Source organism: Rhinatrema bivittatum, chromosome 18, assembly GCF_901001135.1.
Source record: "Rhinatrema bivittatum chromosome 18, aRhiBiv1.1, whole genome shotgun sequence".
Classification (NCBI taxonomy): domain Eukaryota; kingdom Metazoa; phylum Chordata; class Amphibia; order Gymnophiona; family Rhinatrematidae; genus Rhinatrema; species Rhinatrema bivittatum.
Window position 1 is genome coordinate 53,263,997 of NC_042632.1, and position 242,526 is coordinate 53,506,522.

General features: G+C 47.1%; 3 protein-coding genes across 3 annotated transcripts in view; 2 read left to right on the plus strand and 1 right to left on the minus strand.

The window, feature by feature from the left end:
- Nucleotides 1-73,190: 73,190 nt before the first annotated feature.
- Nucleotides 73,191-141,210, plus strand: LOC115079703. The gene is made up of 58 exons (XM_029583450.1): nucleotides 73,191-73,550; nucleotides 74,617-74,726; nucleotides 77,300-77,409; nucleotides 78,165-78,380; nucleotides 78,987-79,130; nucleotides 79,536-79,711; nucleotides 80,006-80,070; nucleotides 80,694-80,779; nucleotides 82,151-82,366; nucleotides 85,128-85,262; nucleotides 86,042-86,199; nucleotides 87,299-87,644; nucleotides 90,117-90,332; nucleotides 91,216-91,356; nucleotides 94,649-94,812; nucleotides 95,740-95,852; nucleotides 97,031-97,152; nucleotides 98,100-98,318; nucleotides 99,102-99,245; nucleotides 100,373-100,536; nucleotides 100,644-100,759; nucleotides 101,321-101,436; nucleotides 102,081-102,305; nucleotides 103,479-103,622; nucleotides 104,368-104,531; nucleotides 104,926-105,032; nucleotides 105,210-105,325; nucleotides 106,270-106,476; nucleotides 108,101-108,244; nucleotides 109,371-109,534; nucleotides 110,770-110,882; nucleotides 112,585-112,703; nucleotides 113,856-114,074; nucleotides 114,325-114,468; nucleotides 114,800-114,963; nucleotides 116,469-116,581; nucleotides 117,680-117,795; nucleotides 118,725-118,943; nucleotides 119,752-119,907; nucleotides 119,999-120,159; nucleotides 120,259-120,368; nucleotides 120,812-120,933; nucleotides 123,329-123,544; nucleotides 123,632-123,775; nucleotides 124,421-124,587; nucleotides 124,910-125,031; nucleotides 125,577-125,698; nucleotides 126,502-126,726; nucleotides 127,307-127,447; nucleotides 128,042-128,208; nucleotides 129,609-129,709; nucleotides 129,967-130,091; nucleotides 131,088-131,297; nucleotides 132,917-133,060; nucleotides 134,367-134,521; nucleotides 134,934-135,040; nucleotides 136,341-136,459; nucleotides 140,767-141,210. The coding sequence occupies exons 3-58, from the start codon at nucleotides 77,340-77,342 to the stop codon at nucleotides 140,961-140,963; spliced, it is 8,616 nt and encodes a 2,871-aa protein (XP_029439310.1). The 5' UTR covers nucleotides 73,191-73,550; nucleotides 74,617-74,726; nucleotides 77,300-77,339; the 3' UTR covers nucleotides 140,964-141,210.
- Nucleotides 141,211-144,890: 3,680 nt separating this feature from the next.
- On the plus strand, nucleotides 144,891-218,002 carry STK32A (serine/threonine kinase 32A). The gene is made up of 13 exons (XM_029583823.1): nucleotides 144,891-145,045; nucleotides 146,555-146,717; nucleotides 153,458-153,513; nucleotides 155,698-155,849; nucleotides 168,573-168,746; nucleotides 189,003-189,040; nucleotides 204,899-204,988; nucleotides 210,463-210,560; nucleotides 211,580-211,696; nucleotides 212,202-212,327; nucleotides 213,104-213,232; nucleotides 214,587-214,651; nucleotides 215,428-218,002. Exons 2-13 carry the CDS (start codon nucleotides 146,666-146,668, stop codon nucleotides 215,528-215,530), a joined length of 1,200 nt encoding a protein of 399 aa, XP_029439683.1. The 5' UTR covers nucleotides 144,891-145,045; nucleotides 146,555-146,665; the 3' UTR covers nucleotides 215,531-218,002.
- A 20,627-nt stretch (nucleotides 218,003-238,629) lies between these two features.
- The window catches only part of LOC115079822 (dihydropyrimidinase-related protein 3-like), a 53,822-nt gene continuing 49,925 nt past the window's right edge, over nucleotides 238,630-242,526 (minus strand). The window contains 5 exon segments of the mRNA XM_029583705.1: nucleotides 238,630-238,851; nucleotides 239,535-239,697; nucleotides 241,047-241,226; nucleotides 241,395-241,565; nucleotides 241,993-242,134. Of these exon segments, the coding sequence (XP_029439565.1) occupies nucleotides 238,751-238,851; nucleotides 239,535-239,697; nucleotides 241,047-241,226; nucleotides 241,395-241,565; nucleotides 241,993-242,134 (757 nt within the window). The 3' untranslated portion in view covers nucleotides 238,630-238,750.

Consider the following 242,526-nt stretch of genomic DNA (forward strand, 5'->3'; position numbering starts at 1 on the left):
GGGAGTTAGTGCGCACTAACTCCCAGTTAGTGCGCACTAACAGAAAATGATACAAATTGACACTTTCCAGGTCAGTGAAGGTCAGTTAGGAATGAATATGTATTCCTATTGGCTGGCTGTGCTCTTATCTATTGATGTTACCAAGGTTCCCACTGAGGTAATGGTTGGGGGGATGTGAAATGGAAACAGTTGGAAGCTTGACAAAAAAAGTAATGTGATGATCATCACTCATGTGACTAGAACTTGTTTGTTTATTATTTTTGTTAGCAGGCACGTGAAATGCCTAGGTAGGCAGGCAGTGCACCACTCCAGCAGTCACATCATTGCTTCCTGTGCATTGCATTATGTGCACACATTGACTCCAGCTTGGGGACAAGGCAGGTCTTCTTTACTGCACACATTGACTCCAGCTTGTGGAAAAGGCAGGTCTCCTTTACTGCACACATTGACTCCAGCTTGGGGAAAAGGCAGGTCTTCTTTACTGCACACATTGACTCCAGCTTGGGGAAAAGGCAGGTCTCCTTTACAGCACATTGACTCCAGCTTGGGGAAAAGACAGGTCTCCTTTACTGCACACATTGATTCCAGCTTGGGGATAAGGCAGGTCTCCTTTCCTGCACACATTGACTCCAGCTTGTGGACAAGGCAGATCTCCTTTACTGCACACATTGATTCCAGCTTGGGGATAAGGCAGGTCTCCTTTCCTGCACACATTGACTCCAGCTTGTGGACAAGGCAGATCTCCTTTACTGCACACATTGATTCCAGCTTGTGGACAAGGCAGGTCTCCTTTCCTGCACACATTGACTCCAGCTTGTGGACAAGGCAGATCTCCTTTACTGCACACATTGATTCCAGCTTGGGGATAAGGCAGGTCTCCTTTACAGCACACTGACTCCAGCCTGGGGACAAGGCAGGTCTCCTTTACTGCACCCATTGACTCCAGCTTGGGTACAAGGCAGGTCTCCTTTCCTGCACACATTGACTCCAGCTTGGGGAAAAGGCAGGTCTCCTTTACAGCACATTGACTCCAGCTTGGGGAAAAGGCAGGTCTCCTTTACTGCACACATTGATTCCAGCTTGGGGAAAAGGCAGGTCTCCTTTACTGCACACACTGACTCCAGCTGGGGAAAAGGCAGGTCTCCTTTCCTGCACACATTGACTCCAGCTTGTGGAAAAGGCAGGTCTCCTTTACTGCACACATTGACTCCAGCTTGTGCCAGGGTTAGGGCACTGTGTGCAGGAAGATCACAACACCCCTGGTATCAGGGTTAGGGCACAAGTTCTAGTCACATTGACTGATCACATTACTTTTTTTGTCACGCTACCAACTGTTTCCATTTCCCATTCCCCATATACTGTCAGTGGGAACCTTGGTAACATGAATAAATAAGAGGGCAGCCAATAGGAATACATATTCATTCCTAAACTGACCTTAGCTGACCTGAAAAGTGTCAAATTGTATCATTTTCTGTTAGTTTTTTCCGATTAGTGCGCACTAACTCCCGTTAGTGCGCACTAATCGGAAAAAACGATTTTTAACGATTTTTTAACTAAAAAATCATGCCAAACACGATTTTCTTCTCCTGCCAGACGATTTCGATCATTAAGACGATAGCGCACACGATTCACATCCCTATAATGCACTCCCGTTTTATGTAAACCAGCAAGATATGTTTTCATGATTGCCGGTATATAAAAACTCTAAATAAATAAAAATAAAAATCTCTCTCTCTCTCTCCAAATCTGTGTATCTGAATCATTCTCTCTCTCTCTCTCTCTCTCTCTCCAAATCTGTGTATCTGAATCATTCTCTCTCTCTCCAAATCTGTGTATCTGAATCATTCTCTCTCTCTCTCTCTCTCCAAATCTGTGTATCTGAATCATTCTCTCTCTCTCTCTCCAAATCTGTGTATCTGTATCACTCTGTATTTCTCTCTCTCTCTAACTGTGTATCTGAAACACTCTGTATCTCTCTCACTCTAACTCTGTGATTCTGTATCACTCAGTCTCTCTCTCTCTCTCTCTCTCTAACTCTGTGTCTCTATATCACTCGGTCTCTCTCTCTCTAAAACTCTGTGTCTCTGTATCACTCGGTCTCTCTCTCTAACTCTGTGTCTCTGTATCACTCAGTCTCTCTCTCTCTCTAACTCTGTGTCTCTGTATCACTCAGTATCTTTCGCTCTCTCTCTAACTTTGTGTATCTGAAACACTCTGTATCTCTCTCTGTGTCTCTGTATCACTCAGTATCTCTCTCTTGCTGTGTATCTGAAACACTCTGTATCTCTCTCACTCTCTGTGGGTTAGCACTGTGTATGTGAGTATGCTTCGCTGTGTGTTTGGATCACTGTGGGTGAAAGTGTATCTCTTTCTGTATCACCTATCGCTGTGGGTGAAAGTGTATCTCTTTCTGTATCACCTATCACTTTGTGTGTCTCTCTCAGTATCATTAGGTGTATGTCTGGTTTTGAGCTTGACTCACACTATCAGTCTGTATATGTGCATGTGTATGTGTATCTTTGTGTATGTCTGGATCACAGTGTACCTCCCTCAATTCTATAAGTACATAAGATATGCCATACTGGGTCAGACCAAGGGTCGATCAAGCCAGTATTCTGTTTCTAACAGTGGCCAATCCAAGTCTCAAGTACCTGGCAAGTACCCAAATATTAGACAGATCACAAGCTACTATTGCTTATTAATTATCATTTAGTAGTTATGGATTTCTCCTCTAGGAACTTATCCAAACCATTTTAAACCCATTTACACTAACTGCTGTAACCACATCCTCTAGCAATGAATTCCAGAGCTTAAATATGCGCTGACTGAAAAAGAAATTTCTTTGATTTGTTTTAAATGAGCTACTTGTTGTGTTTCACTGAGTGGTCTCTCTCTCTCTCTCTATCATTGTGTATGTGTGTATTACTGTGTTTGTCTCCGTGCAGAGCTAGACATAATCCCTATCCACATCACTAGAGGTCCCCACAGGGCAGGTGCCAAGGCACTCTTCTCGCCCCTTCTCCACATCTTCCCACCTGCTACTCCAGCCAATACTCCCATTCACTTCCAGACATGGAGCAAGTGATCTAGGTCCTTGCTACAAGGCAGCAACAACCTGCGAGAACAGGTGATGCAGCTGCAGATGGTGCTAACCCAGATAGCACAAGCTATGCAAACCGCAGTAACCAGTCCATCTCCTGTGTCACCAAAACCACTTAAGATGACACCAGGAGAAGACCCCGATGGTTTCCTAAAATTTTGAACGCACAGCATGGCTGGTAGGCTGGTCAGAGGACAGGTGGGCTTCCTATCTAGGGAATCTACTCACCGGGAGTAGTCAAGATGCCTTACAAATTGCCAATCCAGAAGGGAGGGCACATATCAAGAAGTCAAAGCCACCATTCTAGAGTGAGTGGGACTCACCCTGGAAACTTACCAACAGCAATTTAGGCAGGGAGTTCTTCAGGCTCGAGAAAACCCATGGAACTTATTCCACAGACTTAAAAAAGTCACTTGGAAATCCGGGGTGGAGATAGCCAAGGCAGTTCTACTGGAACAGTTCTCAGACAGCCTAGACTGGCCTCTGTGGCAGCGGGTTTGCCATCACTCAAACCTTACAGTGGAAAAGGTGCTGGAAGTAGTGGAGACCTTTCATCAGGCTCAGACTATGTGTGAGTCACCACAAGTCCTAGAGAATCCACTCAACCAGGGTAGAGGACACTGGAGTCCTAACAGCCAGAAGCCCTGGCAGCCAGTGTCATATCTCCGACTGGACTTTTCACCTCAATTGCTAGCTGGACCTTCATGTTTTAGTTATGGAGAAAGGGGCCATTTTGTCAGAGGCTATCCCTGCAGGGAAGATGAATCCATGGATATTAATGCTGTGGCCCCTCTTTTGTAATTTTGTGGATGTCATCAGTCAGGGAGTCTTTACTTTTGTGATAGTAGTTCTGATAGATGGCATTTCAACCCAAGCTTTAGTGGACTCTGGAAGGGTGAAAATGCTAATTTTGAAGAGCGTTATTGAAGCGAGTCCAGACTGGCTACAAAAGAGTACTGACCCTGGGCACAGTATCCACGGGGACCAATGTCAGTATCCAACAAGCTGGGTACAACTAAAGACCCCAGTCAGACAAGACCAAATTGAGGTAGAAGTTCTTCCTTGGCTATTCTACCTCATGGTGATTGGATGGGCCTGTCTGAACTTCAAGAGTATAGGGAACCAGCTCATAATGGGCTTGTCCAATCAAAACAATGAAGAATTGGAGTTTTCTGAACTTTTTCTGTTGGAGAATCCAGATCCATATTATAAAGACTCTAAGACTTCTAAGTCCCAGAGGCAATGCCGACAGGACAAATATAGTTATTATTATTTATTTATAACTTTTATATACCGAGGTTCAATTAACAGAATTAATTATCACTTCGGAATAGTTTCATTTCAACCCAATAGTTATGCTGCTAATTTAGAGGCAGCCGAGGAGACAGGTTCAAAATCAGGGAAAGAACAGCAACCCACCCAGAATGTTTTACCTGGCCCCTTTGAGTGGAAAAAAAGGGGTAACCCAGGAAGCTTCAGGCAGGCCTAGAGGGAGGATGAGTCCTTTAAGTGGGCCCAGGAGCATATTCAGAGGGTGGATGGGAAGCTAGTCCCTGGAGCACAGGTTACAGACCCTGTTCCTTCTTATTTTGTGTTTACTGAGTCACAGAGGAAAGTGTGGAGGGGGAATTAATAGACCATCTCCTAGTTCCCAAACCATTTCACCAGAAGGTCATGCAACTAGCCTATAGCCTGCTTCTAGAAGGTCACCTGGGGGAGGAAAAGACCAAGGAGAAAATATTGGCACAGTTCTATTGGCCAGGCTTACATAAACAGGTCCAGTTGTATTTCCGATCCTGCCCTACCTGCCAATTCACAAAGTCTGCTGGCATATGGATGGCACCTCGCATCCCCATGCCCATAATCAAAACATATTTTGAAAAGGTAAGCATGGACCTTGTGGGGCCACTTGAGAGATCTTCTTGAGGAAATACGTACATCCTCGTCATTCTGGACTATGATGCAAGATATCCTGAGACAGTCCTGCTTTGGAACATGAAGACCTCGATAGTGATGATCACCCTAATGGAGGTTTTCTCATGACTTGGGCTACCCAAGGAGATCCCAATGGATCAGGAAACCCCATTTGTGTCCAAGGTAATGAATCAGCTCTGCACCTTGCTTGAGGTAAAAACACTGTGTACTTAAGTATATCACCCACAGACCGATGTCCTCATTGAGCACTTCAATCAGATGCTCAAACATATTTTGAGTAAATTTGTAGATGAAGACAGCAAGAGTTGGGATGCATTGTTACCCTATGTGCTGTTCACAATCTTCGAAGTGCCACAAAGCTTGATGGTTTTTCCCCTTTTCAGTTACTGTGTCAGAGGAGACCGAGAGGAATCTTGGGCAGAGCTTGCGAGACTTGGGAAGACAAAGGGAACCCTGAACAGAATTTCACTGACTGCATTCTCCGAGTGCAGGATCACCTAAAAAAGGCTGGGGAGGCAGCCTGCCTATGCCTAGAGAAGGCTCAGACTATCCAAGCCCGAGGTTACAATTGTTAAAAGAGTATTCCAGCCAGGGAACCACATACTTGTCCTCCTCCTATCTTCAGAAAGCAAGTTGTTGGCCCAGTGGCAAGGACCCTATGAAGTGTGGGAGAAAACAGGCCCATGGATTACAAAAAAGCACAGCCAGATAAATGAAAGAAAACTCAAATCCACAATGTCAGCCTCCTGAGGTCGTGTGTTGTACAGGAGTGCAGAGTGGTATAAGAAGGAAAGTTTGACTCAAAGGTCAGAGGTCCATGAAGGATTGAGCCCAAGTTCCTTTCAGAAAGCAACTGTCTACTGCATAGGCAGCTGATAGAGCAAAACAAAGAGATTTTCTTGACCCTGCCTGAGCATACCCCCCTGGTGCAGCAGGCCATCATTATGCCTCCTGGATTTGTGGTACGGCAACAACTTTATAGAATTTCCAAGGTCAATCGCCACGTTATTGAGACCTAAGTCAAGGAGATGCTCCAGCTCGGGGTTATAATGGAGTCTAAGAGTGATTGGTCCTCACCCATAGTGTTGGTGCTGAAGCCAGCTGGGAGCATAAGGTTTTGCATTGTCTTTAAAAAGGTCAATGAGATCTCAAAGCTCGACACGTACCCAATGCCACGAATGGATGAACTGATTGAGTGTCTGGGATCAACCCAGTTCATCTCTACCTTGGATCTTACAAAAGGCTATTGACAGGTACCTCTCATGTCAGCAGTGAAGAAGAAGACTGTGTTACCAATGGCAGGAGACATTTTCAGTTTGCCGACCTCCTGTTTGGAATTCATGGCATTCCCACAATGTTTCAATGCTTGGTCTACTGCCTTCTCCACCCACATCATAGTACACAGCTGCCTACTTTGATGACATCATGGTGTACAGCCTAGATCACAAGACACATCTAAGCCAACTCCAGGCTATGCTAACCAACCTGAGGAAAGTAAGACTAAATGCTAATCCCAAGAAATGCTTGCTGGGAGAGCAAGAAGTACAGTATCTTGGTTACACCCTCGGAAGTGCAAGATCCATCTGCAGACCAGAAAGATCAAAGCGATCACCTGGGTGCTGGTCCCACAAACAAAAGTGAAAGTGAGAGCATTCCTAGGCCTTACAGGATATTACAGAAGGTTTAGCCCTAGTTACTTAGAGAAGGTGTAGACTCAGAAGAATGTTGTTGAAGAAAGTACCAGAGAAGGTCCAGTGGTCAGCTGAAACAGAGAAGGCCTTCGGGGCTCTGAAAGAGGCAATATTCTCTGAACTGGTCCTGATAAGCCCAGAATTCACTGAACCCTTCATGGTGCAGACAGAAGTAGGCTTGGGAGCTGTCCTAGTTCAATAGAAGGATATTAAAGAACATCCTGTGGCATACTTTAACTGGATGCCAAGAGAAATGTGTTACTCAACAGTTGAGAAAGAGACCTTGGCAGTCAACTGGGCCTTATAGGCCTTGCGCTGCTACCTGCTGGGACAGCAGTTCATGCTCATAACGGACCACCAACCGCTCCTATGGATTAATAGAAATAAGGAGTTCAGTACGAGGTTCCTGGTTCCTATAGCCTTTCAACTACAAAATACAACATAGGGCAGGAAAGGAAAATGTCAATGAAGATTTCCTGTCCAGAAAGGTGTCCCTGATACAGGCAGGCACTCATCCTAACAAGACTGAGCTAAGGGGGATAGTATGTGAGGGAGTTTACAGAAAACTTCCTCAGACTACCTTACAGGACCAGGCACAGCCGTCTCACCCAGTCCTTCTTAAGATCCAAACCCACAGTAGGATTTATCCAGAGCCATATGTGGGCTGTAAAATTATTAATAGCAACAGGTAAAAAAGAGTTATGAGAATGATGAGGGAATGCAGGGCAAAGTTTTGGGGACAGACAGTAAGGAGATGCTCCCAGAAGGAAGTTGTAGCACAAGAGACAATACTACAAAATAATGAATGCAATGGCCAAAGTTAATGGTACAGAGATTATTCAGGATACCTATAAGAACATAAAAAGTGCCAGGCTGGGTCAGACCCAAGTCCACTGAGCCCAGCAACAGTGGCCAGGCCGGGTCACAAGCACCTGGCAGATCCCACAAAGTAGTTCCCTGGTACTCCCAAACGTGGCAATGGCTGCCTGGATGATGGAGTATACACTCAGTCCCCCAGGAGAGGTGAGGTGAAGGAAGAAAATCCTGCCTGTCTCAAAGAGCTGTCAGTCCTGGGACATTGTGCTTATTCCAAGGGGCCAGTGGTGGCATTTAAGATCAGCCTAGACGGAACAGGACTGCTGAAGGTGTGGGAGAATTCAGCTTAATGGGCCAGACTCCATACATTTATTTCTAAATTCTCGAGTTTATTGTTAAGGATATTACTTCATCCCCTTGTTAGTTGATTCACAGATCAAAAAGATCTGCACATTAAGCATTTTATTACAATTTTTGTGTCCAAGACCAGAAAACATCATCAACTCCGTGCTTTCCAAAAGAAACAAAGATAATTTCAAATATATCTTTTCTGTAAATAATGAATGTGCTGCCAATAAAACGTGACTTCCAATTCCTGCATTACCCACTAAATTGGCAGCTGGTATATTAAAACACACCCTGCATTATTTCAGTTCACTGGAGTGTGCCAAGAAGCCAGCTGCCACTGTTGGTAGAAGAACCTCCCGAGCTGGCATCTGGGTTCCATGCAGAGGAGAGCGAAAGGTGACAGTCTGGGAGTGCAGAACAGGTTTGCAATGCAAATACTCATCGACCTGGTGTAACAGGTGTATGAAGGAAGCCTCTCCTGCCAACAGGATCCGCAGCATGCAAATTCATAGACGTCCAGGATGCTCTGTTAAAAAACAGTTGATTTACCAAGCTCTTGATCCAACCAATACTTCAAAAACAGTGACTGCACATACTGTAGTGAGTGTCATGTTTAGGTTTTAAAATAAATGTTTTTATACTATCTTCATTTTTAAATGCTGAGCCCTGTATTCAACTTCATTTGGCTTACTGCATAATCATAAAGTGAGGTGCAAATCACACTAGTATGTAACATGAACATCCCCTACAAAGGATTTACTCTAGAGGCACATTTCATATAGCGGCTTCAATCCTTTGCATATTCTCTCACATCATTTTGAATCGGTAGGCAGTAGATATTATGGATTTTAAATTGCAAGCAGATTTTAGTAGACCCAATGGACTAGTAGCTTCTGCTTCTCTCTGCTCTGTCATGCCTCCCTGCTGAATCCGATTTTTTGTTATTGTGTCAATAAATAAACTATTCTGCACATTACAGTTCATGCTAAAATCCCTTACAAATGTACACCCCATATAAACAGCAAGAAGATTATTTGTTAGACACAGGCCCCCCTCGTTTTCACTCCAGCGAGTCACAGAAATTATGGGATGTTATTTTTGTCTATCGTCTCCCTTAGATTTAGTCCAACCCAAAGCAGGTCACGAAACATGAAAATAATACAATAAATAACAATACATCTTCAATATAATGCATCAGAAATACAATATACATAAAAAAATACATCAAATGTAGAAATGCATCAAAAATACAATAAACATGAATAGCTAGCAGAGGTTGGCAATTTTGCCTTCCCCCTTTCCCCAGCATTTCCCCATCTCACCGCTCCCTACTCTGTGAAAACTTTTGTGGCTCTTGATGAATATCTTTAATTTATTTTGTTATTATTTATTTATATTTTAGCTCACAGCTTTTGCAGCTCATTATTCATGTGCCAGGCTCTTCTGGTTGTACTCCCAGACCCTGGCCTTCCACGATTGCTCCCTCCTTCCCCTCTTTCCATCCATATCCTCCCCTCTCCATCCCTGAGATCTCCCTTAGACTGATTAATGCCATAAAACTCTCCAAAGAACAAAATAAACTATGCAGATACACAAGCAAAGTTGGAAAACTACTTTATTATGTAAAATTATTATTTAATATGTTTAGTAAGCATTTATTAATAATCACCAATACTGAAGCCTGAGGAGACATAAATAAAACATTCATAAATTATCCACATAAATATAAAATAAAACAAAACCGGTGAAATCGCAAACAACAAACAATGAAAGTGAAATATGCAAAATGATTCAAACATATGCAAATCTGCTGCAGAATTTTCTGATTTCTAATAAGAATTTACCTCTGAGTTGCTGCAGGAAACTACGGGCTATGATTGTGCTATGATTATCCTAGGACTTCCATGCTGTGGTCTCATGCTCTCAATGTCACCAACTTTTTGGCCATGAGTAGGCATTCAATTACAGAGTCCTAAATCCAAATAATGTTAGATAATCATGCCTGGAAGTATGATGGGCCTTGCTTTTTTATTCTGTTTTATTAGTGGTTTATTTATTTGTTGCCACTCCCGTTATCTTTCCCTTTCCAGAGCAGAAATACCAGGGCTTAATTTCTACACAAATAGGAAATGAACTGTGGAGCACGTGGGCGAGGAAGTGAGAAAGGGGGAGGTGCAGTGGGGGAGCAGGACTAGAGCTGGATGTGATCTAAGTGAGAGAGAAGGTCCAGGGCTGGGTGTGATCTTTCTCCTAAACACTCACACACACATATATGTGATCATATTCAGTAGCAGCAGAAGTAGTGGAGCTAACAGGCTTTCACCTCCTGTGTCTTCCACCTTGGCCATTCTCCCTCATGGCCTCCTCAATTGTGTCGGCAAACTGCACAAGAATCAAGGCCACGTGGCTGCTTGTGTCTCAGGGTGAGCAGCTCCAACACACTCTGCTCTGCTTCCTTCAGGGCCTGGGGGTCCATAAATGATCCACGCCTCCACCAGCTCTACCCTACTTTCTGCAGAGGAGCCAGAACTGAATTTTATCGCTAGCTTTATTCTGCCTACTTAAGTACTGTAAAAAAAGATGGCAGAAGGGCATTCTGGGTTGTTCTGCCAGAAATTAAGCTCTAGGTAGGTAACACAAAAGGAGCTTGAATAATTCAAGCATATGTTTGAAATAGTCAAGGCCAGGACTGAAGCCTTGATGACTGGTTCTGCTGCTCAAAAGCTCAAACTTGTCCTAATCCAACCTCCATTGCATTGATTTCATCTGCAATGTCTGCATCAGTATCGCCTCTTCCCTTCCTGTTCCCTACAGAACAGGAGGTAAGGGGCTGGTTTAGGCAGCAGAGTTGATGCTCTGTCTGCTCCAGGCTAACCCCCACCTCTCCTCTTCCCTGCAGGCTGCCTGAGGGAGAGCGGCTGGAGCAGAACAGCCCTGTTGCTCTGCCTCTTAATTCTGAAAAGAAGTGGGGGAACCTGTGTTCCAGGCCATTCCCCCTCAAATTAAGCCCCGAGAAATACTGTTCTCGCTGCGATGCGGCGATTGCATTCAGAAGTGCTGCGATGTTCTTCATGCTAGGACAGTCTTTTATGAATTTGAATTTCAGCTGCTTGTCATTCAACACTTTCCTTTCCAAATCCATTTAGGCCCAGTGCTCTCCATTACAGGAAAAGGGCCTGCAATAGCTAAAAGCTTCAGCGGCTTTAAGCAGAAACCCATTTGTAGATTAAATTCACAGAAAGGTCGGCGTACAGCTGTCATGGAGCTCGAAAGCCCAGGGATCTAGCATGTTATAGACTGCGACATATCTTGAAGACTCAAGGTGCTTTCCATTCCACTGAATTTCCACCCTGTAGGAGTTCCCTTGCTCAAGTTCTTAGCAATGCATCGATAATAATAATTCAGTCACAGTTGTACTGATAACCACAATAACAGAAGAAGGTCTGCGATAAGCCAATTTCTCCTGTACTCTCACACTTGCTCAAGTTTGTCTCTTCTGTTACACTGCAACTTGTAGAATGCAAATATGGAACATTTTCAAAAGAAGGCATCATTTTTACTGCTTGGTTGTTACAGAATATTATTTTACGTATTCTGTCTATGGAAACCTCCTTCTATTCTCATTTGTTATCTTGCCACAATTCATGTTCTCATGAAGAATCGCACCCAGATCTGTTTTACGTGACATTTCCTGTTATAAAACTGAAGCAGCTTTTTGTGTCCTGTTACATGTTGAAAAATTAGTGTCAGAGGATACTGTGAAACCATCTATAAAATGGTGACGTCAAGGTGACTTGTTGCCCATTTGAGTAAATTTGTCTGTTGGAGGGAATGATGAATTTTAAAACCAAGCAGGCCCTGGGCTTTTGGGGCTAACTCAGCTTAAAGACAGCTCCCTGGGTGAGACAGGCTGGCCTCACTGGTCTGCTCTGCTCTGCTCCCGAATCGTCTGAACTGGATACTTCTCATGGTAATCAGACTCAGGACTCATTTGGGTTTAATGTTTATTGTCCAGACAGATGGAAAGCGTGAGAGATCGGCAACCCTTTGCCATTGAGTTCCATCGTCTTCCTTGATTGTCCTATCTCCTGGTCCAAATATGGCTGATGAGACTGATCCAGGATTGAGAGATTCTGCTGCAATCTGAGAAGCTCTTTCAGTGACAGATGGGTGGTGTTGGATCATTGATTCAGGCTGCAGCATGCTGCTTCTGCCACTCCCAACCTCTTGATGGCATTGCATGGTTGCCAAGTGATGAGCTCCTTGTAGTAGACTCTTCCTCCATTTGGGGAGCTCTTGGACAAAAGTTTTCAATGAACTGGTGTCAATATTAGACTCTTCCATGCTGATCTTAAGGGTGTTCTTGAAGAACATCTCCCCCTCGCTCCATGCATATCTGCTCTTCTCTCTCCCTCTCTCCATACATATCTGCTCTTCTCTTTTCTTCTTCCCTGTGTGCCTCTGCTCTTAGAAACATAGGGACATGATGGCAGGAAAAGACCATATGGCCCATCCACTCTCTCCCCACTCCTCTTTTTGTCTCTGCTCTTCTGTATCCCCTGCTTCCCCCTCCCTCTCTTGATGTCTCTCTTCTTCCTCTCCATAAACCTCTTCCCATTGTGTCTCTTCTGACTCCTCTCTCAGTCTCTCGCTTTCTCTCGCTTTCTCTTCCCTCCTTGGGTGTCTCTCCCCTGTGTGTCTCTGCTCTTCTTTCTCCTCCCTCCTTGTCTGTCTCTCCCCTGTGTGTCTCTGCTCTTCTTGTTCCCCTCCCACAATCAACCCCCTACGGACAAGAAAAAAAAAAGCGGGATTCTTTTCCAGACTCAAAGGGACCTGAAACAGGCAAAAAGTTACTCATTTATTGTGAAAGGTGAGTGATGCACCTTAGCCAGCATCAATGAAATAATTTAAAAAAAACCCCAAAACCAAGTGCTTACTTCACTGGGGGAGATGATTTTCTTCTTTCCTGAGGGTCTTTGCAAACAAAGGAGTAAATCCCTGAGCTGTGCAGGGCAGGTAGGGGATTAAAATAGTTGTCATATTGGTTCCCCCAAAATTGGAGGTTGTTCCTTGTTATATCTTTTATTCATCCCCCCCGCCCCCCATTTGCTTACATTGATGTAACTGATGGGAAGAATCGGAGCCGGATGTTTATGGGGAAGAGACATTTTGCTCTTGAACCAATTTCTGCAGCTTCCTCTCTCTTGACTGAGGTTTTTCGTGTAAAATCCAATGCTCTGCAGCAGTGGGCAGACCCCGTGAGAAATTCACATTTCCCAGTATTGCTTTCAGGGCCGGGGCCGCTTTTCTCCCTCTCTGGGTGCTGAATCCGCCTGCTTCCTACTCAGCAGCTCCGCCAGAAGCGGCCAGAGGAGGGAAACCAATGGCTAAAGCCACTTCCCTGACCTCACCCAAGCGCCCATCTCTGCAGGAAGGTGGAAGGCAGAGGGGCGCCCTGACCAGGTCCCCGAATGGCTTTCGGGAGCTGCTTTCAAGCTGTTTGAAGGGAATGCTCTGCAATCAGCAGCTCCCACTGGGGGCTTCCTGGCCCGCACCTGGAGCCCCTCCGAGCAGAGGATCCTGAAGCTGTGAGGGCAGAGGCGTAGGATGGAAACATCGTTTTAGCATCCCAAAGCAATGTCAGCGCCTGCTCCCCCCCCCCCCCTCCCCAGGATGCTGCCTGCTGATGCTGGGGGGAGGGGGTCGCTTCTCCCCCCCCACCCAATAGAGAGCCATTGCCAGTGGGATTATACCATCTGCAGGGGGTGTTTGTTTAGATTTAAAACCTGGATCTACGTTCACATATTGATTACACATTAGGCTGTGTGGATACTCGGGGAATCCTGATTAACGAGGTCTGGAGCGACCTTCCAGTGAAAAAGGTGATTCAAGATGTTGGCAACCGGACTCCAGCAAGCAAGCCTTCCAACAGCAACAACAAAAAATTAAATGATAAAGGTTATTGTAGAATGCGTAATTGGCCTCTAGAGGGATGAACAGATAGCTTTTAGCCAAGAGAAATGTTTTTTCTCTGGGAGACCTGAGAAGGATCACTCTAGGCCTTGGCAGCCTGCATAGCAACAGAAGCAGGCAGAGATCTATCCGTGCAGAGCCGCAGCCACTGGAAACAGGGCCACTGCCCTCCCCGCCCCTACCTATGAATCAGGGCCAGGACCTCAGCACAGAAAAGCCAAGAAGAATCACTTCATTCAATGCAAAGCAGGGGCAATTTTCTCACCGCTCAAAGGTCACATGATCAATGGGCCTGGCCCCTGCTCCCATCTCCTGTGTTAGCAGAAGATTGGGTCTGATAAACTCCACAGGGGTAATGAGCACCAGCACGGATGGATTTATGGGCAGTCCAAACTCTCCTTTCAGGCTTTCTGTCTTTGGTTACAAGAGTGAATTTCTTGAATCTTTCGCTTCTGCATAAGATCTCTTTCCTCCCCATTTTCCCCTAATCTTGTCTTTGTGTTTTCCCTCTGCAGAATGTTTGCTGCATCAATTGAGGCAGCTATCAGACGGATAAAGGATTCTGATGATATGGGGCTTTATGGGCCTGATTTTCAAAAGCATTTACATGCTTATAATGCACTTTGCCCATGTAAGGGGCAAGATCTCTAACTTTTTGCAAATAGTCTTTATTACAAAACTATGTTTCCAGACCTTAATGGCACTTCCTATAGATAGTATTAACTTAAACGTTTTCCAAAGATGTATATATGTGCCTCACTGTTAACCGTTGTGATGGTATAGAAAAGATTTTAAACAAATAAATAAATAAAATGGGCTTTTGAAAATTACCACAAACCGGTATGATGTTTTGCACTAATGGCGGTATATAAAAATCTCAAATAAATAAATAAACATGCCATTGAATTATCCATAGGATTCACCCTCGTGAGTGCACTTTCCATGCCCAAATGGCTTTTGAAAATTGCTACAATAGTTTGTTACATTTACCCGTGTAACTCCTTTCGAAACTTACCCCTAAGGTTTTAAAGACCTTTTCTAGCACTGCAAACCTGGCAGGATGAAGAATCTGACAGTGAAATTAGATGGCAAATAAAAGTGGCAACACAATTCTAACTGGAGATTTCTATTACCCCAGTACTGATTGATTAAATGTTAACTCAGGACATGTTAAGGGGGTAAAGTTTTGAGATGCTAGAAGTGACTGCTTCATGGATTTAGTTCTCAGTGGAAAGCAGGATCTGGTGCAAGGGGCAATGGAAGTGGGACTGCTTAGCAATAGTGATCACAATGCAATCAAATCTGACAAAGTCACTGGAGGGAGGATATTGAGTAAAATTAATAAGGATTCACATTCAGTTTACTTTTTATGGGTAAGACGGAACAAATGAGACCATTTTTTGATTTGTTCCAAATGGAATGAACAGAAAATGGCTTTTCCTGAAAAGACCCGAACTTTTTGGTATTTTCAGTTTGTAAATAAAAAAAAAAAACATATCCACACGGAACCAAAAGCCAAAACGGTGCCCTCAGAGGCTCCCCAAGAGAGCCTCGAGGCCCAGTCCTACCCAACTGAGCTGAACCAGGGCCCCCCTGGGCCCTTTCCGCCCCCTCCAACCCCTATATATTTAAACGGCCATACAACATAATTGGTGCTGGCCACACCTGCGACAGACCCTGAAATGATGTCACTTCCACGCCTCTCGCCATGTGGCTAGTGCCCTCTGTAAAGTTGTCATCAGCGGGGCGGAATCATTCTCGCCCTGTGCAGCATAAGGGCCCCTATGCAGATGAGATGACTGAAAGGAAGGTGTGTGCACATATTTTTTCATTTCACTTTTTTAAATTTAATTTCTGGTTTATTTAATTTATTTGAAATGAAACATGCAACAATATGAATGAAAAACAATGAAACAAGAACCCCCCCTTCTCTGCCAAAAAAAACTCCCAGCACCTCAAAAATTAAAAAAAAATCTCTCCTGCTCCCACTCCTACCCCATGATGCTTCTTACCCCATCATTGATATTTAAAGTCTAAATTGGGCAGAAGTGAGGCCCAGTTGCTTCTGCCCTGGCACCATTTTTAAATAGCAGCCCAGCAGGGCAGGAGTGACTGGGGATTGCTCCTGCCCCATTTGGACTTTAAAGAACAAGGATGGGGTAAGAGGCATCTGGAGGGTTGAGGTCAGGCCTGGGAAGCCTTGAATTTTGTAGTGGGGGCAAGGAGGTTTATTTATTTATTCATTTTTTGCTGCGCAGTGAGGAAAACAAAAGAGAAATAGAAACAAAGTTTTGTTCACTTTTCTTTAATTTTCCAAATAAAAATGAATCAAAAGCACATCCCTACTAAGAGGAGATAGAGGATTATAAAATCATGGGTGGGGTGGAACAAATATTAATAGGGAATAATTATTTACCCTTTCAAACAGTACTAAGACTAGGGGACTCTCCATGAAACTAAAAGGTAGCAGATTTAAACAAATCGGAGAAAGTGGTTTTTTCGCTCAGCACGCAAGCTGTGGAATTTGTTGTTGGAGGATGGTGGTCAAGGCATCTAGCACAGCGGGTTTAAAAGACGATTAGACAAGTTCTAGAAGGAATATTCCATAAATCAGTATTAGCCAGCCAGATTTGGGAAAGCCGCTATTTACGCCTGGGATCTATTCTTGGGATCTGTCTGATACTGATGACCTGGATTCGGCCACTGTTGAGAGAGAGGATGCTGGTCTCGCTGGACCATTAGTCTGCCTCAGCATGGCATATTTTAGTTCTTATGGTCTGACATATCTTATGCACCTTTACATAGTTTGGGAAAGCCGGTAGACCTTGGTCATGTCAAACAGAGAAGCAGAGAAATAGTATTTCTAATACATGGTCCCTCAGGAAGCTCTCCAGTCCACTGGAGTTCTTTCTGTGACCCTGCTCAGTCTGGTTGGTGGTGTTCAGGTTTTCTTGGACTATTAAAAGCTAAGCTATACTATAAATATCCCTGCAATCTTCTTTGCTGTGGCTTTAAGCCTCACAGTACTCAACGATGTTGTTGAAGATTTGGATTCTGCTACTTGAAGCTAATAACATTATGTGTCCTCCAGTGTGTGCTATGCAGAGCTCATAACATCCACTCATCTGCCATATTCAGTCGAGTCCAAGATAAGGTCCACAAATGCATTTCTGATGCAGTAACAATTTTTCAACATACAAATCAAAAAGGGAAGCTTCTGCGGTGTCGATGTATGTACAATAATATCTCAGAATAAGCATGCTCTTCTTGCATTTTGTAGATGTCATCTTTTACATTCTGATTTGAAGATTTGTGCGAGTAACATTGGAATCTGGCTTGAAAATCAAAATTATATTGTAAATCTGAATTGGGCAATAGAAAGAGCAGGACCTTATCTGAAGTGTTCATTTGGATACATTTCTAACAATATATCAACACATTTAATCAGAGATGGGCACGTCCAGGGTCAGGAGGATTTAGATAAACTATATCAAGACAGTTGCATTCCAAGGACATCTGTATAATTTATCATGCACAAATCAATTGAAGGCAATGTCACTTCAGTCCTTTCATTACCAATAGGATAAATAAGTGTTTTTTGATGAAATGTAGTCATGACTTGTGACTCTTAATTGAAAGCAATCCTAGTAGGTTCTATTACGGTTGGTAATAACCTACTGAATCTGAAATGTGACAACACAAAATGCAGGGAAAAATTAAGGGAGAAAATAAACTGCTCGCTCTATGAATATTTTGGGAAACATGCAATTAATTTTACAGATAAATAATAATACTTTTTGCTATCCATCTGCTCATCTTTGAATCACAGAGAATCATATTAATATGTTCCTAGTAATCCAGAGGAAATGAGAACTTGAATCCCCCATACTGGCCACAAGAAAAGAAGAATTCCCTCTCTCTGTGGCCAACCACAGGGATTCCCTAGCCCTATCTATAAGGATGCAAGTCCTAAGGGGACCTCGCAGGTCCCAGTTAAGTAATATAGCAATCATAATTCATTATTACAATTTGTTTGGTGACCTGACCATTATCATGATTCTTGGATCACTTAACTGAGTTCAGCCCATTTGCACATGTGTTTGACACAATAAGGGCTGAATTGCAGCAGAGTCAATAAACACCAAATTATTATGGATTCAGACAGCTAGGGGTGCATCACAGAGAATGCAAAAATAGAACTGAATTTCATCAACTTGAAACTTCTAGATCAGACTTCTGGGGGGTAATTTTCAAAGGAGTTACGCATGTAAATGTGACATACTATCGTAGCAATTTTCAAAAGCTATTTACTCGAGTAAAGTGCACTTACTTGAGTAAATCCTATGGACAATTCAATGGCATATATAGTAGCAATTTTGAAAAGCCCACTTACTTGAGTAAAGTGTATTTACTCGAGCAAAAACCAGTTTTGCTTGAGTAAATGCTTTTGAAAATCTGGCCCCTGGATTCTAATAGCTGCTCTTATAAAGAAACAGATATACAACCACCTATGGGAGTAGATAATCTGATCAAATTGACACCTGCTGCAAATTTAGAGTAGTTGTCTTCAGTTGCCTGCACATCTTAGAATCTGAAAGCAAAAGGATTTATGTACAATTTCACAGTTTGTTTCATTGGAGGAAGACATAAACCTCTTGTGTAACAGTGCTAATTTCAGTGGAAGCTTAGCTCCCACCTACTGATGAACTCGGCTGAATGAAAGGATAAAAGAGCATTCTAATATCTCTTAAAATATTGTCAATACCATGGTCCCTACATGACAGCACTAATTAGCTTACATTCATACATTGTAAATAGGATTTGCAGCATCTAAAGGGCAAGTCCATACACTGTTGTGTCAACACATTTGAACTAGCTCAGTACAGCATATGTTAACAAATCTTTGTTTTTTTAAATTTTTCATTTATAAACATCATTACATTTTGGTAATTCACCAAGTGGCTGTCTAATGAAGCGAAGGCAGAGGAGGAGTGGCCAATGGTAAAAGCAGCAGGCTGAGAACCAGCGAAAGCCAGGGTACAAATCCTATTTCTCCCACTTATGCTCCTTGTGATCTTGGATAAGTCACGTCACTCCCCATTGCCTTAGGTATAAATCAGATTTTAAGTTCTCCTGGGCAGAGAAATTACCGCACCTGAACTGTAACTCATCTTGAGCTTGGGTTTGAAAAAGGCAAGCAATTAAATTCAGATCCGTCCCACAAATAGCACGCTCTGAAACACTTACCTCTGTGTAAAGTGACCAGTGCACTAGAGTGCTACACTAGTGCAAAATATCAGGAACAATATAGTGCTGCACTAGTGCAAAGTGACAGGCACTCTATAACACTTCTTTGAAGCTGTGATATTAACTGCATTACATTTTGCAAACTATTAACTTGCCTGCTCTCTGACTATGCTTCACCATCTATGATAATGATAATGATAACAGCCACATAATGGGAGAAGCCATTTTAGAAACCTGGGCCTCCATACTGATTGCTTTTTTATTAGAGATGGGGGCATGAGGTTACACTTGCAGTAAAGAATGAAACAGATGGTTTTGGTTATTGCGTTTAACCACTATCAGCTTCATTTACAATATTAAATCATACAAAGCCTATGTAAAAAAAAATGTAAAAACCTGTTAAGTCTGATCAGCCTAGGAAGCTCTGATCTAGGAGCAAGTGCAGGCCATACAGTACGTGAAAGCTAATCATGTAAAGCTAATATTTGTGTGCTACTAATATTGAGAATCTAGCTCACATCACTTTGAAAAAAAGATGAAACAAACCCTGAGCAGTGTCAATTAATAAAAGATATCACATCTTATTAAGGTTCATATAGTAATTACCAAAATCACAAATCCATCTGGCATGTAGTCAGCAAACAAGACAAATGGGTGCACTGAGTTAACCAGATTATAAAATGCCCCAGGGAGGGCAGTCTAATAGCACCAAACATGTCATGAATCAGACAACAACCCAGCTTTCCAGGCCGGCTGCAAAGAAATCTATCCCGATCCCTTGCTCCCATCTTATGGCAATGACTAGGGAAGTTTATTCACAAGCAGTGGGTGTGTTTTTTCTGAAATATAAAGGCTTTCTGTAAGAATAGGATAGTATATAAACATTATTGGCTCCTGTTCTTTCTGGATATTGTTTTCATGTTAATAACTAGGGAAGAGCAGTGTTGATAATGGGCCTGGGATGCCACTGCCTGAAACTGAATTATGTGACCATTCTGATGCTTTACCTTCCTTCTCTGACCACTGTGAAGGAGGCTTGGAGCTCTGTCTGTCAGCGTTTTACCTCTTCTTATTACCACTTTAAATTCCAGAACGAGAGAGAGAGAGATGCCAGAGCTAAAGCTTCCGCAGAGTAACAGTAACGAAGCTTGTAAATATTTCCCAACAGTAACACAAACAAATATGAGGCAGGAGAGAACTCTGGAATGTGAGTTCCAATCCCTGCTCTTTTGCTAGCTGCCTATGATTTAGTTTATTCAACTACAAATGGTTAGCATGCTCATATATTTTTAGTGAATTCACAAACATGTTTTATATGCAATTTTAAGATAGCAACATTAACTCAAGGAGGATACTTCATATCATACTGCACAACATACAGTAGCATACCTATATATCATTTTAGTATCAGCAACCAACCTATACCAAACCTTTTGTGATCTTGGAAGTTTGATTCTCCCAGAATAAAAAGCAATGAACTGTGAAATTACCCTAGAATGGAACTGGGCAAAGTATGGCCTGTGGGAGAATCCATCTGGCCTGCAGAGGTAAGCCATTCCCCACCTCCACCCTCCAGAAATTTCTCTTAGCACCCATCCAGAATGGACCCTCAATGGGGTTCTCAGGATAAACTTTTGCCCACCCCTGCCCTAAAACAAATATTTGACCCCAACAAGTTGTATTCAGAAGACCTGCAAGCGGAATCTGGAGAAAGCTGAAAGTCAGGGTTCAAATCCTGGTGTCGCACCTTGTGATCTGGGAAATACCTACAGAACCTGAATATAATCTGCTTTGAAGTACCGGAAATTCAGTCAATTAAATAGATAAATATGAATCTGCTATTCAACCTTTTACTCCCACTCCTTGCATTTTCCATGAAAGACCTTACATCTCCCCTATAAATCGAGCACCAGAAATCTAACACTGTAGGTCTTGTGCCATTCTAGTGGGTAATAAAAAGTAAGAACGTTCTTCCTTCTCTCTTCTCCCCTTAAGGAAGTTTATGCGCCATCTCGCAGCCAAGTCACCCAGCCAAGAGCTCACGGTTTAAATAGTGATGGACCTGTACAACATATTGGGAACCCGTGCCACACCATAAGTGATGAATAAATCAAAATGTTTCTTTATGTTTTGTGCCCTGGTAGTTTCCTCTTCCACCTTGGGGCAGTTAGAATTGGTCTGTACAAGGCTACGGCCTGTACAATGAGCCTTCATTTGCCCTCTTCTACTCCCTTCTAGCCCAGTCATCATACTAAGAGCCCATAGCCAGGGGCCACAGATCACAACTCCCTCCAGTACAGAGAAATGAACTTGCATTAAGACCATCATCCTGAGAGGATGGAGCAGTCTGCAGGAAGATTTGAGCTTTACCTCACGTGATCATTCAGGGAAAGAGAGACGAGTGAGTCTTTCACTAATAGCATGTTTGAAGGCTTCAAATACTGCAAGAGGAAGATGACGGAAAGAGTTATGCCAACATTGGGACTTGTCCACAACAAGCAAAGTAAGTAAGCTGCATGGCAGCCAGTTCTCAGTGGTGTGGGAGCCAGGCATCCAGCCTGGTGGGTGGAAATAACTTGATGGAGACTGGGCTGGAAGAGAGGGAGCAGCTACATGTGTAAGTGAGCTCTGTAGTACACAGAAGATCCTCTGCTTTCCTTGGATGAACTGCGGTACAGACTGACTGCTGTAAATATTTTCCTTATCACCTTCGAGTAAAAAAAAAAACATTTTCCTTAGAAACAACACTTCAAGGGGGCTGTGTCTTATTATTGCTACTGATCTGAAGTGTGTGAGGTGTATACATTTCTGTATTCATTTTATGTAACAATATTAACCATGTAAACCACCTTGACTGCCTCTCTATTTGAGAGAGGCAGTCAATAAATTAGAAAATAAAACAAATAAATAATAATAATAATAATAATAATAATAATAAACAGTCGTGTAAAGGTCGCTGCATCTCTAAAAAGATAGAGCTGAACTGGAGAAGATATAGAGAAGGTGAGCAAAATGATAAAGGGGATGGAACGGCTCCCCTATGAGGAAAGGCTAAAGAGGTTAGGGCTGTTCAGCTTGGAGAAGAGACAGTTGAGGGGGACACGATAGAAGTCTACAAAGACATGAGTGGAACAGAAGAGGTAAATGTGAATCAGTTATTTACTCATTCAAATACTACAAAAACTAGGAGACTTGCCAAAAAATTAGTAAGTAGCACATTTAAAAGAAATCAAAGAGCATGCTTTTTTCACTCAAAGCACAATTAAGCTCTGGAATTCATTGCCAGAGAACGTGGTAAAGGAAGCTAGTATAACTGTGTTTAAAAAATTCTGGACAAGTTCTTGCAGAAGTGTTAATAACTAGGTAGATTTGGGGAAATCCACTACCTATCAGGGGGCATCAGCAGCATGGGATCTATCTATTGTTTGAGATCCTGCCAGGTACTTGTGACCTGGATTAGCTACTGCTGGAAACAGGATGCTGGGCTTGATGGACCCTCGGTCTGACCCAGTATGGCAAATCTTATGGTTTTAACCATTCACAGAATGCAAATTTGAGATCACCTCATGCCCAGTAGGAATGTACATTCATTTGAAATGAATGAGTAATCTGAACTGAAGGTTCCCATTTTCAGTTGCTTTTATTTCAAATAAAGTGAATGACTGGTGCCTCTGAAAAATCTGAAAATTTTCAGATCTTTCATTTCGGCAAATAGTGCATGCTAATAGCAAGCAGTGCACAATATTTACCAATTTTTATTTAAAAACCATGCCCCTCCCCAACCTCAGGGCCCATGTTATCCCTTCTGCAGGTCTCTGATAGTGAAAAGGGCAGGAGAATTCCCAGTCACTCCCTGACTCCACTTTGCATGTGACATCGGTCTCAGGAGTGGCCAAGCTGGGGTCAGGAGTGACCGGGGATCATGCCTGCTCCTTTCAGTATCCAAGAAGCATGGAAAGGGGTAAGAGAGATTGCAGGGAGACATTTCTTTCTCTCTTTAACTTAATGTTTATTTTGATTTGGCACATAAAATGAGCTGAACCCTCCCACCAGCAAAACCCCAATTTGAACACTATGAACTGAAATGAAGATTTATCTCTGCACATTCTTGATGTCCCTTTGTCCACCTTCTGCTTATAATAAGGTTGTGGCTATACTTTCGTCTTCAAGAAAATTTGGGTATTCAGAATGACCTAAATTCTGTAAAACCCCTGATCCTGTGGGACCGGCTGAATATCTGGGGACATTTCTTTTCCTACTCCAAAAAAAAAGGTATTTGGGCTCGCCTGGATGGACATTTGTATCATAGCATTATAATGGCATCCTGATTGCAAACTTCCCACATGTTAAGGGTGAAAAGTGTTGGATAAGAAAAGTGCAAAAGATGATTATTCTAAATTATGCATGTCAACATTATGAGAAAGCCTGGTGTATAAGCAAAGGCAAATTATACTTATCATGTTATTAATATTAAAATGTGGTAATTGAATAATTTCTTAAACATGATCCTCTTGGGAGGATTTAATTTTTATTCTTTAATTTGATTGCCTGAGTTTACTCTCCCTCATGTGAGTCTGATAATGTTAGTTTTGTGATTATGTAAATTTGACAAAGTACTTAAAATGGTATTTTTCATGTAGAAGTGATATTTTGGGGACTTCTAAACTAGACACTACTAAAAGAGTCTAAGAAACATGCATGTTTTCATTAAGAAAGTCTCCTAAAAACATGATTTCATCCCTTGTGTGGTATAAAATTCAGAAAATGCTAATCTCGATTAAAATGCAATGAATTATGCCCAAAGCAAAATGCACATGGAATATTTTATCCTCTGCATTTAATACCTGAAGATAAAACTACATTATGTAAAGCAATGAACAAAGACTGGGCAAGACAGTCTCTCAGCATTGATTCTCAGGGTCCCTCTCCCAGTGATGATTGTATATGTGCCTGTGTAGCTTCATTCTCAAACCTTTCCCGACGTGATGCTGCTGAGATTTTCTTATTATTAACAGACTCCTTCCCTGCCCATCCTTTGCTCAGAGATACTGGGAAAAGGAGATTTGTGAAAGGGATGAGCCGTTCCTTCTCCTACATCAGGAACTGCTGGCCCAAAGGTTTCAGCTTCATACCAACGTACCATTACATCTCTGAACTCCAGGAAACCACAATAAATGTAAAACAGAAAGGCAGAGCACAAAGGAAATATCCTACAGCCAACCACTTTCCAAACGTGCATCCACTTTAAAGGCAAACATTCAGCAACTTTGACTACCAAGTTCCAGAAGTTTATTCAGACTACAGGACTGCAGTTTACTGAGGCCTCAATACTCAGAGGCTGTTTTTGTACTCATTTATTTAGGGATGTAACACACACCTGTCTGGAGTTCTGCCTCATCCACCTCAGGGACCCTTACAAGCTACAAGCTGTATATCTGATGGTCTTTGGCCTGCCTAATTCTCGTGCTCCACTGATTTTGCCACTTCTTGGCTGCTTTTTCTCTCTGCTAGGCTTTTCCGAGCCACCCTACAGTTGGCCATATTCATCATATCAGAGGGATGCATGATGTGGCAAAAGGAGCCATACATACATCCCTGTTAACATCAGAATTATAGGAGTTTTGCATGTGCAACAGAACTCATGGTCTCATCACTATACTAATATGTGTTGTAGAGCAGACATCGGTGATCAGATATTATCTGAAGTGGCTGTTTTTTACAGATTGGATGCAATAAATAATGCATGTTTATGCAGAGGAAGCAAAAAATGAGAAGCAAAGATATGCATATTATCTGGTATCAAAGCCACAGGCAAGGATCCACTGGGTGATCTGGTGCATTGGAGACAGACATGAGTCGCAAACAGATTTGCTTACAGTCACACAGTTATATGGCAAGATTAGCAAGCTTTGTTTTTTTTTAAGAGAAGACCAATTAAAACTTGGCACCTTGAACCAGTTCTTCCCTTCCACTTTCTCTTTGTCTCTGAAGGTGTGGGGATTGCAGCTTTCGAGATAGCGATATCTATTATTTGACAAACCAAAATAAATGATATAATACAGGACACCACCACTACCAAGGAATCCTGGTCTCACCTGCATTAGTATAACAACAAACATTTCATTTCATCTTATCCTTTATACCTGAAAAGCTTTTATAAGATTTGGATTCACAGCACAATCTAAGAAGACATCTCTTTGTAAAAAAGAAACATCCGCAATATGCAGCTCATATCATATAGCATTGCGCAAAATCAATTCACAGTTCAGCACCATGGACAGGGTAAAATTACCTTACTTTTACAGTGAACAGCTGTGGAGCTACAGATGAACAGTACCAGGAGGCTACTCGTTTACATCTGAGGGATCATATATTGAATGTCTAGGCCAGAGGAACCCCCACTAATTGAACTTTTCAGTCTCTCTGGCCAGTTTTGGATTTCTATACATAACTATATGGGACACTGTTCTATTTGCTGCTAGGTACAAGTTGCTTTCCTCGATCTGTCCTTTAGGTTTTTATATCCCAAGAAAAGAGCACAAAAACATAAAAATAAAATCGGCTGAAGGGTGAACTTTGTTGGGTAATGCCAATTTTTTTCATGCTTTAAAGTATTAATTTTAATTTAACTCAAATTTAATTTAAAATCTATTCAAGCACTTTTTCAGGGTCTGTCTGACCACAGTGGCATACAATTGTGAATATATGGTATCAGGCTAGCCACAGGTTTCCTAGAGTCCAGTTGCTGCAGTATAATCCACTCCTGGTCTTACATGTGAGCTGCATATGTCACGGAGGTTCCCCTAAATGTGTACTACATGTTTTTCTGTTAATAAGGTATGTATGAATGTATGTAAAGTTCTTAAGTGTTACAATGCATTAGCATCTAGCAGCAGACCATAGCTCACCAATGTAATTCATTTCCAGTAATTATATATGCTTCATTTCTGGATCACCAAGCAAGGCTTCCAGGAAACTAACAAAAACAACAAAAAAAATCTGCTTGCCTAGAGTAGATGCTGTATCTTGGAACGTTTTCCCTAGTGAAGACGCAGGAAGACACGTGATCCCTGGAGAAGGTGAGCCAGCTTAACTGCAGCCTCGTGGAGAAGAAGGAAAAAAGGATTTATTACATGGGAACATAAAGGAGGTGGCAGCAGCAACAGGAAGTGAAGCTCTGGAAAACTGTCAGTTTTCCTCTCCTACATGGCAAGACATTGGCAGAATTAAAGAAGCTGAGAGAATATTTTGCCAGAACAGGACAGTGAAAGTGGAATGAATGCACAATACAGCTGTGTTTTCCGGAGCAGTAATTATCTAGGCTATACGGGGGCTTAGTTACACTTGTCCGAATAATTTGCCAGGGATGCTGATGGGGACTAGCCAGGGTTTCATTCTTAAGGAAAATCCCCTCCCCCCCCCCCAAATAATGGGAAAAAGCGCCTGAATATGTCTGATCAGCCATCCTCCTGCCTCACTGGTATGCAGTTGACCTTCTGTTATCAAAAGAGAGTTTTCCCCTGGGGTCTTAACTGCTCCTGTTTTCTGCTTGTAATCAAAATTACATTTTATAAGGCAAGGAAAGCGAAAATACTGGAGCTGAGCAGCTAGTCTGGGAATGCTTCAAAGTCTTGCTCAACGGTGGCGTTGACTAGTTTTTCTGCACCTTTGATATTTAATAGATGCCCGAGCAACAGCCTTTTGATTCATGAGATGTGAAGACCTTTGTTGTGAAAAAAATTGCATCTTATTTAAGATTAAGTTGAGATTATGTGTGTAACTTCATTTGAACCAAACAGAAAATATACCTAATAAGAAGGGGAAATGATTTTGTCCTCCTCTATGCCTGGTTCTTTGCTTCTCATAGTATAGTGGAGTTATTTCTATGTTTTTGCTTGCCTTTGAAGTTAGTAAATGAGGAGAGACCACATAGCTTCAAAGAAAAATCAAGATGGTCCCACAAGACCTAGATGCACGGAAGATGAGATGAGGGCAGTAAGACGAACCATTAACCTATACGTTTACGTTTCCATGAATTATTCCAATGTGCAGCGACTATACTGTATACATAAGGAATGTTGAGGGAAGGGAGAGCTCACAGCTATTTTGGGATCTACTAAAGCTCTAGAACTTATTTTTATGTCCTAGATCAGAGGTTCCCAAACCTGTCCTGAAGAATATCCACAATGAATATGCATGAGATAAAATTTGCATGCTTTGGAGGTAGTACATGCAAATTTAATCTAATGCATATTTATTGTGGATATCCTGAAACCCTGACTGGCTGTGGGTCCTCCAGGACAGGTTTGGGAACCTGTTATGGAGTGACCCTATTTTCCCCTTTTTACCTATTTGGGACCAGGCTAAATGCCTGGTCCATTTTTAATCCTACAGACGAAGCAAGTTCTGTAGTTGGGAGGGGGAATAAGAATGTGAGCCCAGCTGGGATCACGATACCCTACATCTCCAGGAGCAAGGATCTCCTGACCCTCTCTCAGCTTGTGTTGGAAGTACACTGCAAAGGTAGGCAGTTAATGCCAGTGTATATTTCTGCTTATGTTAATAAAAGTTGAGATTGCATTAGAAAAGGCTGGAGTCAGTATGTTTTTCTGTTCCAGCCCAGAAGAATTGCTCAGTCCTCCTCACATATGGCATCAGGTCGGGGATGTTTTCTAAGCTTGACACAGAAAAAAACCCCAAAGTCTCCAGGGGGAACTGAGAAAGAAAGTTTGTTGAGGTTCCTGCCAAAGAAAACGTTTGGTGGCAAAGCAGTGTTTTTAGAAGTAAAGCAGAAGAGAAAACAATAGTTTGTGTAATCTTGCCTAGGAAGAAAAGTACTGCTAGGGCTGCAGAGCACTGAAATTTAAATCTTGCTGGCTCATAGAAGAGCACTCAAGAAAAACAAAGTAGAATTATATTTAAAACAGGGGAGTTACCTTGGAGGAGAGACACGCTGAGAGGGTTGCAGCGTGTTTTGGAGCCGCACGGCAGAGAGGGACGCCGGACGGAGGAGCGCCGACTAGACCCCGCCTATCTGACGTCATCAAGGCCCGCTGCCTCTATTTAAACCTGAGGATAGCGGTGCAAGGCGGGAGTTACCTTGGAGGAGAGACACGCTGAGAGGGTTGCAGCGTGTTTTGGAGCCGCACGGCAGAGAGGGACGCCAGACGGAGGAGCGCCGACCAGACCCCGCCTATCTGACGTCATCAAGGCCCGCTGCCTCTATTTAAACCTGAGGATAGCGGTGCAAGGCGGGAGTTACCTTGGAGGAGAGACACGCTGAGAGGGTTGCAGCGTGTTTTGGAGCCGCACGGCAGAGAGGGACGCCGGACGGAGGAGCGCCGACCAGACCCCGCCTATCTGACGTCATCAAGGCCCACTGCCTCTATTTAAACCTGAGGATAGTGGCGCGCAGCCGCCGGCGCGCCGAAGCCGCGCACCAAAGGGGCGCGCCCCTGGGAGAAATTTTCGTTCTCCCATTAACTGAGTCTTGATTGTTTTGCTTATCGGAGGAGAAAATTGTGGATGGGAAAGAAGCGGAAGGCTAAGATGGCGATCTCCACTCCAACTCGAGGAGATATTATTGGACCAATGGACCAGCACCTCATAAGGAGGGTAAGTCAGTCCATTAGAGAAGTCATCCCAGATATCTCCTTCTCCTCAGGGGCATCCGTTAGTCCCGCCACAGACCAGTCCCCCAATATATCTCCTGGTAAGGAGGGAATCAGTAATATTTCTGATCCCCTGAATACGGATTTAACATCTCCGGAATCCAGAGAGCAGATACCAGGAAGGCAGGAGGGGACTGCTGTTATTACTGTGAGGGGAAGTATGCCGGAAGGTAATTTGCCTGAAATAAATGATGAAGTAACCCCTCCTGATAACATCTCCCTGGTAGATGTTTGGAGAGTAGTTACCAAAATGGAAAGAATGCTTTCTCTTTCCATGGCTCAATCCACTAACCTAGCAGTGGAAACTAGGAAAACCTTGGAGGACCATAATGAAAGAATTGTACATTTGGAAACTTTAAGTGATTCAAGTAACTCTCAAATGGCTACATTACAAGTTGCAAGTAATGCATTTATGAAAGACTCCTTAATAATTTATAAAAAATTGGAGAGTTTTGAAAATATATTGAAAAAGAAAAACTTAAGGTTTTTGAATTTTCCTTGTATTAGGTTGTTATCTGCTCAAGAACTTTTTAACAAATATGTAAAAGAAATTTTGGGAATAACAAAGGAGTTGGTGGTGTCAAAAATGTATTATTTACCTGTAAAAAAAAGAGACGTATTGAACCCTGAAGGAGGGATCGATACTTTAGTACCTATTAGCCCTAACTTGACAGCTTTTCTTGAATCATCTAATGATGATATACAAACAAGAGCCACTTTGTTAGTAATGTTTAGTTTGGAGAGCGAGAAAAATCTGGTTCTCCAAAATTACTTTAGAAATAAAGAAACTATGTTTTGCGGTCAGAGAATCCAAGTATTCCCGGACGTTTCCAAAGATACCCAACTGAGGCGGAAACAGTTTTTGAATCTGAGACAGAGAGTGATATCCCTAGGGGCATCCTTTCATCTTAAATTCCCATGTAAGTGCTTAATTATCTTTCAAAAAAATAAGTTTGTGTTTCTGGAACCACCTCACTTGGAATCCTTTCTGTTAGATAAAGGTGGCTAAGCATGGTAGCTCACTCTCCTAAAAGATGGGAATAACTGGCAGTATAATAGGCTCTCTCCTAGAATTTCATGTTAGATATGAAAATCTTTCCTTTGAATTTTCCTTTTTGTAACTCCCCGTTAAGTGGGCTGGATATTGTTTGCGCATGATATTTTGATGGTAGAGTGGTTATGGTTATGTTCTTGATGATGTGAATCAATATTTTCTTTTTTCTTTTTTGCATTGTAAAATGATGAAGAAATCTTAATAAAGTATAAATTGAAAAAAAAAAAAAGAATTATATTTAAAACAGTGAGTGGTCTGTGGGGCCTGGAGGGAAGCCAGGTTTAGGTTTTCAGCAGACAAAGGAGGCAAGCTCCATCTAGAGTTAGGGTTTGTATTCACTAAAGTTAGTGCCAGAAAGGTAGGGGTTTTGTTTTTACTTTTTTTTTTTACCTTTTGAAGAAAAAAAACTAAAGAAAGAGAGAAAAGCAGTTGTGCACTGTGGCTGGAAGAGAGCGAGGCCCCAGCAGAAAGTGAAACCGCTAGTGAATGTGCAGGGTGTAACCTCCAGTAGTAAGCTCAGAGTTTGCACTAAGCATCAGAAGTCAATAAGTGGAAGCATGACTGAAAGAAGTATGCAAGCTTTGATTCAGGGCTTCCTGGAAGGACAAAAGTGGTTACAGGAGAGTTTCATAAAGAGCCAGCTGTCCTGGGCTCTCATTGCCTCCTGGACAGAGGAGAGCTTGCACTTCCTGGGAGTAAAGAGAAGCACTGGCAATCATCCAGAGAGAGCCACTGCAGAGAAGCCAGTTAGAGACGCTGCAGGGAATGCAGAGAAAGATGCTGCAGGGAGTCAAGGAGGAGGTGCTGAGGAAAGGCCAGGGAAAGGGACGGTGGAGAGCCCTAAGAGAGGCACCACAGAGAACCCAGAAGGACCACAGCAGCTGAGTGAGTCACTGGACTGCAGCTCAACTCTTCAGTGGGACTCCACTCCAGAGAGAGTTGAAAGCAGCAATGGGAATGAAACCCAAACAGAACCTGAGGGGCAAGAGCCCACAGAGAGGAAGGCAACTGAGCAGGAAGAGTGCCAAGGGATTGATCCTGCAGTGACTGTGTTTGAGGTACCAGAAAGCTCATAGTGAAGCTTTATAGTCTTGCCTGGAAGAGGCAACACAGAGTGCCCAGAAAGGGAAGATACTGGGTGGCCTGCTGGATGCAGCACCGATTGGCCTATGGGAGGCAGTGCAGAGGAATTAGATGCAAGTGTTGCAGAGAGACAAGGTGGGGGCACTGCCAAGAGGCCAGATGGAGGTGCTGCAGCGAGGCCTGAGAGAGGCCAGATGCAGGTACTGCAGAAAACACAGATGGAGGTGCTGCAGCGAGGCCTGAGAGAGTCCAGGGAGAGGCACTATGGAGATCACAGAGGGAGATGCCATGGAAATCCCAGTGAGAGGTAAATACCAAACATCGGTATAGAAAATCAAGTAAATAAATACATAAATAAATAAAACATAACTTAGCATTAATAATAGACATTGTTATCCCGCTATCCATTGTGTGCTGCTGACTCAGTGCGAGTAAGCCTGGGTGAGTGTGGGGCTTTGTTGCTTCCTCAAGCAGTGGGTCCTGCCAGGAGAGGAAGAGCCTGGGGGATGTCGCTTTTGTGTCCTGAAGTGGAGGAACTCGCTGGAGGTGTTACCTGGGAGATACCACATTCACACAGAGTGAACCTACAACAGCCCCTCATTTCAAAATTGATTCTATATCTTTTTAAGCTAAAACATATTTGGCGAGGGATGATGCATTCGATACATATGCAGCGGCTGAAACAATATTTTTAGAGGCTTTTTTTTTTTTTTACTAAAAAGAAATGTTAAATTAACCAAGAAGCACTAAGGAATTGTGTTCTGAAAAGGCCTGCAGCTTTTCGTAGCTTTTAAAAACGTATTTTACCTATTTATTGGTGCGTTTTGCCAGCAACCATTCACATAGTTTTCCATTTCACTTGCAAAACGTATTTTTTTCTTTCCTGATTCCATAATCTGCCTGGTTTTAGCATCCTGAAACGCTGAATTACATTTTCACAGTGTGCTGGGCTCTTCCATATGCAGCAGCTGAAACAATATTTTTAGAGGCTTTTTTTTTTTTTTTTTTACTAAAAAGAAATGTTAAATTAACCAAGAAGCACTAAGGAATTGTGTTCTGAAAAGGCCTGCAGCTTTTCGTAGCTTTTAAAAACGTATTTTACCTATTTATTGGTGCGTTTTGCCAGCAACCATTCACATAGTTTTCCATTTCACTTGCAAAACGTATTTTTTTCTTTCCTGATTCCATAATCTGCCTGGTTTTAGCATCCTCTCAGACCAAATTACAATATTTCCATTCATTTCAAAAGGCTTTTATGTATTTATTTTTGCTTTCTCCTGTTTTATTTTTATTAGGACTCACATGGCTGTCTCACAGTCAGAGAATAAAGATATATCATGCATTCAAGAATCCGCCCGTAGGATTATAACATTAGAAAATCACCATAATATATCAAAGCACGTTATCTATTACAACATTTTGCAGAGAGCTCCATCTTGTGTCCACAAGCGAGTTCTGAGAACAAGGCACCTCATTTATATATATACATTTATATATATACATTTATATATATAGAAGCCGTTAAAACGGTTCTCACTCTCTAGTGCTTTTTTTTATGTGGTGGGAACAATGGAATTGAATCTGAAGCCAAGTCTGCTACCAGTCCCATCTCAACCTGCAACAGATAAAGTGAGCAGAATATGAAATGCTAGTGATCATTTGTGAAATCAAGAGAACTACACAGAAGTCACTAGGGGACAGGGTGTGCAAGGATAAAATTTGTGCTTCATTTTTAGCTTTTTTGTTTCTGTTCCTTGAGGTGCGGGGGGGGGGGGGGGGGTAGTTTAGTGTGCACTGATCTGAGGTTGTTTGTAGATTGTTATTGCATGATTGTATTTTTTTTTTTTTTTAAATTTATAATTTTTATTGCCATGACGAAACTACAAAACAATGTAGAAACAGGAAGTACAAGAACAAGGAGTACATGGCATGGTTTACAATGATACAATAGTCACCCTCCCCCCCTCCCCCCCATCATGCTACTCAAACTGATGTGAGAAAATATAGAAGTCCAATGTAGAAGTCCAAGAAATTAGGCTTGCATTAAAGATGAAAAGGCTGTCGGCAGGTGCCCGGCAGTACTACGTGCTGCCGTGCAGTCAAGGAGAGGGGTGGCAGCGGGATCCCCCTCCACGAGATATAGGGATTCCATATGTGATAGAATTTAGCGAGACGGTGGCATTTAAATGCAGTTAAGCGATATAGAGTACACGTCTTGTCCAAACGTGACAGTATCTCAGTGGGCGTAGGCGGATGAGCCCTCTTCCAGGAGAATGCAATTTCCATAGCAGTTGACGTGCATACCAGCTGTATGAATGCCTGAGTCGGAGGTGGAAGATCCCCGTCTGGAAGATGAAGAAGGGCCTGAGCGGGTTGGAGAACGATTGCCCGGCCCAGGATCTCAGAAACCATGTGCGAAACAAAGGACCATACTTTCTGTATCCGAGCACAGTCCCACCACATGTGATAGAAAGTGCCGAGATGGCGGCAATTACGCCAGCAGTTGGGGTCATGACGAGATGAAAAGCGGTGAAGACGCAGCGGGGTATAGTGCCACCTATATAATAGCTTGTAGTTAGCTTCTGATATCCGAGCAGAGATTAGGCCTCGTGACATGCGAAGGAAGACGATATCCCATTCCTCATCGGATAGGGATCTGCCCAGATCCGCTTCCCATGCTCGCAGGTGCGCTGGTTTGGTCATGGGGCGGGACGCCAATAGCTTGTAGAGTTTAGAAATCAGACCCCTGATTGGCTTGGTAGAGGAGCAGTAGCCTTCAAAAAGAGAACGCCGCGTCGACAACACCCCCTGAAATTGTAGATGAAGTAGAAAGTGGCGCACTTGCATATAGGGTAAAAATTCAGCATTGGAGAAGTGAAAAGTGTCCTGCAGTTGAGTAAAGGAACAGATTGCTCCTTGGTGGAGTACGTGGGAAATTGTGAAGATGCCTCTCGTCTTCCAAGTTGAATATGCGTGACGGGGGAGGCCCGGTGGAAAGAGCGTATTATGGAAGAGGGAGCTCTGTAGAAAGTAGAGTTCCGGGCCCACCAACTGGCGTTTCCACTGGCGCCATACGTTAAGAGTGTGGCGGGCGCAGAGGGTAAGAGTCAGTGGCGACCTCCAGGTGGTATTGGGTTGCCAGATCAACGCCGACAACGGCATAGGAGATAGCCAAGCTTGCTCAAGTTGAACCCAGGGCTTGCCGTCGAGTGGGCGATGCCAGTCGATAAGAGGTCGCAGTTGGGCAGCCCCATAGTACCAGAGTAGATTGGGGAGAGCTAAACCACCCTGCGCTTTGGACTGGTACAGGACCATTCGTGCCACGCGAGGGGGTCTGCTCCGCCACAAAAACCGTAGCAGCTTCCGTTGCCAGGTTTTCAGAATGTCCGGACGGATCGGTATTGGTAATGTTTGGAAGAGATACAGGAAACGAGGTAGAACATTCATTTTGAGGGTGGCAAGCCGCCCCAGCCATGTCAAGGATTGAGAGTTCCAGCGGATGAAATCCTGATCAAGCTTATGGATAAGGGGGGAATAATTAAGCTGAAATAAATTAGAGAGGTCTCGACCAATATTCACACCTAAATATTTCAATTTAGCAGTAGCCCATTTAAATGGATGGAGCGTTTGGAGAGTCTGAGCCAAATCCGGAGAGCAAGAAATGTTTAGGATTTCAGACTTATCCCAGTTTATCTTGAAACCAGAGACAGTGCTGAAACAGGCCAGTTCATCTTCAATTTCCTTTAAGGAGTGCAGGGGATCACTCACGGTAAACATGATGTCGTCAGCAAATAGTGACAATTGATATTGATGAAAGTTTAAGGAGTACCCTTGGACCCGGTGTTACGCTTGGGCTCCGGACAGGAGTCGTGCACACCACCCAGCAGGGTGGCTCCAGGTGGAGAGAGACAGGAGGCTCGAAACAGAGTCAGGTACCAGGCTGGGTCAGGGCAGGCAGCAATAATCAGAGTCTGGGTTCAGGCTGGGTCAGGGCAGGCGGCAAGTGGCAGTGTCTGGTACAGGCTGGGTCAGGGCAGGCGGCAAGTGGCAGTGTCTAGTACAGGCTGGGTCAGGGCAGGCGGCAAGTGGCAGTGTCAAGTACAGGCTGGGTCAGGGCACAGTAAGCAGGACAAGGCAGGTCAGAAGGCCCGTAGGCCACACACACACACACACGGAAGGCCCGTAGGCCACACACCAATAGCGGGGCAAGGCAGGTCAGAAGGCCCGTAGGCCACACACACACACACGGAAGGCCCGTAGGCCACACACCATAGACGGGGCAAGGCAGGTCAGAAGGCCCGTAGGCCACACACACACACACGGAAGGCCCGTAGGCCACACACCATAGACGGGGCAAGGCAGGTCAGAAGGCCCGTAGGCCACACACACACACACGGAAGGCCCGTAGGCCACACACCATAGACGGGGCAAGGCAGGTCAGAAGGCCCGTAGGCCACACACACACACACGGAAGGCCCGTAGGCCACACACCATAGACGGGGCAAGGCAGGTCAGAAGGCCCGTAGGCCACACACACACACACGGAAGGCCCGTAGGCCACACACCATAGACGGGGCAAGGCAGGTCAGAAGGCCCGTAGGCCACACACACACACACGGAAGAAGGCCAAAAGGCCGCACAAGGCAAGGCAAGGATAGGCCCAAAGGCCGCGCAAGGCAAGGCAAGGCAAGGCAAGGATAGGCCCGAAGGCCACGCAAGGCAAGGCAAGGCAAGGATAGGCCCGAAGGCCACGCAAGGCAAGGCAAGGCAAGGATAGGCCCGAAGGCCACGCAAGGCAAGGCAAGGCAAGGATAGGCCCGAAGGCCACGCAAGGCAAGGCAAGGATAGGCCCGAAGGCCGCGCAAGGCAGGCTAGAGCAGGGAGCCCAGGTGAGCTCGATGCCGAAGCACCGAGGCAACTGTCAGGCAGGGTTAAGAGGGCACACCCAGAGCATAGAGTGGACATAGGAGATGGACTGGGCCTGTCAGGAAAGCCAGCCCTAGAGGGACCCCTGGTGGTGAGGCGGTAGCACAGCAGCCACAGCCGTAACACCCGGGGGTTATGTCTAATGCGTATGGCCATGGGTTCGAGAAATATTGCAAACAACAGGGGTGAAAGAGGACAACCCTGTCTGGTACCTCTCTGTACTAAGAAGGGATCTGAATAAGTACCATTGATTTTTAGACAGGCCGTGGGGGAGGAGTAGAGAGCCTGAATCCAATTATAGAAAAAGGGACCAAAGCCCATACGAGTGAGGGTCTCAAACAGGAAAGGCCAATGGACCATGTCGAACGCCTTTTCGGCATCAATAGCTAAGAGAACATGAGCCTGGTCCTGTTTGGAGACGCCCCAAAGAATATCTATAATCTTGCGTACATTGTCGCAGGCCATCCGGCCAGGTATAAAGCCGGCTTGGTCCGGATGAATGATCTGGCCAATAAAACCATTCATGCGGTCGGCGAGAATTTTGGCTAATAATTTGAGATCTAAATTAATCAGGGAGATGGGTCTATATGAGGCACATAAGGTGGGATCTCGGCCCGGTTTCGCAATAATGGAAATACCAGCCTTGTTGGATTCAGGTAGTAGGGCTCCCCCTTCACGAAGGTGGTTAAAATGATTCTGAAGGTGTGTGACCACCGCCGGACCATAAAGTTTGTAAAATTTAGCCGTGAGGCCATCGGGGCCCGGAGCCTTTCCCACCGTGAGGTGTTTGATAGCCTGGAGAATTTCAGGGCTCGTAATTGGAGCATTAAGAAAGTCCCGCATAGCCGGGGTCAGGGAGGGGAGGTCAATAGATTGCAAATATTGTTCGATATCTGCACTCCGGATTTGAGTTTCAGCTGCATATAGTTTTTTATAAAAATTAAGAAATTGGGCCGTGATATTTTTATTGGTAGTTTGCAAATGGCCCTGAGCATCCTTAATCTTAAGAATGTGATTTTGACAAGAGACTTTCTTTAATTGGCATGCTAACAATTTCCCAGCTTTGTTGCCCCCCTCAAAGTAGCGTTGACGAGTAATATTCATGGCGTGTGCTATACGGTCGACCTCTAGCCTATGCAGATCCTCCCGGGCTTTAGTGAGCTGAGCAAAAATCCGAGAAGAACCCTCACTGACATGGCGGGCAGTCAGTACAGCGATTCGGTCCCGTAGGGTGGAGCAGGCCACTTCTCTCTGCTTCCTGAGATAAGAGGTTCGAGAAATAAAGTGACCTCTGATGAAGGCTTTAAAGCTTTCCCAGAGGAGAACTGGGGAATGCACCGAGTGTGTATTGTCCTGGAAATAATCCAAAATAGTCTGCGTGGAGGACTGTATATATAGAGGATCTTGTAGAATGGAGTCGTTTAATCTCCAAAAGCGGGTGCCATGGTCGTCTCCCTGTAATCTCAAAGTTAGACGTATGGGAGCATGGTCCGACCAGGAAATAATGCCCAGGTCAGTGTGTGCAACCGCGTGGTATAGGGATTTATCCAGGAGGATATGGTCAATACGGGAGTATGAGTCATGGGCTGGAGAATAGAAGGAGTAAGAACGAGAATGAGGGTATGTCACCCTCCAGGGGTCAATCAGTTCATGAGCCTCCATCAAATCTTTAAGAGCTCTGATATGAATCGGAGATGTGTGGGAGTGGCCTTTAGAGTTGTCTAGGGATGGGGATATGGTAACATTAAAGTCGCCTGCTAATACCAAGTGACCCACGGTATGTTGAGTGAGTAAAGGGCATAAAGTTTGGAAAAAAGTAGCCTGCTCCCGTGGTGGTGCATAGATATTAACCAATGTAAAATCACAATCATGAACAGTAATACGTAACAATAGGTAGCGGCCCCCAGGATCCTTAAGACAGAATTTACATTCGAATACAATATGAGAAGCAAACAATATACCAACGCCAGTATATTTAGCATTTTTAGATGCCGGGGAATAGTATTGATGGTTAAATTGGTGGGACTTCATAAGGGATTCATATCGGGTCTTGAGATGAGTCTCCTGCATAAAGACAACATCAGGTTTGGAAGAGGCTAGTTCTCTGAAAAGCAGGGCTCGTTTTTGGGGCGAGTTCAAACCTTTAGTGTTTACGGATAGAAGGTTTAAATTCGCCATAATCAGAGATAAGAGGGACATAGCGCAGACTGTAGGCACTTAAAATAGGAAAACTGAAAAGGAATACCATCAATGGTAACCCCCGCCAATACATAAAACAACACAATAAATGAGCACGGGCAGCTGAGGCCGTGCAGCAAGCGTATCAATGAAACATATGTAATGAACACAAACAGCAAGCAATACCTAACATGGAACTGTACAATAAAGACATTTTGAGTAGCATGAGACCCCTGAGGACTAAAAGGTGTCCTCAAAACAGAGCAATCGCCTGCCTTAACCTCCATGCAGGCGCTAAACACCCCCTGTGTGGGGGGGGATAACGACACAACCAGATTCTAAAGATGAAAAATAAAAACAAAAACAAAAACAAAAAAAAATGGTGGAGAGGAGCAACACCCTTCCCCGCTTCCGCTATTACAGCGGGGCTCATAAGGTAAAACCAAAAATTGGCAGAATCAACACACCCATACAAACATGAAAAGATAGATGTGTGGACCCAGTATTATGCTGATGGTAGAAGAAATACAGCTATGAAAAAGCGCACAAGGAGAGCACTGAGGATCCGATAGCTGTAGATGATCCTACAGCGTAGTCAGCAAGACGACTCTTTAGAAAGCGGCAGGAGCTTCAGGTTGGATCGTGGCGGGAGAGGGAACTCCCAGAGTGGCGACGGAGCCTGCTATTGCGTTTTCCCACTCTCTGCCATGCTGGAACGGTCAGCCGAGAGGAGCGATCTCCAGAGGGCCTGGGCATGGTTGAAGGAGCGGCGAACCCACACGAGGAGAGGTGGGAAACAGCTTCAGATGGATAAATATATTTATGAGTTGAGCCTTCCATATTGTAGGACAAGCCGAAGGGGTGCAGCCATCGGTATTTTATGTTTTTGCTGCGTAGGAAGGTGGTGATCTCACGAAAAGACTGCCAGCTTTGCAGAGTGGCGGCGGAGAGGTCCGGGAAAATAAGGATGTCATGGGTCTCCCAAGCCCATGCGTTACGCGCCCGGGCCGCCTGCGCTACTTGTTCCTTGATAGTAAAATCCGCAAAACAAACGATGATGTCTCGACTGCGATTTGGTTGCGGAGCTCTCAAGGCTCTGTGCGCCCGATCAAGTCGTATATCAGGGGGAACGTAGTCGTCCGAGCGGTTTGACTCCCTTAAGATATGGGAGCAGAATTTAATTATTAATTCCGTGCAGTTCTCGGGCCCCTCGGCCTCAGGAAATCCTCGGAATCGAAGATTATTGCGCCGCATGCGGTTTTCTAAATCCGCTATCTTGGTAGTAAGGGCCTGGGTTTCGGAGCTCAAGGCAGCACAAGATTGTTTGTTGGCAGCGGTTATCTCGGCCTGGCCCTCCATGCGAGTGTCCATTTCATCCACCCTGCGCCCAAGGCCCGTAAGATCTTCTCTCATCTCCTCCATCCGTTCATACAATTCCTTACGATAAGTTTTAATATCGGCACGGAGGAGGGAGAACCATTCGCGAAATTCCGCACGGGTGGGATGAGTCGAGTCCAGAGCAGGCAGCGGCTCGCCGGAACTGCCGGCTAAGTCTGAGTCGAGAGAGCTCGGATCAGCGCCATCTTGATCCCCTACCTCGCGGTCAGGCATATCTGAGAAGGCCCGGGCTCCGTCTTTTGAAAAAGAGAAGCGCTGGAGATCAATATTTTTCTTTTTGGCCGTCATGCTGGGTGTGAACGTCGCCAAAACAGCACTATTAAAACGCGTGCTGCCTCGGATGGGTGTGGATTCCGCTGCTTTTAGCGGGGGATAGTGGGAGCTCCCAAATTATGCGTCCATCTTGGTATGTGATGTCAACGCGCCCCCCTGCATGATTGTATTTTGCTAACGCATTATGGGGCGGATTTTCATACTCCGCGAATAGGCCTACTTTTGTTTGCGCTCCAGGCGCAAACAAAAGTACGCTGGATTTTAGCAGATACGCGCGGAGCCGCGCGTATCTGCTAAAAACCTGGATCGGCGCGCACAAGGCTATCGATTTTGTATAGCCGGCGCGCGCCGAGCCGCGCAGCCTACCCCCGTTCCCTCCGAGGCCGCTCCGAAATCGGAGCGGCCTCGGAGGGAACTTCCTTTTGCCCTCCCCTCACCTTCCCCTCCCTTCCCCTACCTAACCCACCCACCCGGCCCTGTCTAAGCCCCCCCCTTACCTTTGTCGGGGGATTTACGCCTCCCGGAGGGAGGCGTAAATCCCCGCGCGTCAGCGGGCCTCCTGCGCGCCGGGACGCGACCTGGGGGCGGGTCCAGAGGGCGCGGCCACGCCCCCGGGCCCGCCCCCGGAACGCTCCCGACACGCCCCGAAAACGCCGCGCGGTTTGGGCCCGCCCCCCGACATGCCCCCTCCGAAAACCCCGGGACTTACGCGAGTCCCGGGGCTCTGCGCGCGCCTGTAGGCCTATGTAAAATAGGCTTACCGGCGCGCAGGGCCCTGCTCGCCTAAATCCGCCCGGTTTTGGGCGGATTTAGGCGAGCAGGGCTCTGAAAATCCGCCCCTATGCATTTTATTGATGTACAATCGTATTTTATTGCCATATTTGATTATGATTATTAGGATGTTTTTGATTATTTATTGTACTATTTTGTTTTGTTGCAAACCCCTTGGGTTGAACTTTCATTGATGAAGGTGTGTGATCTAGAAGCCTAATAGAATATAACGCAACATATAATCTGCACAAAACTTTGGCAGTTCAGGTGTGAGATTTAATTGCTGGTGAGTTTTAGGAAGATGGCAAAATATATGGGCCAGTTTTGCCCACAGAGCGAGCTCAGGTGTGGAGTCAGGGGCTAACGCAGTCACATCTCCAGGCTCCCCCTTTGAAAGGGCCATATGAGCCTGGTTTCCATGACCACAGAATGGCATGGGGCTGGCATCACACAGGCAAGAAAGCAGCCTCCGTCAGGGACCAGCGTGTGTATCCCGCACCAAACCTAGCTGGATCTGAAGTTTGACCTCTGCTTCCTGAGCAGCTCACATCAGAAAGGAAGCAGGGCAGTTGCTGGAATTCTGGTGAGAGAAAAGGTCACTGAACAAGGACAAAGAAGGGATGTGGGCGACTACTGAGAGCCCACAGGAATAGCCCTAACTTTTCCTGAGTCACTGCCTTACGGAGCTGATAACCATTCTGTAAGGAGGGGGTGAGAGAAGCAGAGAGCCTTCATAAAAATACTGTGATTGAACAAAAGTTGTGTGAGTGTCAGGTTTACAGACCATAGCTGATGAATATTAAACACTTTATCAACTGGCTCATCTTTATCCGTGCTTATTCAAGCTTTAAAAAAAAAATAATAGCAGATTGGTGAGGTAAGACTTCCCTTGGTTAAACCCATGTTGACTTTGTCCCATTAAACTATGACTATCAGTATGCTCAGTAATTATATCCTTTAGAATAGTCTCAAACATTTTCCCCATAGCTTTAAGGGTAAAGGTGTAGGCTGTGCTTTCATGGCTGATGTAATAGAACCCTGCTTCTGGCTGGGAACAAGCAGGCTACACACTGTGGCTGATGACTTGTCAGTGCTGCCTTTTTTTGGCTGATAGTTGCTATCATCATCCCACATATTTAATCAGGGGCAAAATAATTCAGAAGATGAAATCCCTCTATCTTGATTTTAAGAAATCATTTGGCAAAGTACCCCATGAGAGATTCTTGAGGAAGCTGAAAAGTCATGGGATAGGAGGCAATGGTCTATTGTGGACTGGGAACTGGTTAATAGACAGAAAACAGAGAGTAGGGCTAAATGGTAAATTTTCCCAGTGGAGAACAGTGAACAGTGGTGTCCCAAGGATCTGATCTAGGACCGATGCTTTTTAACATATTCATAAATGACCAAGAGTTGTGAACAGTGAGGTGATCAAATTTGCTGATGATATAAAATTATTCAAAGTTGATGCATCACAAGAAGATTGTGAGAAACTGCAAGAGGACCTTGTGAGACTGGGAGATTGGGCATACAAATGGCAGATGACATTTAATGTGGACAAGTGCAAAGTGAGAGCACAAAGGGAAGTACAACCCAAATTATAGCTACACAATGCAAGGTTCCTCATTAGGAGTCACCACTCAGGAAAAGGATCTAGGCGTCATCATTAATAATATGTTGAAACCCTCTGCTCAGTGTGCAGTGGTGGCCAAGAAAACAAATAGAATGCTAGGAATTATTAGGAAAGGAATGGCAAATAAAACAGAGAATATCATAACGCCTCTGTATCACTCTGAGGTGTGACATTTTAAATTTTGTGTGCAAAACTGGTCACCACATCTCAAAAAATGATGTAGCAGAATTAGAAAAGGTACAGAGAAGGGTGATCAAGATGATAAACGGGATGGAACAATTCCCCTATAAGGAAAGGCTAAAGAGGTTAGGACTCTTCAGCTTGGAGAAGAGATGGCTGAGGGGGGATATGATAGAGGTCTATAAAATAATGAGTGACATGGAATGAGTATAAACGCTAAGGGACATGCAATGAAGTTACTAGAAAATATATTTAAGACAAATAGATAAAATATTTTTTTACTCAATATATTTATTTATTTATTTATTTATTTAGCATTTTTATATTTTGATTTTCCAGTAACAGAATTACTATATATAATTAAACTTTGGAATTAATATATAATTTATATATATATATATATATATATATATATATATAATATATATATTAATATATAATTAATATATAATTAAACTCTGGAATTAATATATAATTAAACTCTGGAATTCATTGTTGGAGGATGTTGTAAAAACTGATTTATTTATTTATTTTAAAATCTTTTGTATACTGCCATTCAATAAATATCATAGTGGTTTACATGGAAACCACACACAGCAATAAACACACATTGCAAGTAAAAACATAAAATACAAGGGGTACATTAAAAATGAAAAGAAAAGAAAAAGGTAAAAGAATAAAATTGAAGAGAACAAAAGAAATAAAAATAAAACATATCTGATCAAATATCACAAGTTATCATGGATGATGACTTGATGCCTTATCTCATGTTGACCTCTCAGTTTTGGATACAGCCGTCTCAATTTTTCCATTGAGTGCAATTAGTCCATTGTATTAGGTCTAGTAAGCATAATTTAAGACTTTTTACAGCTTGTCTGCAAGACATCACCTTATTTATTTAATTGGTGCAATAACAACATAAGAACTTAAGAACATGCCATACTGGGTCAGACCAAGGGTCCATCAAGCCCAGCATCTGGTTTCCAACAGTGGCCAATCCAGGCTACGAGTACCTGGCAAGTACCCAAACACCAAGAAGATCCCATGCTACTGATGCCAGTAATAGCAGTGGCTATTCCTTAAGTAAACTTGATTAATAGCTGTTAATGGACTTCTCCTCCAAGAACTTATCCAAACCTTTTTTAAACCCAGCTACACTAACTGCACTAACCACATCCTCTGGCAACAAATTTCAATAGAGTCATATTGATTCTTGATTTTATTAACATATGAAAGAGGTGAAGTTTCCTGGGTGCGTTACTTTGGAAAAACTTTGGGAACCTCATCATTCCGACAGACAGCTCTTTCCTTGGAAGCAATACCGGAGGTCCTGTATCCGGATTTCCCTATCGTCCAATGTAAAGATTAAAAAAAAAAAACAGAAAAGAAAGAAACTGAATACGTGGTCCCTACTTTGATAAGTGGTAGCAGTAACAGTAGCAGAGGTCCTGGAAGATTATTGAACAGCGCCACCATGTGGACGAAACACAAAAGATGCAGAGAAGCAAACGCTAATAGAATTCAATAACACTGGATCTAATAAAATGTGCTGGGCCGTACGCACAGGTTTTGTGCACAGAGTTTACTCTCCATGCAGCATGGAGTTCTGTGTGCAAAACATGTGTGCACAGACCTGTGTAAAACTGTGTGCATAAACAACCACGCTTCCATTTAAATCCCATGGTTATGAAAGCGCTCCCCAGTGCAGAGAGGTGCGGAAGCTTTACGCAGGGTTTATTAACTCCTGGTCAGAAGTGGAGTAAAGGGCTGGTGTCAGTCTGTGGGGCTGAACCTGGAGTTCATAGTACGAGGGGCCACTTGGAATTTATATGCATAAACACAAAGCATGTTTTATGCACAGGGAAAATGCGCTCTGCACCAATTTTTTATGCACACAAAACAAAGGGGGCAACAAAACCGATTACAGGAGTGGAACGCGCCCCCTATGATGAAAGGCCATGCAGGCAAGGGCTCTTCAGCTTGGAAAAGAAAGAGACGAGGGGGAGGGGATATGATAGTTTATAAAATCAAGAGTGGGGAGGAACGGGTAAATAAAGGAAAAATATTTACCCTTTCAAATAAGGGGACCATCCATAAAACTAGCATCTAAAAGATTTTAAAAAATAAATAGAAAGTACTTTCTTATCAGGCTGTGGAATCTGTTGCTAGAGGATGTGATGAAGGCGACCAGCATAGCGGGGTTTAAAAGAGGATGCATAAGTTCCCGGAGGAAAAGTCCATAACATATTATTAGCCAGGTAGCGAAAGAAAGCCATTGCCATCCCTGGGCGTGAGTAACAGGAAATAATCCATAAAAATGTCTGCAGCCAATTACTGAGGCCAACCGGCCAAGGATTACTTAGTGTCTCTTCTCCCATGAAGTTAATCTCCTCCCTTGTTTACAAAGAGCCACCTAGCATTAAATGTACCAATCCCTGGTTCCTAATTGGCTGCCGTCATCCCCTAAATCCAATCATGGCTGCAGTAATATTTCAAGGAGATGCTGTTCCTCTTGGCGCCCTGCATGATTTAAATACTTTAATGCTATATATTCCGTAATTACAGAATACATGCCCTGAGCTCAGTACCCTTGGACACTAGGGGTAAATATTCAGTAGCATGTCTGCCTCCAGATTTCAAGCACAGACACATCCTTCCCAACGTCCAAACAAAAGATGCATGCAGAAGTTAACTTGGAAGCTCAGGTCAGTATAGGAGAGAAAGAACCCAACCCCAGCCAGAGGTTTAGCATGGGATGCATGGCCACAAGAATGGATTCCCATCCCTCTCCCATTTTCAAAAAACCACCCTGAGAACTGCCTTCAGTTCCCTGTTCAGCTGGAGGTGGAAGGGTAGAGGTGACAGTGCCACGCCTACCCCTGCTCAAAAAATGGGCCTCCTGAGCAGTGGGGAAAAAAGGAAGTTTGTGGATGGAAGCAGATAAATCCCTTCTCATTCAAGAGAGAGGAGGAAACTTAATTTTCAATAAACAAGGCAGAGCAAGGGCAACACTTTCTGCTTAGTAATCTCTTAACTCTACATAAATTCGCTCTTTTTCCAGGAAACATATGCGTATAAATAAGCAAACGCTGCTTTTAAAGATCCGTAATCACGCTGCACTCATAGGGACCGATGTAATAAGACCCACGGTGAAGCCGGCGCTATTTTTCAGCGTGTATTTGTTTTAGTGTGCGCGGGAAAAGCAGGCACCTCCGCGGGATGTAATAAAGATATGTGCAGAAAATCCATGCAAAACAAATATCCGCGCAGATATGTACAGTGCAACGCACGCTGAAGGCCCTATGCAATAAACCGCGCATAAACCCGCATTAATGTGGTGACCCGTGATTGATTCTCGGTTGAAAGCCTTCCCCTTTCATAAGACGGCAGTGAGTTAGTGGTCCAGGAGTGGGGCTGAAGGTGCATAGAGCAATGTCTAACCCCTTCATGATCTGTCACCGACCGCCTGGGAGCTATAATGGCGGATGCTGGCCAGTGAGGGAAATGCAGCAGAGATTTGGAAGGGGCTACAAAAACATTCAGCATTTCTGACACGTGCCTGTTCCCTCTCCAACCTCTGACACGTGCCTGTTCCCTCTCCGACCTCTGACAAGTGCCTGTTCCCTCTCCGACCTCTCTTCTGGCCACTTAATTCTTTGATCTCCAGACAGGCGCTTACACTTAACTCCTGCCTGACCCAGGCACTAAAAAAAAACAAAACACCTTTAAAAAACCCCACACTAATGCCATCGCTTCTCTCTGCATTGCCCATGAATAGTTAATTACCTCCTTTGCATAGCATTAGCATGGACTCGTGCTAAACCAGTCGTGGCTTTTTGAGCAGGTTTGTGCTCACGTTTTTTCCACGCTGACCATGTTATTACATACACGCGTAAGATCAGCACGGGGAAATGCGTTATTCCACGCGCAAACGCCCGCACCTTATTACATCAGTCCCAGAGAGTGCCCAGGTGAATGAAGCTAATAATTGTCAGTGTGGCTTTCTGCCACGGAGGGTGTTTCTCCCAGACGTGGCAGAAGGTGACGTCCTAAGCACATACATTAGTGTTCATGCTGCTCATGATCAGTCCAAGGGTGCTGGCAGGAATCTCAGCATTGCACTTGTTAAAGGATTATTGCGATGGGGGCTCTGGAATGTTTTTCTCAATATCATTTTGCAAGATTTAAATTGTTGGGACAGTGCTTTCTGGACCACGGGAGGGGCAGTAACATTGATGATAATAAAGAAATCTACATTTAGCTCTGCACAGCCACTAAAGACTGAAACAGTGAAATGTTATCTGTTCTTCCTTGGCCTGGACTACTCCTGCCACAATTAACAACAAAGTCGCTCTCTCCCAGTTGACTCTTTCCAAACAAGAAGAGGAAAGACAGACGGAACGCGCGATGCATGACCTCAAGAATGGATTCCCTTCCCCTCTCTCATCTTCAAAGACCACCTTGAGAACAGGGGCCTTTATTTGCTTCTTGGTTTCTTTTCTCTCCAAGGGAATAATGAAAATATCCCGGGCAGCCTCTGGAACTGCAAAGTTTGGTGACTGCCTGACAGTGCAAGTTAGTAGGGATATGCATGCAGTCATTTCAAAATGACATGAAAACACCAATGATATGTTGCATCATTTCATGCTATTTTCAAACAACCCCCCCCCCTCCCTTTCAAATAAGCCATTGTTTTGTGTCATTTTCAAGTTTCAGCGCATCCTGAATGGGTTCAGCATGCGCTACAACACAAAAATGATATGAAATTTAAAAAAAAAGATACAGCCCTAAAACTTTTTCCCTGCACATCCCTAATACATACGACTAATACTTAATACTACCACATCTCATATTTAAAACACTACAAGACACACACAGCATTGTCCAGATACACAGAGGAGACAGTCCCTTCCCCGTGGAGCTTACAATTTAGTCGAGAAATAAGAAGATTCAGTACATTTATTTATTTTACAAAATGTGGTCAAATGTGGTCAAATCGACAATCGACAATCATGGAAAGCCAGGGGTTAAGACTGAAAGGTGACCTAAAAAAATGTAGATTTTTAGTTGCTCCATCTCTCTCACACATAACGCACCAGCTCAGGTGTATGGCACAGCATAACGCACCAGTTCAGGTGTATGGCACAGCACGGAGGAAGTGGAAGAGAAGGGAAGAGGGAAAAGCAGTTTGCCTGGTGATGGAGTTTGCGAGGAGGGGCTGCAAAGGGAAGGTGAGAGAAGAGGTGATGAGGATTTAGAGCAGTGATGACCAACCTTTTGAGCTCAGTGTGTCAAAATTCATAAAAAAACCGAGCATAACTCGGGTGGTGTGTCACTTCTAGAAAAACCCATAATTGTGATATTTGTAGCTCTAATTAATAACAAAAAATTATAATTTTAATATATGTACTGTATTTAATACAGCAAAAACAAATAATTCTTTACCTTACCTGCTTGGTGACTTTTTTTGTTGCTGAATTTCATTGGCTAAATCTTCAATTAAAACACTCTCCCCCCCTCCACCCCCCCCCACACACACACACACAAACTCTTACTCCCCTGGATTTTCTCATACACACTCATGCTCTCACACTCACTGGCTCCCTCACATACACACAAACACACACACCCAGGCAAGTTCCCAATCATTCTCACACAAACACACACACCCAGGCAGGCTCCCATTCATTTTCACACCACTCCCGCTCTATTCTCCAGGCAGGCACCAATTCATTCTCACACACACAGACCCCCAGGCAGGAACCCATGCATTCACACACATACACCCCCATGCAGAGTCCTATTCATAACCATGCACACACTAAAGGCAGACCCCCCTCTCTTTTGCCAGCAACCTCGGAGCCTCTCTCATTCCTCTGCTGCCACTGTCACTGCTGCCACATGACTATTGGGGATGTTGCTATTCTTGCACATTCCCAAAGATTACATGTGCCAATCACTAAAAAGATTTTTTTTTTTTTACCTTTGCTGTCTGATCTTAGTTTTCTAATTGGTTGGTCACAGGCTTTTTTTTTTTCCACCTTCCTTATTTTTTTTGCCAATTCCTTTTATATTGTCTTTTTTTCTGTTTCTTTTCTCTCCATCTTCTTCCCTCAAACATACAGTCAGGTTCTCATTCTCACATGCATTTCTCTCTCTCACACACAGGCTCTCACTGTCACATGCTCTCTCTCATACAATCATTCATACACCCAGTCTCTCACTGGAACATGCTGTCTGACTCACACACACAGGCTCTCTCTCACACCCACATGCTGTTTTGGTCAAGCACATGCTGTCTCTGCAAACATTCAGGTCCTCACACACAATCTCTCAACTCATCTCATACACGCGCGCACACACACACACACACTCTACAGACCCTCCGCCTCTCTCTCACCTCTGGGCCTCCTCTTCGCGGGTCGCCGCAGATGGGCTCTGCAGCGGCCCTGCTACCGGGCCTCTTCCTCTTCTCGGGCCGCTGCGACTTGGGATTTGCGGCGGCTCGTAAGCGCAAGCGATGCTCCTCTTCTGCACGCACTGATGCTTCTCCTCCTTCCTGCCCACGCGGCTCCGGCAATGATTACTTCCGGGGCCGCACAGGCAGGAAGGAGGAGGAGCATCAGCGTGTTTAAACGCGATCTTTTTCTTTGGGCTGTGATGACGTGAGCCTCACCACGGCCCTGCCTATCTGCCTGTCGCTGCGCCGCATGCGCCTCCCTGCGCCCGGGGGCATTGGGGGGGGGAGGGGGTGGAGGAATACTAAAAAACTAATTTTAAAGGGTTGGCGCAGCCAATAAAAAAAAAAAAAAGGCTCGGGACAGACGATTAAAAAAAAAAAATTCGATAGTCCCGAAACGCTACGCGTGTCAGCAAAAACGGCTCGGCGTGTCACCTCTGACACGTGTGTCATAGGTTAGCCATCACTGATTTAGAGTGAATGCACTTGTAGGGGAATAGAAGAAGCAGGCAAAAAACGGAACTGGCCACAAAGAAACTGATTCCGCCAATAACACCAGGTAAGGAGGAGCCTGCAACTGTGAGAGAAATCTGCCAAATCCAAAACATAAACCTGCTCCCCGCTTCGTCCCTGAACTGACAGAGTTAAAACAATTGGTAAAAAAAGATTAGAACTTAAGTGGTGGAAATAAACCTGATAAGAGAGATCTGCAGACAGTACATAGGAGCTCATGAATACAGAGTTGACTATTTTGTCTGACTTTATGTGTGATCTTAGCAGGATTTTTTTCTCGATCTATGGTGTCTGTTTTGTACAGCGTGAAGACTGCTATGGCTGTGTGATTGGGCAGCAGATGCAGCCTCTAGGACCCATCTCAGCAAGAAGGCAGGGCTGATGCAAGGGTTATTAAGCACCCTAGGCAAACCTTACAGTCTGGCACCCCCTCCCCATACACAATTTTGAATTATGCATTTTTAACATATTTAACATGAAAAATGACATTCTGAGGTAAAATTAATATACAAGTTATTGTGATAATTTCATGCACTGTTGTGATGTCAACAAGAAAACTTTGCATCTTGGAATTCATATGGCATCATACCTATTGTGATATATTTCAGCATGGTCCTCCCGTATCAACACAGTACTATTTGCCAACACTCAAAGAATAACAACCCCACCTATGAAAAAGAATACCATAAATATTACACCAGAATCTAAACTATCAATACACCTCCTATCAGGAAAACAGAACAGGCCAAGCTACCACAGATCCCTACAGAGAAACCACATGCTAAAATAATGCTTCTTCTCAGTCTTTGCATGCAGAACACAAACCCTCACCAAATACAGAATAAAGCCACATAAAGTATAAATAAAAATGTGCAGACAACAACTGAACTGTAAAACACATCACGCCAGACTCTATACAGTGCAACAATGGAAAAACAAAAATGTCACCATTCCTCATGAAACAAATCAATAAAATCAAGATATATAAATCATTAATCATAATTATAAAATCATACAAATAAAATAATTTCAAAACAGCCGATGAATAGAATATCCAATAATTAAAGACTCATGCAAATTTTGAAAGCTTTACCAAACACCAATAAAATATTTCAAACAGTAGACACATCACATACTACCCAATCAAGAAAAATCAACTTAAAAAGCCACCTTTACTTACCCTTTCCAGCAGTTCTCCTGCTTCTTTCCCTTGCAGGCTATACCAGAAGCAGCAGTAGCTGCTGAAGCTGTCCTCACAGTCCTCTTCCTTAGGGACCACAACCAGTCTCGTCTCTCACTCACACACACACACACACACCAGTCACACCCTCAGGACCAGTTTCTGTCTCTCACACACCAATCATCTCCCCAACCACTCTCTCTCTCACACACACACACACAAGCGCACACATACCAGTCATCTCCCTGATCAGTCTCTCTCATACATACACAGGTCACCTCTCTGGCCAGTCTCTCTCAATCACACAATGCTCTCGCTCTCTCTTACTTACACACAGACTTTCAATCACACACATTCAATCTATTTCACTTACAAACAGGCTCAATCACACACATGCCCTCTCTCACAGCCACAAGCCAGCCAAAAAATGCTCCATCTATCTCACACACACACATTGACACACACAAGCACCCTCCCTGACTCACATATTCACCACACACAAACAGAAGCAGCCTCCCTGTGTCACATATACACCACACACATACAGAAGCACCCTCCCTGTGTCACATAACCACACACAAGCACCCTCCTGTGTCACATACACAAAGCACCCTCCCTGTCTCACATACACATTGCACTCTCACAGAAGCACCTTGCTTTCAGACTTGCATGATTTTTCACTTTTACAAAAAGTGAAAGTGATGCTCCCAACCATTAAATAAGAAAACCACATTCCTATTAGAAGGTGAAATGACACCCTTCCTTCAGGTTCTGTCCTCCCAAGGGACTGCCACCCACACTGTACAGCTTCTCTTTGTTTTATGCTTTCAGGCAATAAAGCAAGTGTCTTTCTTCAGACTATCATTTGTATGATTATTCATGTGGGAGATATGGAACAGAAAGACATCCTTAGTCAGCTTCCCTTTTAAATGGGAAGATTCCAGTCTTAGTCATTTAAAAATATACACTTTCTAAAGGCTTAAAAAAAAAAAAAAAAAGCAAAATCGTTTCAGATTGGAACTATTCTAGTCTTCATGCTTAAATTATGCTTCGAAAAAAAAAAAAAATAACCCACCTGGCATCAGTATCTTAAATTTGTGATTTTGCTGAGATGAACATTTTAAATACTTTAATTTTTTTTTTTGATTTAGTATTTGTCTCTACTCACTTTAAGTTAAATTTTATTTCCAGAAGAGGGATGCTTAAAATTCAGTAATTTCATCTTTCATCCAACTTTTCAAAAGTTGAGCTACCAGCACAAAAGTTGAGATATATGTATTATCACATTTCATTTTTTTTAAACTGGCGGATTCCCTTCTCACATACACACCACATACACCCACACAGAAACTCCATTCCTTTCTCACATCACATACACACCACATACACCCACACAGAAACATACACACACACACACACAGAAAGAAGAAGATCGGTGCAACCGGAGACTTCGGCCACGTGATCAGCTAGACCAGCCCACCGGGGGAAGCCCGATCCCCCGATAGGCCAATCCACCCCTGGCACCGGTGGCCTTCAGTCCCTAACATGTGACAAGGGCTACCGGTGCCATTCATTGGCCCCTGTCACATGGTAGGGGCTAAAGGTCACCGGCGCCATTTTGGTTAGTGGCAGCCGAGGCCCCAGGAGTGGCAGATCACTCCCTGGCCCTCTGCTGGACCACCAGGGGGGGCTGGCAGAATTTTGAAAGGGCACTTTTTGCCCTTTCAAAAGATCATGGACAAGACAGTCCTGTTGTAGTACTGGACCTCCCTGCAGCATTAAACACTGTTGACCTTGACATCCTAATCACACTCCTAAGGGCCATGGGGAAGGATGGCCTAGTGTTGTCCTGGTTTAAATCCTTCCTCCAAAACCACACTTAGACTATCATGTTTGTATCTGTGTCATCATACTCCCATGCTCTCTCCTGCGGAGTGCCACAGGGTGCTATTTTATCACCCGCATTGCTCAATATCTACGTGTCCCTCCTAGGCCTGTTCATCATATATCATCAGATCGCCTACTACACATTTGCCGATGATATTCCATTCCTTCTTCCTCCTGGATTGCACCCAGATACATCAATAACAAACTTAAAATGATTGCCTGGCAAAGATCTCTAGCTGGCTGCCCCATAATAAATTAAAGCTCAAGCCACAAAAGGACAGAATTACTGTGTATGGATTGAAAAAAAACAAAACAACCTCCTTAAAACTTCAAGTCCCTTCAGCCATTAAGTCAATAGCCTGAGAGTTAAACTCCAAGGTCACCTTTGAGTCTCAGGTCTAGGCTGTAACAAAGGCAGCCTACAGCATCATCTCTGCCCCTTCTCAGATGACCCGGCTTTTGCCACCGTCATCATCCATGCCTCCCGGGTTGACTGCCATAGCTTGCTCTATAATGGGATCCCAAAATAGCTCGCTGGTGTCAGCAGCTCATATAGAACCCTGCAGCTTGGATGCTACCAAACATAAAACAGTTTGAGAGGATCAAACTGATCTTAAAAATCCCTACACTGACTCCCCATAGCTCAAGGAACAAAGTTTCACATCCTGGTTCCAACCTTTAAAGCCCTAAATGGATCTGTACCGCCCAATCTGAGCCCCTACATCCCTTCTCCCACAAGTAGGTCTAATGGTCTTGCCACGTAAGGAGCAGCATCTCCCAGGTACCAGAGAAAGGTCCTTCTCAGGATCAGTCCCAAAACTGTGGATTTCCCTTCCCTCAACATCAGACGAGTCTTTCCAACCAACTCAAAACACAACTAAAGATGTGAGACTCTGGCAGTGCCACTCTCTCAATGTTTAAAAGAAGGTCAGTAGATTATCGCAGTGTGATTTTTTTTTTGGCTAAGCTTGGAGATGGAAAAGGTGTCGGTCTTAGAAACTTGCTTATGGCGTGGAACAGTTCTCTGGGTGAGTGTTTAGCTTGGTCTGTAAAAGCTGCTACCACCCTCTCTTTATTGAATGTATACCACCGAGTCCTAATGACTCTGAAACTGAAACTGTGAATGCACATACACAGTTACCTCTACTTTCTGCGCCTTCCTTTGATTCGCTCTATTTGTGCTATTATCGGCCCCTTGTATGCTGAACCCATCTGACTAGCTGTAATACTCTTTGCGGTCTCGAGGGAAAATTACGATGATTCAAATCTTGCCACTCTACTGTATCTGCCTAACCCTGGATGACTTGCTTTATCTGTTTGTGCATCAGGTCTAATCCCAGCTCTGCCACTGACTCTCTGTGTGCCTCTGAGAGAGTCACTTTATCTCCCTGTGCCCCTGATCTAACCCCGGCCCTGCCGCTGACTGTGCCTCTGGGAGAGTCACCTTATCTCCCTGTACCTCAGTAAGACCAACTGTAATTAGATAATTTGCTTTTGTTCCTTTTGGAACCTGTTATGCAAATTCAGCACCAAAATTATTAGCTATAAATTTCATCACCGAGGTGGGTGCATAAATTCAGGGGCTGACCCCATGACAGGCTTGGCTGTAATTGCCCCCTCTCCGGTCGGCCAGGGCTGGAGATGCTGGGGTGGAAGTGAGGGACTCATTGTCATTGTGCAGTGGTGACACTTAGTGGCCAGACTTAGGGTCCAGGGTTACAGGGTTCTGGAAGGAGCCTAGTGCTGGAGAGGCCACGCCCTCCCTCAAGCCGAGGCCCCCTACTGGTTGGGGGTAGGATATAAAACAGCAGGAAGAAATCCTCGGGTAGTTGTGAATGGAAGTCTTCCTATCCGGTATTAGCAAAAGATCGGTACCATTGCCGTGCTGGTCATGCTTGCTTGAACTCGTTCCCTATCGCTGTGACTTCCTCTCTCTCTCTTGCCAAATATCAGGAGACCGCCTTCAGTGCAGGATGTCAGTGGGGAACGAATGCCACAACTACCCTCCTCTGAAGTGCTGCAGCATTAGATTTTGGCTTGGGGGGGGGGGGAGATGTCAGTGCATTTTTGGCTGGAGAAAGGGCAGCAGAGCTGGGAACCATTTTAGAATCGGGACAGCAGTGACGGAAAATGAATTAAAGGCAACCCAAGGAGTTCCTGTGCCCTGGATGCTAGCTTGCTCCTTGCCACCCGACCAGGGCTCGCTTTCACCCAGACCACCCTGCAATAGCATGCTAATTCACGAGGGATGGGGGAGGGGGGCAGGGGGAGCATTTGAACGGGTCAAACAGAGGGTAGTCAAGTGGCATTCATTCTGGAGTGACCATCTCCACTCAGTTTATTTATTTAAAAATGTTTCTATACCACTTATAACAAAAGTGTTCTGAGCGGTACGGAAGCTGTAACTAAAGACAGATTATATGTGCGTACAGGGAATACTGGAGTCAGCGCCAATGTTAAGGAAAGCTGCCTTCAGTTAGGGTAGGAGAACTATAAATAGACTGAAAAGCAGAAGTAAGAAAATGAACTGGGCCCTGGATGCTGACTTGGCTTGTGAAGAGCAGCTTTCGCCATCGCCTATGCGTTCGGGAGCTTGCCAGCGAGTCGCCACTGGATTTCACTCTTTCCCCATGGGGATTTCTGTCTTTTGCTTCAGCAGTTTGCAAAGATTAGGGACAGGCCCTTCCCAGAGGTCTCGCAGAAGAAGCAGTTTCGTGAAAACCAACCCGGCAATTTGGCGACTGCACAGTAAAATGCTCTATTTTCTTCTGAGCTCTGCAGCTGTGCCCCGGGGATCTCCCCTCTGCTCCCTAGGCTCATGCACCCCTCATTGTTCTGGGCAGTGAGCTGCTACTGCCAGGCATCAGCCCACGGATTAAGCAGACGCCTCCGTTTCTGGGTGCTGCGGGCCACTTCCAATTGTTACTTGTGCTTTGTGGAGAAAACGTCTATTATATTTCCAGGCCACTTGCCCTGGCACTGACATAACAGAACTGTGTTCTTTGCTGGGCTGACCCAAGTTGCCAGTGGTTTGCACAAACAAGCCCACAATGCACTCCACCATTGCTGTGACTTGTAAACAAAAGGTTTGGCTGGCTTTCGCCTAGCACTTGGCACCATTTTATTTAAATCGCTGGTAAGCGGCATAAAATCTTTCAGTCACTACGAAATTCAGTAACGGTTATAACACACAATGCTAGAGCAGGCACGCGGTTTTTCTTCATAAAATACTCTGCCCACAGGGTTAATTCTCACGTTATATAGGTTTAGTAGGATAAGCTTTAGTGTGGGCCTGGATCTTACTTTTTATCCCTAATAGATTCCGGGGTGCATTGGAATGATGATGTCATCGCCAGAGTGGCCGGAGTGGGGTTAGAGATAGCACCGCCAGGGCCGGATTACGGTGCCCATAGGAAGAGGACTGGGATAGGAGGGTTCTGCCCGTCCACCCCCAGAAATCAGAGCAGCAGCAGGGGGAGTTCCAGTTTTTGGGTGCCCTTAGAATCTGGCACCCTAATCGCGTACCTATGTCTAAATCTGGCCCTGACCACCTCATCCCAGGTCCACCCAACAGTTTGATCCAGTCCTGGTTTTGCCCCGTGGAGCTCCCTCTGGAAATGGGAACTACAAATCTATGCATGCAACTGGGCAAACCCAGGACTGGATCAGGCTTTTTTGGGTGGACCTGGGGTAAGGTAGCAACAGCAATGCAGGCCTGAATAAATGAGCATTTTCCACCATTTTGGGCTCCAGATGTTTTGGGCGATCAAGGTCACCAGACACAACTGCAATGCAAGGAACTACTGAAGTCAGACACCGACTGCCAGACAGAAGTGGTTCGTAGAAAGTCACATGCTATGGAAGGAGATAAAAATAGAACTAGACAAAAGTACCATTATGTTTAAACCTGAAACAAATCTGTGTGTTAAATTCAGTTATGCTGAGTTTGGGAGTAACGCATTTCCCTTTAGGATTACCAGCTGTGGCAGGGTGAAGGTCAGTATTCAGATTCCATTTCATTTCTACAATGTATGGCCTGGCATATGTTCTAGGGCTGTTCTGAGTGTAAATACACCCACATATCGGGCTTTAGCTTATTCACACAAGCAGAAGACACGAGCACCTGTGCGGCGATCGTGATTTACATTCATAGAGCACCTCGAGTGTACGGCATGCAAATCAGCAGCATAAACTGATAAGGTGATGGTTTGTCAAAGTCGCCCCACTATCTCCCATTGGATGAGATGGGTGGGTTTAAAGGGTCACTGGTGGGAATGGTGAAAGGAATGGCTTTGGCCCTCATGATAAAGGTTGTTAGGGTGAATGGTTAAGTCCCATGGAAAAGTCTGAGCCATGCTGGGGTAATTCTAATTTATACCTTGCCGATGATGTTTTATTGTTGGCAGTGTAACTCCGTTCTGATCCAACTCTGATGTCCAGAGTCAGAACCAAGTGTGTGTAGTGCTCTTTTCATGTGTTTATGTACCAATCAAGTTATTCACAAGTGTCAGTTTGAGTCCTTTGAGCCCTGGGGGTGGAATGTAAGGAAATGTTTAGAAAGGATGTTCTCCCACTAACCCCACATCACATGACTGTAAAAACAAGTGTGGGAAAGGGAAACGAAAAACAACAGATTTATAGGCTCTGTGGTGAGGGAGTTAAAGTCACAAATAAAAAGCAGGATATTTCTCACCCAGGACTATGCTTTGGGAAATTATATGCGTTTCTCAAAACTGCTTTCAGATGTGCAGAGGAAAAGGATATAACTAACAGAGACACGAGAGAGAGAATGCATGCATGCATGCATCTGTGTGTGTGTGTCTGTGTGTGTGTGTCTGTGTGTGTGTATGTGCTCCTGAGAGTGCCTGTGTGTGTGTCTGAGAAAATGAGATCCCTGAATTTCTAGAGGTAACAGAGGCATGCTGCTTTCCTGGGTCCTTTAAACATCAAAAGAAAATATTATCCTGCATTATCGTTATAACCATTGCCTTTGTTATATCTGCATATAATTTCGCTATACGCTGGAATCTACAGTTGTACTGACTCAGGGTGTGAGTGTCAGGGAGCTGCCTGCAGGATACCAGTCTTGTATCTGGGGTAGTGGATCTTGCCAGGGGAACTGCCTGGGGGATACTGGCCTTGTGTCTTACCACCTGTAACAAGCACCCCCCCATGCCTCCAGGAAAAACACTTATTGTGAAGTGGAAAGGTCTCCTCAGTGGTTGCATGCAAAGCTACCTTACTTGGGAAACTGGAATAGAAAAATAATAAATATTATCTACACGGTTACATCGTTCTATTCATAGGGATTGTGCTGGTGCTATCAGAAGCAAATGCAGGGAGGAGACGTAGACATAATAATACAGGTCTCAAGCCATCTAGGTAACCATTAAGAACCTACCCCCTTCCCATTTTGGGTCAGGTGATACAGCCAGGGAACATTAACCCCTTGCTCTCTGGTTTAGAGGATGGCCTTCGCTATTGTCCTCCATTGAAAGCATTGAAAGCATTAATATTGAAAGCATTAATAGCTACAGATGAAATGGTTTATTTATTTTTAGTCTATTGCTTTTGCATATTTATATTGGCTCTTATTAATGGTATTAATGGATTGTAACTGTTGAACTTTATTGGTTGCTAGCCGCTTTGAGTAATGTGTTATGCTAGAAAGGCAGAGTATAAATCAGAATTGTATTTTGTATTGTATCCAGCTAGCTCACAGCACGTAGGGATATACAGAAACTGTAATAGTAAGCATATTACTGAAGAAATGCAGTACTTAGTGACTCCAATAAAAATGTGGAAACCAGCGTCTTTTTTTGCTTGTCATTGTATTCTAAAAAGAGGAAGTGTGTGGAAGACGTGCACACACACACATTTCACTGACTGATGAGCAGATGCATTGTATAAACTTCACACTTACTGACTGCTGGAGGGAGATTCCTGTACATTTGCTCTGGCAATTACTGGTTTTAGTGGTTTAATGACAGAAAAGGGAGATGCTGAAGGGAGCCAAGCTTAACTTATTTTATGAGCACAAAGGAGCTTCTCACTGGCTGGAACAGAGATGGCGAGATCTCCTTGTTAGCTGGCGATGTGTCACTTAGTCCAAGACCATCTGAGTAAAAAGGAAGGCGCTGGGATATATGAATGGTTCATGCAGCTGTAGTGGAATAAGGTCAAGGAAGAGAAGAGGGAGGGGGCAGGGGGAAGATCAGCGGCATGCACGTGATGGTGCACATAGAGTAAGTGATGCTTATGTAGTCAGTGCCCCCTCGATGCAGGTTCCTGCCAAGGGCCCCTGACTCCCATCCCTGGCTGGAGCCTTTTACAGGGTGGGCAGGAGGCTGCTGAGAGTTTCTGTCAGCAGGTTTGTAATCCCTGGCGAGGAGGAGAAGTTAGGGTGGATATGAAGTGTGCATGGGGTCCCCTCTCGCTAGGCGACCTGAGAAAGCTGGCAGAGCAGTGCAAGACTAGAGGGAAATCCAGCACCAACACAAGAAAATAGTCCCCTGGGCAAATGGATTCTTCTCACTGTAGGCCTGGACACGCTAGGTGAGATTTGTAGCATTCACGAGGCCTGCTATAAAGCTGTAAAACATAAGCAATTCTTAGTGTAGAACCAAGAGCTAAGAGAAACAGATAAGTATGAGAGAAGAAATGAGGGAAGCTTGCTGGGCAGACTGGATGGGCCATTTGGTCTTCTTCTGCCGTCATTTCTATGTTTCTATATGTTTCTATGTTTCTATAGTGAATGCTACATCTGCCAAAGGCAGAAAGTGGGCTGCACTAGTAAGGGAATGTAGCGCATTTGTACCTCTAGGACTAAATGGGCATCCGTCTGACTTCCTTCCCGGAATCTCTATCAGCATTCCCAGGTGCAATAACCCAAAACACACCTGCAGCAAAGCAAAACCGAAATGCTCCACGCATAGCTGAAGGATGTAGGACTGCAGTCCACTGACTGCTACTGATCTCTGGTAGTAAGGAGGTTAATAATTATGCTCTATTGGTTTTATTGCATTTGGTTTTTAATGGTGTCTTTAGGTTATGTAGAGGGTTATCTGGTTGTTGGGGGATTAAGGTATTTGATTATTTAATTTTCTTTAATATTGCTGTTTTATTGTTTTTTTAATTTTATTATATTTTAGTTTCTAGTGTTTTATATTATGGTGTGTTTGTTCATTGTTTATTTAATTGTATTGTATATTTTATTAATTTTGGAAATTCTGTACATTAGTCTTTTGGTCTATGCTATAAATGAAGTTGAAACAAATAAAATCCACAGAATATCCTGTAAACTCTACTATTGCTGTTTTATTGTTTTTTTTATTTTATTATATTTTAGTTTCTAGTGTTTTACATTATGGTGTGTTTGTTCATTGTTTATTTAATTGTATTGTATAATTTATTAATTTTGGAAATTCTGTACATTACTTAGTCTTTTGGTCTATGCTATAAATGAAGTTGAAACAAATAAAATCCACAGAATATCCTGTAAACTCTACTATAGCTAGAACTTAATTATCAGACTTGATTCCACTTCTAAATACATGTTTCTTCTCCCCCTCTATGCCACCCACATGGTCATGAAATAGTATTTAAATGAATAATGTAGTGTGGTTTGCTGTGTTGGTCCACTGACATATGTACAGATGAAGACCAGCCAACAAGTGGTAGAGGTGTGGCCTTTTTACTGGATTTAAAGTTAACATACCTTTGACTTCCTTTTGAGAACTTGTGCAATGAATGAAAAATTATTTTTCATTCATTGCACAATTAAGCTCTGGAATTCCTTGCCAGAAGATGTGCTTAAGGCAGGTAGTGTGGCTGGGTTTAAAAAAAGAGTCGGATAAGTTCCTGGAGGAGAAGTCCATTAACTGCTGTCAATCAATAGGGAATAGCCATTGCTTATTGCTGGCATTAGTAGCATGTGATTTATTTAAATTTTGGATACGTGCCAGGTGCTTTTGACTTGGATTGGCCACTGTTGGTCTGACCCTGTACAGCATATCTTATGTTTTCATGTCCCTTCATCAACCTCTCTGGCATCAGCAACACCGTGAGTCGCTGGGAAGCGAGAGGTGTTGAAGATACTTTATTCTGGACACTCGAGACAGTTCCTCACCTGGGCAAATAATCACTATACTAAACTATTGTAATCTCTCTGGGGCAGGGACCTGTCATACCTGAACACTTATTGCCACTGTACAGTGCTGTGCATAAAAATAAGGATATGGTCCTATGGAAATTACTTGGCTGGTGTTGCCTTTCCTCTGCCTCTTTCCCGGGTGAGGATGAGTCACAGTGAGACCTGAGTATCTTCTCCCAGGTACCCACCTCACTGCTACTTGTGCAGCACTATTGTAGTGTGCGCTTTTAGCCACCCAGCCAAGCCTGAATCCAGGGCGTGACATTCTTGCAATGAGCTCAGGCTTCTTCTGTTCCTGAGAAGTCTTCATACAGGTAAAACACTGCCGAGTTCAAACCTAATTAATTCATCAGATTTATGAGCTGACCTACAGGTTTTATTAATCCGTCCCCCCTGGTACCATTTAAGGCTGGAAACGGACACAGGTAATTATCAGAACTGCTGTCCGGACACGGAAGGGCCACAGTCCCCCCTTAATTTGCTTCTCTGGGAATACAGAGGCAGAACTGTAGGGAACGGACCCTGGCAATACAACGTGCAAACCCCAATGCTTGTAGTGAGAGTCAGTCTGTTAACACTTACTTTGCATAACTACTAGTGCACATATAGCAGCAAAGTGATGAGCATTAGGGAAAAAAAACATTGCATGCAATCCCTCCTGCCAAGCCTACACAGTCTCCACAAGCCTGGGAAGCGCTTAGGAGTAATCGCTTTAATAAGCCGCGCTCCGCCTTCGGGTCGGGGAAGCAGGGCTGAGCTCCGTCTGCCAGCCATGGCTGCAGAGCCCCGCTCCCTCCCAGCCCACCTTCCTGCCCTCCACCCCCCACGCCCTACCTTCCGTGTGGCAGCTGGACGACAGGATGGTGTTGGTGGGCCTGAAGAGGTAAGGCAGGTACCGGGAGAAAGCATTTCATCTTCAGGAGCGGGCAGAGGCGGAAGGCGGTCCCCGGCCTCCTCAGTGCCGGGGGGGCGCCGCCGTCTGCACGCCTGGGGGCCCATGGCCAGGTCGCCCCGCCTTCACATCTCTGCGGGGGAGCGGGGACTCCTCTCTTCCCCTGCTGCAAGGCGGCAGGACGGCAGCTGCTGACTGTAAACAGAGCCCAGCCCAGCAGGCAGCCGGGGCTTTCTCTCCTCCCTCCCGCTGCCTGGGTCTGCTGACTTCTCTGGGGGGGTAGGGAGGGAGGGAGCCCCCCCACCTCCCGCGGGCAGACTTGGATTTCGGATATAGGGAGGGCAGGATTAATAAGCGATGCAAATGGCAACCTCCGGACAAATGCAAGGTTTCTAATGATCCCTGCCCGAAGGGACCGAGAGCTGCAGCAGTGAGTGGTTCCGTTCTCAGCCTCTCACCAGGTGCACAGGGCAGCTCTGGGGCACCCCCCCCCCCCCCGACTCAATCACGGAAGCCCCTGAAGGCCCCTCACCCCCAAAAGTAAGAATAAAGCACAAATGACGCCTAGGGGAACTTTGCACCCCCAGCCCCATAAAAAAAAAAATATATAGAATAAATTCTTTGCAAAAAAAAAATATGAAGTTTGCAGCCTTTGTTGAAATAACACAATGTAATCACTGTTTACGAGAAATAATGATTTTGAAAGTTGAAATGGCCTAGTGTTATGTATTGGATTTGGAGGATCTCTTCGTGCCAGATCTGGGCAAAGGGACTCTATGATCTTTACCCTGTTTGATCTGCATCTGTGAGGGCAGGTCCTTCCTGAATTTCGGATACATAAAAAAAACAAGTAGTACAGAGAAAAGGTCAATACTGAAAAATGCAGATTTGTAATATTTTCATGCAGAATTCCTCCAGGAGTACAAATAAGGCCATGGACAATGCCCCTGAACCTTCCCATCCCATCCCATCTTGGTCCCCCCACACTTTCTCTCTTTCCTCTCCTCTCACCGCTCTCTCTCCTACCCAGGTCAAAACCCACCACTTTCTCACTCTCCTATGCTCCAGCCCATCTCGTCCCCCTTCCCTCGTCTATCCCCATTACTCTCCCCACCCCATTTTTACTGCCTACCACTCTTTCTTTCATCACAAGTTCAATCCCATCATTCTCTCTTTCTCTTTCTTCACTGCCCCCCCCCCCCCTGTCCAAAACTTCACTCTCTCTCTCTCCCCCCCACTCCTCCAGATTCAACCCCACTAAGGTATCCATCCCCAGGGTTAACTCCACCACTTTCTCTGCTCCCCGTTGAAGTTGTCTCCAGTATGTGCTTCATGTGGTTGGAGCAGTGAGCTGAGAACAAACGGGCCGATACAGTAAAATACGCGGGAGAGCGCCCGCTCTCCCAGAGCGCGCACATGACACTCTCCTGTGCGTGTGATACAGTAAAAACATGTATTTAAATTAGGTCCGGCAGTAAAAAGAGGCGCTAGCGCGTCCCTATCACCTTTTTTCGGACAGGAGCAGCGACTGTCAGTGGGTTTGACAGCCGACGCTCAATTTTGCCAGCGTTGGTTCTCGACCCCAATTAAGTCAGAGGGTGCACAGAAAAGCAGTTTACTGCTTTTCTGTGCACTTTCCCGGTGCCAAGAGAAAGGTAGGCGCTAATTTCTGAATGTAAAATGTGTGGCTTGGCTGCACATTTTACTTACTGAATCGCGCAGGAACGACTAATAGGGCCATCAGCACACATTTGCATGTTGCGGGCGCTATTAGGTTCGGGGGGGTTGGATGTGCATTGACGCGCTATTACCACCCTTACTGAATAAGGGGTAAAGCTAGCGCGTCCAAATGCCCGGGTAACAGTGCGCTCCATCGGAGTGCCACTGTATTAGTATCGGCCTGAAAGGAAGGCCAGGGGCTCGAATCCCACCGCCACTGCACTTATGAGCTTAGGCAAGTCACTATTCACCCTCCACTGCCTCAGGAACAAGCTTGGATTCTGCAGCACCTGAATGCAATTCACCCTGAGCTACCCGAGGAAAGGCACGGGCTGAATCCAAATAAAAGAAGCACGTGGGCCAAAGCTAATGCAGGCTTCACCCTGGCCTGCACGGGCAAAACTGGCCTCCCTTTTCCCGAAAGAGCAAATCCGGTGCCGACACCTTCTCCTTCCTCTGGAGCCTCGTCTTTCTGGCCTTTCAAACACAACTTTTTGCTAGAAATTTGTAAATTCTGCACTAATTCCCCAGGAGTAACCTCTTATGCCATAAAAGGTATCTTCAGTGCTCCTGTATTTGACTGGATAGCAGATTTTGCCTCCTCTTTTGTGCTCTATGGCTTCTTTACCCTTACCCGTAAATATAAAATGCTTCTTCTGCTTTACTAATATCTTCGAGTTGTTAGAATGAACCTGTCGTATCTTCGTATTTCTCTCTTGTTGATTTTAACTCTGTTCCTTGTATAACTACGAATCTCCTGAAGGCTCCTGTTTGCTTTGTCTGTGTTTCCTAAGTACAATTGTAAGCTCTATCGAGCAGGAACTGCCTCTTCTATGTATCTGTATAGCACTATCCGCTATATTCTAGTAGCACTCTAAAAAGGATGTGTTTTTATTTATTTAAAAAACTGTTAGCCCGCTCTATCTTCAAATTCTAGGCAGGTAACAGTAAATACATTTATCAAAGATAACATAAAACACAACAGTTTCAAACACCTCCATATAATGCCCTCACATCATCAATAAAACACAAGGTGCATCGTCCTGCTACCTATACTGATGAACTTGTCCACTCTTCAGACGCCTGTGTGTGTCATCAATAACTTTCAAAATCTAAGTAGGAGTGTTGTATGTCAAACCAAAGGGGACATTTTCGTCAGAACCAAGGCAATGGACCCAGATAATCATCTCTGCCAACCGCAGGTCTTGACTCCAGGTTTAAGGACCAAGTTTTAGAATGCCATTAGCAGGCACAGTATAAAGGTAGAATATTTTTTTTGTTTTGGGGGGGTGGGGGGTGAACAAGATTATTTTTCCAGTTGCCAAATTTATGCCATAGGTAAAGTTGCACAGGAAATTGATTTGTGCCATTTTATAATTTTTGGACAGAGTTCCATTTTGATATTTGGAATTGCAGTTCTAAGAGTTGTATAAATAAAATATTTAGGGATGTGCTACTATTTTACAATAACAGAAAAACATCAACAATATTTCTCATTTTAATTTGTGTCATGTCCCATCCGAACGTACAAAAAAACCTCCCAAAATCCAAAAAACAAATGCAATATGATTCGACATTTGTCATTTTCACGACATCAACACATTTCAGCGTGCGTTATTTACAAAATTTAGTAAAAAGTACGTAACCTTATAAAACTATGACATGCACTAAAATATAACTAAACAAATTATATACATGGGAAAACAAACTTATATAAATGTCATAAATCCAAAACAAAGGATATAAGAATACGAAAGTATTTTTTTCCATGCACACCAGTAGTCCTTCCCTGCAGGTGGAAGGATATGACCCTACAGATGATGGATGGTCATTGCTGCATGATATAATGGCATTAGCTGCATACAGAACGCATCTTGATCTTTGTCCTTCTATTTTCGCAATGCAGTAATACAGCATGTTAAAAAGTGAGACCAGTCAGCAAACAGGTGTGAGCTCACAGCTACAGGCTGCACATGCCCACAATTGACTTCAGGAATCCTTGCCCGGGCATGCCCAGGGTACAGTATTAATGCTCTGAATAATAATTCAAGATTTGCACCAGGAAAGACAACTGTGTTGCTTTCAGCAGGTTCTCAGTGGCTCAGTGAGATAAAGTGACCTGTCTAATGTCATGCAGAACTACTAACTGTTGTGATGAATAAAATCCAAGTCACCTACCTTCTGCCAGCCCCAAGTCAACAGTCCCTTTCAGCTGCGAGAAGCACCAGAGCACCTCCTGAGCAATGCATTCAAACCCTGCCACAGACAGAGATGACAAACAAATCTCATATCAGTACAGGGGGCTAGAGAAAGCGTTCCATGAAAACCTCAAGCACCACCCAGGAGAACCTGTGCTGTACATACCAGGAATCATCTTTCCGTGAGAAAAGAGAGCTCGCCTGCAAGAATCTGGTCTCTCTGAGGGAGATGGCCTGCGTTCCTGCAAAGTGAATCGCCTTTCTGTCTGCTTCTCTTTCTTCTGCCCATCGTAAGACGTACAATCGGAGTCAGTCCCCTCTGTGCCCCTCGTAGCATCAGAGAGGAGGCTGGACGGCCTCTCTTTGTTGGATCCAAATGCACTCAATTCTTCCCTTGTGCTTTATGCAGGGAGAGAATAATAAAGGCAGTTTATTTTCTGGCGGCCGGAGGGTACAGATTCATCATTTTCTGCAAATGTTAATTGATTCCGTCGGGGCAGGGCTGGTTTTTGGGGTTGTGACCCGTGCAGCCGCACAGGGTGCCATCCTAAAGGGGGTGGTGTTGGTTTTTTTTTTCCTCTGTCCTGTCCTGCAGGCAAGAAACTCAGAAACCCCCGTGCAGGAGGAGAAGCCTTCTGTCTGGGGTGGTAATGGAGAAGCAGTGCGCAGGGCTGAGGAGGAGATACAGGAAAAAGAGGGGGGATACGGCTGGGCAGGAAAGGGGAGAGAGAAGAGGATGCTAAGAGGGAAAGAGATGGGGATGCTGGGCACTGAGAGCAGGGGGAGAGAGGGGAAGGAATTGATGGTGGGGAGGGAGGGGAGAGAGATGGGGAGCTAAGAGGGAAAGAGATGGGGATGCTGGGCACTGAGAGCAGGGGAGAGAGGGGAGAGATGGGGATGGAGAGAGAGATGATGCTAGAGGAAGAGATGGGGATGCTGGGCACTGAGAGCAGGGGAGAGGGGAGGAATTGATGTGGTGAGGGAGGGAGGGGAGAGAGATGGGGATGCTAAGAGGGAAAGAGATGGGGATGCTGGGCACTGAGAGTCAGGGGAGAGAGGGGAGGAATTGATGGTGGGGAGGGAGGGAGGGGGAGAGAGATGGGGATGCAAAGAGGGAAAGAGATAGGGATGCTGGGCACTGAGAGCAGGGGAGAGAGGGGAGGAATTGATGGTGGGGAGGGAGGGAGGGGAGAGAGATGGGGATGCTAAGAGGGAAAGAGATGGGGATGCTGGGCACTGAGAGCAGGGGAGAGAGGCGAGGAATTGATGGTGGGGAGGGAGGGGGAGACAGATGGGGATGCTAATAGGGAAAGAGATGGGGATGCTGGGCACTGAGAGCAGGGGAGAGAGATGGGAATACTGTGCCAGACATGCCGCCAACTGCTGACGGAGGCAGTGCTGTGCCACAGCTGCTGCCGGGGGGGGGGGGGGGGGGGAGAAGGAAGGTGCACCAAGTTCATTTTTCACATGAGGTGCAGGTTCACCCGACGGCCACTATCCTGGCTTTGAGCCATGAACCAGCATACTACAGGTAACCAAGGTGTCCTTGTCCTATGTTATAACTCATCATTCGCCTTACTACAGTAAAGGGCAGCATGCTGTTTGGATCTATACATTTTACCACATTCAAACTGTCATGTAAAATCAACCATTGGCCACACCCTTCCCTCGTAGTATTGATCTATGAAGGTCAAACTCAATTCCCAAAGTCTGTCCCTGCTAGCCTTTCTACCAGCTCTGCATTTCTTCCGAATGTATTCCCATTGTGCTTTTCCTGTACATCCTCTGCAGTGCTAACCTAATCCATAGGATGACTTTCTACAGCAAAATGCATTTACGTGTTCCAGCATAGCCAGGTGTCCTGGTTTTTTCAAGAAATTATCCTATATCCTGCTTCAGCAAGAAGAGGGGTGCAGAAGTAGTGTGGCCATCCACAAAAAAGAACTTCGACGCACAGGGGCAGATAGGAAAATTAGTTCTTACCTGCTAATGTTCATTCCTGTAGTACCACAGATCAGTCCAGACTCCTGTGTTTTGCCTCCCTGCCAGCAGATGGAGACAGAGAAAGGTTTCTCTGTCACTGTACATAACCCAGGGTGGCCACCTGCAGTCCCTCAGTACTTGACTGTACCCAAGCCAAGAGACAGCAACAACCATAAGAAAACTTCTAAGCAAATTCCCTCCCCTCCAATGAGCTGGAAGAAGATGAAGTTGCCCAGGAAAGACAATGGAAAACTCGCTTCTCAAATTTAACATAAGCGATCAGCATTGAAAACCTCCAACTCCATATTATATACAAAGCAACAGTACGAGCGGCGGACTCTCCCCCCCAGTAAAATGGCGGTCTCTGAACTGATCTGTGGTACTACAGGAATGAAAATTAGCAGGTAAGAACCAATTTTCCTTATCCTGTACGTACCCGGATCAGTCCAGACTCCTGGGATGTTCCTAAGCTCCCCTAACTCGGGTGGGACCGGGAGAGTTCCGCTCATAGAACATTCTCACTAAAGCACACGTAAGCCGAGCCCCCACATCCGAGCGATAATGCCTAGCAAAAGTGGGCAAAAAAAAAACGACTTCCCAGTACCCACCCAGCAAATTTCATGCAGGGACACCTGATTGTGACTCAGGCCCAGGAAGCCGCCTGAGAACGCAGCAACGTGCGCCCCTAAACCCCCCCTCCCCCAGCAGCAGGGCGCCCTGCAGAAACGTAAGTTGACTCGATCGCTTCCTTCAGCCACCGCACAACTGTAGACCTTAGACGCCTTTCTTGCCTTCTTTGCACCACTCCACAGTACAAAGAGGTGATCCAATTTACAAAGAGGTGATCTGATCTCAGGAAATCATAAGTGACCTTTAGATACCTCATGTGGGACTGAGCAGTGATCCCCCAGGCCATTCCAGCCTTTCTTAAAACACTATATCTTTATTCACAGCTTAAACCTGGACACATCAGAAGACCGCCTTCACCTTCAGGCAGTGTACTCTTTTCACTCACAGTAGAGTATTGCTTCCCTCAGTACTCACACAGCTTCCTCACAGCTCAGTGTTTGGACAGAGTTATTTTGCAGGAGCTGCCTTCCTCCTCGAAGACCTGGGCCTGGTCTGACTTAACCCATCTAGGTCCCAGCTCTTATTCCTCCCCTGCTGGTACCCTGCCCACAGAGCTCTCTCACAGAGATTAAAGTGGACCAGGCCACCTAGCTGGTCCTGCACTGTTTTATGTGGGAACATAGGTGCACTGCCTCACCTATGTGAGGCAGTGCAGAAGACCAAAATGCCCATATCCAGTCTGCCCAGCAAACTTTCACACTTATTTTATTTTTTTCTCATACTTATCTGTTACTCTTGGCCTTTATTAGTAACGTTTTGGTTCTATTTACCTTCCATCCCCGCAACTGATGTAGAGAGCAGTGCTGGAGATGCATCTAAGTGAAGTATCTAGCTTAATTGGTTAGGGGTAGTAACCACCGCCATAAGCAAGCTACACCCACGCTTATTTGTTTACCCAGACTATGCAATTCAGTCCTTGTTGGTTGTTGTCTAAATGTAAATCCTCTTATCTTCATTCCCCCCTGCGTTGAAGCAATGAGCCTATGCTGGATATGCATTGAAAGTGAAGTATCAGGCTACTGCCTGATTCTTGGTTCTGCCTGACAATTGATGTAGGCCACAGTCATTGTATTGTCAGATAGGATCTATACTGGATGGGCCAGAGTAACCTTGGCAGACAGGAAAGCAACACAAATGCATTGCTCTCATCTCTAACCGACGGATAGACCATGAGCCTCCTGTTTCTACCATCGGCTCTGCACCGACTGATCTTGCCACACTGCCCTCCATCTGGAGAGGCTTGCATCAGTGGTACTATTACCCAATGCGGAACTCCAATTTCACATCACACTCGAGACTGGTGCGAGTAAGACTGTCCCTATCTTCCCCCTCTAATGGAAGAGGAAGAAGAAACTCTTCCAATAATGGATTCCAGCGGGAGAGAAGAGCCCCCTGCAGAGACCAATGCATTAATTCCAATGTCGATGCCATAGTACCCAGGACCTGTAAATAGTCCCAGACCCTGGGGACTGAAAGCTCCAGCAGAAGCCTAACGTGACTCTGAAATTTCAGCAATCTCTCTCTGTGAGAAATCCTTTCTCCGCCGCGTGTCAAACTGAGCTCCCAGGAGGGAAGGGAGGAGTAGCCGCAGAGATAGAGAGTGACCCCATGTCACCAGCCTGCTTTCACTGCTGGCGGAGGAGGGGAGGGGGGCAGGAGAAGGTCAGCCTTTTAAATGTGATAATGTTTGGTTTGGCTTTTACCAACAGGTTTTCCTACATTGTAAGGATGTCAGGCCTGCTTCCTCCTAATGTCTCCTTTTTATCAGCTCAACCTGAATGGTTTAAATCCTGCTTTTTTTTCAGGCCAGAAAGGTAGTTCTGAGTGCAGTCATACGGGTAAAGCATTAAGCAAACCTTGTCTGGGTACCAGGACACACGGTGCCAGCAGCAGTGGGTATCAGTCTGTGCGTGAGATTGCTTCGGTGTCTTCATTCCATTCCAGATGCTGAGCGAGAGGGGTCTTGGGTTTCTCAGAATGATTTTCACTTTGCAGCTTTTGGAGCTCTGCATAAGCAGGGGCATTTTGGTGCCCTCAGTCCCCCGCCTCCCGTTACTGGGTAGCAGGGGGGTCTTCTCTGCGGGACGAGATTCAGCAGAGCCGGAAGGCAAGCAAATCCTAGCCAGCCTCCTGCCCCTAAACGTTTGCCGCCTTAGGCACAGATGTAAGGGGTGCTTATTGACGAATCCAGGGCTATGCAGATGGTAAAGTTTCATAGGACCTGATAGGGGATAATCAGCCCTGGGTCCTTCCCGCCACCACCAAATTTGTCAGCTCTTGTCACCTGTGACTCATCCCCTATTCGATGCCTAAACTAGCACTCGTAGCCTATTTGCACAGACTCACGCCTTCCAAGTAAGTGACTGTAGGGGCTGCCTGATGCAGTGCAGGACCCCCAGATCAGGAAGGCAGGAGTGAGAGGACCCTCCCCCCTTCCCATCTCCCACTTTCAGAGTTTGGCCCTATCATAGACAGGTTCCTCTCATTCAGGCCGATACGGTAAGGATGCGCCAAAAAAAAAAGGCGCGTTCGTTTTCGGTGCCCGCTCTTTCAACACACGCACAGCTCCCCCCTCTCCTGGGCGCACGATAAGGCGTGCGAAAGAGGGGTGGTGCCAAAAGGAGGCACTAGCGACAATTATACATGCCCCCTCAGCCCGGGAGAGGTGGCTGTCAGCAGGTAAGGAAAACGGACGCTCAATTTTACCAGCGCCCGTTTCCCTAACCTGACCCGCCGCCCGCACACTTTTTTTTTTTTAAAATTAAAAAAAAATGTATTTTTTAACCTTTGGTTCCTCTGACTTAATATGCACACTTTTTCGGGCTGCTCAGAAATTAATGCCCAAGGGTAGGCGTCCTTTTCTGAGTGTAAAACGTGCGGATCAGGCACGCAGTTTGTTTTTTGTTTTTTACAGTACCTGGAGCGACTGGCCTCTAATCTCATCAGCGTGCTTTTGCATGTGATGAGCGCTATTAGTTTCGGGGGGGTTGGATGTGTGTTATGGACGCGCTACACCCTTATCGTAAAGGGGGCTGTGCATGCGTGTCCAACCATGGGTTAAACAGTGCGCGCAGCCGGGCACGGCATCGGCCTGATTGTCTGCTTACTGTGCAAAATCAGGAGACTGCCTGCATGCACTGAGGGGGGAGGGGAGAGTGGGAGCAGAAAAGCAAAAACAGGGCACAGCCCTGGTCTGCCGGGGGTGATGGGTGGAGAGGTCTGTGCAGCCTCCTACTGGGAACCCCGGCTTCTACAGGAATGGCAAACTCAAAATGCCACTTCTTTTTAATTCATGCTGACTCCTGACCCCCCCCCAAAAGAAGGCGTATTGGCATTTGCTACATTGAAGGATACTTGGTCTCCCGCTGATAACAGGGGGCTGCCATACGCCCTGCTGGTTTCCATGGTAACCGTGTAAACAGGCTCACAAAACTTTCCTAAAATAACGAGGGTAGACGTGTTGCCTTAAGTTCACCTTAAATGGTGCAGCAATTCTATTTTTAGGTGGTAGACGAGAGCCCTAGCGAGCAGCAGCGAGAACAGCACCTCCTACTGGCTAAGCTCTGCCTTCTTTCTTCCGCCCTACTTGCTAGCTCTGGCCGCTAGAGGGGGCTCATCGCCTTAGCTGCCCCGGAGGGCTTCAGCCACCCACTTAGGGGCCAGCTCACAGTAATGGCCGGAACCGGAATAATTGAAGTCTGGGGAGGGGGTCGCCATGTTGCTGTGAACCTCAGTAAAAAAAAAAAAATAATAATAAATAAAAAATCTGAAATGGGCCTAAAGGATGTTAGAAAGAAGAGCTTCACATTTATAATTAAGGCAGCAGATACTGAGAGGTGTGTGCTTTTGAAGTATGGTGCAGTTCACAGTGGGTAAACAAGAGCTTGCAACGTTTTCTTGACGAATCTAAATATTTGGGAAATATTTGCAACCTAATCGGCCTTGTGAATACAAACAGAGCTGCTCCTGCCTCTGCCGTGTCACGTATTAGTCAGGTCTCTCCTTGATCTCTGCATTCAGATTAACAGAGACCTGAAGGAGTTTGTAACTGGTGTTAAGCACCTGTCCGCCAGCCATTTACAAAAGCAAACCAAACCCTCGGTCTTCGGAGACAGCCCTGAGTAACACCCACAGGGCGTCCGTGTTATCCTGAACCAGAGGGTCAGGAGACCCAGGTCTGGATCCTCTTTCTGCCCTGGATGCCTGTCCTGATCCTGAGCAAGCCACTTAAAACTGCCCCCTGAGACTGTAAGCTCTCTGGAGCAGGGACTCATTGTATGTCTATGCAATTTGTTGCAAAGCACCCAAGCAGTAGGGTTCTCTGTAAATGGTAATAGAGAGGTGTCTTAGGATAATATAGAAAGGAGACCTAAGAATACGACCAAGGTAAGCTGTAGCAGGCAGGTTGAAAAGTAGGATCCAGCTGGTGCTTCCGGTCAACAGATGCTGAGATGATACTTTTGTGCTCATGCCCAGATGTTCAGAAATGCTACAGAAATGTTTTGAGACAGACCTTCCCTTTTTTTTCCTTGCTCCGTTCGGCGGGAGCTCTGTGCTGCTCGGGGTGGGTGAGAGGTGACCTGTGAGAGGTGACCTGTGGCCTCCCCTCAGGATGGCCGTCCCCTCTGCTCCTGGTCATCCCTGGCTGTGTTCGGTGGGAGCTCTGTGCTGCTCGGGGTGGGTGAGAGGTGACCTGTGAGAGGTGACCTGTGGCCTCCCCTCAGGATGCCCGTCCCCTCTGCTCCTGGTCATCCCTGGCTGTGTTCGGCGAGTCTCTGGCAGGCAGAGGGCTCAGGTGGGCCACGAACGAGAAGCACCCCCCGCAGCCTGGACTGCAGATCCTGGACCACCATGCCCGACCATGTGAAAATATGGGGGGAAAAAACCCCCAATTTGGAGGGGAGGGAGGGCTGCTAAGGTGAAGGTGGTCTTTGCCGCTGCATATTTCCGGGTTCAGCCCAGCGTGTAAATGTGAGCTCCGGCCACTAGATGGCAGACACAGGTCTGTGCTGATGCGCCCTCGCCCTCTCTGCTACTGCCTGCTGCGGCCCTGCAGGGCACATGTGAAGCCTGGGAGGGGGGAGGGTACATTGCAGCCCGAGAGCCTGAGGCCTCGCTGGGGGTGGCGCCGGGCCCTGCAAGAGTCACAAGCCATGCCTGCAGGATGCGTCCCCTCTGGGCTGCAGGTGCCGCGGTGCCTCTTCCTCCTCCTCCTCCTCCTCCTGAGCAGAGGTAAAGCCCAATGGGCCGCGTCACGCCGCGAGCTGTTCCTTTCCCCCCCCGGGTGTGCTTCAGACCCGCGCTGGGAAGCTTATTTTTCCTTGTGGCATTAGGGGGTTTTGTTATCCGCATTTGCAGACCCCGGGTAAGAGCCGAGTGTGGCTCCCGAAGGTTGCCTTGCCCTTTCCTGTCTCTCTGCTCTCCCACCTCTTACCTCCACTGTCACCGGGCGCTCTCTCTCTCGCTCTCTCTCTCCACTTCCTGCCTTTTGCCTTGAATTTGAGGTCTGGCTTCCAGGTGCCCATCCCTCGGCCGGCTGGGAGCGGAAGGGAACCTCGTGCTACCTGTTGCAGGCCGATCCTCAGAGCTGGAGCAGCGCACGCGACCTGTGCCGCAATACGGAAGCACGACCCTCGCCGACATCGAGACGCCGGAGGAGAAGGTAAAGCTTGGGGGGGGGGGGGGGGGGGGGGGAGCCGGGAGGGAAAGGCCTCCTGCTCACAGGTGTTGCCCCGCAAGGGCTGGTCCGGGCCGGAAGGAGGTCCCAGGTGCGGGATTCCTGTACGCACCAGGAGAGGGATAAACGGGAAGGAGCTGGGTTCGTTCAGACTCGGGCCAGAGATGTTCTCCTTGGAATCCGGAGAGGGCTGCAGCTCACGAAGGATTGCGGTGCAGCTTTGAGATTTGGGTAGAATTTTGTAGCCGGTGAGGGGGTAATCCTGCTGGAGCGAGTCACTTAGGGGGAGGGGAGGGGATCTCTCTTGTCGCTGACAGCGGATTGTTCAGGTGCAGGGGATCCTGCCCGGAGGTTCCCTTCCCCCCTCCTGCTTTTGCTCAGGCTGCTCGTTCTGCCAAGAAAGCGGGGACTGTGTGTCGCCCTGCAGCTCCCCCACTCTCTGCACGCTGACCGCCTGCTGTCCCCGGGGGCTGCGCGCTGCCGAGCCGCAGGAGCGGTGCCTTCTTCTCGGTGCTCTGCTGGGTCTGGAGCAGGGGGCGGGAGGTAACCCCCCTTCGGAGCCCCGAGGCTGGTGGAACAGGTAGCCCGTGCCACGCGCACACCGCTGACCTTTCGGCCATGCCGGGTCGCTGCGGCTTCCGTGGCGCTCCTGGTGAAAGCCCGTAACCTCCCAGTCCCGTCGCTTTGTGCAGGCGGGACTGTATGCAGTCAGAGCTGCTGCTCTGGTCTCAGCTAAGTGCCCACTTAGAAATAAAGTTGCGGGCCAGACATTTTGAGCAAAGTAACTTGGTGCGGTTGGGATTAGCGTTTGAGAGCTACTGGATGAAGGAAGTGTAGCTCTGGGAAAACGAGTCAAAAATGTATTGTGAGGCCTTTTCACTGGACTAACAGCTTGCTTGTTGACCTTAATTTCCGTGTTTGCACGCTATTTTAGCCTGAGTGCTCGATAACCCCGGGGTGCATTGCATGGCCCTGCTGCAGCGTAGCGTGCGCTTTGAGTCTCGATTTCACACCTTTGCCTTCCTCTTCTCTCCTACCTTTGTTTCCGAAGGCCTGGATAGCAGGAAAAGGTCTGGGGGCCCCCTGGATCGGCTTGCACGCTCCCTCGGCGGCAGGATGGCGTTGGGCGGATGGAAGGCAGCCGGACAAAAGTTTGACCTGGTAACCTGTCATTGTTTTGGAACTTTTCGTTTTCGTTTTCCAGCTGATTTTATGATGCAGGATTTGTAGAAGACAAGTTGGAAGAGCAATTTTCCCTGTACGTACCCAGATCAGTCCAGACTCCTGGCTTTTGCCTTCCTGCCAGCAGATGGAGACAGAGAGAGTCTCATTGAGATAGTGCATAACCCAGTGTGCCACTTGCAATCCCTCAGTATTTCTCTGTCTCCAGCAGATGGTAGATGGTGTAAAACCTGCAGTCTGGCGAATTTATAAACAAAAAAAAAAGGAAGAATGAGAGAAGATAGATCTCCAGATCCTCCCAGAGGGTTGCTAGGTCCTGGTAGAGCCATCACCCCCTCTGGTTTGTGGCGGATGAGCAGGGGGTTGGTGACCTTTGATGGCAGCTCGCTCCGAGACCGTGGGCTCCAGATCCCTCATCCCCCATGAGGCAGTGTTGGTTCCGCTGGCAGCTCTGCATTTCAGTTCCCATCTGAGTAGGGAATTATTGAATTTATGCTTCAGGGCTTAATTACAGCAGTGGATGCAGTTTTATGACTTGTTTAAAAAAAAACAAAAAACCCCACAGCAAGCAAGAGCGACCGGGTGCCGGTCACTCGGGGGCCTCGATCGCCGCTTCAGAACTGGTCACCCGGGGGTTTTCTGAGGTTCGGGTAAACGGGGTGGCGATAGCGGCGCGAGGCAGACGGTGCCATTCGTGTGCAGACTCGCGGAGGCGCCTACATTCAGACGGCTTGTATTCTGTGTGTATCCCCGGCGGAGAAGGCACTTGGGGGGGGGGGATCCCAGCGCTGGATCAACGAGCCTCGCGGGTGACGGAACCTAGCGCTGAGGCTTTCCCCATCAGCACGGGAATGGCGGCCATTTTCTATTCCTTAGCAGTGTCGGCAGCGTCTGCGAGAGAGACAGGGGAATCCCCCCTCTTCGGCTGTCGCCGGGAGCCGTGCATCATTGAGGTATCTAAAGGTCACTTATGATTTCCGTAGATCGGATCACCTCTTTGTACTGCGGAGTGGTCCAGAGAAGGGAAGTAAGGCGTCTAAGGTCTACAGTTGTGCGGTGGCTGAAGGAAGCGATCGAGTCAACTTACGTTTCTGCAGTGCGCCTGCTGCTGGGGGAGGGGGTTTAGGGGCGCACGTGCTGCGTTCTCAGGCGGCTTCCTGGGCTGAGTCACATCAGGTGTCTCTGCGTGAAATTTGCTGGGTGGGTACAGATCAGTTCAGAGACTGCCCATTTACTGGGGGGGAGAGTCCGCCGCTCGTACTGTTGCTTTGTATATAATGTGGAGTTGTTGGAGGTTTTCAATGCTGATCGCTTATGTTAAATTTGGGAAGCGAGTTTTCCATTGTCTTTCCGGGTAACTTCATCTTCTTCCAGCTCGTTGGAGGGGAGGGAATTTGCTTAGAAGTTTTCTTATGGTTGTTGCTGTCATCTTGGCTTGGGTACAGGTCAATACTGAGGGACTGCAGGTGGCACCCTGGGTTATGTACAGTGTCAGAGAAACTTTCTCTGTCTCCATCTGCTGGCAGGGAGGCAAAACACAGGAGTCTGGACCGATCTATGGTACTACAGGAACGAAAATTAGCAGGTAAGAACCAATTTTCTCAATAGCAGGCCCAACCCTCTGTAATTTGCTCCGAAGGAACCCAAGTTTTTCAAAAAAAAAACCTAAAGACCCTCCTCTTTAAACAAGCCTATGAAGGTTAATTTTGATCTTATGTTAATATTCTGTTTTATCTTGTTATTTGTTTTTTGATTTTTCATGATGTTTTAAGGTGGTCTTTATTTATTTATTTGTTGAGTTTTATATATACCGTCATTCGGTAGAGCCATCATAACGGTTTACAAAAATATACATTTTTCTTCGTGTAAATTATATAATTTGCTGTGTAACTTTTACTTGCGTTTCATTTGACATCTTTATTTGTTATTATTTTATGTTGATAAACTATGAATATGATTCTGTACCCTGCCCCGAACATAGGAAGGGTGGGCAAGAAATGCTTCAAAATAAATAAATAAATACAATGTCCTTTCTGTACGTGCTCGGAAAAACATGCGCGTTTTGTATAGAGCACCACTTTGTCCAAAATAATACTTTACTATTTACTACGTGAGAGACAGAGGCGGGAATGGGTGGCCATTATTATTATTCAGCTGCAGGTGGTTAAAATGAATGGGTGGGGTGGCAGTGACTTGCTGGAGGTCACGCAGAGTGTCACAGAGGTGGCTCACATGCCCCGGGAGTTGTCCTGCTTGAAGTGCTGTGACCCCCCCCCCCCCCCCCCCCCCCCCCGAGGTCTGCTCCCCTGAGGGGTTTCCTGGGCCTGCCTGCTTGAAACCTTCACAGTGGTAACAGTCCCAGGAGCACCCTGGACCCGAAACGTGGATACTTGGACGTGTGAAGCTCGCGCCGTGTTGCGTGGCCTTCGGATGCAGCGCGTGTAAACAGTAGACTGACCGGAAAGGGATGCAGTATTGTCAAGTCATCATGGCAGTGAGGTGTTAATGTCATTTTAAGATGTCAGGAGCTTGGCTCTCTGCTTCTTCCTCAGGTTAAATCTCCCGGCTGCTACAGCGGGGTCCTGCGGCTTCATGAGGGCCTCGGACGTCGCCAGCAACCCTTGCACGGAGGAAAAATCCTGGATTTGTAAACGCAGTTTAGGTAAAGCTCCTTCGTGTTGTGTTGCGAGCGCAGGACGCCCAGGCAGGGTGAATCTTGCGTCTGGACGATCACGGAGCAGGGGAGAGATTCCCCCCGTCTCTGTCCTGTCCACACGTCAAACGCTGTTTCCTCGCCACGCAAAGTCCAAGGGTCGCTCACGGGCTGCAAAACGTTTACCTGTTACAAAGGTGGCTCTCGCTCAGGCACGAGCTGCCTCAGTCTTCCCGGGCACCTGGGGGAAAGGCAGCGTGCGGGCGGGAGGAAATTTAAAAAAGGAGTGAACGGGTCCCGGATCCTGTCTCCTCCTCCTCCTCTGATGTTCCATGGGAAAGAGCTCAGCGGACCCCAACTTTAGAAAAAAAAAAAAAAGCTGGCCACTCGCCAGCGTTTTGAAGCAACTGGGAAAGCTGCGGTTCTGTCCATGGGCCGGAGCTGTAATCTCAGACAGATCGCGGGGAAAGCTGCAGTGAGCGCTGCGGTGCGCTGGTTTTGTCTGTGGGGCTGGCGCTGCAGCTTCTCGGCGCCCTCACTGGGTCCGGCGCCTGGCAGAAGCTGCAGTCAGCGGCCGGGCTGCTCTCCTCCGTTTTTTTAGGTTTTCTGCCCTGGGTGGCACGGGAGCGAGCCTCTGGACCGGCCTCTTGCGCGAGCGGCGGGCAAGTCTTCCGTGCAGCTTTCCTTCTGCGCGTGGGGGTACGGTTTTTGACCTAGCGTAAGGCGTTATCGCTAGCCTTGTCGTCGTCCCCCCCCCCCCCCAGACGCAGACTGGTTCCTGGAATTCCCTGGCCGTATCCTCTTTACCAACCCTTGGCAGTACCGCGTGGAGCGAGACACCCTGCAGAGCGCCAAGAAGGACTGCCTGGCTCTGGATGCGTGCACGGGCTTCACCCTCATGATGGGAAAGTACACCATGGTGCAAACACGGGAAACCGCCCGGACCGCCTCCAGCGAGGACGTCGCATACATTAAAACAGGTAACACACGGGCGCAGCGACGTCCATGAAATCCTTGATCTCAAGGTGCGTTATTAATGTGATGATAGAGACACAGGAAGAGAGAAAATATAGAAATAGGATAACAGATGATAAGGCTTCAGGCCCACCCATTCTCCTCCTTTCTCCTTCCTGCTGCAATACTGCAGACCCTACATCACCTATTCTCAATTCCTCGCTGCTGAGGGTCCTCTATGCTCCTCCTCCTGTGCCTTTTTGTGCTTTGTTGCTATTTTTGCTTCTATCATCTCCACTGGGGGGGGGGGGGGGCACATTCCCTACACCCACCACGCTTTCTGCGTTACTCCCGATTTTGATGGCTCTGCTTTAAATCCCTCTCCGGATGGGTCCCCGTTCTTCAGCCTTAAATCTCCGAAGGCTAAGGAAGTAGCAGCCACCTGTGCGCACGAGAGGCAGCCCTGCAGGAAATAAAATATTCCTGGAACATATAAAAAAAACCAACCTGGTTTCAGGACGTCTCCGGGGGTGGGGGGGGGGGGGGTGCATGAGAAAACGCGGTCATGCCAGCTCTGGATATGCTCGGTGTATTTCTTACAAAAGTAATAGCAGCGCCGTCTGCTTCTGCAGCTTGCAGCCGTGGATCGTTTGGCTCGGTCTGCAACGAATCCTGCTCCTGTTCGGCGCCGGGGAGTATTTGCAACCCTCTGAATGGAGTGTGTGACTACTTGCTGCTTTGCAAGAATCCGACAGCAAGCGCCGTGTGCGACTTGGGTAAGCACCGCACGCTGGCGGCCGCTTTACCTCACCAGGGTTTCCGGCTGGCTCCGTACTTCTCAGGTCGGGCCCGGTTCCGTCCTAGATTTTGCCCCTATTGCCCGCACTGGCTCACAACCCCGCTCCCTTCGGGAAGAAATCAGGCGGGGTATGAAGCTAGAGGCAAACACAGAGGCGCGTCGCTTGAGGCGCAGAACCTGCCAGAAACCTCCTGGGTCAAATGATTTATAAAATACACAGACACTTGTTTCGTTCGTAAGACGTAGGCAGTCTAAGTGCCCCACTGGTATTTAATACAGAAACATTTGCTCGCCACTGCCGCTGTTGGTGAAATTTTGAGTTTGTTGCTTTAGTGTTTTGTTTTTTTTTTTCACCACTTTTTTTTTTTGTATTGTTACCTAGGCATGAATGACATCCGATGTCCACAGGGCCCGAAATGGTTGTATTATGACAAAACGTGCTACTATGTGGAAAGCCAGCAAACCAAGACCTGGCCTGAGGCCAATCGGTTCTGCAGGTCCTTCGTGGGCGGAGGCCTGCCCTGGCGCCTCTCGATGGGACACAATGCGAGTATTCCCGTGATAAAACCCTGGTATTCGAGGTACAGGGACGCGTTTCCCCTGGGGGAGAGGGTTTTTTTGGGATCATTTTGTATAACTATTTTAGTGAGAGAAGCGGCAGATGAAACACTTCTCCGAAGGATGTTGTAGTAACCTGAGTGTCAGAGACCACATGGGGCGGGGGTGTGTGTGTACCTTTTATGGCTATAGCCGAAAAAAGGACCCCTGTATGATCACTGCGTCAATGTGTGGTACATAAATGAGGTGACCTAGGGGCTGAAATCTAAAGAACGTTGTGGTGCTGTGTTGCAGAACTGGATCGGGAAGACGATAACCAGCGGATTTTACTGGATCTCGCTCTCGCCTTCCAGCGACAGGTACGTGGCACAGCTAATTCAGCCGCCTTGTCTAATGATGAGAGGTGATCAGCGCTAGGTTTCTGAGTTTTCAAAGGCTTGGAATAAATACTAAAATTTGTCCCGCGATAAGTAATCCGGAGCCTTGCCCTCTGCGTCCGGGACCTCTCTCCATTCCTCTCCTGCCACCTCTGAATCCCAACACGCTACACGCTCCCTTTCCATCTGGGAGCAGAGGAGGGATGGGTGCCTGGCAGAGTTTGTCCCTTAAATTCATTTGTAATCGTGATTTTTCCAGATTTGCCAGTGAGATGTTGGCTGGAATTTCTCACGAGCTTTCAGTTCCAAATTTGGATCGGATGCTACTCAGGTCCGGGGCAGGGTTGCTTTTTTTTTTTTTTTTGCCTTCATGACGCGATCCGTGTCTTAGAGCCCATCTCACGTGCCAGTGTTTCACGTCTTATATCCTTAAGATATGCTTGCTAAGGCCACGCCATGCCAGGCCACGGCGGTGAGCCAGCCGTACATCTTCGTTTCGGAGTTCACTTGCTGTGCATTGAATCTTATTTTATCCAGCAGCACTAAGAAACTTTCCCCTCTGGCTGTGAAGCGGGCAGTAAGTGCGGCTCTTGCATTTTAAACAGAGTGCCGTCGGAATGCTACCAGGCCCTGAGCGGCGAGCAGATGAGCTGCTACATCCAGAGCAACTGGATCTGCAAGAAAAACCCTGGTAGGGTGAGAGTGTCCTATGCGCTACTGAGAAGCTGTGCCTACATTTGCTTCCTCAATCTCTGCTCTGCTTCCCCCTCCCGACTCTCACCCTGGCTCTCATCTCACTTTAAAAATCTTCCTTTTCTGTAAACTGTGATTGAGATTTTCTACCGGAGACCAGGGATTGGAATCTGGGCTCTGGCCCCTGCTTATCTGAGCTTTCTGGGGCTTGAAGGGCCACAGAGGTTGAGCACTGGGGCTCTGGGGAGACTTCTGCAATCTGCTTTAGTAATCGTAATAGTACTTATTACAGTGTAGTGTCCATCTAAACCGTGCTGCACAGGGTAAACGTATGGTTCCAAGTTAAGTAACCCTGTACGTACCGGATCAGTCCAGACTCCTGGGTTATGCCTCCGCACCAGCAGGTGGAGACAGAGCAAAACTTGACAGGCTCTGCCATATATACCAGTCTGCCTAGCTTCTTTCCTGCTGCAAAGGCATAAACACTGCTTGATCTCTGGCTTCTCTTCTTTGCCCCCCCCCCCCCCCCCAGGAATCCTTTCTGCTTATCCCATGCTCCGTTTCTCTCTCTCCACCCCCCCCCCCTCCTCCTTGGGAGGCTGCTCCATGACCCCACCACCCTTTCCATATGGAAGGACCGTTGAGCAAGCAGGCCAGGCCAGTCTGATAACAAAAATTCTAAACCAGGCGAAAATGTATTTGAGTAGCGGAACTCGGAGAGTGTGGAGTCGCTGGGGCCCTCTCCAGTGAAGGGAACGCGACCAGCGGTTTGCACAGGATATGAAAATTTGCCGCGGAATAGATGTACTGGGGTGCTGGTTGGGTGGGTGGGGGGAACAGATAATAGGAAAGATGACAAGAATGGTCAAGGGCTTGGCAACTCCACCTTAATCCAAAAAGTACCCCCAAATTTCTTTATGCATTTGGGGGTAAAGAAATTGAAGATCCAAATAGCTTTTTGTAAGGAAAGAAGTGTCGTCATGTCTGGTGAGCTCAAGGTAGGCAGTCAGTGTGACAAACCTGTTGGGTAAGCTAAGAGCATACCGGGGGTGCATTAAGAGGGGCTGTCTCTTAATTTTGGATTGGGCGATGTGTGAAGCAGTGTTTTTAACGTGTTTTAAGTGATGATTTTATTGTATTTGTGTATTGTCTGTTTTGTCATGTTGTGCATCATTCTGGTCAACTTTGCTGAGTGTTCGGAATATAAAAGTCGGAAACAAACAAATAAATCACGAGTAGAAAGAGGGAAGGGGAATCTGGGTCTCTCGATGTCGCACCCTTTGATCTCTGACCGGTAGGTTGTCGTGCCGGTCTTGAATAAGCACTCGGAGCCTAATGCTGTGTTCATCCTCGGCGCCTTCTCTTTCAGATGGCAGCTTCTTTGAGGTACTCAACATGCTGCTCGTCTCCAGCATGAAGTATGTGATCAGAAACTATAGCTCCCTGGACCCGGCTCGTGAGGACTGCATAAATGCGATGGAGAAGTGCACGGGGATAGTGGAGCAGGAAGGGGTGTTCTACACGGTCAGGGGAAAGCTGCTAGCGAAGAGCAACATAACCCAGCTCAAGCTTTACATCAAAACAGGTAACGTGCGCCCTGGCTTCTTAGACTGAGTGTGCGGGGGGGTGGGGGCGGCCGCAAACGCCAACCAAGAGTGTGAAGGTGGCAAATAGATGCAAGGCAGGCTGCGTTCCTGTTTCTGGAGAAGCGAGGAAGGGATGCTCTGTCATTCCAAAATGACATGAAAACGTTGACATTCCACTGGAACGGTGGTTCACTTAGTATCAGCGCACACCAAGGCATCCACCTTTAGGAATCGTAAGGGATACCATGCCTTCGGATCCAAGGGGAACAAATTTGCCTTCAAAATTTGCCTCCGGAGTGCTCCATTCCAAGTCAATCAACTCTTTAATTGGATACAGGAGGGGAAAGAAATATGATTTGCGTAAGGTGACTAATATGGGATCTTTCTTTTGCAAGCCTGCGGCGTCATCCCCCTGAGCATCTTCAGGGTCTGAGCCAAAAGACTCGGCAAATCATCTTTGTAAAAAAAATAACGAAGTAAAGTTCAATGGCGTTCCAAATCAAGTGGAATTTCTCCCTCTTGCAAGGGTGAGAAACCCGTATCAGAATCATCCAATGCATTATGATCCATGTCCGTCCCCCCCGAACATCACCAGGGACGACATCCCTGCAGTGCTTGCCCGCAGTGTCTGCCGAGTGGAAGCCCCAAGTACCAAACCTTTCTTAGCAGGTTGCTTCACCTCCACTGGGTGCTCTTGGGGTCTTCAGGCCCTGAAAAAATTCCAGCCAGGAAAAGGAGGATGGATCTAAACCAGAGCCCATAATCCCAAACCTGCCACTCTCCGACCCTTCTGCTGGAGATGTCTCTGTCATCAGGAGCAAGAGGGGAGGGGACACATCCGCCATGTCGACTTCCACCCGACTCCCCTCCCGAGGAGATGGGGCCCCCATTGGCAAAATCCGAAGTGGACAAATTGGCTTGAGCATCCGAGCAGCGCTGGACACAGGCGTAGAGAAAGTAATGGCTGAATTGCCTCACAGATAGCTTAAGCGCTGAGACCACTTTGCCCCCGGCGCCATAGTCTTCCCGCACTGGACGTGAGGCCCACCGCCTTCAGTGTACGGGAGTACGTGCGTAAATACGTGCCCAAAACTAGGCCGCGGCCATACACTAACGTCCCAGAGAAGTGAGAGGGAAACGGGGTAAGAGACTCAGGGGGAAGGAAAGACCCGATAAGGAACAAGAGAGGGGGAATAAAACTTCCCTAATCTTTTCTTTTTTTTTTTTTTACCTGAGCTCAGCCCTCCCTGGCTGAGAGCACGAATGGGTCGCCGACTGCAGGGGGAGAGGGCACAAACCTTTACCCGCTTAGCACTCCCTCGTTCACAGAGCGCTTCTTCTTTTAGTTTTTTGGGGTTTTTTTAAGTGAATAAGCCTGCCAGGCTACCAGACCTAAAATGCTCAGCTGAGGGAAGGACCAAAACAAGTGTCACCTCAGGAGCTCAAGAGGTGCGCCAAAAGCTTCTTTTTATTTTATTTATTTATTTTTTTTACTACAAGCAATCCCTCGTAGGAAACTGCATGTACAGCATCTGCTGGAGACGGAGAATACTGGCAATCCGTGACGTCAGCGAATCAGCTTTACTCCATCTCCAGCTGCTGGTAGAGGTACATCACCACTGGTGCCTGAGTGCAGAGAAACGTCAGTCTGCCAGTCCTGGCTTGCCCTTTTTTTTCCCCCAAATGTACAATGTACAAGGCTTCTCCTGTATGCTTGTCTTTGTTGTTGGAGCATTGGAGGAAAAGACAAAGAGAGCGAGAAAGAGAACTTCAGTATCGTGAGTGTGATCTACTGTGTGGGTGGCTTTTATTTTCCCCTGTTAGTATTATGCATTCCCTTGCTTTCACTTTAGTTCTTCAATTTTGGCGGCACAGTTGATCTTCATTAAGATAAACCTCCCTCTCTTGGGTTTACTGCAATTCCCATGTGAGTGGCAGGAGGACTGAGTGTGCGGCACTATTGCACTATTTTTGGGGGTTTCTCGCCCACTGAACAGCGGTGCCTGTATTTTTTGTCTTCCGTGTCCTCGGGTGTTGATGTTTCTGCTGCTTGCTCAGCTCCTAATGCCTTGGGGTGTTGATGCTTGTGCCGCTGCTGCTGACCTACGCCATAGGTTTGTCTGGGCCAGCCTCCTCCACGTTTCCTCTGCTGTTGGCTGTGCCTCTCACTCAGGGCCTAAAGTCTTCTATAGGGAGGGACCTTCAAGTCCTGAAAGTTTCATAAAAATTGGATAGAAAAAAACACAATGTTATAGGCAAAAATAATGCACATTGGTTTTAATGGGAATAAACCATACTGAAGCGACACACAAAAAAACGTTTCTTTCACGCAAATGCCTAAACATTAGGGAGCAGGCTGGGCCGGAGACTGACACTGTAGGTGCGGACTGGCTGAGAGAGGGGGGTCTCCTGGATAAATCACAGGGCTGCGGATGAGGGTGCAGCTTCATGGGCATTGTGTGGCTGAGATCTCTGTCATTTCAGCTTAGTGACTAGCCAGCCAGAATGGGCTAGGAAGCCATGCAGAATGGGCTTCCTTCCCTCTTTCGGGTCATAGGGAAGAGGGTGAACCAGTATTTATCTCCTGTTTCAAAGATTTTTGCTTTGAGAGACCTGCAGGCAGGATGTTTTGCGTCAGGCGCTGAGCCGCGCTGTTCACCGTTATAAGACCCAGGCAGTCGCTCTGGTACAGCTTCCTCTGCAGTCTTTAGCTGCCGATGGCGGGATCGGCATTAAGCCCCATTTATCTCTGCTTTCCAGACTGTAAGTTGAAGTTCTTTGGTATCTCCTGTGAGCCTTGCCCATTTTGCCCCGAGGACTTCCCCTGTAACCCCTGGACAGGACTGTGTGATAAAACGATCTGTGTTTCGGAAGTGGTAGAAGCGAACTGCAAAGGTAAGTGCGTTAGACACTCGATCCACTATCCGCTGAATTTCCCAGGCACGTTATCCACCGGCTTACTGAACGTGGACCTCTTAGTTCCTAGAGGGGGAGAGTCTGGGCCAATCCGTGTTTTGTTTTGTTTTTTTGACACGTCTTCCTGTGATGCTGATTGGAAATTGAAGAAGCAGGAACTGGAAATACCAGTACTGCACTGGGAAGAAATGTCCAAAACCAAGAATAATCAAAGATATCCTTCCAGGAATGTGGCAGCTTTGGCTTAATGATACATTTTGATAAATGATCTTCTGCTCCACCCCTATGTGGGACGGCCACCGAGCCCCATGGCATCACTAGGGTTAACTCCATTCTCTTTAACCAGCAGCACCGATTGGGTCCTGCATTTCCCCTGGTACCACGTATGGATGCGTGCTCCCTATTTTTGTCCTCTGTAAGTGCAAAGCAGCAAACCCAGGTCTGACTCGGCGTGTCCTTCATGATCACCCTGTGTCCAGGCCAGGACTGTCCGTAGGGGGGGGGAGGACTCATAGGCCTGAGCACCCTGGGACCTGCGCGTTGCGGGACCCCGCGCCAGTGCGGTAGCCCCGCCCCCAGCACTGTCATTTCCTGTTGGCTTGGAGGTGGAGCCACGCACACCAGTGTTCCGGGCCCCTGCCACACCCCGGGGCCCCGCACTCCTGTTAAGGTCGGACCTGTCCCCAGGTGTATAGCCAGAGTGTGCAAGCAAGCCCCCTTTGCAAGGGATTTTTTTTTTTAATTTAATTTAATTTCAGAGGTGCTGTCAGCAAAGTGCCCCCTCGGGTGGCTCGAGTGGAAAGAAAAGTGCTACCTCATTGAGAAAATCAAGCGCACGACGTGGCCGGAGGCACGCCTGCGGTGCAGACACTTTCTGGAATCGGATCTTGCTAAAATGGAGACCAACGAGGAAAAGGTGAGACACCTAGAGTTTTTTTTTTTTAAAGTCTAAAGCCCCTTCTATTTCCAACAGCAATAGAACTGTACTTCAGGCTATCATTCTCTCGGGACTGGACTATTGCAATTCTTTTATATGTTGGCCTTCCAGAAACAACAATCCGCCCACCCCCAACTCATACAAAATTCCACAAGCTCCCCTCTTAACAAACACTGAGAAAAACGAACACATCTCACCTGTTCTTCTCACTCTTCATTGGTTACCAGTCAAGCAACGTGTTCAATATAAAATCCTAAATCTAATTTTCAGTTTAATCCATAATCCCTTATCCATTTGGTTGTGCACCTCATTTCGTATTTACCAACCCCGGCGTCATCTAAGATCAATCGATAAACATCTTCTTGACGTCCCGACAGCCAAAACCACAAGACTGGATAGAAATCACTAGAAAAACGTGGCCTTCTCCGTGGCAGGGCCCCTGCTCTGGAATTCCTTACCAACTACACTGAGACTCATTAGCAACCCTAAAGAATTCAGGAAAAAACTAGAAACCTATTTGTGTGCCATTGCTTTCAGTCTCGATAATCCTGAATAATGCTTTCCACCTTTCTCTTTTATTACTCACCCCATTCATATCACGATGATGGTTTAAATGTTTCTAATTTTAAGTTTAGTTTTATTCTTGACTATAGATTTTTAACCCCATATTATTTATTTCCATTTTTTTTTTTTTGTTACCGTCTACATTTTTAAAGTTTGTTTCTTTCATTTCATTCATTATAACTCACATAATATTTTTATAACTGTAAAGCGCCTGGACCATCAGCCGTGTGTAAGTGGTGTACAGAAATGTTTAAATAATAGAATTCGTAAGCCGAAGCGAAAGCAAACTGACAGGAGACAGAGGCCGAGCAGACGTTTGTGGAGAGAGGAGGTCGCCTTTGCTGACTTTGACTCATTCTGGGGAAGGGTGCTGGACAGTAACGATCTGTACCAGGGCGTCCGCTGCTAAACCAGAGCGAGCTCGGCGGGCCTGAGGCGCTGTTCCTGCTGGTAGGACAATGCGCCGTGTGTCGGGAAGAGCTGACTCCACACTTTTTCATCTCCCTCTGCGCAGGACAAAGTGATGACCATGCAGGCGGCAGACACCTGGGTGGGTTTGCATTATAAATCCACCGCTGCCGGATGGAACTGGGCGGACGGCAAGAAGGTGCCGGCTGTGATCACCGGGCAAGGAAATTTCTGGATCATTGCTGCCGTTTCTGGCCTTTCTCTCTCTCTCTCTCTCTCTCTCTCTGACTGCAGGGATGGGGCATGGAAGTTCCCTGACCCTATCTCTTGCATTTTCAGGCTACCCCCGCTGGCAGACAAGGCAGAGAAATGTGGCTACTTTGCAGCAGACCATAAACTAAAGGCGGCTAAGTGCTCCCAAGTTATGCACTGGATCTGTAAACGAAGTGCAGGTAAAAGCACCGGCCGTCGAGACAGTCAAACAGCGGATTAGATCAAGAAGCCCCTGGGATTCCTCTTGCCTGTTCTCGTAAAGGCTCCTAAGAGGACGCATCCCTTGAAGCTTTGCTCACTTAGGGGCCGATGCAAGAAACGTGCACGGAAAGCGGGCGCTCGGTGTTGAGCGCCCGCTTTCCTCACGCGCGCCCGGGCACCTCACCTGGGGGCGCCATGCAATATTTTAATTAGGGGTCGTGCTGACAAGGAGGCGCTAGGGTCGATTGCACCTCCTTGGCAGCAGAAGCCCAGGAGAGGTCGGCTGTCCGCAGGTTAAGAGAGCGGACGCTCAATTTTAGGAGCGTTCGTTTTCCTAAGCAGTGCACAGCCATGGGTTAGGAAAATGGACGCTCGTTAACCGAGCATCCATTTCCCTAACTTGACCTCCAGCACTTTTTTTTTTTTACTTTTTAAACTTTTGGTTCCTCTGACTTAATATCGCCGTGATATTAAGTTGGAGGATGTACAGAAAAGCAGTATTCCCTGTACGTACCCTGATCAGTCCAGACTGCTGGGTTTTGCCTCCCTTCCAGCAGATGGAGACAGAGAAAAACTTGAAGAGCACCCCCTCTTAACCTGGTGTGCCACCTGCATCTCTTCAGTATTTCTCTGTCTCCAGCAGGTGGAGGTGGTGCAAAACCTGTGGTTTTTCTGTACAACCTTTTGGGGTGCTCAGAAATTAATGACTGCTCTGGGCAGGTGTTAATTTCTGAGCATAAAAATGTGCAGGTCTGGCACACAGTTTCTTTTTCCATCCGGGGAGCATACCTAATAGCCTCATCAACTTGCATTTGCATGTGATGATCGCTATTAGTTTCACGGCATGTTAGATGTGGGTTATGGAGGCGCTTATAGCATAAGGGGCAGTGGACGCGTCTCCACAACGTGCATCCATCCGTGGGTTAAACTGTGCGCTCAGGCCCCTTAAAATTGACCCTTCCTCAATCCTGCCTATAATCCACCTGGTTTAGTGCTTCCCAGTCATGGTTTCACAGTTTTACCTCAAAGCCTCTTTATTTCTCTGTGTGCCTTGTCAGTCTGTCTTGACTAGATTGTAAGCTCCAGGGAACAGGGACTGTTCACCATGTATCTCTGTACAGTGCAGTGTACATCTGCTACGCAGTACACAAACGATTAATTCCAATAAGGTCCATCTAGCCTACCCATGCCCCCCTCGCTCCTCTGCTAATCTCTCTGGCTTTTGCACTGCAGGAAATTTTGGTTTATCTTTTCGGCAAATGGTACTTATTGGTAATATTCTCCCGACTTTAATGAACGAGATCTCGGACCAAGTAAACATAACATTAACAACCTTTAATGAGCTTTTGTTAGTGCATTATCCATATCTGTCTGAGTTTGTGTTTCCTAAATAAGCCCGGTCCTGCCCTCCAGGAAGATTTATTCATCATCCTCAGGCTCAGCTGGGAGATGCAAGGGAAGCCGGCGTTTCTGCGTCGGGCAACGAGCTGCTCTTTCTTCCCTTCCGCCATTTGTAATCGCTCTTCCTAATTTTCTGCTCATTAATGCATTCTCTCATTTTTCTTCTTATTAATAGTCTCATTTCTCAGTCCATTTCAAAGGAGCCGTTCCCCTCCCCCCAAATCTCAGGGTCCGTCCTGTCTCATCCCCTGGTTTGATGCACAACTCTATCCACAGGGCGAATCAGGCTCCACCCGCCAGCAGCCTGGCTTTCTTTCCCCGTAGTCGCAGCCTGCCTCCTGCCTGGGAGGGAATGGGCAGGAGACAGCGCGGAAAGAGAGGGAAAGAGGTGTTAACAGTATAAACACGGGTGAAAAAGCGCAGCGTAAACAACCGACGCGGATTAAGCCGTTCGCCAGACCAGAAGCATGCCGTGATTTGCTCGTTTTGCGATGTACGGTGTAAGCTGGTGGACCGCCATGCTCTGCCATCACGGCGGGTGTCGGCGATCACACGCCGCGCTGCCTTGCGAGGGGGGATAGTCCGCGGTGTTCCCCCCGGGGGGCGCCGGCCGCATCTGGAACGACATTCTTTGCTGGAACCCCTGGCTGCAGATGAATGCAAGCAAGATTCTGCTCCTGTAATTGAGGGGGGTGGGTTGTAGTGAATTAGTGACCGGTTCCTGTCCATACCCAGATCAGCCCAGGCAAGTGGGTGGGTTTTGCATCCCTGCTAAGTGGTTGTTTAATTAAAACTAACGTTTAAATGTAGTTTCCTGAAATTTGTCACGTTCGGGCGCTGCCATGACCTGACCTGTGCAGTTGGTCCCCAACCTTTGGCTGAAGACTCGCTCTTTGCTTTCACTGAACATGTGGGGATCTCCCTGATAGGATGATGAAGGGTGGGGTGTGTGTGGGGAGATACCTTGGTGACTAGATTAGCATGTGCTCCACCTTCACTCTGCCTCTCTCTCTCTCTCTCTCTCTGTGTTTACCCTCTCTCCCTCTGAGACATTGAGAATTTCTTCAGCATCCGAGGCCGGATCCTCTTCACCTCCTCCAGGAATCCTTCCACGCTGCTGAGCTCCGCAGCTGCGGCCAGGCAGATGTGCAAGGAGCAGAGCACCTGCACAGGTTTCACTTTCTGGAGCGGGAAATACGAGCTGGTCACCTCTTCGGTCACTGCCAGGACCAGAGACCAGACGTCGGTGGCTTACCTGAAAACGCGTGAGTGCTGCGGCCCCCCCGGACCGTGCTGGTGCCGTCTCCGTAGGGAGGGAGGGCCCGTGGCACGATTAACAGCGAGGTTAGGGTTGCCTGACTGCTCCGTGTCCTAGCGGATGCTGAGCCAGTTCTGGTGCTTGTGGTTTCAGTGTCTTCAGAAACAGCAGGATGAAAAGCCCAGATACGGCGAGGTAAAGCTTAATAAAGATCAGGGAGCAGCAATTGTAAGTGAAAAGCAAAACTAATTTGCCCTAATGAGTGCGCACCTCCTGTTACACTAAACACAGGCCTGGCTCTTTATTGCATGTTCTCTTCCTTTTGGCGGGTTTTTGGCAGCCTGAGCTCTTGCACTCACTGGTCCTAAATAAATATGCAGGTATAATTTATTTTAATTTTTATGCATCATCGGATACCGTTCATTATTGCTTTACTCAAGTGGGATAAAGCCAGGAGGGCCACCAGTGGCCGAGGACACAAGCCGAAAGCTGACCTCCCCTGTGGTTTTGCTGAGGCAGATGGCTAACGAGGGTCAGGAAAATGTGTTTCTTTTAATTTTTCCATTTACTTTGTTTTATTTTACCTATTTCCTTTGATTTATTCTTTTCCTTCTTAGTGCATGCTTTTTATTTTTACTTTTTTTTACAGCACATGTATCTTTTGCAGGCGGCACGCGCCAAAATGAGAAATGCTGGAAATGTTTCATTAGATGAGATTTGTACATCCAGCTTTTGTTGTCATTTCGGTTGGGGAACGGCAAAACACGGTACAGGGTCTCGGATCCAAAGATGTAGAGCAGGTCGTTTTTCTTTTCGGCCGCTGTGACTTGGGCCCTCCTCGCCTGCTAATCTATCCCTGTGTTCTTTATTTATTTTATTTTTATTTTAAGATTGCGCCCAGGGATATCACGGCACCAGCTGCCAGGCATGTGAATGCAGATTTCCTAACAGCATCTGCAACTCCATCACCGGACAATGTGATGAGTCCTACATCTGCCTCCAGCAGTCGAGCCCTGGACGCTGCGAGTTCGGTAGGTGCCAGACTGATAGCGCGGGCGAGCCTCGGCGGGAAGTTCTCAGAATGAGCCCGGAGGGAATTCTCAGTATTCAAAGGGATCGAAGCCGATTAAGCAAGGACTGAGCCGCTTAGATCAGACAGGCTTAACCGGCTAAATGCATCCCTGCAAATTTCACTGGGAAGTCAATATTCGAAAGCCATTTAGACGGATAACTCACAAGATATCCATCTAAACTGCAACGCGGCATATTCGGCCACTTATCTGGCTATGATTTACCAGGATTGAAAAAGGGTGTTTCGGGGGTGTTCCGAGGAGGACTGAGCTTATCCGGCTAACGTACCCGAATATCACATATACCCGGCCATGTTCTCCGCTCTTGTGTGGCCGGATGACTTGCTACTTATCTGGATATCTTTTTTTTTTTTTTATTCATTTTTATTTAAGCATTAACGGTTAAAACATAACCAGTGAATATTACATTAGTAATAGATATCTGGGTAAATAGTGTCAAAGCACCAGGGTCATGCAGCCACCTCTCGGGTGCGTGACCCGGCCTGCATTTCTAGTACCCGGAGGGCGTGAAAGATTCCACAAAGGGGGGGGGGGAGGGGGGGAAGGGATGAGGGAGGCATTTCCCTATCACTCCCGAGCCACAGACAGCTGCACCCTAGCGCTTCTCGCTCCAGACTTCAATCACCATGCCCGCCTAAAAACGCAGTCCTCTGCTCACTGAGGAAACTGGTCAAGATGAAAGATAATCACTTGTCACACACCAAGTTATTACAGAGCAAAACTGGTCAGGAAGTCCCGAGCTGGCATCATCATCCCACACACTGACATCATGTAGAGACTGATGATGTCAGAGGAGCATCCTGACCTGTGCCCAGCACGGATGTCATGCCTGCAGAGGTTGATTAATTACTGACATCATGGGCTTCAGCAATTTAACTTGCAAAGTGCAGAAATCATGACCCCCCTCCCCTAAGGTTTGTGTAATTAGCAGTAAAATTCCTCTCTGCCAGGCTGACTTGGGACCTCTGTCGCTTTAATAACCAGTAATCAGCTTCTGATACGCAGCTATAAAAACCATAATGGCCCACCACAACGGTATCCCACGTGCCATGGCACAGCGAGAGCTCCGACCCTTCCTGTGCCGTCTCCGAGCTGCCTGCAAGCCAAACCCAGCACTCCCGGTTCCCCAGAAGCCAGGGCTCAGAAAGGTACACTCATCACCGTGCCACAGCCTTTCAGCAGGGCCTCCCAGTCTTCTTTTGCACTGCCTGAATGTTAGCGCAAGTTAAAAGATATTGAATGTGTCACCCTTGCTACCTTCTCCCTCGCATGGCACAGTCATCTAATGCAGCCTACGATGGGATTCAACGTCGGTGAACTGATCATAGATGAGAAGTCTGCACAAGAACACCCCCCATCAAACCTGCAAGCCTGGTGAAATGTAGTCTTTGCGCTTCATAGCGCTTATTACTCTATTAACTGAAACGCGTGAGGCACTGTGGACGTGCTGGAGACATTAAGGGGTGGATATTCAAAGGGGGTCTAGTGGCTAAGTCCTTACTTAGCCTGCTAGATCAAAGGCTCTTGAAAACTGATCAAGCTAATGGGTTAAATATATCTCCCTAAATTTCACTAGTATCCCCCCGAGATGTAAAAAAAAAACCCCAAAATGTTTCTGATGCCCCAAAGCCTATGCTCTGCCCCACTTCCTGGCCCCCATCCACGCTCCCACGAGAGCCCCCGGAAATGTGCCACACAGTCTAACCTCCTCCAGCCAGGCCTGAACACAAAGTGCCGGTAGCGCTGAGAGCCCAAATCACTAGTATTCGTTTATTCACCGCACCCCATTCAGCTCTCTCTCCTCTCACCTAACCCTGCTCCCACGGCCGCTCAGAATCTGGGTCCGGCTACATTTAGCCTTCCAGAGGCCAATATCAGACAGGCCATTAGTGGAGAATATCAGACAGGCCATTTAGTGAGAATATCAGACAGGCCATTTAGTGGAGAATATCAGACAGGCCATTAAGTTGGAGAATATCAGACAGGCCATTTAGTGGAGAATATCAGACAGGCCATTTAGTGGAGAATATCAGACAGGCCATTTAGTGGAGAATATCAGACAGGCCATTTAGTGGAGAATATCAAACAGGCCATTAAGTGGAGAATATCAGACAGGCCATTTAGTGGAGAATATCAGACAGGCCATTTAGTGGAAATATCAGACAGGCCATTTAGTGGAGAATATCAGACAGGCCATTTAGTGGAGAATATCAGACAGGCCATTTAGTGGAGAATATCAGACAGGCCATTTAGTGGAGAATATCAGACAGGCCATTTAGTGGAAAATATCAGACAGGCCATTTAGTGGAGAAATATCAGACAGGCCATTAGTGGAGAATATCAGACAGGCCATTTAGTGGAGAATATCAGACAGGCCATTAAGTGGAGAATATCAGACAGGCCATTTAGTGGAGAATATCAGACAGGCCATTAAGTGGAGAATATCAGACAGGCCATTTAGTGGAGAATATCAGACAGGCCATTTAGTGGAGAATATCAGACAGGCCATTTAGTGGAGAATATCAGACAGGCCATTTAGTGGAGAAGTTTTCTGGCTAAAGACAAGATGGAAACTTGTTCCGTATATTCAGCTGGATAAACGTCCAGCTTGCTTAAAGTTATCCCACCACATGTAGCCGGCTATGTTTGAATTTAGCCGGTTAGGGTTCTAGGTTATGTGGCCGGATAACTTGCTCTTTATCCGGCTATCAGGGAACCTTCTAGCACAGGAGGCGTAATCTTTGACGGAGGCTACGCGGGACGTCGCCGGGAGCGGGTGAGTTTGGACCCCGCTCCCGGTAGGGCTTTTACGGGTTCGGGGGGTTGGGGGGAGAGGGTCCGGGGGAGGGCTGGTGGCGCGGCAGTCAGTTTATCAAGATGTTGGGGAGTGTGTTTTCTTGGGAAGATCCGCAGCGGGGAAAGATTAATTTGATAAACGTAGGAGGTGATGAGCTGGGGGGGGGGGGGGGTGAGCACAGGGTGACGTGTTTATAACGTAAAGCACTCTGGGTTGGGATCCTGTCTGAATAAAGATGATATGTGAATATTATTGGTTGGGAAGTCATAGCTGTCCTCTGCGGGCAAGCCACTGTCCTCCAGCATTTATGTCTGGAGGATTTAATGCTGATGGCAAATGTCACAGTTGTGTGTGGCACCAGGGCAGGAGCAGCGTGGCGTCCTCCCTGACATCGTTAACTCATTCCTGCTCACCTCTCTTTTGTTGCTCGGAAAGCCATGAAAAGCTTGAGATGCCCAGAAGGGCCAGACTGGTACTACTGGGACAACAACTGTTACTACCTGGAGAAGAGACGCACCAGGACGTGGCACGAGGCCCTGAGAGAGTGCACACGATTCAGGGCCACAGACCTGATGTACATCGAAGACAAGGAGGAAAAGGCAAGTCTTGTCCTCACGCTCTCTCCGTAGATGCCCGATGCCCTCTGGGGGGCTATGCAAAGATATTCTGGTGCTGTTGAGGTCTGGTGTACGAGATGAAACTGAAGGAGGGGGTGATACAAGCAGAGCACGTGGGTCAGGCATTTAATGAGAATACATTTATCTTGTAACACCGTCAGCAATGCGGGACCCTCCCTCAGATTCCTGTGGAATGCGCCATGGCCTTCAGCGATAGGTTCCCTGTACATACCCAGATCAGTCCAGACTCCTGTGTTTATTCATCCCTGCCAGCAGATGGAGACAGAGAAAAGCTCGCCGTCACTGCTTGAAAGCCCTGGTGCCACCTGCAGTAGCTCAGTATTTCTCTGCCTCCAGCAGATGGCTGGTGCATAAACCTGCAGTCCTTTACCCTTTATCAATAAAAAGGGGAATAGATTTAAAGGAAAAGCTCTCCGGCTTTCTTCATTGCTTAAATCAGGGGTGGCCAACTCCAGTCCTCAGGAGCCGGACGCGGGTCTGGTTCTCAGGATTTCCACAGTGAATAGGCATGAGAGAGATTTGCATGGGCTGCCTCCATTGTATGCAAATGCATCTCATGTGTATTCATTACCGATAACCTGAGAACCAGGCCTGTTTTTGAGGCTCTTGAAGACTGGAGTTGGGGGTCACCCCTGGCTTTAAATAGTTTCAGAGCACAGGTAAACAGGGTCTTCGTGGCAGTTATCTTTCCATTTTTAAGCAGCTGCTGCTTGGTTTCTCTCTTTGCAAAAGGTCCCTGAGATCCAAGTTTCCAGGCTGAGAAAGAGCAGGTTCCCCCACTTTCGCTGCCTCTTGCCATTCCATTGGGATACGTTGACGAATGGGTGCTCGCAATTCGACTCCCGGATGAGAATGGCGTTAATGCAATACTTTCCCTGCTTCCCGCAGGCTTGGCTGTTGCAGATACCCCTGGAAGATTACTGGATAGGGGTGAATAATTTGCAGGACACTGCTACATTTACGTGGTCAGAGGGCACGCCGGTAGAAAGCTCAGCTCCATGGTAAGGGCCGACATCCACCCAGGACACGTTCAGTGGAATGAAGTGGCAGGAGAAACCCCTCCTCCAGGGCTAGCTTCCACAGAACAACGGTACAAGAGAAAAGCAAGTGCTCTGAATTTTATTTCTAAAAATGTTGGGAATGTTATCTCGGCACTTCTCCCAGTGCAACCAAAGCAAGATTCTTCTCCTCTCTCTGGTCACGCCTTATTCTTTTTTTTTTTTTTTTTGTTATTTCAAGCTTTATTAGATCCTTAGAAAATGAGGTACAAAACAATGAGAACATCTCATACATAAACATGAAACAGCAAATCAATAAGTGCGTCTCATAAGCAAAGTAAGAATCAGCAAATGAACATACAGCATAACATCTCCACGTCAACATTATTCTACAACTTTCAAATCCCCTTACAGTTGCAAGCAGAAATAGGAAACCTGATGTACTTGTGCCCAGCATAGTCAGTAAGTTGATATCCTTCTGAAACTTGGTGGCCATTGGGCCATCTACTGAAGAATGCCGATAGCCGATATGCATGTGCCCTGATTTTAAAACGATGTGAAAATATCAATGATGACTGTATCTTTTCATGTCCAAAATGACTCGAAAAAAAAAAGAATGAAATATCGTTTGTCGTTCACGATACTTCAGCATATACTCTATTTGGAAAATTGTAAAAAAAAAAAAAAAAGCAGCAGCACATGTCGTAAAAAATGAGTGTCCCTTGTGAAAGAAATAAAATAAAATAGAGTGTGCTGAATATGAAACAGCCGAAACAAAAGAGTACCCCTTTCAAAGCAAACTGAAATAAAGGAGAATCAATTAATGTGAAACAACCTTAAATCTTAACTCTCTGGTTAAGTGATTGATTCCTCTCCCGTCTGAGCATGGCCGAATGAGCTGCCGGGGGGGCTAACGGCAACCACGAGAGCTAATTCAGCCACCAGTTCTCTTCAGTAGGTGGCTGGATAACCACCAAGCAACAGAGGGATTGGATGGCCAATGGCAAGTCTTGAAGACTGATTTGGCCACTGAACGTGTGCATGGAAAATAAATGTTTGTTTACTGAACGAGCAGTGATGAATTCTAGTTGTTTCAGAAGGAGAAATGTCTTTCTCCCTGCTCCAGTGCTGAAATGGGCTGTGCTTCATTAATCCCTCTCCTCTCTCTGCTCTGCTGAAAGGCTGCAGATATCGAACACGCTCCCTGCCGGCATCCAGGCCTGTGTTAAAGTCTCCCCCAGGCGCGTTCTGCTGGCCGTGGCTTGCGTGGAACAGGCCAGGTGGATCTGTAAGCGCAGTGCAGGTAGGGGACATCCGTGTCTGCTCTGCTACATAACCCTGGGGCTTCATTCACCAACTCCCTAAGCTGCCTCGCTCCTCGCCCTCCCACGCTGTCTTACCCTGGCCCCTATGTAATAAGATGTCAGTATAAAAAATTGTGCGCTGAACTTCAGAGCATTGTTCAGCAAACATTTTTCTTTACTGATGCGCCAAAAAAAAGTTAACTATTGATGCACTATGCTAATGGTATGCTAATGCATTGGGAATTTTAAAAAAGCTTGCTAACCTGAAAATATGCACAGAAAGATATACTGAGTGTGCACACAAAACATGAGTTAACACTGGAAACTGGACTCCTGGTCAGAGGTGCTGCTGTTAGTCAATGGGGCTGAACCCAGAGTTCGTGGTGCAGAGGTTCTGTGCTCGGCATTTATGCTCTGAAAACACCATTTCTGCTCAAATCAAGTTTTCTGCACAGAAAATATGCTTTGAGTGCACTGCAGCGTGCAGAAAACATGAGAGAAGCATAAAAGTTCTGCGCACAAAACATGAACTTGAAGCACAAAAGATGAGCTCCTTAGGAGAATAAAACACGAGTTAGGGGGCACAACTTTTATGTTCCAAATGCGTGTTCTGTGCACAAATCTCGCTGTGTACACAACCATGCCCATCTGCGCATAAACATAGCCTGTGCACCTCCCTGCACTGGGGAATAGTAGTGAATGCCTTGATTAACACGGGATTTGCATGGAGGAATCCTAATATGTGCACACAGTTCTTGTTGCCTGGAGAGTAAAATGTGTGCACAGCCGAGCTCGCCTTTATTTCATCAGGGCCAGGGGCTGTGTGCCTTAGTTTCGCTTGTTCCCCCCCCCTCCCCCTCCCCCCATGCTGTAGGGGGCCCTGCTTGCTGCTGCTTCGAAAACCAGGACAGTAACTGAGTACGTTTTGCTTTGCTCCCTCCTCCAGATGCAGAACGGTTTGAAAGATTTAGGTCCCGGCTACTGCTCTCCCCCATGATGTATCCCCCCGAGAGGCACAGCGAGCTGAGCAAGGCTAAGAGCATCTGCCTGAGCCTCACGGACGCCTGCAGCGGCATCTCCACCTGGAGAACCAGCTACGTCCTCGTGAGAGGGACCGAGCTGCTGAGGAACCAGGAGCCGAACTCATCCGCCTACGTGAAAACGGGTGGGTGGGAGGCGAGGGCGGCGACGCCGGGGAACGCGTCCGCCTGAGGCCCCCCCCCCGACGGTTCCGTCGCTGTGGCGGGGAAGGACCGAGGCGCAGCAGGAAATGAACCTGGAGGTGAAGCCGGGGTGCCTGTTGGCGGGTCACTAGGTGATTCTGCCACCGGCGGCGTGATTTCGGTTCGTAGAATAACAGCGCTGGAAGGGACCTCGAAAGGTCGCCCTAGTGCCACTTCCTGCCTCCGGGCAGAGTCCTCCTCACCTGTCCCAGGCCAGACAGATCTTTTCTCTCACCTGCTAATAAAACCTCCAGCCGTGCTCTCTCCTGGACTTTTTCCTCCTTATCTCTCTTGAAGATTTAGGCCCCAGACGGGACCCGGACATGTAGGCTTGAGAGGGCCAATGACTTTGTTTGCCGCACGTGATACTCGTTGTGTTACCTCTCCGTTCCATGCTGACTTCTTTCCGACTGCGCCGCGCTGCTGTGCGCCCCGGTTACGCCAGCGAAGGATCTGCCGCGCGCGCACAAGGGGGTGAACGATTTCAGTCCTGAAGGCTCGAGTTTTAGGAATACGGATGAGATGGTGTTGCACGCACGCTGCTTCGGGGGCCTGCAGATCTCCTTCATGCGTATCCGTTGTGGGCAGACCGGCTTGGGGGGCCCTGAAAGGCTGGAGATGCCCCCACCCAGAGAAATGGGTTATCTGATAAGCGGGGGCCCGGGGAGTTAGCAGGGGGCGGGCCAGCGTACGGGAGATCAAGTCGCTTTTTTTTCTTTCCTCAGACTGCAGCATGGGCTTCTCCGGCAAGAACTGTTCCTCCATCTGCGACGCCTGCTTCAGGGACGACCTCTGCAACCCCCAGACGGGAGCCTGCAACGATGTGCACTTCTGTCACCATCAGGACGCCCCCGGCTTCTGCAGGACAGGTAAAGACGGGTCGGGGAAATGTCCCTGCCGGGCTGCCGGCCGGGCCTGGCCTTGACCCGGCGATGAATGCAGGGAGGCTTCGAGTCCTCGCGCTACGCTAGTGTGACAGGTGAGCCAGCCTTGCGTCGTAACAGCCTGGAACATGGGAGAGACTGCACGTGGGTAAAAGGCTCCTCGCGGAATAATAATGCACCTAACGCTCGTCCGCGTTTTCTGTGGAGGCTTTCCACGGGCGGGCAGCAACACACGTGGGTGGAATCTGTGGAGGTGCTTTTTCACTTTTACCCTGAGGTGGTGGAGAATCTGTGGGGTAAATCTCACCATACAGGCTTGGGCGCCAGGAGGATATATATATATATTTTTTTTTTCTGCTCCCAAACAAAAGAGTTTTCCCCCTGTGGCTTTGGAGATCCAACCCCAGAACTCCCGCTAAGAGGCCACCACTTAGTCCCGAGGAGCCGGGGATGAGGAAATGCCTCGTGTGCGCACATAGAAGCGCAGCGTAGACCGACGCAGGTTTGTAACGTAAATACCCGCAGCCGTTGTAGCTGGAAAATGAATGCGAGTCGGTGTGGAGTGCACCTCCGTGTTCCCTGGCCCATTTAGCATCCGTTTCAGCGGCTGCACAACCTCCTAAACGGGACACACACCACCCCAGTAGCCGGGACGGGAGGGGGGGGGGGGCGCGTACATGTATTTAGAGAAGAAGCATGGTACTATCCCATTCCTGATATTTACAATTGGTGTGGGACACCCCCCTCTCCAATCACTGTGCACAGTGCTTGCAAGATAAAATGACCCTCCACTTCCTTCCTCATAGGATGCGGTGAGGGGGGTGCGTACGGTGGGGAGGGGGAGGTCACTGCGCCCTGTGGGTTTCCCTAGGTCTGAGCTCCGAACCCCAGAGCGGATTGATGTGCAGATTAAAAGTTTATGGTTCAGCGTTTTTGAATGGTCAGGCCTGCAGTGTTACCCGTGATAGGACAGCAGTGCACCAGGCTCAACTCCCACCGCCCGCTCCCTGTGGGGTTAAGTGAATTACGGGCAGGGTGGGGGGCCCTCGGAGGAGCCCTTCCCTGGCGTGCCTTCTCACGGCCATCCCTCGCCCTCTTCTGTTTTTGCCCAGGTATGAAAAGCTTGGGCTGCCCGCCTCACGACGGCTGGTGGTGCTGGGAGCACAACTGCTACTTCTTCAGTACCCGGGGTGCGCGCAGCTGGCTGGGGGCGCGGGACGCCTGCAGGCGCTACAAGGACACGGACCTGCTCTGGTTCGAGAGCCGGGACGAACTGGTAATGGCGCAGCTCGGCTCCTCTCTCGCGCCTGCGTTCTGCCGCCGCGGCGGGCAAACGTCTTTCTGGTGTCGGAGCTGCTGATTGGTGCCTTGTGTCGCCCACAGAAGTGGCTGCTGTCCAAGGTGTCGCCCGGCATCACGTGGACAGGATTGAATAACAAGAAGTGGTTCATCTTCTGGCACTGGGCAAACGAGACGTCTGCCAAGAAAACCCTTTCCTGGTAGGGAGATGTTAATACACAAAACGCGGGGGAGTGGGGGGGGGAATCAAGTTTCTTTACAAGTTACACAAAACAAGAACTGATCCAGCATTAACTTGACCAGCTTCTGAACTTGTAAGGGCTTTTGCCTGAGAACTGATTTTTCGGGAGATTATTTCTGGATATTTAATTGTTGGGATCGTATAGAGGGTTTTTTTTTTTAAGAAACTGTATTGAGAAAAGGCACGCTCTGCGCCTGAGAAGTACCCCCTGCTTCCCGTCGCTCACCGCATTTCCGCGGACGGGGAGCACGAAAATTATGCCCCCCCCCCCGCGCAACCTGTAAACGTTACGGCTGTGGCCATCGTCCAGCTTCTCCTTTCAGCGGTCCGTTACGTAGCGCTGTGTTCCTGCTCCCCCGGAGCACCGACGTGCCGCGTGGACTGGCGGAAATGTGACGGGGTAAATTATCGCCGCGTGCCGGACCCGCGCCCGCCCTCATTGCGGATGGGATGGTGGGTGGTGGGAGGATGCCCTCCCTAATTCTGGAGCTAAAGCTTTTCCCCCTTTTTTTTTTTTCAGGTTGAAACTGTTCGGGAGCGTGTGGGGAAGGTGCGTCGGCATCGACAAGTCCACCCAGCAGCTTACGAAGCTCTCGTGTGAAAATTCCTATCGCTGGGCCTGCAAGAAGAGGGAATGTACGTGGCGAGTGGGGCGCGCTTTCCGCCGCGGTTTATCCCTTCTTCCCTTACTTTCTCCATTTTCCCTCGGCTCCCGTGACCGACGGGGGGGGGGGGGGGGGGGGGTCAGGCCAGTACTGCTGTGCTTGCTGTCTCTGGGCGCAACGTCTTATTTCCTGCGCTCATGTGATCTGTAGCCCAGGCTACGTGAGTGCAGCGTCGCCGCATGAGTGCTGAAGCTGTGGTAAACACCGTTTAAATTTAATCTGAAAACCTTTTTTACTGTTTTATGGTGAACTCAGTGATTTTACTCCAGCTGAAAAAATGGGGACCGGATAACGGAGGGAAGCAGGGAAGAGGCTTGGAGAGACTTTGACCTGTGGCTGGGGTGAGGGAAAAGACATTTAGGGGTCGATTTCACTAAAGCTTTTTGCTCCGTCCCGTTCCCCACTTCCTTCCCCCGGACCTTGATGAACGAGACCCTTAGCAGGGAGTGAAAGCGGAAAGCAGGAAGGTCCTCCATCCTACGACACAACAGACAAACCCTGTGCACCCGAGAGCCTGCAAGACAGGGGCTGAATAAAACTGTCGGCCCTTAGGGGAAAAAAAAACAAACTTCTCTCTTCTTTCCGCCGTGAAAGCCGGTATCGCTCTCCCTGCAGCCGCTCACTTGTTTGAAACGTTCCCTGATCGGTACATGATGAAGCCTTTCGCCTCGCCGGACCTCTTCAGCAGCCTCGCCGATGCCCAGATAGCCTGCCTGCTCCATCAGAACTGCACGGCCGTGGTGCAGATCCAGGACTTCTTTCGCATTCTGGCGGGGCACGACGAGATCCACTTCACCCCGGCCAGCAGGGATCCCGCTGCCACCATCCACGTGAAACGCAGTAAGTCTGCGCCGGAGCCCAAGCATTGCTAGGGAGCACGGGGGCTCCTACCCGTTGTGGGAAGCTGCAGAATAGCACTGGGATAGGTCTCCTGCTGACCCGCAAGCAAAGTGCCACATAGTGCTCCATTCCTATGAGATCGAAAATCTGCATAAAAATTGCAGGTATTTAAAATGCACTGAGTTCTTGCAGGATTTCTCTGCTCTGCCTTTGGCTGATGGCGAGAATAATTCTCTCTCTCTTCTCCTCGATGTCCCTGTCAGTTCAGCTGGAGCAGGAGGGGAGACCGAGAACTGGAAACCCCCCTCCGTGGTTTGCTGGTGGGAAGGTCCCTGAGAAAGATAAAGAAACTGCGATAGGAGAAGCAGAACTTGTGAGCAAATCCCAGGGAGGAACAAAAAACAATGCAAAAAAACCCCCCCAAAATTGCAGAAACATCAAAGCCTTGCCCCGAGGCCTGCAGTTTCTAGGATGTGCAGGTTTTACTGCGCTCGTGCCTGCGCACTGCATAGGAGCAGGGCATGTCCTGTACATTTCGGCTTCTCCTCCTGTGACACGTCTGCAGAAACGGTGTCTCTCAGAGGGGCCAACTCTTACAGCCGCGGCCCTTAAATGCGCGGCTCTGCAGATCCATCAGCAGCTGCTCAGACGTCCAGTGCCAGATGTGCTCAGCACTGATAGCCGGGATACAAGCTGGTTCTGTAATCCAGGCCTCGGGGACCCCCAAACGGGCCGAGTGTTCAGGGGGTGGCCTAATATGCAAACGTGTGCCAAGGACACGGGGGGGGGGGGGGAAGGAGTGCTGGCTGTGAACTAATTAGGGAATGGTGTGTGCTCAGTGGCCCCCGAGGAAGGTGAGAAAACGTGTCCTGGATAAGGAGAGGGATCTTGCAGGCACTCATGCTCACTGGCTGGCAGTTGGGATAAGTCCTTCTTAGCAGCGTGGACAGGGATAACTGGGCAAATTGATCTTTTTCTGGAATCGCCTGTTGCGTTACTATGAATAGTCTGTGTTTGTCCTGATTTAAAAAAAAAAAAAAAGAACCCGAAACTCGGAGCAGCTCGAGATGTCCGGGGGAACGAATGTGAATTTTACAGTCACGTTCTGAAAACAGAAAGGGGATAATGCGGTGCATGTGTCCCTTTTTTTTTTTTTGGAAACCGCGTCTGCAGTCTGTACCCCGGGGTTCTTCGGCGACCACTGCTCGGGGGTGTGCGCGCCCTGCCACGGGAACATCAGCTGCAACTCCGTCACCGGTGGCTGCCCGCAGCCGTTCACCTGCGTGGCCAAGAGCGATTCCGAGCTTTGCGAGAGAGGTAAAGGCCCGGCTCGTTCGACTCGCTGCTCCCTTGTTCTACACCAGGGGTCCTTGAGAGACACAAACAGGCCTGGTTTTCAGGATTTCCATAATGAATATGCATGAAGTAGGTTTGCAAGCACTCTCTCCACAGTATGCAGACACACCTCATCCATATTCACTGTGGACATCCTGCATCGCAGACCTATTTGTGGCACTGGAGGGCCAGAGCTCGCCTACCCCTGCCCTACACCTTGTAGGCTTTCCGTGGCAGGATCTGTGGCCTCCATTACGGTGTTTTAACTGAAGGGTTCCCAAACTCACTCCTCGGGATCTTCATTGAGGACTGGTTTTCAGGACACATGCGGTAAATATTCATCAGGTCTGTTTGCATACACTTGGTCTGGGGGAAAAAAAAAAATCAGGGTAATTTGCATATTGTGGTTGGCCTGAAAACCAGGCCTGGTGGACGACCACATTTGGAGAAGCCCTGTGGTAGGGGGGAGTCTCATGTTTGCCCGTGTCAGACGCCCTCTGCGTGACTTGTGCTCCCAGAGTTGAGCCAAGCGCTGGCCGCCATGCCCGACGCGAACCTCCGCGTCTCTGCACCGTCCGTCAGACGTTAACCCGAGCCGTGCGTCGCTTCCACGTGCCCAGCGAGACCGCTGCTTCCGGAGCACCTGGGCGGGGGAGGGGGTGGCGCTGAGCGTTCCTTGTTCTCCGCGCGCACCGCTGCCCCTGTCTCCTCTCCTCTCTCTCTGCAGCGCTGACCAGCTACAGGTGCCCGCAAGATCCTACCTGGTATTACTGGAGTGGACACTGCTATTACATCGAGACAAAGAAGACCCGGAGCTGGGAGCAGGCTCGGAGTAGGTGTGAAGGCTATCGCAATAGCTCGATGCTCGTCATTGACAGCACAGCAGAACGAGTAAGTTTTCCGGTAGAAATTGGAGAAAAGGTTATAATATTTTGTGTCCTAGTGGCACTTGCTTGATGAACCCCCGCGCCTGCTATTGAGTTGTCCAAACCTGCACAGAGCGAGAGTTGCAACCGTAAAGGGGACGCAGGGGACTCTATATCAGAAGATGCACACTTATCTATAGCGTGTACTGAAGGGATGTGTGCATTAATGTGTTCGCGTATGTGTGTGAATATCGCAGGATGTACACTTTGCAGGCTGCTTCTCGTCTCAGTTTGCGCCGTGCGCCTGGGCTGGGAGAATTTGTGGATTCCCCGTCTCTCTGTGCAGCACCTCCCTTACCTGGAGCCAGGAGGGCGATCTGTGCCAGGAAGGAGCAGAGTCTCACGCACCTTTCTTGCAGGGGTGGGTGACCTCCATGCTGACGTCCAACGTTTGGCTCGGCTTGTGGAAAAAGGATCATGTGTGGACCTGGAGCAGCGGGCAGGTGGCTGACGTCACAGCCAAATGGTAAGATGGCGCTGCGCCTGACGCCATTCTCCAGTGTTGTTCTAATTTCAGGTGACGTGCAGGTGCTCTACAGTGGGGGGAGGGGGGAGGGGGGATGCTCCCCGGGCTAAATCGTAAGGGGAACAGGCGTGGGTGTTAACGTCCCCTCCCGCTCAGTTGCACTAATTTTATGCACAGGTTCCTCAACATCCGAGATGCCCCGGGTCCCTGCGCTCAGCTGCGGCAGAAGGACGGAAGCCTCGTGGCCTCCGACTGCAGTGCCCCCGTGTCCTGGGTCTGCGAGAAGAAGGCAGGTGCGTGCGAGTCGGGAGGGAGGAAGGCTTGCAGGGTCGTTGTGTTTCCTCTGAGGGGGGAGGGGTGGGGTGGGGGTGTTTAGGAATCTCTCTCTCTCGGTGCAAGGTTACAGCCAGAGATCAGGGGGAGCGCGCTGCGCCGCCTCACGTTCTGTTTCTTCCCCGTCACCATTTTGTTTTTTAAACTTGTTTTAAATTTGTTGACTGCGCTGAACCAGACGAAGGGATGCAACTTGGTTTCCCCTTGCAGGAGGTTAAAGCAAAGGTTGCGCAGTTTTAAATTTAGTGCACGCAAGCTGACCGGCAGGTTTCAGGGCCCTCTTTCTGTCCGGTCCCGCGCAAGAGATCCTTGGTAGTCCTCGGAGAGACTGGCGCCGCTGCCCGGCAGCGACACCAAATCCCAATTGGGGCTGAGAGCAGGCTTTCGATTTCCTGTGAAATGTTTTCCTGGGGCCGTGCGCCTTCAGGTGGGGGGGCCCCCTCCCCCGATGCCGTGTCGCCAACGTTCGGCGTGGGCAGCGTGAGAGGAGATTTTCACGGCTCGCGGGCCGCGCCAGGTCAGCTCAGCCAGTCCTTGCAGTTTGATAATTGCTTGAAAATCCGTCCTGGAGTGGAGGAGTAGCCTGGGGGGTTAGAGGTGCGGGCCACAAACCAGGGAGGTCAGAGTTCAAATCCCGCTGCAGCTCCTTGTGCCCTGGGCAAGCCACTTCACCCTCCATTGCCTCCGGTACAGTCTCGGGTTTGGTAAATCGGGCCCTTTCAGCACCTGAATGTAATCTGCTCTGAAGCGCCTGAAAGGCAGAATTTAAGTTTAAATAAATAAACTCTGCCCGGGGCATTGCCGAGGGGGTTCTTCTCCTGGGGTCGCCCCTGCCCACGGCGCTCTATCTGCGCCGGCGTGGCTCCTTCCACGTCCTCACCCGGAGGTCGCCTTTCTCTTCCAGCGCTGGACATGTTTCTTACCTACCCTGGAAGGCTGCTGCTGTCCATGTCTGCGATGGCGGAGCACGGGTCCCTGGCCGAAGCTAAGCTCAGCTGCGTGCTGACCCCCGGCTGTAAGGGGCTAGCCAGCTGGCCCGATCGGCACGTCCTGGTCTCCAGCACCGAAATGGTGGCAGCCGGCCCCTCCAACGCCGTTCACCTGAAAACAAGTGAGTGCGTCGCCTGTGCTGACCGCGAGGCAGTGGGTTTTGGAAGTGAGCCCCCCTCTCTCTATTCAGGGGTGCCTGTCGTCGCTGATTCGGGGGAGGGAGGGAAGGGGGCGGTTTTTAAAATGCGCCGTTTGGGACAACGTCCACGGGGAATTTTTTGCCCACAAGGCTTTATCCCCAAGCTTCAAAATGAAAAGGGTGCGCGCCCGTTTCGCTTAGAAAGCTGCCTCGGGTGCAAAATGCGTCGTCCTGTTCTGAGGACGACGATCCAAAGCCGCTTGGGCGTGTGAACGGCCATTTATTGGACTAAATCGGGTCTTTGGAGGCACGAGCCCCTGCATGGGGGGGGGGTGTGGGGGGTGTGCTAGCGAGTGTGTCGCTTGATGCCTCGTGCATGGCGCTGGGGGTGTGAAGTCAGGGAGAGAGAATGGCACGCGGCTCTGTATTTTCAGACGTGCATATTAGTTTATTTATTTACAAAGTTTGTATTCCACGTGTTCCGCGGGTCACGGTGATTATTGCCTTTTCAGGGGAAAAATTTATCCATAGTAAGAGCGGGTGCCAGTCTCTGCGGGCAGTACCCTCGTGCATTCCCCCATAGAAAAAAGCTTTTCTGGAGGAAGGCCCCTTGAGTGCAGAGGAGAGGAGAGAGCGCCACAGGCGTTCGACATTCTCTGCAGAGATCCCATTGCCTATGTTTTCCGCAGGCGCAGAACACTGAAATGTAGTGCTAGAGAGCCCCATAAGGAGAAAGTCATGTTTTAATAAACAGCTATTTTATATTATTTGAGGGTTGGGCAGGTGCAAATGGAGTTCCCTGTACGTACCCGGATCAGTCCAGACTGTGGGGTTGAGCCTCCTTTCCAGCAGGTGGAGACAGACTAAAACTGAAAGGATATCCTATATGAGGTCAGAGCCTATCCTGTAACCCTTCAGTTTTTGTCTGTCTCCAGCAGATAGGGTCTATGCACACTTGGTGCCCCCTGCTGATAGAGGCCCTGCACCCCTACTGCCCCGGCTAATAGGATCCATGCATGCCCGCTGCCCCTGTGCTGATTGGCTTATGGGATGTGGGGCTGTCAGAGGGCAACCAAATGCTATGCACAGAGAAAAGAAGCCCGAGGAGAACATTTTTCTTCAGTAAAAATTGTTTCTGTTCATATCCTGGGTTGGTCCAGACGCATGGGCTTTTCATCCCAACCAGCAGAGGGAGACAGAGAAGAAAAGCTTTACTGACACTGCTGCTGAATATAGAGTACCACCTGCAGTCCCCTCAGTATTTCTCTGTCTCCAGCAGATGGCAGAGGTGCAAAACCTGCAGTCGAATATTTGTCTGGAGAAGTGACTCCCAGGGGTGCTGGGTCCTGGTGGGGGCCCCTGAAATACTGAGGGGACTGCAGGTGGCATGCTATATTCAGCAGCAGTGTCAGTAAAGCCTTTCTTCTCTGTCCCCATCTGCTGGTTGGAATGAAAAAGGCATGCATCTGGATCGATCTGTGGTAGTCCAGGAACGAAAATTAGCAGGTAAGAACCAGTTTTCTGTTTTGGGTGTAGCACTACATTTTGTTGTGCCTTTCGGCTTCTTTAGCAGTGATTTTGCAGGGCTCTTTTTTTTCCCCCACAGGCTGTGTTTCTGGGTACCACGGGCATGACTGCAGCAAGGTTTGCAGAAAGTGCTACAGCAAGGAGCCCTGTAACAGCCTGACGGGATCCTGCGACGATGCGACCTCCTGCTCTCGCACGGACACGCTGCTGAGCTGTGCGAGAAGTACGTGTGAAACAGGAAGAGAAAGCAGCCACGGGCCCTGCTTTCCAAGAACATTTATTTCTCTTGGGTACAGCAGGATAGAACATTTTTCTTTTGTTTCCTTTAAAAAAAAAAAAAAGAGATCCACTCGAAGCACCTGCTGGTGAGTTTTTAAAAGCCTTGGTCAGAAAAAAGACACCCAGAGAGAGAGAAACCAGATATCTGGAGTCACCCCCCATTCGGCCTGTAGATTCCGCATATTTACATAACTGGTGTTCCTTGTACGTGCCCGGACCAGTCCAGATCATCACTGTGACAGCAGCTGAGCATGGGATTATGCTGCTGGCTCTCCGGGCCCAGGCACAGCTGGAGGTCAAATCTTTCCCTCTCCCGCCCTCCTAAGCTAAGCACATGAGCGATTGCTCATACATTTCAGAGCACCACTCGCAGGTTTTACAAGGTCGCTCACATAAAATTTTGTTTGTGCTATCTACAGCGATGCGGCACTAATACTGGCGCTCAAAAACTGTTGGTTCAGAAAAATTGTTGCTGACACGAAAAAAAAAATATTTGCACACACCCAGTCCCTCCTGATCCATGGCTGGAAAGCCCTGTTCTGATCTCCTTTTGAGGCATGCAGGACCAGCGTGCAGCACTCCTTCTGCCCTAGGCTGTGAGCTCCTCTGGACCACTCGACCCTCGATGACCTCTTGTTTCAATCATGAATCACCCCCCCCCCCTGACTGCGAATGCAGCTCAGAGAGGGAGAGAGGGCCGAGGTTTCTGCTGGGGTGCCCGTGAGGGATGTCTGCATGGGGAGAGGGAGGTGGATGCCTGGAATGCACTCCCAGAGGTGGCAGCAGTGACAGGGACCTCAAGAAGCACACAGGGTCCCTGGTGGCGATGAAGGAACTGCGCAGCCTTCATGGCAGCCCAGGACAGCAGTGATTATGGGAAACCTGCGAGCAAGGGCAGTTGCAACTCCAGAGAGGACACAGTGTGACTGGAGATGGGTTCCATGTAGGGATTTGATCTGCTTTGAGTAAATGCGCATAAAACCGCTGCTGGGCAGACTGGATGATGCTCTATCTGCTCTGGTTTACTATGTTACTGTGTAAGATGCAGATGCTAGTTTGTTTGTTTTCAGGTGTGGTCAGTGTGACGTGTCCGGATGCAGCCGGATGGAAGTACTGGAAGCGAAACTGTTACTACATAGCGAAGGTTAAGAGCAAGAGCTGGTACTCTGCCTGCGCTGCCTGCAGCCACTACAGGAACTCGGCGCTCGTATGGCTGGAGAACGCAGAAGAGCTGGTACGGAACCGGTGCCCCACAGCACTTCTCTTAATGGCCTGGATATAGTCCAAGGAATCCATAATTAATGAGTGAATATTCCAAATGAGGGGTTTGCTGGAGGGGCCTTTGTTCTGCGCTGCTGTTAAAGCAGGCAGCCCCTCCTCCCGGCGGGGGTTAATATAATTTACGAGCTTACACGTGGCTACGGCGAGGCGGCAGGCTGGCGTTCTGCCAGGCTCGGGAGCAGTGCTCCGCTCGTCTCGCAAGAAGCAGGTTTGGGAATCTTTTTAATGCAGAGCAGAGAAGCCACCGGCGTCGCCACTTCCCCCGCAGGCCAACACGAAGAGACTGTACCTAGGCCTCCTTTTGCCCCTATGCACGCAGGGATGTGTAGTTCTTAAGTGAAATCGAAGCTACAGCTCCCTGCATGCAGTTGGGCAAAGCCAGGCCTGGATCAGCCCCTTCGAGGTGACGTGGGTGAGTCGATAACCTTAGAAGCGACATCTGTGTGACCTCTTGTTCTGATCTTGGTGGCGTTCGGAGCTTTGTAAATAATAAACTTGCGTAAAGACATTGTTTTGTGTTTCGTTTTGCTTGCTTTTTCTTTTTTTTTCTTTTTTAAGAAAAAAACAATAACAAAAATAAAATGAAATGAAAAACATAACTAATGTAGTGTTGAGTCCACGGCCGGAAAAGAAGCACTCTCGGGGCCTTGCCCCATCCCTTTCTCCCAACCTCCCCACTCTCTTTGCAGTTGAAAATGAATTCATTCCCACCCCACCGCTGCCACCACTGGAAATGGTGCCGGCAGACCTAGGCCAGCACGTTTTTGTAAGGCAAAGGTGTAACATTGGTGCCCGTTTTAGTCTGCCGGTGCCGTTTCCAATACTGGCAGCAGTGGGGCAAGACCAGCTGGGAATCGCTCCTACCTTATGAAGAAATTTTCAACTGCAGGGCAAGAGAGACTGGGAGTGGGGGATTTATTTTATGTTTTTGTGAAAAATGGATGGTGTTGTTTTTTTTTTTTCTTTTTAAATGAAACGAATGAAAATGAATTTAATTTTGTCTCATTTTCTTTCGTTTCGTTTTAAAAACGAATTGAAATGCTCGCATGTCCCTAGCAAATAACACAAAAGATAAATTGACGCGTACCTACCGTAGGCGACAATATATATTTTTCGCTAATGCTTCCACACAGTATGTTTTTCTGTAATATTTACACTCTCGGTCCCTGTTTTGCCCTCTCACTGCAGGCGTGGCTATCGTCCCTCGTGACTGCTGCCTCCTGGACAGGGCTGCAAGACATTGACAGAAATCAAGTTTGGAGCTGGTCCTTTGGAGAAGATGCAACAAACGCGATGGCCTGGTCCGTTCCGTAGGATGCCGAGCTGTACTGGTCTGTGCTGGCGTGTGACTGGGGTGGCAGGCTGGATGCTGCAGTCTGATAGGTGTAAACGCGCTGGTGTGGGCTGCGTACGTTTACGGGCTTTATTTCAGTGGGATAAGCTCACCGAGGTTGTAGCTGAGGGGGTCACGTTTTGGGGCGATCCCTGGACAGACTTAATGTGGGGCTGAGGTTTACAAAGGCGTAAGAATTCACCACATGACGCTTCAAGGCAGCATAAAATCAGGTGAACAAAAAATATGCGACTTAATGTAACGAAAACACTGGGAGAGAATAATTTACCTCGCCGTGTCCTCGTCCTGGCACAGTTAAGATACTCAGTTCAGGGGGACATCGATTTTTAAATCGTATCCCTGATTAAAAACACAGCCTAAGAAGTGCACAAAACTGTGTCAAAGCTAACAGATCACGGCGAAAAAGCTTTCAGAAAACTTTGGAAAGAAACGATCTTTCTAAACGGCCTCCGATCAAGAATAATAAGAGAGAAAGCCCCCGATGGCCGGTGCAGGATCCAGTTTGACTGTTTATGCGTGCTCTCTCCGCAGAACGAACTCCCTCTGCCGTGGCATATCTGGCTCTCGCAGGGAGGTGCGATGTGCTGGATTTCGGAGCAGAGCTAGGGTTTCGTCTCTTATTTTGCTCTTTCTTTCAAAGTTGCTTTATTGGTTGTAACGCAGCTCTGGGTGCTTCGCACTCGGGTGCTTTATTTTCGGAGGTAGGATTTCACGTTCGTGTGTGTGTGGGGGGGGGGGCGCCTTTGAATCACGCGCTCTCGGAGGGCAGAAGCCCACGTGCGCGCTCTCCCTTTCAAAGCCGCAGCAGGTAGGAAGGTCCCGTGGAAGATTTTGTAGGGGTACGTAGACTGGAGAATACAATCTCTGCGTGTGTGACGCCGGCCGAAACGCGCTCCCAGGACCCCCTTCCCTAGTAATACGTGCACTGTGAGCACTGCTGGCTATAGAGAGGGAAGGGGACAGTATTCAGACAGAAATCACTATTTACCTTGGGGACCAGCATTTCCAAGGCTTGTCTCCCTTTAAAATTAGCTTCCGGGGCGCCCAACGTGGGGCCCCGGAAGCTAATTCTCTTGGAGGAGAAGTCCATTACCTGCTATTAAGTTCACTTAGAGAATAGCCACTGCCATTAGCAATGGTTACATGGAATAGACTTAGTTTTTGGGTACTTGCCAGGTTCTTATGGCCTGGATTGGCCACTGTTGGAAACAGGATGCTGGGCTTGATGGACCCTTGGTCTGACCCAGTATGGCATTTTCTTATGTTCTTATGTTCTTGCAAGGTTGGCATCTGTGCTTCCAAAGATATGAAATATTAAATTTATATTTGTTCTAACTAAATTCTGAGTCATATCTTTGTTTGAAAAAGTGCTGACAAGCCTAAATAATTTTCAAAAATTGTCAGTTTACACTTTGCGGGCATAAGGATGCTGATAAATATGTCTATTGTGTTTGTATGAAATTCCCCATTTTTCATTCTGTTTTGTGCTGTGTTGTGTCCACCTGAGCCTGTGCTGCCTTCGCTGGGGTTTTTACCCGAATCCTGCAAGGAGCAGAGGAAGGAGAAGCCTCGGCACAGGTTTTTTTCCTTGCAGGAACGGCTCCTCCGGCTCTCACGCCTTGCCCTCTTTTTCTGTTTCCCCTCGCCAGGTTCTCCTCTGGGGGAAGAGACAAGTTTAAGCAGTGTGCGGCGGTGGTTCCAAAGCTGGCCAAGATCTCCGCCGCAGCCTGTGGGAAGGCCAAGAACTGGGTGTGCAAGAAAGCGGCCGGTCAGTGTCACAGAGAGGCAGAGCCGGACCCGCCGCTCATCCGGCCCTCTTCATGCCCCTTTCACCTCCCCCGTCCTCGCCATTAGAAAATGGCACGGGCCATCCATTGCTCCTTCCATGTGACAGGGGCCAACCAATGGCACCGGTAGCCCCTGTCACATGGTAAAGGCAAAGGGCCACTGGTGCCATTTTGATTAGTGGCAGCCGACAGCCCAAGAGGGAGAGATCGCTCCCGGGACCCTGCTGGACCACCAGGGCTTTTAGTAAGTCTTGGGGGGATCGGGATGGTGGGGGGAGGGTTGATTTTAAGTAAATTTGAATGGTTGGGGTTGGGGGGGGTTCCATTTTATTTTGGCGAAAATTGCCGGGGAAAAAAAAATGACCCATTGGAAAACGAAATTTTCCGACCCGAAGCCCGACCCGGCAGATAAAAATGATTCACATCTCTAATGGCTGGGACGCACTCTCCCCTCCCTCCCCCCGGAGCTGTGAGCATGGCCTCTAGGGCATCTCTGGCTCAGGCTGGCCTGGGGAACAGAAACCAGGCCCAGAATGCAAGCCAAGTCTTGTGCATCGCAGCATGCGGCATTGACACTGGACCGGCCCTGTAAGATCATTTCCTGATGGCAGCAGTGCCAATGGTGCCTTGCATAGTCAGCGGATCAATTTTGCTTTCAGCTCAGCATATCTGGCTGTCGGAGAGGGCAGCTGTGTCTTGCTAGTGCTCACTGCAACGGGTGCTGTAACTTAAGAGTGGGTCTGTTATGTGAAGGTCGGACTCTGAGGCCCTAAAAAAAAAAATGATGGGAGTGCAAATTAGGTTTCAGGCCCTTACTGGTGCCTTCTTCAGCTGTCTCTGCTATAATTACAAAGGAATTATAAAATTTGACTTTTCAGACCTGGAAACTCATGTACAATAACATCCGCTTCTAGCTTTTTTTAGTTGGTGTAATAAAAGGTATCACAGTGTCCTAATTAACCTGTCTAGCCAAGTATCTAAGGTACAGTAAAGACCAGTGTCGGTCACCGACGTGCGACCTCGCTCCCAGTGCTGAGAGCGCACGACTCCAAGGTCAGCCGAGTTCTCCAGTGCGGCATTTCTCTAAACTGGCGTGACGGCTTGTGTTGTTTTTTTTTTCCTTTCGGCGCTAGATCTGGACATGTACTCCATGGTGTGGGACGCCGTGATGCTGTCCATGCTCTCCGGTCCCAGTGCCATGTACACGGACGAGTCTCTGGCCAGAGAGGCCTGCTTGCACCTCGGGTCCAAGTGCGCCGGCTTTGCATTCTGGACAGACAGTTACGTGCTGATGGGCAAGACGAAACTAACCATCGGCGGATTTGGAGACAGCGTCGCCTACTTAAAATCAGGTAGTGCAATTTTACTGGTGCAGACAATTTCCCTGGGGTTTTGATTCTAGGCCTTTTGCCTCCTTTGCAGTGCTTGTTGGTTTTTACCTCACTTTTGCCCCATCCATATCCTCTTCCCCACCCTACAAAGATTGCTCTCCCCCCCCCCCCCCCCCCCCCCCCCGACTATTCCTCTGTCCTGCTCGGTCTGACCCTTGGTTCTCGAGCGCTTTCTCCATTGCTGTCACTGGCGTTCGTTTTCATTTTTCAGTTTGCAATTTCCAGTACTACGGGCCTGACTGCGTGAGGAAGTGCCCGCGCTGCTACGGGAACCGGCCCTGTAACTCCGTGACGGGGCAGTGCGATAACACCATGGTGTGCGCTGAGCCAGAGTCGAAGGGCACCTGCGAGTTAGGTAATCTTTGATGTCGAAGGCCAATGACAGAAGCCCCGCGGGCCGACACGTTAAAACCGCCCGGAAGGAAAAAAAAAAAAACCATCTTGTGGTAACGGGCCAGAAAAATGGAAGATTTGTTTCAGCTGGAAAACACAGATTGTTTTGTATCATGTAAAGCATCCTTAATTAACTGGAAAATACATACCTAACGTTACAATTTATAAACACGCTCTGCAGAATAGAGAGGCCTATAACAACAAGATGGAGAGAAGGTGAGAAGAGCCCAGCGGATGAAGACCTCTGCGATTGTCTGGTTTAATAAGATGGCTTTGTCCTTCCATCCTGCCAGGCCAGTACAGCTTGAGGTGCCCTCTGGACTCCAGCTGGCGTTACTGGAATGGGCAGTGTTACAAGATAGAGAAGGCCCGGCGGGTGCCCTGGCAGGCAGCCAGGGCCGCGTGCGGCGGCTTCAGTGGCACGAGGCTCCTGCAGCTGGACTCCCCGGAGGAAAAGGTGAGTGGCTCCCGAAGAGGAAGGGGCGGAGCCTGAGCTGCACCGTGCTCATTCAGGAGGAGCCGTCCCTGGGCTTGCAAAATGCGAAGCTCCCAGGCGCGTGATGAGATGCGTCTGGTTCCTCTCGCTGTCAGGGCCGCAGAAGTGTTTGGCCCGCCGTGTCCTGCTCGGGGTCCAGATGTGTGCATGGCAACAGTCTCCTACAGTAAGTGGTGGCCATGCAGGGCATCCCGCGCTCCAGTCTCCTTCGGTGCCTCATGCCTGGAAGAGAGAGAGTAAGCGTTAGCCTGATTGTTTCTCAGCCTCTGAGCTGTCCTCTCTCTCTCTCTCTCTCTCTCTCTCACTCATGCAAAATGAGGCTTTCTTGGTGAAGGTGCCACGGTTTAAGTGCTTTTGATGAGCGCTTTTTAAATAATTCACATCGCGCCATCCACGTGCACATCCCAGTACAGGGTAATAGAGATGAAGACGGTGTCCCTGCCTTGCGGACGCTATCAGACCCATTTTCACCTGCCCCCTGCTCAATGGGGGAGGGGCCGTGCCTAAAGCGAGTGATTGACGCAAAGAAAGAGATACCCAGACCCAAATAAAAGGCCTTCTAAACACCCCTCTGTCACGGGGAATGCATTAAACGAAAAAGCTCCCTTTGTAAAGTGTCAGAAGCTGTCACATAACAAATGGCTTTCCCCTGCGAGCCGTCACCTCGTTTGCCTTCAGTAAGGAAGCCCACTTTCACCTTTGCGCTTCCCTGCTGGTCCTTTCTGGGAGGCTTATCCTGCGGTAGAAATAATGCCCCTTCCCTCCCCCCCCCCCCCCCCGGCGCATGAGCCGGACTCCCGCACTGACGCCCACAACATTCACAGCAATGACCCGAATACGCGCTGCCCCTGGACAAGTAGTGTGCTTGTGATCAGAGCAGCAGCACCCTCCCCCCCCCCCCCCGGCTGAGAATTTCCCTCGGAGGCTGCTAAAAGCACACGCGGACTTCCATAGTTCATGTGGGCACATTTCGGTGGAGGGAGGCGAGCAGAGTGCGAACATCGTTCCCTCCGCGTCCCCGGATCAGTCCAGACTCCGAGGTTTTGCCTCCTCTCCAGCAGATGGAGACAGAGAGCGTTTTACTGACCATCGCCTGCACAGATAGCAGGGGCGGGGGCAGGCAGATGCGTTTAACTCAGGGACTTTGCACTTGTTCGTTTTCAAAGGGACACAGGTAATTTCTCATGGAAAATGTGCTTCCCTGTACGTACCCTTAAATAGCACAAAAAAGAACTTAGGGAAGGTCTCGTGTATTGCGGACCCCTTGTCAGTACCAGTGTGATTTATAGACGGTAAGCTCTACAGGGAAGGAACTGTCTCCTGTGTGTTTTTGTACAGCGTTGCGTATGTCGAGGCGCACTATAGGAGTGAGAGCAGTAGCAGGAATCTGTATCCAGCCTGTACTGTAGTACAATCAGTCCTAAAGCACGCTACTGGTGACACAGAGTGACTGATCTCCCTTACAGGCATGGGTCAAGAAGATGGTACCAGGACCAGCGTGGACCGGGATCTCTAGAGAGACCCGGACATTTCCGTGGAAGTGGACAGATGGATCAGAAGTCAGCACATCCAGTAGCTGGTAAGGTTTAATCAGACACGCCTCTTCTCATAAGACGCAAAGAATCACTGCTGTTCAGCTTTTTTAAGACCTTGGTTCAATATCTCATCGGAAAGGCATTGTCTTCAGCACCACAGATATAATGGGTCATAGTGGGTCAGTACTGACTCTGGTGGGAGCCTGCCCACAACTTTCTACAGCATCCACTGGGGCCGATGCAATAAATTTCGCAGAAAGAGGGCACTGACTTTTCAGCACTCGTTTTCATAGCGCACGCATGGCGCCCACAAGGAGCTCCTTACTAACACGACCCTGCGGCTGCCGGTTATGAAGACAGACGCCGAGTTTACCGCCATTGGTCTTCATAACTCGGCAGTCTGCTGAGGTTTTTTTTTTTTTTGAAGAAGTACTGAAAAGCAGTTTTTTCTGCCTTTCTATACTTCTTTTACGTGCGCTCAGCTATTAACGCCTGCTGCAGGCAGACGTTAATATCTGAGCGATAAATGTGTGTCTGAGGTGCACATTTATTTTTTTGAATGCGGAGTGAATGAGTAATAACTCGCATGCATGTGATGAGTGCTAACTCATTCACTCCGTGTTGCATTAGGGGGTGGATTAGTGCCTATTTAACCCGCGTCCAACAGCGGGTTAAACAGTGCACTCGTGTGAGCGCACTGTATTACATCGGCCCCAGTGTTCCTTGGAGACTCTGATCCAAGTACAGGGCAGATCTGACCCTTGCTCACAGGATCTGAGCCCAGGCCAGCAATGTTTGTGGCCTCGGTCCACATCCTACGTCATGAAACCATGCTCGGCATTCACACCAATATGCCCTAATCCCTGGCCATAGACTTCTGGGCAGCGTGCAAACCTCAAAAGCATGCCACAGTCACTCACCCTAGAGGTGCCTGTATCTTAAGTGTGTAGTTTGGAAAAGGGTGTTTTCATTAAAGGCACTGTACAGAAACAGAGCTATTATTGTGCCATCTTAAAAACGCACCAGCCTGCCCTCCCTGTGTTCCCGGGGGTGCTGCCCGGCAGCTGATCCAGAGCTGAATGCCTCGTCTGTGCGGTGTCGTAAGCCTGCATCATGCTATGTGCTTTTTTTTCCCTTTTCAGGCTGCAGATAAATGAAGCAGTGGCTGCAGACTGTGTTTATATCAGTAGTATCACAGACCTGCTGCAAGCCGAGAGCTGTCTGTCAGAAATCGCTTTTGTGTGTGAAAGACCGGAGGGTAAGTGAGAGGCACCAGGAATTGTGCGTTGGGGGTCTGCGATGGTGTGTTCCCTGTACATATCCGGATCAGTCCAGACAGTGGGTTATGTCCCCCTTCCAGCAGATGGAGTCAGAGAAAACTTGGAAGGGTGCTTCCATATAAACCAGTGCACCCTCTGTTATCCTCCCAGTATTCTTCCGACTCCAGCAGATGAGAGTGGCGCAACATTGCGCTATGCGCGCTGTGTATTGCGTGATGGGGGTCGCTGCCTCATTAGGGAGCCCTGTTTATCACAGGGAGTGGGAAGTCCGTGGAGCGGTGTCCTGGATTTAGCAGCAGAAAACAGAAATCTTTCGGGGAGTATCATAACGGGTGAGGCAGCTTTTGGCTTGCAGTCTGTCTGCAAGGTACGAACCTGTAGAGGCCTGAGGTGTTGGCCCTGGGTTGTGCTCTCCTCCCGATACTCCCATAATCATTGTAAGTAATGCTTGTTCCTCCTGTTGGCTGCAGTTGTACCGTCTGGTTCTGCGTTCAGGCCCTTAGTTTGAGTTACTCACATCACACCTGGTCCAGGTTTTTAACAGCTGGGTTACGTTTTTTTGTGGCATGGTATTTTTGGGCAGGTTCTGCACTGGAGCTCCCTTAACAGCGGGTAGAATTTCGTAAATCCCGAATGTCGGGCTGCTCTTTCTAATGGTGATAACTTTACTTTGCAAAACTGATGAGGCAAAGGTTTCAGCCTGTGATATCATTTCATCAGAGTGAAAGAAAAAAAGCACCTTGGGTGACGTCCCCTGCACAAAGCCGACTCAGTCTGATGTAATGTTGATGGTGACTACGGCGATTTCAAGTACTGGATATCGCCGGTGTAATCGGCGTCCTTTTTCCGGCAGCACATCAGATTGTGACTTTGTACTGCTCTGGTTTTGTTTTTTTTTTGTCTAAAGCTGTCGATATGTTCCTGCCTTATCCCGGCCACATTGTAACGCTCAGAGAGAAGTTGCTGCCGGTCACCTATAGCTCCTTGCAGTCTGCCAAAGCTGCCTGCCTATTCGAGAGGGATCGCTGCACGGGGGTGGTCGGCTCCCAGGACAAGTACGTTCTGGTGAGCGGGAAGGAGGTCTTCCGAAGCACTGGCCAAGTTAACTCCTTCTACCTTAAAACCGGTAAGATGAGCTACCCACGGTCAAACGCTGAAGCCAGACGTACCTTTTCCACAGGTAGATTGTGCTTTCTGGAATCTTTAGGAGATCTCTTTGCATGCAGTGGGTTCTCTTGAAATAAGAATATGCAGGTTTGATGGTTCTGGTAGGCCTTAAAGGCTGGAGTTGGCCACTTCTGCAGCGGTTAATGACTGTTAAACAAAAAAATAACATTATGAGTTGAGGAAATTATCCTGCTGCAAGCGCCGGACCCTCTGGGGCTCCTCTACCTACCCAGTAATACGAGGCAACAGCGAATGCCGTGGTTAGCCCAGGGCTCAAAGGGTCATGGGCAAAAGCTTCTCACGCGGACACTCCGGGCTGCCTAAAACACCCAACTTTAAAAAAAGAGATTTGTGGGTGGCTGCTGCTTCCGGGAAGGAAGGATTTAATTTCTGTCTTCACCCCTAATCGTTTGCGAAGTGCCAGCACAGCAGCGCAGTGAAACTTTACTCTATCTCTGACTAGTCCTAAGAAAACCTGGGTTAGGCCAGTGCACCTCTCTGCACTGGGGCATAATGTTTAATGTCCTCATTTGCATGGGATTTCCATGCGAGGGTGCTAAGCAGGATGCACAGTTTTACATGCACATTTTATGCATGGCATTAAGGATTATGCACATAAAAACAGTTATTTCAGAACTGTGTTAGCAAATGGACAGGTGGGATTTTTTTTTTTTTTTTGCCCTATTTTGCCTGGCCCTTACTGGTTTGGCAGTGGTTTATTTGACCGAGTTCCATTCCCAGTTAACCCTGGTGTGTCTGGTTTCTAGGTTGCAGGAGCGGATACTCTGGCACCCACTGCCAGGCTGCCTGTCCCCCATGTCCCAATGGTTTGCCCTGCAGCGCTATTACTGGGGTCTGCGTGGGCACTGCCAACTTTACCTGCACTCTGCAGTCCGTGGATCCCAGGTGCTCTGGGGGTAAAGGTATGCCTTTGTTGTGAGAACTGAGCGGCGTTACTGGCTTTGCAGAAAATCATGGCCCCTCCAGACATTTTTTTTCCCCATTTGTTTTAAGTTTCTAGTGACCTGTGCCCTTTCAGACATAAGTGGTATTACTTCCAAAGTGCCTGCTATTATGTTGAAGATCAAGGAAGAAAGACATGGGCCGAGGCCAGGGAAAGGTGCAGAGGTTTTAAAGAAACGGACCTGATCGTGATGGCCAGCACCATGGAGAAGGTAACTGCATGCTGGGAAACGTTCTTTCCAATGGGAGGAGCATGGCCTCATCTCTAGGGCCGTAAAACTGAAAGTTCTCGGATGCTTTGTGATTTGCAGGCCTGGGTGCTGTCCAAAAACACCAGCAGCTGGATCGGACTGACATACAGGGTGGAAAAATCCTCCTACGTTTGGATTGATGGCACCACAGCAGGCACCCAGAGCACAGGGTAAGTCTTGTAACTCCCGGTGCTTGGTTTTTTTTTTTTAATGATTTTAAAGCATGATGCAATCGCAGCCAATTGTGCAACTGTGTGCTCTTACACACCAGAGCTCTAACGTGTCCCTGTAAGCTTCCTGATTCCTCCTTCACCTATTCCATTGCATTTATGGTCATGTAATGGGAAAGGGAGAGCAGAAGTGTGGGGTTAGCAGCTGAGCCAGTCCTGGTTTTACCCTCTTCCAAAGTTAATAAGAAAAGAAAGACTTGAAATCCCGAGGCCCACTGGGATGCAACCAGGATCGGCCAAGCCTGTCCAGTTATCTTAGGGAGGGAAGAGAATTGTTAAGATCTTTCTCTGTCTTTCCTCTGCACCCCCTGCTTCCTGTGCTTGCCCCGCCTGGTTTGCGCATAGGGCTTTCATGATGACATATCCTCTGTGGTTATCAATAGGATATTTACCATTGGCAGTCCCACCTTGATGAAACAGAAAACCTGCGTGTCGACCTTGGGATATTTCCTGGTCTCTGATGTGTGCTCTTCACTTCGGGGGTGGATTTGTCAGCGAGCAGAAGGTAAAGGATCAGGAATAGTTCATGCATGGAGGGCAGAACTTGAGATGGTAGAGGATTCTTGATGGGGTTAGTCGTTGTACTTTCGAAGCAGGGTGGGTTTCAGTACGTCCATGTGCCTGAGGACCAGCCTAACCACGCTATCGCTCCTAGTCCCACATTACTATTAAGTAGACCATTTCCTTCTGAAACATGCAGGTATCAGCTCTTGGGGTGGGTAGAGGGAATTTGGCTACTAATTTTGGTGTCAAAGGTTTGACAAGACATTCCACGCAGAACTAATACATGATTTAAACAAAACAAAACTGTGTCCTGGCATGTGCTGAAAATTTGGTGAGATAATACTACATGCAAAAGTTATTATGGACACACACACAGAAATAAAGGTTAACTGATTATACCAAAATATCTATGGGTCCATATTCAAATGGTACTTAACAGGATAAGTCGGACTTAATATCTGGCTATACCACTTAGTCAGATAAGTCAATTATCTGGCTAAATAGTTAAGTCGGATAGTCAGTGGGAAGGCAGTGGACGTAACTGATTGGCGCTATGTATCCAGCTAACTTAGCCAGAAAAGTAGCAATATTCAGCCTTATTCGGTTAAGTTAACTGGATAAGTTAGACATGGCCCATAGCAAGTCTGAAGTTAGCTGGATAAGCTGGATAGCCATGCTGCTGAATAGCCAGTGTAAGTTAGGTGGAGAAGTCTTATTCAGCTAATTTACGCAGTGAGCTAGTTTTAAGTATTGTCCTCTATATTTCTTAATGACTAGCTTTTGGGAAATGTATGTCATAGAACACATTACACACAATCTGGTAAAAGCAAAACTTAGTTTACTAAATATGAATAATTGGTAGAAAATTATATAAACATCAAAGACAATATCAAAAGTAAATAACAAGTATTCAGCAGCATAATAAGCATTATATAGATCAATTAAGATGAATAGTTATTGCAATAAAAACAGATAGGACTAAGAGAGAATTTTTACAAAGAATACTTCCCTCATTAGTCTTCCTCTCTACGAGTCAATGTATTCTGTAAAATGGAAGACTTATGAGCTTGGAAACCCCACAAAGCAACTGTTCATTCTCTGTCTGTGACTCATTCAAAGAATTACCATTGCATGCAGCTTTTTATATCTCTGATTTTAATCCAGCGTCTGCAAGTTAGGTGTTTTGTTTTGCACCCATAGCTCTAACATTAGCCATCTATATGTAACTTGTTAAATTATGGCTAATTAAGACTCACAGTTACAATATTTATAAATGTATATAAAATGGCACAGCTTAGCACAGCAAAGCATAAGAATTTTAAAAGCCTGAGACACTGAGGCACATTGTCTCTGGCTGGTTCTGATGAGCTAAGATAAGACAGGAGGCAAAAGACATCTGATTTCTCTAACAATTATTTTCTTAAGAGATAACACCGGTGAAAGAGTCTGGTTCAGGAGACCTCCCGAATAGCCATAATGGGATCATAAATCTCATTAATCCACATTTATCAATTATTGGGGCCTATTTTGATCCATAGCAAAATAACTCCCTAAAATAATTTTAACACATTTGTTGACTTTTATTCCATGTATTTACGTGGACTAACATAGCAACCAAACTTTATGCACAGACAGACAGACAGACACACACACCTCATAAACCTATCTCTACAAAGAAATAAAGTAAGCTAACAACTGAAGAAGGTTATTAGCCAATTATATTTGGGTAAACTGAGGCATAGGGAGATAAAGTGACTTCCTATGGCAACAGCGGATACTTCCAGTCCCGAAAATGTAGCTATAATAAAAACTGAAAAAAAAAAACCCCAACCCCTTAACAGTACAACACTCCGAAATGCCCAGCCTTGTCTTCAGGATGACCAGGAAGAATGATCACCCCATGGTGTATTTTTAGGCATTGGATCTGTGAATTGGGCTCATTTGAAACCTTGTCTTTAGCCAGCCCAAATGTCTCCAGTTATGGTCCTTACCCTTTCATTCCTTGCCAGCCAAGCAGTCTGATCAGCCAGACGTTCCTGCCCAGTGCCTTAGAGTTTATAGAAAACAAACCCTTGTCATTTAATATACTTATGTGCTTGTTGTCTAGGGAAATGTGGCTCAGTCACTTTACCCTCTATGAATACAGCTGCCTCTTCTTCTCGAGACTTTTAGGGCTAGGTCACACCTGTTTGCAGCTGGTTCACTTCTCCAGCACCAGAGGGATTTCCACCCCAGGAGGGCTGAATCGGCCAACATGGTTGGAGGGTGACATTCTCCTTCCCTCTGACCAAGGGACCTCTGCCTGCTAGATGGATTTTGATTCGGGTCTTTCGTGCTTTCATCTCACATCCATCCAACTCTTTGGGATCTGTTCATTAACTTTTTGTTTTTTTCAGATATCGACCTGTACACGGAGTATCCAGGCAAATCTCTGTACTCTCCTCGTGTGTCCCCGGCCAGCATATACACAGAGTTGGAAGCAGCCAAGAATGCCTGCAGGGTCAGGCAGAACTGCACCGGGGTAGTTTTGACAGAGCACTCCTTCGTCCTGCACAGCAGCACAGTCCTGTTCAACAGCTGGAAGAGCAGTATCAGCACCCTCCTGAAGACCGGTGCGTCCCACCTGCATTTCAAGACCTTTCATAGGACAGTTGAGGCCGTGATGGCACACACAGACTAATGACTTTTCTTTATTGTAGATTGCAGGCACGGAAGATATGGAGCTCAGTGTGAGAACACGTGTCCCAAATGCCTCCATAGCAGTCCATGCAACGCATACAGCGGGCTCTGTAGTGATCACTTATACTGCAGTAAAGCCCAGAACCTCATCACCTGTGAGGATGGTGAGTTACCATCTGGGTTTGTTAAGTACTGTGATAAGAGAAAAGCAAATTGTAAAAGCTTCCTCCCCACCACCACCACCACCACCAGAATATTGAAATTGTGTCTTTGTGGCATGATGCTTGCCAAGAGAGCCCTGGTCCTGCTACTTATCCTAGCACAACCAGGCATACATAGATAGCGCGGTCTTTGCTGCCATCTGCACTCAGTAGCTGGTATTAAGGCCACCATCACTTCCCCGCAAAGGAAACCCTCGCTGCAGAAGAACAACTCATACAGGGAAACCAGATATGCTTGATTGTAGACATGACCGAACTGGAACGAATATCTCGCGTCACTTCGTTCGCTGGGTCTGAAGTGTTCTTTAGTTGTCACCTTACTGACTGCAGGTTTTTAACCAGTGTCCTATGCCTTTTTCTTTTAGAAAGCTCTGAAAGGTCTCTGCAAACTTGCGTGGGTGGAAATACCATGCATGAGGGAGAGAATTGGCCTGGAGATCTTGTCTTTACCTCGGGCATGTCACCCTATAACCTGTAGCCACTGCCTGAGGGTTTTGTGGCGCAAATATCCCTCCTGCATGGGGCATTATTCCATAACTGCCGTGTGCCAGCCTGCGTGTAATGCTCTGTGCATTTCTGTGCTTTTAGGATATATATTTAGCGGGACGTGCCCCACTGAGGACGGATGGTGGTACTGGAATGGCAACTGTTATTATTTTCAGACAACTAGGAAGAGCAGCTGGACGGAGGCAGAGCAGCTGTGCAGGCAGTACCGGGGCGCCCGGCTGCTGTGGGTAGCGAGTGCAAAAGAACAGGTAAAGTGCACACAGCACTCCATGTCCAATGAGAATGCCTGCTGTCTGCACGAATTTCAATGTACTGTGAAGCGGGAGAACTTGCCCACAATGTGCAGGCAGGTGGGGAGGAGCCATCTCAGTCAGGACCAGAAAAGGATCTAGAACAGAGTGCATAGCTCTGTGGATCTGAGCGTCCCGAGCTAGAATTGTTATCTCGCGCCTCTGGAATGGTGGGTGGGGTGGTGGGGGAACACGGGACGCTCATGGCAAACTGCCTTAGGATGGGGGGAAAATGCCTTTCTTTTAAGGTAGCCTGTCACCTGCCGACTATTATTTCCAGGAATGGCTCCTCTCGAAAACATCTCACACCAGCACCACCTACTGGACTGGCCTGTGGGGGCACAAGTACTGCTCCGTGTTCGCCTGGTCCTACAGCCAGCATATCTACACCGCTGAAACATGGTAAGCGGGAGCAGAGTCCCGGGACATGGGGGAGGATCTCTCACCCACGTCCTCAGATTTCCTTGCTCTAGTACCGCACCGGCTCTGAAGAGCAGAGCGGCTTTGCTCTGCTCTGCTCTGACCCCCTCCAGCATCAGCCCATCTCCTCCTGTTCCCTGAAAGGGACGAGAGGAGTTGGGAGAGGTGAGGAGAAGTGACAGGGAGGAAGGGGAGAGGATGGAATAGGGAATGCGGTAGCTCTTCTTTGCTCTGCTCTGTCTACTCTAGCAGCATCCCCTCCCCCTCCTGTTCCCTGCAGGCTGCTGCCTGGATTGGGAAGCGAGAGGCTGTCACATAGCTGTCATGGACTATTCTCCTTGCAGGCAGGATATTGGACAGTGGGACTTTTGCTGTCCGTAAATGTGACGTCTCCTCTGCAGTCAGGCTAAGTAGAAGGCCCTATACCCTGATCACGCAGAATGTGATCCTCATTTAAATCCATTTCTTTCCGGCCCCTCCATATGGAATTCTCTGCTCGGCATGAAGCTCTCTTCTCTTGATTACAGGCTCCCTGTACACAAGAAGACCAGAAACTATGAGTGCTGTGCGCAGTTTGCTGGCCCCGCTGGCTCCCTGGCAGCCGTCGACTGCTCTCAGAAACACTCGTGGGTCTGCAAGAGAAATGAAGGTAACCCGCAGGGATGTCTTATTGATGCCCGTGCCGACGTATGTGCATCCGCTGATGCATAGGAAGGCAGCACAGGACAGTGGGGACCAGGAGAGCAGTTTCTTTTGTCATGCTGACGATTAGTCTCAGTAGTCAGGGTTTTCAGGAAGTCAGTATTGTGCTAGCCCAGCCTTCGAAGTTGGCAATAGTGAAATTGAAGGTAGCCAAGTGATGCGGGAAGGATACAGAAGAATTTCCTAACCAGAGAATGTAAAATGATTCGGTGGATATGGAAGATCTTTCTCTGTGCTGGGTTAGCAGCGTTTTGTTTTTTTTATGATGGAACATATTCCTGTAGGGCTGAATCAGCCAAACTCCCATTCCCGACTTCCTGGGCAGGTAGACGTCGGCACCCTGGGAAAAGAATGAGTGAAAGGGGCATTAGAACTTAATTTAAAGCATTAAATTATTTTGAGTACAAAAACAGAATTATCAGATGCTGAGCTGTGCTGCATGCTATTGTCTTACTCTATTTTATTGTGTTGTTTAATTTTAATTTTGTGATTATTGTTTAGTTTTATGAGCAATATTTTATTTGTTTGGGTTTGCTTATATTATGATTTGTTTCAATTGTAATCTGCTTTGGTGCAACATTTTATGGAAAGCGCTATATGTATAAATAAACCGTAAACTGCGCAGCAGTTCAGAGGTGCGTCTAAAAAAAAAAAGTGCTTCTTGTGTTTTGAGGTTAATTGCATGACGATTTGGTGCCTTTCCTGAATGAGAGCGTCACACGTGCTCGTCTTCTGTTTGACAACTTTCAGAGGTCGTGGATATCATTGAATACTCTTGGTATTACCTCGTGGGCAGCAGCACATCCGATTCCTCACCGATGTCACTGCAGGAGGCTGTCAAGCTCTGCCGCTTCCAGAGGAGCCTTTGCAATGGCATCCTGAAGAACGAGGAAGGACACAGGACAGTACTCGCCAGCCAGATCCTCCTAATTAGAGGCTACACGGGACCTGACAAGAAAGCCTACTTGAAATCAGGTGCGGGGTGTGCTGGGATTGCATGCATTGGGATAGTGCCTCTGCCTAAGCCACGGTAGCCATGAGCCCGGTGTCAGAGCTGTACTCGGATGCTCCATTGCCTCCAGTGATATCCTGTTCATACCCCAGATCAGTCCAGACAAGTGGGGTTTGCATCCCTTCCAGCACTCTCGGTTATGTAGCAGTGCCTCAAAGTTTTGTTCTCTGCCGCCATCTGCTGGTAGGGATGCATAATCCTCATGTCTGGACTGATCTGTGGTACTTCAGGAATTAAAATCAGCAGATAAGAACCAATTTTCCTTTGTTTGTGCTGTGTCAGGAGAACAAGATGCACACATCGGAGGCTGGACGTAAGCAGAGTCTTGCGTGTGCGCTCCTTCCGTTTGCCTCTGCGCTTCTCCCTAGCGGGTCTGGCCTTAGGATGCAGTTTTGTCGCTCGCATCTCCTGGCAACCGGATGGCAAAAGTCATAGTGCAACTTGTTTTGTGCACAGAGCTGGAGGGCCAGTGCACACATGAATCCCATCTCCCGTCCCCATGTGGTGCCGAACCTCTGACTCTTGTAACCCTTCTCCTTGCAGCCTGCGACCCTGGCTACTACGGGCCTGAATGCAGAGAAATGTGCGAGTGTAACGTTCCTGAGAACTGCAATCCCTTCACCGGGGACTGTGTTGGGATCCTGCAGTGCCTCTTGGAGTCTGTGCCGTACCGGTGCCAGAGAGGTATGGTGACACGTGCTTCCATCAAGGGCACGCAGACCTGGACAGATATTGTGCCCGGGGCTAGGCTATGAGATAAGCTAGATTAGGCTGATGAGAGTAATAAATAAAGGAACAGGCTGTGCAGCTAGACTCCGGCCAACCTGATTGGTGAGAGGTCACGGTAATTGCACCCTGTGCAAATGCCCTGATCTGTCAATAGATTCGGTGCATCTCCTGACCTAAGCTGGGACCTGTGTGCACTGGCAGGAAATGCCTTGTATGGGTGAGGCCACGGCAGGAGGGTTTTTGCTTTCAGTAAAAAAAAAAAAGGTGGAACAAGGGAGTAATTTCTGAAAGGACAGGAGAGACACTCATGGGGGTAACAAAAGGAAAGTTTTCTTTACAGAAAGGACACATGGAACAGTTTCTCAGGGGAGATAGTGGGCATAAAACCTACCCGAATTCGGAAAGCAGAGGGGGCAGGTGCAGAGGGTGCTCAGCTGGGAGGAATCGCAGGCAAAGCTGGAGATCCGGTAAGGTGTACAGTGTAGTAGCGTAGTGGCAGGGCCTTGCGGCTTTCCTACATCGTTCTCTGACTGTTCCTGTCTTCTCAAGGTGTGCTGAGCTTGAAGTGCCCCCGGGATCCAGGATGGTGGTACTGGAATGATACTTGTTACTATATAGAAGCCAGAAATGTCACTCTGAGCTGGCAGGAGGCCAGCGATTTCTGCACTGCCTATAATGGCACACACCTGCTACAGCTGGACAGTGAAGGGGAAAAGGTTGGTTTGTTAAGTATTTCACTGCAGATGTCACCTAAGAACGAAGATAGCTTGGCATGAAATTTAATGTAATAATAATAATTTGGGATTCCAATTTTGTGCCTCCTGCTGGGGATGAATGTGCACGAACTAATGGCAGGGTCCTGGCCCGTATCCCCATCCTGCGGTTACAGCCGTGTCCTGCATGGGCTGCAGAGAGACAGATTCCTCCGCTCACTGCTGTCTGCTCCTCAGGACCACATCTTTTTTTTTTTTTTTTTGCAAGAACAATGCCCTTCTGTGCCTTGCAGCTACCTCGAGACCCAGAAAGAGGAGGGGTTCGAATCTCATTCCATGCTTCTGTCGGCTCCCGCCAGAAATTTGGTGGCAGAAATCTGTCCCTCCTCGCACGCAAGATCTCGAACATTGCCCTGGCGGTACCTGCTGCCTCTGGGAGCTGCCTCTGCGGCAAGACGGTGACGTTCAGCGAGGACACCAGCACGGCTGGCACTTTGTGCAGCCTTCTCCGGGCCCTCTAGCGTTCTCCAGCAGGGCTGCCGGAGCCCGTGAGCTCGGCCCGGCGACGCTAGCACTGTAACCCTGTGTCCACTTGCCCCACAATAAGTAGCCAACTGTTAAAGCACAGAAAAGAGTAAATTATCAGTGACCTCTAACAGACGATGAGTGCACAGGTGGCGGCGCATTGTTTGTGTCTGAAGATTGGGTTGTTAGAGAGATAAAAGTTCTGCACGCACCTTATATCATCTCAAATGAGGGCGTAACGCACTGACGTTTTTGGAAATCAGACGCGCGGGTGCTGAATGTCGGCGTTATCTGGATAACTGATCCCAGCTCAGTCTGGCTTGGATTTATCCAGGTGAGTTTTATCCATAGCCATATGAATTGGAGGCAGATGGCATGAAAGGAAATTCAAATCCTGCGGTTTGTCCAGCTTAAGCTGTTGAACGTAGCCGGACTCGCCGTTTTGAATGTGGACCTCGGAGAGCAGCGTTAGGTCTTCTAATCAGCGCCCCTGGTTCCTGCTCTTCAGACTGGCTAGTCTGAGAAAGCTGCTTAACCCATCGTGTCCAAACTTTTCCAAGAGGCTGCCCTCTAAATAGGACACTGGGGCACAATGGGTTAAGTAGCACTCGAAGCCCAAAAAGGTTGGCAAGAATGAGGTCCCCCTAGTGGCTGGAATGGGAAGAGGCTTGGAAGCAGGTCCTCCCTTTATATAGGAAAGCGATGCAGAGCTTGGGTCTTCCTCGGAAGGAAGCATGGGATTGCAGCAGGTACATGGATGAGCATCATCATTCTTTGCTTACAAAACGTAGAGACATTTTTACTGTAATGTTTTTAAACACATTGCGGTGTTTACTAGACCTGTATGTTCACTGATTTTTTTTTTTTTTTCCCCCTAGTCTTGGATATCGTCGTTGTTAAATGCATCCGTTTGGATCGGAGTCAGCACCCTCGGACAAAATTCAACCAGCGGCCAGAGTCAAAAGGCTGCAAGTGACCTGTAAGAACACATTAACTGATTCCCACACATTCTCGCTTCAACCTGTACTCCCTGCAGTAATTGTGTGTCCTGCCCCTGGGTTGTGCCTGTTGAGTGCAGATCGGATGCTGACGTCCCCAGCGTCTCCCTTTCTGGACCTCTGGAAACCCCCTGGCTGCCCTGTCCCTCCGGGCTAGAAGGTGTTCCTGGCTGCGTCTCTTCATTTATCGCCCCACCGCATAACCCCGGCTGTTGGATGCTTTCTTTCTCTCTTTTAGATCTGCACCTCGCAGGAAAACAGCAGATGCCAAGCCCGGCGAGTGCCTTCAGCTGGACGCTGCCGGCAGCGTAAGGCCGGTCAGCTGCCGAACGCCCTCGTTCTGGGTTTGTGAGAGGAAGGAAGGTAAGGAAAGATCTGCCAGAGGGCTCGAAGTGCAGTGCTGCTTGGCCAACAAGCACCTTGTAGGTGAGGCCTTCTCACTGCATTAACAATATATTTTTGTCAAGCTTCTGAGAGCCACATCCCTTCATCAGGTCGGAGCCCCAGAGTCTCAAAACCTACAGAGCCTGCTTAGATCTCTCTGTGCCCCAGTCCCTAGGTGACCTTCGCCAAAGCACGTCTACATATTTACATTCACATGCATGCTTTAGATGCTTCTAATGTCACCATGTACAGCTATGGACACCTCTTCCCCAGTGGCTCTCTAGTGGCACGGGAGTAGCCCAGGAAGGGCAATTTAATAAAGGACGTATCAGCCCAGTCCAGCAGACACTAGTTCATTGTGGGCGGAGAGGGGCCTGTGATATGTGGGACAGTCTGTAATCTCAGGAAGCATCTTCCCTGAAGGAGACTTGTGGCAGCCCCGCTCTGAAACTACTTAACAACTTAGGACAGTGCAGTTTTTCTGGGTGGGGGAAACAGGACTCCAGAGGTCTCTCCTAAGATACCGAGAAGAGGGGTCCTGCCTTTGGAAATAGGTGGTGCTGTTGGGACAGGACTGGCTGGGATGACAGCCGTAGCTACCCAATTGACTGCTGAGGTCAGTGGATCCGCATGAAGACAGGAATCCAGTACGATATTCAGTCCTCTCGCCTCAGAAACCTACGTGCAGCCATCCCCGAGGTGCAAGGTGCCGAGCCAAGTTCTATGCACGGACATGGCTACAGGAAGCTGCTTCCCCGCTGTTCAGTGCGCCCCCCTCAGCCCAAGGCTGATATCACGCCAGCTTGTGGAAGCTCTGTGTCATCTGCTGAGATCTCTTTTAACTCATCCTAGATTGCACATCAGTTGAGATTAATTGCAGAGGCACTGCTTGGAGACGGGGCAGAAGTCCTCTAGTTGCAGAAGAGTTTGCAGGTGGCAGGAAGACCAGCATTGCTGTTTTGATTGATCTTGCAGGGTACGGAATGTTCTGGAGGTATCCCGGCCGGGTTCTCCTGAGGCCCTGGGAGCGGTTTTACTACTCGTCCTTGGAATTTGCCCAGTCGGCCTGTCTGTTGGAGCCTCAGTGCACAGGTGTTACGAGGTGGAAGGGGAGATATGCCCCAGTCATGGGCACCCGACTGGTCTTCAGCCGAAACCAGGAGAATGCTGCTTATCTCTTCACTGGTAACCTTCCAGCACTTTTCCGCTCTGCTCTCTCGATGTGGTCGTGACAGGGGCCACAAATGGGGTGGAAGAGGGGGAGCGGTCCTTTTCTTTTGAATACATTTGGCACGTATTATAGTGCAAGAGGGAAAGTTTTACTGGATGGCCTAGAGATTCCATGAACGTCATGTGACTGTGCAGCAGTAATCCCCCAAAACCATGAGGAGGTCCTTAGAAAGTTGTACTGGTCTGGGAAGCTCAGGGACTATCAAATCCTTTACTCATTCTCGCTAGGGATGGGTTTTTATTTCTTCTGTTTAGTGAACGCTAAATGAAACGAAATGAAAACGACAAGAAAATGAATACAAAAATTCCTCCCCCAAAACGAAATAAAAAACGAATTTAAAATGTTTTGCCTGCACAGCCCTAGTTCTCAAGCTGAGTCCATAAAAGGTTTTGCTTTCTCCAGGACAAGCCCACCACTGACCCAAGAAGAGAGCAAAGAACCCCCTGTTTGTTTTCAAGCTCCTTTGATGTCATTGAGTTCCTCACTACTTTTGTGCCAGGTTCCTATTTCAGGAACAGGTTTACATGGCACCCGGGATGAGAGTGACCATTATATCAGACCGTCCCTACAGCACTGTGGGGGCCAGTGACCCCCCCCCCCCCCTTCACCACACATTGCTCCGTTGTTTCTTTTGTTTATAACGTCCTTAATTCTGCGGAACTCAGAGCTGTGCAGAAGAAAACATGCGCGGGCGTAAATCTCCGTAGAGCAGGAATGCATAAGCCCTGAGCGAGCCCGAGTTATCCTATCCCAGCCGAAGAAATAAAAAAAAACGGAGCAGGCTGAACATGGTGGGAACATTTGGCCATTTATGCGGTGCCTGGCGATTTCCAGAATCGGGGTCAGTGTTTTATTCTGCCGTGTTAACAGCTTGCTGGAGGGTGGGCTGGAGGTCATCCCCGCTGACCTGCTCCCTGAAGGAATATATATTCTGTGGTATATTAGTGCTAAGAGCTCCCAGGAGGAACGCAGTCTTTTTTAAATTCCCTTCCCTTGGTCAGTATTGCGCAGCGGGACCCGTAGCGGGGGGTGCATGTCCGGTGATGGAGCAGGGTGGAGGGCAGGAGGAAGGTCCAGGGGTGCAGACTGGCACTATACCCCTTCCCACCACACACACACACGCACTTAGATTTCTTGTCGTTACTCTGAAACTCGTCTGCCATCGCATGCATGGGGCTCCCCCTGCTGACAGTGAGAACGCCAGACAATAGGAGCCTAAGAGACATTTGGCAGCCAATGTTCAGACAGAAGTTACTGGTGGTCCCCTATGTTCTAATATTGGCTTAAGTACCCACCTAATTCCCAGTTGTACCCCTTTCATTCCCGGCTAGGGCTTTTGTCCCTAAACGATTTCTTTCCCATCCACCTTCCAGGATTATTTTTTTTCTCTTGCCGGAGATGTGAGGTCCCAGCTGGGCAGGCAGACAAGCCCCGAAGCATTTGCTGCAGAGTAATTTAGCGCCGGTGCCTCACCTTGCCAGCCACGAGCCTGCTCTGCCTTTTCGAGCCTCGTGGAGGACTCTGCATTGCAGCTCGGCCGTTCGACGTCTTATTTTTATTTTTCTTTGTTTAGCTTGCAGGGAAGGACGATATGGGAGTTACTGCCAAGCAAGATGCCCCTCCTGCCCTGGTAAGCTGGTGTGTAACAGGATAACGGGGAAATGCGACGGCAGCGTGACCTGCCAGGAGAGGAATGACCTAACGCTGTGCGAGTACCGTGAGTGCCCAGGAAGGGGGGATATGCTAAGCCGTCCGTGCGCGAGGGCTGAGGTGTCGCAGGGCTGGCCCCTCCGGCTGTGCAAGCTGACCAGGAGCCCTTGCTAAATAGCACCGATAGGACTCGAAAATGATAAAGCTCCAACTTACAAAACAGAAGTCTCTGCTGCTAAGTCCGGCCTGCTTCTTCTGAGTCTCACTGTCTACCAGATAGGCAACCACGTTTTGCCTTCCTGTTGTGACTCCCACACTCTCGTTTCACGCTATTGTGAAAATACCATGGGGAAAAAAACTAGAACATCCATAATTACGTGGCAGGGCAGATGAAGAATCCCAAAGTCCCTGTGTGCCAGCATTTTGATAATTCATTGGTGGAGGGTGCAGGGGGAGGGCAGTGAGGTTTCAAGGGAAACCAGTGGAGAAAAGAGCAACTGTCTTCCCTCCATACTAGTGCTCGCTGCTAGTGCTCGCTGCTAGTGCTACACGCTGCCATACAGGAGATGTGAACTTGATTCGTGACCCCCAGGTTTCTGCTGCCCAGGCTGGCCGAGGATGCTGCGGAGGCAGGCGTTCACGCTCCCCACGCCCCCCATCCCAGGGTGGGGGAAAGATGCCTCAGCGAGTACTGTGGCCCCCTGTCGGAGGACGTCACTGTGATGGCTGAGCTAGATCGGAGAGGACAGAGGGTTAAAAGTGGGGGAGATGCCCGGGTAGTTACAAAAGAAGGCAGGGGACAATTCCATTGGAGCTTGTAGCCAAAAGGAGCAGGAAGAAATATCCGAAGCCCCAGCAAAAAAAAAAAAAAAAAAAGTCAATACCAGCGCATCCCAGTGATAAAGGACTAAATAAACCAGTGAGTCAGGACTCACTGGTTCTCCCAGCAGCAGGCAGCAGGGGTCCTGGTGACAATGAATAGGACCTGCTTTCTCTCTGCTTCCTGTCTTTTTTTTTTTTTCCCTAAAGAGGCGGCTGTGCAAACATTGAATTACACCCAAAATCCAGACTAATCAGGAACCCTGTTCTCCGCATCATCAGATGCTGCTTTCCCTCTGTGCAGCAGAGGGAAAGCAGCATCTGTGACTTTCCCACTGCTGCACAGAGGGAAAGTCACTGGCCCCAGTTAGTGACTTCATTCCTGTCAGTTCAATGTCCCGAGGGCAGCGAATGTAAGATCCCTGCGCTCTGCAGACTGGGACTCGGCCTTTGTGTGTCGTGTGTGTGTCGTGTGTGTGTGTGTGTGCATGCGTGTGTGTGCAATGAACCTTTTCCTCGTTGTGATTCGTCTTTCTTCTCTGCGTCTCCTGAAGGACTGACCAGCACGGACTGTTTCTCCTCCTGGAGGTACTGGAACGGCAGCTGCTACTATTTCGCGCCCTATGTGTTGGCCTGGCAGGAAGCAAGTGCCATGTGCAGGGCGTTTAAAGGGGCACAGCTCTTAAAGCTGAACACCACCGAAGAGCAGGTGAGAGCACGGCGCACCTTGACGTAGGTGCGGGGGCAAAAGCACGAGCCACTCTTGTAACGATAAGAGGGCTCTCGGGAAGCTCCAGCCGCCGATCCTCCATTGGGATGTGGAATTAAGAGGGTAGGGTGTGTGTGCTGGTACCGACATGCGAAAGGCTTGACCCTTTTTGGTTCTGACTGGCAGCGGCACGTGTTAGTTTTTGTCTTGTTTTGCAGTTAGGTTTCCGGCAAGGGGGGGGGAACGTGTCGCAATGCAGCCAGAATCACCGAAATCTGCAACACACCCACGCGTAACGGCCCGTACCGAGTTGCACGGCACTTTCAGAAGCGGGCCGAGCGCAGCACCCGTCTTTTTGATTTTTTTTTTTTTTAAAGAGTCTATAACGAGCTGCTGTGCTTGCTCTCTGCAGACCTGGGTGGCAAAGATTATCGTGAGCAACAGCTGGATTGGCCTGAGGTACAACATCAGCACGGGCCGCTGGTTCTGGGCTGACGACGAAACGGCAGCCCCCGCCTGGTAAGTGCACGACCTCTCTCTCTCTCTCCTCGCTGAAGCAGGAGGAGCGCAGGTTTCGAAACCATTTGTGTGCGGGCGAGAAAGCGCGCTGCCGGCGTGGATCGGCGGTCGCGGAAAATTGGCCGGACTTTGGCACGGTGCTCCGCAAGGCTCTCGCCTCGGCTGCATTAAGATGAGGCATTCCCGGAGCGGAGGGGGGGGGGGGGGGGGGGGGGGAGGAATATTGAGGTCCATATTCGAAAGCCGGTAGCCAGATAAACGTAGCCGGCTGAGCCCGGCTGGGACAACGAGCTGTGCTAGAGTTAGCCGGCTCGCCTTCAGATAGGTGGCTCTGTTCAGTAGTGCGGCTGCACTATTGCGTTTATTCCAAACTCAGCATCTTGCTAATGCACAAATGCGGCCTGTGCTCCACGTCCCTTCTTCCTCCTCCTCTTACCATCTTGTACTGGTGTTCTCACTCCCTAAAAAATTAAGAAAATGATAATATTTGAAACTTTTTAAAATGCAGAGGGTCTAGGCGAAGCGTGCAGCCAGCGGCGATGCGCTGGGAGAGGCTGCTGGAGCGTCTCCTTAAATGATTTCCCCAAGGTGTGGGAGGCGGTGAGAGCTCCCTCGGTGGGAGGCCTCCAGCCCCAGGGTCAGCTCATGGCTCCAGCCGAGGCCCTGGAACAAGAAAGGCGCAGAACGTTTGAGATTCGGGTAGAAGAGCCCAGCACTGGAGGGGCGAGGAGAGGTTTGGAGAGAGAGGGTTCCAGCCCTGCTCAGGGAGAGACTTGTCAGATTAGCTTTCGCATCCTCGTTTTCCCCGATGAAGTGCTGGCGGAGGAGCTGCGTTTGGATGATCATTCGTTTTTACTTATCTCCTGGACACAATGAGGCCGATGGGCACGGCAGCGCTCGTCCCTGCAGTGAGCGCGGGCATGAAGAGTGCATGTTACAATGAGCTCTGTCACGGCCATTCCCTCCCCTCCCCCCCCCCCTCCCCCCGAGCTCCTCTCACTGTCCGGTGTTTCAACGGAGAAAAAAAACACAACCTCAGCCTCGGTCCGCTGCTCTGCCCTACAAACAGCGCCGGCCGCGGGGCAGGTTAGTGCACAGCATGACAGGGGTAAAACTCACTGGTTAGCCAGGGCTTGCTGGGAAGGCTCTCAGCCTCTCAGATTTAACACTAAGGCCCCTTTCAGTGCTTGCATTGTGCCAGAGAGTCACCTCCTGGGGTTCATAGGATGCGGCCGGTACCTTTGGGACGGTCTCTGCATTTCCTGCCACATTTAAATGCTCCCGATTGCTCTTCTCGCAGGGATCTGATCATCGTGATGGATTACCTGGCGCCGTGTGTGCAGATGCTGCCTGTAACTGGAGCATTCGCAGCCTCCGTCTGCAGCAGGACAGCTCCCTGGATCTGCAAGGGACCCGAAGGTGAAGGCACATCTTCATGTTATCCTAAACACGACACAGGTTAAACCTTTATAAGTGTGATGCTCGCCCACTGCCTTGCGGTCGGCACGTGTGTGACCGTAACTTCCCCGCCACCACCACCACCACCGTTGCCGTTCAGCTGGGGGGACGTCACGGTGTTTTGGCCACGATGCCGCAGTAACCGCAGCTGACTGCACACAAGTCCCAGCTCTTTGGGTTGGTAATTGCACTACTTAATGCAGCGCTGCCAGTGCAGGCTCTCGCGAGGCCGGGACGCAAGAACGAAACGGAGTCGGTACCGAGTTAAAAAAAACAAAAAAAACCCCCGTTAGAATGAAAACCTCTTGGATAATGGATGGACACATCCTAGAGCCCCAGACGTGTCACTCTTGGGTGGGGGTCTCCGGATACCACCGGGCACAGGCTGGGCCAGTGCTGGTTTAGCTCCCAAATGGTTTTTATCTCTCTGTAAGAAAAGAAACGGGAGAGGAGCCCGAGGTGACTGTGCTGTTACAACACCCTTCCTTCCACCAGAGGAGAGAGACCCCAAAGGCTTCAGCATGGGTTGCATTAAAACAGTGTAACTGAAATAAATATTCTTACGAGGCTCCCGTGTTTCTCTCAGGGCCTGCTCTGGGGCAAAAACCGTTGATGGGGCCACCCCCTCTCCATGGTCTTTGGTGTGAATTAGCAGGGGTGAGGAAGAGGAGTGCACACAAATTCTCTACACATGAGCAGCAGGGGCCACTCCTACTCCCAGCATCCTCTCCCCCTGCCTCCTACCCCTCCCCTACTATCTGCACCCTATCCCCTTCCCCAGCATCTTCTCCTCCTGCCTCCTACCCCTCCCCTAGTATCTGCACCCTATCCCCTTCCCCAGCATCCTCTCCCCCTGCCTCCTACCCCTCCCCTAGTATCTGCACCCTATCCCCTTCCCCAGCATCCTCTCCCCCTGCCTCCTACCCCTCCCCTAGTATCTGCACCCTATCCCCTTCCCCAGCATCCTCTCCCCCTGCCTCCTACCCCTCCCCTAGTATCTGCACCCTATCTCCTTCCCCAGCATCTTCTCCTCCTGCCTCCTACCCCTCCCCTAGTATCTGCACCCTATCCCCTTCTCCAGCATCCTCTCCCCCTGCCTCCTACCCCTCCCCTAGTATCCGCACCCTATCCCCTTCCCCAGCATCCTCTCCCCCTGCCTCCTACCCCTCCCCTAGTATCTGCACCCTATCTCCTTCCCCAGCATCTTCTCCTCCTGCCTCCTACCCCTCCCCTAGTATCTGCACCCTATCTCCTTCCCCAGCATCCTCTCCCCCTGCCTCCTACCCCTCCCCTAGTATCTGCACCCTATCTCCTTCCCCAGCATCTTCTCCTCCTGCCTCCTACCCCTCCCCTAGTATCTGCACCCTATCTCCTTCCCCAGCATCTTCTCCTCCTGCCTCCTACCCCTCCCCTAGTATCTGCACCCTATCTCCTTCCCCAGCATCTTCTCCTCCTGCCTCCTACCCCTCCCCTAGTATCTGCACCCTATCTCCTTCCCCAGCATCTTCTCCTCCTGCCTCCTACCCCTCCCCTAGTATCTGCACCCTATCCCCTTCTCCAGCATCCTCTCCCCCTGCCTCCTCCCCTAGTATCTGCACCCTATCTCCTTCCCCAGCATCCTCTCTCCCCCTGCCTCCTACCCCTCCCCTAGTATCTGCACCCTATCTCCTTCCCCAGCATCCTCTCTCCCCCTGCCTCCTACCCCTCCCCTAGTATCTGCACCCTATCCCCTTCCCCAGCATCTTCTCCTCCTGCCTCCTACCCCTCCCCTAGTATCTGCACCCTATCTCCTTCCCCAGCATCCTCTCTCCCCCTGCCTCCTACCCCTCCCCTAGTATCTGCACCCTATCTCCTTCCCCAGCATCTTCTCCTCCTGCCTCCTACCCCTCCCCTAGTATCTGCACCCTATCCCCTTCCCCAGCATCTTCTCCTCCTGCCTCCTACCCCTCCCCTAGTATCTGCACCCTATCCCCTTCCCCAGCATCTTCTCCTCCTGCCTCCTACCCCTCCCCTAGTATCTGCACCCTATCCCCTTCCCCAGCATCTTCTCCTCCTGCCTCCTACCCCTCCCCTAATATATGCACCCTATCCCCTTCCCCAGCATCCTGTCCCCTGTCTCTTAACTGCACCTCCCATTCCCCTTCTCCAGTGCATGAGATTAGCATACAGGAAGTGCCGGCCCGTGAGTTTCCCGCATGTTCAATGGCCTCCTGTTGTTCCTCCTCATCTCCCATAGGGTCTGGGTTGGCACAACTTGAGGAGTGGCGTTCAAGGCCATTAGGAGCTCCTACTCAGCCGCGCGCACACAACACCACAAGAAAAACTGTTGGTGGTGACCTCAGCCGGCAGTGCCCATATGACTGCCCTGCTCTTCCCACGCTAAAGCCAGCACTGGTTCCTCTGCCCTGTGAGTGCCTGATGATGAATTCATGTTGATATGCACATTGTCTTCCGTACATAAGCCCTGAGCTGGGTGGTCCTCCACTGTGATTGAACATGTTTTAATATAAGTCTTTGGTGTGCTCCATCCTTTGTAGAAGTGTTTGCCAGGGTAAGTTGGATGTGAGCATCCAAGCAAGAGGAGACTGAACTTGGGTGTGGAGACATAAGAATTGCCATATTGGGTCAAATGGAGGATCTGTAAAACCCAGTATCCTGTTTCCAGCAATGGCCAATCCAGGTCACGAGTACCTGGCAGAATCCCAAATAGTAAATAGATTCCATGCTGCCACCGTGCAGTGATAAATAGTGGCCATTTCCTAAGGGGTCAGTATTCAAATCCTGGCTGGATAAGTAACTTAGCCGGATAACACTTATCCGTGTATATATTGCAACGTTAGCCGGATAAGTTATATCCATCTAAATTTAGACCTGCTATTGAGCCAGTCTAACTTGGGAGGACAACTTATCTGGCTGAATATCAATATTGCTACTTAAGTTATCCGGCTAAATAGTGCCATCCCCATCCACTCAGTGCTCGCCTGCAAAGTTCTCCGGCTAAGAAATGGCGGGATAAGTGACTTATCTATTAGCGGCTGAATGTCTGCTTAAATTCAGTGGTCGCTAGATAGCTGGAGAAGTCCTAGTTATCCAGCTATCTGCCAGCTGAATATCAGCCGTAGTCTCCTTTTTTAATAACAGTTTATGAACTTCTTCTCCAGGAACTTGTCCAAACCCTTTTTAAATCCAGCTATGCTAACAGCCACTTCCTCTGGCAATGAATTCCAAAGCTTACTTGTGAGTTGAGTGAAAAATATTTTTATTTCAATTTGTTTTGAATGTGCTACTTATCAACTTCATGGCGTGTCCCCTAGTATTTTTATTTTTTGAAAGAGTAAGACTCTCCTCGTGAAGTCTGCTCTTAAGACCTACTTCATCAAGGGGTATCCTCTTGTGGTGTCCACATGGAAGCACCATGGGTAAACCAGGCCCATGGTCTCTTCAGCCATTTGAATACACTGTAGACTGCCAATAGACAACGATTTGCACATTGCATTATGAGGGTGTGCTGGGGATGCCTGCAGGCAATGGCAATCTGTTTCATTAAAATGGCCAGATAGCTCCACATCAAAAGAGAGTCCGGCCTGGTTCTACTCTGCTCCAGCTATGGATTTGTGGTTCCTGTTTTTCACAGAGAAATTGCTCCTACAGGTGCATAAGATGGAATGGGGGTAAAACCAGGGTGGACTCAGCATGTCCTTATGGCATGGTGCTGTCTGTCCAGGGCCACCGCAACGGATGGAGAAGAAAAGCAGCTGACCACGTGGGTCCTGCCTTGAGTACGTGTGGAGGGGGAAGGGCATTTTCTCCAGCCACTGCTCTGGAGACGTCTGGTCGTCCCTCTGGCTAGCCCGACGGGCTTTCTGTAACGGGAGTCGGTTTATGGCTTCCAGCATAATCGCTCTAGTTCTAGTCCAGTCAATAACCCATGTGCAGACGGGCCCTGTCCGTGGCTCATTGTGCACTGACGGGATGGAGGGAGTTGAGTTCTGGAAAGCTGTGTCCCCCCTCCTGGGTATCAGGTTAGTCCCATATTCAGGTATCACTCGAAACCTGTTTTGGTGCTTTTTTCCCTTTGTGCCCAGAAATGCTGCTGATTTAGGATTCACTGCATCTGTTTAAAGGAAGCCGGAGTACGGCGTCATTTTCCCTTCCGATGCGCTGTCAGCAGCCTGAAATCCCTAGGCAGAGGGAATGCAAGGGCGAGCTCGCTTCGGTCCTGCCGTGCCTGGGTGCGACGTTCACGTCTTCCTTCCTCTCTTTTCCAGTGCCCGGCGCCTTGCAGACCGCGTTCCTCTGGTGGTCCTCCTTGGTCTGGTCAGTCCTCATTGCGGTTTCTGTCGTGGTGGCCAGTATTTGGGTAACTTACGGGACTGTTTCTTGCTGGAGAAGAGCAGAAGGAGAGGAAGAGAGCTATGAAGAGACGGAGAGTGAGAAGTCCTATGCAGAACTGAATGCCTTTTAAGCCTCCGAGCCGGCCTGCTGCGTGGATGGTTCTCACCTCACCCAAGACCGCTCCATCAGCTGCGGGATTTATTCCCTCCTCTACACTCACATGCTGCCTTTTGCATTTCTCCAAGATTCCCTTGGAGATACGTTTTTTTTTCCTGAAATATCCGGGTGCTGTCAGAAATTGTCTGAGTTTGAAATCGAACATGTTTTCCAATGCAGGTTATTGAAAATGTGACGTTTTGTTTAGGCTTTGAAATAAACGTAGCCTGTTTTACGTGAGCGTGTGCGTAATGTCCTGCAGAGTCAGCCAGCCTTGCAGCTGGCAGGTCCAGCGAACGGCCCCCAACTGAGAGCAGAGGCTGTAACGCATTCAAAGGCATTCATATGACAGCCCGATTCGGAGGCAAATCACCTCAGTAAATGCAAGAAAAAGCTGAAAGTGGTAGAGTGTGCACAAGTCAGAGGGAAGGTACTGTAATCAATTATAATGAGTTAAAAAAAACTTTCCATAAAAAGCTAAAATGACCTGTAGGATAAGTTTACAGCGTAAGGATAATGGTACAGCAAAGTATTATTCCAAAAATATATAATCTACCCATTTCTGTGCGTGAGGCACATTAAATAACGCACAATCTCCCTTCCCCTCTGGGTGGCATATTGTGCAATGCCTAAATTATACAAGAGAAGGAAACCTCAAATCTGCAACCCAAGCGGCTGGGAGTGAGGTACAGCCTAGTGCTTAGAGCAATGGGAAGCCAGCGTTCAATTCCCACTGCCTGCCCATGTGACCCTGGGCAAGTCACTCTACCCTCCATTGCCTCAGGCACAGACTTGGATTGTGAGTCCTCAGGGGACAGGGAAGTACCTCTGAAAGGCCAGAAAGTGGCATATAACTAAAATAAAGAGGATTCATTAACTACCAAGCAAAGGTCACTCCAAACCGCAGACTCCCAGATGAGCTCCAAGGATCCAGGACGATGAGGTGGCAGTCTGGGAACGTTGTCTAATGCACTGCCATCAGGGTAAAGCCAGCAAGGAGGAGGGAGAAGAGGCAGACCTGATCTGTCCTCAGGTTTTGATGAATAAAGCCACAGTCGTATTTGGTGAAACTTGTAAGGGATTCGGGGAGCCTTTTTGGGGATCTCCCAGTATGTAAAGCAGCTGCTGGAGGGGAGAGAGGGGGCATTGTGTGGTTATTTTGGGTTTCATATTTAGCCAACAGGTGGCGTCTAAGTAGTGATTTGTCCAGGGATATTCGGCAGTATAGCTGTGCTGCTGAATACCCGGCTAACTTAAATAAACGGACAAGTTTTAACTATTGACCCCGTTATGTTTTACAAATACTAAACACAGTTGCTCAGCACCACAGTATCTGAGAATGAGCAACCAGCTCTACGTATTTTTTGAGTTAATGCATCCAGGGGCAAAGATTAAAAGAAAATTAAACAACAGGATTGCAATAAGTTTATCAAGACTTTCTTTTTACAAAGCTAGAAAAGTCTTATTAAAAATATTGTGCTCCTCTTTGACAGAATATTCCAGAATTCCAAATTATAGAGCACGTTCTCAAATTAAATGAGGCCTCAATGAAAATAATAGAAACCCGTTTTCCAGTTGAAATTCACATTGCAGCTGCTTCCAGAAAATCACAATTTTAGGGGCGCCTGACATTAATAGGCTTTGCCTCCACAAAGGGGCATGAGGGATTGGGGGTGCTACTGCCTTTCCTTTCTAGGGGACAGGTGGGATTCAAATGCCCCTAGCAGGAAGGGAGTTGGCTTTTCCTGATTTCAGATCTGATGAGTCGCCCTTCCAGACCCCGAGCTCAAGGCGAGTTACATTTCAGGTCCTCTAGGTATCTCCTAGCGGGTGAAGTGGCTTGCCCCAGGAGCGTCAGTAGGAGAAGCTGGATTTGACCTCTGGCTTCCCTGGTTCTCAGCTCGCTGCTGTAGCCGCCTGCTCACTCCCGCGCTCTGCTGCCTGTTACTGTCATTAGTGGGGGTGGGGAGCAGCATTTAGACCTGGTCAGTTAATATGGGCATCGGCACATGGTGGCTAAGGGAGGCCTGGGTAGCTTCCCTTTGGCCTCTATTCCCCTACCCTGCAGCCCAGAGCATGTTTCAGTTCTACATACCTAATGGTAAGCAATGATGCATGATGACGCATAACAAACAGAAAGCAGGTAGATGGGATATCGGAGGTTTGGATCCTTCTGCCACTTGTTTGCTTTTGTCTGCTTCCCCTCACCTAACAGAAATGAAGGAAGAAGAGGTGATGCTCTTAAGAGCATAAGAAGTGCCATGCTGGGCCAGGCCAAGGTCCATCCAGTCCAGCTTCCTGTCTCCAACAGTGGCGACGCTGGGTCACAGGTGCCCATCAGATATCCAATAGTTGATCTCTGGCAACAAATTCCATAGCTTGATTGTGCCCTGAGTGAAAAATACTTCCTATGATTGGTTTTAAATCTGCCGGTTGCTAGTTTCATGGAGTGTCCTCTAGTCCTAGTGTTGTATGAAAGGGTAAGTAAATGTTCTGTATTTACCCGTTCCACTCAACTCATGATTTTATCAATTTCAATCATATTCCCTCTGTTGTCTCTTCTGAGCTAAAGAGCCCTAATCTGATTAGCCTTTCTGCACAAGGAAGCTTTTCCATCCACTTTATCATTTTTATCACCTTTCTCTGTCTATTATGTTTTTCTTGAGATAGGATGATCAGAATTGCACACAAAGAGCATTTGCACTGTGGATTTATATAAAAGCATTATGATGTTCTCGATTCCTTTCCAAATAATTCCTAACATTCTATTTGCCTGTTTGACCGCTGCTGCCCACTGAGCCGAAGACCTCAAGGCATTGTCCACAAGGATTCTGAGGTCCTTTTCTTGGGTGTTGACTCCTAACATGGAACCCAGCATCGTGTACTTGTAGTTGGGATTATTTTTCCCTACCTGCAATACTTTGCACTTCACATTAAACTGCCATTAGAAGCTCAGTCTCCTAGGCTCACAAGGTCTTCACAATCCTTTGCTGTTTTAAGGACTCAAAACAATTTTGTGTCATTTGCAAATGTGGTCACCTCACTCCTTGTTCCTTTCTCCGGACCATTTTCTGATATGCTGACTAGCGCAGGTCCCAGTACAGATCCCTGGTGCACTCCTCTCACCAGTTAGTCTTACCCTGTATTTCCTGTCTTGTATCCAGTTATTAAGCCACCATAGGACACTGCCTCCGATCCCATGACCTCCCAATTTCCTGAGGAGTCTCTGATGAGGGAATTGATCGAATGACGTGTGTAAATCCAAATCAACCGGCTCACCTTTGTCCACATGTTTAGTTACACCTTCAGAAATATCTAGTAAATCGGTAAAGCAAGACTTCTTTTTGCCCTTTTGTCTGGCATCGCCACCAGGCTGACCGGTCTATAGCCTCCCGGATCACGCCTGATAGTTTACCTTTATGTCAGCTGCACCAGCAGCTTTGCAAGAGTAGGGTCTGACACACACAGTACACTGTAATTGTCAAAGATTTTATTTGGGGAAACCATTTCTCAGAGTTGTATAGCAACGGGTCACTTGCTCTCTCACTATCACCGGCTATCCCTCTGAAGACCTCTCGCTGTCAGGATGCTGATATTATGGAAAATACTTGTTTTAAGATATTCGATGGTGTACCTGCACACTTAGGAGATAGAAGTGGCATAGAAATGGGATTCGTGTACTTTGGATTAGGTTTATTTGTTTTTTTTATAAAAGTTCTAATAACATTTAGGAAGGACAGAAAATATCCTCAGACCACCGTACCTGGACAGTTTCTTATTGGGTCGCTGCCCACTTGCATGCACGGAACTGTAAGCGGGTAAGTAGGCGACGTAGGTAATATTCCTCGTGGTGCAGTACCCAGCCTTCGCCTGCAGGGGGCGTCCGGACGTTGCTTCGCCTGCCCGGAGGAGAACTTGCCTTTTGTTCGTCTCCGGCTCCAGCGAGAGAGGAAGGGCTACGAGGCTCTCCCTGCTCCTGTGCCCCGGAGCTGGCTGCACGCCCGAAGCAGCGCGGCCCCCATGCCCCTCCGGGCTGCCATTTGCCCCCAGCTTCAGGTGAGTCTCCTTGTGCCTCGCAGAGCCGGGCGGCGAGCACGCGGGGCTTTTCCTGGGCAGAGGTGAGCGGGAGCGCGCGGACAGATGTGCTGTGCGCGCTCCCGGGGCACCCCCCCCCCCCCCCAGCCTCTCTCTCTCCTGCTGGGGGGGTCCTGTTGGTGGGAGAAGTACAACTTTCCCTGCTCGGGGGCTGTTGATGTTCTGTCGGGCGTTTCTTGGCTCTGCTGGTGCTTTGGGTTGGAAAAGAGCAGGGAGAGAAACTTGGGCTGGAAGTGGCGAGTGGGCTGCCAGCCTAGGGGGCTTTGGCGTTAGCAGTCGCAGACGTCGAGTTAATGCAATAAAAACAACTTGTTCTGTTGACGCTGAAAGGGAAAGAGGAGTTTTTATAAAATAAAGCGGGTGGGTTTGATTAGGAGGAATTGTTACAAAAAAACAAACAAACAAATCTTATCAAAGTTGGAGAAAGAGAACCGGACAAGATGGAGGCAGGATCGTTTCCCAGGGATGTGCAGAAGTCACACTGAAAATGTAGGAGGAGAGAGGTGGCCAGCTCAGGTGAGATGCAAAAAAACAGAAAAGCAGGCTGAGGGATAAAAAGGTTCTGAGAAGGAAGAAGGCCCAGTTACAGGAGGAAGGGGATTGAAAGGTGAAAGGTCCACCCTGGGGCTCCCCTGCCTGATCTCCCTGATGACCCTCTGGCCTTGCTCCTGCTTCCTAAGTCCATTAATCTTCAGTCTGCAGCTGAGGACCACGGGAAGGCCGCGCAGCACTGGGATCAGCTTTTCTTTCTCTGCCCCTAAAAACATAATTCATGCATTTTTTTTTTCTTGTAACCTGCATGTACAATTAGAGTTTAATAGATGCAGGGAGAGGACAGGATTGGGGGTTCTGTTTTGTCTGGGCGTCTCCTGCAGCATTAGGGAGGATCTTCTGGTCCCGAAATCAACTTCAAGGACAGATCCACATTGAACGCTAATGCAGGAGAGAGCTGGTGGGGGTCCCAGGCTAGGAATCTGAAAGAGGGGATGGGAAAATATTGGTCAAAGCTTAAAAAAAAAAAAAGTCTAAGGGAGTCAGTCAGGTCCATTTGCTTTTGTATGTTCTGGGTCTGCTTTAGGGAGTTTTCAGTGGGGGGTGGGGGGGGGGGGGTTATTGCTGTTCCAGGGGCTCTCTGGTGTCTGCGTATGTGCAGCTCTCCAGCCTCGCTTGAACCCACCCGGCAGCACCCTAAATCGCGCCTCCACCCTGTCGCCCTCATTACAGGCCGAGGGTGCTGGACGTACATTAAATAATGTGGGAGGGGGGGTATTTCAGAGCAAAACAGACGCTGGTATATAAAGTAAGCAATAGTTTGAAAGTGGCAATGACTCCTGTCTAGGAGCTGGGTAAAGGCTTGATGATTGCATATTTTATTTCCATGCGTGTCTCCTGGTAATGTTTCACTCTGCAATAGCCTGCCGCGCCCTCCCCCCCCCAGCACACACCTCTCTCTCCTCTCTCTTTCCTTAGGATGCGCAGCAGACTGCCTGGGTCCTGAGCTTCGGCTGGGTCACAGCCACCAGCCCTTCTCCTGTCCCTGGGATAATGTGAAGACCTCGCATCGGGACCCCGCCTTTACCAATGGGAGCCAACAACTCCAGCAAAACGCCTGTATTTGATGAAAACGAAGATGGTGAGAAACAGCCCCTGCAAGACCCCACAGGAGCTCGGGTGGGACGCTTTCTGTGGGTTACTCAGGGTGGCCATCTCTTCCAACAAATCTGCTTCCTACCCAGTTTGTAAGGAAGAGGGTCTTGCGTTCACGTCTCTCTGAGCTCACAGTAAGAACCCAAGGTGCTTCCTCACAACTGCTCTTTAGAAGGTTAATAAATGTGGATTTTTCAAAGCACTTTTATAATTGACTTGACTTTCCGACCTCGTGCTTTGGTTTCCAGGGATCCCTTGCATTGGGGCCAGTTTTCGGAGTCCTATCTTAAAGTGATAGTTGAATTGTACCCACTGATGATGATTTTTTTGTAGTCCCTATGTCAGGTGAGGTATCGTGGATTATTTATTTGTTGCTGATGAATGAGCACTATGTTTTATTTTGCTGGAATTGATGCGTATTGTATTTGTCAAGGTATTTAGGCTGCACTGTAGCTTACGGTCTTATGAATTCTTGCATTATTTATTGATTTATTTTATTTTTTTGACAGGGCAGGATTTAAGGTTTTGGCAGAGTGCCCTGGTGGCACTGGCAGCCCTTCCAAACTGTGCTGGCACATGGTCCTAGAGCAGGGAACCTTTTCTGCCTGGATATTTGGCACCCTAGGAGATTGCCTTACGCCTAAATCCGGGCCTGTGTTTTGAGCTGAATGTTTGTGGGTTTTTTTTAAAGAATTGATGCTTTCAGTTGATGGCATTAGTTAATCATTTTGATTGTAAAATTTGGTGGATTTGGTTTTATCTTTGCAATTTGGCACTGAATGTTGTTGGTTGGTTTGGTTTTTTTTTTCTCAAATGGAAAGGCGAGTTCATAAGTAAAGATGATGGCGATGTTTAAACTCAATAGTCCTCACTGTACGTGGACTGTAACACCTGCTTTCAGGGTTGGGAAGGGCCTGCGGTAATTCTCCCGGGTGCTCGCAATATCGGTTAATTGATTGCTGAAAAGGAAAAACATCTGTTCAGTAGCTGAGGAGTTGCACAGTAAGAGCCGAGCAACCTTGCGCTGAACGTGCTAGGACAGAGGCATCGGACTTTTATTCCAGCACAGTGACTGCTCCAGCTTTGACCTTGGGTGGTTCTCACATCAGAGAGAGTGGGGATGCTTCAATGAGCAATCTAGAGCGATTTTTGGTGAGGGGGAAAGGGTTTCCTGCCCTTGACCCCGGACCCTGTGTGAGAGGGTCACCCCCCCCGCGCGTGGCACACAGGTCAGCAGGACAGCGGCTGACGCCTTTCTGCATCCCAGAGGTGCCGCAGCAGTGACCCTTGTATGTGGGACGGCACCTGCCGACTTCACGTTCGGGTGTGTGATAATCCTGGTTTTTTAAAACTATTTCCTTTTAGAAACGGTGTCCTCTTTAGTCATGATACAAAAATAGGGGCAGAGTAAGCAGTAATATGGAACTTTTTCTGTAAAAATATTACATTAAAATGTACTTTTATGGTTGTAGACCACTTTGGCCATCCCTGTAAGTTTGCAAGGGCGTCTATAAGTGAATGAAAATTAAAAAAATTAAATAAAATAGTAAATGGTAAAATTTTGCCATTTGTAGCTCAATAAGATTCGGTGTACAGTGCGGCTTAAGAGACACCGAGCTGTGCCAGGCAGGAAACAGGGCCCTGATTTGCACAAAATGCTCCGTGATCTCCTGCTGGGAATTTTTTTTTTTTTTTAATCACAGTAAAATTTCAATTCCCTTTTTGCAGTCGGCAGGAAAACAGCCCGGGGGAGGGGGGGCTCCCTCTGAGATAACCGCGATCCTGCCCGGAGCAGGGTGACATGAGGCAGCCTGGGAAGGCTGCTGGGGCTTATGCTAACAGCAAATCTGTGTCAGACAGACGGATGTGACGCGCTGCTTTCAGGTGCACAACTTCTGCTCCTCTCGGCTTCCCTGGACGTTCTCTGCACTCCGCGCCGCTCTTCTGCTATCCCCGGCAGCGGGGGTGGGGAAAAGTGCTGTTTATAAAGGTAAAACTGTGCTAGAGCAAGCTTAGGCCTTTCTTCCATCAAGCGTAGGGTAAAAGAATCGGCCCCTGGCTTTCTAAAGTCGGATCAGACCTGCCCTGCGGGACGAGGGCCGCGTTCCTCCCCCTTCCTGGTTCTTCCTTCCGTCAGCGCGATCGGAATGGACCAAACCGGTGTCGTGAGGGGGCCGAGCCCGGCGGGCCCAGGGTCTCTGAGCTGCTAACTCGCTCCTCCCTTTTACCGGAAGACGCGGTCCGCGCCGTGGCCACGGTGCCCCCGAGCACAAAAGCGCGGGGTCCGCAGAGCCACAGGATCACTCCCAGCGGCTCTGAAACTTTTTTTTTTTTTCCTTTATCCTTTTGCCCGGTCCTGAACCTGGCCAGCCCACTCGGTCATTAACCAGAGGAAGCGCCGGCGAGTTACCTTGCCTCGAGGAAAAGGCGCGCGACGTGCTGGGGGGAGGCCCTTTGAGCCAGAGCAGGAGGAGGACTTCAGCCTCCGGGGTCTTTTCGTTTTACCAGCGATCGATCTGCTCTAGAAACCGATTCCGCCTTCGGCAGGAGCTTGTGAGGGCGCTGCGGGCACTTCCCTGACGACAGCCTGGCAGGAGAGGCGCGCGGGACCCTTCTTCCTCTCTTCCGACAGATGCTTGCATGTTGCTTCCTCCGGAATACGTGCCCCAGTTTCATCTAATCAAGCCCCGAGCCTTGCGGCTTCAGAAAGCTCTCGCTGAACACCTCTTGATTGCTGACGTCTCTTTTAAACACATTCGTTTCCCTTTAGCTGAAGTTAAAAAAAAAAAAAAAAAAGGCCTACCTGCAGTCCCCTGTGTCTAGTTGTGATTTGCATGGGATATTTTGGTCCTATTTAAATGTCCCTTCCTTGACAGAATTGACGTGCTTAAGGCCACTAATGATTTGTGGCTTGCAGCCGACTCAGATCGTGCCGCTATAATTGGATTCTGTGGCTGCATGTAGTTACAGTAGACCCTGTTACCCCCCTGGAGGAGACCTCCTGGCCTTGCTGGTGGTTCGCTGCTGCTGCTCCTCCGCGTTGTTCTTGCTGCTTTTATATTCATGAGAAGACATTGCATATATTCTGGATGGTTCTCCTGAGATTTGGTGTCTTCTCTCGCTGGTGGGAGTGAAGCGTGGGGTCGCCAACTGACTCCATGCATCTAGGGGCTTCTTGCAGAATTTGCCTCTAGGTGTTGGGGTAAAACCCGCACTGGCTCGGTCCTGATGACCAGAAGTCAGCTGGCAACCCTGAAGAGTTTGCTTATTTGACTGAATATGCATTGAGACATTTCCATATCCTGCGCTGGAATTTTGGACGGGGGCCTGAGATTAAAGTCCATTCTCTTGTGACAAGCCCGATTGGCTCAAGACAGCAATGGCAGCTGAAGAGCAGGCCTTCCGCCTATCGAGTCACCCGGCCAGCATCACTTTCTGGAGCACCTGGTATTTCTTGGAAGCCGCTTCATGCCAATACTAGCCAGGCCCAACCCTGTCAGTCTGACAGCCATTTGACTCCTGGTGCCTTTCAGGTCCTCAGTTTATTGATGTCATTCCTGTCTTCTGCTCCAGTTACATTTTTGGTTCTGCCCTGGATCTTGGGATACAGCCCTGGGTGGGAAGATATCTGTTTGCATCTGAATTTTACTGAGATTGAGAGGTTACTTCTGCTTCCACTCCCGGAATAGCTCTCGGTGTGAACTGTCCTGCTTAATCACCCTCAAGGCTGCCTGGGAAATGAGATGTTAGTGTTTTACATCAGCAGTGCGTCTGCGCCTACTTCAGGCTCCTCAGCTGCCTTCTGTGCTCCCCTCTCCCTTCCTCACATAGATGATGAAGGATGCTACTAACCTCCCTAGTCACCTCCTTTTTTTTTTTTGTTGCCTCTGAATCTTACAATAAAATCGACCTTCATTTCATTTATTGATATTAATCGTTTTCCAGCTGATTAGACACTCAAATCGATGTAATTTTGTTGTACATCATATTGCATAAATACGCATAACGTATAATATATGTATATATGACCATATTTAAAACTCTGCCCTTGATTCTACCTGAAGTTATCCAGGCCTCAGACATTGGACAAATCTTCAGACCCTTCCTGAAATGTAACAAAGTGTTTTCATCTCTAAGCTGAAGCAGTAAACTATTCCACAATGAAGGAATTAGACCTTCCTGGGCTGGCCCGCCTCCAGCCTTGGCAGGGAAAGTTTTCATTGGTGTCCCACCACTACTGAATGTTTGGGATTATACTACTGAAAAAAACTGAGCCTGGGATAGGACGTGCCATGCTGGGTCAGACCAAAGGTCCACCGAGCTCAGCATCCGGGGGCCTGATGTGGCCCCTCCGGGTCACTGGGAAGGGTCCTTATTGCTCACTCTCGGGGATTAATCCTGACTTTCCCAAATCCATCTGGCTAATAATTCTTGGATGTGGTACTTTGGTGGGTCAGCGAGGAAGCTTGCGACGCTGCTGCCTTTGTGCTGCGAAGAGCCAGCAGCTTTCACTTGCACTGAATCCCCCTTTTTCAAAATGAGCCCCACCTGCATCAGCCCCGCGCTCGAATGTCAGCGCCGCATGTTGCAGTGCAAGCGATTCGGGGGCAAATCTCCGGTCCCGTGAGGCTGGCAGGTCCCAGGCCCTCCGTGGAGGTGAGGGGAGGTGCAGTCTACACTGGCACCCATGGCTAATCCTAAAGGCCGCTTCTCTCTCTAGTACTCGCTTTTATCCCCAAAACCTCAGCCCGCTCTCTGGGTGTGAGGAAGTGGAGAGCTGAAGACACAATTTGGCTGCATTGTAAGATTTCTGAATAAGTCTTCATACTGAAATGCAACCTTTTCACCTGTCGGAGCTAGAGAGGAGTTTAACAAGACTGCGCAGGTGCAGTGGGTGACCCGTTCCAGAGCCTCCACAACTGGCGCACCTGAGACCACCCGAGCATGTTCTTAAGCCAATGTTTCCTGACTCTTGCTGGAGGCACCCTTAGCCCATTGGATTTTCTGGATAATGAAAATGAATATGCATGAGATAAATTTGCATACCTTGGAGACCCAATGTATGCAAATCTATTCATTTAAAGATATCCTGGAAACCAGAGCGATGAAGGGTGCCCCCAGGAGAGAGTTGGGAAAAGATCGCCTCAAGCACAGCGTGGAAGAAAAGCCTAGATGAATCGGACGTCCTATGCCTGTCTTTTTCAAAATGAATAAACACCAGAGCAAAGATTACTTGCTTTTACATATTTTAGCACGGGACAAGCAGAAAGGATCAAATTTTAGGGAAATAGGGGTAAACCAGTGATAGTCAAGCCTGTCCACATGACCCTCAAATAGCTACTTTGACTTTCAGGATGTCCACAAGAAATGTGTGATGTAAATTAAGCAAATATCTCATGCATCTTCATTGTGGATATTCTGAGAGCCAGGACAGGTTTGGGAGCCGCCAATAGAGCGTCGGAGGAATGGCAGCATAAGGGAGATTTTGCCCTAAGGTCTTATAATTTTAGCATCGCTTTTATTGTTACATTCTTCATTTGAATATTTTTTACTCCTCCGACCTGAGCTTGTCGATGGCTGCCTGCGTGTATCTGACTAGAATATTGGTGGGCTGATGAATGCCTCATAATGCTCACCACTTTCATTAGATCCCCAATTTGTTGGAAAATGCAAAGTGAAAAGTTGGTTTTTTTTCCCCCGGAGTTTAGAAGGCAAGGAGTCCTGTCCTGAGTGCACAGAGAGCAGCGAGAGTACAGGGGCTGGCAGAATGGATTAGCTAAGCCTCTCACTGCCTGTCACTTTAAATCCATCAAGGGTCTCCTGGAGGTGCCTTGTTGCTCCACATGTAAGTGACTTTCAAGAGAGCAAGTCTTCACGCGCCTTGATTGGAAGTGAAAGGAGTGAGCCGGGGTGAATTAACTGGGGAATTTCAGACTCTTACTTCCTGGGGTGCCTGGCTCTCTGAGGTCACATTCATTAGGGATGATCTGCTTCTCGGAGCACACCTGCATACTGATTTGTCTTGTAATTTGTTCTTCAGTAGCAGCTAGAAAGTTGTCTCTCATGATGGCATGGCAAGGTCCAATGATTAACTTCGGGAGCACGTGCTTAATACCTCTGTTTGTTTGTATATAAACACTTGCCTGCACTGCTAAGGCTAACCCTTATCCTGGAAAGTGAGATACTTGGGTTTCACGTGTGTCGCTTTCTCTACTGTTTTTAGGTTACATCCACTCAAGTTGGTTTTACTTAATATTGATTCCTTATACTTGTCCCGTGAAAGCAGATCATCAAGGTCCATCTGTGAGATATATATATATGTTTGGGTTGTTTTTTTTTCCTGGCTTGTTGACTCATCAAAGCCTGACCCAGTTTATTACCTAGTGGTGCTGAGAGCAGGAAGGCCGGAGCCAGAGATGAGCCGTCTGGCAGGAAACTGAAGGCATGAGATTTTATTTCTGATAGCTCAGCGTCGGCTGGTGAAAGTTTTCAGAAATCAAGAGCATTCTGAGAGAAATCCAGATGTGTAAGCCCTGTCATGTCGTGCAATACTTGCCCTTAGGCAATTTACTGGGCAGGGTGGATGGACCACTTGGTCTTTATCTGCCACCAGATTTACTATAAGGGGTTTTGTTAATCTGGTTTATGATCTACTCCACGTGACGATAGGACCCCAGGTAAATAGTTCCTAGAAGTTTTAATCCAATCTGTTCTTCTCACCAACAGTCAACTTCAACCACTTTGAGATTTTGCGAGCCATCGGGAAGGGAAGCTTTGGAAAGGTGAGTTTCCTGTTGCAGATGTACATAATTATAACTTTGGATTTCCTAATAATGCTCAAGGCAGTTTACAGTGTTAGTAATTTGGGTGCAGTAAGCCCCTTCCCCAAAGAGCTTACAGGGTGAGCTCCAACCCCAGAGTATTTACAGTGAGTGAATATTTCTGGAAGATAATTTTACCTTGTCTAGGACCTTTTTGTATAAATTAAAAGTACCCAAATCCAGATTAACAAACTTGATGTCGGACCTCTTTTTTTTTTTTAAGCCAGACAGAGGGTAAAAGACAGCGCAAAGGGCAATGATTAACCAAAACAGATTTTTCCCTTTGACACCAAACAAACTGCATTTCTCCATCTACTCTACCGCAGAAAACATTTTCTGTATTTATTTTTGCCTCTTTATTTATCATGTTAATTAACTTTCCACCACATATCAAAAAAAATCCTGAGCGGGTTAGAATAAAAAAAAAATACAAAACAACTAAAACTACATCATTATAAACAACATAAAATAATCCATCACTATACAATCTCTCCCCCCCCCCCCCGCCCCCTTTCAAGATAGGGGAGATATGATGGAGACTTTTAAATACCTCGGACAGGCTTCTCAGTGGAAAGAAGGCTCTGAGAGAAGGGGTCATGGGATAAGGGTGAGACTGAGGAGTAATCTAAGGAAGTATTTCTTTTATGGAAAGGGTGACGGTAGCTTGGAACAGCTTCTCGGGGGAGGTGGTGGAGAGGAGGACAGTATCTGGATTCAAGAAAGCATGAGATAAGCACAGGGGATATCCTGAGGGAGATTGAGAGCTGTGACTGGGCAGATTAGATAGGCCAACTATATTTGAAATTTAATTTTTCACAGATGTATTCCTAAAAGTATATTTCTCTTTGCTCTGACAAATAGGAATGAAAGCTTTGGTAGGACAATTTCCAAAGTGATTTTACTTGGATAAAAAAAAAGTGTTTTACTGGCATTAATTGGTCATCTGAACGCTGCCCTTCCTCAACGTGACTGAAAGCGAAGGCGTTCTTCCACAATGCGCAATCTTTTGTCTGCGTTTAGAAGAGGTGCTCCTGAGGCGAGGAAAAGCACAAGAAAATAGCATTTCCAAATCAACCCCCAATCGGTATTTTTTTTCCATAGAAAACCAAGCTCGTACATATGTGAGCACTTTGTGCCCGCACCAAGTTTAAAAGCAAAGTGGATGCAGAAATTTTCTTTTAAATTTGGTGCAAAGTCCTGGACTTTGTCTCAATGCAGACAGGTTGGGAAATAACACCTTGCAATGATTATCTTAGCTACAGGGGGCAGGTCACCATCACCATCACTTGGGTTTGACTATCTCCTAAGGTCTTTTTAGAGTTTGATGGCTTATAAATCATAATACTAAATTTATATTTGAACTCCCCTGGCCACCTTTCTAGCATCTCAGCTGACCACCAGCAAATCTGCACTGCTGTTGTGCAATGCTGGTAGCATACGGTAGTCATCACGGTATGCGGTACTGCTGCTTTAAACTCCCATCCCATGACATATGATGTGTGGACTGAAAATCAGAACTAAAACGTGGCTATCTGAGCAGGCTTTTATACAAGCCAATTAACATCTATACACGGTTTCCCCTTCCTGAATACTCACTTATTTACTTATCCTTTGTATATTTTATGACTATATATTTATAAGGCAGTTTTATTTCTTTTAATTAATGTGATTTAATTTTAGTTTGATATAGAAGTTATTTAATGTTAGTTTTATGGATAAGTAACATCACTAGTAATAAGGTCCGATATATTTTATTTTATATGTTAGAATTATTGATTAATGGCATTTTATTATGTTTTAGTGTAAAATAATGGCATTTTATTATGTTTAGTGTAAAATTGATCATATGTTATTGAAAGCTTATTTTTAATTTTATTAATCGAAAATGCTGAATTTTTACTCATTGTAAACCGACGTGAAATCAATATGAATGTCGGTATATAAAATTGACTAAATAAAAGTGCCTACATGCAGCAGGATGACCCCTGTAGCTCTCCAACCTTTCCTGATGATTTGGAGCCTCTCGTTAACCCCTCCCCCTACCTGTTGCTAAAGTGGGAGGTGTTAATACTGGATCTAGTGAAGAAATGAACATGGTTGGTAAATCCTCAGGCTCAGTCTCTGCTTGGGTCTGTCACTTGCCAGGTCTGCATTGTCCAGAAGAAGGACACAAAGAAGATGTACGCCATGAAGTACATGAATAAACAGAAGTGTGTGGAACGCAATGAAGTGAGAAATGTCTTCAAGGAGCTTCACATCATGCAAGGCCTCGAGCATCCCTTCCTGGTCAATCTCTGGTAGGTCTTGTCATGTTTTGGTTTTTTTTCTTTATCTTCCCACGTAGGACGTTTCTCTTGCACTTCTCCTTCCCATTTCTCATGTGTGCCCTGATTCTCTTCCACCATCTCCCTTAGGATGCATCAGACTCTTCATTGACCCTGTGAAGTTGAGAGAGCATGAGAGTTTTTTTTCTCTCCAAAGCTACTTTGAGTGTTTCTCTCGGATTAGCCATTGGGTGTCACGTTAAGAATATTAGTGGACCTCAACAGTCCTCTGTCTAAGCCAAAACTGAGCCTTCCTCTCCCACTTGATTTGTGAAGCATCAACTGCTGGGTCACCAGTCTTTGATCTTGTAGCCAAGCTGCCCTCAGGAATACATTTTGTTTGTTGGGGGATTTACTATGAATTTCTTTTTAATTCCATATTTTGATAAGCCCAATATCTAGGGGACCCAGTGTGGTTTGATGAGTGTTTGTGGTTTTCCCTATTGCTCTCTCTCTCTTTTTTTCTAATAGAATGAGTATTGATGGGTTTTATTTCGAACATTTCTAACTCGCATGTCCTAAAAATACTAATGGCTGTCAGCTAAAATAAACATTCAACATTACACACAGACATCAACTATAAAACCAAAATAGGCAAAACAGTAAAGAGCAGCATAAAACACCACAGCTCAAATCTACATGAAATGGATCACATACAAAACCAAAGTAGACCAATAAACAAATATTAACATAAGCACAAATCAAAACATACCCAAAACTTAACACCTGACCTTAACCAAAAGCCTGGTGAAAGAAAAGAAAGTCTTCACTTTTTCCTACAGGACAGATAATCCGGCTCCTGTAGGAGAACAAAAGTTAAAGCATCACACAAAACTGGGCCCACTACCGATTTTTAAAGCTCGGGCGTGAGCCTTTCTGAATGATGGGAACACATCAGTGCTTTCAGAAGACCTAGTACACAGTGCCTGGTTTTTTATTACAAGTTCTGACTGTGCACCTTGAAAAGTTTGACTTTTGTACCACGCCAAGGGGCTTGGGTGCCAAACCGCGTCTGGAGTCATTGGGCTGTGCCGGGTATTTGCCGTTGGAAATATTGGGATGCATTTAATTCATAAACCTGACGGGAAAACTTAACTAACAAATTAGCCTCACTGTCCTCCTCCTACACCACTGCTGCTTGCTGCTACCTATTTCCATAGTGCTACTGGACCTTCACAGCACTATATAGATACAGATGAGTGAGAATCCCTGCTCCATGGAGCTTACAATCTAGTCAAGAGCCACATGGGCTTTGGGAAATGTATTTATTATAATAGAAAGCATGCTTAAACGAGCAAGACTATGATGAGCAGGAATGAAGGTGTGAGATTTAAAAACAGTCTAAGAAAGGTACGGTTTCAGGCAGGGTGTAAATATCACCAAAGAGGGAGCCTTTGCTGCACCCAAGGTGGAAAATGTGGAGTCGAGCGCAGATGAGATGAGAGCTCTCCCCCATGAACAGGGAGTGAGGAACCGACCCTGTAAGGACACAGACTGGGCGTGCTGTGGGGGTTTTGCAATTAAATTGCTGTGGTGACCGAAACCATTTTCATCCTCCGCCCGCTTCCGGGGCCGTATTTGTCTGTCCGTCCGTCCGTCACACTTCAAGCAAATGCATACGGACCTGGATTTTGCCAGCCCCCTTCTTTTGTGGGTGATCTTGGACTCATGTGGTAATGACTCAGAGCGAGGATATTGCACAGGAGCTCTCTAGACCCCGGAGGTTCCTCTCCTCGCCTAACGTTTGCATAGAGATTTGTACTGAATGCAGGTGGAGGTGCAGAACAGCTGGAACAATCCTAGAGGGCTGCATTTTGGCAAGCGATTTTCTAGAAACCAGAGAGAGAGAGTGGAAACATGGACAGTCTGTCCCTTCTCTCTCGTCTTTCTCTGTATCCCATCCCACCTTCTCTCTCTCTCCCTGGCATTGTGTTCTAGCACATCCGAATAATGATAAACTATCATTTTAAATGAAAGTCTTGTTTAGACTTTGAAGCAAGGAGCTGCTAAGCTCCCCTGGGCCAGGAGAGATAAAAAGCCCTTTATTTTTACCGATTATGACAGCAAAACACTTATTTTTTTTACATAGGGTGAACAGTGCTTTCTCTCCAGGGAGCCTCTGCATCAGAAAGATTTTTGTTTTCTTTCTGCCGGGAGTGTGTGATGGATAATTTCCTGCACACTGTTCCCAGTTCTGTGCGGCTTTGTGCGTCCTCTGCGTTCTGACCCATTGTTCGGTGCTCGGATAAAAGGTAATTCCACTCTCTCTAATGTGATTCGGCTCTTCCTGCTGTGCAAGCAGAAAAAAAAAAAGGGAGCTTTTAAACACGGCGCCGGAGCAGCTGGGCAGAGCCAGGCACAGGCGTGAGCCGATCTGAAGATGCTTTTGTGAGGGCGCGTGGCTCGCAATTATCCAGCGCCACGGGAGAAGGCGGACGGTGGATGGTTTGCCAGGTGAAGGAGAAGCACCAGAGGTCTCTTCTCTAATTGCAGGTCTGGGTTTTTTTTTTTTTTTTGTTTCATTCCTGGCCCTGGGTGTTATCCTCTCTACTTACCCCATCGATTGCTTGTCAGGGCCTTTCCAGCTTTACCCAAGTGACGAAGAGGTCTTGTCCTCTAAGAGGCCCCTTTTCTCACTTAATCCCACCTGTAACCCACCTCTTAGTGCTTCCCAATCCCAGCCTCTCATTTTGTACTTTGTCTGCCTTGACTGGGAGCAGAGACTGTGCGAGGCTCTGTACAGTGCTGTGTAATAGTAAAAACATACACTGGGCTTGTAGAGTGCCGGGAGGATGTGTGAGAGCTCCCTACCCCCCCCCCCAAGACCTTACAGTCAAAGCAAGTGTACAGGGAAGTTAATGTGAGAACACTTTTTTATATGAAATCATTTAAGAACTTAAGAAAAAAAGTCACATAGGGCCCTGGTAGAAAACTTTGCAGTCTCGTTTGCAGCTGTCTCGCCTGCTGCTACCGGCTGAACCGAATGGCTGAGGATTCGGATGCCACCTCAGCGCGGGTCAGTGGAGCAGGCTGATCCAGTCCTGGGGTTTTGCCCCATTCCCTGCATGGATGGACAATTCTGATTTATGATTTTCCCCACTGATCTCCCTTAGGTACCCAGAATGGGGCAAAACCCCAGGTCTGGACCAGGTGGCATCCCTGTTAGTGGAGTGCTTGGTGCAGAAAGAGTTGGCCCGCTTTCTGTTTCGGGGTGACAGTGGGGACTGTGCCTGGGAACGCAGAATTTCAAATTGGCAAATACCGGAAAGCCCTGGATGCTGTTGCTGAAATGGCCCATGCACTCGCTCGAGGAAGGTTAACCTGTGCTCAGGTGAGAGGGCAGAAGAGAAAGCAGGGGAAGTGTTTGCTCCAGGCTCGGAGGAGGAGTCATCCTGTCCACCCTGTGGCCCTGAAAGAAGAGACTGCTGTTGCTGGTAGGTTTGGGCAGAGAGGGGGAGAGAACGTGTTTGAGAGAGGGAGAGAAGGGAGTGTGAATATGTAGGAGGTACAGGGGGGGATAGAGAGAGAACATACAAGAGAAGAAAGTTTGTGTGTACACGACCTTTCCCTCCCATCCCCATACTTATGACTGGAAACCCAAAGTTCCCAGGTGTGACTGGGATGAAGTCCACATGGGCTTTGCACCAATTCCCAGAGCAGAAGAGAGTGTGCGCTTTCACGTTGAATCTTGCAGCAGCTAAAGGATAGACCCGGTTCCTTTTTCCGCTGTTTGGGTTTTTCTCGTATGTGCAGAAGTGTTGCTAATCCCAGTTATGGGTGTTAACTTCCCTCCCCCGACCCATACGTGCCCCAAAAATCCCTCCTCTCAGGACGGGTGCTATTGAACAAGGTGCAGAGCTTTGGCTGTATTGAGGGCGGGCTATTGTCAGAGAGGTGTCTTACACAAACAAAATCCTTTAAAACCTGCATTTCAAAGAGTTAAAGCACTTTGAAAGTGGTCCTGGGCATGTTCCAACCCTGCTAGCAGTGAATGGGCTCATCTCTTCCTGCAAAGACACAGCACCCTAAGTAGCAGGTCCCTGGGCTCTCAGCTGCACTGGTTTGCCACTGAAGCCGGCCTCTCCCTCCCGCGGTGGTGCTGCTGGGAGCAGGTGCGCCGCCCTGCGAAGGGTGAAGAGTCCGTGGAAGAGAATCTAGGCACAGTGCAGGCTGGTATAGGATCTGCCAGTGGCAAAGCTGCAAGCGGAGTCTCTCACCTTGCACCATGTGCCACGCTTCCTACGGCTGAGCTTGGAGAAAAGATGCATCGGTTTGAAGTAGGTGACTCTAAGATGCGACCCTTCAGCACTGACTCATACACACACACACACTCTCACTCTCACACCCACTCACACACTCACTCTCTCTCACACTCACACACCCACTCACTCACACTCACACACCCACTCACACTCACACACACTCACACACACACGTCTGAACTCTGGGACCTGCACGCTAGCAGGACCTGTTGGCGTTTTCTGCTTGGCAGCCGCAGTTCTGTGTTAATTTTCCTGGTGTCGTTTTGGATTTTGTGATTTAAAAAGAAAGCACAACAAAGTTCACCTTCTTTTTAAAAGCAACAGCTTCCCAAAACCGTGCGTAATTAAGCTGGGGGCCCAGTCTGTAAGCACTGTTATATACATTTGTAGATAAGTAGGAGAATGTTCATCTAATTTAAAAGCTTTTAGCGTTATCAGTCCTTCAATTAAACAACTATCTGCCTCCCAGGTCATTCTGCTCTCCTCAGGGTAAAGGACCCTTCATGCTTTGAATGCTGCTGCCTTTTTTTTTTTCCCTGTAAATGTCCTGACTGCACTCCCCTTGAGTTCCCCCTTTTTTTGTTTTCTCCGTGCTGTGCTTGGCACGGTCCTTCTGGCGTCAGAGGGCCAGGCCAGCAGGGACAGCCGAGCGAGGTCGCTGGAATAGCTGTGCCCAGGTGCCAGCGAAAGCTGGTGACGTGCTCCGACGGGGGGGGGGGGGGGGGGCATGCGATAAAGCTCACCTTCCACCCTGGCTTCAGACCCTGCTGCTTCTGCCGGCAGCCGCCGTCCTTACCTGACAATTCTAACAGCCTCATAATGACTAAACACTTGACAGCCAGTGTCCATATACAAATTTGAATTACCAATTTATTTCCATATTAAATCTTGTTCCCTAGTTGAATTCTGTTAATTGCTGTTTCACTTGCAGTGGCGTAAACCGTCCCTGAGCAGCAGCTTGGTATCATCTGTCTGTCTGTCTGTCTCTCTCTCTCGTTCTCTGTCTTTACGTTAGATAGCGATCAAGCATCAGCTGGGGTTTTGGAGGGTCATAGGATGAAGTGGCCCTCCCAAGCCATGAATGCTAAAAGCTGGCTCTTTTTCCAAGGCAACCATGCTCATGATGGCTCGACACCTTATGTTCTGCTGAACTCTTATTAATTATTGCAAAAACGTGGAGATCTCCACGATTCCCTCGCTCACAGATTTGTGAGCAGGGAGTCACTGTTTGTTCCTAGGTTCTGATCCAAGAGGCAATGGGATAAGTACAAAACCCATGCACAAATATTCATGCATCGGATTTACTGCGAGCAGAAAGAGAGTCTCCCCCCACTAGAGGGACAGAGTCCCATGTCCATATGGTCAAGCACCTATAATCCATAGTCAGCCTGCAAAGCGTGTATCTTACTAGCCAACAACACTCATGGTCATTTTTAGCATCTTATCTGCACCTACTCAGCCAAACATTCCTTCTCCTCATGAGCAATTTTATTGTTCTCACAAAAAAAAAAAATCTTTGTTATCTCTGTGGAAAGTATTTTCCTGCTCTAGTGGCACAAGGCCACTTCTTTGTACGTGTGCAGCATTTAATAACACATCACGTACATAGGACTGCAAGAGGTACACAGTGCTGTACACCCTCTCCGAAATTACCTCTGAGGCTCGGGCCTGCTTGTGCTAGAAGGCCTTGCTGCACTGCATTGTGGGATACCGGCACCGCTATACTGAAGTGATATTTCCTTCCCTTTTTAATTTCACTCTTCTTGGGGTGAACAAAGCTTCAGGGCTTCATCCACTGTTCCAGGTTTTAGTGCCCGGTCACTGGTCAACTCAGGGTGAGCTGATGGGTTCACTTTAATGAAGACTGGTTCTGCCCTGTTTGCAGGTTCTTCACGCAGGAACAGAATTCACAAGAGCAACCTTTCGCAGAGGAGAAATGATTAAAAATAAATAAAAAGGCTAAACACAGGGGCTCCCTGATGGCTAAAGACTGGACATGAAAAAGGGGTGACCTGCCCGAAGTGGCAGTTATTACCCTAAACAACTTGCTGGGCAAACGGGGTAGACCACGTGGTCTGCTGCCTACGTTAGGATGGCGTGTGGTGGTCCAGCGCCACGGGGGAGCATGACTTTTTCAATAATGGCTCAGAAAGATGGACGGTCGCTGTGGAAACTTCCAGACTGACTATGTACTTGCCGATGCTGTTACTCAGTCGCTTCATTTACATTGAAACAAACATGTTCGCTGCGTGTTGTGCTCGCTCTAATCGCGTGGTCAGGCCCTTTCCCCCAAGCTGTAGCCTGGGAGGAGTCATGCTGGGCAGCAGGGTCACCGCGGCCTTCAGTGGGTCACTCTTTGAGGTCCCTAGGAGTAAATCGTGTAGTATGGGCCCCAGTAGCATGTGGCACGAGAAAGCAAGGAGCTCAACAAGGAATTTGAAAAGGACATTCCTGCAGGCATGGAATGGAGTTGGGTTTTTTTGGTTTTTTTTTAACACCTGCAACTGACTCTCACATTTGATTTGTGCCATGAATATGGCCCACCCCCTTGGGACTATGTTTGATTTTCTAGTCTTCCCAGGTGTAGTACAGGGGGCAGTTTCATCCAACGTGCATCGCAGGAAACATCAGAGATTCTGTTAGAAAAACGCCAGCCTGAAGGAGATGGGGGGAGTCCTGGTGCATGGCATTGCCGGGAGCTATTCGACCTGGTTTTCTGTGTGGAAAAGGACGAGTGGTGGTATTCACGTCTTTACAGAGCAGTGCAGCAAGTCTGGAAAGTGTGCCATCTCCATCGCTGATGGATTCCCTGCACTGATTCTGTCTCGCACCAGACGGCAAGCTGTGTAAATGTGGTGAGCAGTTGCTTTACCTGTTTACTGGTTATAATAATCCCCCAAGGTGGATCCCTCCTGAGCTCTTCATGTACAGACTAATAATAATAGTGGTAGGTAGAAGCCCTTGAGGCACAGCATGCGTTTCTATTTGTGAAAACATCCATATAAGGTAATCTGATACAGACGAGTTAGTAACAGAACCCACAGTACAACGAGCAATAAACAAATCCTCATCTTGTACATGAACCATTAAAGCCTGAAAGAGGGGGCCACAATGGATATATTTCGATTTTCATATCACATTCCAGATGTGCACAGCGCTGTGCAGAGTCCCATAATGGACACGTCCTACTCCTTGGCATTTACAATCTTGTCGAGCCACAGGGCTGCACGTTCATTTTGAAACAATAAGAAAAACTCAATGAGATGCTATTTCGTTACAAGGTACGAAAAGAAATGAAACGAAGCCCCCAATGAAACTTGTTGTTGTTTTTTTTTTTTGTTTCGTTTCAAAAAAAAGCAGGCACCCACCCCAGGCCAGTCTCCCATCACTGCAGAAGAAAATGCCACTGAAATTAAAAAATTGAAGACCTCTCCCACTTACCCTTTCTGTGAGGTCGCTGAATTCCAAATTGGGCTGGAGTGATACCCAATTGAGACCCCACAGAAGGAGTAAGAGGTATCCAAGGGGGTGGGGTGAGGGGAGTTTCATGGCCCTGAGTTTTGTTTCAGGTGGAAGGAAGAAACCTGACCCCTTAGGTTCCTTTATGGTTTTTTTCCTTCTGCCTTTTGATGTCTATTTCATTTCAAACAAATGAAAGAAACTGAAATATCAAAGAAAATAAAAAATCATTTTAAATGCACATCCCTGAAGATAAACACGCAAGGTGCACACAAAAAACAAACAAACCCCAAATAAAAGGCTTTGATCTAGGACAGCAAGGCCATGACTGAGGAAAGGGTTTTTCATCAAGTAAAGCCTGCAAGGAATGAGGCATCTTAGATTCTGTGAGCTCCTTGCAAAGCTCCACTGTTTTCTGGAGGTCCACAGAAACCTGCTGCCTTTTAGAAACATGCACTAGTATAGTGCAACACTCTGACATGGCATTCCCGCTGAACACAAGAGGTTTCCTACTAGGGCTTCTGAGACCACCTGCCACCTTCTCTGTATCTAGCATTGTATTTTGCCCTACAAAATGAATTTCAGTGGATGGGAAACTCTTTAGTTCATCTTCCACTACCAGAAGTGCCTCTGTATTTTAGTTTCTCCATCTGTAAATCCTGCACTTTGCAGACCTGCATGTGACTTTATTAAATAAAGCCAGCGCGCCTCTTCTGACTATGCAAAGGCGACAGGGCAGAGCGACACTGGCAAAGGAAGGGTCCCATCTGAGCCTGAATGCTGTCCGTGTGCCTTTCAAGGCTGAAGCTGCTTTGTCAGCAGAGACTCCAGGAGCGGGGGCAACAGCGGTAGCGCACTTTGGGATAATGCTTCGCCCTTGCCTGGGAGCTCTCAGGTCTGCGAGCCTTGAGCAGAACAAACTTCATATCTTCCTGACTTTTTTTTTTTCATCGAGGTTTTCAATAGGGACAGTAAATGCATTCGGAACGTCCTTTTCAAAGCCACTTCCATCGGTGAGGCAGTGATTTCTGCATGGAAGTAGACATTAAGCAGATTGCCCTCCAGGTGTGCGGCTAATCGAGCACCCCTAGGGCCACTCTACAACATGTAACTCCCCCCCCCCCCCCCTCACAGTGGGACGAGGCATTCCTGGGGGCAGCGCTGTGAAGGCACAGGCCCTCGCTGGCTTACCGCTTGAATTTTGCAAAGGACCCGTTTCCTCAGGAAAACTATCTGCTTACTTTAGCAGCTGGGAATGTGAATGGGAAGTTTTTCCTGGGATAACTTTCATAGGGAAAATTATGATTGTTCTTTCACTTTGGAAATTGCTGCAAAATCCTCAAGCAGCACTTACCTGTGGACTTTGCGTCAATGGGGGCAGTTACAAAATTACCCCCACACTAATTGTTGCAGCCAGAAGGCCTCTAGCTGAAATACAATGTTACAGCCGAGATTACATTGGGACATTAAACGAAGTCTATCCTTAAGCCAAGCCTTCTGTAGGAACATCTCTCGATGGAGAGCTTCCTGGTGCCGAAAAGTCCTGCCCACGTCAACTTAATATCGGGTTCTTCTAAGAATTCCAAGATAAGGCTCCAAGTTTTCTGCTGCTATCAATTCCATTTCTGTAAAACACTCCATTCTGCATTTCCTTTTATTCTCTGTCCAGTTAACTTCTTAATCACCTTGGATTTCCCTCTGTCCACCACAAGCGGAGGACAGGTCAGAGAGAAATGAGCACTCTGACTCCCAAGATATTTTTGATGCATTTGTTTTAATACTGGTCCAAAACCCGCTGAATAACTGGACACAGGTATAAAGCAGGAGTCAGATCTCCGCGATTCCCACAAGTCTTCAACAGGAATCAGAATTCTGCCTATTGATTGCCCTCATCCTCATGGGCGTTGAACAAGCTCTCTTGAGTATCTCCTACGCACGCTGATGACGCACGCTGTGGTAGAACAATGCCTTACATCTTCATGACTCTTTCCAAATCTGTTAATGGGGCAATCTTCCTTACTATCCCATGCCAGTATCTGTGGGCTTTGCACTGGTTCTCCCTTTGAAAACTACCCCCTAGAGATTATTTTCATCTGCTTTTTCTGCAGATGTGTTTTCCAGCACAAACCATGCATGGAGTTTTGATGATGCAGAATTGTGTTTTGTTGCCTCTTCTGACCTATCTCCACCTCTAAGCCCACCTATTTTTTTCCTGGGTAAAAATGTGTGTTATTCACACTCCCCCTCCCCGCTGGGCCAACAATTTTTCAGGCCGAGGTAAATGACTTTAGAATGTTGTCTTGCCAAAGCTAACCTGGGCACCAGCCTGGCTCTCTCCGAGGGCACTTTGCAGACCTGCATGCAGTCTCTCCCCCCCCCAGGCACCACTAGGTTGAAGGTTCTGGGGTTCTTTGCAGATTGCAATACCTTTTCAGTGATAAGATGGATAATTTGGAATGTGAGCCTCTGAGACCACATCACCCCATCAATTAACATCTCCGATAGTCTCAAAAGCTCACCCTAGAGCATCTCTGGATTATTTGCAGGTTAGTCCAATAATGGGCATCGCAGCCTGCAGGATCAGTGTGACGTGTGAAGGTCCCACTTGCGTTAAGAACATAAGAACATAAGAAAATGCCATACTGGGTCAGACCAAGGGTCCATCAAGCCCAGCATCCTGTTTCCAACAGTGGCCAATCCAGGCCATAAGAACCTGGCAAGTACCCAAAAACTAAGTCTATTCCATGTAACCATTGCTAATGGCAGTGGCTATTCTCTAAGTGAACCTAATAGCAGGTAATGGACTTCTCCTCCAAGAACTTATCCAATCCTTTTTTAAACACAGCTATACTACCTGCACGAACCACATTCTCTGGCAACAAATTCCAGAGTTTAATTGTGCGTTGAGTAAAAAAGAACTTTCTCCGATTAGTTTTAAATGTGCCCCATGCTAACTTCATGGAGTGTCCCCTAGTCCTTCTACTATCTGAAAGAGTAAATAACCGATTCACATCTACCCGTTCTAGACCTCTCATGATTTTAAACACCTCTATCATATCCCCCCTCAGTCGTCTCTTCTCCAAGCTGAAAAGTCCTAATCTCTTTAGTCTTTCCTCATAGGGGAATATGTATGCGTTATATGTAATATGTATATACTCTGTTTGGTGAAGAGAGCAGCAGCTTCAGCAGGTGACTTTCTTTCTGTTGATGAATTTCTGGTCCCAGTCTGAGAGAAGCTTATGAATCATGTCATCCTCAGCAAGGTCCAGAGAGCCCCCCAGGCTGAGACACAAAAGCTCCAGACATGGGCAACCTAACTAGAGGAGATGGATGTGTTTTTTTTTTTTTTTAGAAAGGGATGGTGAGATTTACGTGCTGCTGCTCATGAGCCTTGTGAGACTAGGGTCAGCGATGACTTCACTTACCTTTTGTTTGGTCTCCAGAGAGATGGGGGTGGGAAAGATTTCTTTGCTCATGAGAGAACTGATTGATTTCACCAACGTAAAAAAACAATGTGAGCAGTGCCAGCTCCAAACCTGGGGACAGGAATACTTAGGGACCAATAGTTCAGAGAGCCCTTACGGTGAGCTTCCTGGTAGTGATATGCATAGAAAGAGGTGGGGTTTTTCCTTTTTCTTTTTTTTTTTTTTCTTTAAAACATTTTTTTTTTAATAAAAAGGAACAAAAAACAAATCAAAATAAAAAAAAATTCAGAATGTGGGCCTCATCCTCTCCCCTCCACCAAGGAAGCTTAAAAAAGAAGCCCTCTCCAGGATCCCCCCCCCCCTCTCCAGCCTCTTCACCTGTCCATGCTACAGGAGCAATCCCCAGTTGTTTGTCAGATCAAAAAGAGCTTGAACCAATATCAGGGCAGTGGGGTGCTGGGGTGAGAGGCAGGAGCAGTGTCTGAGCTGCCAGGTGGCTGTATGGAAGGGATGCTGAGCAAGCAGAAAAGGCTTGCATGCTTTTCCTAGTCCAGACCTGCACACCTGTCCTGCAGGATCCAGATAGGTCCTCAACCGGTTCAAAAGGGGTGGCTAAGAATATCGGTATTTTCCAGAAATTCCAGGGCTGAGGGTCAAACCGTGAGAACCCAATGTGCCTCTTGTTTCTGTAAATAAGTGTATCTGTGCCTGGAAAGTGAAATAATGGATTATTCTGTTAATTGCGTAACTTGAACCTGTCCCAGGAGTTTGTCTCTCGAATCTGCTTAAAATACTGTAGCTATTGAACCAGAGTCCCCCTTGTTGTCCCTGACACACAGTCTTGCAAGTGCTTTCTGTTAAGTGTATACTGAAGTAAATCCCGGTTGTGGAATCCTGGAGTGGAATGGCTGCTCCCCTATGGAATGATGCAACATGGCACCGGGGTAAGAGGTGGGGGAGGGGAAGCCCCAAAGGGATTAATTTTGTTTGTTTCTGCGGTTGGGACAGAGCTTACATTTTTTAAAACAAAACAAACCCAATTTAGTTTTTAAAACTGAATGAAACGAAAAGCACCTCTCCCCTTCCTGGCTTGACCGATCCTCCTAGGCATGTATGCAGAGTTGGCAATAAGGGAACATAAACCGAAGACAGCTGGGGATGTGGGAACCCATGTTGTCATGATTGTACATAACTGTGCAGCTCTTTAAGAAAACGTTGTCTGATACTGGGAATCTCTTAAACCGAGCTGATGCTGTATTTTAATTTTTAAAGACCCAGAATTTCAGACTTTAATATTATTACTGCTGGTTATGGATTGTATAACCTTGAACTTTCAATATAACTTTCATATTCGTCACCTCTCATCCTCTGTTTTCCTAATAAAACAGTGTAAGATGCTGGTGCATTAAATACAATTATTAAATTCCACCCCAGAAGCAGCTGTAACATAGCGGTATGCCAGGGAAAGGCACCATACAAAACAGATTGAGTGCATTTGTACTATGCAGTGCGACATGCCAGCTCACCCTGCTGCTGCTGCTTCCTTCCAGGTATTCGTTCCAGGACGAGGAGGACATGTTCATGGTGGTGGACCTCCTGCTCGGAGGGGACCTGCGCTACCACCTGCAGCAGAACATGCTCTTCAGCGAGGACTCTGTGAAGCTCTTCATCTGTGAGCTGGCGCTGGCCCTGGACTATCTAAAGAGCAGGCACATCATACACAGGTCGGTGCCAGCGCGCTGTCTGACCAGATGTAAAACAGAATTTAGCAGACTACCACGTGCCTACACTACGAGCAATGAATGACTTGTGTGGTTCCTGTCCACATATCCTTCCTGTGCTAGGTTTGTCCGTATTGTGATTGCCCATAGTTATCAATACAGTCTATCCTAGGAGGGGTACGGTGGAAACTGACACTTCATCATTATGTAATGGGGAGATAAATTTTTTTTTCTAATCATATATTCATGGTTTTGGTTTCTATTTCTTGTTTCATATTTTCCCCATTGATTGCTCTACAGTTGGGTCACACAAGTGGTTTTGAGCATATTTAAATGAGGCTGTGTGGTAAGTGAAATGGGGAAAGCATTTTTGGCTTCTTGCTCACACTTCATGGCTATGACATGGTAGAAGCATAATCAATGTGCCTCCTCTTCTATATCCATAAGGTGATGTCAGGTGACTACAGTTCTGCATGATTAGGTTTGTGCTTACTGTATTAAAGCTGATATCATAGTTTGTGGTTCTTAGCAAGATCCAGCCTAAAACCCATATAAATAAAGTTTTTGAGCTTCTTGTAATATGCAGGATTTCCTATACTGAGTTTTAATACACCATGGAGTTATTTACATTGGGTAAAATTTATCCTTCTGTAGATGTTTTTCAAAGTCAGAAGGTTGAGTAAAACTCACAATTGATAGGAAAATGACCAGTACAATGATAGTGAAATTAAAAAGTACATTATAAAATAATTAGTGATTGGAAGGAGACGTGGTGGTGGTGGTGGTGGGGGGGTGTAACTCCATACATGTAAACACCAAATTGATCAACTTGATTGGCCAATGAGAGGTTTATGCATGAGTAAAGGCATGTTGCATGACTTGGTTCTTCTCGCCATTGAGTCCTTCATGTTTGATGTCTCAACACAAGAGGAGGAAGATTTTATAATTATATGGATTTCTTTTTAGGTTGGGAGCTAAGTGAAATAAGTAATTCTACTGATTGCAATCTACTTTTTAATAGCACTGGTGCAATTATCCCCACATTAAAGCTGTGTCACTCTTCTTTAGCTTGCTTTTGCAGCTTGAGGTTCATCAGTTATCCTGCCCTCTTATTATTCATCTCATCAAAAGATACCTGCGCTGCCTGCTAGAATGCTAGAAGCGCTTTGCACAGAGAGAGATCACTGTTTGCCTTCGTGTAGCAGAGAAACAATGTATCTGTAACTAGCGCTAACACTCATGTATACTATGTAGCCAATTTAATCTACTGACAAAAGTTCTAGGACAAAGGCCATAAAAGGCTGAAGAAAGGCTAATAGTGTGGGGTTTTTGTGTGTGTAATAATGGGGCATTTCTTGGGTCTTGGGATAACCATCAGTTGAATTTCAATTGCTAGTGTAAGTCAGTTCGTATCCACCCAGGTTTCCAAATACATGATGGCTTTCATTTCTAGGTGCAGAGATTTGTGTGTGTGTGTGTGTGGGGGGGGGGGGGGGGGTTTGCAGGTGGCGGCTGACCTGCAGCTGGCAGTCCCTCCTGTCCTTGAAGACTGCCTCGGTGGCCTTTCCTGTGTAGGCACGTCACTGTATTAAGACCAAAACATCATTGTAGGAGGGCCCTCTCTCCCCCCCCCCCCCCCCCAACTGGGCTGGCCACAAAATGTGACTTCAGAGGGGGCTTTTCCTCCCCGGGCTAGGCATAAATTGGGAGGGTTGGATTTGCTGCTGGTTGAGACTGGGAGTCCGCAGATGGGATCTGGAGTATTCATAAACCTCAACCTTTAGAGTGAACGTTTTGTGATTTTTCTGGCAGTTTAGATGCTGCCATTGATGTCTACGGAACTCAGTGATGTGGCTAGGAAGATGCAACTGAAGTCCGTGGAAGCATAGGATGTGGTGGGGGGAGGAGATTTTCCTTCTAGGAAGGTCTCAGTCTTGCAATCAGCACGAGTTGAGATGTTTGAACCTGACATTCGGAGAGCATGCGTTACCTCCTCCATTCCCAGTTTTCCCCTTCTGGCTTCAAGCGGACATAATGGATGCCCAGATATCTCACCTGAGTTCAGAATCTACTGAGGGGGGAAAGGAGGGGGGGTTTCATAGTGATGATGTTTTGACATTTTACTATTACTTTTGAAAATAAAGTTGCAGTGCAGTGAGGCATAAAGGAGACACTGAGGGGTTATAATGGTGATTAGTGATGTGCTTTAATTGATTGATTAATTGCAGTTCATCACTATTAACGCTCGTTAATTAAGTAAACAAATTGCCTAGGAAAGAGGAATTCAAGCTTCCCTGTTGCGGGGTGGCGAGTGGTGGGTTTCGCTTTTGTGTATTGTGTGATATCGGAACTCCCAAAGACAAAAGGAGGAGTAAATGACGTTCAAAATTGCTTCATTTTTATTCAGAGCAAGAGGAATTTTAAGCTTTATAAATGTGAACGCATCACAATCATTTTCACCCAAAACAATTTTTTTAGATTGTATGGGATTGTTGTCTAGATCTTATTCTTAATTATCTTTTCATAAGCACTTGGGTGGGGCTTTGTTGAAAAGGTAAAGTTCTGTGAGGATGATCAGATCATGCAATCTGCTGCCTCATCCGGTCACCCTTGTTGCACCATTAGGGCTGTTTAAGGATAAAAAGTGGAGAAATTTTGCAATTAACATTTGAGGTCTTAATGGAAATGGTGATGGGATGAATCTCTGAACAGGATGGGATTTGCATAGGAGACTGAATCTAGCGAGCACCTGTGTAACCTTCAGTCCCCTCAGAGGAGGGGACTGAAGGGAGGAAAAGCCCCCTCTGAAGTCACATTTTGTGGCCAGCCCAGTTGAGGGGGGGAGAGGGCCCTCCTACAATGATGTTTTGGTCTTAATACAGTGACGCGCCTGCACAGGAAAGGTTACACAGGTGTGTAACAGGTGCATCAGGACTTCAAAGGCCATTATAAATCCTATTGCTGGGAAGGCCCTACTTGATACCAGGGCTGAGTCCCTTGACTCACTCTGCCAAATCCTGCAGTGGGTTGGCCTGAAGAAGGTTTCAATGGAAACAGCTCCAAGGAGACACTGCACACAGTTTATTTATTTATTTAAAAACTCTTCTATACCGTCGTTAAGTTAGATAACCATCACAACGGTTTACAGCAAGGCATGATAATGAAAATATCAGTGTTATAGATTACAAATTAAACATGTACGGTAACAATTTAATACAAAAAACTGTGTGTGTAAGTTAGGCTTGTCTGTTGGGAACATATTAGGCGGTTTGAATTTAACATTAATATGCATTTGTAGGTTACAAGTAATAAGTTCTAGTTTGGTGCGTCCTTATCAGTGTGTTGCTGTTCCAAACATAATGGTTTTAATAAACAGTAGTTCAGTCACAAATGGAGGTAATTAGTCTTTTCATATGAAGAACACAAAAATGGTAAAGTAATGGCAGAAGGGGATTTTCCCAGTCCTTGGTCTTATCCCCTCCTGGGATCCCTCACTCCTATTCTTTGGGTGTAGGCTCCTTTGGAACAGAGCAACCCTGACTTCCCCAAGGACATTTTTTTTGGTACCTGGTTCTCCAATGCGTGAATCTTTCTCCTGGCTCACCTTTCTCCTTTTTCTGGACTCCTGGGTCAGAGCTCTCTACTCTTCTCCTTTCTTCTTTTTTTTCCACACTGCTGGCCCCAGGACGGATTCCTGACACCCATGTCTCATTACTCCTGCATGAGTCTTTCTTCAGCTCTAGAACTTAGATCAGTCTAGCTAGAGAGACAGTGCCAGAGTGAGATGTTTACTCCTTCAGAGCAGGAATAATCTCCACTCCATGGCTGGATCTAGATCAAAGATACCTGTATAGTTCTTAGTACCCACTACAAAACTCAAGAGACAAGCAGATTACTTCCTACTCCTCTAAACACCTCACAACTGATCAGAATATTCGAAGGCTTCTCTCACCCTCACCCTGGACTACAGTATTGTGGCCACTCTTAGAAGGAAGTTCCATAGTGGTTCAGTCCACTATGGAGGAGCATAAACCTGAGTGAAGGGACTAAAGTCTCTTATACATAAGAACATAAGAAAATGCCATACTGGGTCAGACCAAGGGTCCATCAAGCCCAGCATCCTGTTTCCAACAGTGGCCAATCCAGGCCATAAGAACCTGGCAAGTACCCAAAAGCTAAGTCTATTCCATGTAACCATTGCTAATGGCAGTGGCTATTCTCTAAGTGAACTTAATAGCAGGTAATGGACTTCTCCTCCAAGAACTTATCCAATCCTTTTTTAAACACAGCTATACTAACTGCACGAACCACATTCTCTGGCAACAAATTCCAGAGTTTAATTGTGCGTTGAGTAAAAAAGAACTTTCTCCGATTTTAAACACTTCTATCATATCCCCCCTCAGTCGTCTCTTCTCCAAGCTGAAAAGTCCTAACCTCTTTAGTCTTTCCTCATAGGGGAGTTGTTCCATTCCCCTTATCATTTTGGTAGCCCTTCTCTGTACCTTCTCCATCGCAATTATATCTTTTTTGAGATGCGGCGACCAGAATTGTACACAGTATTCAAGGTGCGGTCTCACCATGGAGCGATACAGAGGCATTATGACATTTTCCGTTTTATTCATCATTCCTTTTCTAATAATTCCCAACATTCTGTTTGCTTTTTTGACTGCCGTAGCACACTGAACCGACGATTTCAATGTGTTATCCACTATGACACCTAGATCTCTTTCTTGGGTTGTAGCACCTAATATGGAACCCAACATCGTGTAATTATAGCATGGGTTATTTTTCCCTATATGCATCACCTTGCACTTATCCACATTAAATTTCATCTGCCATTTGGATGCCCAATTTTCCAGTCTCACAAGTTCTTCCTGCAATTTATCACAATCTGCTTGTGATTTAACTACTCTGAACAATTTTGTGTCATCTGCAAATTTGATTATCTCACTCGTCGTATTTCTTTCCAGATCATTTATAAATATATTGAACAGTAAGGGTCCCAATACAGATCCCTGAGGCACTCCACTGTCCACTCCCTTCCACTGAGAAAATTGCCCATTTAATCCTACTCTCTGTTTCCTGTCTTTTAGCCAGTTTGTAATCCACGAAAGGACATCGCCACCTATCCCATGACTTTTTACTTTTCCTAGAAGCCTCTCATGAGGAACTTTGTCAAACGCCTTCTGAAAATCCAAGTATACTAGATCTACCGGTTCACCTTTATCCACATGTTTATTAACTCCTTGTTAACCCCCTTGTAACCCCCTTTCAGGGGCCACATTTGTCAACTCAATGCAGCATCTAGAACTTGGGTTCTGCTATGGAGGACAGGCTAACCTGTAAAACCCAAGGGCAGCACTCTGATGATGATGATGATAATAATAATAGTCCTCATGCCAAATGTGTTCAGTAAAATTTATTTTGAATTAAAGAGAAAACAATCAGTCCAGCAGTATGAAAGGCAAAACAGTTGTGAAGTACAAATAGGTAGGAAAATGGTCTTTCTCCTAAAAGTAGTTCCCACGCAACATAAAAAGATGTCTTCTGAAGCCATTTGACTCTGGGACGTCTCCTTGCTTTCCCTAAAAGTGTCTTCTCCCTTTGAACCTGGAAAATCCTCTTCTCCCACTCAAAGATGGTAGCACACTACCTGGTGGGAGACCCAGTCTCACATGACTCCTCCTCCATCCTTGTGATTTTGTGACAAGAAATGCAGCTGGCTCCCTTGCAGGAAAATGAACCTCTCCCGTCCTGAGAAGTGCAGCCCCTTAGCTGCCTCTTCTGCTCCCTGGAAGATGTCTCTATCAACTCCCCTGATGACTTATTCATTGAGTTACTTATATAATCTTATCAAACTGACCCCACCTTTTGTGGATGGACCTCATTGTCACGTTCTGCTGCTCTTCCCATGGAATCTCCCATTGCTAAAAGTTTCCCTGTTTTAAAGTGTAGTGAAGTCTAGTGAGCTTCACACCTATATTTAAGGACTTTGTGGAGTTCACACCACCATCCTATGCATTTTCAACATCTAATGGGCTTTAAATACCTGGTTCTGAGGGAGATTTATTTAATGTTTGGGTACTTGCCAGGTACTTGTGACTTGGATTGGCCACTGTTGGAAACAGGATGCTGGGCTTGATGGCTCCTTGATCTGACCCAGTATAGCATATCTTATGTTCTACATTTGGATGATTATGGTTTGACTTTTCTCCATTGTTAACTTTCTGCTTCCCACTGGTGGTGATTACTAGCTGTTACCAACCTGGGGGCTACAAGGAGACATCTCAAAGTTTGAACCTTTCAAAGATCCATCAAAAAGCTTTTTTTTTCTTTTCAGCAGGTGGTTTAATCCTCCTGCTTTGCCAATAGCTGTTACATCATTGCATGCCCAGTGGAGTCGGGTGGCAGGACGTTAACCTGCATATTCAACGGTATTTAATCATAGCCAAAAGTTACGAGAAGAGGCATCCTCTGTCCAAAAACCCTGTGTTTTGATTCTATGCTTGATGTTGGCCAAAGGGCCGAGAAGCAGTCACTGCTGCGTTCCAGCATTTGGCACTAGCTACACTCTGCATGGCCACCTCCCCTCTCCATGCACCCAAGCCTCACTGATCAGGGTCAGGCCCTCCGCAGACCCCCGCAAGCCTATTTCGGTTTCTTCCGATGGCTTTATTTGGATTGCGCGAATGAAATTGAGCACTTCAGAATGTAAAGTTAAGGATTGCTTGTTTTATAAATAACCCCCTAAGGATATCTAATTGCAAGCAACTCTTCAGGGACGTCACCTACCTGATTCTCTGATTGCAGGCACCTCTCCAAAGGATAATTTTATGGAAATTAATTGTGAGTGGAATTACACCAGAGGAGAATTTATCTCTTGCGCTGCTATTTTGTTGTGAGATTTCAATGTGATTGGGGCGGGGGGAGGGGGGAATATAAAATGCAAGCAATTTGTATGTAAACTTAGCCTCTTATCCTTTCTAGGGATGTCTGATCTCGGATGAATTTTAATGAAAATAAAGGGAGGAGTTAATCAGCTGAGAAGCAGGGAAACCAGCGCTCAGATCCCATATCCCCCAATGACGCGTCTCGTGTCCTTGAGCAGTCACTTTATCTCCCATTGACTCAGGGAGCCACTTAGACTTGAAAGCTCTATGGGGCAGGGACTTTATTGTTCCTGAATTCTAATAATGCTGTAAGCCGCTTTGAGCATGATGTGGAAAAGCGAGCTAACGAAATCTTTTTACCCGAGCAGCAAAGAAGACTCGGAGGCATGCTCCATGGGAGGACGTAGATTACTGTCTTGAATTTTTTTTTCTTCCTGACTGTTGCAGTTCATTCATAAGAAGGAAAAGGCCCATCCTAATTTGTGATATTGGACAAAGCTCCAGAGGGGGTAAGAATTTATCAATTTAATGACTCCTGCAGGGACGTCTGGTATGAGGCTGCAGGTTATGATTCATGGTAAAATTAAGTCAAATTTCAGCACGCTAGTGAGCTGGAAAGTTAGTGACAGCCAGGTGGCAACACTTAGCTGAGGAACCTTCAGCTGAGTCGCACTGAACGTGGGCGCTCGCGCCCCTGAAACATCTCCATCACCGCTTCTCCTTATCAGCTAAGTTGTGTTCAGCAAATGAGTTACCCAGCCTGGAAGTAAGGACACTTTTCAAATCTCGGGTTTGGTCTGGGTAACTCCCAAAAGTTACCCCAAGCCTCTGAATATTAATCTTTAAAGGTCTTTTACGGATTTAAGAAGCGGATATCTGGGAGCAAGACTGAAACTGTAAAACGTCCTGCCCTCTGCAGTCCTGCAAGCATTGTAAAGCATCTTTGAAATGCAGTGCAGTCCATGTCATGGGTACTGGGCTGGGCTGTGCAGTCCATGTCATGGGTACTGGGCTGTGCAGTGCAGTCCATTTCATGGGTACTGTGCTGTGAAGGCCCACAGTTTCCATTTCGGTTTGCTTTCTTTTCTTTTTTTTTCATTTTTCGATTCATTTAATGTTTTGGGGGGTTTTTTTTTTCGGTTTGGTTCGTTTGCCAAACTGAAAAAACATTAAATTGGGGGGGAAATCCCAAAACAATGGGCTCCTGTGACCCTGGAAACCCCTCCTCTTGTCCTGCAAAAAGAGAGCCCAGTGCGGTGGCCTGGCTAGCAATGCCGCCCCCTGTCCTCGTGACCCCTAATCTAACCCAAGGCTGGGGCCCAGATGGGGCCTCGGTGCCGTTTTGTTAAAGGTCCGGACTCCGGGCAGGAGTCTCCGGGAGCCAGGGAGGGGACAATTGAGGGCTGGGGGGGGGGGGGGCGGGGGAGCTGCCTAGGCTCTGTAGAAGCCTTGGGGACTATCATATTAGGTTCCCGGTCAAATATTCTGCTTCCTGTCCCTTCTCAGTGCCAGGGTTTGCAGCGTGTGTCAGCCCGGCAGTATAAAAAGGGCATTATCACGCGCTAAATCCCTCTGATTCCTCCCCTCCCCCCACCAAGCCTGGCTCAGAATGTTCCAGAGGGGATGCGGGCATCGTAACCAATAAATGGCTCACCGTGGGAGAAATAATAGAAAATTTGAGAATAACGATCCCATCATGCTCCCTTTGAACCTTTCATTACTCTGCCCTGGGTGAGATGTCTGCTTTTCTGATTTATCTCTGGCGCCGGAGGAGAGCCGGCTGAGAAGGGCTTTCACATCTCGCCTAGCAGCCCTTTCTCTGGTGCTACACAGATGCTCAGCACCCACTGGGCTGTGTCTGAATATTTTAAAAGTTTTTCTTCTTTTTTTTTTATAACTAGCATAAAGTAGTTTTCCTGTCTGCCAGACAGTAAAGCTAATTAAAGGACTATTCAGTTTGTGTTCAGAGCTAGATATATTCACCCCACGTTGTCACTGTGCACGCTAACACAGAAGCCACATTTTAGCACAGGTTGTGGTTAATGCGCAGGGTAGGAAGCAACGGCACCGCGGGACGCAGTAGGATAATGGATACAAATCAAACGGGAGTTAAAAAAAAAAAGAACTAAATGGGGGAAAAAAAAGCACGTTGAAAACACGAGTTAGCCTGAAAATCTGCACTAATGCAGAAAAGTGCCTTAAAAACGGGGGCATTTGTTGATCTCTTTTCCACTTTCGGCACTCCAGTGTGGATTACATTCAGGTAGTGTAGGGGGAGGTAGGTGCCTGAAGACTTGTGTGCAAAATGTGCCCAAGTTGAAATGCAGCCTTTCATGCAGTGCCACAGTGCCAGGCACACTCTGCAGCTCTAGCTGCCTTTTCCAGAGGGCTTGGCCATTGATTTTACTTCCCATTACTTTCCAGGCACCTACAGCTGAACAGTACCCACTGGCGCTATGGCACAATGGCAATGTATGTGAGATTGGCACTGTCCATCGTTGGGGGGGAGGGCAGAGATGTGGTGAGTGTGTGTGGGAGAGAGAGGGGAGGAGGAGGGTTAATATTATAGGTGGGCTGTGCTTTTTACACTCATGTGTAAAAAGCCCTGCTATGGTCAGTGCAGCTTATGACATCAGATTTCCTTGTGAGCTATGTGCGTTTGTGTATGCAAGATACGGGCAGCGAGTAGGCTGGCAATTACAATTTCCAGACCATTAGGAGGTGACTATCTAAGTATCTAATAGCATCTCTAAAAGAAAAGGTTAAGAACTGGCATGGATTTCTTCACCCTAAGCTAAGAGGTCACCTTGCATTGAAACCCACATCTCAAAGGTGGTAAAGGTCTCCTTCATGCATCTGCACGAGATTAGCCAAGCGCACATCTACCTTGATAAGCACGCCTTGCTGCCGTGGTACATGCATTAATTACTAACCAATATGATTATTGCAGTTCTCTAGTATGTAATGGTGTCGCACATTACAGTCTGAAACGACACAGCCATTAGAGTTTTGGTAGAAACCAAAGCAACTGACTGCATAAGACCAATCCTACATCAGCCGCACTGCCTCCCAGTCAAATGCAGGATAAAATTCAAAAGCCTCTGCATTATCTTCAAGTATGTGAATAAGCAGGCCCGTGAGTGTTTCTCCCAACTACTTCTCTCTTACGGTCCTCTCAAATGGCCCTTCTTTCCCTCTCTTCTTCTGCCAGATTGACCTGGAGGAAGACTTTGTGCAATCAGCTACTACGTGCCACGAATTTGGAACAAGATAGCGCTCCCCTATGCTTCAAATGATGACCCCTGCTTTCTAGAAGAAAGCTAAGCATGGTTGTTTGGCCACATCTTCCTCTAGATTGCTCAGCAGAGACCTTGTCCTTCAATTGTAATGACTTGACTACCAGAGCTTTTGAGCAAGGACTTAACTATCCCTGGGCTCTCGTATTTGAGATTTTACATAGTGTGCAACAGACGTCCTGTCCCGGTTCCCAGAATGGCTGGTGCCATTATGTGGTATGTGCTGGTCCCTGACAAGGCCACAGGGGATTGGGGTCAGCCAAGAGCGCAGGACACAATGTAATGTAGGGTATAACTTCAGAAGTCTTCTCCACGCCCCGTCAGTGTTGTACTATTACTACTCCTGTGTATTTCCAGCACAACTGACCATCGATTGCAGGCACTGACCACTGCTGATTTTTCACATTTAAAAATGGTAACGAGAAATAAATAAGTTATGATGTTGCTGTTCAAAAGGTTTAGGAGTCTAACTTTGGGGGTTAGGCTCATAAATTGGCTTTGTTAAAAATCTACTAATGTTGAGCTCCTAAATTGTATCTCCTCGTTTCACAAGGCTTCTAAATTTTAAGATCCTAAAAAGTGAATGGCTACGGTGACCTTCAGCACGAGGCCAACTAACATAGGAGCCTAAGTCTAGGAAAATGAATCACAGAGCTAAATTTAGCAGAATTTTCAGCTAATAAAAGCCCTAAATTTGGGACTTTTTTTGTTTCTTTGTTTAATATCTGCCTCTATCTGTCCTGCTTTGTCACAGTTTTTTAAAATTTTTATTTTTTTTAACATCTTGAAATGTATCAAATGCTTTTAGAGAATCTCCCTCTCCCTGTCGCATATAGCGTCCCCTTTCAAGCACCTTGAGCCAGATGGCTGCTTTGCTCTGGCAAACAAATTGTGCTGTAGTAATGAGGCTATCAAGTTGGTGTTGTCTGTCCTGCACCTGCTCCTGAGCTACAAATAATAGATGAGAGTGTGTTCTTCGCTGCTAAACGGGAGAAGGGATCTGGGGCTCGTGCACCAGGCCAGGTTAGAAACTATCAGAATTTATAGGGGAAGGGGGAGAGCTGCTGGATTTGGAGAGCAACTCAAACTGAGAATGCAGCAAGGATTTTGAAAATGTTATATACGGTGAGATGACACCACGCTGTCCATGTAGTCCATTTAAAATTAATCTGTTTAATTGCAAAAAACATTATTTGCATGTTAATTTAAAAAAAAGATAAAAATAAATAGGTTTCTATTTACCATTCCTGGTGTCACCCAAAAATAGGAAGCGATGAGTGTTGAAGTTAGCATGTGGCACATTTTAAAACTAATCGGAGAAAGTTCTTTTTCACTCAACGCACAATTAAACTCTGGAATTTGTTGCCAGAGGATGTGGTTAGTGCAGTTAGTATAGCTGTGTTTAAAAAAGGATTGGATAAGTTCTTGGAGGAGAAGTCCATTACCTGCTATTAAGTTCACTTAGAGAATAGCCACTGCCATTAGCAATGGTTACATGGAATAGACTTAGTGTTTGGGTACTTGCCAGGTTCTTATGCCTGGATTGGCCACTGTTGGAAACAGGATGCTGGGCTTGATGGACCCTTGGTCTGACCCAGTATGGCAATTTCTTATGTTCTTAAAGTGATTTGCCGTAGTAAGTGATAACCATACTATCTCTAGAGGCCTCTCTTCTACCTGCCTAGGCACGTCTGTTACTCCTGGCAGGTATCTTCTCCCCCACTTCCAAGCCTCTTGCAACCTTTTCATGTTCTTTATACAGAGCTGCTCAGGGTGGCCACCCTAGGACCCCCGAACCACAGACTGTGTTAATACAATAGCGTGGCTGATTTATCAGGAACAGTGGGAGGTAAGTCTGGCCCACGAGAGCCTCAGATGGATCAGATTTTCAGGCTAATAGACCAAGATACACAAATGTAGCCAGACTTCTTGATTTGTGATGTGCAAATGCACATGGGGGCAATTTTCAGAGTGTCCGCTTTGGGGCAAAGTGCATGGGTGCTTTTCATCCATGGTGTTGCTCACTGCAGGTACTTTTAGTCATGTCTCCAGAGGGTAGCTTTCTGATAGCCACTTCACACGTGGAAAAATTGCTATTTACTCATGTGAATGTCTTTGAAGGTTTGTCCTTGTGTTGCGATGAAGATCCTTGTACAGCTTAGGAGGGCAGGAGATGCCTGTCCCTGGTCCAGAAGGCGAGCTGTTGCTGAGGTATAGCATGTGAGGAGTGGCACAGGAAACCGTGACCCAGCCTCTATCCTTCTTGCTGTTATAGTAGGGCTGTGGTTATCCTTGGAATGGCTGTGTCTGAGGTGACAAGTGGGATAAAGTGCTACCACGTTTCATCTCTGAGAGCCATATGATGTGATTTTCCCTGCACAGACCGGTTGTCTCTATGGCTAAAAGTGCAGACAGTATTCCATCACCTGCCTACGTTTAACCGCACCTAATGGAGGCGTTCCTGGGGCACTCATACATTTATATTTTCATATTTACCTGCATTATTTTCCACAGAAAACTGGTGCAGAGATCCAGGGGCGCTGTATACCTGCGGGAGGCCTTAAAGGGACAGTGCACACTGACCTTTCCTTGGTGTAAAATCTGCAGAAAGGGGGAAGGGTCTTGTGGACTTTGACCTAAAAGAGATATTTGAAAATTGCTCTCCTCCACTCCCCTTAAACTTTAGCACGTTCTGTTGTGTCTGTGCTACCGTTTGACCTTTCCAGGCATGTGGAAGTTTTGGATAAGTGGAAGGTGATAGAGCTGCTAACTGCCTCATCTTTTTTTTTTTTTTTTCCTTTTCTGGAGAGGCTGATCCAGTCCTGCTTCCATCCCGCTGCATGACAGAACGTTGCACTCCCACTGCATGGCAGAACATTGCACTCCCGCTGCCTGACAGAACGTTGCACTCCCGCTGCATGGCAGAACGTTGCACTCCCGCTGCATGGCAGAACGTTGCACTCCCACTGCATGGCAGAACATTGCACTCCCGCTGCCTGACAGAACGTTGCACTCCCGCTGCATGGCAGAACGTTGCACTCCCGCTGCATGGCAGAACGTTGCACTCCCGCTGCATGACAGAACGTTGCACTCCCGCTGCATGGCAGAACGTTGCACTCCCGCTGCTCTTAAAGAATGTTGGAAGTACAAGTCCCAGCATGCAATGGGGGCTAAAACCAGGTCTGGCTTAACCCGTCCTGAAAATAAAATGGAGCCAGTTGGCAACTCCCACACTGGTCGAGGGCGAGATGAAAAGTAAGGCCGAGAAAATGATGGGGATGGTGCAAGGACGTCGTGGCTCGTTTGCAGCGGAGCCTCTGCACCTGGGAGGACGTTAGAGACGTGCTGCTTCCGGCTTTCTGCTGTATCGAAATTAAAAGCTGTGTGTGCTGTGAAGGGGAGCGACTGATTATCCTCGGGAAACACTGGAGGATGGCCACGGGCTACAGAAGGAGCAGAGGCTGGGGGGGAGTGTACCTGGAGCATGATGAAACACCTTTAGAAAGTGCGCCACTTTACCAGGCTGTCATTAGTGTGACCCCAGTGGAGATGAGTCAATCGCACTGAACTATTAAACTGATCAGGCAATCCCATCTCTGGGTCAGAGCACCTGCAGCCTCGAGCCGCAAGAGACATGGAGGAACAAGGCCTCGCTACCAGTCTGTGCTGTGTTCTGCTGGGTACACAGTGCAAGGGCAGGGGCGTTGCTCAGCTTACGGATTTCCTAGTGTGCGAGTACCTCGACGTTCAGTAATGACGAGGGGGGGGGGGGGTAATTCCAGTATGGAAGAGGTTGATGCCATTGAAGTCTATGGAGATGATGGAAGTGATTGTCACCCTGCGCCTGAAACGAATTGAGCGGCATGAATGCAGATTGTGATGAAAACGTCAGATTCTGGGTGCTGGACTGTTCTCTTCCTGCTACAGTGACTGTAGCAATTTCAATTACAAATATGTTTGCAGCACCTCAAAAACAGAAAATCTAAATATTTTCCCCTCCTCCTTCCCTCCGTTAGGGATGGGGTTCCTTTCCAAGGCCATTGTACCTACAGCGGCTCCTGTGTGCGCACAGGCCCTTCCTGTGACACTATCCCAGCGCCTCCTATTGGCACGTGCAGTTAGGGCCCCCAAATTCACACAATTAGTATTCACTTAGGACCTTTACTTGGATATTCTCGACGTGACATCCCAAAAACCATTCCTATGAGACTACGTCTATAAAAATAACAGGGGCCTCTCGGAGCAGTGCTGAAGAGGATCTTGCGTGCACTGGTGCACACGTTATATGTTTTTAAAATAAACCAGACACATGTTGAGAATTTAAAAAATGACAAAAACCAAGAGAGAGTGAAAGGGTACACTAAGGTCAGCCCCAGAAACAATACGGGGCGCGCACGTCTCCGGCTGCATCCTTTGAGCAGCTCCTAGCTCTGTCCCAGCAATTTTTAGCAGATGGCTCTAGACCATTTCGGCCCTGACATTCGATGTCTCATCTTGTAGCGGAGCAGCATTGCGGGGGAGCAGTTTCCTCCTGAGTAATTCAGTTAGAGAGAGGTGGTGGTGGCGGCAGGGGAAGCCTTGAGCATTAACAGCCTGCTTAGTGGGGGTTTTGAGGTCTTCTCACCTCGGTTTGATGTAACCTGTCATGAAAGTAAACAGCACGGATTCTGAATGGAACCAAAAATGTATTGAGACCGCATGAAAATCAGCTCAGTTTAGGCATGTGGCGTGTGCTTTGCCCCCTTACCATAGTGTCTCTGGCTCCTCTTATTCTCTTTGCGATAAAATTTCAAGAGGGGTAGCCACGTTAGTCTGTAAAACAGCACCCAGGCTGGTGGCATCTTCTAGCCTAGAGGACAACAGGTCCACTTTGTCAGCTGCATGTCCCATCTGCATCTCCTGATGCCGCTGACCAAGTGAGCCATTTGTCCTCAAATGTTCATGCCTCAAAAAAATCCATTTGTCTAAAAGGCATCTCCAGCCTCTCTGGTGTTTGTTCAATTTGTCTGGTGCTACTTTGCCAGTAACCTCATTCATTCATTCATTCATTGAATTTATTAATTAACACAAATAAGGTCTAAGCGATGTACAATTTAAAAAAATTCATAATAAAAAAAAATATGAAACTAAAAAACATAAGTCACATGGAAATTAAAGACATAAAATCATAAGACATAACAGAATGTCAAGCTGCCAGTTGATAAAGGAGGTCAAACGTTCAGTTCTTAATAAAATGCTTGTTTCAGTAAAAAGATTTTAAAAAGAAGTCTAAATTTCTTAAGGCAATCCGCCATCCGGAATTCCATCGGTAGGGAGTTCTAAAAAAGTGGTGCCACAATCAAAAGGGCAGAGTCCCTTGTCGAAAGACGAGCATGACGAACAGATGGTATGTCAAGTAGTCCTCGTTACAAAGATCCAAGCTGACGTGACGACTTAGGTATATATTTTTAGCAAGGCATTAGACCTTGGACATGAATCTAAGGTTAATAATTCACTGTTGAATTGGTAACCATTTCATTTTATCAAGTACAGGAGTCGTATGTCCATAATATTTTATTCAGGTAGTCAAGTCGCGCCACTGAACTAAGTAACAATTGTAATGGGTATAAAGAATTAAATGAAAGACCTAAGCAAAGACTGTTAACAATAATCAATATGAGGACAATAGTGAGAAAGTCATGATTAGGCAAAAGATGTCGAAGACCAGCTAGCACACGCAATTAAAAAAAAATCCTATTTTAATTTTGGACTTGATTTGTGGCTGAAAAGAAAGGGAAGAGTCAATCCAAACACCTAACGCTTTTATAGGAACATTAATTGGAAAACTCAGGTTATCACATGAGACAGATGGAATATGGCCTCTGAATTGATAAATATTCTGTTTTTATTCAAGCCATCTTGTGGGGTAATCCTTTCTAGCATCTTGCAGTTTAGAATTTGTCTTTAGAAGAAAACCAAAGCTTAAAGTGTGCCTTTGCTCGTTTTGGACCGCGGCATAAACTTACTCTGGATCCCTGCAGCTGATAGGGTACATGAAGTGCTTATAAGACCTGCTGGAATGGAGCATGTGTTTGCTTGTGCCGTGCAGGATTAAATTGCACCGAGCAGGTCTCAGGCTCCTGACAGCCACTGAAAAGTGGTGTAATTAGGCTATTAAATCCGGGTAATGCCTTGTAAAGCCACTGGAGCGCATACAGCCCAGGAGTATCAGTTGTACCTCCTCTGTCTGCAAGGCAGGCTGTGCGTCTTCCTTATAAAGCTGGGACTCTGCCCCCTGGGTAGCTGGTGAGCATCGGGAAAGGTCCTAGCTCCCTGGCTTTTAGACATACCTCAGAGTTTGTGTCCGTATACAGCGTATTAAGAACTCGGTCACAATCTGTATCAAACACGTCACTTACAAGAAGGATATCCATCCTCTTCTTTTTTTCTTTTTTTTTCTTTTCTGACTCTGCAGTTTCCTCTTCCTTCTCCTCTGTGCTTCCACCTCCATCAGAACCAGAGTTTGCATCCGGTACCATGAACCTTTATTTGCAACTACCCAGGGATTCTTTTTCTCCTATATTATAGCCTTTTGCTTTAGTTTGAAACTCTGCAATCATAGGCCCTAAGTCCAGCCACTAGGTGTCGCCATTGCAGAATGGTTATGATGCCCACCCAAGGGCTTTGAACGCTGCCTCTGCAGCATTCCCAGCCCGGGGAGTGGAAGAGGTGAGCTGGAAATTGAAAGCAGGCTCTCCACGTAGCAGTGCACAGCGTTGCCTCTGTACTACTGGGCTGCCCCATCCTTACTGAGGCTTTTCCAGCTACTCAGGATGGATGGATCCTGTGGCAGCTCTTTTATAGCTGAGGGAGGAGGAAGCTCAGGCCCCGCCTGATTACCGGAATGGATTCAGATTTCTGAACCAGGAGGAGAGGCTTATTAACAGAGCGTCAGTCTTTGTCCTGTCGGCTGATTCGCAATTCTCCCAGGTCAGAGCAGAAATGGCTGACTGGGGATGCAATGGGCAATTCAGAGTCAAACTGTGGCAGGTTTAGCCTGGCTTCAATTTGAAAGGATTTCCAGATGTTCCTCAGATTCACTTGGAAAGTTTAAATTATTTTCCAGTAGCTCTGGGGAAAATCAAGCAGATTTGATTTGGCTTTGCCAATTTGCAGGAATACACATTTGAATTGTGCATCGGATTGCTTGAACGCTGATAACATTTTTTGCTATATCAAGGAATTCACAGTAGATTATTTTGGGGAGGGGAAATATTTGCTAAAGCAATTCAGTAATCCTTGAACTTTCTTGCAGATTTGTCAATCTAGTTTGCAAACTATTTTTGTAAGGTTTGTACAGCCCTGGTACTGATACATGCAATGTTCTCGATAATAGAGTCGATGCTCCCATTCATGGTGCTATGGCCGCCGGCACTGCTGCAGCTCTTTTTGTTCTCATTCCAAAACTGAAAATGAATAACCTCCAAAGCTTCCTGTAATTGCTCAAAGTGATGGGCTTGAGTCATTAGGTAAAGCTTGTCCATGGGTGTCCATCTCCCACAGCCTAAATCTCCTTCCCCTACATCTCCACCTCTGGAACTTAAGAGGCAGGATTCCTCTCTTGCCTGTCACCTCTCTGAGATTCATAAGAAGTTCCTGTCCCTCGCCTGGGCTTCAGAAGTGCTAATGAATGATAGCATTCTGGGTACTGTCTAGTGCAAGCATGGCAGAAGGTTAAAAACAAGCCTGGATTTACGTATTAACTTGCATCATTGATATGCTGCATTATCTTACAATTCTAAGCAGTTTACAGTGCTACCTTCATAAAAACCCACAAAATACTATATAAACACAGATAAAAGAGAAAATGACTGTGCATAAACACAGCCTTGCTGAGCTCAAATGGTACCTGCAGATTTTGGAAAAAGCTTTCTCAAATAAGTATCTCTTCAACTTCTTTTGAAAAGATTTGAAACATACCTCCTTTCGCAGAGATTCTGGCGAATAGGACCTGTTACCGTGAACATCTGCTGTGACTTGGCAAGCCACGCCAAATGTATAGAAGGAACATTAAGAAGACATTGCCCAGATGATCTTAAATTTCTCTCAGGCCTATACATTTTTAGTAAAGCACTGGTAGACTATGGTCCTCAATATTTAGAGCCTTGTGAATAAGCAATAATATCTTAAAAGTGGCAACCAGTATAACGATTGGGGTCTAGGTGTAGTATGATTATAATGGCAGGAGCCTGTAAATACATGAGCTACTGAGTTCTGTATAAGTTGGAAAGCTCACATAGTGGTTGAGGGGGAGACCTAAATAAGCTGCATTGCAATAGTCTAAATACCACAGCCTGCAGAACAGTCCAAAAATCACAAGGAGTGAAAAATGGCTTCAGTTTGCGAACCATATGTGGTTTAAAGAATGAACTCTTTACAACCTGCTTTTATCATGAGCTTTAAAGGCGCGTGTGCTGTCATAAATAACTTCCAGATTTTGAACTTCATGGATTTGAATCCCATCAAAAAGCAAAAATCTCAGAAAGGGTGCTGTTACAGCTTTACCAGTTCTGATGATCTGTTTTTTCCAAATTTAATGCTAATTTATTACTAATTAGCCAGGTCTGGATTGCTCTCAGAAATTAACCCCATAGTTGTTTTGATATCAGAATCTAAATGGAAAAAGAACTGAATGTCATCAGCAGCATATATCCTGTATTGTAATCCAATTCCAGTGAGAAGTTTGCAAATATATGTTAAATAGGTTAGCAAATAGGACTGATCCTTATGGTTCTTCAGTTCGCAGTGGAAACTAATTTGAAGTTGACCTTTTGACAACTATCTGTAAGGTAGGATTGAAACCATGCCAAGACCATCCCTGATATTCCAATCTCAGCCAAATGTTTTAGAAAAATGCCATGATCGAGGGTGTCAAAGGCAGCTGACACATCCAACAAAACCCAATATAAATTCAGTGCCTGCATCGAGCCTTCAACGAAAGGTGTCTAGACTGGAAACGAGCAATTGGTTCTTTACTATATTCATGACAAAACCCAAACTGGAATGCATCCAAGATATTATGGGTTTCAAAAACAACTCCTGGAGTTTTTTAAACACAGCCACTTGTATTACCTTGGCGACAAAAGATGTAGATGATATTAGGTGAAAGTTGGCAAGGTTCAACAATGGATGAATTGAAGCTTCTCTTCAACAATGGGGCATTTATCCTTCCGTCAGAGACACAATGACTAAATTATCTAAAGAAGCACAAATAATGTCAGCTAAATTATTGAACACAATTGTATTACAAGGATTTAAAAGGCAGTTTTCCGCATTCCTAGATTTTATTGTACTAGAAATCTTTCTGTGAAATAGGATCAAATTCCTCACATCTTACTTACAACTGGATAATCTAGCTGGGTAAGAAAAGAGATGGAGACAGAGTTTAGTCTCATGCCAGGATCTGCAATCTTTTCCTGGAAAAAATTAGCCAAGAGCTCAGAACTTAATAGAGTATTAGCGCCAGTTGGATCAGATGCCAGGTTCTCAGGACTGCTAGTTAAGCGAGCCACCATATGAAATGATGCCATTGTCTGTTGCCAGCTTCTTTAATTTGTTTATAAAAACAGTACAGTATTGGATGGCTCTGTCTATGAGGCTGGGGGTTTCAGAGCATTGTTCTATCATCTAGCATGAGCCAGCACTAAAATGTTACATGTCCTTTCCAGCAAGGTGCTTTTATGCATCTTTTTGAGGTCCTTGTTTCCAGGGAAGTCCATTTCTCTGTGACTGTGTATATTTCAGAGCACAGCGATGTCACGTTAGTTTCCCATTTGCATTGATTGAGATCAGTGTCTGAAATTCTGTGTTTTTGGATTTAAAGACCTAAAAATAACTTTTTATGTTAACAATTTATTGATATTCTATGTAAATGCAATGTCAGAAAACACAAAATGTTCTATGTACAACAACAATGATTAGTAAAAGATGTGGGGAGCTGGTAAGACGGATTTATGAAGGACTTTTAGTTTTCAGCTCAGTTGCCTGTCTTGCTGTACCTTTTTTACCTTTATCCCCCTTTTCTTCTCTTTTAGGGACATCAAGCCTGACAATATTTTACTTGATGAACAAGGTAAGCGATAAGTGGTTTGCAGTGCGATGAATTCTGTGACTGTCTCCACATCTCCTGTGTGTGTTCTCTGTTGCTGGATGGCCTGGGACCTGAGGGCACACAATCTTTCCCCATTTATTGCACGCCGTAGGAGGAGCAGGGATTCAGTACCAGGTCAGAAATGCTTGGGGTTTTGCTGGGTTCCAAATGTGAATGCCACGCATGATCCAGGCGCCCTCGAAGCCCACTGCAATACCGAATGCTTCATAAGAACATAAGAACTTGCCAAACTGGGTCAGCCCAAGAATCCATCAAGCCTAGCGTCCTGTTTCCAACAGTGGCCAACCCAGTATCCTCTTTGCCAGCAGTGCCTCAGAGCAGCTCTGAGATGTCTGTAGCCAGCGGATGGGACCCTGGTACCCAGGCTCTTTGCATGGCAACCTTTAATTTTATAATCTCACCACAGAGCTGGTTATTTTATACCATAACTTGTTTACAGTTTTCTTCTATGTAGTATTGTGAAAGAAAAAAGACCATGCACTCTGTCCTGTTGTTCTTTCCCTGGTGCCGAGGATATATCCCAGCTGTCAGACGCAGAGTACGTTTCTCCTTATCCAGGACAGTTGTTTTTTGTCTTCCCTTGAATTCCACAATCCCGGCTAGAAGAGCATGTAAGATACCTCCTCTTAGCACCTTTCCCATGCCTAGATACAGGACTCTGTAATAATCTAAACAGCCAATAACATCTGGCCACCTCTGTCCCCTGTATAGCCTGCCAGACAGACCTAACTATGTGAGTGCCTGCATTTCCACTAGGACGTTCAGTTAATTACCAGTCCATGCTACCATCACCACCTGACAGACGCGGCTGTGATATCATTAGGACTTCTAACCTTTCGTATTGCTTTCTGCGGAAGTGGTAAAATAGAAAATTCTGCTGCTGCTGTAATTTTAAGATCCCTTAATTGTAGCAAATACATCAAGGTACTGATGAAACCCTTTCCGGGCAAAAAATGTCCCTGCAGAGAGAGAGGAAGGGGCTCGGTTGAATAGGCTGGGTCTGTATGGCTGTTTATGGCATAGAAATCCCTTCATTGGAGGTGGGATGTGCTGACACAACGAGTTTAAGTTGGCCCTCCAAAGAGATTCCTAATTTTTAACCTGTGCTCCCATTTCATGCCTTTGTGACCTGGAACATTTCAAATAAATATTGTTTATAAAATAAAGTAGCTGTAAATGCTAGCCTGTATACGAATTTTATTTATTTATATTTTTTAATAGCCCCTCTCAATCCAGCATATTGAATGTTTTATAACGAAACTTAGCAGGCCAGAGATGGGATTTGGTTTGAATGCTGAGCTCTCAGACTTGGCTCAGAGTACGTGATGCCACCTGAGCCCAGAGCTGCTTTGCATCTGACCTCCGCTTTCAAAGCACTGGGTGTTTATTTATTTAAGACCAGTCAGAAAAGTCACCTTCTGCACTTATTAACCAAGGCATGTCTGCCTTCTGCAGTGGCTTTACACGTTTCTTCCCTTTCAGCATCGACACTCGGGTTCATTTAATGGTTGCATTCGGTATCTTAGGCTTGGGTACCTGAATGAAGGAGAAGCAGACAGGGTTGGGGCGTGGCATAAGGTCCTACCGGGATCCTAGCTGTTAAATAATGAGGCAGCCATCCAAATGACTTCATAGTGCCTCTGTTGAAATGTCCCGACCCATCCAAGTTACCCTTTGTTTCATGGGGATGTGCATTCATTTTTAAATGGCATGGAACATGCAACAAAATGTGTTTTTGTTTTATGCCTTTCCAATCCAAAATGAGACACAAAAACAGTTTTTAGTTTTGTTACAGCACGGCTAAAAAAAACCCCAAAATCAAACAAACTATCAGAAAACAAAACCAAAACTAAATGGTAGCAAAAATGTTTCTATGCACAAACCTAATGCATTAATTTTAGTACCTGAATTCTCTCTGTAGTCAGGGATGCCCAGCTTTGTCCTGTTTCAAAAATGTTTTTTTTAAATTGTGCAGTAGATTTATTTTGTGTTAAATCCACTTCATGTACATTGTGTCAGAATGGAAAGATTTTTTAAGTTCCACTTAGGTAAAGATTTTAACTGAATATATCCGCTGACTTTTCTTCTTATTGGAAGCTGGAAGAGAATATGTATCAATAGACAAATCTCCAGCTGTGTCCAGACATAGACCAGTGCCTGGAGGTCAGAGGCCTCTCAGAGATATACAGGCCACAAAGTGACCCATCTCTTCTTTATGGACAACTTCTCTTCATAAAAGAAATGACAGCTCCATGTAGCCCTTTGCCTATGAAACCTCTTCTTCGGTGAGGTCAATATTTGGAGAGCCGTCAAGAAAGTAAGTTATGTGATTCAAATTATGCGCATAACTTGTGCGATTATTCAGCAGAAATGCTGAGCAGAAGCCTGCCGCTGAATATACTCGGATAAAGCTAAGACATACACGTGTGAATATGTGTGCACACCAGGCGACGTTGAGCCCCACACCTGGAAAACCCCCACTCATGCCCCTTTTTTGTGCGGATACACTTTATGTACATAAAAAGTTGGGTGAACAAAATGGAAAATGTATGTGTTTGGGGGTAAATATTCAAACTTCGTGTTACACACACACACAAAAGCATTTGAATATAAAGCTCACTTAGTTTGCCATTCAAGCTGACGAAATTGTGTGGGTCCTTTCCAAAAGGGGAGGCATTGGGTGCGTATAGATGCATAGTAAATGATGGCCAGAAAAGACCCTCCAGCCCATCCACTCTGCCCACTTATTCCTGTCCACAACTGCTAAGGATCCATCCCAGCTCCAGCCACAGTGAGTGACCATCTCTAAGCAGTTCTCACCATTCAAGCTTTCTGTGGTGACCTCAGTAAAAGGGATGCCCACACCATAGCACGGCCTGACCCCCAGCATGAGCAGAGGCCGTGCCGAGCGTATCCGAGTCGCATGGCCGTGCCGTTACCGATGCTTCCGGTTTTCAGGCTTTGAGGCTCTTTCGTTCGTGGATGCAACTTTTGGAAGGAGCGATGTGGTCTCTTTCTGAAGGGGGTTCAGCATCTCTCGGCGGTTTTTGGAGTCGTGCACACACACACACCCTCCACAGGCGCTTCATCCTGTGCAGATTATCTGAAGCCTTCCTTTCTGCCAGGCCTGCGTCGGAGGAGAATATGCTGTAGACATACTGGTTGCTGCTCGGCGTATAAACAGTTTCCCCTGTTGATTCCCGCTGTCTGTTGCTGAAAGCCCGTTTTGAACATTCACTCTACCATCTGGCCTGCCTCGGATCCCTTCTCATGTTGCCAGTCCTTTTGCCAAGGGTTGCCTCTGTGGGAGCTGCTTTTCTATTGCTCGGATGACTTGGTCTCTTGCTGTTCATTCATAGAAGCCTTTCATTATGGGGTAGGGGGGGGCTTAGAGGGGCATTTTCAAACAGTCCCCCTAAAGCACCTAAGTTACACTAACTTTCAAAGCAGACTTACGCACACAAGGCCGCTGCGAAAATTATCCCATCAAAATTTATCCGCTCACGATTCCACCCGCAGTAATGCGTAATGTACCCGCATCCTTTGGAAAATGCAAATGTACGTGCGCAAGTCCTAAGATAGGATGGGCCGTACTGAGTGAAGCCATTCAGCCCAGCAATCCTGCCTGTGACTGGGCCAGTCTGGGTCTTTAGAAAAGGCCCCTGCAGAATCCCCGGAGCACCCGCGCTCAGTCCTGGCAAATGGATCCTCATGTTCGGTGGTTCACTCAGGTAAAGTGCCACTTGTGCAGGCAAACGTCTTTTTGACATTTGCCCTTCCTAAGGTCAGGCGCTCTCGGCGGACAGGGGCGGGGAAGCTGCCTGTAACCTCCGTGGGACCCTGTCCTGATCCTGCAGCTCTTCTGCTGCATTTCTTAGCATATTTCCATAGCTTTCTGACACTGAGTGAAAGGGTTTGTTTTTCCCTCTGCCTCCTTTTACTGCTCGTGAAAGGTTTGCTGGATCGGTAGCTCTGGAAGCCAAAGCCATCCACTTGATCAGAGAAAAAGAAGAGCCTGGGGCCTTGTCCCTGGAAGCATCCGTGCACTGCCGTGCCCCGGAGGCGCCACTCCTCTGCCAGCACTGGTGCCAGCGAGTGCCAAATTCTGATTACTCTTCAGGTGCGAGGTCAACATCCGTCTACCAGCTTATTTCACTTAGGCCTCCAAACATTTTCCAGCTAGAAATGGAACAAGACTGTTTGATACGAATGTCAGTTGTCATTTTAGCCTTGTTCGACATTACAAAGAGATGTTCTCCAAGAAAGCTATAACCAAGATTGCAGCTGCATGAGAGGTTTTGGAAGTGCAGAGTACTGGTGACCCTACTAAAATGATCTGGATTATTTGCAGGTTGTGAAACCTGTAGTCAGACCAGCATAAAATCTGTCAAAAAATGAGGTTCATGTGTTTGTCAAACCACAGAGTTCCCTCCTTCCATGTGTGGTCTCGAAAGCTTAGATACAGCTTCACCCTGGGATAATTCCCGTGCAGCTCCAACGAAAGGTTTGGAGATTGAGCATCTTCTATCCGTTCCTACGTGCGTACACCTACAGGCTGACATTCAGGAAAGCTGAGCTCCTAAATTTACGATCATAATTAGGGGCCGGAGTTTTCAGCTAAAATTCACCTAAATTTAGGGTCGCTATTTATTTAGGATTTGGACTGAGGCCCTAACTTTGTTACCCTGCCCTCAGTCTGCAGTCAGTGTATGGGGGAGTGGGGATCACTATATAAAAAAAAGTAAATGCAACTATTGCTTCCCTAAATATCTTGTAACACCGTGATGGGGGAGGGAGATATCTCTGTCCTTGGAGTTTGGTGCACTTAAATGGATAGGATAATTCAGCTGGGCCTGAGCAGGGTGCCAGTCAGTCACATGAGATAACCTCTCTGCATCACCGCCCCATTTACTTTCGTCACCCACCTCTGTTCTAGATTTTATTTAAAAGGATTTGAAACCCGCCTTATCCTTTTGCATTTAAACAAATCTTTTTTTTTTTGCTAGTAATAAGATAAACCAGTTCAACCATGAGCCTTGTGAATGATATCAGAATTTACAGCAGTGAGGCAAAAAAAAAAAAGGTTAATTGACTTAACGTGGATAGCCGCTGCCGGTAGAACCAAATGAATAGAAATTTCATCCTAAAAAGTTATAGGTGGATGCAAGTGTACTAAAATGGGGCATTGCAGATACTCAGCACCACGAGGGTTAAGTCCAGGTTTCTGTTGGTCGGGAGAGGGGAAAGCTTCCACTGGAACAGACGGAAGAGGGATGTGTTTTGCACGGAAAATGGCGTTGGTTCACAGTGGCCCTCCCTGGCATCGCGGTAGGTAACTCCAATATCTTTTTTGCCTTTCAGACAAGCGCATGCCATGGGTCACTTATGACTCTCAGCTTTTCACAGACCTAGTCCATTCGTTTGTGAAGGTTACAGATACCGTGTGTTGGGAATTAACATCCTGGCAATATTTTAATTAAAAAGTGAGGCTCAAGCTCCCAGAAGATGAGTGAAAAAAAGTTCTAATCTATGAAACGGTGAATAGAGGATAATATCTGAGTGAATTAAGTGTCTGAGTCACATAAGCAGCATTTAAATCATAATATTGTTCCTGTGATTAAATCAGTGCCTTGTATTAGAGAAAACCACACTGGTGAGTTCACTGTTTCAGAGGGATCCTTATGTCCTCCTTAAGAAAGAATGCACCTTCTAAAACATTGAATTTTGGCGCGAGTCTATCTAATGAGAGGCACTGACGTAACCTGGGGTGAAGCATCCTAATTTTCTGGTGAGCATAGTGCAGCAAGTCTTTACTTGTGCAGAGCGCGTCCTATCTTTCGGTTTAGGAGGGATGAGAGAGCCCACAGCACCTCAGACAAGCTTAAGTGAAACTTCTGAGGAGATGCTGCTCTGATCTCTTGCACTTAAAAGGGAGCAATCCGTCAACCTGAGCTATCAATCTGTGAATTGGGACCCACGAGTGCAGGAAATGGTGGAGGGTTAGCCCAACTCAACAGAGAGATATAGGAAGGATGGGCAGACTGCAGTATACCCACCTGGCCAGTGTAGCAGACTTAAAGCGAATTGTCAACTCTCTACTTCTATCATAGGAAATAAAATGAGTTTTAATTTTATGGAATATTCTGGAAGGAAAAAAAAACTGGTTCAGATATGTAAGTCCCTACAACTTCTGAGTACCTTATCTTAGATTAGATTTAAAATCATCTTTTTGCAGCAGAGCTGCATCCGCATGGTGTACGCCAGCAGAACTGTATGCACGAGACAGTGTTCGTGTGCAGCCACACCTCTGACATTTAAAAGCATTCTCATGCAAAAAAAGGAATGATAAGTTTCCTTGATGAGGAATTTTGTTCAGTGCATCACACTGTGAATGGCAGCTGCACACTGGCTGTAATTCATATTTGTAAATGTGATTTCCCAGGAGAACGCAGCAAGAGGGCAGATTGGCACAGAATAAGTGAAAAGTAGATTGCTTTCCTTCTCTACAAGTTTCCTTGCTCCTGTGTTCTCAAGGGAGCTCAGCTCTTTCCTTTTTAATGTTGCTTTTCTCTGGGTTTGTGTAGAGGGTATGGGTTCTGTCTGTCCTTCCGCCAGCGTCTGACAGATGGATTCTGACTTCCCAGTCATGTTCTCCCAGCATTAGCAGCGCTAAAGGCAGGCCGGAAGGACAAGGACCCCTGAGGCCTTTCAACCCTGTGTCTAAATACAGAGAGAGAGAGCGCTGCCTAAGAGTTGAGCCCAGTGGCCGGACGTAACCATCTGGTTAAGACTAAGAGCAATATTGCAATACTTGAGTACCCTAACTCATGCACCAAGCACCCAGACATAAGGAGATTTAAGGGGAGAAAGAGGGTGATGTCTTTATTTGTGTTTCTCATTCTTGGGACTGAAGAATTATTTAGGAGAAGGAAAGCGGGAAAAAGCTAAGGGGTTGATTGACGTTTAAATTATAATGCTAAATTAATTGGACAGATGAGCAGACTGGATGGGCCATGTGGTCTTTTTCTGCCTCTATGTTTCTAAAAGATTTCTGTGGTTAAAATTGGATCAGGGAGGTCTTTTCGAATTTGCTCCTCGGTGCTAACTGGTTAAATTTATGCACACAACTCCGTCTGCAGAAATGTTTGTTCTGAGTCTAACTGCACACATTTTGCCAGTTAGGCTGACCTCGGTGGTGGGAAAATTAATGGGGAGAAAGATGCTGAAAGAAAGATCCAGTGGGTTGCTGGATCCAAGGCAGCATGGATTCACCAGGGGGAAAGTTCTGTCAGACAAATCTGATTGACTTTTTTGATTGGGTGACTCTAGAATTGGATTGAGGAAGAGCACTCGATGTGATCTACTTGGAATTCAGCAAAGCTTTTGATACGGTCCCACATAGGAGGCTTGTGAATAAAATGAGAAGCTTGGGAGTCTGTGGCAAGGTGCTGGAGTGGATTATAAACTGGGGTGTGAAAGGCTGAAGAGAGGGATCTTGAGATGATAGCGTCTGGGGATCTGAAGGCAGCGAAGCAATGTGACAAGGTGATAGCTAAAGTCAGAAGAATGCTGGGCTGCACAGAGAGAGGATTAATCAGTAAGAAAAAGGAGATGGTCCTTGGTGAGTCATCACCTGGAGTACTGGGTTCAGTTCTGGAGACCGTATCTCAAACAGGATAAGATCAGGACTCGGGTGGTCCAGAGAAAGAGACCAAAATGTAGTGGTAGGGGATCAAAATATAGCCTCTATTGGAAGACTTATAGGAGAGACTAAATATATACACCCTGGATGAGAGGAGATGTAAGGGAGATATGATACAGACTTTCAGATACCTGAAAATTTTTTTAATGATGTATGAACTTCAAACCTTTTCTGTTGGAAAGAAATTAGTAGAACTAGGAGTCATGAAATGAAACTCTAGGGGGGACAACTCAGAACCAACATCAGGAAATATTTCTTCATGGAGAAGGTGGTGGATGCCTGGAATGCCCTTCCAGAGGAAGTGGTGAAGACAAAACCGGTGTAGGATTTCAAAGGGGCATGGGATAAACACTGTGGATCCCCAAACACTAGAGGATGGGAATGAAGAAAAGGAATCATGGGGGTAACTTGCTGGTGTGGTGGTTACTACCGTTAACCAATTCGCCTTGATGCTTTTGATGCAACTGCAACATTGCTTTCCACTTCAGCAGCCGGAGAAAAGAGGAATTGGATTCAGAAAACAAACAATGAGGGCCCCGACTTTTACAGTCTGGGGAACTGATATGTATGGGAGTAACCTGCATGGAGCAGCAATTATTAGTCTTAACAGAAGGCAAGGGGTTACTGCTTTTGATGCAACTACAACATCACTCTCTGCCTTCATGGCGGGGGGTGGGGGGGGGGGGGGTGATGGTGGTTGAAGAGGAATTGGCTTCCGATGATCACCAACCCGGGCCCCGACTTTTATGGTCTTGGGTACTGATACGCAGACACAAGCGAAAAAACACAGGACTGCTTCTGCGGCTGATTGCAAAGCACATTAGCACTATCTGAAATTTCAAGAAGGCTCATCGAATAACTGCACGGAGTGTCAGTTGCTACCCTTAAGAGAAACATAGGGTAATCCTGCATGGTGCAACAGATACTACCATAAGAAGCTTTCTGGGTAGACTGGTTGGACTATTTGGTTCTTTTCTGCTATTATTAACTATGTTAAGTTAGCTGGATAACTTGTTTGGGAATTTTGAGTGTTGCCAATTAGACATTCCACTGAATATACCGTATTTTCCGGCGTATAAGATGACTTTATAACCCAAGAAAATCTTCTCAAAAGTCGGGGGTCGTCTTATACGCCGGGTATCGTCTTATAGGGCACACCTGCTCTCTGACCAGTTTCTCTCAATCATACACATGCTCTCAATCAAATGCATTCTCTCACTTACACACAGGCTGGCTGGCTGCTTTTCTCTCTCTCACTCACTTCCTCTCCCCCGCCCCCCAAGCACAAATAGTAGCTGCAGCCCCCGCAGGCCAAGAAAGAAGAATCCCATCGGCCGCGGGAGGCTCATGGTGCTGTCTCCTTTCCCTATTATCAGCTGCTTCGATTGCTCAGGGGCCGATGCTGCTGTCGCCGCTGCTATTTTTTCATGCGGCACGGCTTTCTCCTTCCCGCGCACCGCACTGCCGTTGCCGCTGGGCTATCAGCACGTTCAAGCACAGCAGGAACGGCAGCGGTGCAAAAAAAAAAAAAAAAAAGCTGTGGCATCCGCGGCTGCCCTTTTCTTCTTCCAGCCCCCCCCCCCTTTGAACCGGAACAGGAAGTGATGCGCGGGAAGAAAGAGCCGTGCCGCGTGAAAAAATAGCAGCGGCGACAGCAGCATCGGCCCCTGAGCAGTCAAAGGAGCTGGTAATCGGGAAAGGAGACAGCAGCATGAGCCTCCCGTGGCCGATGGGTTTCTTCTTTCTTGGCCTGCGGGGGCTGGAGGAGGAAGCTGCTGCAGCTACTATTTGTGCTCGGGGGGGGGGGGGGGGGAGTGGAAGTGAGAGAGAGAGAGAAGCAGCCAGCCTGTGTGTAAGTGAGAGAATGCATTTGATTGAGAGCATGTGTGTGATTGAGAGAAACTGGTCAGCGAGCTCATGTGTGTGTATATGTGAGAGACAATGAAAGTGACTGCTCAGAGAGATGACTGATGTGTATGTGAGTGTGAGAGAGAGAAAAAGCATGGAAGTGAGAAATCTGGGTATGTGAGAAAGCATGGGAGTTTGAAGCCTGATTATGTGAGAGAGAGCATGGGAGCGGGAGGGCTGTGTGTGTGTGTGCGTGCATGAGAGAGAGACTGGTTGATAAGGTGACTGTGTGTGTGAGAGAAAGAGACTGGTGTGTGTGTGTGAATGTGAGAGAAAGAATGTGATTCAGGGAATGAGAAGCCTGTGCACGTGGAGAGCAAGCATGGAAATGAGAGAGAGACTGGTGAGTGTGTGTGAGACAGAGAAAGTGATTATGAGAGTGAGAAGCCCGTATATGTACGGTAAGCAGAACACGGGAGTGGGAAGCCTGTGTGTGTGTATGGCATGAGAGAAACTGTTCAGGAAGGTGTCTGGTGTGTGTGTCAAAGACTGTTTGGGAAATGATTGGTGTGTGAGAGACAGAAACTGGTCATGGGGGCATGACTGGTATGGTGTGTGTGTGTGTGTGTGAGAGACATGGGCCCTAAGGAAGAGGACCATGAGTATAGAGCTTAGCCATTACTCTGCTTCTGGTGTGTGCTACGGCCTGCATGGAAGAGGAGTAGGAGAGCTGCTGGAGGGGGTAAGTAAAGGTGGCTTTTAAAGTTTATTTTTCTTGATTGACTGCCATTTTAATTATTTAATATTATGTGATGTGTCTGCTTTTTTGAAATATTTTATTGGTGTTTGGAGAATGTTTAATAGTTTTTATGAGTTTTTAATTGTTGGATGTTATTCTGTTCATAGCTGTTTTGAAACATTTATTCTGCTTATTAGTATAGTTTTACAATTATTTCTGTGTGGGGATCTATAGCTGCTTGCTAGTTCTGTTTTCCTAATAAGAGGTGTATTGGTTTTTAGGGCCTGATATACAGTATTTGTAGTGTTGCCTTTTCATAGATAGGGTTGCTCCTGTTTGAATGTAAAATTATTATTTTTTCTTAAAAATATGTATAAAAAAGGGGGGGGGGTGTCATCTTATACGCCCAGTTGTCTTATATGCCGGAAAATACGGTAACTAGATAAAGTCTTAATTAACTGGCTAAACCTATCAGACTAACTTTAGGACTGATAAGTTATCTGGTTAATTCAGAATATCACAGTTAGCTGGATGCTTATTTGACTAACTTAACTCTACCTCCAAGCTATCCAGATAACTTTTATCTAGTTAACTACTTTGCCAGATAACTTGGTGGTGATTAGAGCTCAGGAGTTTTGAAAACCTGCAGCTTTTCCAGATAGGCCTCACACTTAGCCGGACAAATCATTTGAATATTGATCCAAGTGTGGTGTTCAAAACCAGAAACAAAGTTTAGTGAAAAAAAAAATATAGTCTGGCAATACAGCTCAGATGTGGAAAATGCAGGTCACTGTTTTCCTCTGAACAGTTTGCATGTTGGACAAATTTCAGGAGACCTCTCCCAGCTTGCAGGGTGCCTGCTCCCTTAAAACCCCTTGGATCCAGGAAAATCCACTTCTTAGCAGTCAAAGGTTGTAAACATACTGCCCGGCTGGTGACCAAGACTCTTGGACGAACTCCTTGCTCCTTAGAGACCTTTGTTTTCAGGTTTTATTTTATTTTTCATGGGATTTTATTATAACAAAAAAAAATATATTTCACTCTGTGGAAAAATGATTTTGTTATGACACACAGTGATTTTTTTTTTTTATGATACCACATTGAAATTCTCAGGAAAATTAAAATAAAAATGGAAAACAGGGGTCCCTATCTATCCCTTAAAGCTTGGGATAAGAAACCCCCCTGAGCCTGGGTGCGGATGGTGGTCTTGTGGAATCCACTCCAACCTCTGGATGGAAAAGAGGCCCAACCGTCATCTCTCCTCCTGGAGACTTTGCACCCTGGACGTCTCTTCCCAGCTCATGCCAGTCACCTGCTGCACACGACCTTTCAAAGCGACCTGTCCTGCAGGGGATGGACCCTTGCTGTCACTCGGAATGGCCGCTCCCCCCATCCCCAGATGGGTCCTCCTCTTTCTGTATGGTGAAGCTTAGTGGGCCTTGCTTATTTATTTATTTATTTATTTATTTATTTATTTATAACTTTTATATACCGGCATTCGTAAAAAAAACATCATGTCGGTTTACAGACAACTGAGAAAGGAAATTACAATGATAGATGGAGGAAGGATAGGAAGTTAAAAGGTGACAACTTTACTGTAGAGCCAACGGGCGCCACAGTTATTAAATGAGATTACATGTGGTTAACCAGGTTGGACATAAATTAATTATATACAAGAGGCGACAGAGTGGGGGGTAGCGCGGGGTGGGGGATGAAGCGCATAGGGGAGGCGGGGTGGGGTAGGAACTGTACAAGGGGGCAGGTGGTGGCGATGGGAAGGAGAGGTGGTGACTGAATATCAGGAAGCCATAAAATGGGTGGGGTGGTGAGGGAGGGAGGGTGTGTAGGGGGGCGGGGGGACACTGTACTAGGGAGAGGGAAATAATGAGTGTTGAGGAGAAGTCAAATGCTAGGGTTGAGAGGCGTTGGGATAGGCCTGTTTAAATAACCAGGTCTTGATTCCTTTTTTGAATTGATTAAGTGACGGTTCTAGTCGGAGCTCGGTGGGGAGGGAGTTCCAAAGGGTGGGGCCGGCGATGGAGAAGGCTCTCGCTCTGGTGTTTGTGAGGTGAGCAATTTTGAGTGAAGGGGTGTGGAGGGTGCCCGCAAGGGAGTTTCTGGTAGGACGGTTGGCCTGGTGGAAGTGTGGCATATCTTCGATCCAGGGGGAGTTATTTTTATATAGCGTGTTATGTATGATAGTAAGTGTTTTGTATTGAGAGCGATAGGTGATTGGTAGCCAGTGGAGGTTTTGTAATATGGGAGTAATATGATCAGTCTTTCTTGAGTTTGTAAGGATGCGAGCCATGGCATTTTGTAAGATTTGGAGGGGTTTGATTGTGGAAGCTGGAAGGCCTATTAGCAGTGAGTTGCAATAGTCAAGTTTTGATAGTATAGTGGTTTGCATAACGGTACGGAAGTCATGTGCGTGGAGGAGAGGCTTAAGTTTTTTGAGGGTTTGGAGTTTATAGAAGCCCCCTTTTAGGAGTGATTTGATGTGGGATTTGAAGCTAAGTTGTGTATCTAAGAGAACTCCTAGATCTCTGACAGTGGACGGAGGTGTGAGATTTTGTGAAGTGTTCTGTTGCAGTTGGTGAATGGATAAGCTGGGTTGATTAGTAATAATTAGGATTTCAGTTTTTGAAGTATTGAGTGCAAGGTGTAGGTTGGAAAGGAGTGCGTTGATAGATGTGAGGCATGTCTCCCAGAAGTGCAGGGTTTCGTTGAGGGAGTTTTGGATGGGGATAAGTATTTGTACGTCGTCAGCGTACAAGAAGAATTTTAGTCCCAGTTTGGATAATAAGTGGCAAAGAGGGAGAAGGTAGATGTTAAAGAGGGTGGAGGAAAGGGAGGAGCCCTGGGGTACGCCTTGTGAAAGAGGAATGTGTGTGGATTCGGATTTATCAAGTTTGACTAAGTACTTTCTGTGGTCAAGGTAGGAGGAGAACCATGATAGGGCTGTGTTAGAGATGCCTATGTTAAATATAATTTGGGATGAGGCCGACCATACGTAGCCTGGGCCGGCCCTTCTAATATTACAGAAATCCATAGGGAGCCAAACCCTACTGCAACTCTGACTTCAGTTTAGCTAATTGGCAACCGCCCCTAGCTCATGGTTGCCATTTACTGGTGCAGAGGCATGTGCTGCAGCCGGAACAGGCACCTTCTTATAAATCAGGCTCAATGTGGAAAGAGGAAACTGAACTTCCTTATTTGAAGCCCACTAGGTGCATTTAGCCAGATTTTCATGTGTGCCGACAGGAAGCCCACTAGCCCGGAGAATGCAAAGAAACCAAAGGGGAAGTTTTCTCATCTTCCCAGTCCCCAGATCTGAGCTGGACCTGATCTGATCCTTTAATTTGCTGGCAGAGAGCGGATGAAGACAACTTTAGTGTGGTAGTAAACAATTCTATTGTGATTTACGGCCAGGGATTATATTCCCCCTGTCTTGGTACACACTCTGTTAATTCTTCCTTCCCCACGTGTGTCTTCCGGCAAAAGGGAAACGTAAGCAATAGGACAATTTCCTTTTCTAATGGTGAGTTTGCATGAGGTGAGCAAGCAGCCTGTGTAAATTGTATTTCTGATAAACTGATGCTGAGGGTCTAAAAGCCTCTTCCTTGATTTGCAAGACTGCGGATATGTGAAATTACTTTTTTTGCTGCTGCTTGCAAGAATTTGTCATGTCATGTTTCCAAGGTGGTTGGCAAACACGAGTTTTGGTTTTTTTTTGTTTTTTTAATTAAAATACTCCAGGAAGGGTTAACATTGATTTACCCTGCACATAACTGTGTTGGGTTTTGTCTACTATATCTGAGGAAAATTGCTGAATACACATAAATAAGGCCTTGGCATGGACGTATGAATATCAGGAGTATGGCTGATGGGATGCTGCAGGCACTCCTTTTTTTTTGGCAATGTTGAACGAGATGGTTCCACCTCCTTCTATTATTGAGCTTTTCAGTTAGTTTTACAAGGTTTAAAATAAAGGAAAGAAAAATGTTAGACCAGCAGGCGGATAGGAAAAGACTCACCAATGGACAAAAAGCAGAGCAAAGTGAGTATTTTGCTCAAAAGGAGACTTGATGGTTTAGGCCCTTGACATAGGGTTGGAGAACCTATTGCCTGTACGTTGCTAGTTCAAATCTGACTCAGTTCCTTGGTACCAGCCCTGTGGGTGCTTGAGCACCCCAAATATTGAGGAAACTCCACTATATTCAGAGAGGGGGGTAATTTTTGTGTTTGGCATCCCCAATCATTTTGAAAAGTAGGTTGCTATGACAGGTCATGATAGTGACTGAGCATCTTTACTGGCTGGAAAAGCCATTTGGTAGCCTACGTGAAATGAATCGGTGGCCTCCGTCCAGTTCTTATTGGTCGGGGGTAGTATCATCACGGCTAATGCTGTTGAGCTGGCTAACAGTATTTCATAGCCAGAGGGGGGAGAGGGGTCAGGGCTGGGGTGAGCTTGCACCATCCTTACCTGTTCTGTGGATAAATGGAGAACCTCTGTGTCCATGGCCAACAACCCTGGAACCTCTGAAGTTTGTGCAAGCTCAACAGATGTAGTGTCTGAGCTTTCCAGGTAACATAGGTCACTTCCTCAGATGACGACCAATCCACAAGTGCCAGGGGAAAAAGAAAGCAAGGATTTTGCACACGGGAACCGAAGTGTTCAGAGAGATGGGAGTAACACCAGGTAGAAAAAGGCAAAAACTGGGGCCGGAAAGTCATCGTTGTGTGAGAAGCTGTCCCATTCGTCTGCTTGAATTTCCAAACCCAAGGTCCCAGTTAAGGCACTTGGGTGAAATATTTCTAAGGGGTTTTTATTTATTTAGGGTTTTTTATATACCGGCATTCGAGAACGCAGTCCCATCATGCTGGTTCACATTAAAACAAGTGTGCATCGTAAACAAAACTAAAACAATGGTGCAGAAAAAGGCAGTTACAAATAACAGGGAGATTAGAACTTGGCAGAGAGAGAAGAGAAAGGACAGGTTATTAATTCAAACATGTAACGATAGTGTAAAATAATATAAAATTCAAACAAGAATTCAAAAAAATTCAAACAAATTCAAAAAAATTCAAACAAGAAGGTTCTAACATTTTGGGATTTTTAGCCTTGTATTTTGCCATATTTTACTTATTCTACACAAATATTGGTGAGTGGCAGAAAATAACTCCTGAACAATGATGTGTTTTTAATTAAAAAAAAAAAAAAAAAAAAAAAAAGAATCATAAGCTAAAAGTTGCAGTATTGCAAAACTGGACGAGCATGTATTTGTGAAAAAGTCCTTCAGCTTAGCAATGATACCTCCTTTTAGAAAGTGTTCCCATCCTTGGTAACTGCGCCTTGTCATGTGCAGAGTGAACGAGCTTCTTCTGTCCCTGGCTGCTCATGCAAATGTGAAGTATTGAAAAGAAATTTAAGATACACAGAGAAACAATTAGTTAAATTTAAAAAAAAAAGTCATTTTAACCAAAAGAATATCCTGCAGCTTTCATTGTCTGTCTGTGTTTATACTTCCAGGCCATGTGCACATTACTGACTTCAACATTGCTGCCCTGATGAGCAACGACACGAAAATTACTTCGGTGGCAGGAACGAAGCCTTATATGGGTGAGTACGAACAGATCGGGAACTTTCTGCTCTAGTGATGCCTCCAGGTTTGGTAGTGAGGGACCCCCAGACCCCCATGCAAGGCCCCTGGCTCCATTTGTGCAATAGGTCCATTCATTGACCCATCAATAAAACCAAACGCCAGAGCTGATCCTGAAAAGCAAAACCGATCCAGGTGAGTTGGAAGAGCCTTTCCTCTCTCCCCCCTTCTGTTTTTATGGGTGAGCTTAAGTTCGTGTCATGGGGGGCACCAGACGACGTGAACAAGCGAGGCAGTGCCACGGTACGGAATCGATAGGACCGAGGCAGTGCCCCACGCTAGGGTCATCACCAAGTGCTGTAGTAGGAAAATGTTCAAGCTGACAGGTCGCTCGACGAATGTCACGAGGGTACTGCAGGGGTAGCCCACACTCGCCACGTCAGCCCTGATGGCAGTGAATGTCCACGTGGTGGGATGCACTGTGATACAAAGTGGTTTCTACAGGGATGAAGCAATGAGGGTTTTTTTTTTTTAATTTTTTTGTCTGCCCTGTGCAATGACAGTTTGACAGATCTGTACATCTGTATTCTATTAATAGCAGTGTAATTTGTCTTCTTTGGGACAAGGTCGTTGACGAAGAACAGTTCAGGAGAAACCTCCTGTATTTTTTTGCTCCTGCCAGCCTCCGTCTGGCCCCTGGACAGAAAGATGCAAGGGAGAGCATGCGAGGCCTCGAGGTTTTCCTCAGAGCCGCACCGGCCTGGCAGTGCGCCAGCTTTTATGCTGTTGTGAAATATATTTAAAATTAATTGAAGGAAGGAAGAAGGGGGGGGAAACAGAAAGATTGGGATAGAAAAAAGCATGGGATGCAGGAAGACGAAGTTGGAAGGTGAGAAGTAAGGCGCGGAACGAGCCAGCGGTGCCCCGGGACAGACATTTTCCACGTCCACTTGCATTTGGATCTCAAAACATCTTTATTTACAAAATGAGACATTTATTGCCACGGTCGTCCTGGGCACCGCAGGGTTTTTCCTCCCCTCCCCCCCCCCCCCCCCCCATGCTGAAAGGGATCGTCTGTTCCCAGCCAGAAGGTGAGCGCTGCGGGAACCTTTTCCCCACTAGAGAGAGAGCGCGAGGGCACCCACCCGAGGCATCCCACCAGGCCTGGCAGGGTCTGCTCAAGGTCACATTGCAAAAGGGTTCATCTTATCAAGCACGCGGACAGAAGAGAGAAACACAATGTAAGTGAAATATTCAAGGACACCTGACTCTGCAAACTGCAAAGCTGCGTAGTTGGCATTCATGTAACTTTAGTTGGAGAGTTCGTCCAGGGAATGGGGGTGCGGGATCGCATGGATAGGGTCGGCTTTTCCTTTTGTGTATAACAAGTAAATTAAAAATGCTGTGCATCTGGGAGCAAAGGTATAAGAAAGTGCTGGCCCCTAACCTCACAGAGCCTGGAGCTCCCATAGAAAACTCTCTCTGACTGGGCCATTGCCAGCACCAGGAGGGAAGAAGAGAATCTGGAAAGAACCTTTGCTAGAATTTGTTTTAGAACTCTGATTCCCGAGTTCTAGGCCGCTTGTTTGGTCTAGGGGTTTTAAGGACCTCTCCTAAGTACATCAGGACATAAGAACTGCCATACTGGGTCAGACCAATGGTCCATCAAGCCCAGAATCCGGGTCACTTGCAAGTACCTGGGAGATCCCAATAGGAAATGCCGTTCCTTGCCGCTCACTCCCAGAGCTAAGAGGTGGAGACACCAAAATTATGTACCTGTCCTCCAGAAACCTGTTCAAATGTTTGTTATAGGAACGTGCATTTGGTTGAAACAAAAGTGTAAAATGTGACTAATAAGCCCATTTTTGTTTAGTGTCAAACTGAAAAATGTAAAAGATACCAAAGCGTTCATAAATTTTTGTTTTCAGGAAATAATGCACCCTATGAGCATATAGGGCTATTAGCTAATATGGTGCACTATTAGCAAACAGTGTGCCTATTTGCAACTAGGATGCACTATTCCCCCCCCACCCTCCACAAAATTGAAGTGAAGAAAAAAATCCAAAAAACGAAAATAAAATGAACACGAAAAAAATTAGTATGCACATCCTGACTTTTTAAAACTCCTCTATACTATTACCCTTGATCACATTCTCCGACAACAAATTCCAGAATTTAATTGTGTGTTGACTGAAAAATATACTTTCTTAAACTTTATTGAAATCTGGCTTTATGGAGTGTCCACGGCATCTTCACCCCTCCACTTCTTGGTGCCGGAATGGCCACCAAATCTTCTCTGTTACTCGACGTATTGTTGGTGTGTCATGCTCATGTAATATGCCCAGTACCCTTCCATCCCTCGCAAATGCAGATGTGCTGATGCCCCCTAGGCTTGTGATGCTATAGGAAAATAAGATCCTCATTTAAAAAGACTGAGGAGATAAGACTCCCTGATCAGTGCACCGTCCCATAGCATGCGGTCTGTCTTTTCCTATCCATTGGCTGTGAGCACCACACATGGCGCAGGTCGGACATATTATCAGCTCCAGCCTGAGTTGATCGCATTATCAGGACATGGAGCCTCAGGGTCTTATCTCCCTTGCTTGGCATTTTGAGAGATAAGGATTTGTATTGGGGGGGGAATGATTCGTTTATAATGCTCGGCAGCACCCGTTCATCACAGTCATGTGATTAGTGGATTAATTACATCTCAGGCAGCCAGTCAAATGGCTAAGTAAATTAAATGTATTCACTCATTAGTAGACAAAAATAGAAAGTTGTGATGCTTTTGCCTTCTGATTGCCTTTCCAGGATTTAATTGCCTCAGTGTCTTCTTTCCACTTTCATAAACAGTTTATCTCTTCCATCCTCTCTAGATGAGACAGCTCATATCTATATTCAGCGCCAGAGAAATAGGATTTCGTACTAAATAATAAACGAGCAAGCCTTTGCACCATTGCTTTATGTAATTCTCAGTTTTCAATTGCTTTTTTGGAGGACTGGTGTGTGCGAGAAGCTCTCTCTGGCCCCTTGATTCAGCCCATCAAAGATTTGCAGGGTCCTAGATAGGCTCCATTGGGGGTTTCAGATGACGGTTGTGACAACAGAACCCAAGAGTTCCTCTAAAATTGGGAAAAAAAATCACCTTTATTGTCCTTTGTGAGAAAGTATACTAGACGAGAGTGTGTTTCACACTACAGTATAGCATTGTACACAAGATCTATAGCACAGAAACGTTCAGGGAGCAGTTCAGCTTTGCTGATGTTTCGTTGTTAGAAGGATTTGAAGTGCATCCTAATTTAATTTGCATTTGCTGAAATAAGTCACGGGTGATGGTTTAGGTGGCAGAAAGATGCTTTCTTATGAAACTGCAATGCTCCACAGAATAAAATGAATGTGTCCTGCTGGCGAGGGGAGGCAGACATGAGCCAGCTGAGCTTGACTCCAGGATGGAGGCGTTTCCAGAAGAATGAGGGCATTGTTCAAGCCTTCATTTGTTTATTGTAAATAATTCCCCGTAAACACAATGGTAGATAGGAAATGCATTGAAAAGATATGTAGACCGATGCAATATCAGCGTGTAAAAAAAGTGCATCCAAACCGGGCACACGCGTTTTGAATGCGCGCACATCCACCTCTCCCGGGCACTCGATGCAATACGCAAATGAGCTGCCGCGCTAAAATGGAAGCGCAGTAGGTAATTTGTGCTTCCCTAGCGCTCTGGATCCGGTGCCCTGGAGAAGTGGCTGTGCGTCTAGAAGAGCCTGGCCAGAGCTCCCTCCCCACCACCGGCATGGCTGTTCCCGACTGGTGCTTTTCACCGACACTGGTCAGTGACAGGGCCAATCCCCTTTCAGGACAGCCTTCTGCAAGGGGGATCAGTCCTTTCACTGACATGTGACAGTGAATGGACCAATCGGCAGGAAGGGAAGGAATGAATAAATTAATATCATGTGCCTGACACTTAATATTAATGTTTTCACGCCTTCACTCACTGCCGGCAGGGGTTCCGATTGGGCCAGACCTTGGGGATGCTGCTTTCTGTGGTTCTTCCTATGAGGAGCCACAGAATGCAGGATTTTTTTAAGCCTTGAGTGGGACATAATTCTGATTTCTGTGGTTCCTTCTATTTAGTGTCATTAGGATATTAATAGCAGGAGTGTTTGGTTTTTTTTCATCTGCCTTTGACCACCACATGCTTTAATGCCTGCTCCCAGGCAGGCATTAAATTTTTAGCGTTAAAATAGGTGCCGTGGCTGCGCGGCAATTTTTTGCATCGGGGGTGGGTTGGGGGGTATAGCTAACAGCCTCATCAACACGAATTCACACGTAATGAGCGCTGTTATCTACGCGCGTTTTGGACGCACAGATCCCTTTATTGCACGAGGGGTTTTGGTCGAGTGTCCAAAACGTGGGTCCAAGCGCGAGGAGTAAAGCCGCACGCTGCTCCGGCCTGAAAGAGTTTACTTAGCAAATCAATCTTTATGCAATAGCTGCCAATAACTTAAATACGCAGAAGACTGTTTTACAAGAAAGAAACAAGTTCCACATGAAGGAAACGTATAGGGAGGGAAGTGTTTACAGGGTGTAGGGCACCGTAGGGACATTGCTATAGGCATAGACTTGTCTGTACTTATTACAATTGTGTCTTGGGGTATACCAAGTGGTTAAAGTATCTATTATTATTCTATTATGATATAGAATTAATCTTTCCGATACCGTAACGTGTCCTCCTCCCCTGTCGCTTCCGATTACCGACGTACAGTACAGTCTCTTGCACAGGCCGGTGAGTAAATATTACCGGTGGTTCGGTGTCTGTGCCTGGAGACCGCAAGAAGACTCGTCATGTAATCCTCGTGTAGAGGTCTGAGCACGGTCTCGGGGGCCGACTGGAAGGATGGAGGGGTGGGGTCCGGTGGTCCTTTTACTTAGGGGACAAGCGGGTGGTTGCAGTGGTCCTGGCACCTCCTGGTATGCCCGAGGGAGAGGTTCTGTTCTGATAGCTGGCGAGGTCGAGACTTCTAAATCGTAGTATTTGGAGCGCAGTTTATGAAAACAGTTCTCTTGTTTAAACGGTTAATTCAAAAAGTACCCACCCTGTAAGCGGGTACAGGCCCCCGTGCATTGTCCACATTCAGTGGAGGCTTTCCTGGGCGTGGGGTTAGGGCAGAGCACGCATAGTTTTGTAATTTCAAAGCTGCCTGCATGAATTTTATTTTTTTTTAGTTGGAAAAAGTACGCGCAGAAAAGGGGGAAAAAAAAATACCGGCAGAGATTTGCAGCTGCCCACGTTGTTTTGAGCAGTTCCCCCAATAATGTAGCAGAATTGAGAAGGTCTTAGAATAAACTAGAACTAGGCCTAGCCAGCACAGGCTCACCGCTGGACCCGGACATCGTAGCTTTTGTCATTTGCACTCCGTACGCCTCGTGACAGTGCAGCGTGCTAGTGCCAGCATGACGCCTCACTAAAGCAAATGCCTTTTCTGTCTTCCAGCACCAGAGATGTTTTTTCCACGAGGACACATTTCTTACTCCTATGCGGTTGACTGGTGGTCTCTGGGAATCACTGCCTACGAGCTGCTGAAGGGCCGGGTAGGACCTGCTTGTAATCTTTTCTTTTGCCGCCAGCCCCTGAGCCCGGGGAAGCCGGGTGCAGGGCCATATCAGAAGGAAACGCAGTGGCACGGTGGACGACTGCGCTGAGTTGAGCCAATTAGTGTATGATTATAGCTGGCAAATAAGAATCCTCTGATTATCTAATGCCCTCCAGTGCTGCTGAGACATGATGACAACTTCAGATTATCACCATCCTAAACTTCAGAACTTTACAATTAAGACCTGCACAGATTTAGGAGATCAGGTTAGGTAGCTAGTGCTGAGTGCCTTAACTTGTTCTCCCAACTCCTACCTCTGTCTCCCCCCCCCCCCCCCAGTGCTCCTCACTTCTTAGGGACCCCCCCCCCCCCCCAAATTTAGGTGCTCGGCCCTGGTCAGTTTTCAAAGGAGTTGATTTGGGTGCCTGCCTCTGAAGGTTAGGCCCCCAAACCCTTTGAAAACCGTGCCATCCCATTCATGACATGGGGAACATCGTGCGTTTTTATCTAGCCTCGATGACCTCGGGATGACATCTGCTACTCTCTGTGCACAGAGCATGCTGGGTGTCTGCCTCGCAAGGTCACAGCAGCTGCGCCTACCACAGCCACCCTCGCCACCGTGCCACAGCTTAGCTTTCGGGATTTCCACCTGCGGGGACTCTGCTGCTGTGCCAGCAAGGCAGCACCTCTAGCAGGTTAGCAGAAGATCCCTCGCTGCTTCAGCCAAGCCGCTGCTCTCCCTCTGTCCTGCCACATAGCAAAATCTGCAAGCTGAGAAATATTATTGCAAAAAGGTGCCGGGCTAAGACCACATACAGGCCCAAGCCATTAGTAAATCTCTGAGCACAATACAATGACTTACTCCCAGTGCCCCCTGCCTCCCACCTGGTGCTGTGTCTGCTGCAGCAGAGTTTAATGACACCGATTAGGGAAGCAGTAGGTGGGCTTCGGGGAGCTGGAGATGTTGTAGACTGAACGCGAACGGTCTGTCGTCTTCTTTGTTTGTTTTCGGTGCAGAGGCCATACCACATCCATTCCAGCTCGGCGGCAAATGACATCATACAGGTGTTTCACACTGCTACAGTGACCTACCCCTCTTCCTGGTCTCTGGAAATGGTCTCGTTGCTTCACAAGGTACCGTAGGGGTAAATGAACCTGAGAATGTGCCCCCCTAGCGTTGCCTTTTTCTTGTCTGCTATCCGAGCCCAGCTTACTGCCTTGTGATTTTGCTATGCGTCTGCACAGGGGGAGCACGATGGATGATTGATTGTGTGCACCCAAATGCTTTTATCTGGGGGTGAAAAGCAGGGTCGCCTTAGTGCTGTAAGCGTTTAGTTACACATACTAAACTCCAGTGCAGAGTCGTAGTAACTGCCTGTCTGTCCAGAGAAGTCTGTAAAGCTTATGTAGAACTGGTAATTCTTACGGTGGGTGTTCCAAGATATCAGAACCCGAACAGAATGCACTGTTGTCTGGGATAGATACAATTGCTGGAGCTTTGCACGTCAGCACCACACGTGTAATGGAATCGCGCACAATCCAGCAGCGCGGAGAAGCAGCCTTGGGGAGGGTCCGCACGGGGAGGGTGATTGCCTTCATGGGGGCTGCTTCTTTTCTCATTGTTCTTTCTCCTTGCCAGTTCCTCGAGCCGAATCCTGAAGACCGATTCTGCCAGCTGTCGGATATCCAGGACTTTCCGTACCTCGCCGATGTGAACTGGGACGCCGCTCTGCACAAGCAGCTCTTGCCAGAGTTCACGCCCACCGTAAGTCACGAAGGAAAGGAAAGCAGCTTTGAGCCTTTCCTCGGGGCTCAGCAGAGTGCACGGTTTTACCCGCAGTTGTGCACGTGCTTTGTGCACACCAATAAATAAATAAGATTTATGTGCCCAAAAAAATGTTTTTTGTGCAGAAGGCATTTTTGTGTGCATAAATAAACTTTCATATACACGCAACCATCAGAAATCGTTTTATGCACAGTCTTTTATGCACACCCAGGTTTAAATAGTGCGATCCGCCTGTGTGCATGTTTTTAACTGCTGATGCGTTAGTGTGCTGTTTGCCTTCTGCATTGGGAATTAAAGTTTTTTCTGCGCTGAATATCAGCATTCGGTTTCAGTTTTGCAAGAGGACAGGATTGCTGGTGGACCAGTTCTCTCCCATTTTGCATTTTGATAACTGGGGCCCCCACTTCTTATCACTCCCAACCCCCAACAATAGGCTTTTTTGTATTTTGAACTTGCGGATGAATGAAATGCAAAGATGAACAAATTCTGTCCTGCACTTTGGATGTTCTTAGCTCTGATTTAGATCTCTGTGCATCTCTGACATTTGTTTGGGGTGAATCGTGATCCCTGGCCGCCACCATTCCCACACTGAGAGCCCCTTTCCATGCCCTCTGACTCCACAGGACTGTTACTGGGGCCAGGCTGAAGTGCAGTGACCCTTTGCATCGATTACAATTTCTCTCCGACGGTCCGTAAGCTGTAGGAGGACGGCGTAGCGGAAGGGTCAGCTCATCTCACTCTCCTTTCCTTTGCAGAAGGGCCGCTTGAACTGTGACCCGACCTTTGAGCTCGAAGAAATGATACTGGAGTCCAAGCCTCTTCACAAGAAGAAGAAGCGCCTGGCGAAAAAAGTGAAGGGCACGGGGAAAGGCAACGCCACCCAGGTGAGGGCGTGGGATGGCACCGAAGCGTTAATGACTGCGAGATCTTGAACCCATGCTAGGAATACCTGGCAGTCCATTAATACACCCTGGCCTTGCATCATCTCCTCGGGTGGGGATGATGGAAAGCCAGGGCAGGCTTAGCCGGCCTCTGATGTCATGGGGCTCTCTGGTCATCTCAGGCCAGTCGAACTGAAACGGTGCAAGCAGGCTTCGGGAAGTGCCGGTCAGACTGGAGGGGAGGTTTGAGCACAGGGCGGTGAAAGCAGTCGCCCCCTCCCTGGGCTTTTCCAGGCTCTGTGCTCGTGGATTTTATGAGGAAACAGAGCGGGGAGCTGGTGACGATGATCCTCGCCCCAGGCTCCAGCAGCACAGGTGCCGTCCCCGGGGCCGCAGGCCGATTCGTTAATCAGCAGGGTGGGGGGGGGGGGGGGGGAGAGAGAGGGATGGGGATTAGAACTCCTTAGCCCCCGCAGCATGAAGACCACATCATTTGTTCGGTTGCACAAAAGTTGTTTGTTTTCCCTAATGCTTTACTTTATTTGATTTATATTCTGCCCGTCGGCCACTTCAGAGCGCGTTACATTCAGGTACTGTAGGTGTTTCCCTGTCCCCAGAGGGCCCATGCTCTCTAAGGGCCTGATTTACTAAGGTTTCACTTCCATTCTGTGTCCATGGGGGGGAAAAGCTTAGTGAATCGGGCCCTACGTTTGTATCTGAGGCAATGGAGGGTGAAATCACTCGCTCGAGGACAGGCAGTGGGACTTGAATGCCGGCCGCCTTGGATCGTAGCCCACTCTCTCTAACCACTAGGCTGCTCCTCCACTTATAAAGTTTCTGCTGCCTCAAATAGTAAGAACAGGGGTGGGCAATTCCGGTCCTCGAGGGCTGCAAACCAGTCGGGTTTTCAGGATACCCTTAATGAATATGCATGAGAGAGACCTGCATACACACTGCCTCAGTTGTATGCAAATCTATGTCATGCATATTCATTAGGGGTATCCTGAAAACCCGACTGGTTTGCAGCCCTCGAGGACCGGACTTGCCCACCCCTGAGTAAGAAGCATCCAGGTTAACTCCAGGAATGGGAGAGCAGGGTCCCGTCATCCTACTGAGGATCTCTGGGTGAGAGGCGCAGGCGGTGAGTGATGGAGACAGGTTGCCACAGGCAGAGTCTGCGTCCTGCAGGCGCCTGCGTCGTTTGCTTCACGGGGTGGGGGAGAAGGGGACTGTAAGTTGTGTACCCGCTGTTGCTCTTTGATCTGGATGTCCAGGTTGCTTCCCTAATGCCCCCCCCCCCTGGTTTTCTTGTCTTTATTCGGCGTCCGCCTTGCTGCCTGTCCCGGGATAACCAAAGAATGGCCACCTCCAGCAGCACCTTGACACAGTCGAAAAGGATTTCATGGTTTTCAACCGAGAAAAGTAAGTGATGACCGTCACATCAGCAGGTTATGTGCCGTGGATTTTAATGCCCAGCTGTGGCCGATGCGCTGCAGCTGCCACCTCCCCTGAGGCGCTGCCCTGCCCTCAGATGCAAGTCACCAGGAGAGAGGGTTAACGTGCTCATCAGATGACGACGAGCACAGCAGCAGCGTGGCTTACCCAGTCTTTCTAACCACCCCCCCCCCCCCCCCAAATGGGGGAGCTAGGCTGGGTAGGAAGAGGATTTTTAGTGCTGCATGGTGGGGCCTCATTAAGGTGCAGGGAGATGCGGTTTTTTCCATTGAAAAAGACATTTCAAGGCCAAGGGGTCATGGTAAGAAGCTTGGAGCCAGGGAAGCTCAGAGGAGAAACATTCTTTCCAGAGAGGGTGCTAGAGGTTTGGCTTAGCCTTCTAGCAGTGCTGAAGTATGCATGAGATGAGAGGACAGAGGTAGGAACCACGTTGACAGGGTAAATGTCGTCACAGAGATGGGAACTGGTAGTTGTATGGTGGGAGGGACCAAGGAGGGAAGAAAACACAATTGACTTGCATAAGACACAATGTTGTGCAGGTGCTCACAGCTTGTGCAGGTAACAGCTGGGAGATATCCTAAGCTAGCACCATAGGGAGGGATACTGGGCAGGCTGGTTGGGCCATTTGGTCACCCACCTGTTGTCATCTACAATGCAGATTTGTGGTGGACTCTGCTGTGGTTTGTTTGTTGTTGTTGTCGTCTCTCCTCCCTAACTGCTCTCAAACATCTGTTTCCCTGAAGGCTAAGAAGAGAACACAATGAAATGCAAGAACAGCTCACAGTGGCCCAGAGCAAAGACGAGGAAGAGGATGGAAGGAATAATAATCTCGTAGTGCAGCCGTGATGTTTCCTTTAGAGTAAGGATTTGGTGTATTGTAGCTAGATCTGCGCCCAGAGGCAGGGTAGAGTGTGTGTGTGTGTGTGTAGCACTGCCTCCTGGTACAGCAGCCGCTGATGCCGTTTACTGTAAAACAAGGACTTCCCAACCAGGGCGCTGCACTCAGCGTAGGTTAGAGATGGGGGGGGGGTCCCCATGATTTGAGCCTGACACGGATCCTCGAGTGCAGGCTTCAGGAGGGAGTCTCATCTCCCATCTCCATCTCTTCCTGGCCGACTCTTAGCTCCGGCGTATACTCGATCAGCAGAGGACCTGAGGGGATGGTTTCATCCGTCCCCTCAGAATCCACGAAGGGGGAGGGAGTTTCGCTGCACCGCAGCGTCACACATGGGACCAAGCTTCTGTCCTGTGCACCTCAGCTCTGGCCGCCAGGCCCCAGCCTCCATTCAGGTCAGGATCTGAGATCATCACGCCCAGGAGGCCTAGGGAAGATGGGAGGAAATGCATTGGAGTAGAAGAACTTAAGAAGAGATAAAATCAGAGTGATTCTCTGCTCTAGAGTGGAGCATAGGACACGGTAAAGCAGGACATCCACCCCCCTCCTCCGCGATTTGGCAATGAGAGAGGGCATTGCAGGTTTACCCTCTCCTCTGCAGATCCTTCCTCACTTTATTGCTGTGAAGCCAAAGCTTAACCAGAGCTTCATTGTTGCAGATTAAGTCCTGGCTGGAACTCACTCTCCCCTCTGCCCTATCGATCCCCTCCCCTCTGTTGAAGTAATGAGGGGTCAGTCCTTGACCTGGACCTCACAGCGAGGGCTGCACTTCCAGGGTAGGTCACTTTGAGGTCCCCCAGCACAAGCCAGGCGTGAAAAGCAGAAGAGGTGGAAGAGCTTATGTGGGTAGGAGCGGGAGCACCCGTGGGGGCGGCAGAGAGAACCGTCCGTTCCATGTCACTGTGCTCCTCTGTCAGGGCCGGATTAAGACAGGCTGAGGCCCCAGAACGTTATCGAAAAATATGTGAAACTTGAAAATTAGCAATTTCTTAGTATTTAATATGAGGCCCTAGGCTGTAGTTTTAGGTAGCTTGTTCCTAAATCTGGTACCGCTCTCAAGAGCAAACTTTCGCAGCCTGATGGCTGAGGGTTTTCGCTTTCTTTGCTGATGCTATGATTGTGGGAAAGGCCTTTGGTGCATCAACCCCCTGGTGAATCTCCATAGAAAAGACTAAGCTAGATGTAGCATCAGAAAGTCACTGTTCCCGCACCCTGAAGATCAGTGCCTAGAACCCCCGTCTTCCTGGTGCCTGGACATGGCTGGAGCAGAGAGTGGACGTCCCTTCTTTTGCTCTTGGTTCCTATTTCTGGGGGTTGCGGCTCCTCCTCGCATTGTGCTCTTTAGTGGGTTTGCATGTGACTGTCTCTGTGCATGTGGGGGCTTCTGCGCCGAGTGCTTGGCTGAGGAGATACCGCGCAGGGCTGAATGCTAGAATATGTCTGAGCTGAGGACAAGGTGCGTGTCCCGATATCTAGAGAGATTCGGCAGGGGGAATTCTTTCCTCTTGCTTGGCCCGGTTGGCAGGAGGACCTTGAATGCTCTTCTCCCACCAGACTTCCTCCTGCGCAAGGTTTGTTTGCACCTCCCTGAGTTGTGCAGAATTGAGCCTCGTGTGATCTGGAAGACCACACGTTACCCGAGCAGAGGAGGGAATTCGGAGTACTCTTTCATACATAGCCTGATGCCAGGGCTTTTACCATGAGTAACATCCAAAAAAACCCTGATGCTGTCTTAAGACTTGGAGATCCTATGCACAGCACCACCCGTTTACAGAGAAATGTTAACAAGCCGGATTTCATGTCCAGGGAAAGCTCTTTAAATGAAGTCTTTATGGAGCGTTGTTGATGAGCGATGTCGGTGGTCTGCAGATAATGGGTTCTCCCGATGGAGTCCGTAGCAGGAGGTGATGGCGCTGTTGGGCTTTACCTAACCTGAACGATACCTCGCCTCAGGATGGCCATTGGCTTTCAATCGCGTTGAGCTCAGTTAGCGTTGCACTGCCTGCGTCTACAAAAGAGGTTGGTGCACTTCCAAGACATTTTTCCAGCTCCTCTCCTTGTGCCTGTATGGATCTTTGGTTCTCAGCTCAGTTTGCTGATGGGTCCCCTTCTTTAAAGGCCTATTTACGGTGAGGTAGATATCCAAACATTAGTCAGAATAGGCAGTGGCACAACTGAATATACTCATATAACTTTGAGTTAGCCGGATAAATTTATCTGGCTAACTTATGTTAGCTGGATGAATAGCCATCCCTTGGTACGCCCATGTAATGCCTATCACTTAGCCAGCCTAAATAGTTATCCAGTTAAGTCATGGCCACTGAACATGGATGAATATTAAACGTAAAAGGCAAAAAACAACAAGGGGACAACCTTATGCCGTGGAAAGATTTATTAATATATAATTACAGAGACCGACTCTGGCCGAGTTTCACCAGTTAAGGCTGCATCAGGGGCTAAAAACATAAAATATAAAAATTTATTTATAAAAAATATTTCTCAAAAAATATTTAAAAAAAAACAAACAAACCTCACATGACTTCTGATGTCAAACAAAACTACATAAATAGATTCTTTTGTCAAATTTCAATCTAAAATAAAAGATTGCAAAAGGATTTAACATTGAGTCTTACACAATTTAACAGAGCTCAAGGTGATCAGATACTGAATTTGCAAGACATTCTCTATTATAAGACCTATTGAATAAAACTATAGGCATATCCTTCATGGTAACAAAGTATCACCGTGTAATGAAATCGTATCCGGCTAACGTTTGGTAACATGTATCTAAAAAAGCAGTTTTACTATGTTAATACTTGATTGTAACAAAGATTTACCTCTCTCTATATTTATATATATATATCTGTCATGACTAGTTTATTTCTTCATGGCAATATTAATGATATAATTATCTAATTTCTTAGTTGAAAAGATTTTTAAAAAAAAAGGGGGGAACGGGAAACTTCAAATATTTACCTCGATCCTGCATATAGTTATTTCCACTTCGCGATCTGACAGCGTGTCACGCTCAAATGTATGTAGAACTAGGGCAAAAATAAATCGATGTATCTATAATCTAAAGGGACATACTAAAATAGTCTAAATACTAAGAGGGCACTGTAAATGGGTTAACACTATATACCCGATATCAATACAGAACTCAAATCAATTATTTATCAATTTCACAACAGACTCGGTAAGAGGGACGGATTTTTTAGCGATACGAGGACCTGCCTCATTGCGTTTGAGACATTGCAAAATGTGAGTACAAAGCTGTTTTATTAGAATGAAGGATTGATACACAGAAAGTGGGTCATAACGTTATGAATATTACCAATTGAATTTGGCTGATAGCTTATAGAATAAATTATGAACCTTCGGTTTTTAAAAAAAAATGAAAAATGTTTCTGTCTTTCCTTAATAGCTAAGTATAGAATGTTGTGAAATTGATAAATAATTTATTTGAGTTCTGTATTGATATCGGGTATATAGTGTTAACCCGTTTACAGTGCCCTCTTAGTATTTAGACTATTTTAGTATGTCCTTTTAGATTATAAGAACATAAGAAATTGCCATGCTGGGACAGACCAAGGGCCCATCAAGCCCGGCATCCTGTTTCCAACAGAGGCCAAAAACCAGGCCACAAGAACCTGGCAATTACCCAAACACTAAGAAGAACCCATGCTACTGATGCAATTAATAGCAGTGGCTATTCCCTAAGTATACATTGATTTATTTTTGCCCTAGTTCTACATAAATTTGAGCGTGACACGCTGTCAGATCGCGAAGTGGAAATAACTATATGCAGGATCAAGGTAAATAATTGAAGTTTCCCGTTCCCCCCCTTTTTTAAAAAATCTTTTCAACTAAGAAATTAGATAATTATATCATTAATATTGCCATGAAGAAATAAACTAGTCATGACAGATATATATATAAATATAGAGAGAGGTAAATCTTTGTTACAATCAAGTATTAACATAGTAAAACTGCTTTTTTAGATACATGTTACCAAACGTTAGCCGGATACAATTTCATTACACGGTGACACTTTGTTACCATGAAGGATATGCCTATAGTTTTATTCAATAGGTCTTATAATAGAGAATGTCTTGCAAATTCAGTATCTGATCACTTGAGCTTTGTTAAATTGTGTAAGACTCAATGTTAAATCCTTTTGCAATCTTTTATTTTAGATTGAAATTTGACAAAAGAATCTATTTATGTAGTTTCGTTTGACATCAGAAGTCATATGAGTTTTGTTTTTTTTAAATAATTTTTGAGAAATATTGTGATATTTGTATAGATGGGACAAAAAATCTTTTTAAAAAATAAATCTTTTTATATTTTATATTTTTAGCCCCTGATGCAGCCTTAACTGGCAAAACTCGGCCGGAGTCGGGCTCTGTAATTATATATTAATCTTTCCACGGCATAAGGTTGTCCCCTTGTTGTTTTTTGCCTTGGCTACGTGGGACCACCTTCCGATTTGCTTTGTTTTTTAATATTAAACGTGGCACTTGGGTGGACAAGTTCAACCTCATCTAGCTAACTAGCACTGGATATTGACCTCTGTGTTTTCTGATTTTACAAAATTGCTTGGGGCAATTTAAGTACAGAGACATGAAAACTCATAATCCTCAAAATCAACCAAGCCCGCCTCCGTGATGTTTACTCGGAGGCTGCAGAGTTGCTGCCGCATTCAGGACCGTGGAAACCCAAGCCATGCCGAGGGCTTGTTTGAGTGCCACTACCCAGAATACCTTGTGGCGAGGAGTCCTGGGTGAAGATTCTGATGGACAATTGAAAAGTTTTGTTAGCAGGTAATATGGAAGTTTGGGGGTTAATACATTTTAAGCAGGATTTCAGCATAACCCAATCTAGCGCCGGCTGCTATATATAGCTTCACCTCCGCAGGTGACAAGATTCACGTTTCTGATTTACAGATCGTGCAATACGTCCCTCCTAAGGGAGTCTCTACTCTTGTAATGTCTGGCAGGAGGTTCAGAGGAAGATTCATATACAAATAAGGTTCTACAAATTACATTCGTTAATATTCATATATTTTAGGTTTTGTTTCATGAACATTGCTATTCCTTGTCCTGTGGACTGAGGTTGGAACTGGTGTCTCTTCAATTGGGCCCTGCACTGATTTGAAATTTCTTGAAGCAATATACATTACAAGTTTGGGATGGGTCAGGGCTCTCACTCTGTTCCACACAACCCGCTCCACATCTGGCTAATGTAAAATTTAGCTCTAAATCTTCTGGTGAAGTATGAACACAAATCTTTTAAGATGCGACGTGAAGGCTTCGGGTCACGTAACGATCCATTTTCACGTTAGGCGCGCTGTAACGAGGCCGGCCCTGTCCCTTAATCCCCCTTTCTCGAAGGAAGTGTAGCTGTAGGTAGCTGGTAGCGGACTGCAGGGGACCATCTGTTCCGTGGTGGAAACCGCAGCGCACAGCTGGGCTCATGTGACGGGTGAGGTCACTGGCCCTGGCTACAGTCTCCAGAGGAGAGTGACTGTACAGATGTGCATGTCTGGAGGACCCGAGGCCTCTGTGAATGCCCTCCAGTATGAGCAGTGGGTAATCTGCACCGCCTAAACCACGGCACTTAGCTTCAGCGAGCAGCGCCGCACGCACGCTCGCCGCCGAGTCACTTTAGTGAGTGGCCCAAGCCGCTGGCATCAGGGGCCCGAAATGAGGCCAATGTGCTCTTCCAGGACTTGGGACTGAAGAGCCCTCGTGCGCCCCCTGGTGGATGCGAGTTAACCGGTTTCATTTCCGGCAGCCTAGGATTGGTAACTATTCTCAGGTCGGTAGCCACGCTGCCAGCCAAAGCTATGTTCACTTTAAAAAAAAAATAAATTCTGTTCTGTCCCGCTGCAGCTTGTGGGATTCCCAGGAGGGGAGAAGTGATTTGGATTTAACATCTCCTTAAATTGTTTTGAGGTGGTCCATCGCTGATACAACTCTGACATCTTCTGGCACGTTTTAGATTGCAGGTATGGATTATTTTTTCACTGAATGTTCCATTTAGGGCCCGTAAAATCGAGTTTATTTTGCTCATTCCAAATTCTTTAGATTAAAAGTTAAAAAAAAAAAAAAAAAAAAAAAGGTGTAGATTGTTTTGGGGTTTAATTAGGACCCTGCACTGTCTGTCTAGTTTTCTGTAACAATGAAATGTTATTTTAACCTAAATGTCTTGAAGGAGGTGGTTTGTTGTTCAGATGCTGGGCTGATGATGTTTACTTAGGATTCAACTCTGCAGGTCTGCCTTTCTCACCCCGGTTAACTTTTGTTCATGAGGTACAACTGGGCGTGTATCATAATGCTGGGGCAGGCAGGCAGGCTGGGATTTACCCATACCTCAGCAAGGCCTGTGCCTAGCGTGTGGCCCGCACCAAACGTCCTCCTCACGGCTGCACCGCAGTCCTGCATAGGGACCTCCAAAGCCACTTCTTCTCTTGATGCCGACTCTGCCCCTCTCCTTATGGTTCTGGCGGTGATCTTCACAGTGTCACGAGTATGGTGATGCTCACAGGCCTTCCCTCCTCCGGGCTTCTCGGGGGGGGGGGAGGAGCCTGCGAAGGAAGGTTGAGTCCCTCTGCTCACTGCACTGTGAGGATCGTCACTGGAGCCGAGGTCTGGGAACAGCGCCGTGCGGACGTTTGCTGAGAGATGGGCAGTGGTAGTTATGGCACAAGCACTGAATCGGTGCCTAGGTCGAGTGATGGACCAAATCTTTCCCTGGAGAGAAGTAGCAAATTTTTAGCTTCCTAGAACTATGTGTGTAAGATCATAATGCAGATGGGGGGAGGATGGGTTTATGAATTCAAGTTACAAAATGCTACACTTGCAGCTCAGGTGCACAGTAAGTTCACCCCCTCAGTCTGTGTATTTAGGTGCCTACCAGCTCAATATTCAAACATAATTAATGTGGGTACCTTGTTAAAAAAATCAGTTTTGTTTGTGAATGCTTGCAAAGTTACAGATGTACTTTTAGTTCGGCAAATTACTAAAACCATCCCCCCTACAAGTGCAAGGGAGAGAGAGGATGAGATGCAGGGTAGAGCACAAAAAGGCAGTACCAGCAACATGCTGTCGGCAGTACCCCCTGGTCCAGCGCCAGGGGCTAGGGCCTCTGTTTTGTGACTTTGCCTGGGATGAAAGTACATGCACCACCCCCCCCCCCCCCCCCCCAAACTTTATTCCCGTCCCATGTCCATGCCTACAGCGAGGTAGCATCACAGCTGGATCAGGCTCTGCCGAAACCCATGCAGTTCCCCCTCGGGTCCATGCACCCCTCTCTCTAGCAATACCCTAACAGTCCAGCCCCTGTCCTCCCTTCAGGCCAGCAAGGGATGGGGGCTCTGTGTTAATTGTGCAAGAGCTACAATGAGCACAGGAGGAGATGGGGATGTCTAGTTTGGATTAGTGGGTGATATTTCTCTGGTGAGAGTTTGGGACAACAGCAGCCCTGTATGGACTACCATGAAATTACATGTAATGTATGTTATGAACATGTAAAGAACCTATTTTCTTTTATAGACATTAAACTTTATATCAAACTTTTCCAGTGTGTTAATTTTTTAAGTGCGTGTGTATGTCTATCCTTTTTTTTTTTTTTTTTTTTTTTTAACAAGGAAGCATTTCTACCGAGCAGTTATCCCTTTGCTCATCCTCTGCCTGGTCACGAGTGCCTTTGCTTCTTCACGCTCAATCACTCCTGACACAAAAAGCAGCTGTTCAGTCGCTTTTTAAAGCCACTTGGAAGGATACTTTTTTCTTTCCCTCCATGAGGCGTGGGAGTCACTGTGGCTGATCACTTGCTGCGTTCCTATAATGCCAGATGAGTCCCTTCCTCAGTTTTCCTTCAACAGTGAGCTCTGCTTACAAAAGAAGGACACGGTGTTGTAGTTTCATAGTGTTTTAATAACCAGAAATCATTGCTCAGTGCCTACACCCAACTTTGTAAAAAGATATGGTACACAGATGTGTTTTCACCGGCTTTTGTTTTCAACAGACTGTGTAATAGGTAAGTCAACAAGAAGTGGTAGAGGGAAAAAGCAAGTGAGGTGGTTGATGGATATTCCCCTCTGTAATGTGCAAACATGAACTCTTCTCCCCTCTTTCCCCTTACTAAAAGTGAGAAAAACATCTGACATGATCAGGATTTGAAGAAAGGAAAGGGGGTTCATGCAGTAATGACCCAAAATGACAGAGGATGTGTGGGAAACTTGATGAGAGGAAATGGGATCCAGCTGTGCCAGAAGTGCTGCCAGGGTGGTGGCAGTGGCAGTAGCAGCTTTGTGCTAGGAAAACAGATGGGGTGGTCTAGACAAAAAGGACAATGTAACAAAGAACTGCGGCACTCGTCTTAACAATCAAAAGCAAACGTCAAAAAAAGACGAGATAGAATAGTCCCCACTGCTGTGGAAACTTTGAGTAGATATCAAATTTTCATAAATTGAAATGTAACGGCATCAGCAAGCCTGGCGGCGGCAGTGCAAGTCACTTGCGGCGTAGAAGTATTGAAAATTGTATATGGAGAACAATCTTGAAAGTTATATCTAGAAACTATCTTAGGATATCGGCCGGTCCCTCGAGGTATGCTTCAGAAAATCCGCGACAGCGGCCGGTGTTTCGCGATACTGCGATCACTTCCTCAGGAGAACTCTTCTGAATAGTTAAAGCGGGTGCTGATAAACCAGAAATCAGATTGTCAATAGTATTTTGGACACAATCAGAGAAAAAAAGACTTATCTTAAAGCGGCACAGCTTTCACACCTTCTATACGGGTCATTTGTATAGAAGGTGTGAATGCTGTGCCGCTTTAAGATAAGTCTTTTTTTTCTCTGATTGTGTTCAAAATACTATCGACAATCTGATTTCTGGTTTATCAGCACCCGCTTTAACTATTCAGAAGAGTTCTCCTGAGGAAGCGATCGCAGTATCGCGAAACACCGGCCGCTGTCGCGGATTTTCTGAAGCATAGCTCGAGGGACCGGCCGATATCCTAAGATAGTTTCTAGATATAACTTTCAAGATTGTTCTCCATATACAATTTTCAATACTTCTACGCCGCAAGTGACGAGTAGTCCGGGCGGCAAGTGATTTGCACTGCCGCCGTCAGGCTTGCTGATGCCGTTACATTTCAATTTATGAAAATTTGAGATCTACTCAAAGTTTCCACAGCAGTGGGGACTATTCTATCTTGTCTTTTTTTGATGTGTAGACAAAAAGGAGCTGTGACTAAGATGAATTCTCCTCGCCCCCTGTGCCAGCTGCGATCAGAACAGATGGGGAAGGTGCTGCAAGGTTACAGCTGCAGTATCCAAGGCCTCCCGTGTCTTGATATTGCTCGCTAAGTATTGATAAGGAAAATGAATCCCTTAGGCTGCAGCTGGGCCTCTGTGCTCTTGCCCAAGTCAGCCACGGGGCTGAATCGTAGCATGCACTGTCACAGTGCACCTCTTCAGGAACTTGCTGCAGGCATCGCCTCGCTGCATTACCACTGCTGCTTCAGCTTGCCTTACCTTTGCTCTGTCAGCTAGTTAAATGCATCCTCATTCTGTCCTTAAATACAGCTGCATGTGTATTCTCCCTCCTGGTCACCCTAGTATCAATCATCAGTAACAGGGTGCCAGCCCATGTCATAGGCACCTAAAACAGAGGCCAAGCTGCACAGGTTCTAGTCACTGAACTGTAACTGACAAAGTTAAAGGTATGGGGGTTCCCCCCCCCCCCCCCAAATCATTAAATGGTGCAGCTTGGACACTGCTGTTTACAGCTGGAGGATCTCACAGCACTAAATTGGGCAGACTGGATAAGGACCATAGCACCGATCTTGTAATAGAGTCCATGTTTCTGTATACGCCGGGTGTGGTAAGCATCAGACGAGATGCACACTGGTGTTTGGACAAGACTGGCAAATGAGCGAGGTGGTCTGACCTAGCCTGGTTGCAGTTTTCCACTGATGTTTACTAATGCAATCTGAATGGTTTTTTTTGGTTTTTTTAAATCCAGACTTGGAAGGGAAGAGGATCAGACAGTATGTAGCTGGGATGGCTGCTGTTTGTTGAAGATAGTAACTTTTTGATAACACAGGAATGTTACTATTAGTATACTTCAAAATGTTCTTTAGATAACTAATGAATAAGTCCACTGGGAGTGACAATGGTGTTTTGGGGAAATTCAATAATCTCAAGTTGAACTTCCTATTTTGATTATCTAAGTACTCAATCCTTGCTTCAGTCTCTCCCAGTGATCTTATTAAATTCGTTTGGATTCTTTGAACTTCTCCCATCTGTGTGTCTGAAGATTTTGCCTGTTTTTGTAAACTAGCTACTTTTTCTTCTAAACAAGTATTATTTTTTAAAGGTTCTTGAACCATTTTGGTTAAATAGCTATAGAGTTCTGAATATTTACCATAATTGCTTGTAATTCTTCCATGGAGAATTGTGTTGGTATTATAATAGGTATTTCGTTAACATTATCGTGCAGCACATCTCCCTTTGACTATATTGCTGCCCCATTATCCCCTTCAATTATTGACAGGGAAGTATCCTTATGGTCCACATACAAATGTTCTCTCATACCGCCAGCAGCAGCATCTATCTCTCCTTTGAAGGGAGGGGCTGGCTTGACTGGGGCACCGGGTGTCAAAGATGCTTCTATGGCCTGTAAGCTTCTCTCCCGCTCCTGGGATACACTTAAAGCGGCCGCTTCCGGTGCGGGTGTGGAGGTACTCTGGAAACAATCCTTAATACTGGGTTGGATCATCTTGCTTGGTGTAGATGTTAATGAGGTTTCCCTCATTTTTGCCTTCCTTTTGGTATGAGGCATGGCAAAACCAAGCAATCTGATCGCCAAGGTGAAGGGGTCTGAAGGCTTCAACTTGACAAAGGCCAACCTGAAACTCCTGCCAAACAGGACTTCATGTACCAGAATTCCCTGCTTCATGACGGGTTTACTTGCAGCCTGCAATACAGCTGTAATTAGGACATTGAGAAACTCTGTCAGTAGCCGATCTCAGTGAGTAGCTGATCCGTCACCAAGCGGATCGAGGGGGCCTTGATCACGCCCCGCGCGGCGGTTAGTAGGAATCCCGCTCTGAAGACCACGCGCTTGGGAACACATAGACTAGCGGGAATAGATTTCTTGTTGTGTGAAAGAGTGCATTTCCAGCTGAAGGTACCCTTAGGAAAAATTTCTATTGTGGTAGATCGGTTAGACAAATTTCTTTTTATGATCGAATGCATTATTTCTTTTGATCTACTGTGGTGATGCAGACTATTTTTACTTAAGGAAAACTTATTAAAAGTGATTGTGAATTATTTATCTGTATATGTGTACTGAACAGCGGCAGTTAGCCTGCGAGCATGGAGCTTGCAATCTGTTTTTTTGTGTGTCAGGTTTCTGCTGTAGTAAATACATTACAATGTTAGGGACAAAGAGCGCTGGGAGCTGGAGGGTTAACTAGTTAGGCTGGGCAGAGACTGCTTCTCAGCGGGGCAGTTTAACCCCTAAAACATTTCTCTGGTACGTTTGGGTTTTCAAATTATTAATTAAGGATTGTGATGTATGTAACTGCTATCTGTGAATTGCAAGCACATGTACCAGGGATTTTTTTAATTGTTTTTAATTGTTTTAAACCCTAATGGGAAGAGATTTTTGATTTACAGATGCTGCAGAAGATCCTTCATGACTTAATCCAGAGAGTTAAGATATTTTAGTTTGTTATTAAAGTAGAGATGTGTTTCCTGCATTCATTGTATTAAAAGGTAAACTTTGAATGTGTCAATTATAAGTAAGATATTGCGCTTTGCATTTCCTTGATTACTCAGAAGATGATCTGTAGTTTACAATCAGACCATTGCATATGTCATTTGACAGACATAATATGATGGACATTTTATAGCAGCAAATTCATTATTACAGTACAAAAAATGTAATTATAAAATGCTGCCGTTGTTAATCAGAAGTTTTCAGTTTTCTCATATCTTCTATCCCAGTGTCCTCCCTATGTTTATCCTTTACTCGATACATCCACAGGTTAGTCAATTATTTATTGTTTTTTTTTTCCATCTATTGCAGGGCACCTGTACAATAAGAATATTCTCTAATGCCATGTTAATTATTGTCCTTACTTGTTTCCTATATATTGTCTGTTATTTAAAAGTGACATTGGAACGCATGATAAAGTATGAACTCCCTTTTGCTGACGCAGTTTATTTTGAAGCTGTCTCTGGGAAAATTAGAGAAATGATTAAGAATGGGTTCTTTGTTAAAGTTTTTCTTGTTGCTTCTTTGGCTAGCAGTAGTTAAATATGCAGAGCTACTCCCTGTTTTAAGGAACTGGCAAGATAAGATAGCATCTGACTGTGGGAATTACAGGATGCCGTTTGTAAAAAAAAAAAAAAAACACACAGAGAAAACAGACTTAATATTAAAAATGTTGATTTAGTGGCAGGCGCAAGATAATGATTATTGGAAGTTGTGGGCAAGAGGAGGGGCCACTATGCAAGATCAGGAACTAGATCAAATATAATTCTGCCCAAATGATGAAGTAGTGGCGTGCACACACACACACACACACACACATATATATATATATATCTATATCTATATTGCAATTATGTTCTTTTACTTCTGGCGGGGGCTGGGCTCTGGCTATTACCATATGTTCTTAGTGTTTGCAATGTAATTGGTACAAGGCTTTCAAGGGTTTGATCATCACTCCTGCACACCTAAAGCCTGCAGATCCAGGTTGACTTTATTGAATTAACCCAATGCCAAAGTTAGAAGTGTGAAGGAAGCAATGTTTTGCAGCTTCCCAGCCTCGTCAGAATTGATTTGCCTCCAGGCGCAGGTCACCTATTCAATTTCTAGATGGACTGTGATCTTTTCATCGTATTTTGAGGTGTATGGGAACAGGGATCAGGAAGAGAAGAAAAGGGGCCCGTCCCTGCAACCAGGAACTTAATAATAGACCCGACATCCGAAAGAAGCTGCAGAAGGCCGAAGGCTTTGAGGGCATGAGCCTCGGCCAGTTACAAGCTATAGCAGACCAGGTATGTGGAAATAGAGAAGTGGAAGAGAAAAGAGAGAAGCAAGTAGAGATATGAAGGAGAAAGTGACTGTTAGCCGCCGCTCCCGAGGACACTCGGATGGGAAGGAGCCAAGACAATGGCAGACCGTGAAGAGGAGGGGGAACAAGACCCCCTTTGGGAAAGAATCAGTGTGCGTACTGCAAAAATGAAGGCCATTGGAAGAGAGACCGTGAAGAATGGCAAAAGAAATACGGGACCTGCACCGACACAAAGGGGCCGAGGAGGAAGGAGATCGGACAACCTGCACTGGCAGATGGCGGGGGGGGAGGCGACAAGGAGCATACAGCCTGAAGAGACTGGGAGGGAAGAATCCCCACTGACCCTCTGGTGGAGATCCATGAGGTAACACAACAAAATCAGGGGCCTGTTGGACTCAGAGGCCAACGATCTGTCATGACTGCACCAATCGGGCCCCCCGACGAAAGAGACTGTTTCTATAGTGGGTGCCTCAGGTCTGGTACTCACCGTCCCTCTGCAGAAAGAATGAACTATACAAGTAGGCGGGACCATGGTATCCGTTATCGGATGGGACCTGCTGTGTAAACTACAGACCACATTGAGATTTCAACCAAACAGGAGAAGTTAAAGCCTCCTTCGGGGACCATCCAGTGATACTCATCTGCCCCCTCAGGGAGAAATGGCGATTACTTTCTCAAATACCCAGAAGACACCCCATCATCGACAGAGACGGGCTTTGTCCTGGAGGATTAGTCGTGAACGCCCCCAGTCTGGATTGAACTAAAGCAAGGCACCCAATACCCCGTGCCATATGCTGCCAGATGCAGTAATTGGATCAGAAACACCTGAAACAACCAGATCTGAGCGGAACACGCCTCTGTTGCCGGGAAAGAAACCAGATTCCACAGAATACAGATCATTTCGGGACCTGCAGAAGGTCAACAGCCAGATCATGGACCTGGTGGCCCTGGTCTCAACCCGTATTCCATCACGGCCCAAATCCCAGCAAGAACCGTGCAGGATTTGAGAAAAGTAAATAGTCAAGAGGCAGATTTGGTAGCACTTGTGCCAAATCCGTATGCAATCTCGGCTCAAGTCTCTCCTGAATCCAAGTGGTACAGTGTTATTGATCTCAAAGATGCTTTCTTCTCTGTTCCGGTAGCGGAGGAATGTCAGAAGATTTTTGCATTCACATGGGAAAATGCACACACTGGAGTAAAGCAGCAGTACACATGGAGTCGTTTGCCTCAAGGGTACAAGCATTCACCTACTTTGTTTGGTGAGCAACTGGTAAAAGAGTTACAGATGTATCAAGTTATGTATGGGCCAGTCATACAATATGTGGATGACCTTCTGTTTTGAGAAACGTATCTTGAACGTGCAGCATCCACCCTCCACTTGTTAAAGACTTTGTACTCCAAAGGATACCGTGCAAGCAAAAAGAAAGCGCAAATCTCTGAATTTAAAGTAGAGTAGTTGGGCTTTTGAATACGTGAGGGCACTCGTCGGCTTGGAATCTCTTGTACTAGTTCTATAAGAGATCAACCTGTACCCGCTTGTAAAAAAGAGCTTCGAGCATTCCTTGGAGCTACGGGATACTGTAGATTGTGGATTGCCAACTATGCAATTATCGCTCAGCCCCTGAATGACAAGTTGCGGGGTAAAGAAGCAGAGTCTCAACCTTTTCAATGGGAAAGACATGAACTAGCAAAATGGCATCAACTAAAAGAAGCCTTGGTTGCACCCCGTGCGCTAGGATTACCGGATGTGATGAAACCATTTCATCTGTTCATGGATGAAAAGAAAGGAATGGTCATTGGGGTATTGAGTCAAAGTTTTGAATCATGGGAATGACCTGTTGCATATCTGTCAAAAGGAGTGGACAATGTTGCAAAAGGATGGCCTGGTTGTCTTCAAAGCATTGCTGCTGCATGCTTACTGATACCCGAAGCTGTTAAGCTAACATTTGGACAGACTTTACAAGTAACAACTCCTCATACTATTCAAGGGTTACTAGAGACTCATGGACCAAAATGGATGACTAATTCACGTCTTGTCAAGTATTAAGCTTTATTGTGTGAAACACCTGAAATTCAAATACAAGACAGCAAAAACTTGAACCCGGCCACTCTTATGCCGGCACCTGAACCAGTTGCCCATGACCGTGAAGAAGTCATGACTACAATACATTCCAGTAGACCAGACCTGAGGGATCAACCCTGGCAAGGAGCTTGGACATTATTCACTGATGGGAGCAGTCAAATCGTTCATGAGATATGTTCTGCTGGATATGCTGTTGTATCTGAAGATGAAATAATTGAGGCTCAACCACTTCCCCCAGGAACGTCTCCACAAAAAGCTGAACTAATTGCCCTTACTTGAGCTCTGCAGTTGGCAGAGGGACAAACTGTAAATATCTATACAGACTCTAAATATGCCTTCCTTACAATCCAAGTGCATGGAGCATTATAGAGGGAAAACAATTGGACAATGCATCAGAAGTACGTGAATTACTAGATGCAGTTTGGCTACCTCGCAAGGTGGTTGTAATGCATTGTAAAGCACACACCAGGAAATCAAACCCTATTGTCAAGGAAATCAGAGAGCAGATGAAGCAGCAAAAAGGGGCAACTTGGGAACTCTTCCAGGCAGTATTAATTGCATCAAATTATCAGGCTTCAGGCAGTCCTGGAGCTCATCACCAAAGACTGCTTTTGCTGTTAAACTCTGGGCAAAACAAAATACCAAAATACTGACTGCAGTGTACCAGAATAGATTGGTTTTAGATTACCCTCTGGCCCAGGAAGGAGGGTTTGTGGAACATTTAACCTCTCCAATTGTTGTTTAGAGGTAGATGACCAAAACAAGGTTATCCCAGACATCGCTGATTGCATGGTCAAGATGGCACATGTCCCTGTGCAGCAGTGGAATAGTGCTTGGGACTGGAGCAATGGATTCTGTGGTTGGTGGATTTAAGAGCTTGTTTGTTATCCCAGCCAGTTAATTCTGTTTTGTCTTTTAGGACCTGGAATTATTTCTTTCTTGCTCAAACCGCCTTCGTTGGATGGTGGAGGACATTGCTGAATGCAAAATAGCCATGCAGCTTCTGTCACTGTACATGTATTCCTCTGAGGCTATAGAACCTGTTTAACCATCCTAATGTTTTATCCTGGGCCATCTTCCCATACATGAGACGTTGGGGCTACAAGGGGGGTGGAGCCAATAGGGCCCATCTGTCTCAAACCTGTGAAGAAACCATCGGACTGTTTGGGAAATTAGGGCCTCCTGAGAAATCAAATTGCTACTTTTTCTTGTTTCTGTTTCTTTCAGCGCCACAGCTGTGTTGTGATGGTGTGATACTTTTCATAAAGATTGATAAGTATCAAAGTGGGGGAATGAAGGGGTCTGAATGCTTCAACCTGACAAAGGACAACCTGAAGCTCCTGTCAAACAGGATTCCATGTACCAGACTTCCCTGCTTCATGATGGGTTTACTTACAGTCTGCAGTACAGCTGTACTTAGCACATTGAGAAACTTTGTCAGCACATTGCACATGTTCATTTTTTTGGTTTTGCTGTTCTTATTCTCTGTTAAGCTTTCACTGCTGTAACCTAGATTAGAACAATGGATGTATTATGTGACGGGCTGTATTACTATAGACTCGTGAATTCCTTTCCAGAACTGCAAGTCCCAGCAGCCTCTCCTGCAGAACATGGGAGAGGTTTCACGACGGTTCCAGGGTGTCTAGGAAGGGGGTCTGTAGCCCCTTCAGCCGGGATGTGCTTGCTCAGCAATGCTTAGAACGCATGTGTAAAAGATAAGAACTGTAAAGTGAATAGGAGTCTGCTCCTGGAGGGGAGGGGCATGCAGTTGTACTGAGCCTTTGTCTTAGCTGCATCTTGCTGGCAATAAAAGTCTATCTTTACGGATCGCTTGTCTGGGCCTCCTTTCTGAGATTAGAGACGGTTATAAAGGGACCCCAGACGACTATTCCCAGTATAGGGAAACAGTTACTTAGCTTTTAGGGGGTCAGGATTTGGTTGCGGCCGATAGGGTCCCGTTCCACTCCGTTCTACGCCGTGCTAAGTCGGGCCAAGTCAGGCCCCCCTTGGCTGTGCGCGGCTTAGCTGTTGCACGGCCGGCGTTGCGCCCGCCAGAGATGGCTCTTATACTCCTCCCACAGGTTCCAACATCGCTCCCTGTCTGGGCCTTTTCAGAAGAACACACCTCAGGAAATACACCGCAGCACCGCGATAACCAGGCACAGTCCACAGCAGCTGGACTGTGCTGTTGAGGGTGCTCACAAGAGGCCCGCGACTGTCCTGGTTATCACAGTGCTGCGGTGTGTTTCCTGAAGTGTGTTCTTCTGAAAAGGCCCAGACAGGAAGCGATGTCAGAACCTGTGGGAGGAGCAGGAGAGGATGGCTGCTGGTCCTACCTGCAAGGTGGGCAACTCCCTCTCTCTCTCGCCAGAGTGTGCAGGCCCCTCAGCAGCACTACAGCACCTAGAAGAGGTAACACAGGTAAAGCTGCTTCTAGTTAGAGCTCAGGCACTGTGGTGTGATTCTTAGAAGACATCAGATGATACATACACATACCACCTCCCTGCACCCACTCTTGTCTTGGGAACCGCCATAGTCCCCACGCTTAAAGGTTTGGAGCTTTTGCAAGAGGAGGGAAGCAATGCCCCCATCTTCCCAGCTCACACTTCAGCACTACCTCCTAGACACAGCCCAGGCTGTCCTAGTCCCTATACTCCTGCTCAGCACCACCAGCACCAGAACGCATTTAGTTATTTTGCTAAAGCCCACAAGGGATTGAGTTACCTTGAAAGGAACAGGGGACAGAGGGCTGTACTCAAGTCAAAGCTTAAGCAATCCAGTCCAAGGAAGGATGCAAGAATCCCCTCCTTGCCAGGATTATACACAGCTACCACAACAACCTCAGAAGGGAACAAAAAACTCACTCCCAACTGCAGCCCAGGTTCTACATTAATGCACTGGTCAGGCTGGCCCCAGTGCAAGGCCTGAGAGCCTGGCCCTCCACTCCATGCAGATTGGGGAGGGCCTGCAAATCCAGCTGGATGGGCATCACCAAGGACTGGATGGAGAAGCACTGTGTTAGTATTAAGATGGTCCCAGGGCACTGAGCCATCCCCCACTGCACCTCTGGATTTCTGCTTTAAAGAAAAGTGGGAACTGCACATGCAGAGATACAAATCATCTTACTCTCTCTTAGACCATGGCCCCATCTGCCTACCTGGAAGGCTTTTTTTCTATAGGGAGGCTGACCAATGCACTTTACGGACTATTCATCTGCAAGGCTCAGGACTCCTTCATGCCACCAAAAAAGAACTCAGACTAACTCCACATACAATTAAGTCAAAATCTAAAATTGAGCTAAGCCTATTCAAATCAAACCAGCCACAAGTACTACTAGTATATGCACCCCCAGAAACATTAGATACAGATGCCTCCCCTCTTATAGAATCCGCGGTGAAACACATCAACACTGACTCACCCACCATAATCATGGGAGATTTCTACTTCCACTTTCAGGCTTCTTCCCACTCATCCAACTGTGACACCCTCCTCACAGCCCTCAGCGCAATGGGATTCACTCAGATTGTAAACAAACCTACACACAAAGCAGAACATGCCCTGGACCTTATTTTTATCAACTCTAACTTCTCCAACTCCACAAAACCTGTGTGTACCCCTATCCCCTGGTCAGATCACTTTCCAATAACAACCACCCTCACTACAAGAAAACAGTCTCCCCCCCACAGCACCTTTCCTCCTTTCACTTCAGGAAACCCTGTGCTTCTGAGACCCTCAGTGAACACCTCTCCAAGGAACTCTCTAACGTAGATCTGGCCAATCCTAACACAGCACTGCTATCATGGCACAAGATCACTGAAGAGGTAGCAAATAAACTCTGCCCAACAATCACAAAACTAAGCAACACGACAAAAAAAAGAAAATCAACCTTGGTTTTCCAGCAAACTCAAACAGATAAAACAAGAATTCCACCACAAAGAAAATAAATGGCACAAAGCACCTTCCACCACTACACTACCATCGCAAAAAAAGAATACTTCAGTAATAAAATCCATGATCTCCAATTTGATGCAAAAACCCTCTTTGCATATCTCTCTCAAATAACAAAGTCTCTACCACCATCAATTCCTGACAAACAAGCTCAAACCAAAGCAAATGAGTTAGCCCTATTCTTTCAGCAGAAGATTTCAAATACACTTGCTCTCCTTCCAACCAAGACTGACTACACCACCTCATTCAATAACACCTACATTCTTAACGGAATCAAATTCAACAAATTCAATTTAACATCAACCAAAGAGATCGAATCCATTCTCAAAAGGCAAAAACCAGCTAGCCACCCATCAAACAACATACCTTCCAAGCTACTGCTACTTATCCCAAATATAATCTCTGGTCCCTTAACCAAAATCATAAACTGCTGCTTAACTCAAGGATTCTACCCAGATAGTCTAAAGAACGCTTCCCTGAAACCACTCCTCAAAAAACACAACCTGGACCCTGATGTTCTGGCTAATTTCCACCCTCTCTCAAATCGACCATTTTTAGCCAAACTCACTAAGAAATTGGTCAACACCCAGCTTTCTCATTATCTAGAAGATCACAACTTACTCTTCCCTTCCCGATATGGGTTCCGCAAATCTCGCAACACTGAAACCCTACTCGTATCTCAAACAGACCATATTATTATGGGGCTAGACAAAGGACACTCCTTTCTCCTAATCCTTCTAGACATCTCGGCAGCTTTCGACACCACCAACCGCCTCATCCTCTTGAATCGCCTTTCAGACATAGGCATCTCGGGAACGGTCCACAATTGGTTCGAGTCGTTCCTCAGTAACAGGAGTTTCAAAGTCAAAATCAACAATAAGGAATCACCATCTACAGATTCCTCTCTTGGCGTACCACAAGGTTCATCCCTATCGCCTGCCCTTTTCAATATTTACCTCCTTCCCCTTTCCCGACCGTTAACTAGTCTTAACCTCATTCACTACATCTATGCGGACGATGTTCACATTTTGATTCCCATAACAGAATCTATTAACAAATCCCTCGCACTCTGGAACAACAGCTTACAAGCCATCGCTAATCTCCTCAACAGTCTAAATCTGGTCATCAATGCATCTAAGACTGAACTCCTATTCATTTCCTCCAACCAAGAAAACCTCTCATCTCAGATTCATCACAAACACCTTCTCACCCACACTCGTCTGAGAGACCTTGGAGTAATTATAGACAACCATCTTAACCTAAAGAATATGATCAAAACCACAACTAAAGAGTGCTTCTACAGACTTCAGGTGTTAAAAAGACTCAAACCTCTCCTATACTTTCATGACTTTAGGACTGTTCTCCAATCTCTAATATTTGCCAAAATTGACCACCGCGGCGCTCTCATCACCGGCCTACCAAGCCCTACAACCAAGCCCTTACAGATAATACACAACGCTGCAGCGAGAATTTTGACAAGCACCAACCAGAGAGACCATATTACGCCCATCCTCCGTAATCTACACTGGTTACCAGTCAGTTACGGGGCTCTACACAAATCGCTAACTCTAATCCACAAATCAATTCATAACCTCATCCATCTCGACCTCAAATTCCCACTCAAACTCCACACTTCCAACAGACCGATGAGGGAAACCTACAAAGGAGCACTACAAGCCCCGCCATCTAAAGCCACACGACTCATCTCTACCAGGGACCGAGCTTTTTCTACAGCAGGTCCAACCATCTGGAACAACCTCCCCTCAGAACTCAGAATGGAACCGTGCCTAACAACATTTAAAAAAAAACTCAAAACTTGGCTCTTCTTACAAGCCTTCCCTGATCCATCAAACTTTCACTAGATAACTACTCAGCTTTTGAATATGGAACTTCGCCCCGCCAATATTCACCTCATTTACTAGTTTGGACATATCACAATGTACTTAATTTAATACCCTCTTAAGGCTTCTCTTTTTCCAGCTGAACCAGCTTCCAAGTTCAAGGTCCTTGTTATTATGTAACTTTTTGCTTCTCTGCTTTCGTCTCTTACCATAAAATTTGCTCCTTATGTTATGTTCCGTTATACTGATCTACCCCTCTTCGATGTAAACCGACCTGATATGGTATTCAACCTTGAAGGTCGGTATAGAAAAATGTTAAATAAATAAATAAATGCCAGCACTTTCCCTGGGGCTGATTAAGTGTCAGGAACTCAATTTTCCAGCATTGGTTTTTGCTATATCTTTCTTTAAAAGTCGAGCTTCAATGTTTTTATGGTACATCGCTTAAGGCCATCTTGTGCTAAGCGATTAAATTTTAATAAATGTAAATTGTAACCCTTTCCAGCAGCCACAGTTCCTCCCTGCAATGTTTGAGGAGCTCTTGGCTTGCCTGGTTTCCAAAATATCCACACAGAAGAGGTAGTGAATGCAAAGCTCGCTCCTGCAGAGTCCTGGTAATAGCCTAGAGCCCTGACTGGCTAGCACACACTTGGGTGGAGAAACACTGCTAGGCAAGTGAAACCTCCTCTGGACTATCTTAATGGGGCATTAGACTCTGTTTCTTTTAAGTAGCACCATATCAAAAGGGGGGGGGGGGCAGGGGGGCTGCAGCTGCCACAGGCTTAATCGAGTGGAAGACCGGAGCCCAGGGGGTTCCTGTCACGGTGGCGTTTCCCACAGCGCCAGCCTTGCTTTCAGCATTAAAGTACTTCTCCCTCTCTCTGCACAGCAAGGTCCAATTCAGCCTTCTGCCTCACAGACTGGCTACTTCCAGCACTGCTAGAGGGCCCGGCCCAGGGCTTCCTGACCCTGTCCTGTGGTCACCACAGCCATTCACGTTCTCAGGACCTGCGCCTGCAGGAGACTGCGGATCTGCAGGGCAGGCAGATCTCTCATGCATCTTCCCGGTGGAGGGCTGAGGGGTCACCGGGACAGATTTAGGAGGCCTGGGGCCGGACGCAGACAGGCGAGCACGGGCATCTGTTTCCCCACTCTTGTTGTCCCTGGCTTCCTTTTAAAAATTTGCCTCGGTTCTCTTTTGGGTTTTAGCTGCCTGCAGGCTGCACCTCGCACGAGTCAGGCTGATCCAGGCAGCTACCGATCCAAAGGCAGAACCAAGAGCACGGGGCTGAAAACCAGGAGTCGCTCGTCGCTACCCTTTGCTTTAAGATGAAACCGGCGCACCGCACCACAACCGGCGCCTGTACGGGGAGGCTGAGCTTCCTTTTTACCTGCTGAAGCATCTGAGACAAATGTGTGCCCTTAGGGGAGGTAGAAGGAAGCCAGGAGCAGCACAGCACTCAGGAGGTCAGGGAAGGTCACCCTGATCAAGTCCCTACCTGCAAAGAGGGAAGAAGCAGAAGCCTATCAGCCTCACAGGGGGGCCCTGGGTTAGGATTATAGAGCAGCATCGTGCCCCCGAGACCGCTTTTGGACAAAGCTGCCCGCGACGTCACTGAATCATTCACAAGACCCAATAGTGAGGCAGAAACAGAACGGCAGGCACTGAGGCGAGCTTCTCCTACAGGGCTGGGCACGGTGGTGCTCAGGGTAAAACCTCACCCGTGCAGTCCCCGAGGCCACACCGCTCCCACAATTCCACAGCCTCCTCAAGTGCCCCCATTCCGTGTCCTGCACGATGGCCCCCCCCCCCCCCCACTGGTGCCGTGACAGGACACGAGGGGCCACTAACCGTGCTCCTCACCTCCCACTTGTTCAGAATCGAGTCCTAACCCCCAGCACCTGCTGGCCTGGGCTCCTGCAGGGCGAGGCGGTAGGCGTGTGGGCTGCACGCTGGTAACTCACAACCCTGCCTGAAGGCAATACAAAATTAAGGCTAGGACTTACAAAACAAAAAAAATGCAATTTTCTTAAAGCTAGGCAGCAAATAGTATTCTTGAGACATAAGGCTTGAGGCGTGTTGATTTCTTTAGACTGAACTTGACTTTAATTTTTGTGGCTTTTTTTGTTTTTTTATCCTTAAATACCAAAAATGGACCATCCTGGTCCTCAATCTTCTGCCTGCTCCCTTCCTTTAGGACCTAACTGAGGGAGGTTATATTAGAACGCCCACCAGGGGGAGCCATGATCCTCCTGGTTGCTGACCGTGCTGCGGCTGCGGCATTGTCCTCCATTTGCACACCTGCGGGGAAACAGAGGAGAAGAGGAGTCAGGATGGGATTACTGCATTCTGCCACTACCCCTACATTTCCATAGCACTATTGGACGTACACCGCGCTGCACAGGCACATAAAATGAGAGACTGTCCCTGATCCACGGAGCTTACAATCTAGTGAACACACGCGGACAGGCAATCACTTAAGCATTACAAGTAAAAATATATTAAATCTGAGACAATCAAGATTGGGAGCAGTCAGCAGTTTAGGGTTTAAAAACAAGTTTAAAGAGAGGGGGGGGGGGGGTGGTGTCCTATAAGCAGGACGTGAGCCTGGCCAGAGATGGAGCACAATTCAGAAGGCTGCTCTAGCTGCACAGAGGCTGGACGCAGGTAGAGGAGAAGACGACAGCTCAACTGGTCAAGAGAGGTTATGAGAGAGGATACAGGAGATGAGAGAGGGAAGGAAGTGTATGTGCTTTTAGGTCATGATCTGATGTTAAAGATCAAGGTTTGGTCACCAAGCTGTACTTCCAGAGCTGCCTGCGCCACGGACACGGTCAGCCAGAGAGCCCGTAGGGCCCCTGTAGGTAAGGATCACCAAGCACATATTACCAGAGTCTTAACTTGAGATGCGTGTGCATGGAGGTGCAATGTGAGCAGCCCAACCCGCCCCATCGCCCGAGCTATGAAACCTTAAATCCAGTTACCGGAGAGACTGAATCCAGACTGATGGAGATTTCTGATGGGTGGGGTCTGTCGGGTGGGGGAGCCCTTGGTGGAGCCAACTGGAGTTCCTCCCTTCGGGGTGGCAGCCAGGTCAAACACAGGCCCGTCGTACATCCCTCGCGGCACTGCACGCAGTTCGGCAAGCTGAGGCAAAGAGAAGGAGGAGATGTCTGTGGTTCGGGACGTGCCCACACCATGTCCAGCTAGTGCAGCCCCACTGTAGGTTCAGCCCAGTGATGGATGTAATAGAAACACTAGGCAAACACTCCTAATACAGTCTCCCTCATTGTGGACCAATCAGAACGAGGCGCTCTCTCTCTGCGTAGGACACGCTCAGACTAACCCGCCTCTCACTCCGTGCCGTGTGGGCGGCCCGAGCAGCCTGGCGGGATCTCCAGCCCGGAAACGGATGAATTACCAGGTCAGGCGAGAGGGGACGAGCGTAATATGAACCTTGTTCCCAAAACCGACCAAAAGACTGGTTTCCCACTTTACAGGGATAGGTGGGGTTTACTTTTTAAATAAACCCCTATATTGCTTTTTCAAGTTACAAAATAAAAGTGCATCAATAACCCAGAAACAGAGACAGAAAGGGATCTGGATACTCCTTACAAAGAGTCTTAGTGAAAGCTCCGCGGCGCGCAGAGGCCGCTCATGATCCCGCTACATCACGGCGCCTGCATTTCCGGAAGGACTCAGCCAGGCGTCTGCAAATTCTTTCCATTAGCTGAGCAATTTGACTGTACATCTGCTATTAAGATGCACCACCACCATCTTCTCTGTACTGGGAGCGCTCAGCTCTTTCCAGTGTAAAGGCAGCCAGTGGCCATTCGACTCGGAGATAGGATTAGGAAGTATTACGTCAGCGGTACAGCCGTGTAAGTATAGCGCTGGCTCAGGAGGAATGCACGAATTCTGCGGTCCCATAATCAGACACAGCCGCGTGACAAAATACCCAAAGGTGCCTTCCAGAGCCCCGTGTTTAATACATAGCAACCCATGGGCTTTAATTTGTTTTGCAGTGGCAAAAGTTAAAAAAAATAAAACGGAGAATTTCCTAACGTGTAGCCTAATGTCTCCATCTGCTGGCCGGAGAGCATAACCCATAGGTCCTGAGTCCATCTGGCTACAAGCTAGGAAGTAAAGGTCATCAATAAGCCGAGGTCCTCGGAGTCCAGCGTGCAGATGCTTAGAGGAAGTGTGCAAAGCGGCAGTCACCGTGCACGCCTCCTCCTCAGTGAGGACTCCCCGTCCCCCTGATCCCCTCAGCTCTCCTCCTCCTCCACCTTCCCCCCTCTCCAGCTGAATCAGTCCCTTACCCCACTCTGAAGCACTGACATTTAGGCATTTCCTGCTCTGCACGGCTTCGGTTCGGGCGTCTCCTCGGTGTTGCCATTTCCGGTAGCACAGCTCGCCTACGAAGGAGCTCGGGACGTGCTGCGTGTCTGTCCCGCACAAAGCGTTCAGGCTGGCGTGAAGCGCCCTCCCCTTACCTGTTTGCGTGCTTTAATGCGCTTGTACACGTAGTCGGGGAAGGGATTGCATGGGATGAAGCGCCCCGTGCCCTGAACGGTGTGAAGGTTCCCGTCCTCCAGGATGATCTTCCCCTGGCAAATGACGACCAAGGGAGCCCCCCGCAGCTCCATCCCTTCAAAGATGTTGTATTCCGCCACCTGCAACAGGAGTGAGAGCCATGAGCACGCAGACGAGAAGCCAAGAAACACACAGGGAGTAAAGGACAGGCGAGAGCGTGCAGGGGCCGGGCGTACTCAGCCACAGAAAATGAGAAAAAAAACCCCCAAAACTCTTCAGCATACGACAGCCAGGAGGAAAACACGTACGGACTGATGACTCTTGGCAGAAACAATCTTGACTGCGTCAGGGTCCCAGATGACCAGGTCACTGTCAGAGCCCACCGCGATCCTCCCCTTCCTGGGGTACAGATTGAAAATCTTGGCAGCATTGGTGCTGGTCACGGCCACAAACTGGTTTTCATCCATTTTACCTATAGCCTGTGCACACGGGATAAAATTCAGCCATTAGCAGCCCCGCAATTCCACCCGCTGTCTACGGGGGGCGTGAAGCCATTCGTGCCAGAGAGCAGAATATTAAATGCCAATAAATAATACTACATCGCCAGCAACCTTAGAGGGCTCTTTTATTTGGAGAGGGTGGGATAGGCTGCATCAGGCTGGAGTCGGTATAGCACAGGGCCCTAGGCTTCTGGAAAGAAGCAGTAAGAATGTAACTGGACATGTTCTGATCCCCACCCCCCAAATCTCCATGCAGTACCGACTGCCTGGCAAGGAACAAGTTAACTTCCCCAATACACCCCCCCCCCCCCCCCCCCCGCGGCCCGTCATGGGTGGAAGGAGATTGCTGATTTGCTCATCCCAGTGCAAGAGTGGCAGCCCGAGTACAGGTGACCGTCTGTCTTACCACTGCCTTATCCCAGATGATGGACATGCGCTCCTCAATGCCGTTGGTCCCTTCGGGGATCAGGGTGAAGTTGTCCTTTCCGATGGCTTTCTGCGCGGTGCTGAAGGTACAGTGTGCGCTGCCTGACACCTGCAGGTCCCCGCTGCGGGACAAAAGGGCACAGGAGAAATCAGATGGGGGGTGGACGGGCACCTTCCCATCTCATGATGCCTCTGCCCATGGTTTACGGAGATAACCTCAAACGGTCATTCCTAAGTCCTTGTAAAACTCACTGACACTTCACTCTCCCGGGGGCAAACCGGACTCGGTGCTGCTTCTGCCCTGTGATACAGGTAACCCCATATCACCTAGGAGAGGCTGAGCGAGTGCGGGATTTGCACTCATTGCATGCAGGGAGATGTGCTCCTGGTTATCTTGGGGAGCTCAGAAGTGCAAGTTTATGCAGGCTTTTTGCAGGATGAAACCAGGAATGGCTTATGGGCAACTTACAGTCACCCCCATAAACTCTGCACACGCCAGCTCTGCTAGGACGGC

Coding starts and splice junctions, on each gene's coding strand:
- STK32A (XM_029583823.1), top strand. CDS start 146,666: ATGGGAGCCAACAACTCCAGCAAAACGCCTGTATTTGATGAAAACGAA. Junction 204,989..210,462: donor AGGAACGAAGCCTTATATGG/GTGAGTACGAAC, acceptor TCTGTCTTCCAG/CACCAGAGATGTTTTTTCCA. Junction 210,561..211,579: donor ACGAGCTGCTGAAGGGCCGG/GTAGGACCTGCT, acceptor TTTTCGGTGCAG/AGGCCATACCACATCCATTC.
- LOC115079703 (XM_029583450.1), top strand. CDS start 77,340: ATGAGGGCCTCGGACGTCGCCAGCAACCCTTGCACGGAGGAAAAATCC. Junction 80,780..82,150: donor GATCTGCAAGAAAAACCCTG/GTAGGGTGAGAG, acceptor CTTCTCTTTCAG/ATGGCAGCTTCTTTGAGGTA. Junction 114,075..114,324: donor CGTCGCCTACTTAAAATCAG/GTAGTGCAATTT, acceptor TTCATTTTTCAG/TTTGCAATTTCCAGTACTAC.